The 253,589-nt window shown below is 39.8% G+C and overlaps 11 protein-coding genes and 1 non-coding gene across 27 annotated transcripts; 2 read left to right on the forward strand and 10 right to left on the reverse strand.

The window, feature by feature from the left end:
• Positions 1 to 74,030: 74,030 nt before the first annotated feature.
• Positions 74,031 to 106,022, reverse strand: rab28 (RAB28, member RAS oncogene family). 4 transcript variants are annotated; one of them, XM_039620514.1, is made up of 8 exons: positions 105,029 to 106,022; positions 98,425 to 98,521; positions 95,448 to 95,536; positions 92,884 to 93,013; positions 78,612 to 78,715; positions 78,437 to 78,496; positions 76,323 to 76,424; positions 74,031 to 75,483 (listed from the first exon to the last, which is right to left on the reverse strand). In XM_039620514.1, the coding sequence occupies exons 1-7, from the start codon at positions 105,101 to 105,103 to the stop codon at positions 76,329 to 76,331; spliced, it is 651 nt and encodes a 216-aa protein (XP_039476448.1). In that variant the 5' UTR covers positions 105,104 to 106,022; the 3' UTR covers positions 74,031 to 75,483; positions 76,323 to 76,328. The 4 variants fall into 4 exon arrangements, with proteins under 4 accessions (XP_039476448.1, XP_031597360.1, XP_039476454.1 ...); XM_031741500.2 differs by having other exon boundaries at positions 78,437 to 78,514; positions 105,029 to 105,958; XM_039620520.1 differs by lacking the exon at positions 76,323 to 76,424 and having other exon boundaries at positions 105,029 to 105,954.
• A 7,502-nt stretch (positions 106,023 to 113,524) lies between these two features.
• Positions 113,525 to 116,280, reverse strand: nkx3-2 (NK3 homeobox 2). The gene is made up of 2 exons (XM_031741489.2): positions 115,651 to 116,280; positions 113,525 to 114,955 (listed from the first exon to the last, which is right to left on the reverse strand). Exons 1-2 carry the CDS (start codon positions 116,021 to 116,023, stop codon positions 114,531 to 114,533), a joined length of 798 nt encoding a protein of 265 aa, XP_031597349.1. The 5' UTR covers positions 116,024 to 116,280; the 3' UTR covers positions 113,525 to 114,530.
• Positions 116,281 to 129,406: 13,126 nt separating this feature from the next.
• On the reverse strand, positions 129,407 to 138,062 carry LOC116321589 (biorientation of chromosomes in cell division 1-like 1). The gene is made up of 21 exons (XM_031741482.2): positions 137,879 to 138,062; positions 137,737 to 137,807; positions 137,508 to 137,616; positions 136,375 to 136,479; positions 136,250 to 136,293; positions 136,084 to 136,135; positions 135,927 to 135,991; positions 135,765 to 135,840; positions 135,506 to 135,564; positions 135,321 to 135,396; positions 135,004 to 135,050; positions 134,732 to 134,894; positions 134,047 to 134,135; positions 133,770 to 133,881; positions 133,368 to 133,426; positions 133,193 to 133,271; positions 133,002 to 133,081; positions 132,779 to 132,875; positions 132,446 to 132,593; positions 132,063 to 132,134; positions 129,407 to 130,324 (listed from the first exon to the last, which is right to left on the reverse strand). The coding sequence occupies exons 2-21, from the start codon at positions 137,779 to 137,781 to the stop codon at positions 130,189 to 130,191; spliced, it is 1,713 nt and encodes a 570-aa protein (XP_031597342.2). The 5' UTR covers positions 137,782 to 137,807; positions 137,879 to 138,062; the 3' UTR covers positions 129,407 to 130,188.
• LOC120443002 (biorientation of chromosomes in cell division protein 1-like 1) lies at positions 138,062 to 144,803 on the reverse strand. Its single transcript, XM_039620528.1, has 10 exons — positions 144,563 to 144,803; positions 143,842 to 143,966; positions 143,575 to 143,765; positions 142,975 to 143,463; positions 142,174 to 142,323; positions 141,895 to 142,061; positions 141,630 to 141,726; positions 140,255 to 140,381; positions 140,105 to 140,165; positions 138,062 to 140,010 (listed from the first exon to the last, which is right to left on the reverse strand). Exons 1-10 carry the CDS (start codon positions 144,677 to 144,679, stop codon positions 138,088 to 138,090), a joined length of 3,447 nt encoding a protein of 1,148 aa, XP_039476462.1. The 5' UTR covers positions 144,680 to 144,803; the 3' UTR covers positions 138,062 to 138,087.
• A 623-nt stretch (positions 144,804 to 145,426) lies between these two features.
• trnal-aag lies at positions 145,427 to 145,508 on the reverse strand. Its single transcript has one exon. It is a non-coding gene; the product is annotated as a tRNA-Leu (tRNA).
• Positions 145,509 to 147,392: 1,884 nt separating this feature from the next.
• Positions 147,393 to 158,572, reverse strand: aurkb (aurora kinase B). 3 transcript variants are annotated; one of them, XM_039620542.1, is made up of 10 exons: positions 152,585 to 152,730; positions 151,627 to 151,731; positions 151,116 to 151,154; positions 150,794 to 150,872; positions 150,397 to 150,442; positions 150,117 to 150,305; positions 149,395 to 149,533; positions 149,146 to 149,294; positions 148,888 to 149,062; positions 147,393 to 148,123 (listed from the first exon to the last, which is right to left on the reverse strand). In XM_039620542.1, the coding sequence occupies exons 4-10, from the start codon at positions 150,810 to 150,812 to the stop codon at positions 147,950 to 147,952; spliced, it is 891 nt and encodes a 296-aa protein (XP_039476476.1). In that variant the 5' UTR covers positions 150,813 to 150,872; positions 151,116 to 151,154; positions 151,627 to 151,731; positions 152,585 to 152,730; the 3' UTR covers positions 147,393 to 147,949. The 3 variants fall into 3 exon arrangements, 2 of the variants coding, with proteins under 2 accessions (XP_039476476.1, XP_031597343.1); XM_031741483.2 differs by lacking the exon at positions 151,627 to 151,731 and having other exon boundaries at positions 152,585 to 152,738; XR_005615057.1 differs by lacking the exons at positions 147,393 to 148,123; positions 148,888 to 149,062; positions 149,146 to 149,294; ... (3 more) ...; positions 150,794 to 150,872; positions 151,116 to 151,154 and adding exons at positions 158,229 to 158,304; positions 158,440 to 158,572 and having other exon boundaries at positions 152,585 to 156,757.
• Positions 158,573 to 158,770: 198 nt separating this feature from the next.
• On the forward strand, positions 158,771 to 165,650 carry cops6 (COP9 signalosome subunit 6). The gene is made up of 10 exons (XM_031741493.2): positions 158,771 to 158,897; positions 160,310 to 160,435; positions 160,558 to 160,689; positions 161,656 to 161,744; positions 162,006 to 162,068; positions 162,158 to 162,205; positions 162,309 to 162,423; positions 163,237 to 163,329; positions 163,553 to 163,653; positions 165,191 to 165,650. Exons 1-10 carry the CDS (start codon positions 158,855 to 158,857, stop codon positions 165,329 to 165,331), a joined length of 951 nt encoding a protein of 316 aa, XP_031597353.1. The 5' UTR covers positions 158,771 to 158,854; the 3' UTR covers positions 165,332 to 165,650.
• Positions 165,651 to 166,093: 443 nt separating this feature from the next.
• On the reverse strand, positions 166,094 to 168,376 carry and3 (actinodin3). The gene is made up of 5 exons (XM_039620550.1): positions 168,274 to 168,376; positions 167,892 to 167,955; positions 167,752 to 167,796; positions 167,495 to 167,655; positions 166,094 to 167,105 (listed from the first exon to the last, which is right to left on the reverse strand). Exons 1-5 carry the CDS (start codon positions 168,337 to 168,339, stop codon positions 166,305 to 166,307), a joined length of 1,137 nt encoding a protein of 378 aa, XP_039476484.1. The 5' UTR covers positions 168,340 to 168,376; the 3' UTR covers positions 166,094 to 166,304.
• Positions 168,377 to 169,526: 1,150 nt separating this feature from the next.
• On the reverse strand, positions 169,527 to 177,291 carry mcm7 (minichromosome maintenance complex component 7). Of its 2 annotated transcripts, none has more exons than XM_031741485.2 (15): positions 177,261 to 177,291; positions 175,108 to 175,187; positions 174,454 to 174,618; positions 174,229 to 174,353; positions 173,962 to 174,142; positions 173,741 to 173,878; positions 173,508 to 173,657; positions 173,301 to 173,415; positions 173,083 to 173,214; positions 172,757 to 172,840; positions 172,279 to 172,490; positions 171,912 to 172,177; positions 171,622 to 171,790; positions 170,438 to 170,547; positions 169,527 to 170,128 (listed from the first exon to the last, which is right to left on the reverse strand). In XM_031741485.2, exons 1-15 carry the CDS (start codon positions 177,289 to 177,291, stop codon positions 169,915 to 169,917), a joined length of 2,172 nt encoding a protein of 723 aa, XP_031597345.1. In that variant the 3' UTR covers positions 169,527 to 169,914. The 2 variants fall into 2 exon arrangements, with proteins under 2 accessions (XP_031597345.1, XP_039476495.1); XM_039620561.1 differs by lacking the exon at positions 177,261 to 177,291 and adding an exon at positions 175,821 to 175,884 and having other exon boundaries at positions 169,915 to 170,128.
• A 1,471-nt stretch (positions 177,292 to 178,762) lies between these two features.
• On the reverse strand, positions 178,763 to 204,535 carry LOC116321615 (cohesin subunit SA-1). Of its 8 annotated transcripts, none has more exons than XM_039620574.1 (32): positions 204,424 to 204,535; positions 201,794 to 201,885; positions 200,820 to 200,913; positions 199,221 to 199,439; positions 198,383 to 198,479; positions 198,009 to 198,085; positions 197,404 to 197,608; positions 196,992 to 197,143; positions 196,172 to 196,369; positions 195,542 to 195,640; positions 194,939 to 195,018; positions 194,327 to 194,434; positions 193,933 to 194,029; positions 192,491 to 192,593; positions 192,234 to 192,337; positions 191,993 to 192,085; positions 191,815 to 191,907; positions 191,096 to 191,308; positions 190,142 to 190,209; positions 189,964 to 190,051; positions 189,620 to 189,700; positions 188,234 to 188,326; positions 185,383 to 185,551; positions 184,812 to 184,945; positions 184,254 to 184,355; positions 183,253 to 183,386; positions 182,828 to 182,950; positions 182,314 to 182,489; positions 181,033 to 181,225; positions 179,597 to 179,698; positions 179,390 to 179,477; positions 178,763 to 179,034 (listed from the first exon to the last, which is right to left on the reverse strand). In XM_039620574.1, the coding sequence occupies exons 2-32, from the start codon at positions 201,814 to 201,816 to the stop codon at positions 178,984 to 178,986; spliced, it is 3,657 nt and encodes a 1,218-aa protein (XP_039476508.1). In that variant the 5' UTR covers positions 201,817 to 201,885; positions 204,424 to 204,535; the 3' UTR covers positions 178,763 to 178,983. The 8 variants fall into 8 exon arrangements, with proteins under 8 accessions (XP_039476508.1, XP_031597371.1, XP_039476496.1 ...); XM_031741511.2 differs by lacking the exons at positions 201,794 to 201,885; positions 204,424 to 204,535 and adding exons at positions 201,183 to 201,238; positions 201,426 to 201,555 and having other exon boundaries at positions 191,108 to 191,308; XM_039620562.1 differs by lacking the exons at positions 201,794 to 201,885; positions 204,424 to 204,535 and adding exons at positions 201,183 to 201,238; positions 201,426 to 201,555.
• On the forward strand, positions 203,923 to 222,344 carry gpc2 (glypican 2). The gene is made up of 11 exons (XM_031741517.2): positions 203,923 to 204,100; positions 205,792 to 205,950; positions 206,993 to 207,127; positions 214,077 to 214,252; positions 214,353 to 214,433; positions 214,882 to 215,047; positions 215,723 to 215,853; positions 216,594 to 216,740; positions 217,567 to 217,703; positions 218,533 to 218,705; positions 218,786 to 222,344. The coding sequence occupies exons 1-11, from the start codon at positions 203,923 to 203,925 to the stop codon at positions 219,061 to 219,063; spliced, it is 1,761 nt and encodes a 586-aa protein (XP_031597377.1). The 3' UTR covers positions 219,064 to 222,344.
• Positions 222,345 to 222,386: 42 nt separating this feature from the next.
• On the reverse strand, positions 222,387 to 243,485 carry LOC116321606 (integrin alpha-6-like). Of its 3 annotated transcripts, XM_039620606.1 has the most exons (25): positions 243,138 to 243,485; positions 242,941 to 243,062; positions 240,895 to 240,974; positions 240,545 to 240,815; positions 240,319 to 240,438; positions 239,966 to 240,179; positions 238,708 to 238,904; positions 237,885 to 237,973; positions 237,656 to 237,783; positions 236,220 to 236,309; positions 236,069 to 236,133; positions 235,367 to 235,506; positions 230,324 to 230,467; positions 229,283 to 229,404; positions 229,020 to 229,170; positions 228,654 to 228,731; positions 228,499 to 228,578; positions 226,487 to 226,561; positions 226,267 to 226,369; positions 225,998 to 226,174; positions 225,815 to 225,916; positions 225,557 to 225,667; positions 224,806 to 224,910; positions 224,435 to 224,560; positions 222,387 to 224,066 (listed from the first exon to the last, which is right to left on the reverse strand). In XM_039620606.1, exons 1-25 carry the CDS (start codon positions 243,311 to 243,313, stop codon positions 223,980 to 223,982), a joined length of 3,153 nt encoding a protein of 1,050 aa, XP_039476540.1. In that variant the 5' UTR covers positions 243,314 to 243,485; the 3' UTR covers positions 222,387 to 223,979. The 3 variants fall into 3 exon arrangements, with proteins under 3 accessions (XP_039476540.1, XP_039476541.1, XP_039476543.1); XM_039620607.1 differs by lacking the exon at positions 242,941 to 243,062 and having other exon boundaries at positions 222,388 to 224,066; positions 243,116 to 243,485; XM_039620609.1 differs by lacking the exons at positions 242,941 to 243,062; positions 243,138 to 243,485 and adding an exon at positions 241,516 to 241,561 and having other exon boundaries at positions 222,388 to 224,066.
• Between the last annotated feature and the right edge of the window lie 10,104 nt (positions 243,486 to 253,589).

Here is a 253,589-nt window from a genome sequence, read left to right on the forward strand (position 1 = left end):
CAAAAGTCTGTTATCTAATCTTGTGCAAAGACTGGAAGCAGGTGGAAACAGCTGCCTGGTTGTGTCTGTAGGTAACAAAATAACCTTCGAGGTAGGGTTCAGAAACTTCCAATCTGCATGTACAAACTTAAAAACAACCAGCAGTTGGTCATATAATATAATGTATTTACGAATGTGTATGTGTAGTGCAAACCAATCAACTTACAAACCAATTAAGTCTATAGGCAGATCACTAGACAAAACAGCAAAAACACTGCAAAATGAAAATTATGAAAGTCACATTCAGTTGCAGATATTGGCAGCACCTTTAGAGCTTAATTATAAAGTGTTTGCTTATTGTTGTTTGCTTAATTTCTCATTTCACAACTCCTACATGTTGAAGAAGAGGACTAGGGATGAAGTGGAAAAATATATTTGCATCATTTAGTTCAGTCTGAGTCACAGCAAACTTTTCCCCAGGCCAGATTTAAGTCTTGATTAACGTTTTCAGCTCTGCCACCTCGAATGCAAGTTGGAAGTTTACCTCTAAATACACACAGACAGTGGAGTGGAGACAGATGTAGTGAAATAATATTAATGGATCTGGCAACAGCAGGTTATATTTTTGTAAGTGAAATAAAAGCTTCCCACCAAGTGTTATGGTAAGTGAGAGCGAGCATGCTGACAAGAGAGAGAAAGTATTGTCGAAGCTTTTCTGTTGCGTTGACGCACTTCGCCACAGTTTGTGGTTCCATTCTGTTGTAAATATACAGTAGAGGAATGGATAATGTATGTATATTTTTGAGCCTGTATGTATACTTTTTATCATTGGATGAGAGTAAATCAAAAATAAATTCAAACCTTTGCACTGTTTTGCACCCAATTGTTGGGAAATAAAAAAGTTTGCTGTACAGTCATCCCACTTTGGAAAAACAATAGTTCAAAGAAATTAATCGCAAAAGCCCCGAATTACCATGACATTCATGCTCATGATGAGTGCATGTAAACTTCTGACCACAAGTTTACAAAACTAAGCTGCTTGTGTAACTTGACTCATATACCTTCAACTTGCTATGAGTAATTTTGCTGTTAGCCTCATCTGTGCTGCAGCACATTAGCACTCACACTATGACCTGGTGTGCTGCTGCCACAGACAGTGTAAAAGATGAATGTAGCCATGGTGATGTCATCCACTCGTTTTTGAAGCATCAAAATGAGCGCTTTCACCATCGCCATCTTATGACTTGAAACCAGATGTGACAAGTGAGGGGTAGATCTGTTTGTGAAACCATGTGCTCAGCCACACATCATTAGCCAATGGGCATAGCCTGGATAATCCTTCTTTCTGACACTTAGAAAAGCTCAAATTTACAAAATGTGCTTGAATGTTTCAACAGAAAATTGTTTCCAGACTTTCCATAGACTTTTATAGGATTCTTTACTTTGTGCAACAACAGAAAAAATGGCACTTCTACATTGGCTTCACCTTTCAGACCCTAAAGCTACATCTGTCTTTTATACTGTCTATATTTGGTGTAGTAAACAACAATAGAGTTAAATGGATTGCCCTGACATTAGTACACCGTAATGATATATAATTCAAGTTTTTAAGCCAATATCTGATTCATACATCAGACCAGTATATTCTGAAGGACTAGTTAATTATTTTATTACACCAAGCTAACTGGTTGTTGTTGGGAGTTTTATTTAATGTGAAGACTCGGACTATAAAAAGTGATATAAGGGAGTTATTTTTTCTCATCCAACTCTTGCAAGATGGCAAAAATTCACACTTTCCCACATAAATAAGCATTGAGGATTCCCACATTGAGCATTTTGTTGTCAGGCTGCAGAAAACAATTTTGGAGAGTCTCAATTAGAGTCTCCCAGGTAGTATTATGATGTGGATAAAAATACAGAAATGATTACGCAGCTCAGCAAGAGCAAATTTCACATTTAGCAATGGACAGAAGAAAAAGTTGGTCCTCTTGTCCTCAGAGCGACACAGGCCTCATAAAGTACTGATGATGATTTGTAGACATGTGTTCAGAAACCAGCTGGGCTGTGATATATATGAAGAGGGGATTAGGCCACTTAGTATTTACCTTCTTCTTATGTGCAAAAGGTTACACAAGTTCAACACCAGCGCATAACACCTCTAGATTAAGAGCTTTTACTCCTGAATCTTCATCTGTTATTGCTCTGCTGCTGAAGGCATGTTAGTGCGTCTGCCTCCTGCAACAGCAGCACAGCTGTGTGTGGTATTCAGTGGGTGGTACTCAATGTTCAGCTCCTAAATTCATGGATCAAGTGCGGTGACTCCTGTCCACTGTGGTACGTTACAATATAGTCACCCTTCCAAGCTTTAACATCTCTGCAGTATTCAACACCCAGCTGCTGTGAACATCTGCTCTCGCTGTTTCAGGGTTACTTAACATGAGACCCGCTCTTAATGCTAAATTAACTCGACTGTTCTCTGCACCTCCACCTCCTCCTGGAGTCCACAGAGGAATCTGACACGCTCTTATGTTTCTGTTTGCGTTGTTATCACTGTGCTGCTTTTACAAGTCTGAGGTTCGAAATGAGTCATCATACCTTCAGGCTGAATATATCATCTAGAGGAGTTTTGCAACTGTATTCTTCTCCCTGTATCTCTCATATTGGTGTAGTTAGGAAAAGAAAAGTTTCATATTTTCTCAGTCTTTCCGATTTTCATTCATTTTTCCAGGTCAGCAAATAAGACCCCCTTCTGGGGTTCAAATACTGTAATTATGAAGGCAACACATATATTGTGTGAAAGGCATCACCTTTCATAAGGTGTTTTATATAACTCAGTCATAACAGCAGCTAAATCTGCGAGCAGGCCACCCTTTAGGATAAAGTAGAAAGTGGAAAGAGATACTTATAAACTAATTTGATAAATAAAAGATGTTCTATGTAATCAATTTAAACAAAGCAGCAGGAATATAAGATAATATAAATGTAAAAGGGAATTTTAATTAATATCAGAAGACAAACAATTAAGCAAACTATATACTTAAACCGAAGATAAAGAGAGTTATAAAATGAAATGGAAAATCAATTACAAATACAGACTTAGTATTGCAAATTGTTGCTGCCAATACACTCGATGTCAAGATAACAAAAGCACAGGGTATGTTAGGGTTATAATTTCACGTTTTACTGAATGGAATAAAATAAAACATGAAGTCAAACACACTCCAGTTACTCAAGGTTTTCATTAAAACATATTTTTCTCAGCAAATCAATACTATAACGTTATTTTGAAAAGACAGCAGACCCATCTGGCAAAAGAAGAATTTCGTTTCAAAAGTTGTTTTAAGGGCTTCCTCTCTAAGAAAGCTTTTCCTTTCAAGTCCTGAAAGAACCATTTATCATAAGCACAAAACTGACTGAAGTTGAAACATTTTGTAGAGGGGAGAGCTGAGAATCAGCAAGCTGGAGAATTTTTCCTTCTTCTTTTATCTTTTGCTCAGGTTTCACAGCTGCATTGAAATTGAAAGTAAAAATACGGGTTAATATTAGGTTACATCTGAGGCCAAACTGTGACCCAGACAGTGTACATCATCCGACCAACAAAGCAGCCACTTTGCAGGATTCATGACCTTGTTTTTACTGGTGCACTTCAGAAAACAAAAAAGAAAATACTGTCTGGGCAAGCATCACAACTTGTCCAAGTGCTCAAGTGACATTGAGGGTGAAACTTTTCCATCGACACAGCTGGGGCTTTATGTGACTTTGGAAGATCCCATGCAATCGGCGACCGCATTCTTCGGGTCTCCCTTTTATCTGTATGAGCTGAGCTGTAATGTAGGACCAGTAAATCATAGCTTGGTCTTTGTCTGTGTGTAGACAGAGAAGTCCGCTGAGCCCACAGCCGCCATAGCTGCCTACTTAAATACCTTATTTATGCTCTCTGCCTCACTGCACACTTTTCCCAACACGGCTCATTAATCTGAAGAAGAACTGGAAGGAGCAGGCTCATAGGGGCGCATTATATCTCACAGCACCTATCATTGCTGGAATATGTAAAGGAAAGTTCATAATCTTTTAAGCACAGCCATTTATTTCTTGTTCATGCTACCATTTAACAAATTGATTTCAGTTACTGAGGCACAAGTTCACGTACTAGCGGCATTAGTTAAATGAAAAAAACTCAGCTGCATTAACAAAAGATGACGAACAACCTTTGGTATTTGAAAAAATAAGTGAGCAATAAAAAAATGAAACGTTCGCCCACAGTGGTTCCCACTCTGCTTTATTTATTTTCAGCCCAATTGTCTTTCGGCACCGTCTTTTACAGCTCTCCCAGCTTGTGTCTTTATGGAACCATAGGAAAATACACTACGTCTCGCTTAATCATCAGTCAGCCGGTGGAGAGGAGCCATTTCGTCTGTGTGGTCCTCGCTCCACCGTCTAAAAAACTCCACCGACGCCGCTGGAATACAGTCATCTCTTTGGCCGTCATGCTTGAGCGATGCTCTCCTCGTCACAGTGCTGCCGCACATCATGGGTCTGGCTCTGGACTTGGACAAGTCGGATTCGAGTTGCAAAGGCATCCTGAAGGTTTGTGTGTCAGTAGTGAAGGGTTTGCAAGGTCAACTACGGGGGCACCAGCATCTTCATCATAAAGCTTCCATCAAGACACCTAAAAGGAAACTTTGGGACTCTACAAAGTAGAAACATCTGTTTGTGTCTGATGGGTTTTTGTAGATTTATTGGTCAAAACATGTGCAGGTGTGTTTTAGCTACCTTTCCACTACAAGTGAAGTAGTTGCAGTGTGCATACCTCGCATGCTAAGCACACATTTACAACATATATGTATTCTACATGCCAAAAGGTCAACATTTATCAAACCAACTGCATTCTGCAGTCTTAAGGTGGCATTGTTCGACTCTAACAGGAAACAAAACTGCCTTTGCCTGCACGTACACCCCCGACAAATCAGCATGTTGTGGGGGGTGTTAATACGGGCCCCGTATCTAATGATAGATTTTTGTTTTCTAAAAGATGTGACATGTGTAAAGATTAAGAGGGTGCCAGTTTCTTAATGGAATGCCTTAAAATATGATACCCAGTGTGGTGAACAAAGTGTTCAGTCTGTTTATGATTTTTAGCAACTAACCATTGTCACCTGGATCTCCTAATTACTTCATTTTTCTTTGCAAGAAAAATAAATTGTACCTTAATCTTTCTTGGTCACATGAAAAAGTGACCTTTTGCTATATATATTCTTTGTCTGGGCTTTAAGGAGCGAAACATGGCACGAGCTGTTTTCTGCTTTGATCTTCCTGTTAGTTGGACAAGATCGCTCATCTTTGTTTTCCATAATAAGCTGTTTTGTAATGCTGTATCCACACTATGGGGACGTTTTGATTAGGTGTAGTCACACCAGGTTAAACCAGGTGCTATCATGGTTAAAAATGAATCAGTCACCTACCAGTTGTTTTAGCTCTTAGGGATGCAGTACTGTGCAAAAGTCTTGAGTCCCTCCACATTCCTTTGTGTTTTGCAAGGAAAATGGGGAATAAGTGTAGTAATTTATTGGCATATTTTAAGACAAATGTAGAGTTTGTACAATTTTAACAAGCTTAAAAGTCAAAATCTGATATGACCACCTTTATCCTCCAACACAGCCTGAACTGTTAGGCAAGCTTTCAAGCCTGAAGTGCAACGGAAACCATGATCGAGCCTCCACCGTGTTTTATATAAGATAGTGGATAAAGGAATCCAGAAAGCAAAGCTTTGTAAGACCTTCAGAAACTACTGCTCTGAGAGTCTGGTAAAAATAAAGAAATGAAGGTCCACAGTACTCTTTGAAACTTCTCAACAAATTGAAAAAAGTTTGGACACAACCAGCAGGTGCTTTTTAAGTAAGCAATATTTTCTTACCTTACATCTTTCTTGTAGTCATTTTTTTTCTACATTATTTTCTTTGTCATTCTGATAAAAGAGAAATACTCTTTTGGAATTAAATCAGTAAGCACACTTTGTGGAGTACAGTAATAATAGCAAAATACACAAACAGAGAAAATAGGTCAGAGGAGACCAAGTGGGACAGGCTTATATCGCTGCCTGTGTGGCGTAGACCTGATTGTGCAGAATAGCAGGAAACATTGTGTAACTGGGATCCAGCACTGACACTCTGCAGCAGCCAGGGAGCAGCTGAATACATAAAAACCCTCCTGAAGATCTCCAAAACAATGACATTCCCCTCGGCGAGTGTTTAGTCTCTCTCTGTACCCGCCCAAACTTATCTGTTCACTCAGATCGCTTGACCCAGAGGCACAGCGGCGCATCTGGGTGGAGAGTAAAAGATGGTTGAGCTGTAACGTGGCCAGCATAGAAAGAATCAGGCCAAAAATGTATGCATCTCATGAAATATTACACTTACAGTGAAAAAGCAGGTCATCAGGGTTTCTACGTGTGTTAGCTCATTTACGAGAAATTGCATAAACATATATTTTTTCTGACTATCTTCCAAAGTATTCCAGACGGGATTTTATTTAGTGTTTCTTCTGGTTTTTGTGCAGCAATTGGAGTCTATTTATTTCTGTATTTTCAAATCTCAGTGTGAAATTTTGTTTTAAATCCATAATCTACAATTTACAACTGAGGTTTTTCACCTTTTTTTGGCTTGTAAATAAACCAGTGTCTACTGTAGCCCCTGTTATAGCCTCATTGTGGGATATACTGTAAGTTTAGAGCAACCAAAGGGATTTTTCCCCTGCAGCTGTTTCATTTAAGGATTCTTGGATGAGAGTATTTCACAAGCGGAAAATAATATAAAACTCAATATATCTTTATAAAAATCCATATTTTATAATCTGTTGGTGACCTCTCAGATTTTCCTTGGGTGCCTTAAAGAGAACTCATTATGCTCATTTTTAGCTCCATACAGTATTTTTATTCTTGGACTCTAGAGTAGCTTTGCATGATTCACAGTTCAAAGTCATTCTTATATACCTTAAACAGGGCCTTGTTGCAGAAAGAAGCTCCTGTCCCTTAAGCCATCTTTCTTTAGATTAACTGTGGTTGAGATGATCTTGTTAAGAGATCTGCTCTCTTGGATATCCTGCAGGATCAAGGATAGGAAACAAAAAGAGTGTTTATAGCAGAAAAACTAAAGCCTTTGAGCTTTTTTGTTTTGTTTTGGGTTTTTTTGTATATATACTTACCTTATTAATTGAAAAAAATAACACAGATGTCCTCTTAAGACTCATTATATAGTAGGGAGGGCTCCTCAGCATTACAGATAGAGGATCCTTGGGGACAGGGAATGTTTCTATGAGCATCCAATCCTGTGACAGTGGGGAGAAAAAAATATTCATTTAATACAATTAAAAGCACATTTGAGTTTTGTGTGTTTACATAGTAACATTTGTCATGAGAAACACTAGTAGCGTAAATTTTTTCATCTTCATCATACTTGTGCTTATTCATTATTTACTGTGATTTCATTGACTGAACTATGACATGGGTTGTGCTCTGATGTCAGAGCTTTGGGATGTAGCGTGTGGTAAAAATGGTAAAATATTTTAATGGGATGTCAAGATAAGATTTTCCTGTTAATGCTTAAATCAACACCCCCCCAATTTATCACACTTCCTGCTGTATATTTGAAGTATGTGCTGAGATAGCCCCGACCGAAGACTGATTATATATCAGCATTTTTACGAGAGACTTGGGTGTAATCTTGAAATTCTGTCTTGCTCAGTTGGACGTCAGATCCTGACTTGAGTTTGAAATTTAACAGCTCGGAGAACCCAAACACCCAAAAGGCTGACTCCACAGAGTGGCTCATAAGTGCAACATTATGCTTGTTTACATCAACTCACATGGTTTATATGCCCTGCCACTTTGACAGGACCACTATGGTGGGTTGTAAGTGTTTGTGTATGGAACAGGGGCCATGTTTATAAGTGCGCAGTAATGTGAAGTATGCGTGTTTTTACAAGGACACTGTCATATATGTGTGTGTGTGTGTGTGTGTGTGTGTGTACCCTGCATGTATTCACTCAGGTCAAGTGTGTTTTTCCTTGAGTACTTTTGTGTGAAATATACTTGTGTGTATACATGTGTTTGTATATGTAATAGTACATGATGAATCCCTTGGATTTTGTTAACAAAAAAAAGTAGAGCTTAAAGGAGCCCGGATGGCTGGGTCTGCAGCATCTTCAATTCATCTCTGTCCAGGGGCCCACGCTGCATCATTACTCTCCAGTTCTCTCCACTCATTTCTGTTTGAAGTGTTTAAATTGGACTAGCAAATATATAGCGATAGAAAGAAAAGTTACTTTCTGCTACTCCCTTATTCACAATACTTTCAGAACTCCCTTATTACCTCAATGGGTAGCTCTGGATATTTGATTTGGCAGAATTTTACATTTTCTGCGATGGAACCAAGACTTTTTATTTGTTAGAGGAAAGTGTAATTCCCTACACTAAATAGAAACCGATAGAAAAATAGATTTTAAAAATGTGCAGGCAGATACTTCCGTCAGGAAGGTAGAGACCAAAAAAGAGCTAAAGGGCATACGACACTGGACATTTGCCAGCTGGAAAGACAAATGACTGCAAATGAACTCTGACCCCTTAACTGTAATATTTATACCAAAGTTATTATAGTTAACTACATCTAAACTAAAAAGTAAAACTAGATGTGAAAAAAACTAAAATACAATTATTATTTTTTTTTAATTGAAAACTCAAAGTATTTTGGGAACTAGAGGTAATATCCTCAGTTTTAATACTTGTTAATTTGGTTAAAAAAAATGTTATAACTTACCTAATGAACCCTCGATTATTGATAAAGTTGTGGGTTTTTTCTGTTATACCCCTGTTCTGTTTCTGATAAATATCCTTCATACAGTAAAAGAGTAAACCTTACATTGAAACTAATAAAATCTAAATTAAAACTAAATATTTTCAGGCAGTAAAAACCAAACTGAAACAAGCAAATTTGCTCTTCAAACTAAAACTAAGGTTTTTTTAAAGTCAAAATACAAATAAAAAGTAATTATGAAATATAAAACTAATAGTACATGATACTATTATACACACTGTTATACAGATAATTATTCTTATGCACAAATGACTAACATAATTTTGTTGCTATATTTAGCCTCATTCACTGCAACAAAAATCTATGAGCAGTATCCTATTGCTGTGCAGCACCATCCTGCTCGCCTGGCACAGAACAGTGCTTTCTTTCTGCTGTGTTCATTGTGTGAGTGAGCAATGAGGCTTCAGAGAGAGTGAACACGAGGCCTTCATTTCTCTCTCAGTTGAAACCAAACTGTAGCTCAGCCTTTAGCTTTAACTCATATGTCTGGTTATAACATCACCTTCCAGCCCGCATTCGCTTAATCTGTGTATGACTATTTCTTATCTAAGTGTTTAAAAAATATTTTCTCATTTTCTTCTGTTTGGTTCATTTTGTGGTCATTTGTGTTCCATATTAACTAAAAAAAAACCAACAATAAACAATCTGTGCAATCTGTAAACAACTCAGAAGATAAACATATTTTTTTAATGTTCATGTTTTAATGGACTGACCTACACACTACATGTGGGTGAGAGACCATAGAAAGTAAATGATATATAGCAACTTCAAGTGACTACAGGTGAAAAAAAGTGCAGTTGACAGACAGTAGGCAGGACCTGCAATAAACTCTTCTCAACTTCTAATCTTCTCAGGCTATAATGACTTAGTGGAGATTATAATTTTAAAATGTAGCTAAGTCCAATAACCTAGCAAATGGAGCTTTCTAACATTTCAATATTCTAAGTGGATCAAATTTGACCCAAACCAGATTCTTTCATGGACCAAAGAGTTTCTGTGTCTTACCCTAACAGCAAGTGAAAGTTGACACTTGTTGTGTGCAGCTCCAGTCTGCTGGTCAAAAGTCAGATTTGTTTGTTGGGTGTATTTGCCCCAGATTTTATAATTCTTTGAAACTTGAAACCATATGTTGTTTCAGAAATCCTCACATGGGTAATTTCAAACAACTGAGCAATAGAATGATTCAGTTAAAGGACTTGTTGAATCCTTTGGCCTTAATTCAGGCTCCCCCGTGTCCATCTTGTCTCTGCAGTCTCTTCTGTACTTTGGAGGCATTGCACTGATGGGAAAAGACAGTTGTTGTTTCTTGCTAGCTGGCGTCCCCCTGCCTCTCCCATACATCCTGGAGCTTTTCCAGGAGGCTGTTTATGTGTTGAGTGCAGCACTCCGTGGAGCTTAGGGCCTAATGGAGTGTGAGAGGGGGACCTGGGCTTCTTCAGCTTGTGTTCAGCTGTACAAACATGCTGCCACTCCTCGGCTCTCGCTCTCTCCTTCTCTGCCCAAATCATTATTTCACCTTTACCTCTGCCTGTCTGTCTGTCTGTCATCTTTCTGCTCCATTCTCAGTCTATAACATAACTGTTACAGCAAGGCAGAGGAAATTAATAAAGGAGCATGAAAACCTCTTTGGCTTTTCTTTTTAGCATGCTTCTTTGTGAGGACCATGTTTACTAAAGTGAAAGACCCCAGACTCAGGTGATACCTCTGTTTGTTTGGAAGGTCGTGCTGTCTATTTTTATACTACAAGAAAACAGGATTGAAAAGAAGTCTCAGAAAACCAGTCCCAGTTTATTGGTTTAAACCAGGGATAAAACTATTCCCATTTATTGGTGCATATAACCTTTGAGCTTGCTAGATTTCTGAGTACAGCCACACATCATCACTGTTACTAACACAATTCAAAAGGTGCAGCTTTTACTCTGAAGGGAAATAGTCGTCATTTAAGTACAGATATTAAGAAGTAATTGTCTGCAACACAAATGAGATTTGTATGACACTCTTCATGGTTTCACTACTGCATAGTGACCAGATGGCAAATGTTTGTCAGCGTCTTCCATAACAACTGCAGCAATCACTAGCAACCAAAGCAACTGCACAAGGTTGTCAGCGCAGCACCGCACAGTATACCTCTTTGCACACAATTTTACCTACCAACTGCCAGCAGCCTCACTTTTTCCTAGCGACTGGTAGCTGCCAGGTGGTGACTTTGGGGATTATCATGCCTGCAAGTCATCCATATGTAGTGGTGATGCAAACAAAGTAAATGTGTTTAAGACTCGCTAATGTTTTATATTTTGAGCTTCATCATATTTCCCTGTGTGTATACAACAAAGTAGTTTGTCAAAACTGCATTGCTGCCTTCATGGTGTATATGCAGAAAGTGTGACTGCAAGAAAATAGGAGGAAAAACTCTGAAGAATCTGACATTAGTTGGTGCAAAAGCCACTTTGACATCCTGTTATGGGGTTTTCCACTTACCCGTGGTTCAGTTTGTGCAAGAGAAAATATTTAATGTATGAAGAAAAAAGTGTGAGTAACACATCAGGGTTAATACATGAATGTAAAAGTGAATGACAGGTAGCCTGCTTGAACAAGAAGTAGAGGCACAGCATGATTAACACTTGATGATCTCATAAGTGTTAACGAGCTGCTGTAAATTAGGAGTCTCCATGTGTCCGTGTTTATATAAATTCTGCCGTCTTCCATGTCCTACACCATCTCCTCCCCTGCAGCACTAACGGACCATGTTATGATTAATTGTTTCATCATCATCCAGCAACCATCGCCAAATCCCAGCAGACACACACTGCCTTCCCAGAAGTCCCTGCTACAGAGTGAGTGTGGCTCTGCGGAGTGGAAATCTCCAAGGTTGTGGCTCACCGTTCTCCAAAGTACAAGCACCTGAAAAAATAAGCTAGCCTCTGCCGGCTTGTCGAAGGCACCGCGGAGTTAAATATAGATGTAATATCCCTCCCTTTCAGCTGTATCCAAACAAATTAAAGATGTCTTTCTTACAGGACGGTTACCACAGAGAGTGATCGTAAAAAAATGGGAGGAAATCTGTAGAGTGTGGCGTGACATGACATTTGAAACAGAGTCCTTAATGGGGGTTTTATGAGAGAATAATCTGTGCATTAATTAGTTTGGGCACATTGAGAGCTGTGGCAGTGATTGGCAGTCTGAAAGCTGCTGGACAAGCAGAGCAGGTTTCTTTTAAGCACTTAGTGGGTAAGGGAGGGAGCTGGGCTCAGATGTGGCTCAAATGGGCCAAAATGAGTGAGTTCAGCAAAGTGCCACAGTGGCTCAAAACATGAAGAGAAAACTGATTTCTGAATTATATGGCCATCAATAAAAAGAGAGATATTTTAGCAAACCCTATGATTGTTTAATAAAAAAAGAATCTGTGTTTTCTTGCCAGTTAGAAAACTACAAGCAACTGGTTGAACACGTCTCACGTTAAAACTTAACGGAAAGTTTGACATTTTGAAAAATACTCTGCTTAGCTGGGTTGATAAAGGTTGTAGGGGAAAACCAAGCAGTGAGCAGAGCCAGTCAGCTCGGCATAAAGATTAGAAACTGCTTTGAAACACATTTAAGTCACACTCACTTTACTGAGTAATGTTTTAATGTGAGTGCTGACAGTAAAGTAAAAAAGAATGCTTTTGCAGTCAAATATATTTCACTTTTAATTAACAACAAAGGTACAAGTATATTATATATAATAAACAAAGTTATTTATAAGTTATTGTACTAACCTGTTACAATGGTGGAAGCTCATATTAAACATGGAAAGTGGTTTGTTTGTTGCATTTATGTTTTGTTTTATGTTTTCTGCTTTTTACTGGTAGGCCTGTATGATGTCAGTGAGAGAGGATGTCCTTTATATGGTAATATTAGACACCCAGCTCTTGCTTCAAAATTCCCATCAAATGAAATGGTAAATGGACTAGTACTCATATAGAACTAGAAATTAGTATAATGGGCCCTGTTTAAGTTTCAAAGTCCGTCAAAACTTAAAACTTAAGGGGTTATGTCATATCTTACATTATATATCCTATTGAAATGATGCAAGAGCTGCTGGAACCTCCAGCCTGAAGGGTGTTGATGTCTTTTCATATGTATAGTGCAATAATAACCTGTAGGGTGTTACACGAGCTTTTAATTGGAATTGACTGGTGATTATTTTATTATTTTTATCATCTGGGGCTTGTTTGCTATTGTTGGCTTGGACAGTAGTAGAGGGTGGGCAGGAATGTAGGGAGAATAATGTGCAAGAAATCTGTCATCTACTCAACCAAACAAGTTACAACGGCACTCTGACTTTTGATTATGTCCCAGTGACTGTTCCAATGAATGCAACGGCTCCCTACCAGCTGACTTAGGAACATGGTTTTGTTTGACATTATATCCTGCTGGTGGGTGCCAAGTGGAGAGAATTTCCTCTAGGATTTGTTGTAGCATTTTAAACTGTGTTTGAACTGAAGTTGAGTAAACTAATCAGCAGTTCTCAGCTGCTTATATATTTGAGTTTTCGCAAATTCTACCTGATTGTTTTCTCCCAATTGTAATGTTGAGTTTAGCATTATGGAATTTTCTTATGTAACATGTTGGAGTGTTCCTTTAATAACTTAAAAACTATTAGCAATTTTACTATGGTATGAAACATTAAACCAAAAACAAAGTTCTAAATGTATTTTCTGACACAGTAACCTAAATCATTATTAAATTTAACCAAATAAACCACCAACATGCCAGGGATCCATGTAAATGTGGTCAAAAAGTGCAGGAAAACACCTGTTGTGAAGTATTATTTGGTCAGTCTTTTTTTCCATATATCCCTCTATCCTCAGTGAAAGGACTCAAAGTGCTTCTGTAATAATTGTGGGGCCAGCTTGGTGACCAAAGTGCGCAGATTCCCCTTGCTGACAGATTCAGTGCTTCATAATGATGCATTACAAAGAAAAACATGTTTGAAGTTCCATTAATCCTCTGTGTGTGTGCGTCATTTGGAGCAACCCCATCCAGAAATGTATTTCACTCCTAATATAGCTCACAATGGAGCATTTTCATGGTACTTGTTACATATTTTCCATTTTACATGTGACGGCCATTTCTCCAACTTCATTACGTCTTTATTGACATGTTTGGGATGAAAATGAAACAGCGGGAGCTGAAAGTAATGATTTGTGAAATGAAGTTTGATTCAGCATATCACCGCTTTAACAGTTTTATGAACTAATATAACTACTGTGTTTCTAAAATGAGCTCCAGCAGCAGTCGTAAAAACAGGCACGTCTGATTGTCACAGAATGGAATAAAAATAAATGACGTTTGGGAATTCAGAAAACTGTAGTAATGGTCTTTGACGCCTCAGTATGAACACTTAACTTGGATTATATTAATGCTGCTGTCAGAGATGTATGACTTTTCCAGATATCCAAGGAGACTAAAGTAAAAATAAAACACTTACACTGGCTCATCTGACAGTGAAATAGGACAGAGGTTTTTTTGTTTTTGTTTTTTTGAGTTCTGAAAATGCAAGCTTTTTTTCGGACAGACAGCCTAAGATTCTGTATTTACGTTTTTGTTTAATTTTTGCCTTGATTGTACAAAATGAACTAAACACATAACATGCACTGATTCTGTATCTCTCCACATGATTTAAGTCCCTGTTGTTTTGTTTTATGGCTAATATGTCTTTGTGAAGATATCGTGCTAAATGTCCAGTTTTGCCAAATATTTTTGGTAAAGAGTCTTAAAAAAAGAAAAAACTTCCCAGACCCAGATACAGATCGTCCCCAGGTACTGCTTTCAAATAAATCCACCTCTACGTGTGTGAGTATTGCTGCTAACAAACAGATACATCAAACAATCACATAATCACCCTGGCAGGGGTAAACATGTTCAAAACTTGAATTAAAAACACTGTATAATATTAAAAGTTTTACATTTTTCATAATGACATTTTATCCATCATCACTGCTCTCTGCTCACATGTTCTTTGATACTGGTACAAATAATGTACAAATAATCATGCGCATATGTAAAATGAATAAAATGCTAACAGATAAAAGCTACACAAATCTCCTTTAAAAACTATCACACAACTTGTTACAGTGGTATTTTGTAACCTCCATCCTCCATATTAAACCTCTTTGTTTTGCCATCCTCCTTCTACAGTCTGTTGGTACACGTGCACCCCAGAGACTCAAGAAGGTGAAACTGGATCCTGAAAGTTAAAGAATGTGTAAAACGTGTAACACATGGCCCGTTAATGCCAGCTTGGTGTGCAGGATGTAAGGGGTCATCTGTGTTGCCAAGACAGCGGGGGCTCTGCTGGTCTAGGGCCATTGTTTAAAACTATCATCACATCTGGGAACACACACACTGTGTGACTTAAGTTTCAATAGGAGGACGCATCTGAAGCAAACACAATTTCAGTAATGAGCAAAATTATCCATAATGTTGCATAAACATAATCCTAATCCAGACCGACGACACTCTGGCTCAAACTTTTTGCCTTCTAAAACTGTTAGAAAGGGTTATTAACACAAGGACAATTTTAAGTGTTTATTAATATAAAGCAAATCTAAACTACAACATATCCTACGAGGCATTATCTTAAATGATGTTTGGGAATGTAGAAAAAATGTTAATATATGCATCGCACTGTTTATTTACTCACTACAGTATTTTAAAAGAATAACCCCCAACTTCACATGTACAAATGTGGTTAATCCAAACTATGTGAAAAGATTCTATAGAGAACTATATATATAGGAGGAAAAAAATCAATTTATCGACTATTTATTTTTAGATTTTCATGTCTGAAGCAAAACCAAAAAGATGATATGATATAAGACAATATCATGTTTTTGGATATAAAAATGATTTTGCACATGGTCTCCTGTCTTATTTAAGCTTTGTCTTTAGGAAATTATAAAGACCTTTTTTCATAATTGATAAAACTTACATTTCCATTACATTTATACGTAATTATTAATATTTTTTTAATTTTAACCTAATTTGTGAATCTAAAAATGTAATTAATTTCACATTTATATAAATATTTCAATTCTTTTAAATATTAATGAACTCCAGTGGGTATTATCTTACCTTCAAAAAAATAAAACACACACACAGACACACACAAAATCACTGAATTTAGAAGATCTTGGCACAAACTTTGGAGATGTAAATAATTCTTTATTTTTAATGTCATGTTTACACTTGACTAATTTGATGGTTTCAGTCTGTCACATAGTAAAATCACTCCTGTCTGTCAGTTACTGTACAGTGTAAAATGTAAAAGGCTCCAGAAGAGGGCACTCCATCTCTGTTTATCCCCCTTCAGCTGTAACAGAGCTCTAATTCTCTCCTTCACCTCCCCACAAGAGCCCCTCAGTGTGACAAGTTTACATAGACCATCTGCAGACCTCCCTACTGCCATAAAAACACTAATCACAAGGTCATAAAATGTGACTCCATAACGACACCCAGAATGCAGCAACTGGGCTGAAGTGTTGTTGGATGCCAGAAAGTGAGTGTAGCTCAACATGAATGTGGTTATTGATTTAGTTTTTAATATTCATTTATGGCTCAGTTCTAAATCTGCTCCAGGTAATTGTCCAGGGTGGGAGTGAGATGGAACCAAAGTAGTCTGAACTTAAAGTCAGGACTGAACTATTTAAAAATCCAACGCTCATTTTGTGTGTAATTCCTTCCCAAGTTGTTCACAACTAGTAACTAGTTTGCAGGGCTGAGTACTAACTATTCTTACACTGCATTTGTGGAAGTAAGTTACTTTAGGTTTTAGGTTTACATTTTGATTATATCTTTATATTTTAACATGTGAAATCAAGATGAGAAACCATCCTAAATGCCAAATGTGTTTTTTCCTGTATATCAAAGTTAGCCACCCTGCTCAGGATGAAAGTTTTTAAAAGCGACACAGCAAATGTTTGTTGCTTGTTCTCTGTAATGATTTCTGGATGACTGAGATTTTGTTTCTTTGTTTTTTTTTTATTTACACTGAAAATAAGATTTTGTTTTACAATAACAGTCCTTCATGTGGCCTTGGATTAACCGCAGCAGCATGAAAACTTACATGAAAGACAGTATTCCCTGCAGATTCATCGTACACACTGTAGGAAACAGCTTTAGTTTAAATCCATTTCATTTGCATTAAAAATGAGTAAAATAATTTTATGATTACGTCATTCTGAAGTAATCTGACCAAGTCAGAAATGTGCCTTAACCAGTTAAGGTGTAAGATGATTGTCAGGAAACTATTCAAATGCAATTAATTGTGTATGTATTGTGTTTCTGTAACACCACAGCATATGTCAGTTGGTTGAATATGATGTAGAAAATTTGACCAGTCAGGTTGCCGAAAATATTTGGTTACAACTAAAGTGAGATTTTAGAAGAAAAAAAAAATACTTTGAGTACTTTTAAATGTAGAAATGTGAAAATCTCAGCTCTGTAAAATCTTGGGTTGTAAGATTTTACCCATTTTAAATTCCTACTGCAGTGGGGACCAGCAGACCAGGTGACGCTAGCTTCTGTAGTTTGTTCTGAAAAGTTGTGATTTATTAGAACATGGGTGAGAAAATGTCCACACTGGATAGCAGATTGAATTTGAATGTAATGATTTAATCAGCGGGTTCATCTTCAGGACTGAGGGATGTGTTACACAATAAAGTTTCTGCTTTTGCTAAGACAGCCTTATATAAAGCCTGTATAAAGTACTATAAAGTAATGAGGAACACAGTGGCAGAAATGCGGTCTCGAAACCATCAGCTATCGTCTGACAGTGTAGCTTTTAAAAAATTTGTCTAGATTGATAGCTGGACTGTAACCAGTGGCCAACACATGGAATGGGAAATCTTAGCTTGATCTTGTCTCAGATAACAGTTTTCAGAATACACCAGTAGTCTGAGATCATGCACCTTTTCCACCTTACTTTAGCCAGTGACTTTCCAGCTTACATACATTATATATGTCTAAAGGTTTGCTTACATTAGCCATTATACCAGTCATAATAGACTAATTAAGGCTGTAATGGCAAAATTACTGCACTGAGTACAGTGCATTTTATGCTGCTGCAGCCCAATTTTTGAGTGTATTGAACTGAACAAAGCAGATTTTTGTTGCTAGAAGTTGGAATTATAATTCTAAATTTGTTCAACAAAGGCTACTAGAGTCATGGAAAATATTTCTTAGAAATCTCGTGACGCCAGCATTGTGCCTTTATGGCCGACCTCTTCTTTTTCGTTCTCTTTTTCTCGGTCTTTCAAAGGAGGAAGCCACGGGAGAGCGATTGACAGACAACCACCGTGGAGCCAGAATTTATTTCAACAACAAACTGACACATTATGGGAAATCAAACATGGTGGGATATTATCACAGTGAAATCACTATATACCACCCACCTTGTTCTCATGCACAGTAGGAGAAAGTCAGTGAGAAAGACAAAACGAGAAGGAGCCGAGGCTTTCTGTTGGGTTGTTTAGAAGTGAGGGTGCTCGGCTCATCGGCAGGGCCCGGACTCAGCGGGCCAGTGAACGGGCACTTGTCATCTGGAGTGTGAGGCAGCTGGGGTTATCCTCAGAGACACAGCGAGGTGAAGTGGGTGACCATGTTTGAGGTCCGCCCAGCTGTTATTGCCCCTAATATTCAACAGATGTCTGGGATCTCAGCCCGCTAAGTCCTCGCACATGCCGGAGCAGGGGAATCAAAGCAAAGACCCAGCAGCCAACTGAGCACCACGACTTACGCACATACTCGCAGCTGTTAGAGGGTGCACACGCTCAAACAGCTCTGTGTATTAAATCACTGTCATTAACCATTTAGTGAAATGATAGAGGCAATTAAGATCATTCTTGATTTTTGGATAGAGGATCAGTAAGCCATGGGGCTCTGACTTTAACAAAACACAGCTGGTCATGTCATCTCCGTAAAAGGTTTGATTAAAAACTGTTCAAAAATATAAATGTGTTTTCCACAATGGAGTGACTGAATTCTAGTTCTGTTTAAACGTTCACAACTGGCTGATTACTTCCATTACTCTTATCCATGAAAATCTTATCAATTCATCTCCAAAATGTTGAACTGAAATATGTTTGTGATGGCAGCGTCCCTTAAAAAAATATTTGTGACACTTTGCCTGTTTATCACCCTGGAAATATAGCCCCTGTTCGAATCATGTCAAGCCCCCTTCTCAGCGAGAGAAACTCTATGCTTTAAAAAATCAAGTTAAATAAAAAGCACCACTGTGTTATCCATGCAGAGGCTTTCGTTTGAGGGCGAAAATAAGAAAGTGGAGAGTTGCTTTGCTCCAAGTGGTCACAAGGGGGTTGAGCATTTCGAGCCCCAGCTCACACAGCTCGCTTACTTTGGAGAGCGCTTCAGGGAAGGCAACATTAGATATAATGAAACATTCACTGACCGGCCCTCTTTCCAGCCTCCTCTCTCATTCGCTTCCATAGAGGATACTCTGACTGAAACCTTTCTACAAGTTTGTCCAGCTAAGACCATGCCAGAGCAACATGGCAAGATGTGAGGAGAAAAACACTTGAGTAGTTTGGTTTTCACGTGCTTTTGTAACCAAAAGGTTTTGTTTCCTTGAAGTATGGTGACATTAACCATATATGCTGCAGCGGTGAGAAAATTACTCTTTCTCCATAAATCATCTTTGCTGCTCTCATTGCAAAAGCAATTTTTCAGCTGTTGACGCTTTGAGTGCCTCATGGTTTCCAAAAAGGTAAAAATAGAAAGTTAAATATCAGAATTGGATCATTTTTTACAGTAAGTGCAGACTGTAAAGGATAATATCTGTTAAAGCGGATTAAAAATGAAGCACATATTTTTGCAGGAAAAGGGGAAGTATAGAATTTCATGATGCTGAATTACTGCGAGAGAAGAACTTCAGATTTGATGTTGTTCCTTTTTGCCCCCTCCTCAATTAATGCAGCTTTCCTGGTTTCCGTTGCGGTGCCGCATATGTCCCACATTTGGCCACAGCACTGACTGTGGAGACACTCCCAAGTATATAAATTCACATACTCGCTCTGAGACACATTGATTCGTACCCAAATATCCAGTCAACTGTGAAAAAGATAGACTCCACAAATCAAGCCCCAGCGCATAATGAGCATTTCTTGCCATCTAAAGAATATATTCATGATTTGGGGACCTTTTATGAGGAAGGTGATGGCAGATTGACACCAGATGTGTCATAAATTATCAGCAGGGAGATGCCAAGCTAAACAGTCCAGCAAAAATATACAGTCACTCCAAATATACTGGTCGCTTCAAATTCAAATACTGCTCTTCTGTGCGAGTCTCTTTCCAAATTACTGTGACATCTCGGAGTATTTTTAGGACACACACACACTTTGTACGGAGCCAAATATTCCTTATCGCTAAATTAATGTTAACCTGAATTGTTGTTAAGATTTTGTAGCTTAATAAATATGTTAACAGTTGGGGATGACTTTGATTTGATTGGAGGTTTTTTTTTTTTATTTTAATTTTTAAAAAGATTATTTATAGAATTATTGATTAGTGTCAAAAAAATAATTATCAGTGCTTTAAATCACACTTTCTTGAAACATGACAGAGTAAAAATGTTTTGATTCAGCTTTTCAAATTTTCAAATGGCTATTCTATAATTACAGTAAACTGCATGTCTTTGGAGTTTTGTAGAGTTTGTTTGTCCAAAACAAATTATGAAATGGTTTGCTCTCATTTTCCTATTAGACTATTAAAGTGTTGATTAATTAATTGATAATGTAAATGAGTATAATTTCCTGCTCTAAAATAAGCCTGTTAAAATATTACATAAGCTTGTACACTGTAATGTGTAGCACTATAGTCAAAGTCACAACATGAAATGTTTAAGGGGGTAATAAATATTATAGTAATTTGTACAAAAAGATAACCTTTCAAACATTTTTACTGTAGATCATGGTTAAGTAAACGCTTTCATCTAACCTTTAATTATTGTCTTAATGTATGCACTGTAGGTGTAACCACCTCCAATTTGCTATGTTTACCCTGAAAAAAGTCAGGCAATAAACTTTCCCTTGATTTTTTTTCATCTATTTCAAGGCTTAATGTGCATGGGCTTTAATTCTGAAAATATTAGTGTAATTTGATTACGCTAATGGCCGAGGTTAAAAGTGGAGTGACCAACTTAATGTGTTTTCGACCGCCTGCTCGTGCAAGTAAAAGTGGGTAAATAGCTCGGACGTGAGAGTGTTGATGTTGCAATGTTCATATCTGACTCTCTGCAGTCTCACAAGACCTGGTCATAGCACTTGAGTAATCCCTGTGGGTGACCCCACTGCTCATGAACACAGTTTCTATGTGTGGCGGCACTAATGACGTCTCCCAGCAAGAACGTGTCCCCTTAGTTAGAGTGCCAGACACTGCGCAGTGTAAGTGAGTGTGAATGTAAATAAACCCCATTATGCCAGCCATCTCTTCGGCTCCTGTCGCACACTTCACGTAAACACAGAGCTTCCTGCAAAATACTTCTGGTTCTCGCCACAAAAAACGAAGTCCCACCATTTTTGCTACAAACAGGAATGAAAACAACAATGTCCAGTCATGTGTCGATGTGTATAACCTACAGTGAAAAGGTCAGTGGATAAAGTGTGTACAGTATTTGTCTAAACACCAACTGAGCCACATGGAATAAGCACCATGCATGGTGCTTTAGCTGGGTGAGGACCATGCAAATTGGTCTACATGAGCTAATGAAATGTGACAAACTGTTTCCACACAAACAGTGAAGTGTTCTCACCAACACATGCATGCCACTGATGTGACCATTAGGTCAATGAACACACTAGAGAAATTCCACCTTAAAAACTGAATGGATTTCTATGGGAAAAATGCCTCTTTTTTTTCTTTTCGTTTTTTTTTTTTTTTTACATAAAATAACAGAAATTCTCCCCAAAATAAATGCAACTGTAACTCCTATGAACTACACATTTACACACATAAATTTAATTAATTTCAAAGGGCAAGAAAAAAACGTAATTATGTTAAAAGAAAACATAATGCCAATTAACTATTTGATAGGTATTTAACATTCACACTCACAGTATTTACTTGATTTTTATGGATTCTTGCTATTAACCAATACAGAGAAGTCAATTAATAAATAAAAACATTTGTTTCTGTTTAAATTTAAAGCTGCAGTAGTGATAGATTGCATGCATTCAAAGCTCCTCCCACCTGAGGACCGATCCCCATGCCTATACTCAAAGCTGCCTACATAGAATGCTCTTGAAGTAATGAACATTTATGTGAAAGGACAATATGTTACCATGTCCCCATGTAAGAGAGAAAATATATGAAGTGATTAACTTTTGTTCTGTAACAGAGAAATGCTGACACAAATTGATGAGTACTCAAGCCTGGATTGTTGAGGTCGGTTTGTGCACTGGCCAGCAGGGAGTGGAGGCAGTTGTACTCAGGCCAGGTACGAGGCAACTGAGCCTAGTGTGAGTGCACCCTAAAGGGTAGGGCTTTTTGCCTAAACCTAACCATCCTGAAGATTCGAATTGCATTCATACTGACTCTCCGTAACCACTACACAACAAGACCGTAACATAATATCCTTCCTACCACAGTAGTGTTACCAAAGGAGTAACTGTCCCAGACTCCCTGGAGCCCCAAAGCCCAGCAGTTCACAGTGTGGAAACTCATTTGTTAAGATGATTAACATAAAATGAAACCTGTAAAGTCTTGTGGCAGTTACTGCTTCAGTAGCTGATACTGAGGCCATGAGTAGTAACTAAATTTGCATTTAATCAAAAGCTTAATGACTAAAGGGGGCCTGATAGGTGACCACAGCTCATGTTTGTGCTCCAGGGAATTCTTGGAGGTTAATCCAGCCATGCTTATTGTAATTATGTTATATAACTGGCAAAAGAAATGGATAAGATCATTTCTATGAGAACAGGCTGACCTTTGGCAGTGCACCAAGCAAATAACTATGTTGCCTGAAGATGGACTGAATCCAATAATTAGTTATTTGCATGTAACATTTGTTGTTGCACAGCCTAAGGAAGTTTTGATAATCCAATACATGCTATGAATGCACACACTGATGTGCAGGGCATGGACAAAAAGCAAAGGAGATTCTTGTGGTAGCTGGTTATTCTATAAAGACAGCGGCTCTGACAGGACCACCTAGGCCCTCTGTTTATTGTATGAGAAAGTGTTTTGGTGGACAGAAGCCGGGCACTGCTCTTAAAGATGTTGAAGGTAACCTACGGAGGCAGGTCTGGACAGAAGAGGAAGGGGATGGAGAAAAGGAAAGAGGATAAGGTGGAATGGCACGCGTGAGGAGAGGAGAATGATTTTCGGGGTTCAGGTGTGGTGGTGTTTCAGGCCTAGAGGGCACATGGGAGCACTGACCTGAAGATGGATCCCGACCAACCCCCTCCTAGGTGTCAATGTTATGACATGTGTACCGCTCCACTGTTTTCTTTCACAACAAGAGCACTTCATCTTCTAGGGTGGCCCAGCCTCATAAAAAAACTTGATTTACATCAGGCCATCCACCTTCTCCTCTTCCTGTTGCACTTACGCTTCACTTCCTGTGGACCCAGGCTCAACCGTCAGGGGCCATAAATAACGGCAGAATGGAGTGGGGAAAAGTATCATTCCCACTTCAGTGCACAGCCAAAGGCAGACCGCCTTTTATTCTTTTGATCCCTTTGGTCACAATGGTCTCAGTATTAAAAAGTGGAGGGTTAATGCAGTAGATGTAGAACAGTTGGAATGTTTTGTCAGTTGTGCTTTGTTATATCTCCCATGACTGTTCATCAGATGTAAATCACAATGAGTATGTTGTTAAACCTGTAATGACGACTCACACTAAAAAAAACAGACTTGCTTGATATGGAATCAGAGAAACATGACCAGAACAAATACAACATGGAGGGGATTTTGGAAGACCATTTTCTCCTTGCACGGAGAAAAAATACTACATATGGAAAACATGATGTTGGCTAATAAGTATCATATGCTGTCTTTAGTCAGAAGATGACTGCGGTTGTTAGTGAGGTTTTAGGACATGATACCCATTGTCATGAGTAATGACTCATAAGGATTCATTCAAATTATTATGCTCTGCACCATGTTGAGTTTTTTTTATAAATCAGTCTAGGTCCTACATCTGTCTCGATTAAAGTCATAAAAGTGGACACAGAGCATATGAATATGTCATTTTTTAAGAGTTACCTTCAAATAAGATCTCAACACCCTCAAAACCGATAGCTTCTGGTTGCTAGGGAGAAATGTATAATCCTGGATCAGTTAGGTGGTGTTTTCTGGAGATAGTAACAGATAATAATAACGCTTCGCAAATTGAATAAAAGCCACATACACACAAGACACACATTCCAGCATACAGACTCATTATTCGCTCTACAGTCAAACATTCATTCCAATATACACACTTCCATACATGCAATTGGTGCAAACTATGGACCAGATGATAATAGGAAAAGACCTTGATCAGATGATCTTTGGAATTGGTCGTAGTGTATAAAATTCAGAAAAAAAACAATGTGAAAGTGAAAAAAGTTGCACATTTGTAAGAAAAATTGCAAATTTGCCAGGAATAACTTGGTCATTGAAATTGATTATTTTACACATGGGGTTTCCTGTGGCCCATGCCAACATCAGTTGACCTGATTTAAATTATACTTTTTAATTAGATTTAGCAACAAAGAAATACTTGTGATTTTAGATTAGACTCACCACATTATCATAAGCACCGGACTTTAAAGAAACTGATTTAGATAAGGAGATAGCCTTTGTGTATCAATAAATACAACACACACACACACACACACACACACACACACACACACACACACACACACACACACACACCGGGCTGCCTCTTATTTTTTTTGTTTCTACCTTCAGTGGCCCCCTCCATTGGCGCCGTCGTACATATACCATACAAAAAAACAACAACTTAAAACACACTTTGCATCCTGGACCTGCTCCTATACAAATACTTATTTCAAGCAAGAAAAATTGTTGGTCAACCCCTTCCAAAATGACTCATTATAGTTTTCTGATCTGCTATGCCTATGGTTAAGTTTTGGTTACTTTTAGGCAACTTGGTAAAGGTTAGGAAAAAGATCGCCCTCATGGTTAAAAGAAACCAATGTTGACTTCTGGGACAACCACAGTCTCCAAAGTCGTTGTGACACACTTTTTTACACCCACCCATCCACCCCAGCATTGCCTCTTAAGACTTTATACAGCTGTATAATAAGGTCACACTGTTTCCATCTGTGCTTCTGGGGAAAGACGGTCAGTAATTACATGCAATTGCTTGTCAGGAAAATAATCATAGTGCCTTTAAACTATCGTGTCTTTGAAATTCTTCAACTAAATATGTACATTTAAACATCTGAAATTGTATTTCTTTATGATCCCCATGATGAGATGGGGTAGAGGATATTTAGTAAGTGGACTACAATATGAAACATCCCAAAAAAAAAACCTTCTGGAGATAAACAAAGGGAGAAGGAGGGGAGGATATTAATCTATCTTCTAGTTTATTTTAATAAAGTTGATCTGCTAGTTAGTTGGTAAATAATATTTTGACCATAACTAAAGACACAACACTGCTATATTTTTGGCAAGGGTCTAGATGAAGTCTTCAGTTACCACATCCACCAAATAGGGAAACAACATTAGCATTCATTTGAGGTTTCTGGCGTCAGATGTCTATATTCTTCATCCTTTGAGCTCTGTATTAGTCTCCATCAGTTCCTGAAAGAAGTATCTGGCTTCCTGGCTGCAAAGTGTGTTCACCAGCTAGTTGTTAACTTTGGCTGTATGTTATTCTGTGCTGGTCAAGCAACATAGATATGGTTTTTAAGCTTCTCACTGGAAACAGCTGTCGGTTTGGCGAAAAATGCCGAGAGATTACTCTTTCAGTCAAACCAAAATACTGCATAAAGGAGAGCTGAGAGCAATTACAGAGATTCTCTGTGGATTTCTGACAACAAACATCTCTAATTTTGCACACAGTCATTTGAATCATTGTCAGTACAAACATTTTCCATTGAAGTACCTTTAATTTTTTATGAGTCACTTCTTGCGGTGCTGCTCAGCTGGCAGCCTCGGCCCCCGCACCGCTGCTTTTATTATTTTGACTAATTTGTGGTCATTGTGTGTCTGAGTCTAGTTTTGAGTCCTGCTGCAGTTTTTCTAATGTGTTCATTGGAAAATACTGCCTATAGCTGTGAGTACAGTAGTATTTGACTGTTTAATTTGTGTACAAAACCGCTTTTTTCCACATGTGGTCTTCTTTTTTCTTTTAATATACAGTACTCTCTGACTTACTTGATGTATAGTATTAGGGATGCAAATTGTTTGTGTCTGTTCTGTGTCATGTCATGAGGACTCTGAACCCACTGTATATTGTATGCATGTTCAATCACTTGAAATTAAGACTCTCCTTTTCAAAAATGATGGTGGAAGAGACCCGTGTCCTGCCCAGGTTTGAATCCAGGATCCTCTTACAGTGGTATAAGAGGAATGTAAACCCAAGCGCTCCATGTTGACACCTTTTTTGCCTTAGTGACAATAAAGCAACTTATCTCCCATCTTAATTTTAAAGTTTTGTGTATTGTGAGCTCAAAAACTAAACTTTCACTCACCTCTGTTGAACTGAGGTGAAGGCACAAAGCCAGGCAAAGCTGTCTTATAGCTAGAAACCACTGGAAAAGAAAAAGACAGTGTTAACTAATCCCTTAATATTTCCTCAAGACATGCTAGAAGGGATTTTTAAAGCAGCTCCATTCAGGTACCAATCCTTTAACGAGGTCATCAGAATTTGTGTAGGACAAGAACTGAGAATCGGTCACTTTCTCCATGCACCTCAAAACAAATATCTCATCCTTTCCTCTCGCTGAATCCACCCACCTATCTTTGTCTCTGACACTGACAGCATTATTTAAATGTGGCCACTGTCAGCACGAACATGAGGTCGCCCTTTTAATCAGCTTACGGTTCACAGGGCCTCTGGCGCCAGTGAAAGAAACACCCTCTCATCTTGTGGCACAAATAGGGAAGCCCTTATGCCCCGTTGCCATTGCCAATATATTCGAACCGTGATGATGTTCCCACACAAATATTCCATGTTTAACGCAGCATCCAAGACTCACAGTGTATGAATGGAAGAGGAAACCTGTGTTCTATCACTCTTAAAAGGCAGCCGGCTTAAAGTAAACGAGAAAAAGTCTCTTGACGCACCCCACCACGAAGGTTAGAGCTCTTAACACCCCTTCATGTTTGAGTATTTCTTCTGCAGACTGCCCACATCTTTTTCTTTTTCTTTTTTTTTTTGCTTCTTTTTTTAACTTATGATGTTGTATTTTAACGGCACGAGGCAGGCTCTGATTGCAAAGATAACTGAAATGTTAATTTAAATGGCCATTTCCATTTCGATAATTAAAGCAAACATCACCTAAAGGACCTCTTGAAGCAATCCCATAACATCCACAAGTGTTTCTTAAATATGTGTAATATATGCACTGAAGTTTGTTATAAATGAGGTTTTCTTTACTAAGTGTCCCAGTCTATTTTTGTATGTCAAAGCACATGATTGACTGCACAGAAAAAGAAAACAACTTACTACGTGTGATGGTCAAGAGCATGGGTATTTATTCCAATTTGTCAATAAAAAAGGTGCTTGAATGTGACTTTTATCTTGCCCGTTGAACGTTTCCTGCAAATATGTAAATGTGCAAGTGCATAATTAGAGTCTAAGAGAAGTATAAACATCTTGAATTATTAAAACAGGTTCAGCTGCTGCAGCTACATTCATCAAAAGTGTGTTACTACAGATGAAAAAAGTTTGTTTTCCTCTAATTTAACATCTCTCAAATAAAAACACAAGCACAGCCAAAGGAAAGAGGATGCTCACTCTGTCTGAAATTTGCATGATGTTTTTTAACATGACAGAAATGAAGAATGTCTAATTTTATATTAAATATTTAACCAGCTGACTCCATCTCAGCAGGCACAGGTCACTCAGTAAAGCAGAATCCTGTTCATAGCAAACTTATTAATATCACGCCCCACAATAATTTAAAACCTATCACTTCTTATTAAGTGTGCTATCTCTATATCTGTAATCTGAAAATCTCCCATTTACCTGGTAGTTTGTTGAAAACCTGGCATCAGATACAAGTTTATTTATGCATTAAATGTGGCAGGTCCAGCTCACAGCTGGGCGCATTTCATTCTATCAAAAGCTGCCTTTTTGGTCTTTTTTCCTCCTTTTCAAATTCATTTTCACATCCACACTGTGTACACGGTGTGTGTGTGCGTGCATGCACTGGAAAAAAAACATTACTGTAAATGACCATCACATGGTGTTTTCATTTGACCCCCAAAACAGAAACACTCAGTGAGGCTCACATTTGTCTTGTCAAAATATATGATTGGCCAATATTTCAAAACATCAGCTTCAAATGTCAATATGTACTGTAACACAAACCGTGAAGTGACTACATGTAGCTGCTGGACAACAGCCCACTTTGAGAAAGTGGTCAAGTGGGTGAAGGAGCATTTCCAAGTTTTCATTTTTAAGTTCAACATCAGATTCTTGCAAAACCAAGTCGCCCTGCGGTGATAATGAGATAACTTTCTTCTTTGGATTTAGCACCTTCAGCTTCTGAAAACTTGAAACTGAACATGCACACAAACCTAATCTGATGCTCAAATATCCCATTCTTAAAAACCTTTGTAAAGTTAGTCGAACGATCCAAAAATTAAGTCAAGTTCAATAAATGCTGGCAAGAGAACACTAAAAAATGACCTCACGTCTGCTGCCTTATTAGATTCGAGCAGCGTGGGACTCTGTTGCAAAGAATCATGGTTTCCCTCTCTGTTTTGACAGGGAGAGTTATGTCTCATAGGCACCAGATTCACCACCAAGCCTCATAAGCTCGTGGAGTACATTTAGGGCGCCACAGGGGCCTCTTGACCTAAGAGGAAGTTGGGAGAATAAAAGGTGACAAATTGGTTCGTATCTAAACAAAGATGTATGCAAACACCCCCTTGCTGAAACATAACTGATTATAAAAATGCTTGTTGGCAAAGGTGAGAAACTGCCAGGAAATAATTCATTTTGCTACTTTCTTTCTTTAATATTTATGCCAACCTTTGGACCGCTGCCACTCCAATTACAGGAAATGTAAGAGCAGTAGGTCTCCCTACACCAGCCTATGATGAATGGAGCACTATGTGGGGGGAAAACCAGCATGCTCGTTTTAGAGATGCAAAAATTGACCAAAAGTCTTTTTATAAGGCAATAAATGAAAGGCGGTGAATTTGTGTCCTTTTTGGTGCAAGGCAGCGAGAAGGGCTCGATTATGTGACGGGTCACGGAACGTGGAGGCAGCAATCGCATGTGGTAAAAGGAGTCAAGGCAGCTTGTGCGCTGTGGTTGGCAAAGGTGCCACTTCTGGTCCATCCCAAACCCCCTCACCACACTATTCAATTCATGAGGCCAAAGCTCTTAGAGTCCCTCTTGGGATGAATGAGCACGTGCCTCGCTTCTCGTAATTAGAAGTTTCCCCCCCAGCCCAAATACTTATTTCTCTATCATCCATCACGGAGGTTGTTTCTCTACTTCTCGACTCGCTTGAATGTAAGTCGTACTTAACAAGTATGCCTTTATAAAATATTTCATGCTCTAACACCAACCTCTCTTCAGCTGATTTCAGTACAGTGGGCGTATTGAATGTAAATGGCAGTGTGCATGAAGATATCTTCGCACGCAGTCACACAGGCAAACAGAACCAAACTCCAAAATAAAGTGAAACATGCCATTGATATCCTCCCTCGTCCGGCACCTTGTCTGTTTCCTTGCCCTCGGGAGTGAGGATAAGAATGTGGCCTGTCATTTCATCAGCCGATCACCTTGGTGGTCTCTGGCAAAGCTGCTGTCAAGGAATCCCCTGGTGTGCTGCTGACCTCCTCCTCAAGCCTCCCCACTCATCTGCTGGAAGTGAAACAAGCCGTGCTGCCTCGGCTGGTCCTCCTGGCTGGTGAAACCTGAGCAGGTTGCTCACTTTGATGTGAGGGCAGGCAGGAAGAAGTGCCTCGTGGTAAATTCATTATCATGGAAAAGCAGTTTTTGTCACACTGCTGCTGGTGCAAAAAAATGATGAATCTTTGTGAAGGTTTATTCCAACTTGGGTCTCATTTTCACCCTCACAGTAATGGTGAAAGTGGCTGCAACCAGTTAGTATATTTGTTATTGGTTTCTTTATTTATTTAGTAAGTCAGTAGTTTCCTCTGTAAAGTATCATAAAAGATGCCCATCATTACTACTTCTGTTTGTGCATTACTGCCACCAACTGTTAATCAGGAGAACACCAACTACAGGATTGTTGATCTGAACGACAGAGTTTGAACAGCTTCATAAAATGAAAAAAAGAATGTTTTATTGGACTTTATATTACTGCTGCTCCATTTCAGATCCTAGACATTGCATTGGAGATCAACAAACAGATGGCTCAAAGTACAAAAATAGTTAATAAACCTTTTATTCCTTAATTTCATATTGAGTTTTCATACTGACTCTGGGTCCTCTTTGTGTTCGACTGATTTAATCTATAATCTCTAGGAATGTACTTGCATGTTCACTTGATTCAGGAGATACAGGTGTCTATATGTGCTGCATCATGATCTGTACACAACAGTATTTTACAGCATATAAATTCGCTAGATCGCGTTCATCTATGTCTTGGCAGACTTGTATGTGGTGGGTTATGGCACAGGTCAAACATTAGTTGGTGTATTTGCTGCAAGAGCAGTTTATTTCTTTTCTTAACAGGCTGCACAGAGCCTCGTATTTCAAGGCAGCATTCCTAGAAAAAGAAATGTTCAGGTAGCTATAACAATTTAAACTTTAATCCCATTTAGTGTTTATGTACTTTCTCATTGGCCTAGAAACTATCCATGTGTGAGTGGTGTGTGTGTATGTGCGTGTCAGAGAGAGAGCAGGGAGAGTAGCCAAGGATCTGGCAGGTCACAAAGGCGGCTTTGTGAAGTAAGTTAATGAGTGTTTTGTGAATGTCTCTTGATGTTCTGCAGCTCTGCAACACCTCCATAGCGCATCAGTTCAAGTGTGTGTGTCTCTCTCTACAGTATGTGTGAGTGGTGTTTGTAGGTATTTATAACTATTTATATCTTCTTTTAAGCAGTGATTTATAATGTTTGTTCACTGTTTAACTTTCAGTGGTTTTGAGGGTGTATGGAGGTTGGTGGGTTTTTAAGTTGATTCTTTTTTTCTTTTCTTTTTTTTACTATATAAGCCTGGGGTAAAATACTATGGAAACAACACAGATTGAACCGAAGTGCACACAGTTCCTTTCATGCTGCACATCTCCTCTACTCCTGTGGTCAAGTACCTTGCAGTTATTATAGCTTATTTGTTCAAGTGGTGAGGAAATATTAAATATCACAAGTTCTCTGCTGAGACTGGGCAATAATTATTAACAGATGTCTGCCAGTTGGGCAAATTGCATTTGCACATTGGTGTGTGTATGTGCACGTGTGTTTTTGTGTGTGTATCGTCTCTTGTGTGTGCGTGGTGGCATGCAGGACAGAGACTGAGGTGCATGAAAATGGAGAGGTTGTGTCATCATGAAGCTGATTGAAGGTTCCCAATGCATCTGTGCTTATAAAAAGAGGAAGAGGAGGAATAAATGAGATGGAAAGTTTGGAGAATAGAGGCTCTGAGTGGCAGCCATTGGACGCCCCAGGTGACCAATAGTTGGACGTGCTGTGTAGGATCAGTGTGAAGTTAACAACTCAATTTTTTCCACTTTCGAGATTATCTTAACCTTTCCTGAGTAAGTCGGATGACTAATGTGAACCGTGTGTCAGACTGATGTGGATTCCTCACCTCTAGAAGGGAGAGACAAACGTTTCAGGATATTTGAAGAGCAAATTATCATGAATATAATGAGAAACCAACTATTTTTGTGGTGGATTTTTGAATTTTTACATTTTGAATACAACTTTTGTCAAGTCTTAAACCTCACATAATTATGTAACATTGGTTACACACTTTGTTTAACCACTTTTCATGCTATTATTTTCAAAATATCAGAACCAGTTTATCTGCTGCTATATCCCACCAGTTGGAATACAAAAATCAATGCTCCATCACTAGAGCTATAGTTAGACTGACAAAAACATATAATTTTGGATGACATAGCAAGTTGTTTCTTCTCCTCTAAAGAAAACTGCTTCTTAACTTTAAGCTTTTATCTTGGACTTCTTTGAACTTGGACTCCTTTGATGATTGGACAACACAGACACAAAGCATTGTACTTCTGTCTGTTTTACCTTTTTCCATGGCCGCCTGAGCGGATTGCACTCAATCAATACAGTGCTTTTGATTCCACCAGGCTCTCTGTTCTATGTTGAAAGTAGTATTGTACCAATATTTTTAAAGAACTGGCGTCAAGCTGTCCAAAGTAGATGAGGAGGACAGGGAGTCAGACTCTCTGTCCCTACTGTATACAGTGTGAGTAGGAAGCCACTTCTCCATGCTCCATGGCTTCACTGAACTTGTACCAGTTTCGTGATCCTGGTGAGCATCTGAAATTTTTCTCCTGCTATCCTGTGTTTCCTTGTGTCTGCCCTGTGGGTGGAGATCTGGTTCCTCGCCTGTTCTGCTCATCTACTATCCACTGATGGCAATCTATGTCAGAGACTCCCGCTATGTTCCCTCGTCTTGTTACTTTGAATCTTTGTGCATCCAATAAAGCTTGTTAAAGTCTTATTACTGTTTTTGTTTGTGTCTGCATTTGGGTCCACTCCCACGTACTGGCCTCTGGGTCATCCTGACACAGTGACTGAAATGTTGCTTCAGCTACTGCAAGGGCCATTTCTGCTTGATCTTTCAGTACCTTACAGCTGCCTCAGAGTCCCACAAGCTAACGGATTCTTTCTTCAACTTGATAGCTCCCTTTTTCTCTGGCATCCAGCATCTGGGTCCGGGGTTACCACCACAGCGGGCATCAGCCACCTCATGGCCACAGCTCCACACAGCAGCTTAACAATGGAGGTGTGGAACATTGTCCACAAAACCAAGCCTCCTCTAGAAGGCTGTTAAAGCTCTGGCGGAGGTGAGAATTGAAGATGCACCAATGCACCCTCACTATGGGTTTGAGTACACCACACCTATCCAGCATCTTTCATACCCTTAGATCCAAGCCCAACTGTATCTAGCCAAGACTTCGCAACCTCAAGAGCCAACTTCAGCTCCTTCTCCAATAAAGAGGTGCTATTCCATGTTACTAAAGTCATATTTATCAACCAGGGATCAGACTCTTTGGACCTTCACCCCTGACTGCTGCCTGATTCACAAAGCACTGAACCCCTTCAGCCTCTCCTGTGAGTGGCAGGCCCACAGAAGACTACCCAGCTGGGCACCATGAGTTAGGCCTCATCACAAACCACACTCTGGCAAGCAACCCACACCCAGGCCTGCCTCCAAGGTGGGGCCTTGGTAACCATATCCCTGGCGAAGTAGCCACGTCCCCTGATTTCTCTTCTATCATAGGGGTTTTTCTGAATCACTCTGTCACCCAGGACCAGTTTGCCTAGGGAGACCCTACCAGGAGCAAATTGTCCTGACAAGATAAATCGTGGGATCATACGGGCATGCAACCCCCCACAATAAGTTGGCACTTTATGGGGGTGGGCCCAAAGGCAAACAAATAATTTCTTTCATTTAAATCTTTATTTGTTACTCCAAATTCAAGTAAGTTTCTTGTTTCTAATATCCAGTGAGGTGTTGAAGTTTTCTTACACAGTGATTCACTGAGGTTTAGATGGCTGGCTTGTCTGCATGGAGGTCAGAGGTCACCAGAGCTCAGAGAAATTAGCGGTGAATGACAGGAAGATCCCTCCACATTTTCTCCACACGTTCCACCCAAAACACTGACCTCTCTTGTCCCCGGTGGGTGTTCACCCACCACAGGCATTAGCCACTTAAAAAAGAAACTCTACTCCTAAAGAAGCACATGCGACCATGTGCCAAATTATATTAAGAGGTGACACTGGCCTAACATGTGTCTCTCTTTCTTTCACTCTTACCCTCTTCTTTAATCTCCTTAAGACTCATATATGGATTGTTATGCCTGCTGATCCTGCCTAACTCAATTAGAAGTTCAAAGATGGACAAATTGGCACCAGACACTGGGTCCTTGTTAACACAGATGTGACGTCATCAGATTCTGTTCAAAGCAGAGCTTCACTGCTAAATAATTTAACTTAAGTTAAAGTATGAGTTCGCATTTCAATATTTGAAATTAGTGACAACATTTATTTCTGCACACTCACACTTGGTTTTTGCTTGTCACCCTCATGAAAGGTAGTGCCACAAAAATGATGTCAGTTTTGGTGTGTGCCACACTTTGGTACTTGGTGCCTGTGGCGTGTCTACAACCATGTCAGTTTTCACTACCACTTCAATAATATATCAGCACAGATAGCTCCCAGATTACAGAGAAGAAAATGTTGCAACAGCTTAAAAGATGACACCTTATAGAGAAAACTCTGGGGGGCAAAAAGAACTCCAGCTGCTTCCAACTTTGACAATTTCAGCTCCAATACCAGGAGTGATGTGGAGATTTTCGAGTGGAGACTGTCCTTCAGAAGACTGCAGCGAGTGCGGTGTATCTCAAGTGTCAATAAAAATGGTTGCTTCATTTTAAATAGAGTAAATACCCATATAGGGGGAATCGGTTCATTTTACAGAATAATAAAATAAAGTCGACATTGCTTAACAAAGTACAAAAAATTATTAAGAAGTGTCAAAACACTAGAAGCTCTCAAAATTAATTATGTTCATAAACTTTGAATTGTGGTAGGATCAAAATATAGTTTCCTTTCCAAACCTTTCCCTCTACTGAATTTGCTAAAAATGTACTTCTGTGGAATAAGCAAAGAGCTGCTACAAGGGAACAGACGTACAGAATCCTTTTAATTGTCTTTTTCCTGCTCATCTCTTTGCCTGTGTAGATGCAACACAAAGCATGCTGTGTTGAACTGCTGCCTGTCCTCTGAGAGCAAGCCTTGCTTTCTTAGCTGGAGAACATAAGTGCTGACCCCAAGACAGAACTCTTTCTCCCCTACTGTGAGTGACAGCCCAGCTTGAAATGTGGACACAGGACCTTGTTGCCCCCAATGGGAGGTAAGGGGCACGCTCCCTCGCAACACTGCAGTCTGGGTGGGCTCAATCACAGAGGACATCTTCCGCTAGTGGTACAGTAAATGCAAACATCTCAAAAGTGAATCAGTATATTATGTTACAGTGACAGCGCCTACTATTCAGTCTGCACGTTTTGTTTATGGAAAAAAAAAAGAAATCTAACATACTCTCTTCAAAATAGGCCGTGCCGATTGAATTTCTTGTTTCTTTGCTCTGCAGATTAAACCAGGTTTGTAAAACAAGAACATTAAATAATCAAGCGTCGATTTTGGCTGTTGAAGAGGGGCTCTGCACACAACTCCGCCAATCCATAACACCATATGAAACTCAAACTGACTCAGCCAATGCCTGCCTTTTTAAAACAAGCTGACTCTCCGGCCAAAATCATTAGTAAAGTAATCCATCAGCCTAACCCTGACTCACTGACCCAAACCACGATGTCAGCCAATACAGATGGAGCTATTCACAAAGTAACACAGACCTTATCTGTCAGCATCAGGAGAGGATGAACATGCAGATAGCGGAAAATGAGTGATAGCTGATACAGCCTCAAGAAAATAAAGTCTAATATCTGAATTTTCCCTAACAAAGAGCATAGCTCTGTGAGATTAAAGCGCTATACTGGAGTGACAACATGCTACAAACTCTCGAACCCTTTCTTCTGCTTCTCTTCTGGACTTTGGGCCACTCGAGGAAACAGCGGTTACACTAAACCGGGTTTTCTTTGGCCGGAACCGAGGAGACTCGCTACACACCAACCACTTATTACACCAGATGCCAGTCATGGTCCGCTGATGTTTTTGTAGAAAAGTTTGGTGAAATGTCAGTCTTCTTCAGTCCCCCTCCTTTCAGTGGATATATATGCTCAAAAATTAGCCACTTTGTTAGCCCTTGAACCTCACAGGTCTACTGAATGTGTGTGATTCATTGGTGAATAAGTCAGCCAGCGTGATACATTCACAGTCCAGGTCGGTTCTGCCAACATATGACATGGAAAAGCTTTTATAATATGAGTTTAATGGAGTCTCTGATGAAAGTATTGTTGGCTAAAAAAAATGAAAGACATAATGTATAAGATTTAATGATGGAAATAAGTTGTTTTATAACCCAACAAGCTGCAGACTGTAGGTATTTAAAGTGGGAGGAAAAACTCTGCATCTCGCCAAGTATGAAGCTGTGTGGTGTACAAACAAATAAGCCCAAACAAGTCCAAATAAAGCAAAGTACTTTGGCTCCATTTATATAACTGGGCCTCTTACAGTTGGACTGGCCTCCTCTCTTTGACTTCCTTTGATGCGTCCAGCTCTGTGGTGCAGTCAGATCCCATCAGACAGGCAGACATAACGTAGATACAGTGCACCTGAGCTGCTCAAGCCACCACAGAGAGCAAGTGGGGAGATGTACTGGTATGCAGGAAAAACCAGCTCTATTTCAAGCCCTTCGAAATCGCTGAGAGGGTTTCCTTGTAATCCCATCCGTCATATTTACTCCCTCCCAAACAACATTTGCCAGGGCTCTGAGCCCACCCCCTCTCCAAACAAGCTCTCTGGATCTGAATCAAACAGGTCAATAAAAAGAGGAAAAAAGGGCCTCACCTTGCTGATCGGTGCTCACAGATCAACAGAGGGCAAGTACTCCCTCACTAAACATGTGATGTTGCTTTTCAGATTTTGGCAAATCACTTTGTTCAGAGCAGGAGGCCTGCCTCTGCATCCTCTGGGTCCAGCCAGCTCAGCAGCCCGTCAGCCAGTCAGACTCTTAAAGAGGTATTTAAATGTGTGCCTGCAGCAATGCGCTCACTCAATGACCTCTTTATTTGTTAAAATAGATTATTTTAAATAAATTACAGAGCACTTTCACTGAATAAACAGAGACTTTGGGGCTGCGGCATGCATTACATACTTACCGCAGCCACAGAGATCCTAAATGACTAGTGAGCTGTGTAATCGCCTTTGATTTCACTGATAGGACTCTGATTCTTTGGGTGAAAGAGATGGAGCCATTGAGGAATCTGAAAGGCAACACCACTAAATGGAGGAAAGGGGGGGATGAGGTCTCATGTGGGGAATATGAACTTATGATGTTTCTAACCCCGCCATGTCGACGGAGGAGTCCATTAGAAGAACAGAGGGGAGCTTGAGGGAGTCCTGTCATTTCTTCCCCTCGCAGCCTGAGAAGTTTAACACTCCTCCAGCGTGCGCCTGGGCCACGCAAGCGACGCCACCCTCAGTGAAGGAAAAAAACTGAGGGGAAAAGAGTCAGACCTCACATTCTCTTCCTCTCTTAACCTTTCGCTTCTTTTGTTCTGACCAGTCATTTAATCACATCCGAGGTTAAAGCTGCTCCGGATGATTGAGGGAGTTCTCCGTCACCACATCGGCCACAGAAATTCATCATAGGAAGAAAAGTATTTTATGTAATCCGAGGCCAGTCCCAATATGCCACTCCTTGGTTTTCCAATTAGTTAATTTCCCCACGTGTTCCTGGTATGCGTCCTGTTCTTAAAAAGTGTTATGCAGAAGGTGAGAAATGCACGCACTCACTCTGTTCTACGTCTGTTTGCAGCTAATTTGCTGTGGCAGGGCCTAGTTATGCCTGGATTACTGTTGCCCAGAGAGAACTCTAGAATAATAGAATGACAGGGAAAATGCTGGCAGACCAAAGAAGAGAAACCATGAAGAAATTAGGTTTGATTAACCTTATGAGTGCTTGTTTCAATTCTCACTGGTCTATTTATTTTTGAACATGTGGTCAGCATTCCTTCAGCTGCACATTTCCCGGCATGTCTATTACATCTAATCTATAAGTGGCTCCAAAAAAATGAAAGCGCCACATGCATGTGCAAATACGTCATGCATGCAATTTTGAAAATTGACATTTGAAAAGGTAATATGGCCCTGACTGTTATTCCTCAGTGGTGCACAGATTAATATTAGTATAAAGTCAGTAGAGAAACTATACATCTTTCCTCTGTACTACATGTAATGCAATATGTCTTTGTGTTACAGGATGTATTATTTATTGGTCATAAATACACCTGCAGCTTATAAGTGTCATTTTTGATTAGTCTGTTTTCTTTACCACTGCTTGGAAATTACCCAAAAAAGTTCAAATGATTATTTCTCACAGACTCATATTAACACACATGAAATGCATTTTTCATCTGACTACCAAAAACCCTCAACCAAGCCTTATTTAAGTCACAGAGGATGTGTTTCTCACGTTTTTGTTTATGAAAAGTACATTACTAAAGTCATCAATCAGTTGACCAGGTCTGTGAATCATCAAAACAAAGCAGTTGTTTTTGGAAACTTGATACTCCAGTTCAGCCAAAAAGTATTTTTCTTCATGCAGTATTTTCATTTTATGAAATTATGTTAAAGTGAAAATTTGCTGTAAAATTTTCATGTAAAAACCATACAGAAAAAAAATGTACATTTCGTTTTATCTTTGTTTTTGTTTTGTTTTTTTAGTTTTCCATTTTGCTTTGGAGAGGCAAAAATCAAAATGTTCTGTTGGAGTTCTTTTTTTTTTCTTGCAAAATGCAAAAATACTTAAACATGCAAAACCACAGAAACAGAATGATAAGACCCAAATCACCTGGGGCACTGTTGCCCTATCCGTTTTTAAAGAATGCCGATTATCCCACAGAGCTATGCACTGATGCTCCAACTATATAAGTGGAAGCCTCCAGATTATGGAGAGCACTTTACTTTAAATCATCTCTTTCTGCTAAACTTTGCTGCTAACTGCTTCAACTGAGAAGGCAAAGACAGGCTTGATGAAGTAGAATTCCACTCCTGTGGTTTCAGTACTCTCCAGGGATCATTACACATTTACTTTTTTATGATGCCACTGATAAATTTGCTATGCGATTCCCAATACAAGCTGTCCACCTGAAGCAACTGTAGACAGTTAAACAGGAGCACATGTGGGCTTACAGCATGAGTAATCAGGTTACAGTTTATGAGGCTATTGTGGCATCAGACAGAAACATAGAGCTTTCTCTCGTGTTATTTTCATAACAATTTTGCACAAAGCAAAAACAGTGAATTAAATCACTCAGATAATTTCCATATATCTCCAAGCCTTAGCTGCCATTCATCTCACTGTCCTGCTATAGGTTGGACACCACTGGACTAACCAACCAGTATTTTGAGACCTAATCTTACATATTCTAGATTATTATCAGGAAAGGTTTAAATATCTTTAAAATCCAACTTAAACCACAAGAAAAGAAAAAAGGATATTTCCACCATGATGGTTCCTGAGGTCCCTGAAGCCAAGAATGTTAGTACCTTTTTTTGTCTTCTTTTTTTTTGTTGAGTGTGCATGTGCGATTATGAATAATTAGAAGGAAAACTTAATTCATAAGCCATTAAGTGTTATGAATGGCAATTTCTGTGACCCTCTCAGTGGCTCTTTAAGGCCACTCTGAATGCAGCGCACAGAGCCAGCTCAGTTCTCTCTCTTTCTGGCAGCTATAATTGAGCCTAATAGCTGCAGCACAGACATAGGGAACCTCTTTGACACCTAGACCAAATTTTCTAATGAAACGATCAAATAAGCATCATCGAGCCACAGCATATCAAAGACGCCGGCAGCTGGCAGCATGTCATAGTCTGACATTTGGGCTTTTTAAGCACTGCCAGGCCTGTTTCACTCCATGTCCTCTGGCCTTGTATTAACACTAATAATAGGGAAAGGTCCACAAGGAGAAGAGATGCAGTGATGAATGGAGAAGGCTTTTGCCAGATGCTGAGGACAAGACGTTGGCTGGTTGCTTCTCTAATGGCGTCTGACAAGTCACAGGGCTGACGCCTGTGTGTGTGTGTGTGTGAGCGAGCGTGTGTGTGTTCCTGCATGTTCTTTCCAGGTAATTGTATTTTGACATATCTGGAATATAAAGTGTATTTTGAGCATTTAGAGCATATTTTAGGTGTTTTTCAGGAAAAAATGACAAAAATAGTAGTTTTTGGACTGATGAACAGACAAACTATCACTTTTTGATATTGATTTAGGATGTGATGGACACACATCCACATATTACCCTTTTGGTGCGGTTTGAAAGGTCAGGACTTATTTTCTCTTTTCTTGTGAAATTTTATTATTGAAAGAAAAATCAATTTTTTTCTTGTCCTTACTGTCAAAAAATCTCATGAAAACATTACAGCCAATGACATGTTAACCCATCAGTTTTTACTTTCCCATCGTGTGTGTGTCAGTCTGCCTGAAGCTTTGTTTTCTTTAAAAACTGCTCACTAATATATACTTTAACTTCCAAATGAAGATGGGAAATGTAGTTTAAAGCAAGCATTTCTCAAAAATGAGTAAAACCTGTATTTGTATTGGACGTTTGTCAACTGTGGAATAACACAGATTTGAGACTCTAATGTAGCCGTGTGGCTTATTTGTGTTTTCCCTAGTAGGACAAGAATAATGCTTATATCACACTGGAACAGAGTATGTCAAACTCTTGATATTTGTATAAATTAATTACTATGTTTGAGGGGGTTTTGTTGACAATTAGAAAACAGACTATAAAAAGATTTATAATTTTACCCTATGTAAGCTTCAGTTTGCCCTCATTTAAATTTATTCAGTCACACTGAGTCTCACATTTTGTTGTTTTCTGACTCACATGGACAAATAATTGATCACACAGCAAAGAATTGGTAAAAGAACTATTAGGTTCAGTCCCATTTTATTGTGAGAGCCGTGTAACTTTATCAAGGGAAATAAAAATGTTATATTAATAAATGAAACAGCTTAAATAGTCACATGCAGACACTTCATCTAAATGCATTTAAAATATAGACAGAAAGAACTGGGCTTCAAGATTGGAAAATAATAGCAAAAGGGGGTATGTGCACTTTTTCAAGCCAGAAGAAGCCAAAAGGAGCTCCTCTTCCTTAGTTTGACACCGCAGCCCTGGCTGGAGTGTTTAGACCTTCTCGGGAACCCCCAGTGGAGCCATGCATGTCGTCAGTCCGCCGCCTGCTTATTTTTCATGCTTCTATTGGGACTGAACACGTGCAGACCGGTGCCCACTTTTTTCCCCTGCACTTGTTTGGTTACATTTGACGTTCTTCGAGATAAGAACCAGATTTTAAATCACCAAGCTCCGAGCAGCGTCTGGGTGAGAGGACGCTGGCACAGAGCACGGCTGAACAGTGTCCTACGGGAGGACGGCTGCGTAGTCTGCTCTATCTCTGCAAACTTGCCCCTATTATGTTACCTTTCAAGTGCTTTGTCACAGGACACAGGGTGAGCTATTCTGGTTTTCTTCTCCTGAGGGCCAGCTCACACAGCCTCAGTGTTGAAGAGCCTTAGTTTAAAGGAGTGCATGTAGAAAACGAGTCCAGCTAGCCACATACTGTTTATGGAATAGATTTTCATTATGCCATTATTCTATCTATCTATCTCTCTCTCTCTTTTTTTTTTTTTTTGTTAAGTACCCAAAGTGCTGCCTGTGGAGGTTCCTGTTGGTACAGATAAGACAGACAAGCCAGAAAAAAGGGAGAACTGGGCTCATAAAACAAAAGGATGTTCTGCAGTGGATTTTGAGAGAGTACAAAGAAACGTTTTGTGTGCAACTCTCAAACATAAATCTTAAGGTGGCATCTTTAGTAATTAATTCAGCTCAAACAAAATTCATGTGTTTGTATCTTTAGTTTTGGATTTTTTTTAACCTCAGACTCGCATGAAAACCGAGAATATTTCCACTGTCCTCACACTGTCAGCACAAAATGAGTTCTGTTGCTGGGTCCTGTGTGTTTTTAATTTTTACCATCACATTAAAGATGAATATACAGTGCAATGTTAGATAATGTGATATTCTTTCTCCAAAAGTTTAACAGTAGAAGGAATCTTTTTGTCCATCTGTTAGCATAACTGTTGAATGGACCACATGATCAGTCTATGAGCACAGATTAGTCTCCAGTGAGGATTGCATTGTTTATATTCGATACAAACCAAACTGCATTGGAGATTTTTTTTTTGTCCATATTTGCATGTTAGCAATAATATGGAATATTTAAATGCTGCAGGGGTTTTTTTTAGGTTGCACTCCAATAAAGAAAAATGTTATTAGTAACACTTTCAAAATGAACTGAGATTGTTATTATAAACCTGCTAAATCCTGACTTTTAGAAATGAAAAAAGAAAGAAAGACGGCAACCAGCAGTACAACAGGTGGCTTTCACCTCTAAGCAGAAATGAATTACTGTAGGCCAGGATTCTCAACACAACCACTTATAGGGCTGATCAAAGTCCAAAGACTAATTAAGCATATTTGTGCTGACAAATATGCTTAAAAGCTATTATCATTATATTATTATAATATCTTTCAACCAGTATAAGTATTTTTATTGGTCCAAAAACAACATGTGCGTTAGTAATGGTCACAAAATACCTTTTTTTCTGTATATTTTGTTTCCACCTTTTTTTTTTTTTTAGATTAGTGCACAGTTTCACCCTGTGGACGCCAACAACAGCTGTTGTGGACAGCATAGATGTTGCTTGTTAAAATGTAGTCAGTGAATCAATGAATGTCATACTTTAAAAAAAAAAAACTTCCAGTTTAGAGCCTTTTTTTAAAAAGAGTTTTAGTGTTACGGTGCTGTGTTTTCTTGGAGGTAGGAGACAGCGTCAAGAAAATAGTGAGCATGTGGGAAACATGCATAGATGGGTGCTGCCTGGGTTGAACCCAGTACCCACTTCCTGTCAAGCGATAGTGCTAGCTATTAAAGCACTGATAATAATTAGTGCCTCAGCATGCAAGTTGTTAGTCAGACAATTTGCATACGAAAACTTAATATGTGAGGGACTGCCAGTTAAATCAAGAAGAAAAGGCCCCAAACATCCCCATGCAGCTTAACCCCATTTATTTACTGTGCTTGTGTAAATGTACTTGGTTACTTTTCACCACTGCTACTAAAACACAATATCCTGCAGACATAGCCATGACAGACTAACCACCTAACTGCTGTTAAAGAGCAAACTGTTGTAACAGGCTGTGAAATCTGTTGATTAAAGCAATCAGTGTTGAAATTTTAGTTTATATTTGAAAGCCTGCAGGCTGGTGAAAACTTACTTTGCAGGTGCAGCTGTTCACACCAAAGCTACCCATTCATTTAAAAGTATTCTCTGAAAGCAGAACGTACATGCGAGTGCCATATAAACCTCATTGTTTAGCGTCAGTGAAGGACTGGCTTTGTCTAAAAACAACAAACAACGCTCTGTGTCCATCTTTCATCAATCTCCTTATCGCCATTATTTGTCTTGACTCCTGTCCTTCCAAAGTTGGAGAGGATAGCTGTTTTTTTCTTCTCTGTTTGGACAAGACCTCCCCTCTAAAGCCCCCCGATTTGCCAAAGGCTCTGCACAATTAGAGTTCAAACATTTTTTTTAACAGGTAGGGATTTTTCCAACCCTTCACTCAGCCGCTGCTCCTGACTTTTCTTGCCTTAGGGTATTGGCTTGTCATCTTGCAGCAGTGGATGCTAAAGCCAACTCAAAAGGCAGGGAAATAACTCTAATTCTATATTTGACATTGACAGAAGTCTTCTATCTTCTCTTTTTTCCCCCACGCTCTTTCTTCTCTCTCTTTCTCCTTAACCATCTGGCGCAGCTGCCAAGGGAGGGCTCAGCGTTGACCCCGTTGTCAAGGACACAGATGGGAATTAGGAAAAGTGGACTTGTTTCAAACAATTATAGAAATTACTTTAATATCTTAAAACAAAAAGACGGAGGAATATATTTATTTGAGATGTTGACTGTCAGCTTAAATTTCCACTCCAGTGTGTGAGTGTGTGTGTGTTTTTGTGTGACAGACAAACTCCAATAAAGGGGGGTGTGGAGCTTGTGTCCACCAGGTGTGTTTTGTATTGCACTTAATCTTTCTGTTTGGTCGTACTTTTTTAAAACCGGGTCTAACATAAGCACCTGCCTGAGGAGCGGGTCATGACCTCCTGCCTCCAACCCTGAAATGAACACCGACTAATAGAGACCCGTCAGTTTAATTGTAATTGAATGTTACATGGCACTCTGAACTCAGAATGGTCTTTTTTTCCCCCGTAAGCGTGCAGGATTTGGGCAGACGCTCCAATGACAACTTAATTTCGTCACGAGAAGCAGCGGTGAGTGTTTTCGTTCGACCCTCTCCCTCCAAATACGATACTTATTAATGATAATTGGTTAAAAAAGGTGACACATGTCTGACTCTTGTTTATCTTACATTTTAGATAATTTGAGGCACACTTTTTTTTTTCTCCACAAGGACAAATTAAAATTGGAAAAACTAAGCACAACGTCTTCTTTTAATGCAAAAAATAACCAGAACTTTGTCGTGCTCACATGACTGCTGGTTGTTTTTCACTCTCAGAGAAGCTAGTTTCTCAGTTTTGATCAATAAACTAAAACATGTTGTTTATTGTTACTTCTTACGGAAGAACAAGGTAAAGTTCAACCCCACATTATTCTACACCTTAAGGCTAAATTTATTTAAAATACACAAACACTTCCTAGGATAACATATGAATGATGCCCTGCCTACATCTCAATGTTATATACATTGCTTCTTTTAGTGTTAATGCACATGCAGAAATACTGACCAAAGATAATCATCCAGGTTTAGAGAACTACAACATCCACATTAGGACGGTAAAGGCGTCGGAGTTGGTTTAGCTCCTATTCTAATCACTTGATTAGTTTAAAATATTGTCATTTGCATTCAAATATGTCCTTACACAACACCAATACTGCATGTTAAAAAATGGCGAGCTGAGAGTGACATCCTCATCACACTAATGCCATAACCAGGTGCTGCCAAATTACACATTGTTTGCATGCGAGGCACACCAGTGGTTTGACAAAACTGAATTAATGGCCACCTTAGGGAATAAGAACAAATTACACATTTATGAGTCTGACAGCCAGCTTTGGTTCAACTTAACATTTCAGAAGCAGTCACAAAACCCAAATAACCTGGTCATCAACAGTTTGGCATCACAATGTCCAAAGAGACTGATGTGCAGAGCAAACATTTCCCATGTATGAACTTTGTTTGTGTAAAGTTTAAGAACAATGCTTCTCCCCTATACACAAAACAGTTAGTAAAATCCAAATCTCCATGTCTCATATATTATCAATAGCATTAAACATTGTAGTGTCCAGGTAAATATTTGCATACCCCCAAATGAGCCTGGTTCTGCCGGAGGTTTCTTCCTGTTAAAAGGGAGTTTTTCCTTCCTACTGTCACTACATGCTTGCTCAAAGGGGGTCGTTTGATGGTTAGGTTTTTCTCTATTATTGTTTGGTCTTTACATTAATTAACTGTTGGTGCTATATAAATAACATTGATTTGAGTTTAATCAAATTCTGGTCTTTTTCAATGAGGGAAAAAGAGTAAGTGTAGTTTTTGTGTCTTAAAACATTGCGAGGATCTTTAGTATCCCATGCCTTTACTCAGTTGTGAGCCGCAAAAATGCAGCAAAACACAGTAAAAGTTTTATCACTATTGATTTACTGTGGAAATATATAGCTGTGTCCAAAACCCAAGTATTTAATATTTGATCTTTTCACTATAAAAGCTGAAGACAGATTTATATGAAGCTGCTTTAAGCTCAAACACTTTAAGAGGTTTGTAGTTGTATGTTTTTTATATATTTTTTTTATTTATCATGTGTTTACAATTCCTGCAGCATTATGTATTAAATTCCACTTTCTGTTCCTCACAATTCTCAATTCAATGTAAATCTAACGGTCATAAAGACAAGCATTATTGAGTTCAACAGTATGACAGTGGATAAGTTTAACAATGCAAAAGTGTCTGTGTGCTCAGTAAGGTGAGAAACAGCCAGGGGGTGCTGTGTTTACAGAGGAGAAGCTGCACTGTCTGTGTGTGTGTGTGTGTGTGTGTGTGTGTGTGTGTGTGTGTGTGTGTGTGTGTGTGTGTGTGTGTGTGTGTGTGTGTGTGTGTGTGTGTGTGTACTTGCATTACTGAAGTTGTGGAGACCTAGATTTGTTTACACAGTCACAAGACACGAGGGCCGATCTCCTTTTTTCTCCCCATAATGTAAATCATTATTTTATTATGAAGACTTGGTTGTGGTCAGAATAGGGATGGAAAGTAATGGTTATGGTTTTGATTTAAATAAGTCACCAAGAAAATTATGTCTTCTAAACTGCTGGGAACATCTGTGTGTGTGTGTGTGTGTGTGTAAAGGGATGACTGAGAGAACCAAAGTTGTCTCTGTGCAGACAGTTTCCCAGACTAAATGCTCTCTTTCTCTTTCTTTCTATTCTCATTAAATGTAATTTCTATAAGAAAAAAAATGCTCATATGCTCCTCAAGACCGGCTGTGTGATTTCAAAGCCAAAATCACGGCACGATCGCAGTGGAGGGCAAACCTGGGATTGAACTTGTCTAATGTTTCCAAAACGGAGAACTGTGAAAGGCCCCATAATTGATACTCTGGACCCCAGAGGGCACAACTCCTGTCAGATCAGCCGCAGACAAGAACTGCCAGCCACACACTGAAGGGAATATCGGCTAATTAGTCCCGTTTAAACATTTCCTGGTTTGAAGAACTTAAAGACTTGGGGCAACAATCACACGAACAATAGCCACTCACTTAGTAAACCCCCAACTGAGTATCCAGACGGTTGGTAACATTTAGAAAAATGTTAGACCTGCGACACACCTTTGGGCCGTCAAAGATGAAAAGATTTCTAATGAGATGAATGAAACAACTGACACTGAAAGAAACAGAGCTGTAAAATAATTCAACAAATGATCAAGCATTTAATCACCAGTCATTGTTTAAGGCAAAGATCCCAAAGATCCAGCTTTTGCTCCTCAGAGAAAAAAGCGATCTAAAGCTGGACAGCAGGCACGCCTGCGCAGACGTCTGCTTCGCAATTGGATCCCAATACAATTAAAAAGAAGGATGGGTGGATGAATGGATTTTTATAAAACATTTTCTTATTCTGAGACATCCAAGAGTCATTTCTGGAACAGTCTTACCTACTTTGATGATATATCAAGAAAGGGGAAAAATGTTTGGGTGTTTTTACCCCAGCATGTTTCATTTGAGTGATCCTTTTCTGAAGTTAGCAGGGTCTGAGCCTAACCTTTGCTGTGATGTTTTACTGTGCTACAGAATAATTGGAGGTGTATTCATAACCTCTGTCCCCAAACATGTAAAATGCACAACATTATAGAAATAATTTTCCTTACTTTAAGAGTGCTTGTATAAAGTTAGCCGGATTATATGAATTTAAACTAGACCATCACAAATAGTTATGGGATTATCTTCACGTGCATTGTCCCACAATGAAAAGCTGCCAGTCTGCAGCCAAAGGACCCTAATAAATATTGATAGGCCACATGAAGCTGTTTGCACACATTATTTGACCCAGGTGTAGCCTTTAAAGTGTTTTAATTAGTGGAGAACAAAAACTGACCCTACCGGTTTGTTGAGCTGATTAGTTGCACTATGCACACAATTAAAATCCATACGCGGATTTTGAATTTGTATAAATCTACATTCCTAATTTATGTTTACATTGAGCTCAACTTTAGAAGGCAGGTCAGCATTTTTTCTTAGTGCTTACTCTCCGCGTTAGTCTGTACACTCCCACACTCGCTGCTGTGGTCTAAAGTGTTGCCTTCTCACTTCAACAGTGTGCGTTTCCATGCTGAGCCCACAGGACAATGGACATCGTGAATAGATATAAATAAATAATAGGCAGCTGAACAGAGAGATGAATACCGGCTCCACACAATGCTCACATCACTGAGGAGGAGAAGGACCCTCCCTCAGCCGTCTGTCACAGATCATCATTAGCACTGTCTAGCCTTGTCCCTCGGCTTAGAGAGACTCACGCAGCACTAAAGCAAATAAGCCTTTTCATCGGCCGCAGCCAGATTCTCAGTTATTACGTCCCAGCATTGGATGCTGTATGATCAGCGTCACACTGTGGTAATCACTATTCTAATTAAATAGGTCCCAGACTGTTTGCTCAGATGATTGCATGTCACTGATGCTGCAGCTTAGTGCAGTGATGCCACATTTAACCTTTGTGTGAAATGTAATGTGATGAATTTGTTATTTAAGCTCATGTTTCTCAACGTGCAATAAGGACAGAGAAATAACCTTTTTGTATTATTTAATAAGAATTATTTTTTTTATTTATTTGCCATTTGTCCATCATCTGTCTTTTAGGAAGCAAATAAAATGCAGTTAAAGGTCTGCACAAGTATTATTACAATAGCTGAGTATTTATATGTACCACTGTGATATTTTTGTATTACATATATATTATTATAGACTTCTCAGTAATTAATTTTACAAATTCCAGATATTTCTGTGATCTAAATATTGTTTAGATTTAGATAATTTTAGAATGTTTCTGCAAAACACATTTTTAATAATGATAATAATAATAATAATATCAAAAACTTAATGTCAAGGATTTCTTTTACCCATTAGAATGTAAGTAGGAAAGGACAAATACATACACCACTATGAGGGCTTTATGTCTAGTTTTTGTTCATAAACTAACATGTAACAAACATGGATTATCATAGAAATGTGTTTTTGTTTGTACAATTTGTGATTTTTTTAAAAACCTCCATTACACTGGGTCACTTTAAAATATAAAGGATTCACTTTAGGGATGATAAATAAATAGGAGATGGTTGAGGTGGAGCTAATTTTAGTTTTGTCCCCATTTAGGGGAGGGGTCATCATCCCGAGAAGCTCATCTACTCTAATTTTTGACTTATTTTTTAGTTTTTTGGTCACAAATCTGAAATGTTAGAAGTATCATTATCAGATAAATGAAGGAAACTTCGAATATTTCATTCTACAACATTTAGCAGTATAATAATTGTTTAGTATAATAATGACAATTGTGGGTAATTTGTACATAAGTAAACTTTGCAAGACAATTTTATATCTAGTGCTTAAAACAGACCTGATAACTGCTCAGGTTTCTACATTTTAATATATAATCATTTCACACCAGCTCCAGACTCTTATGAGTACATGCACATCTTTCACCATATCAACTAGGTCTCCTCTGATCTGCATCCTGTTTGAGTAATCTTGCACTAAAGCTAACCGCTTTGTGTTCCCACCTGGCCACAAGTTCTCAGGTCGCCAGGTAAGCATTTAACAAGACCTCCATTGGCTTGTCTGCTCCACTTAACACCTGACATACCCTTCCATTCTGACCTCTGACCTCTGACCCCGGACTGACAACATGGGAGACGTCTTTCGGATACTTTCCTTACTCTGCGTGCTCCTCTTTTCTTCTCGGCCCCTCAGTGAGTGCTGCAGAGTGAGACAAGGTGAAAGGTATCCTGAGAGGGGGGCTGCACAGGTGTTCATGCCTCCACACCTCTCAAGTTCAAAAGCCATTGAGTCCTTAGCAACCAACAATGTGTTACCCACCCCCACCCTGAGGCGACAGTGTCTTTAGCCTTACTGTCAGAGCGTGGGGTTTTAAGGAGCTGGACACCATCGTTATTCTCACCCGCTTACACTCAAAATATACATATCGACCCAACAGCCAGCACCCCTACATGACATCATCTATTATTCAGTCACACTGAAGTGACAAAAACACAGTCAGACATAAACATTTGTGAAGGTTGAAAATAAAAACACAAGACAGACAGGCTGGTGCTTATCTAACAAAACTCCCCCTGTATGGTGTCTGAATCTGTCACCTTCTTCTCTCCCCAGCATGTCCAATATTTCCCTGCTCCTGCTGGTTTATAGGTTTAAAAATGGGAGTGGGTCCAAGCATTACTAGTAACATTAGTGTCAGTAATTTAATGCGCAGGTGTGAATGGATTCTCAAACAAGCCGGGGAGGCCCCCGGCGAGGCCTGCGCAGGACCGCCAGGGCCAGCGGCAGGTTTAAATAAATACGCTGCTGAGCAGACATGTCGGCAGCTGGGGCTCGATACGGCTGCTGCTGTTTGTGTTGTGGCTTTGCGAGGTCGCTCAGGAGAAAGCAGCCGGACCCTACTCTGTTTCCTGGGAGATGAGGAGGGGAAAAAGTGGCCAAGTGGCACCTGAAGACGCGCTATATGTAGCAGATTATGGGATTTTTTTTATTGTTTACTGTAAGCTTCATTAGTGTTGAATGCAGTTCTTTTTGTCTTTAAAGAAAGTAATTGTACTCTTTTGTTCACTTGTGCCATCTTTGTAAAAAAACAATAATGACCTCCGAGCTCCATCAGCTGAATTATGGGGACCTGATTATGACATGACTATGAAAAACCTGTGATTTGTTTTGTTTGTAGTGTTTTAATTGTATAAGACTTATTTTATTGTCACTATTATTATATTATATTGTGGCACATTCACTGACTCAGGTTATAATTATCAATTCATTTAAGCTTAATTTAAGGGACTGCATTAAATCCCCAGAGACTATATCCAATGTTGTGGCCATTCCTCTATAAAAGTAATGTATTACTTTACTTTAATACTCCCTATATAAAGTAATCTGTTACACTACTCGTCACATGACCTTTCCATTATTCCGTAACCTGGCCTGAAATGCATTATTGCATAATTATCAGTTATTAGGCTACAGTCCCATACACTGGCACAAATCTATACCTGAAGGAGGATGTAAATATGACAACACAAAGCAAAGCTGAAAACAAGCTGAATACAAGCCTGACTGCTCATACCTTTGCTAAAGATCAGGCTCTGGCTGTTTGGCTGGGATCGGCATACCCAGCTTTAGGTTCAGCGATGGGTTCTTTGCTAGCCTTCTGTTAGCATGCTGTCTCTGCAGATGCTTCCAAAGAGCTGATGTTCTGTTATCTGTAGGCTACAGTGTAGTTACTTCTGTCCTGGACACAGTTTTACCAACTACACCATTGCACTAATGTTGTTTTGTGCAATAGAAATAAATATAATATCCATGCACGCATTCCTTAAAAGTTGCAAACAGCTACATCGTTTGTTTCTTCATGTACACAAAATGAAATCAGCTGATTGTAAGAACTGAAAGAAAAGGGCACTTTTGATGTAGAACGTTACAACCAACACTGGAGACTGATGTAGTTGTTTGCATTTCTGTGTCTATATTTATCTAGTTTCACAACTGTAATAAAGAGAGAGTACTTCAGAATCCACAGAGTTTACATGTGTTTTGTCCAAGCAGTTGTAAAGCATTTGTAAAGAGCAACAGTGTAGATTTAATGCAGTAATATGAACCATAAATCCAGCGCAAGTTGTTACGAACCAAAAGCAAAATATGAGTTTCTTAGTCTTGAGCTCATGGTTTTTGATTTAAATCAGAATTTTGCCAATTGTCAGAAACTTACTGAAAAACGTTTGCTTATTTTTTTTTGAAAGAAAACAGGCATAGTATCATTTGGGTGTTGGTACCAAACCTTGATATGATATCAGCAGTAACCAAACCAACAAAGATTTATATGCTCTCTCCTTCTTTTCTTACATTAACACATAACTTAAACATGTATGATTCATAAGTTTAAATGGGGTTTATGAAAGAGCTGTCAGCAAGACATAATGTGTATATAATAAAGCTGAAATAAAACATGTTGGTGTGCCCCCTTTGACACTGTTCGTGATCTCCCTTTAAAAAAATGCATGACATTTGTGTCCTTGATGCCTTGAAGTTGATTAATAGCTTATAATAATCAATATATGATCCCACGCCTAACTTCCATTTTGAACAATCGTAAATGATTCTTTTTAAAGTAGTCTTAGACCTGTAATGGACTGGCAGCCTGTCCAGGGAGTAAGCCACCATTCGCCTGTGACAGGTGGGATATACTCCACACAACTCCAAGCTGAATTTAAGTTAAGAAAAAGGGCATGGTTACAGCCGCAATATTAATTTTCTGTCAGTTGACAGAACTGTCAATCATTGCAGCTCAAGTTAAGCTGTTATAGGAATCACCATTCACTGTAGATCAACACTCATTATTTAACCAGTATGCTTGGATGACAATGTAACAGAGATGAGGAAATGACCCAGAAAACCCTAAAAGGTGGACGTGAAAAGTGAAATCACAGGCACGGAGAGGAGGTAAAAAAAAACTGCTGCTGTCTGTAGGCAGCATGAGAGGGAGTCGATGAGGAGGCGCCCAGATGCCAGATGGGCCTGTTCGGGGATGGTTTATGGATTAAGGTCTGAGCAGAAAAGGGCAAAAAGAGGAGGATCGGTTTCAGAGTTTCTTTCCAACCTGCCAAAATTCCCTCGTGGACATCCTGACAGTCGTTACAAAAAAAGCTGGAGCTACTGATTCCTTCGGGCGTTCAGCCAGAAGTGGTATGAAGAGAGTGCACCTCTAAGTCCTGTAGTAAATCCCATGGATCCATGCTGAGCCACTGAGAGACACCTGCAGGATATATGATACAGTATATTTCATCTCAGCCTTTGAGCTCAGGTACATCGCCATCACTGCGTATTAGGTTGGCTTTAACTTGGAGAAAGACTTTATCATCACTTTCTATGATGTTAGTACTGCATGAAATCCTACATGTTAGCCTAAGATTGTGTATATAAACCAAACAAAACACCGAAATAGCCTTTCAAATGTGTCAGTTCTATCATTTTTAAAACCAAATAAGTAATAAAAAAAACAAGTTTAGCCTTTCTCTATTCCCAGTTTGATGTATTTCAGATAAAGTAATTACAAATGATAAGATCTGGTTTCTAATTTGATCGTTGATTAATTTCTGTAAATAGGATCGAGTGGATTTAACATTTTTAATTTCTATTTAAGGCTTAAAACTTTTCTATTAGCTAATTATGACAAAAAATGCTTCAATCTACTGTTTTTGTGTGCATCCATTTTCAAAGTAAACTAATTTACTTATTATTTAATTCAATTTTAGTTAGCAACTTCCCACAAAATGCCTTTCCGCAGCCTTTAAAGCAGAGCGTGAACTTGTTTCATTGAGCAGTGAGTTATGCATGCAGGAGCAGGGAGTGATGGTGATATTGTTAGCACCATGTCAGAGGTCAGGGGTCCCCAAGGTGGGTGGTGGTTAAGCAGAGGGATTGAGATAACACCTACAAGCTGGTGAAACAAATCTAGATGTTATTAACTAGAGATGGATGTTGCTTGCTAACTAAATCAACTAATGTGACTTGGTATCTTTGGATCTTTCTATCAAAAACAGCAGCGAAAGCTTTAAACGTGCCACTTCTGTGTTTGCACTGATAGAGAGTAGTGATGGTTTATTTTTAAGATTGGTTTTAAAGATACCTTTTTTGAGGTTATAAAGCAGAACTGCTCTTGTACTACAGGGAGTGCAGAATTATTAGGCAAATGAGTATTTTGTCCACATCATCCTCTTCATGCATGTTGTCTTACTCCAAGCTGTATAGGCTCCAAAGCCTACTACCAATTAAGCATATTAGGTGATGTGCATCTCTGTAATGAGAAGGGGTGTGGTCTAATGACATCAACACCCTATATCAGGTGTGGATAATTATTAGGCAACTTCCTTTCCTTTGGCAAAATGGGTCAAAAGAAGGACTTGACAGGCTCAGAAAAGTCAAAAATAGTGAGATATCTTGCAGAGGGATGCAGCAGTCTTAAAATTGCAAAGCTTCTGAAGCGTGATCATCGAACAATCAAGCGTTTCATTCAAAATAGTCAACAGGGTCGCAAGAAGCGTGTGGAAAAACCAAGGCGCAAAATAACTGCCCATGAACTGAGAAAAGTCAAGCGTGCAGCTGCCAAGATGCCACTTGCCACCAGTTTGGCCATATTTCAGAGCTGCAACATCACTGGAGTGCCCAAAAGCACAAGGTGTGCAATACTCAGAGACATGGCCAAGGTAAGAAAGGCTGAAAGACGACCACCACTGAACAAGACACACAAGCTGAAACGTCAAGACTGGGCCAAGAAATATCTCAAGACTGATTTTTCTAAGGTTTTATGGACTGATGAAATGAGAGTGAGTCTTGATGGGCCAGATGGATGGGCCCGTGGCTGGATTGGTAAAGGGCAGAGAGCTCCAGTCCGACTCAGGCGCCAGCAAGGTGGAGGTGGAGTACTGGTTTGGGCTGGTATCATCAAAGATGAGCTTGTGGGGCCTTTTCGGGTTGAGGATGGAGTCAAGCTCAACTCCCAGTCCTACTGCCAGTTTCTGGAAGACACCTTCTTCAAGCAGTGGTACAGGAAGAAGTCTGCATCCTTCAAGAAAAACATGATTTTCATGCAGGACAATGCTCCATCACACGCGTCCAAGTACTCCACAGCGTGGCTGGCAAGAAAGGGTATAAAAGAAGAAAAACTAATGACATGGCCTCCTTGTTCACCTGATCTGAACCCCATTGAGAACCTGTGGTCCATCATCAAATGTGAGATTTACAAGGAGGAAAACAGTACACCTCTCTGAACAGTGTCTGGGAGGCTGTGGTTGCTGCTGCACGCAATGTTGATGGTGAACAGATCAAAACACTGACAGAATCCATGGATGGCAGGCTTTTGAGTGTCCTTGCAAAGAAAGGTGGCTATATTGGTCGCTGATTTGTTTTTGTTTTGTGTTTGAATGTCAGAAATGTATATTTGTGAATGTGGAGATGTTATATTGGTTTCACTGGTAAAAATAAATGATTGAAATGGGTATATATTTGTTTTTTGTTAAGTTGCCTAATAATTATGCACAGTAATAGTCACCTGCACACACAGATATCTCCCTAAAATAGCTAAAACTACAAACAAACTAAAAACTACTTCCAAAAACATTCAGCTTTGATATTAATGAGTTTTTTGGGTTCACTGAGAACATGGTTGTTGTTCAATAATAAAATTATTCCTCAAAAATACAACTTGCCTAATAATTCTGCACTCCCTGTATATTAGTATAATTTGCATCTGAGGGGTGTAATATGTGGAGAAACTGTACTCGCTTCCATTTAAACTGCCAATCACTCAGCCGTCCCGTTACGAAGGAGCTCACATGATATTGATGAGAAGGGCGCAGCAACCTTTGTTATTCTGACTTCATTGTGTTTCTCTCTTCTGTGAAACTCTCAGAGTGGGAGTGCAGAACCCTATCCTCTGCTCTATGAATAGCAGGGCAGCAGGAGGGGATAACAATAGCAGAGGGTTTGGGTGTTCCCTGTGTCACACACTCTGAGAGTCAAACCTTTGGTTCATCCCAAGTCCCTCATCAAATATTAAACCTGCTGTCAGTCACCAGCAGCAGCACAGCCGGGCCTGGGAGGGTAACACTTTTCACAGCTGGTGGGTTGCTGCTGTTGGATCGGTTGTTGGCAAAGGCTGTAAACTCCGTAGTGGTTGGTGGTGTCACAACTGTAAATACATAGCATGAGAAAAAGGCAGCGGGAGTCACAAAGTTCTCAGATATTGTACAAACCACAAAAAAATATCAGATTAGGATTTCATGTCAGCTAATTGTAATCTGTAATCCACCTGCCATTTATAGAAGTAGGATTGCAACAAATTATAGGGGCTATTGCTGTAAAATCTGATTTTTTTTTCTGTGATGTAATTTCCCATTTAATGCCTTTTTATTGTACTTATGGGATGATGTAAGGTGTCTGCTTTTTCCTTTGTACCCTGTCAGGGTTCAGTGTCTATAGTGAGGCATTTAAACTGAAAGAGTAGCTGTTCCATCTTTAAATTACTTCCCAAAGACTATTTCAGAAGAAAGCCGAGAAGCTGAAGTCAGTTCTGGGGCAGCCTCCATTCTACTACTGCTAACTGTGACACTACTAAAGGAAAGTATATAGTGATACAGCTTCCCACTCCCAATAAAGGAATGCTGTACATTTCATTACATTTACCTTAGCATATCATCTTGTAGGGCTTTTTGATTGGAAAAGTCATATTGTTATAGCATTACTATTTTGATAAATATTGAAATCGTGATTGTTTAACATTATTACTTAATGGCTATGAAAACAAATGAAAGATCCCCGGTTGAATTTTGAGATGAGACAAATCTTTTGGGGGCTGTGTGACCAAGAACATCTGGTGTAAAACCATGTGGAGCTACCTGCTGTGGTGATCCCAGGTGAGCAGGGAAACCTGTTGCATTTAACGAACATTAACTTGTCTTCATCACAGTAAGTTCCCATGAACCTTAATTAAATAAAGTTCAAATAAATATATAGATCTGAATTAAACCTGGCCTATCACAGCCAATTCAGCTTGTCCCTTATGGTAGGTAGAAGAACAGAGGTACTCTGGATTTATTGCAAAAAAAAACATACAGTACCATCATCACGACATCTTGCTTATCCTATTTTCCTAATTAACCAAAACAAAAGCTTTAATGAACTGCCTGCCCATAGTATGCATTCATTCATTTTCTAAACTGCTTATACAAGTTAGATTCATGGCGAGCCTGGAGCCCACGTCAGATGTCATAGGCTGAGAAGCAGGTTACACCCTGCACAGGTCGCCAATCTACCACAGGGCTCCAGTACAGTGTGTTTGTATGATGTATATTGTGTATTATTATCTATGTACTTATAATTTGTATGTATGGAGTTACAAATTATCAATATTAAGACATTTGTATTCTGTTGTTCCTTATAATGCATTCAGTGAAAAGAAAGAAGGAAATTGAGTATTTCTTTCATCAGTCTTTCAATAATATTCCAAAACTTTATCAACCATTTTCCACAAAATGATCTAACTGTCATGAGCAATGATGTTTACAGATGCATCAAAAAGTTTTGCTTTTCATAAACTTTGCCTTTTCAATTTTTATTAGATTATCTTTTACATGTTTCTATGACATAGTGAAGGACTCTCAGACTTTGGGGAAATAAACCAAAATTTAGTGTTGACAGTTGTGCCACAGCCACAACATATGGGCTATAACTGTAGCCCATGCATATATAAAGTTTTGGAAAATCCACATTTTTAATAAAAAAAATACTGAATATTTTTTTCAGACAATATATAGTTGAACGGTGCCCTGCATCTGACTGGAGATCTGTCCCCGCCTCTCACCACTGATCACACTGGTTAGATAGAAGTCTCAAAAACTCCTGTATCAAATATGATACATTTGGCTTTAAAGGGTTGAGATTATTATCACAAGCACATAGCTGTACAGAGCTACAGAAGATAATAAGGAGCAATAGTATAGCTTGCAGTACAGGCGTCTCCATCATGGCACTGGGAAACAGGTGAAAAGCAAAGAAAAGGTGTTTTCCATGACCATTTCCACACATTAGAAATTTGAATCTGCTGCAGACACCATGCAGAACATGTTTCTCTAGATTTTGTTCACATTCCTCCCAGTGGAGATCAATTTCTTTCATGGTGCTCTCTTTTGAGTTTGTTCCGGCGAAGAAGGCGGCAAACGATGAGACGGACACAGAGAACTTCTCTCCCAGCTCCCCTCCACCCGGCTTCTTTGTGACTGTTTAGGGATTAGTCACAGGATACTGCAGATATTAATGACTCTTTTTAAAATGAATATTACATGTCATCAAATCCCCTGTTGCATGATTTAATTTCCACACCCCTGAACATAATGGTGAACATAACTCCTGGACCTGTCAGAAAGGCAGTAAGTGGCATTAACTCCTGTCAAATGAACAAAAAGGACGAAAATATTTTTCACAGGCTCCATCGTGGTGATAATGTTTCAGCTGACATTCTCCCTCGATACACCTGAGACAGGTGACTTTTGCGCTGCGAGGATTATCTGTTATGGAGTTTGAAGAGGTTCCCATTGTCTGAGGCCAAGAATATGAATAACCAAAGAGCTGGCGTCGCTAAAGGGGGAAGACATTGACAGTGAGATGACACGAATACAAGATTAGCTCATCGAAATATATGAATTAGTAACACAGTGAAGACACTTTGGATGGTACCCTGCGGATTCGGCATTAGAGCCGCCCTTGATGATGAAACACTTTTATTGGTCCGTTTATGAAAAAGTGATTGAATTTCTGAAGGTGACTCAATAATTCAGCAGTTAATTGGCCCAGCTTAATTGGCAGTGGAGCATAAAAGATTCAGGGTGGCTCTTAAGTGCAGCACATCAGGTGCCACTTATAATGATGACAGATGGCTGTTTGTTGGGTTGGGTGTCAGATAGGGAAGGCTTTGTCATATTCACACTTCTCTCTTGTTAGGAGGCAGATCAGGTTTTTCCTCCCAGAGCGCTACACAGTTTCTCTTTTACATGCACCAACTGTGACTGTAGTGAATTATTGAAATCCAGCGATCCTCTGCCTGCACGAGAGACATTTTGTTAGTTTCTTTAACCTAAATCAGCTTAATGGAAAATGTGTCATGTTACAAGAATTATTTTAGTTTAAGCTGCGTAGGAATTGCCCACTGGTTCTTGTATACATTATTTAGTATGGTATTTCTCAGACATCTCAACTGTGCAGTGGTTAGTACAGCTACCATAAACATACTGGAGACTTTAGTTACAGTATCAGAAAATGGATACACTGTCATCACAAAGGGATGGATATGGTCAGCAACAATACTCAGGTAGGCTGTAAAGTTTAACCACTTTACAAACCACGGTGTGGTCTGCAGCTGTAACCCATCTGCTTCAGTCTAGTTCACTGTGTCAGGTGCTCAGAGATGCTCTTCTGCATGATTGGTTGGAATGAGTGGTTATCTGGAGGACTGCCTTCCTATCAGCCGGAAATAGTCTGGCCATTCTTGTATGACCTTTGGCATCAACGAGGTGGTTTCAGTCCACTGCCTACCTGTCTACCTAACTCCTTTATTTTGCAAACTGTAAACAAAGATTGTGAAAGACATTAAATTAACTATTAAAATTAAACATATTTACTTCCACAAACAGGTTTCATGTTATTCTCTCTGTTACCTCACTGGTAAATGTTTCAATGTGGCCACTGCATGAGGCAGGTACATCTCCTAACTTCCAGTATTAGTTTACAGAAGCAGGAGGTGTGTCCACGTTAAACCCTCACCCTCACTCACTGAATTTTCAACCACTTTTCAAGTGTTTTTGTTTGGTTTTTACTTTTGATAAAATTTTGTGATCTCAGATGTAAAGGCTAAATAAAGATTATTTAGCCTTAGAAATATATAATGGTGATTGTCTGTGAAAGTTCTCAGTTCTCAGTGATTGTGACCCACACCTTGACTTGAGTCACAATCACTGAGAGGATCAATAGAGCGTCCCTCTTGGCGACACTCCCATAGAACTTAAAATCTGGGATTCTCCACTTAGAACTGAAGAAGCTTCTCAGATGAGAGGTGAAATGTCTTCAAGGAAACTTAAACACACTTTAAGTGTCCAGACAATTTTCTTTCCAAGCTCCTTATACAATAATGGTGATTACACAGCAGCAATACATCAACACGGTATTCAAAGTGTATCAGAAGCTGCTTGCACTTGTTACCTATTGAGTTCTCTGTGCTGCAAATAGACATGCTGGGTGAGTGAACCAGTCTGGCCTCTGCTGACAAATAGCTGCAGTTTAACTAAAGGAAAAAACCAATACTGGATTTAGTTTCCCATAAATGTGTTTATTCTTCTTTAACTTTTACCCTAGAAATTACAGAAACTCCAAATTAGAGCACCCGCTAACTTATGTTTTTATTCATTAACACTAAATTAGAAAGAGGTTAATTAACATGAATCAATTTTGAGCAGAACAAACATCATTTTCAACTTTGCCATTTTTCATAATCACTAATGATACATTTAGCACTGAAAATACAAACCGAAAAAGCTTGCTGATTTTCTCCTAAATCACACAAGAAAACTCCACATTGTACGAGTTAGCAGTGCGTGTACACAGACCTAATGTCTTCCTGTGTTCGGTGTTCTCTACATTTCCCGTCCCTAATTGCCTAATAATTTAAGCACACTTAAGTTGGCTCATTAGACCTGTATGAAGACTTAAGGGGGGAAACACCTGTTCATTTACTTAATGAAGTCCAGAAAACACTGCACTGTGTTCATGGGCAAGAAAACAAACCGAGACATAACATTGCGGTTTCAAGACATACAAACCTTTAATGGAACTGCAACAGTAAAATGTAAATATCAGCACTTATGCTTTTGTTAATCTACCTGCAGAGACAGGCTGGAGCGGCGTTGTGGGACTATAAATCAAGTGTTTCCTCCACTGGAAAAATAATGAAGGGATTCAGGTGACCTGGGGCAAAAATACGGAATGAGGTAAATATCCAAAAGAAACCATTTGGATTGTATTAATGATATTTCCGTGTGCACATGCAAGTGAGTGAGTGCTGGTTATGAAAGAGACAATTTGGACTACTGGAGCAAAGAGTGAAAAAAAGGGACGGAGGAAAAGGTGGGCAGGTGCTCCTCATTTAAAGTACATTTAATGTATGTGAAGTCATTTAAAAAGTACACATTCCTGTAACTTTGATCAAATGTGGCAACATTTTATTTTTAGTAACTTACTGTATAACTATGACTGACTTGTGCCAGTTGTTATTACAAAGCCTCAACACAATCATGGAATATTTACCATTATTGATTTTTTTTTAAATGATACATTAAACTCCTATAATCAATTTTTATAATGGATCATAGAAATGTTTACAGAGGTGTATACACTCTCAGTTTAGATCCTGAAATACTCTCTTATTAACAAAGGATTGCCACACCCAACACTGCATGTTTGATTTTGTTGTTTCTTTACACCTAAAGGGATTTGTGTCTCCTCCCGAGACTGAACCAAAGATCTTTCACTTGTTAGGTAAATGTGTATGATGTAGGATGTGACGGTCGGTCAGTGTAGTATTCATTCCACCCCTCCTGCACTGTGACACTGATGAGCACAGTTTTACCTCAAAATTACAATTTTACAGTTTTCAGCAACTTATAAAATGCTTGCTGCTGTTTTTATTATTTTACAAAAATCACTGACAGACAATTTGGATGCCGACATGTTGGGTGTTTTTTGGAGCCAAAAGTTGGCTTAATTGAAGAAAGTCTTGAGTAAAAAAATAACACCTGCTAGAATTGAACTAATGAAAAACTGAAGCAAAAATTCTTAAATAACCACACAGCAAGCTGTTAAACTATACTTCATGATAGTCCTTACTATTGCTGTGCCGATGATGTGCAGCTGTTAACAACCTCAACAGCCTCTCTGTTAGTAATAGTAGTACAAAAAATACAAAAATCAACCCTTTGCATGCTGTCAAAGTACACACTTTGATCGTCCTCTGTATCAGTTAATGTAACTTACTTTTCACGTGCATTTCTCAGTGCACACCAGAATTCATTAAAAAAAATTATTAATTACATATAAAGCCGAGGGGATATTAAAATTATTAATTTAATATCCCCTCGGCTTGCTGCCGGTACGTTGGGGTTTTTCCCGGTGGATGAGAGGGTTTGTTCCCTGCGCCTTAGGGTCGGGGAAAGGGTCCTGACTGTCATCTGCGCTTATGCGCCGAGTGGCAGTTCAGAGTACCCAGCCTTCTTAGAGTCCCTCGGGGGGGTGCTGGAAGGTGCCCCACCGGGAGACTCTGTTGTCCTGCTGGGAGACTTCAATGCTCACGTGGGTAATAACAGCGAGACCTGGAGGGGCGTGATTGGGAGGAACGGCCTCCCTGATCTGAATCCGGCGGTGTTTTGTTATTGGACTTCTGTGCAAATCACAGTTTGGCCATAACGAACACCTTGTTCGAACATAAGAGTGTCCATAAGTGCACGTGGCACCAGGACACTCTGGGCCGCAGGTCGATGATCGATTTTGTAATCGTATCACCAGACCTGCGACCATATGTTCTGGACACTCGGGTAAAGAGAGGGCTGAGCTGTCAACTGATCACCACCTGGTGGTGAGTTGGATCAGGTGACGGGGAGGACGCTGGACAGACCCGGTGCACCTAAACGCGTGGTGAGGGTGTGCTGGGAACGTCTAGCAGAGGCCCCAGTCTGCGAGATCTTCAACTCACACACCTCCGCAGAGCTTCAACAACATTCCGAGGGAGACTGGGGACATTGAGTCCGAATAGACCATGTTCAGCGTCTCCATCGCCGGGCTGCTGCATTGAGCTGCGGCCGCAAGGTGGTTGGTGCCTGCCGTGGTGGTAATCCCGAACCAAATGGTGGACACCAGAGGTGAAGGGAGCCACCAAGCTGAAGAAGGAGTCCTATCGGGCTTGGTTAGCCTGTGGGACTCCGGAGGCAGCCGACAGGTATCGACAGGCCAAGCGGAATGCGGCTCGGGCAGTGGCTGAAGCAAAAACTTCGGGTGTGGGAGGAGTTCAGAGAGGCCATGGAAAAGAGACTTTCGGACTGCCTCGAAGAGATTCTGGCAAACCGTCAGGCGTCTCAGGAGGGGAAAGCGGTGCTCTACCTGCACTGTGTATAGTGCTGGCGGAGCGCTACTGACGTCGACTGAGAAAATTGTCAGGCGGTGGAAGGAATACTTCGAGGACCTCCTTAATCCCACTGACACGTCTTCCGAGGAGGAAGCAGAGTCTGGGGATGAGGGAATGACCCGCCAATTTCGGGGCGAGGTCACTGAGGCAGTTAAACAACTCCTTGGTGGCAGAGCCCCTGGTGTTGATGAGGTCCGCCCCGAGTTCCTGAAGGCTCTGGATGTTGTAGGGCTGTCCTGGTTGACACGCCTCTACAATGTTACGTGGAGATCAGGGGCAGTACCCTTGGACTGGCAGACCGGGGTGGTGGTCCCCATCTTTAAGAAGGGAGACCGGAGGGTGTGTTCCAACTACAGGGGATCACACTCTCAGCCTCCCTGGGAAAGTCTATGCCAGGGTGCTGGAAAGGAGAGTTCGTCCGTTAGTCGAACCTCGGATACAGGAGGAACAATGCGGTTTTCGTCCTGGTCGCGGAACACTGGACCAGCTCTTTATCCTCTCAAGGATACTTGAGGGTGCATGGGAGTTTGCCCAACCAGTCTACATGTGTTTTGTGGACTTGGAGAAGGCATTCGACCGTGTCCCTCGGGTGTCCTGTGGGAGGTGTTGCGGAGAGTATGGGGTGTCTGGCCCATTGCTACGGGCCATTCGATCCCTATACAACCGTTGCAAGAGTTTGGTTCGCATTGCCGGCAATAAGTCGGACTCGTTCCCGGTGGGTGATGGGCTCCGCCAGAAACTGCCCTTTGTCACCGGTTCTGTTCATAATTTTTATGGACAGGATTTCTAGGCGCAGCCAAGTGGCGGAGGGCTTTCACTTGGTGGCCTCAGAATCTCATCTCTGCTTTTGCGGATGATGTGGTTCTGTTGGCTTCATCAGGTGAAGGCCTCCAGCTCGCACTGGAGCGGTTCGCAGCCGAGTATGAAGCAGCGGGAATGAGGATCAGCACCTCCAAATCTGAGGCCATGGTTCTCAGCCGGAAAAGGGTGGAGTGCCCACTCCGGGTCGGGATGAGTTCCTGCCCCAAGTGGAGGAGTTCAAGTATCTCGGGGTCTTGTTTGCGGTGATGGGAGAAGGGGCCGGAGATCGACAGGCGGATTGGTGCTGCGGCTGCAGTGATGCGGACGCTGCACCGGCCCGTCGTGGTGAAGAGGGAGCTGAGTGTAAAAGTGAAGCTCTCAATTTACGGTCGATCTCGTCCCTACCCTCACCTATGGCCACGAGCTGTGGGTAGTGACCGAAAGAACGAGATCGCGGATACAAGCAGCAGAAATGAGCTTCCTCCGAAGGGTGGCTGGCCTCTCCCTTAGAGATAGGGTGAGAAGTTCGGCCATCCGGGAGGGGCTCAGAGTAGAGCCGCTGCTCCTCCACATTGAAAGGAGCCAGTTGAGGTGGTTCGGGCATCTGACAAGGATGCCTCCTGGGCGCCTCCTGGGTGAGGTGTTCGGGCATGTCCCACCGGGAGGAGGCCCAGGGCAGACCCAGGACACGCTGGAGAGATTATATCTCTCGGCTGGCCTGGGAACGCATGTATTATTCCCCGGATAAGCTGGAGGAGGTGGCTGGGGAGAGGGAGGTCTGGGCTTCTCTGCTTAGGCTGCTGCCCCCGCGACCCGGCCTCGGATAAAGCGGATGAAGATGGATGGATGGATGGACATATAAAGCCCTATATGACCAGGCTTCTATGTAGCAGACCTGCTGAGACTAGTCCAGCAATCAGCCTCTGATCAAGATCTTTAAACTGTTCCCTGCTCCAATTTAAAATCCAGAGCTGCTGATCTGTGGTTTGTTTTAAATGACTACTCAAAACGTATTTTTGTAGTTTAGCTTTTCCTTGATCTTTCAGCCCATTATTTTTGTCATAGTTACCCGTATGAAAATATGAATGAATGCAAGACTGTGTTTGCATCTACTGTATCTCAACATACAGTACATGCGAATGCACAGTCTTGCATTCGAGATATGCAAACTTCCTTAACGTATGCTTTATCCATACTTTATAAGTACCTCTTAACAGTGCTAGCTATTATTTTTGTGCTATTTTTCTGTTATTAAAATGATTCAAAAGGTACTAACAGCACAGACAAGTGCAGAGAGGTCAAATTCACTGACTTTAATTAGCAGAGCTGAGGTCTAGTAGACACCAATCTGCTATAGCTACCTGTGTCTGGACACCTGTCTAACACCAATATCCAGGCGGATGAGTAATAAAACAGAATTACCCCCCGAATACTTGTTAAGAAGGGGGAAACTATCCATAGAGGCCATTATTTGCACAGAGACATTTGTAATGCTTTTTAATGCTGCAAAATGGGAATCTTTGGGGATTGTCTAGTTTTTGGAGCCAGCATCAAGTTGCCTCAAGTTTCTGACAGGTCTGACTTTAGTGTGCACACATGACATAGAACTGGCATGCCACATGCTTTTAGGCTGCTTCTGTGACAACTAAAAATGATACAGACTGAGACCTAATTGCAATTAGGGCAACATACCATCCTCAAATGGAAATGGAGACTCACTCTGATCACCAGGCTATATGTATTAGTCTTCTCTTGGTTTGTACTTGCATGTTCTAACAGTAGGACTGAGCCTGTGACAGCATGGTTTTCATGCAGAACTCGCAGCTCCTGTCATCTGGTGATCAATGTGGCGACTTTAGGATGGAACTGGCCCGTGCAGTGTTAGCCTTTGCCATCTTCTAGCACCCTTTGCTCACACCTCTCTGTGCTGGAAACCCAAGACTACAGGACACAAAGGGCTATGTAAAGCATCTCACCCTCCCCTCTCAGTATAGTAATTAACCTGCCTCTCACCTCCCTGTCCAGCAGCGTCCTCAGAACAGCCTGGCAATCACCAGACACTTCACACAACAGCCTGCACATGAGAACTTGACCCTCACGGGTCCCTTTCTTCTTTTGTGACACTTTTCTCTGTGGCACTTCTCTTTCCAAATTACAGCGGCACGGCATACCTCGCACACATGCAATGTCATCACATTCTGTAATGACTCCATGTCTCTATTAAAACAGTTTGACAGATCACCGTGAATTAGTAGCAACTTGTAAGTGATTTCATATGTTTTAATACGAGGGGGGAACAAAAAATTTCTTGATGTGCAGCTCAAGCAGCTGAAGTCAGTAAATCACAGGCTCCACTCTGTCCATAGGCAATTTTCAAAGTAGGAAAACATTAAAGACTTATTAACTTTTAGTGGACATTCAATGCAGGTCAAGAAATGGAAATAGACTGAAACAGCCAATGAAAGCATGAGACCTTCTTTGGCGAACGTCATGACAAAAGCAGCCCTTAAATCACATTTGAACAACTCGGCCTTGTTCATAATGCAGCCTGTCTAGCGACTCAACATCTAGCAAATAAGTGTAAGAGAGAGCCACTGGGGCAGTCCAGCACCTTTATTTCCATCAATAATTTCCTCTCCTTGGCTGATGACCTTTGTGCCCCCACAACGGGCTGGTTTTGATTAGCACTGCTGTGTACCGAAGTGAGACCTGCAGGGTTTGCGATGCTGTGATGGATTCTCTGAAAAAAGTCACACCATCCAGGTTTTCCACACTGCCCACATTGTGTTGGACAGAGAGAGGAATTCTAACGTCACCTCACATTATATCAGCGCTTTCGTGCTTCTAAATATGAGCCAGCCACTTTTTCCATCATACAAGTTTCTTACTGGCAATCCAGTGAGAGAACATTGTCTGTTACCACCAAGAAATGGCCCAGGCACTGTCGCAGGACATTTCTTTCAAACATTTCAAGAAATATTCTTTGATTTGAACATTTCGGTGCTGCTCTGTATCGTGCAAGTCCCTCATTTAACCATATATTGTTTTTGGCTGAACCAGCGGGGTGGTGTTGTGATTGGTGTCACGGTGCTTCAGCCAGACGGCCTAGGCTCAATTCCCCTTGACAGCCAAAATCCACCCTGCTGAGGTGCCCTTCAGCAAGACTTGGAATTCCTTCCAGCTGCAGAGGGATGCAGCTCTGAAGCAGAATACGGTGGCTTTCCGACTGACAAAATGCAGCTCTCTCCTCCATTTCAGTGGGACCACTCAGTTTAGGGAAAAAAAGTTGGCCAATAAAATACAGCGCCAATGGATAGTCAAGCTTTACCCCAGTTTACCTCATAAACAACGCAATGAAAGATAAAATAGTTTCTCCCATAACATTCCCGAGCCATATAATCCTCTATTGCTGTCTCATGGGGATTAAAATGCTTAAATCTCTCACTCAAACTAGACTTTCCAGATCTTATCTTATAAAAAATAGGGCTCTTTCAGCCTGAGGATCCTCTTATGCCAAGATGACATGATGTCAGCCAGACAAAAACCTGATCCAGCAGACAAACAGCATTAAGAGGAAAGGTTAGAAATGGTTGCTATTTAATCCAGCGACTACAGTTTTTAAGTGTGTCACCAAAGGTCACAGAATTTAACAGCATCTTGGACTTACAAAAGACTTGAATTAATGTTTCAGCCTTTCACAGTGACTTTGACAACTTCTATAAATATAAAAGTAGAATGAACCCAACCCATTCAAATACACTGAACCCAAGTAATTAAACAAACCCGTGAGCATCTGACACCCTCAGTTCTTCTTGACAACCATCCATCCACTGAGACAATTTCTGATAAAGCTTCAGTGAAATGTAAATGGATCTCTCAGCTCACACAACATGCCTATTTAATTTTATGTTTTTTTATGTGTCAGTCTTTGGTATTTTCACTAGATTCAATGTGTTTTTGCAAAACGTTGCAAATAAAGTGACTTGAGATGCAATTTAAAAATGGTTCTTTGTTAAGTTGTCTGTTACAAGTAAACAGAATGCTGGTTCATCACTTGAATTAGGTTACTTTTTATGCACTTTTATACACTTACCCAATATTTTTGCACTCATTGTGTACTTTTACCCGTCTTTTGTCTACACTATGTCTTAAGTGAAGAAAAACTGTGAGAAGCCTTGTAAATTCTACTTCTTCTGTGATGACCTTGAAGGTCAGAGAAATGGTGCATGTGCTCATTGTTGCCCCTAGAGGCCAGAATGAAAATGCAAGTTAGTTGCACCCCTGTGTTGAGTGAAGTCGTCATTACATTATTATTATATGCATTTTTAATGTGCACTGAAATAAAGATCTTTTATTACTTGCTCAAATCTACTTTGAGTTCCTGACCCTGGATTTTTTTCTGTCTTCCTTTTCACTAACCAAAACCTATTTTTACCAAACAGCGAAATAAAAGTCTGAACCACTCTCACCACCAAGTTATGATAAATGTGTCTAGATTCAGTTGTCTACATTAACCACAGTTGCATATGTTGTCAGGTGTCAGGGTTAAGTCATGAAATTTGGCGAGCTGTTATTGGTCGAGGTCCAACGTGTCATCCATCAGATATTCTCTGTTCTCAAATATAAATAATGTTCCAAAGTGAGATTTTTTTTCCCAACTTATGAAATGCTGAACAGAATCTCATCACCCTCATACATTACATGTTCAGTTCAGATAAATGTAGCGTTCTATTTATTCATCTTCTTTGGGCTCACAATAATGTCGGACCATATGAAACCTTTTCAAATCCCTTTGGATAACATGAGAAATGCATTTGGCCTCAAGCAAAAAATAAGTAATTCTTCCTGATTCCTGAAAAGTTGACACTGTGAAGGTTCACTGATGATATCTGCCCTCTGTAAAAATCGCAGGGCACGCCATTTCCAGAAACACCTAATGGAAAGAAGTCATATTCCTGCACCCTTTGTTCCCTGGAAAAGGGTGGACCACATATGTTCATTCCACTTGAGCAAGGTTTCTGTGTTTGAGCAGCCGTCCCTCCAGAGAAACGAACACCTGAAACAGTCACTCATGGATGTCAATAAACACAGACTTTTTCTATGTTACATGCCATCTTCACACACTATTGTTTCTCCACTGAGGCTCGAACAAGAGGCTCATTTTTGAGGCTTCGAGCTGAATGAATTTTCCAGTCAAACATGGAGTGAAAGTTCCAGTCTGTCGCATGTTAAATGGGACATAATTTGTGGCAGGCATCAATGTGGAATTAGCATACTTGCACAAATCCAGAAGGGATATGCCCTCTGTAATTAACAATATTGCTCAATTCATTTTGGCTGTAACCGTTTTTGGTCCACAAAAGCATTTATTTAATCCGAGGGCCAAACTTTCCCACCTCAAAGAATTCCACAGTGGAAAAAAGTATACATATCTTCACACTTTTCAGCATCTCAAAGCATTGCAACATCTCCTAAGTAGTCTTTTGAAAAGCTTCAAAGAGTTATCTTTGGATAAATGCTATTTTCAGTAGCCTGTAATGAATAGCACTTATAAAAACTGAATGGCTCTCATATCAGGTTTTATAGCCAAAGTATTTTGGGGAACAATGAAAAAGACATTACAAAGCAAACGAGACATAGAGAAGCAGAACTGAGTAATGACTTTGTAATCCACCACCCTCCTTATATTTTCACTGCGATTATTAACTCTTATGTATATTTATCTTCCAACAGATGCAATAAGTACTGACACCCAACTCTAGCCCCACCCAGTCACTGTCTCTTTGTTGAAGGATGGCACAGGTTGGATTCAGGCACTGAGGAGAGGGTAAGTGCTCAGGTGCTGGATCATTACTGTCATTTTTGCACGATGATATCATTGTGTTTTCTTCTGACTGAGCAGATCCTTTATCAAACATTTGATCTATACAAGCCTGCAAGTCAGGAGAGGTTTCAATTATCAGCACTGAAAAGACCGTGTTCATTCATCATCTGCTCTTTTTTGAAAGAGACGGCCTCTGACATATATTATGATGTGCACACATGTAGCATGCCTGCCGCTCTCACAGTGTTTGAGTAAGACAGAACAAACACAGTTGACAATCCGAGGTCGCAAACACGCTTTAATTAAAAACCAATTTACAAATGGAGAATTTTTTTGTCACCACCTACATAAATCTGGCATTTCAAATAAAAAGTTAAAGAGGCAAGGCTGAGACAGTTTGGAGATGTACAGACGAGAGATGGTGGATATATTGGGGTTAACTGGTGATTCTAAGCTGGCTGTTGGTGTGGATGTGAGTGTGAATGCTTATCTGTCTCTCCCTATAGGCCCAGTGATAGACTGGCAGCCTGTTGCTGATGATCATAGTTAGTGAGCAGTAAAGAAAATAGATTTATAGAATTAATAGAATTCATTTGTTGTAATTATTTGAGGATTATGGCAAATATCCTTTGCTTTGACCAAAATGACAACATACCAACCCAATAGTTGTAATCTTTGAAATTTTCACAACATTTAACTGCCAAACTGCAAATCTGATAAAAAAAAAAAAAGCCCTACATTCAACAATATTTAGATATTTACACAACTATCATGGCTTTAACCCTCGTAGCCACAGACAACACCATGTCAAAAAACAGAAACATACAAGCTCAGAGGAGTCTCTCTTCACCTCGTTGCTCTCTGGATCCACTTCAAGATAGTCTAACAGCTGTAATTTTGAGCTATTATCCACCTTACTTCCTTACTTACAAATAACCTTTGTTGCACATATAATAATAAAAAGTTTCCTGGGAAACTCATAGACCGATCTCAGTCATTTAACAATGAATAAAGAAGTGGTTTAACAAGTACAACTTATTGTATGACCAACAGTCAACGGGCATTTTTAAGTGAAAATGTTATGGTTTCCTAATCAAAAGACCCTTTAACTTTTTAGATTTGAAGACTATAACATGCACTACAAATATGCTTGTTTTGTTATTGTTCTGGCTGCACTCCTCCTCTTTGCATCTAAAAGCCAATACTATAGCTATTTAGTTTTAAGTGCTATTCACTACAGCCCACTGAAAATAGCATTCATCCATGGCCTCTGTAAAGAGAGAAAGACTTTCAGTTTTCTGTCCCCCGTGCCTCTTTTTCAGAATCTGCTTTTACTGGCAGGTCTTCTCACCAGACCAACAGACTATAAATATGACCCCTCTGAATGCCCACATCCTTGGCCCTAAATAAATCATGTGCCTCTTGGCTGGAGCAGACACACGGCACCTACCAGGACAGTCCCGTCTGACTACACAAGCTGCAAATGAGACAAGCAGAGTTCTCAGATCACAATCTAACAACACACAGAGAAAACAGAGGAGAGAGCAATCCTCTAAAGCGCCATGGGAACTAAGCACTGCTGGCTCACATCAGCGCTCTGAACAAATGGATGCCAGCTCGGGCCCAGAGCAAGCTCTGCCATGCCTTGCCTGTCACTCCAGTTGCTGCTGGCTGGCCGGGTGCACAGCGGCAAAGAATAGGAGCCAGTGTGGGGACCAGGGGGGGACTGGAGCTCATCAGAGAGGGTTGACTCAGTCCTGCCTACTCCCTCAATGCTGTGGGTCTGGCACTGTGCACAGGTGGAAAACGGAAGAGGGTGAGTGGGTAATCATGAGGGTGTTGGCCCCATTCTGCCCGCACAAAAAAAAAAGCGTAGCCCACAACTATGGCCCTCTTACCAGCTTGTCATATGTGGTTTTTTGAGACTGTCAACACAGAGTTTCAGCAATGAGAAACACAGACGGGGAGGAAGAGGAACGAGAAATACAAAAAAAGGGGGAAAAAAGCAAGACTTGTGCCCACTGAGAAGAAGATGTGTTTTGGTTTCTTGGAGGACCAAAACTTCGTCTGAGACGACAAAGTACTGAGCAAATTTAAAGTGTCAGAGTGGTTAACTAAATACCAACAAATACATCGTCCAGTTTGTCTGTTTACTTCTGGATCTTCTGGTATGTGTACCCAAATGGAAAGTGAGCAAACACCGAAACCAACTAACACACAAAATGATTCACAAGAAGAAACAGTGAAAGCAGGTAGACAAATTCACTTTGACGCAAATCGGCCTTGACTTCTGCCTGTCTGTCGAAAAGCCTCACCCTTCTCAGGCATTATGCACTCTGTGATTTTCTTTCCTATCCTCAGAAGGGGAACGTTTTCTGTTGTGAGCGTCTAAGTTTGAAACGGAGCTGCAGTTGTTTTCTTTGCAAAAACACCTGTCTAAACAGCAGCAAAGCCAAGGGCAAGTCTCACCTGTCAGCGACGGTGACAGCTCTTGACAAAAATTCAGCAAAGACAATTCCTAAGACGTCTACTCAAGCGAAACAATGCAAGTGCGCTGGAATGACCCCAGCTGGGCTGCCTCGCTCTCCTTTAGCGTTGTTTATAGTAGCTCTGCACCACACAGTCGCACTTAACAACACCTGGAGGACAAAACGGAGGGCATCCCTGTATAGATACAGTGTTTGTTTTGTTTGTGTCAGTGGTTTTGAATGCGCTTAATCCTTCCAAGTACGTCAGTGGATTCATTGACAATGACTCAGCAAAAAAAAGGCTAAACGAGGACCCTCTTACAGTGACGTGACAGTAACAAAAGGCCAGAGTATTCAGGTCATTAATTAATACAGTTTACAACCATTAAAAAGCCATTTGGATCATCTGTCCAGGGTGGATTTAGGAGCCAATTCAGTGAAGATTTACTCAACAAAGACCAGGTGGCTCATTAGCTACCAGAGACTTAGGTTAGTCTGTATAGATGGTGATCTCTGGGGTGGTCAAGTTTCCATCCTTATGCTTAAATTTCAACACATGGGTCCTTACTCTGAACATCTTCATCAGCAGTAGTCTTGCTCATGTGAGCACCTCCAGGGCGTGTTCCTGTTAGTTTCTGTTAACAGAATGAGGTGAAAAATTGCAGCGACACCAAGGTCCAAATGTGGTAACAAGCTAACAAAGCCTGAGTAATGAGAATGTCTGCGCACATTCAGACAGCTCATTCTGTGGTAACAATATTCCCCTCAAACTCACATCATTTGCTAAATCAGGGTTTCTGCAGGGTAAAGCTAATTACATTTTAATACCACACATAATGCAGTAATTTCACGGTAATATGGGCCAAAGTACAAATGATGAAAACAACTATTATGATTATATCACATTTTTAGTGGAAGACACAGTAAACATTGGGCTCATTTCTAGCTCCACATTTTTATTCTTGGACTCCGTTAAAGTTGCTTTAACATCATGGTGTTGAAAATAATCCTAATTTATCTTATACTGGGTTTCAGTTCATTCTCGTAATCTATACTCTGTTGGAAACAGGCTTTGCCTTTAGAATCAGCCGTTCTTTAACCCAAGGTTTGAATCACAGGTGGGTGGGGCTTATGTGCTCACAGAGCTGTTTGTCTAAAATGATATTAGGGATTAAGGATTAAGACTTATATAAAGTATAGATTTGCCACAGAAGTATAACTCTCACATTAGTTTTCAGTTCACATGGATTATTTGTACATATGTGAACGTTACTGGGATGTAAAAAAAAAAATTACACTCTCCCACTACGAACCATTAAGTGTCCTGCTCCAATTTTTAACTCCACACTCAATAAAAATCCCACTCTTTATCAAAGACATTGGCTGCTTTTTTAACTCAATATCAGTTCAGTCTTTGTACCTGACCACTCAGAGCAATGTTTTTTAAAGCATAAAACTGTAACTAAAGACATGCATCAGTGGTGTGTCTACACATAACAGACAACTTACTAAAGAAGTAATTTTAAATTGTATCTTTGGACAATTTGTTTACCAGCAATCTGTTGGAAATTAGCAGAATCTATGAAAAATATAACAGCTTGACAGGCATTAAATTGTATTTTGCCACCCTCCCAAAAAGCTATAAGTCAAAAAACTTGATCTGAAACTTATGTCCTTAGAGAAAAAGGAGAAAAAAATCCAGCAAATACTTGAGAAATAATTTAAGATGTGCATCTGACCTTCAGTTGATCCATCTACTGTTCGCTGAAGTGTCATCAGAACTTGTCGTAATGCAGGGGTGCCTGTCAAGAAGCTATTCTTAAGGGAGGCAAATAGGGAGAAAACACTGAGGTTTGCCAAATTACACAAGAACTGGGCTGAAAATCAGCGGTGACAGGTGGAGGCTCTGTAGAGGCTCTGTCATGGTTTGGGGCTGCATATCAGCCAGTGATGTTGGAGATCTTGTCAAAATTGATGGAATTATGAACCAAAAAAAGTACCATCAGATGTTGATCCATCATGAAATACCATCTGGCAATGGCTCCATTTCTAAGCTTTTCTGACAATGACCCAAACACATTTCCAGCGCACTAAGCGCATACGTGGATAGAAAAACGCCCAATGCAACACCATCAGTCATGGTTTGACCTCCCCAGAGCACAGACTTCAACATTACTGAAGCAGTGAGGGATCCTCTTGACAGAACAGAACAAAAGGCAGCAAAAATCTAAAGAAGAGCTTTCAGTCTCTTTCAGGAATAACTATTCCTGATGACTACATAAAGAAATTTAAATAAAACTTAAATAAATTTGTTTCCCATTTTCCAGGCAAGATCTGCAAAGTCTTGCAGTACACAGAAGATTAATTAGCAGAAAAGATCACAAACATATTACATTTCCACAGATGTGCTTCACAAATCATTTCTTTTTCCATGTAGCATTTATTTAAAAACACAAATATGTGTCACTGTATATCTAAACATTCACTTTTAACTGTACATTTTTTTCATTTCTAAAGAGTACATCTTCTTAGCATGATCAGAATTTACAATGATGCCTTGTGATGATTTCTAATCATTGAAAGCTGCTTTGAAATGGAGCAGGGATAGCTTTTCATATACAAATACACATATTACACAAATGATGGCTGTTTAGTTGTGACCACTTAAAGAAATCTGGTAGTATCTCAGACACGGAAACTAAAGAACAGGTTGTTGTGCATCAAAGTCATTCTCCAATTCAAACCTCTGTTCTGTAACGGACAGTCGAAAAAGGCTATGTAGAGAAATCTAATAAAAATGTATATTTTAGCTTAGCTGATGCTCAACTTCATACTCAGAACCTCTTCAGTCACATTCATCTAATGTCATTAACACTTTACCAAAGGAGCATCTAACAAAATTACATGAGTTGTAGTCATAAATATAAAACTATATTTTCAAAATGGATAATATACTCTACAAGGAACACCTGGAGAAGAGACGCTATTTAAACAGAGGGAAATCATTTGTATGTTCGTTTGTTTCCTGAAGAATAAAGAGTGGGAAATGTAAATCCTAATTTAAGACTGAAAATTTAAATATGTCTATGCAAAAATAACAAAACATACGGTAGTTCACATCACATTACTGCTAGTGGAGGCCCTTACTTGGCAAAAAGAAAGCAGAGATTCATTTCACTCCACTCGCTAAAACATTTTTTACACCTACTTCCCCTCTGTTCAACTGATGAGCACCACAGGCATAAAACAAAATCAGAAAATCGCATTTCCTTTCATCTTCCCCGTTTATGTCCCGTGAACATTTTCCTTGAATCCACCCTGCAGTCGTAGTTACAGCCACAGATTAAACAGGTGTTACTGTTTAAACAAACGTCTCTTACAGCAATGGTAGAAGAAAATATGTATAAAAATATTCTCAACTAGCAGACTGAATAACCAGCTTTGCACTAACATAGAGCTAGTAATGGATGTAAGAGTCATTTTTAAATATAAATCTAAGATGAAATGAAAGAATAGCTGCGTGTAAACTTGAAAAAAAGAAAAGTGAGGTCCCATATCCTTTTTGGTGAACCACCAATGAAATCATTCATGCTAAATATCTGAACTACAGGCCAAGGCCTCGAAACCGCACAGTCTGTTCTCCTCACCCACAAAGCGAAACACTTTTCATCCAGTCATCAAAAAAACCTGGAAAGAGTAACACTGTAAACAAGCTTTGTGTGAGTGTGAGAGTGTGTGTGTGTGTGTGTCTGTGTGTGTGTCTGTGTTTGTGTGTTTCGGAGGGGATCACTGCACCACACACATGGAGCTGCGAGGGGGGTTGACTGTCCTGGCTACAGTGTCCTGACTGTAGTTCACAATGTCTGCCTTCACCACACGCTGTAAAAGATGGAAAGGCGTCTTTTTAGTTTAAAAGCTGCAACAACAATTCCTTTGAAATACCAGAAACCTCCAGTCAGGCCACAGATTAAATTAAGTCTCACCTATTAAAGAGTTGCAAACTGCTAAAAAGTGCGATAAAAGACACAGTGAATGAGATCTTGAGAAACAGAAGTGTTTGCTTTCATGCAGCTTTGAATGAAAAGACTGATAAGACTTTTATATCTTGACTATAAATTCAAAGCCACAGCCAGCAGCAGACTAGCTTAATTTAGCCCAAAAACCATAATCAGGAGAAACATCTAATCTCTTAGTCTGAATAACTTAGATTCACAAATACAGATACAGGGAAAAAAATTTTAAAAACTCTGTATGTCTGTCTAAGCTGTCCCATTACTGGCCGCAGAGTCATGCACAGACATAAGTTGTATGGACGTTCTCATCTCGTTGGTTTACTGAGATATCTCCCAAACTGTTTCTTTAACATTTCTTGACATGGGCTCAAAGTCCATGCTATGACTGAAGACATTGGTCAAAATGTTTGTGCACCCATGCCCTGAATCTGACAGGAAGCAGATGAAGGTCAGAATGGAGTCATATCTGTTACATGGTTTTGAGGTTTTTCTCATTACATCACACACGGACCAAAACACACATAGCTTAGAATCCCAAAGTGGACAAAAAAAATAACACTACTACAGAGGATGTGTCTTTTTAATTTGATTCCTCTACTTTGTAGAGTTAAACTCTGAACCACAGGTAAAACATAACCTCTATTACTAATAGTTGCTACAACTACAAATCTATGGGAATATATCTGTGTAACTGTAGAGACATACTTCCGGTTACTGAATCAAACATATTTTGCTTTGCTGGGCGTTCTCTTGACTAATTGGACCTTCGTCCTGTGGGTAGTCCACCAGCTCAGCCTTCACAATCCTCTGAGCAGGTTCAGTGTATCGAGCAGTTGATGAGCGGAAGACGGGAAAAAGAATAGAAAACAAAACAAAACAGAAAAACAGACAGTTACAAAATCATGAGAGAGCACACTTATGATGAGAGTGAAACGCGACATTGAGCAAAGTAAAGAGTGAATGAGAAAGATTAAATCAGCGAGTGCTAGACATGAGGAAGAAAAAGAGTGGAGACAGCACACAGAGCTAAGCCAGTTTTCTAATTAAACACAAGCTAAAACACACAAAGGAAAAAACCTTAAAACACTGAAAATCAAAGCTTTCATTATTGAGATCGATACCATGTCAGTACACTTCATCCTAGTTTATGTCTGATGAGACATTTTAAATTGCTGGTTTGTCCAAACCCTAAAAATAATTCATTTATTCAATAGAAAAGGGCAATAGCGCAAAAGGCCATTGGACCCTATGGTGATTAACCACCTTCGAGGAGCCCACATGGCTGAATACCAGGCCCTGGTTGGCTGACTGATTAACGAGCTGCCGAAACCTGGTGTCGGAGTCGGTGAGTGATCCGTGACTTCGCTATCTGATCTTACAGACAGAGGACCATGACGGAGAAGCCTGCCAGGCAGATATAATACTGTCGGGGGTTATGACCCTCGTGTTCAGCTCTCTAAACCTGACAGCTGATAATGACACTTTGCTCGCCCACGGCTACACCCAGAGGCATGACCTGCTGAAAGCCTTCTCTCTGCACCAATTTCCATTTACAACACTGGTCTTTATGAAAATTTATGAACTGTTTCTTGCGCTTTGTTTTTGTTTTAAGATGAAAAATTGACCAAGTAAAACACATTCCTCCAGACCAACCTGCACAAATTGACAAACACTTTGGACCACTGCGCTGACAAAACATCTGAAAATACCAGCTACGAGAAATTCTGAGCTGCGTGTGAGTGCAAACCAACAGATTGAGAAAATAATGATTTGATTAGATTCTTAATTCTTAGATTATTCATAATCAATCAGAATCTCAGATCACAACACATACAGTATCCACTAGATGTGTAAATTTCTGGAATGTCCCTTTAACTCAGTGGTTTTATAGGAAGTTTAATAAATGTTTAGTAGTTTCTTTTGCTTATACAATATATAGGTATTTTCTTCCCTGCAGTGCAGTGCTGTGCTGTGTTTTGTGTTTCTGACAACTACTCATCCCTTCTTTATGAGTGGACAGTGGATCTAGCCACCCACACAGCTTGATTAGCCTGGATTAAAGCACTTTGCTTTACTGACAGAACTATGAAGGGAGGGGGTTAAATACAAAAGCAGATGGACAGCTACATTAGTCTGTGGTCATTTTCACTTAGTCAGCAGTGGTGTTGGCTGATTGGAGCAGAGCTTGAGAATTTGGCCACTCTTTCACCTACATGCTCTCCCTTCTCTGGGGTCCTGACCTCTCTGTAGCCCCTCAGGCTCATCAACCACTAGCCAGCCAGTGTGGCTCCAGCCGGTCATATCACACTCAGGATTAATGCCTCTGGGGGAGGTGACCTTGTAAATCCTACAGCTGCCACTACTGGGCATCATGGACTGGCTGGCAAGCCGAGGCTCCGTTTTGTCCAAAAAAAAACAAAAAAACGGTGGGAGATAAAACTAATAAATCAGGCAGCCACTCCTAACCTTCTCACCCCAACAATTGCCTACCTTTAACCTCTGACTTCACGCATTAATGTGGTCAATGTGGGTCTATTTACAGATGGGCAGTGTCAGTGGCAGGTATACCATCACAGGAGGCAGACGTAGCAAAATCATGTTTACACAGCAAAAAGTGCTATACAGTGTGTGGTGACCTCCATTGACCTAACGCACTCCCTGTGACCTCGCTTAAGTTCAGGCATAACATTACACATATTGCTAGGTGACTGGTGAAGTACTGATGAGACTAAGAGCAAATTATCCATATACGATTAGAAGACCGTTGCATAGACATAGTTGCAAAATTTCTGCCAAACCTTGATGCTGTCACGGCTCACCTGTGACTGCTCTAGCTCTGCTTTGTTTAGTTTTACACCCAGAATCTCAGCAGCCAATCTCTGAAAACAAAGGTACACCTGAAATAAGAAATTCAGAGAAAAATAACACAAGGTGAATCTCATGAAACCCACTTCCAATTTATTTCGGACCTACTGAAAACTGGCTGGTACTAACCGAGTCCCCTGTCTTGGCCGATACGAACTGACTGATGAGGCCGTTCTCTTGGCAGAAGCGCTGGTGTTTATCAGACTTCACTGTCCTCATGTGCTCCAGGTCGACTGTGGACAAAACACAGCGAAGACGTGAGAAAAATTACAAGAGACAGACAGATGGATTTATGCGATGGTTACACAGCACTCTCACAGGTTTAACTGTTAAATATCAGAGCATAAACAAAAAAGATAACTGTTTACACTTGCGTTAAGATAGAAGAGGTCTGCCTAGTGTACGAGGATGGCACGCATAGAGGCATGTAAAAACAAAGCGTAATTCAATTGTTATGTTGCTATCAAAACCCAGCTGCATAGTCCAATGATCGCCGTTAACTTTCAATTTATGGATGGAGTCATTGAGAGTGGAAATGATCACCTTCCATTCCCAGCTGGTATTGAAGCTGGATGCGACACATTCCTCAGCGTTAAGCCGAGTACAGTTGCACCCTGAAGCCACAAACCTGTATTTGACCCGAAACAGATAAACCAGCCCAGCTGTGGAGAAATACTTAAGAAACAATACATGAATGACCAAAGACTTGAGGCTACAATCACAGTGAGAGTGCAGACAGAGAAAGACGTTTGACTTATGAGCGCACCGGGAAGTAAAGATGGGTGCAAGGGCCCAAGATCTGGGACTGTCACCTACACACTGATTTACTGTGAGCACACAATGACAGCGCCTTCCTTTTTTTCACTATTGTAGTGATGTCCCTGTGCATTCAACTCCTGTATAGTGATACTGGGCGCTTTGCTTCTCTCCTTCCTCACTATGGGGTCATGCTGGGGTCGATAAGGAAGGTCACCCAGGGGTCTTGTTGCTGAAAACATTATCTTGGTTCTTTATTTCTGGCTTTGTGCAGGAAGGTGGCCACGCCCGGTATCTGGTGCATGCATGTCTATGTTAGCTGGAAGAGGTCAGGCTACTGTACGGTTTTGCATTTCTCTCGCCCCCCCTCGAGTTTTAGTCTTTGTGTGAGGCTTCATTGAAGTTGTCAAGGATTTACCCTGTTCTCATGCCCCTTAGTGTGTGCGTGTGTGTGTCTGTGTGTGACAGGGAAGAAGGGAGGTGTGGATAAAGCCAGAAGCAGAGAGAGAGAGAGAGAAATGTAAACACTGCACTAATCCTGTATTATTAATATCTGAGCCACATGACATATGACCTAAAAATGCTAAAGGCCAAAAAAATACATTTAGAAAGAATCATTTTAGGCTAACAGGAATATTAGCATCGTCATAAGTGACATATAAACACAAACCTTTCTGGGCAAGGGCAGACTCTTTTACAACTACTCAATGTCCAGGGCAGACTGTCATGTCTCTCCCTGTACATAAACAGAGCTGTCTCATAGGCGTCAGCAGGTTATTAATTCCAGTCATTTACAGCCAAGGTACCCAGCATGCTACTAGAAGTAAACACTACTAATCCTTTGGATCCTGCACACTTGGGAGAGGCTATCAATCATGTGTCACAGTCAGATTAACCAACATTAACATAGTGGCTCAGAAGCTGTGGAAGACACGTTACTGCTAAGTAAAGAAAAAGGTGTACAAATTTGTGAGGCTTCTTAATTTGGCCTGTGGGTGTGCGCATCAAGCTGATGTCAAAACTGGAAGGGAGTAGCTGCTAAGAAAATTCAGAAAACAGCACAGATGCATGCCTGGAAACAGGTGTGCTTACATGAAAATTAAAATTTCTGACAAAGCACCAAAAGACTAATCTCTAAAGGTATTAGAATTGTCATTAATGTGCAAACACAAATAAAGGCACTTCATGTCTTTTGAAGCCAAAGGATTGTAGTTTAAGTGCCAGAAATCTATTGTCTAAGTGCCAGTTAAAGTGTACAGGCAGCAGATTTACTACTTACAACCTAATGTCTGACTGGACTGCTTGGGCACATTAGCATGAGCATTGCATTTTGTCTAACTATTGCAGAATTGTAGATGTTTCATATTTTTATCTGAAAACAACTCTTTAAGACATTTTTTCAATAACTTTTAGATATTTAGATTAATAAATGTATAAAATTAGATATCAAATTTAGATAAAAACACATGTTGCAATTATTCCATTTTGTTTCACTAACACCAGTGAGATCACTCACTGTAGTTCTGAAAGCAAAATGGTATGCCTTTTGGTTTTAGAATATGATTGGAGCTGCTAAACAGTTTGGCTCCTCCTTTGTTGTACTTTTTGATTTATAATTCGCTAGATTTTTTCAAATGTTGGCCACGTTAGCACCTGTACCCTTTTATTTCCCTCTACCAGGGGTGGGCAACTCCAGGCCTCGAGGTCCGGTGTCCTGCAGGTTTTAGATATCACCCTGGGTCATGATTAGTTCGATAGTTCTTTTTATTAATAGAGGTTTCACTACTGAGGTTAAAAATGATATATAAGTCACTTAGATCACTTCTAAATGTTAATGTTTGGTTTATTTCAGTGTTTTATTTGTTCCTGAGTAAACCGGTTTGGCTGTGATTACAGTTAAGCTTCATAACATGTTACTCACAGTTAAATTAAGAGGGGACGGCAGTAAAACTCCGGACCTGTGACATCATCACGTGCGCTGGTGTTCCGACTGTACAAATCACGAGTCCGTGCTCGCGTGCCGAGAATTGAGAAACGGCCCACGAGTCCGCTCGCGTTCTCGGCGATGCGTGCTCCGTGCGTTCTCGGCGATGCGTACTCACCGAGAAGCGAGTACGTATCACAGCGTGCCCGAGAATTGAGAAACAGCCGTTGAGTAGGCAATTTAGCCATTTAAATCAGCTGTGATAGATCAAGGAAACATGTAAAACCTGCAGGACACTGACTCTCGAGGCCTGGAGTTGGCCACCCCTGCTATGAGATATGTACAGATTGTGGTTCTACATCATCATGCTGAAATAGGCAACACCCTCCCTGGATTCTGGTAGAATACAAAGCTCCTCACCAAGTATAATCACTCTGAGGGGGGTACTACTGGGGGTGCTACTGCTACTACCAAGCAAAATTCAACTCAGAGATTACAGGTATCATCATGGTGGTTACCAATTTTGGATATTACTCTTTCTGGTTCATGTTCTGTGTCCGCTCAGATAAAGAGGGGGTGTATGATGCATCATTTCTTCTTCTGCATAACATCAATCAACTGAGCACTACTTACTCCAATCTCAGCTATTAACAGAAGAACAAGTGACAGAGATTTATAAAGAAAATTTAGAAATATAACCATAAAACATGGATGTAATAGTAATGGAATAGAGACGTAAGACTAGGGCCAAACTTAAACATTTTTCTGCATTTTTTCTGCATCACAAACTGAATGCAGTAGTTACATCTCAGTAGGTAAATAAATACTTCAGTGAATCTATGTCACAGTGGTGAACTCCAAGAGACTTAACATAACCTGCTGAGGACCAAGTTATGTGTTTAGCATCAGTTAGTATGGTGATTTAAAAGACAGCCACCTTCGTGACTCTGAAAACTCTGACTTTAGGCTCAAAATAGTTTGCTAATCCATTAATCTTGCTTAGAAGTAGACACCTATGGAGATTTCACATGTTGAAGTACACTCTGCTCCTCCCTACCAACATGGTCAGACAACAAGTATGACTAGCCTTCTCCTCTTTAGCCTTTGGGACACAGTGTCAATGATTTTCAACGAAATAATTAAAAAATTTGACCAATTTCTCTCCATCTTAAATGACTTGCCTATGAGGATATGTGGATGTAGATATGTGTAGCGTAGCCTGTGTTCACTGACAATGGTTTTCAGTAGTTTCCATTATTGAAAATATTTGTGTTTTCAGTGGGGACATGAAGATCCCAGTCTCTTAATGTATAAAGAAAAAATCTAATATGAAAATCATTGCATTGCATATTTATATTACACAGAACCCAGTGCTGTTTTGTTTTTTAAAGGGTTGTATGATTAAAAAAAGGAACATCTACGTGGTGATATTAACTTAATATACATAATGATAGATAAGCAAATAGGTAACCCTAAATTCTGTATATGGTAGTAGTGGTTCATGGCTCCTTTAAGTCACAAAATAATACTGTAGGGTAAAGGACCCACTTTCCCACACAAAATAATTTTTCAGCATCTGTCTGTGTAGAGTGAATACAAGACTAATCCCACAGTTTTAGTGTTTTGCTCCATTTTTCTCCCTAATGTACCCATTTCTACTTATCAGGTCAAAAGAATCTTTCTCCAATGATCTGGTTTACCTCTGTTTCTGTCAAACTGTACATCAGCTTAACAACCCCGAGGAAGTGACTGCAAACACGAAATAAACTGTTTAGGCCTCCGAGAGCATAGAGATAGTGAGTGGATCATTACTCGTCAAGAGCGATGGCCCTCCCTCGCTGTGGTCACCATCAGTGTTTATTTAAAAGGTCTGCCTGTCATTGGGGTGAATTACAAGACAACAGTTAGAGATTAATATCTGGGGGATAAATTAGGCTTTTACCGTAAATAATTGGTTTGTTATTGCAGTGACCTATTAAATGGGAACACAACCAAATGAGAAGAAAATATGGATGTTCCCCTCCACAATTTAGTGTCTATGTGGATGTCAGCTTTCCTCCTTCATGGAAAGAATCCACTCACTGGCAGACCTGATCATCCTGAAACCAGACAGGCTTGGCGGGGTTTTTTATGTCACTTAAAAACTTGAAATTAGTAAGGAGGTTGGATTTTGTTTGGATGGATCTGCCTAGAGAATGCTTTTAAAGCAGTACCATTTGCTCTGTCACCTTCCCTGAAAAGACAATCACACATTAACTGCCAATGAAACGAAGAAACTGAAAAGCCATTAGTGATGAATTAATATCGTCTTTACTGCTTTGAGTGACTTAAAACTAGAGTTTGTTTTTAGCACAGACCGCAGCTCTACTGGCACACTTGCACTTTCGCATACGCTGCTTACAACATCCCCATGGCTGGGACTGGAGCCAGGCTGAGATCTCGAAGCTTATCCAGCAGATCATTGTGGCAGTTGGCTATTGAATAATGGCTTGCTGTAGCTGTGTCTGGTGGTTCTTTCTGCATTGAATTATAAGTACCCTTTGAGTCAGTAATAAAGCACAAATAGGTGTATTGTGAAAATGTTGTGAAGTCATGTTGGAGAAAACACAGCAACCTCCTGTAGCAGATCATTTTGTACACACTGCTCCAATAACAACTGAACATGTAAGCATAACTTGTGCAACTTTTGAAGGAAGAAATAATATGCTCATCTACCTAAAGACATAATCCCCTTCTTACTTATAACAGTGGAGCTAATTTATAAGAAAAGTATATTTTGTAGTAATACAGCAAGATGATCTAAAGACTTTCTGCCACTGAATTCTATACTGCAAGTCTTTTTAAAAATAGAAAGACAATGATCAACCAGCCAGGGGCCGGTACTGGCTGATTTTCAGTGTGTTCAGCACACACTGGCCGTCCAGTCTCACATATTACCTCAGACCAATTATAAGTCGGTCTGAGACACTTACATCACCTGTCCAGTTTGAAGAAAGTGACAAAGGGAAAATGGTAAAACTAAAACTAGCCAGAGCTTACAGCCAACCACAATCCACCAGCCTCAGTATGGGCAGCGAAATGACCAAAGCAGTTAGGAGAAAAATTATCAAGATGAGTGAAAAAGAGAAAAAGGGTCAATGTCCTGTTATCTGGTGAATATATAAACATACTGAAAAATGATGTAAGTAACTGACATTTGTTTTGTTGTACAACTCTATTGCATCTGCTTTGATTTGGTAAGGTAAACTATGTCTGCTGGTGGTTGCGGGTTAAGTGCCAGAAAAGGTGGTTTGTATTTACTTGTTTAAGTGAAAAAAGATCCTGTAACTTGCTAATGTTTAGGGGGAAAATGTAAAAATGAATGATTGCTTTTAGTATACATTTTTTATTAGCTAATTTTTGTCTGTATATGCTGTCAGTTACCATCCTTTGAAAGAAAATCAGAACCAGAAATTATAATGAGCCAAGAAAATTACAATTAGAGCATCTCGTCGTCATCCCCTGTTCGCCTTTACAAAGAATGCGAATTTAAGGTTTTCAATTTAACAGACCCACAGCTACCTCCATCTTTCATATACGGTCTTGCTTCATTTGCAACAGCTTAAGTTATTATTAGCACGGTGTAGCCACATATTGCAAGACATTAGGTCAGTTTGATTGCTTTTTTTTGTCCCATAATAGTTAGTTTTACCTGATAATTGTCACATATAATATGTGACTTTAGCTGGTTTAACATGATACTGTTAAGTACCAGATCTCTTTCAAAACATCTTTGGTAACATTAACCACCCCAAGCAAAGTTTTTTCTTCTTTTAAACCCTCACTTTGCCAATGAGAATACACACCAGACCACAAAGGTTGCTGGGCAAGTACCTTCAAGAGACACTGTATGGTTATTGTCATTGTACCCAAATGTGAACAATGTGATAATTCAAGGAGGGATTCCTTGATTGTTGGAGTTCACCGACACATGCTGCCAAGGCAAAACAATCACCTAAAAGGTCTGCGTTGGCTAACCAGCCTGAAATCCTACACTACACTGTCTAATCCTCTCAGGCCTTTTTAAAACCACGTTGTGATAACAGAGACACCTACTTACTGTTTGCCTCAGCCGGCTGCTGGGGACCAATTGGAACAGTTTATCCAACGAGAAACAGCCAGAGAATAAGCTTGGCATAACACAGTTAATTGCCGACGGCCTCGTTTTAAACTAAACAGCAGTCGTGCGTTGGGGAGCATGAGGGCCGAGGGTGGAATGTGTGAACTGTGAGTGTGTGTCTATGTATCTGTGTGTGGTAATAATGGCCAGGCATGCGTGTGTTTTCAGAGACTTGGGGCTCTGAGGGGTCATATCCCATTAAGTGAAAGTTACAGGACTGAGCCTAATCAACCCCAGGGGAGAACCTATCACTTCCAACATTACCTCACGCTATGGCTTTAAGACCCTGTTAAAAGGATTTGCCTCAGCTTACCCTCGCTGACCATGAATCGATTCAGACTGTATAGTGAGGGTAAGAAATATCAAACTAAGTCCAGATCCTAATGAAATGACTTACAACTGTCTGGGCAAATTGTTCTCCATGCACCACTAACTTTAAAAACATCCCAAGACTATTCTGCAGTACTGACATTTAATAGGGTTTTGCTAGCCTCAACTGTTACTTTACCCTTAAAATGACAAAAGAGCAGTGCTGTTCTTATAGGTTTCTGGCATCCTCTGCATATGCACACCAAAACTTTACTCAAAGCCCTCAACAACATTTTCATATATGTTATTCTTTGCCAAGTACAGCAAAGGTTTGTTATTAAATTAAACTCTCTCAAGTAAAATTGAGCTTTGTGCTGTACACCTGTGTTGGCTGATGCTGATCTGCTATGTTATTTGTCCATCTACCATCAGTTTGCTTCTGCTTATCCAATTCAGGGTCTCAGTGGGACTGGATCCCATCCCACCTGTCATGGGGTGAGAGTTGGGGAACACTCTGGAAAGATCGCCATTTGCGCTCGCATTTACACCTACGGCCAATTTGGAATCGCCAATTACCCTAACAAGTATGTCTTTGGGCTGTGGGAGAAACCTGGGGTACCCAGAGGGAACCCACACTGGCAATTGCTCTTAAAATAATTAAAATGCTATCCGAGTATGCCATACCCTATAGACATTTGAGGATTACACACGGCTTTTTACTCCTTACAACTTTTGTGAAACCTTTTTGCATTCTGCTTCTTGACTGCTTTGTTTTTAGGCCATCAGATATCCTCTACATTGCCCCTGTGTTTATGGCTGCACAATTAAACAATGCTCACCAGTGCCACCAGTGGTCAAAACTTCCACTGTCACACTTGCATTCAAAAACACTCTAAAGCATATACTGCATATTCCACTACTTCCACTTAAAAAAGCCACAAAAAATAACAGAAAGTTAAAGGATAGTCAAATATCACTATTAATATTAAACTGCAGGAGTCTGATAGGCGAACAGGTAAAGATTAATCGCACGAGGTATTTTATTTACCCGTAAATTTTCTTGTACAAGATTTAGAAAAACGTTTACCAGTTTAAAAAGGTCAGTAAAAGTATAATAAATCATTCCACGTGATGTTTGATTGAATTAGACGCCGATTTAACTTTCATACATACCACGAGTGGCTAATAAAACAGCATAACTAGTTGAATTTATGTGAAGCATTTAAATGATTGGGTCCAACTGGTTTACATGACTCAAAGAGAGCTCATAAAAACTGAGGGTTTGAAATATGAAGGGTGTGATAGTTCTGTACCTGCATTACATATATACACACATATTTATATATATATATATGCAATATGACGTAAAAGCAACAATAACTACTTTTTTACTTCCAAAAAACTGCTGGCTTGTCCCCCGTTTCTTTTTCAGAAATACAGTATAATGCATGACTGTTTTCTTTATTCTTTAAACACTATGCAGTCATTCAGGAGGCAAGTAACAGCACTGCTATACATTTCATTAAAACCTGAACAGTGTAGATATTGTTTATAATTGTTGTTGTTTATGTTTTTAAAGCCTGAAACATCTCATTTTAGTGCCAAAGTACTTCAATATTTAAATTTATCAGCTTAATACCTATTACAGCATAGAAAACACAATATTTCTGCGATTTATTGCTGGCTTTGGACACTGTACAGCTGAATCTAAATGTGTGGTAGGATAATTGGAAATAATTATCAGTATATTAAAGCACTGAGGTAAGTTAATAATATTATCATGACTTTTCTGAGTGAGTACAGACAGATGGAGTGCTGTTCGTAGCCGGGTGTTGTCGAGGTGAGCGGGGCCTGTGCAGGATTCCTCGGGGGAATCCTGACAGAGACAGAGCGCTCTTTGTGCAGGGGCGCCCCAGCCCCGGTGGCCTGAAACGGGCCAGGACCATCAGGGGACTCGCTTTCCACTAGGTCAGAAGTGTTCTGTCGACAGCTCATTGATCACAGCTCATCTTGTCATTTGATCGTCCTTCATGAAACGATGTGCAGACACACTCATATGCACACATGCATTCACACTTGAAAACATAATCAGGTACTCCAAAGCAGCTAGTAAAACAATATGGTCTTCCCCCTCGGTCAGAGAATGAAAAACAGAGAGTGTCCAGCGGTAGCTCTGCACGCAGGCCGAGGGCTGGAGTGCCGGCCTGTCACTGCAACAGTAAAACATGAGGCCGAGAGCCTTGCCGGCTGGGTTAACGGGCTCCCAGGACTCATGAAAAGCGGACAAAAGGCCCAGTTCTGAGCCGACCGCACAAGTCGCTGCCCAGGGTTTCACTGGCCATGTCCTCCAAGCTCTCCTGTCGCTGTTAAACTAAGTGGACTTTTACGAGAGGGCAGTAATACATGCCTCTGTGAGCCGACAGCGTAACTATGAGCTATAACAATTAAACAGAGCACAGGGGAGCCTTCTTAATTGTATATGTTGCTCACTATACCACTATTCATATTTATAAAATCTTCCTGTGAGCAGTGATGCATTAGATTGGCCTTCATATTCAACATCATGCCACAGCAATGAATCATAACATGGAAAGAGAGTTCTGCTCACAACTGCCTGAACAAACTTGAAACGTGAAGCAGAAGCAGAGTGCAAAGACTGTGATGTAATATTTCACACCACTAAAAAGTAAATTTAGCAAAAACGGAGGGAAAAACTGTGTTGATATTTCACATACATTTATAAAATATGCCCCTGGATCTGCATCAGTCAGTTATTTACCTAATCCTGTGTCAGCAAGGCCTCTTCCAGGAATTCCTCCATATCAATGTTGTGGAGCAGTGAAGAAATAAAGTATAGCCTGAGTGTGATGAGGGTTCCAGGCTGCACTCCGGTCAGGTGGCTAAGCTGTTCTGTGCAAGTCAAATGGCCCGTGACTTACCACACAAGAAGGTATTCGAAGACTGATCATCTACTGCATGTGCAACAATATTTGCTTTATGGATGGCTAAAATGAATGAGGACTTTCCATGTTTCAACAGGCATGAGAGTCAAAAGACGAGTGCAGGGACCAAAGCTGGGTCAAAAGCTGTTACAATTAAATTTTACCATTTACTTAATTAAGTTCTGTGTCGGTAAGACTGTGAAAAAAAGAACTTAAGTATCTTTTAATCACTGTGTCTGCAATTGCGATTTTACACTGGATTATGAACCACAGTGTAATTCAGCTGTAATCCTTCATTCATCTCTCTCTATATCTAAATCTTGTAACCTGATTCGGTTTCACATCTTTTCCAGACTCACAGCCAGACAGCAGGCTACAGTGAGTGTGGTTATAGAGACAATTTGATACACACATCTCGTTTGACCCTTTACCTTAAATAAAATGTGAAGAGAAACAGGAAACACTGGATTTGCTGTAAACTGTAAACATTCCAGATGTCTATCCAACCATACACCGTGCCTAACTGGGTCTATATTCTGTATATATAATGTTTTACAGCGTCGAACCTGTGGTCATGCTACCCACAGTGCAAAACAGACACTGCTGACGTGTTCATCCCTCCTGTCTGGGGAGGGGTGAGGGTGCCGGGGTAAGAGTACTGGGCTTTTGTCCGACCACATGTCTATTGTGGCTAAACCTTTCCCTTGGGGGCAATTAGGACCTTTTAGTTTGTTGTAAGAGGACCTAAGTATGAGTGGGTTGAGCCAGGAAAAACATTTTTGAGCTAAACCAAAAACAGAAGCGCATTGAGCTCCTCTGCACTCCTGGACTTCTGAGCATCTCTCTATTAAGAAACGTGCAGGCCTACACTGAACAGACAGGAACTGTGGCAGCTTTACAGGGGCAAGGAGGTGACAGAGGTGAGAGAGAGAGAGAGCTGTGGAGGGGGAGGCTACAACTCCACCCGAGGCCTACCCAAGAGGGCTAACAGCTTAAGACCAACAATGTTGTTGGGTAAGGACCTGCTTCAAGAGAATCCAGAGTAAGGAAAGATCCATGTTTCACTTTAACTTTCATATGGTTGGATGGAAAACCGGGGAGAGGGAAGTGCAACGGGTAATGGTATGCAGTGAGATCTGTCGTAGCGTGCAGAAAGCAAACACATGTGTGTTGTTAAACACAACAGAAACGCAAAGCCAATGAAAAGACATTACAGTAACCAAAGGCAGCTACAGCGGAGGTGTTGGTCTACACATGTGAGAGATAAGAGGACTTGTAGGTATAAGTGTGTTTAATTGAAAGAGTCAGTGTTTGCACAGGGCTGAAAATGAAGGCACAAGTATGTTTGAGAGATGGAACAAGATAAGGGCTTAGAAAAGAAAGACGGGGGCAGAAAGAAACAGAACACAAGAAAAAAGCAGGTAGGGTTAGATTCCATTCATGCGGGGACCTTATCTTCTTGCAGAAGAGATGTTTCCCAGGGCAGGCCTGAGTGGATCAGCAATGAACAGTGTTAGAACCTCAGAGCAAAAACCCATGAGTGATGAGGCAAGGTTAAGAGAACTGAACCCATTTAAGTCACCCAAATAAGGGCTGTACAAGTCAATGATGGATGCTGTGGAGTTCCTGAGGGAAAGAGCACTGGCAATGGGAACGGTGATGGGTGGGGAGGGAGCCAAGGTCCTGTGATCCCTACTTAATAAAAACAAATTGGTTTGATAAACGATACAGACTTAATGCCTACAAAGAAATATGGGTACTAATTTTGAACAGTAATGTCAGCTATTTCAACACAACAGCACTATATGAGAATTTTAAAAGCTCTCATTAAGATGCAAAAATATGGATCAGTGCTGCTAAAAGTGTGCCACAGTTTTGTACTTTTGTTTTTTTAAATCACAGATTTCATAAAAACTCTCATGTAAAAAGAAAACAGTCACAAACAAGCTCATCGCAGCTGAAGCAAAAAGAGGGAGAATTTATCATCTGGAGCGCTTTCAAAACACACAGCACTTATTACTTCACTAAAAATGAAACATTCAAGTGTTGGAAGGGATGACCGCATAACAGGCCAACATATCTCTTGAGAGGTTCCTGTGTACCATACGGTATTACATGAGGATGCACTGTAATAAACATTATAGTGTGTTTAGACAGACCAAGAGCTTAGGATTCTTCCATTACCAATGTTTTCCCAGAAATTCGACAAGTGTGTTCTTTCACCTAAGTGCATGTGTGTGCATGCAACTGCATAAATAATTCTGTGCACATATGTGAGCCCTCAATAAAACATTTCATGGGCTCCCTCTCTGAATTGTTACAAGTGGTGCCATTATTTGACATAAAACTCTGGGCAGCAGGTTGAGGGTTATGGGGTGCAGCATACTGATGCTTAACAAGTACACTTAACCCTAGCTGGTCATTCAAAGCCAAAGAAAGGAAAGGCTGTTTCCCAGCAGCGACATGGCACAGGAGGGCAGTCAGGCCAGGGTAAGGAGAGGAGGGGACAGCATCACTAATGAACCTGTCTGCTTCGACGGCTCAATTACCGTACACGGGGAAAAGAAGACAGTGTTCAAATTAGAGTAGAAGGCAGGAATAGTAGTAGTACTGGCTTTTAAAGCTCAGTATATAGTAGCTGTCAATAAGCCAAACACAGTATTATTTGACTAAGGCATGCATGTTGACTTTTATTAGTATTAAAATCAACTTGTTATAATACTGTTAAAGCTATTTTAGCATATTTAAGGATTTTTTTTTTTATCTGAATATTCTTTCAGCAGTAACCAGGCACTAAAGTAAGTATTACCACAGCCACTGTTCACCTTAAGTTAATCTAAGTGGAACCACTAAAAATGTCTGAGTGGTGAAACACCACAATCTCCCCCTAAGACATCACAGAGACATAAATCTGTAGTGTTTTTATAAGCTCCTTGTTATGTCTGTACTTCTATTTTGGTTGTCACAAACATGCTGCCTCATTCAGCCCAACATCATGGGAACTATTCAAAAGCCATCTAAACTCTGCTCGCCAAAGAATGCTATGTTTTCATATGCTCACAATACTGTTAAAGTATTAAAATTGGAAGAGGGAAGAGCCACAGTACTACAAAACAGTAGATGTTTTGCAAAATAGATTAAAAGAATATCTAGACTAACTTTGCTGAGCACCCTGGAAAAAAATAAAATAAAGAAAACGGACACCATGGGAGGGTTCGGGGATTCTTACTCTCGCAAAGTAATTGATTGCTCCTAGTGGGGCAATCTGTGTGGGATTGTGTTTTTCTTTTTTTCAGTGTGTAGGAACAGAAAAAACACACATGGACCATTCTCAGCATTAGAGCCATTAGAGGTAAAGTAACTGTGGGGGTGGTGGTGGTGGGTGTGGGGGGACGTGGATGAGGAGCCTGACAGCGGGATGTACACTACTTAAGTATTACAGTACACACACTCACCAGTACATCCCAAACTCTAGCCTAAATACAGAGGCGCCCACTGTTAAAGCCGGGGCATTAGAAAACGCAACGGATGTGAAGACAAGAGAATCTGCTCTAGACAGACGAATTAAACCGTGACCTATGATCTCCGCTGAGTAACATTAGCGAGTTTCCTGTGTGTAGGCACCGCTCTGTTGACAGTTCATCATTGCCTGGGAAGGTGGACAGTCACCATAACACACACACACACAGTGACGCCTCGCTTTAAAATAACACAACGGCAGCCATGACTCCACATCTGTCACGGGGATGTTTAAAAGAGTCATCATTATTGGTCTTTATTTTGGAGATGCTGGGATGGGTGCAGGCTAATAGGAAAAGAGCCGTCTGGTTAACATCCAGTCCCTCACCTTAACCGACTCGGGACAGGAGAGCAGAATCAGACTGTGGGATGGGTGAGGGGGGCACACGGGGACTGGCTGGGAGGGAAAGGGGTGCAGATAAGCGGTAGCCTGGGTCCGCTGGCCCATATTAAATCATCATCAGTCACGCCCAGGAGTTCACAAACATCAGCATTCCCATCGCTCTCAAACTTCGCTCTCTTATCACACCAATCAGTTATCTGGTGCTCTAACAAACATGTCTGCTACCATCACGTATGCACTCCTCCACACAAACACAGGCACTCAGATGAAAAATGCATCAGGGTAAAATACTCAAACAAAAACCTGTAATAACCTAATTTCATATGCAGCTTCTGAAATAAAAATTCTACAAATAATAAAGTTCTTTCAAAGCAGTGTAATCATTCTCATAGTCTGTGTCTATGGTATTTTTTTGTGTGTATTTTATTTTTTGTTTGTGCAATACTTACTTTTATTGCCTACCAATGAGATAACTGGCTGAATATCAGACTCCTCGTTGGCCTTCTTGACCATGCTAAACCAATCCTCTAGATTCTCGAAGCTCTGGTAGTTGGTGATATCGTATACCAGTAGAACCCCCTGTATTGGACAAAGAGGAGGCAAACAGTGTTAATGCTATCACACCCATTTCAGCAGTTCACAATTATAACAGATGTATACTGATTATTTTCTACCACAAGGGTCATCCTGGAAAAAGTCAGTCAAATCTGCAAAATTTTACCTGCCTACTCTCCAATACTGTACATATTTTCAAAATGACCAGCTCTTGAAGTATACAGGGGCTGGTTCAAATCTGGTGCCGTTTAAAGATGCAAATACTAATTATATTTTTTTTTAAAAGCCAAATACATTTTTTTTCACCACATTTTTTTTATAGTCAACACTGAGCAATAATATTGTAGGATATATCACAGTTTCAATTACAAAGATGCTGCAAAGCTTTAGCTATTTTCTGAGGACAACTTTGTAAAAAAGTGTATTTTAGGTAAACTTTTAAGGGGATAGGTGGGGGACATTTAACAAAAAATGTTAACTGATCAATATGTACTTCAAGGGGCTGTGATTTTGAAAATAATCTTAATTCTGCATGGCATTTTAATTTTAATATATGACAAGTAGCTGGACCGAGAAAAAAAAAATAATCAGCTGATTCTGAGGGAATCAAGTGGGAGGCAGTTACTGATTTTTGACCCACATAGTCACATTCATGAATAAAATTGAGCCAGGAAGGCAACAGTAGGTGGCACTGCTCCTCTTCTTAGAGTAGGGGTCACACTCATTCACTCAAACATAACTTTAGTACTATCATGAAACCAAAACGAAGCTGAGGATCTTTTTTTATTATGAAAATAGTGATTTGCACATAAATTACTTGCAGTTGTGTAAGCATACTGCAGATTCACTGCAGAATGGAGGTCGGGTTTGGTTATCTGCTGTCTGAGCTAATGAATGAAGGTTGTCTGCTTCCAGACATTTTTTCTCCTCCCTCCATAATCCTAAACCCTCGCTGCACGACAGAAACAGTCATGCAACAATACAAGAGCCGTGTTTGGTTAAACACTCAGGCCAGAAGGAGCTGTTTACATGAACACATAAATTAATCAAAAAGCAAACAGATACAAGAGGTGCTTGCACAGTACAAGACAAATAATAATCGCATGAGTCAACTATCTCTAACTACACAAGGCTTCGCCTTTTCAAAAGGGGTGGAAATGAACATGAGACAGAGTAAATGTCTCTACGTTTACTGCATGATGCAACATGACTGGAGGGGTGTCTGTTGCTTTTTGTCCAACGGACACGCACTGTCACAACACGCATGGTCGGCGACGACAGCTTACCCCTCTTGACAATTACAGCGAGCCTCTCTGAACAGCCATGATTGATTACAGGACGCACAGTGCCGAACAAAAGGTGTGAAACTTCTACACTTCGCTAATGACAAACTCCCAAAGCAGAGTGCCGTAATGGGGCGGTGTGATGCACACGATGTTGCTCACGAAGGAAGAAGACAGAGATAATATTAGAGCAAACATTAAGAGAAAAAAATTGACTTTAATTAAGCCAAATAGATTTCTGAAATGAAAAAGAATCCTCAACCGTTTATCCAGGTTCTAAGGATAAATATTACAAAACTGTATTCTCATACTGCTGGCATGTTTTTAGAGCTTCAGTACTGGTTTTAGAATTAGGCTTTTCAAACAAGATATGATCTAAAGGTGAAAGAGTGTGTCATCTGCTGAAAAACAACACAGCTACCTGCGGGCACTTAAGTTGCGGAGCATAAACCGGTAAGCACCGACACAAATTGTCGTGTTTGTACAAAGCTCGGCTGTCACGTTAATCAACAGAGTGTAAAATTTTCCAGTGGACAAGCATTAAATAAAAGGTGAGAGTCAACAGATCATTTAGTCACGTCAGCTTTTTTGCATATGAGGCAAATATTATCAAAACACTGGAAGTTACTTAGCCTACAAAATAAGTCAAATTACTTGCATTTGTAATATAATTGCAACTCCTGTGTGGTTACAGCTATACTTATTGCTCACAGTGTTGACCTACAGTATTATCAACATTTCTCAGTTTAACCACCCAAGTCTGGCAGCTCTGTGAAAACTAGAGATACAGGGATTTTTTTAAAGCTCCACTGACCTGCTGCACTTCACTATGAATCCAAATGACAGTTTATTATGATTTCCCTCCACAGGGAGGGAGTGGCAGGCTTTGAATGACTGCTGAGACTGTAATAATAAGCATGCACAGAGTCACCAATACATGGATATTACCAAACTGGAAACTAATTCTTCCTGTGCTTCCCATGACTTTATTCTCCAATGTGACAAATCATGTATTAACATTTGGTTTGCAGATTTACAAATTTCTTTCCTTCCTGAGTTTTTTTTTCTCTTCATGTTAGAGGGCTTAAGTTCCCAGAGAGGAAGTGGCAGCACAAATAGAGATGTCTACATGTTTGTTATATAGAATAAAAAGCTGGTTCTCTGTGCGCCCTTACATGAGCTCCATATACGTATTTATCCAGCATTTTCCCTCCTAATGTTTGGCCTCCTATGTCCCACACCTGCAGGGTGACGTTCAAATTGCCTGTGGTAAAGAGAAAAAACATAAAAATTCCAATATTAGAAAAAACTGACATTTAAATGACAAAAAATACAAAGGTCTACTCTATAAGGGAAGCAAAGAGGCTTTTAGAGTTTACATTCACACTTTCATTTCCTAAAATGCTTTTGTCTGCTAACCAGTCAAAAAACACAAATAAAAAAATGATAATGCTTCAATTTGTGGGTTTCTGCTCCAGATGTTGTATTTCCTTTTTCCTTGTTAACTTGTTTGTTTTAACAAAGCTCAAGATCCTGTGGAAATGATAAGTAAGCTGTAACTGGAGCCTGTATTTTTGGGTGAGCGATTTCTATAATAAAAGTCAACATTGTTGATATACATAATGGAAACAATAAATCAGCGATTAATCTTTCATGCTTAGCGCTCTTGAATTGGCAGATCACCTACACCTCACATCCAAGAATATCCAGCCCAGAGATTGAGGGGAGATGAAATAGGTACGCTTACCCTCTAATTTAAACATTCTTAATACACTGGCAGTAAAAAAAAAAAAAAAAAGACTTCTTATTAGTCTAGGAAGAGCTGTTTGCATTGTGCCATAACCTGCCAAGTAAGGAAAGTGAAGAGAATTATGTGCTGTTAAGGAAAATAGCAATAATTAAACAGAAAATAAGAGGAAAAGAAGACTGTTGTCCTTATGCCTGTGGAAAGAGAAAGGAGGAGTGGATGAGAGGGGGAGAGAGAAAGACGGGCACAAAAACCAAATCCAAATAAATATTTTCTTCCTCTGGAAAATGAAAGGGGTGGTTGAAAAAAAAAGTCAAAAAAAGAGGAGGAGGGAGGACCAGACAGTGAGGAGTTTATGTTGGTGTGATGAAGGCCCAGGAGCAATGGGGAGCTGAGCATACACAGTGGACACGGCTGGACGACTCAAACCCTTCACAGGTCCCCTTTTTAAGGCACGGGAAGGAAACGCTGAGGGTTACAGTCACTTGATCTAGACTATACAGTGTCAATGTAAAGCTACATTGAGAAGTGTGATGAATAATGGCTCCCTGGTGTCTTAAAGAGCCATCCCCACCCATCCACTGTGCTCAGACACTAGCTTTATTTGTGTTTCAAAGATTCATGCTGACTCTGCAGGGCTGACATTTTTCAACTCGCACTTTGGAAAAAGTGAAAACTGCAGACAAACCTTAAAAACTGATAACAAGGTAAGAAAAACCAGTGTCTTGAAGGTGATGCGGGATAAAAGCTTCCGAAGGCTGAACTCTGACAGGATTTATCAAGTAAATTTCACCTCTACTCAATCCCCTTCACCGCCTGTACCTCACTGGTTTGGCAGGGACATCTGGAAGAGGTATTGTTATAAAAAGCACACACAGAGGAGGCTGTTGTGTGCCAGTCGGCCTCGCCTCACCTCTCCCTACGTTGGAAAATGTACATTAAGTTTGACAAGCTGGGCCTTCATGGTGAGAGGGGCCAACGCTGGCTATAGGCTACTCTCCCCCCTGCTGCAAAAGACCCTTACAGCCCCATAGAGACCCAGAGAACCACACAACCTCTCCAATACAAGGCAAGGTGGGGGTCCTAACAAAGTTTGGGACCACCCAGCTCGTACAGCCACCCTCCTCTTCATCAGCTCATCAACACCCAATTCCCCAGAAAACGGGCCATTTAACAAGTCCGCTGTTGAACCCAGTGTTGTTGCTGCCCCAGTGACACAGACATATGTACACTATATTCAAACAAAGCTTACAATTTAACGCTGAAAAGATCTGTGATTACTTCAGGAAAGAAACTTACTGGAAAGAGAAGTCACACGATCAATAGCGTTTGTTCGAGCTCGTATTAAGGAGCCGAGTCCAGCCTATGCTTATGGTTGGCTCTTTTCATCCCGACTCCACCACAACATTTTTGGGGGTTTAGTTCTCCTAAGTCTCATAAGCTGAAACTGACACAAAATCAAAATAGAATCCTTCAGCCAAGTCACAAATCAGCATAACTTTTACTTTTAGCACTTAATTTGCCCTCGCTTAATGTTGTTTTATTAGTAATGAAAGAATGGAGCCACTTTGCAGATTTCTGGAGCTTAGGCTTTGGCAGAGCTCAAGAAATGCCATTTAAAATGCTGAAAATCCCCATTTCATATGGTAGGAAGTAAAAACGGAGTGCTTTCGTCTAAATATAGCATTCGTCAATAAACATTTATTTTACAGATCTAAAGGGGAAACAAAGTGTGGCTTTATTTTTGCGTGCTCAACCTAAACAAATAGGAACATCAATGTTTTATGTGGTGCAGGACAAAGATCAGTTGATCTTGGGGGATCAGCGTTATGGATATAAAATGTTAATGTATTTACTCTGTACCGTGCCCACAGAATTATGAGCAAGGCTCGCCCGTTTGGACATAACCTGTCCATTGGCCTTGTGGAACCCCCCTCCAACCCAACTCAAAAAGAAGAGAGGGAGTGTGTGCTGTTTGCTCTGGAGAGAAGACCTTTCAAAGTGAATAAGCCTGAGAAATGACAGACACTCTACAATGAGGAGCTCCCAGAAAAGACACATTCAGCTCCTGAGTTTACCTGATGGATAAAAGTTGCCTGGAAATGGCAGAACAGGAAAACATAAAAATAAAAGCGTTGGTGAACAGCAAGCCTTTTTGTCGGACCTTCATTAACTTTTCTATTAATATTCTACTCACCCCTCATAATTGTAAGTAAACACAAGATCTAAAATCTTAAGGCAGATATACAGAATTCAAACAGCCTCTCGCAGTTAACACAGTCTGTTGTGTTTTAAGCATTCGCTGTGCATTATCATCAGTGTTTTATTAGAATTACAAATCGGCAGAGCGCCAGTGCACACTCGTGCAACACACACGTCTCCGAACGATTACAAAGGTGTCTCACCTGGAAGGCTAATTCTCTTCAGAAAGAAATCCAGACCAATGGTTTGTTTGTACTGCTTCCCAAAGGCCTCCTGTGCAAATCTGGTGGCGAGTGATGTCTGAAACAAAAAGACAAAAGGAGAGAGGTGGAGAATGAGTGCCAAACAACTTTCCAGCTATCAACGAGACTTTAATAATACGTCTTTCAAAACAGTTTAAAGGAAAATGCTTTAAGGATTAAGGGACAAACCGTCATTGGGTGCATATTATGTGTCTCATATATTTACACATACACATTCAAATCGCAACATAGACCAAGCAAAAATGCAAGACGCTGCAAAATTCCTTCCAGAGAAAATATACGGTATACTACATTAAAGAACGTCTTGAAAAAAGCGACATGCCATTGGGGAGCAGCAGAAGAAAAACTTTGATTTCATTCACACCAACCGAAAGCCAAAAAAAGCTTTCACAATATTTTATTTTCTAAAATGTCTAAAAATACAAGGGTATAATTTATCATATAACAACACTTCTGTGCGATTTTTTTTTTTTTAACCACAATAGCGTGGAGCCACAATGAGCATTTCTTTGGAAGCGAAACCTTGAAACTTGTGATCATTTACATCCATTTTAAGCTCCCACAAATATTCTGTGATTGACTAGACGGGTCTGATGTAAATGCCTGCCTCCTCTGCTGTCTCTCTACTCAGCCATGGATGTGACAGTGAAAATCAACGCGAATTACCAAAACAGGTGTCAGAGTATGTGTCATGTCTCCGGACTGCAGACCTAATAATTGCCACAAATTATAAAACCTCCATCACTGTCACTGTTGCGTTTAAGGAGGTTTGGGGGGGATAGCATGTTAGGGGCTGTCGTGAAAATTCATGGGAATTCATAGAGCAGGCCTGACATGCCAAGTTTAATTCATTTTGATGGATGAGGATAGGGGGAAAAAATGAGGTGCTGAACATCTATTAGCTATCTTTAGAGCAGTGCGCTTGCATAAACACAACGGAGAAGTGAAGCAGTGGGATTCCCTGAGTGTTCATGTGGCAGCAAATGCATTTTAATGTGGTACTTGACAATCACTGAGGGTTAGAGGACTTAAAATTAAACTCTCTTTCAATCCATTAAGCTTTCACTTGAGCCTGTGCCCTTATCTACCTCCATTCATGCTCAGAAGCTTTAGGTACAGTCAGATAATGCTCCAAATAACACAGGCTTTTGCCCCTATATCTCCAGGGTAGGTGCCATTTCAGACACCCCTTATCAAGGTTTACAAAGAATTTCTTAAAGTAAATAGTTTTTGTTTTCTTGTGAATGCCACTATAAGTAAACCTAATCTTTTAATTAACCCTGTTGATTGAGTAATTCTAACCTTTGCCAAAGGCGCTTTTGATTCACACTTCCTTCGGGGTGCAGAATAAGGTTTTATCCCCCTAATTCTTTAAAAGTTCAAGACCTGCAGACTTTTTTTAATCTCAGCCTGTGAAGCGTGTCACAGACTCAAGAGTGACTGAAAAATTACTAGAGGTGACTGACGCAACAAGGAGAAAATCGGCCATTTAAGTAGCCCAAACAATCACTGACAACACAGGCATAACAAGCTCGGACAGCAAAAATTTATTCCACATGCTCGTGTTGGCCTCGTTGGCCATTTGTCTTGGCATTTCAGTAGCTTGGCTCACTTCCCTCTGCGTAGTCCTTTTTTTTCCACCATACAATTGCAGCTAACCAGCGAATGTAAAAGCTGGCGTAATCCTGACACTCAAACAGAGAACAGTACAGGGTCACCAGTGATACCAATGCCGGGAAATGGGGGGGAAGTTCTACTGAAACAAGAAACAGGGAGAGAGGGGGAAAAAAATATGGCAAGCAATGTGATGCAATTCAAAAGAGGGAGCATGGTATCAAACTGCCTCCTTATTTTCCCTAAATAGTTAAAACCAATATAAATGTTGGTGTTGTATAATATCCATTAATGTACAGGGCCTGCGCCTAAAGCTCCTTTTTAGCCTATGGGTCAGAGAACAGCAAATATTTAGGAAAAACTGAGTGGCTTATAACTCAGGTTGAAAAATGGACCTGTGTGTAAGTCAGACCCAGCACCTTAAGAGCCTGGCTAAATGTGAGACTCCATATTTTAAAAACATCTCGCTCAGGTGGACAAGCCTCCCCACATCTCGCTGTACTTCTGAATGGACAACCGACCACAAGCAAAAATACCGCTGAAAATGCTGTCCAAGAAAAACGGATCCGATTGCAATTTGCTGAGCAAATTGACATTAATAAGGGGGGAAACGGCATTCAAGATGTCAGTCAGCGGTGCCTACTCAAAAACGGGGGGCAGGGCTCCTGTTTTCTGCCCAAAACAGACAAGCAGGTAAGTCATTCAGACAGTGACGAGCTGACACCTGGCAGCAGCGTGAGGAGGGTTATTAATGTAGCGTATCTACTGGGAACTGAGTTGAGTTGTGTGTTCTCTGCACACACACCCCAAAAGAAAAAAAAAAAATGTCGACTTTCCAGAATGAGAACATTCATTTTTCTCATTGGGTCTCACCATTACTGCTACATTCATTTTCTTTCTCCCAGAGGACCGAGAGATTAGTTTCGAAAGGGGATGTGTAGCCAACAGGCACTTGACATCCCTGCATTACATTCATGTTCACTCGGGGATTCGAGATGCGGTGAAGAAGAAGAAGACGAAACATAGCCGAATTGTCATGACAACCTCCATGCATTGCTGCAAATGATTGTTTGGTGTAACTAGGAAAAAATCCACTGTTGTTGATGTAAGTTAGGCCTTTTTATTCCAAGTCTTTTTAAGTGATTTTAATGAATATGATTCAGTCCAGTGCCTTTGAAAGGGGACAGGAACTAACTAGCTCGTGTAGGTTTAGCAATGCAACAACTATATTACAAGTCTTCATGTGTGTTTCTCTTCCCACTGTTATTTTATTCTATCAACTGAGAAAACAGCAACATTTCTCAAAAAGGCTTCCAGGCATAATTTTCTTAAATAGGGCCTCTTTCTGGAGCCAAATGAGAGTCCTTGGCCAGAAGAGAAAAGGCATACTGATGGAAAACAACCAGCAGCTGCAAAAGCCAGGCAAAGCAAACTGCAGTCTTTATCAATTGTAATACCCTCTATGTTCCTACACAGTGCCGAGTTTTAGCCAGAGAGGCGAGAACAACAGCAGTTTAATATAAGGGGACTTGGAGAATTCATCATCATGCTTTGATTATTATTCAGAAAAATGAAAATATGCATTTCACTGAAACAAGGTGGTCAGAAAAAGATTTTTTAAGCATAAACGAAATGTTTTGTTGAAATATTTTAATTTGGAACAAGCTTTTTCATTTGATGCCTATATTTGTGTTTATCATACCTGTAATGTTTATTTTATCTCTCGCAAGTTTTAAAACATTCTAATGTAATAAACTATAGTTTTCAATCATTTTTATGCAATAAGTTAAGGATTGTCCTCCAGTTTCTGTTGAAGTAAATTTTATTTCAGTATGACTATGAAAAGTTATAGAATAAGTAGACTGACAAAATTCTGGCAGGGAAGATTTTTACAAATAAAAATACTTTAACAAGGACATGTGAAGTCCCAGAGTCTACACATCATACTGATAAACAGCTCTGGATGAAAACAAAATTAAATCCAGGTACTGTATTATGTGGCTCAAGTATAACGATAAAAAATAACCAACATGATATTTTAACTTTTTTCTTCAAGCACACGTGCACAAGAAAAGAAACAAAAAACCAGATCGTCTAGAAGCCTTCATCAGGGTCTGACAAAGACGTAATCGTCCTGAATTGAAATACAAGCTGTGGGTGGCAATTAGACTGTGGATAAATGCATAAACAATTTTTTTCATGGCATAAATTCAATCTCAGCGCTACATTACAGGACCAAACCACAGGCACATGTCCTAAAACTATGTTCAGCAGCACATGCAACATGGATTAAGGGCTGGGTAGACTTAATAGGTTTAGAACAACAGACTGCTTCTGGTTTAAATCCATCAGCTATCTTTGAGATAGAATCAAAACTACAGTCCATGAACTCTGTAAAAACAGACCCCTGGATTTTATTATTGCAAAAAGAAAAGTTGGAAAAGTTGGAACACCAGTGAATAACTTTTGGAGGAAAATTGTGTATTTGCATTAAGATGAAGATTATCTTCTTACATCCAGAAAAACCCTGTTTAGATTTCTCAAACTTTTACAGGATTTAGCTCGTGGTGCTGTTTATTGTACCCCTATGTCCATTCTGTGGTAATTAGGTTTTATCCTTATTTCCTCATGGTAAATATAAAATGTAAACGCACAATTCGCCAGTGTTGTAGGGCTCACTCATGGACCAGGCTTTTAGACGGGCATAATGACAGTCATTAAATCATCACATCACTGATTTTCTGTAGATTATTTGTACTGAAACAGGTTGTTCAACAGCCGCTAACACGCTGCACTTTCATTAATGTTATGCAAAGATTTACCTTAAGTATAGGAAAGGTTTGACAACAAAAGGAGCACAGTGCAAAGCTTGTTACTCACTTGTAACATCTTCATTCTATCATCCTCTCAGTGCAAACTAGAGTACTGTGCAGAAGTCTCGAGCCATCCTTTATTTCTTTGTTTTACTTCCAAACAGCATGACTTTATTGTATTTATTAAAGTGGTTTTGAGCAGTAGTTCTCCAGGCTTGCTGAAAGGATTTCCAAGTTTTTCTTTGGACACTAGCTGCTTTTTCATCTATTTTCAGTCCAATCCTTCTTAGATTTTTCATTGTTAAGCCACTGACTTATGAATAATTAAAAATAAAAAGGCATCTAACTCAGGGGATGAACCAGTGTTGTGTCAACAGATAACAGATAACTCAGGGAAGAACCAGTGTTATATTATATACCCTTAGGCATTTTTTACTAGCAGCATCTCACAAAAACACAATGTTTCCATTTCTTTAGTTGAATCTGTAAAAAGCCATTCTTAACAAAGGGAAACAGGGAGAAATGCTGCTATCCTAAATACACAAGAACTGCATTGAAAATCATGCATTAAGTATTATGAAGTGATGACTCCAAATTTTAAATGTTTGTATGCACGTATTGAGGTCAGGAGAGAGGCACAACACTGACTGCAATCATCTGAAAAACACAGTGGAAGCTCTTTTATGGTTTGGGGCTGCACTGCAGCCAACAAGTGTTGGGGATCTTGTCAAAATTGATAAAATTATGATTGCAGAAAAGTACAAGTATCAGATTTTATCCACTATGCCACTATGCACTACCATCTGGAAAGCATCTGAGTGGCAGCGGCTTCATTTTCAAGCATGACAATAATCCCAAACACACTGCCAATGCTGTGTATAGTGTAGCATCTTAGGAGCGACTACACAGGATATTCCAGCATGCTCCATGACGTTGTGTTAGTTGAAATGAAATTAGGGAGCTTTAACATATCTGTTATGGTTATATATCTGTTCTAGCTGTGTTACTGGTTTACAAGTGAAGTGACGCCGAGGATTAGTTACCCCCTGTAAACACAAAGTCACTGGGTGGGATTAAATACTAAACAAACTACCACTCTCCTGTAGCTGTGTGGTCTGTGGAGCACAAGGGCTGACAATTTATTCACAAGCTTTAATTGAATTTAAAGTGCTGCTCAAAAATAGTCAAAAAGGCAAAAAAGCTTCCAACCATACAGCTGAAACTACAGCCTTAATATAACAATATACTGAATAAAACAAAATACATCCTGTGGCTGTGTGGGTGGAAGACTGGGTCGTCCACCAATCAGAAATTCGGTGGATTGATCCCTGACTCCCGTAGTCTGCATGCCAAAGTATCAATGGGTGAGACACTAAAGCCCAAGTTTCCCCCCCCCGGAACCACTGGAGTGTGAGTGTGTGAATGTTAGAAAGCGCTTGGACATAAATAAAAATGGTGTATGAATTGCTCTGTGGTTGGGCCAGTTCAGTAGAAAGTCGCTGTACTATTCCAGTTGCCATTTTCCTGATCCACAAGCCTGAACGTAGCAACTCAATGGCTGAAGGGGAAATTTGATTTTTATCAGTCATTGTAATTTACTTGTACTTTACAGATTAGCCGTTTGGTATGAAACTGGTTGTATATGAAAAACTAAAAATGACAAATAAAAATCCGAAAGATAAATTATCATCTGTTATCATCTGATGTTGACTGTCTTTAGCGTCAGCTTTCATTTTGTGTGTCCTTTGCTAGCCTGTTAGCCTACAGGTGCTGAATAAGAGCTACAAGTGGGCCAAAATTGACTGAAAACCTAAAGTGACACGTGGACTGAGGCGTTTATTTGACCGTGTAAACGTCAGCTTTAATCATAATCGCCCCGGGTTACGTTCATGTTATTGTGATTTACCTCTGTCGTTGTTGTTAGCTAATTAGCAGCCGTGGCTGCAGTAGCGTCGGTCGCCATGGTTACTGCATGGCCAGCACAGTGTCAGCAGAAAGTGACTGAGTAGGCAAAAACGGTGTGCAGTGTGGACAAGTTACAGTTTCTCGAGCACTACCTCTTAATTAACGTTGAGTAGGTGTTCGTTTTTGTGTTTGTATCTGTGTGGTGGTCTCACCTTCCCACTCGCTCCGTCTCCCACAACTACGATTTTTAGCTGCTTGTCCTGGCTCTCCTCCTCAGAGTCCGACATGGCGCTACAAAATATTTTTTAAAAAGCACTCAGTGCTTGAAACCGAAACGGTAGAAACGAGTCAAGGGTGGATGTATGGAGCTGTCACGTTAATAATCACAAACGGATTAGACGAGCGCTGAGTGGGCACGCAGACGCCATTTTGACTCCGCTAAGAAGACTTGACTGGCTGCAGCAGCTCTCAGTACGATCCACTCCACGCGCCGCTGACTCCACTTGCACCGATTTTTCCAGTTAAAACGAGAGTACCGGACACCGAAAGACAGTCCACGGGATTTGGCATTTCAGTCTTTAAATATCCTCTTTACCGCCATGAAGCCCTTCTTTGCAGGAGAAAGACCCGAACCGGAAACCGAATCACCGGCGTGTGTGTGTGGTGGAGTCCTGTGTGTGACGCGTTGCCGTTGCCGTGGTAACACGGGGTTAAAGTGCAGGTGTAAAAACATGAAAAATGTAACAAAGAGCATCTGAAGTGCACTTTTACTGAAGTGATGGAATATAAACAAAAAAACAAATAATTTTTAATTTTATACTGTTGTGTCGGTCCTTCACATTTTTTATCTGTTGATACGGATTTCAGATCAACCACTGTGACTCAAATCAAAAATGTTTGTTTTAGGTCACATTGAAACTGTCTTGTCTGTGACTTGTTTTTTTGTTGTTGTTGTTGTTGTTTTTATTTTCTTTCTGTGTTGAGACAGCGGTGATGGAGTTCAAGTGAGACTTTGCCATTGTCACAAGAACTGTGTGTGTCTCCATATGATGCCATTTCAGAAAGTGTGGGGAACACATGCAAATGCCACGCATGCAAGGTTTTGTAAAATTGCTTTGAATGCACAGACTAGTTACTATAAGTATGTTTTTTTGTGTGTGTCTAAGACTCTCTCTCTGATCTTTTATGATACAGAAGTGAGGACAGTGCTTAATGGCTGTAATGATTATACGTGGTATAATGAATTCCCAACAGTTCCAGAATGTTATAATGTTATGTTATAATAAAAAAAAACCTATGATGACTGAGGGAAAAAAAAAATCAAAGGTCCAGTTTACTCTGCCCTGGTTTTTTACTGGGATCCCACCCTGGAGCCAGTCCTGAAGTAGGAGCTAAAGGGTGTGCACTTGGTGGCCAGGCCTTAGCCCTTGGGGTCTGACTGGGCTTAGCTCAAAGAAGCTATATGGGTCTGCTCTTCTGTGGAACCACCACCCACAGGAGGGGCTATAGGGGTTCGGTAACTTGTGGATTGAACAGCAGTTAGGTGCAATGGTCCTGGTAGTCTGATTCCAGGCCGCCGTGTCATTCCAATGTTGTGTGGTTTGCCTGTTCAAGGAGAGGGTATGCTTTCAACTAAATGGAGATCAGGGGCCTTCCCAGGAAGGGTATTGGAGAGGTCTGATTGTCTGTTTGTCATACCTTGGATGCAGCAAGAACAATGTGGCTTTCATTCTGGTTGGAGAACATTGTACAAGCTCTTGATCCTCATGGAGTATCATGTAGGGGGTGCTTCAAGAGTATGGAGTATCTTGACTGTTGTCATGTGCCATTCAGTACCTGTATAGCTGCAGCAAGAGTTTGGTCTGTATTGCCAGGAGTGAGCTGGACACATTTGTGGTGGGTGTTGAACTCCACGAGGGCTGCCCTGTACCCATTCTGTTCATAGACTTTTATGTTTTTGAATATTTATAATTCTGTTGGCTTCATCAACCACTCCAGCTTGTACTAGAGTGGTTTATGACCAAGAATGAAGTGGTGGGAATGACAGTAAGCACCTACAAGTCTGAGACCATGTTTCTTAGCCAGAAAACCTGTGGAGTGCCCACTCTGAGACAAGTTCCTGCTCCCAGTGGAGGAGTTTAAGTATCTCAGGATCTTGTTCATGAGTGAGAGGAGAATGGAGGGTGACAGATGAACTGAGTCAGTGTCCGCAGTGGTATGGACAGTTTACCAATCTGTTGTGGTGAAGAAAGAGCTTCAGGTCAGTCTACGTTACTACCCTCACCTGTGGTCATGAGCTCTGGGTGGTGATCAAAAGAAAGAGCTTCTTGATATAAATCAGTTGAGAAATGAGTTTCCTTTGAAGCGTAGTACCTTGGACAGTGAGGAGCTCGTTCATTTGAGAAGGACTTTAAGTAGAGCTGTTGCTCCTCCATATTGCAAAAAGCCAGTTGAGGTGGTTCAGACATCTGACTAATTAGGATGCCTCTTGGTCCCTTCCTAGGTAAGGCATTTCGGGCATGTCCTACCAGGAGGAGACCCAGGACTCACTGGAGGAATTATGTCTTGGCTTGTCTGGGAACAGCTTGGTTTTTATAATGGATAAGCTAGAAAAGCTGGCCAGGGTGAGGGCAGTTTGGGCTTCTCAGCTTAGACTGTTGCCCTCACAATCTGAACCCATATGAGCAGTGAAAATAAGATGGATGGATGATTAAAATATAGTAAATTATAAATGTGTTTCTCTCCAAAAATGAGTGCTGTAAAACCTAAAAAAAAAAAAAAAAAAAAAAAAAAAAACCTTCTCTGCACTCTGAAAAATTAAGTAAGGATTACTCCATTTATTCATTTATTCATTTCTATTTTTAAATTGTAAATGGTAAATTAACTCTAAGTTCAAAATTTGCTATAGACACTTATTATGAGTGAATACCTAGTCTGGGTCAAAATTGACCTGAATTATACTGTGCATTTAAAATATGATGTAAAGATTAAACAAAGTGGCACAAGGGGAGACGAAGACTAGTCAGGAGGTGAGAGGGATTTGGGAATTCAAAAATTATATCAAGGACTAAAAGAAGCAACCCAACTTAAGTAAAAGTACAAATGTATTGTCTTCCGAAGACACCTAAAGTAAAATATGTTTATTATAAGTGACATTAAAAGAAAGAATTATGCAAGCGTAAATACGGTAGTAGAAGTATATTTTCCAGAGGAAACAGGATTTTTAAAACTATATTTTGTTGCTGTATTCATATTTTTCAGATTTTACTGGTGATTCAATTCAATTTTATTTATGTATTGCCAATTCACAACAATAGTTGCCTCAAGGTGTTGCCTGTGTGTTTCAAGATAGCTGCCAAATGTTAGAATATACATGTTATTGTCATTTTACTTCAGTCAAATATTAAATAATAATAAGAAATTCATGCTTTTGAAATAATGTAGCTGAGTACAAAGTACATTATTTCCTTTTAAAAATAGAAAGTGGTACTGCAGTATTTAAATGGGACCTACAAAATGAATTTCAAACTAAATATTTTCTTTTTTTTTCTGTGAGAATAGCTTTGCTTGAGCCACAGTTCAAAATAAACAAATCATCTTAGCTCTTCACTGTCCTTTATAGTTACATTCTTCTGATTTGCTGCCTCTCACAAACAGAAGGTTTGAAAACCAGGTGGGTGGAGCTCCTGTGTTTTGTGTCTGAGATGCCTATATTATACAGATGAAAGGTTAGAGTCCAGACATTTAGAGCTCCATATACTATGCTAAGGTACTATTTTCATGTACTTTTAGTACTTCCATTGTCAGCTTCTTTGTATGTCACATTGCCTTTTCAAATATTGGGTTATTTGTTCCACTGCTTTAACTCGATCATTAATAATAATGTTGTGCACAAACATATAATTATCTTTTGAAATATGATACAATGCAATACGACACACCGTCAAATAGCCTAGGTGCCTAAAAAGCTCCAGCTCAACCACTCATTGAAATGATCATACATTAGCAATACAGTAACATGAAAGCAGCCATTCTTTAAGTATGTTGACTTTTACAGCTTATTATAGCCTTAAGTCAAGTTTTGAATGAAGACCTTTTATTTATAATGAGTTCTCCTGAAAAGCTTTGTTCTGGATTGCTTCTTTCAGTCAGTCTCAATACTTCCACCACTAAGCTGGAGCGTCTTTTCATTCATATCTGTGTGTACTTTATGCATTGTCTGGAAATTCCCATTGACTGAGTACTGATAAAGACCTACACTTCAAACAAACAAAATAGCAGACATAGGTCTATTGAGCACCATAATATTAGTTTTAATAGGGTTAATAAAATGTTGGCTATAAACCAATATCTATATCATCTCTACCACAAAAGATTTAGAACAGACTTTTCATGAAGTTGCCATTTAATGCCTGATCACATCTCACATGTCAAACAGTAAAGGGGATTCTTGGAGTGCAGATTGTGATGACTAATTATAACAGCTGTAACGGTACAAAGGCTGGAAAGGACTATTTAAAGTTATAGAACCACCTTACTCGCTTTTCTTTTCAATATGTATCATTTTGTTTTTTGATGATAAACACTTATCTGTATTAATAACTACATTTCAGCAGTCTGCTCTTCATAGATAGACAGATATGTCTTTTTTTTAACATTACACAATTCAAATTTTTTACCAGTTGAATGTAAATTATATCTTTACTCCAATCATTGACACTGAAAAAACCCCAAGAAAATAGTAATTCTGTTAGGTATTCAAAGAAATATGATTCATTATTGTTTTACATGAACTCTTTAGGCTTCATTCCTAACCTTTTTTATTCAGTTTACAAATATGCACCATTAGTTACTCAACAAAATAAACAGAAGAATTACAAGAATTTCTTAAACCATTGTGTGGATATTAAAGCTAAATCTGTCAACCATGGGGAGACACACAAATTATTTTATAGCCTACAATTTTACCATTGAAACCTATAATCTACAAACTATGGAATTACAGCTATGTCCCAGATATCTCACTGCATAGTTTTTTGTTTTTTCCCCCATGACTGCTGGAGCTAGATGCGCACAGTGTAACTTAATATAAATGACCAAGTTACATTTACTGTATGGAAGAAAAAAAACGTGATTGGTCTTTGTCACAACTAACATCTTCTATCAACTGTTTTTGTATGTTTTCTTGAAAATGTCCTCTGTATTATTTTTAACGTTTTTGCAGTCCTCGTCTTTCACATTGTCTTTTCAGTGCAGGGGAAGGATGCCACTGGGAATAGGGGATAAAGAGGAATCTGCACCTGGGCCACTTTGAAGCAAGTGACAGTGAATGGCAGCTCGGTATATCCTAAAATCCTTATAAGGGTGTGATTGACAGCTTCCTTGGCGAGACAGAAAGCTACAGAGAAAAATATTGTCTAATTGTTTTTAAAAAAGGGTTTTGTAAGAAGAGACGCACAATTTGAGGACGGCGAAGAAACGGCAGTTTGGAAAAAAAAAAAAAAAAAAACATCCAGAGAGCTACTTTGAATTTCACTGTTTATTTTGCATTGCAAGTTCATTCTGCTGTGTGTTTGATCTGCAAAGAATTTAAAGTTGCAGAGTGAATGGGCTTGAAGAAGGTCTCGGATCTTTTGTATGTCAGGATTACTGTAAAGCCGGACTCTTCAAAGAAAATGCTTAAAAACACGGAAATACAAAGATCAGTATGTCTTTGGAAATTTCCGGTGATTGCTGGCTTGTGATCATTATGTGGTAAAATCATCAATGTCGTGAAAAATCTGCTGTGGCAAAACTGGCATGTTGAATATAGAGTTGCAGCGTTAGTACTTAAAACATGGGGATTAAAGTTCATGCAAAAATAATAACTGTTAAAGCACTATTCAACATGCAAAAAAAAGAAAAATAGAACGCTACTTGGTGTCCCTCGAACCATCGGCGAAAAAAGAAAAATGGAAAGTATTGTGACCGAAAAACAGCATAAAACATCCAAGTTCAGGCACTCGGGATAGGTGGTTGTTCAAAGCGCTACGTTGAGTGCCTGGAATTGTGTGGTTTGAGACATTTTTTCCCATTTTTTCTTTGTATGAAAAAAAATAAAAAGCAAAAAAATAGTAGTAGCCTAATAAAAAGGGCGGGTATTTGAAACATGTGGCAACAAAACAAGATCATCTGATTAATTTCTTAAAAATCCAAATCCAATATGAGAGTATATTATTATTTTAAATCACACAGACACACACACACACAGGCAGATTAAACATTCCTGCTGAGGCCTATAACCGTTATATAATGTTCTAGTATACGATGTTAAAAAATATCTTGAAGTAAATGAAGCCGTGACTGATTGTTCACAGTTTGACTTGTTTCACGGGGGGGGAAAAGATTTGACAAAAGTGATTGTTTAAATCGTGTGTTATGGTGACATTTAAACATTCAACGATGCGCTAAGTGACTTTGAGAATACACAGGGGGATTTTATTATCTCATTTACTTTTTCTTCCTTCTGTACTTCACGCGGAAAAAGACTCAAAAGCAGACTAAAGTTAGATTGGGTAATATGGGATAAGTCTTTATAATCACAAACTTAAATCCACCCTTTGATGATCTTTTACTGATCCTTTATAAGGTGGAAACATTGTCTAATTACTGTCAGTTTTCTGTCATCGGTACTGTAACTCAATATGGAATAATAGGTGCGGCGTTCCAGTGAAAATCTAATTAATTTCTGCTCTGTACAAAAATCTAGAAAAGATGATGGAATTCTCCGTGACTTCCAGATCAATTAAAGCCAGGTTTGGAAAAAGAAATGGAAATTATTTTTCACAGAACGACCAAAAATAGATGAAATAAAGTGGCTGGTTTGGAATTATCTTGGTCATAATCCGAAGTCCTGCTACTCCAGAAAACTATTCGATTAAGCGTTCGAAACTACATCTCCTTTTTTGTAGTTAAAAATATTACTTTTTCACGATAACCTTTTAAAGAAGAGAAGCTGCTGCTTGTGCGTAAAATCGAAATAAAATTTAAATTCTGATTTTAACATATTAATACATTTGTTTGCTTAGGGGAAACTGTAGAGAATATTTGCTGTAAAAGTCGAATCCTAACTGCAAAACTACAAAAACAAAACAATGATATTGCAACGTATACAGCTATGGGGAAATAATGGGGAGTAGTTGGAATGGGTCTAATGTACACCGATGGGGGTGTTTGCATTTCAAGTAGCAGAGGTTAAAAGGAAAAAGAGCCGCGATATGTCCCTCTATATCAGATATCTCCACATGCAGGTATGAAAGGAAGCAATGTGGGACGGTCCACTCCCCAATATCCCTCTCTGTCCTTCAAGCTCCAAAGGAGCCAATGAGCAGCATCACCGCTGCTGGCAATGGCCTCGGGTGACAAGTATACCTGCATCAAGTAGATTAGATTTGAGGACATACTGGCGCCTTTCGTGAGTGGGCATGTCTTACTATATAGGGTTAAAAAGAATGGTGCACTGATCAACTGAGACACTACATAGACCCATTTGTTCGTGCGTAAAACGCGTTGCGTTTTCTAACTTGTGTCCCAATAAACCGAGTCTGCAGGGTTCACGGTCTTGATTCCTTTCCGCGTCCATGTGTCCCACGCGATAACTTGGATGTTCAGTGTATCTTTAATCATCCACGCTGATCTTCCTGTCCAACAGCCAACACCTCATGATACACCTCATGACGGCTGCGTTAGTGTCCGTAAGTAATGGAAGTATTTTGAAAGGTAAGAGATGGATGTTTAATGTACGACAGCTCCCTGTTGACCCTGACTTAACACTTAGGCCGTTATTGGATACAAAATAACAGCTTGTACGACTCCCCTCATATTTCAGTTGCACTATTCAGCCGGAAGTTAGCGAAGCTTCGTGTTTTGTTTCATTTTTTTTCTTTTAAGATATTGTCTTCTATCTGCTAACAGCCGCAAATGAGAACCCCCCTTTTTATTCTCTAACAGCAGTGACATCGGCCTCCTTAACCCCAGAATACTCCTCTCCTCGTGTTGACATACGGCCCTAAAGGTAGCTGTCAGTTTGCCCTGTCCGGGAATTACACAGCCATTCATCACTGTCTGACAGGTGTGTTTAGGAAGAAAGCCATAGTGGCCCAGATGACATCTACAAGGTCTCAGTGTCTGACAGTAACACCATAGTAAACAGGAGGAAAGTGAAACGAGACACACAATTTAAGCAAAATAATGTTTACAGTGGTAGGTGTATAAATAATAATTTAACTGAAATTAAATAGACTAGATTTTTATAAAAAACTATATTTAATTTTTGTTTTACTGCGTCTCTGTGTATGTGTTTGTGTGCGTGTGTGTGTCCACTGTTGATTTAGTAGGATATTATCCGTGTTTCAATCGTTTTCAGATCTCAAAGCACAGAAAAGCCACCTTTTCAATTAATTAATTTAATTATTGGTATAAGTTCAGATCCACGTTAATCCGATTTAACGACAATTTATGATTATTTTTAAGCTTCGAGGGAGCTTTTGGCGATAAAATATATATATATATATATATATATATATATATATATATATATATATATATATATATATATATATATATATATATAAAATAAAATAAAACACAAAAAGGGGGGGCGCAGTACAGTATTGTACCTGGACCTGTAACTATTCTGAAATTTCTAGAAAAGCTTACAATTAATATCAACAATAATTCAATGGGGGGCGTTTGTGCATTTATTTTCTTTTTGGTCATTAGGTTAAAAAGAGTGAAAGAGAGCTTATTTGTGTTTGTCGGACAAAAAAGGGTTAAATTGTTTTAATTATTGGTAAAATTTTGATTGCTTTGTGGATATTTAGATTTAATGTTCCAATATTAAACGTAACCCTTAAAAAATAAAATTGCATCCCAATGAAAGTAATGCCTGATATGTTTTAATGTTTTTCGATCTAAACAGTCACTTAACACAAATAAAACATGTACATTTTAATAAGAGGTCGGCTTGTTTTAGCCTGCTTCCTGCTATAGGCCAGTAACTCAACAAACCGCCTCTTTTCAGTCTAACAGCCAACCACACTATAATGCATTGAAATAAAGTAACGTATATGCTCAAAAGTGCTGAATTATCTTACCTTTACAAACACAGCAAGAGAAAAAAAAAATACACAACCTGCAACAGAGACAGCTGTTTGAGAAGTTAATGGAATATGCCTATTTCCAATCACTGCAGAGGTAGGAAGGCGCATGTAAAATATAAATCAACATAAGGTGACATTTTCAGTCTGCTCAGGCCTCCGGTTTCCAGAACAGGTTCCGGGGGCTTCAGAGGTCCTTGAGGGAGTCCAAGCAAAGACACAAATACTTTAATATTATTGCTGTGTCACTCCTCAGAGGATAACATAGTGACATTTTTAGGAGGTCCTGTCTCTCCGCTTATGATTTTAGGGTCTAAATCATGAGAAACTGTTTCTTTAACGGGTCCCTGGAGGGGGGAAAAACCTTACTACATACATGAAGGAGTCGCTTTAAAGTATTTCAGGATGTGAAAAGCCATGAAAAGTTTTTGCTGTCTTGCCTGGACAACATGGTGAGGAAATTCAATCAGAGACGTTGAGCAGTCCCCTCAGGCCTCTTCCTCTTGTCAGAAGTAAAGCTATTTGGGCTTCCTGGGAGCAAAAATAATAAAAATGAATAAATACAGTCACCGAGTTTTCACTGGTTCCCCGCACACGCAGAGAGCGTCCATGCAGGGAGGCAGTAGGCGTAGGGGTAATAGTAGGACGGTTGCAGGGAGAGCAGCGGGGGCCGCAAGATCTCTCCCGGGCTGTACTGTCTCTGGTCGTCCCGCACCAAAACTTTCACCGCTACCTTCTTGGCTGCTGGGGTTGAAGCCATAAGATCGGCGGCCATCTGGCGGCGTTTCGTCTTGTACCGGCGGTTCTGGAACCAGATCTTCACCTGAGTCTCTGTGAGCTTCAGGGAGGCCGCCAGGTCCGCCCGCTCCGGCCCGGAAAGGTACCGCTGGTGATTGAAACGGCGCTCCAGCTCGAAGACCTGAGCGTGAGAGAAGGCAGCTCTGGAGCGCTTTTTCCGCTGTTTAGGTTGATCCAGACTCTTCTCGTCCAGGTTGCTGGAATCTGGAAGAGGAGGGCACACAGATGGACGATGCATTTGAATCTCTTATTTGTCTCACATTTAGGGTCATTAAGTTCATACTTGTCGATTATTTCATGGTTGCTTTGAGTTTTGAATCAGTGAAACGAAAAGGCGAAAAATTAAACTTAGAGAAATGTGCAAACTTATACGAAGGTGTGCTTATTTTCACTTTTTATTAAAAACAATCTGCGTTTACTTTTATTTTTTATTTTAGATTAAACAAAAAAGGTCGATTTTCATTTAGGCCTCATTTAAAATTTCATTTAAGATCATTACTCCTGACACTAAACCAGCTGTGTGTTGCTGGTCGATTGTATCGTTAGTCAAAACATAAACGTGCCAAATCATCAACGTTATCGTGACAAAGTCTAAAATTAAGCCAGGTATGCATATATACTCATGCGTAACGAGAGGACTTGGTGCATAAAAGCTATCAGGATGTGAAGAAGTTTTGAAAATAGGGCCTATGCCCTGCAATAACACCTCGCAGCACTTCTTATGATTCCACACAGCTGTAACAGCAGTGTAAACATCTAAATTAAAAGAGCACTCGGCTCTTTCAGACTGAACTCTGTATTAAAGCGAAGAGTTTCGCGGAGTCTTATTGTTGTACTTAAACCAGTCACGCTTTCCCCCCTGAGTTATAGTGTCGTTCTGATCTTTCTGGCCTACTTACCCGTGCCATTACCGGGCTCCGTGTCACTCTTGGAGTTTTCCGCAGCTGCAGACTCGTGGTCCGTCTCCTCCTGCAGGCTTTCCTCCGGCACATCCGACGCAGGGTCTCCGTCTTTCTCTGATTTACATGGGGCTGGAGTCTTGCTGTCGTTGTCCTCACTGAGTCCCGAATCCGAGTCGTAGCTCTTCTGGTCGGTCGGCTCACAAGCTTCACTCTCGTTTCTCCTCGATCCGCCGTCCATCTCTCCAAATATTTTCCAGCAGGCAGTCTTTGAGAAGCACATGTCCAAATCTGGCAAGTGTCGACTGTCGTCTTTTTTGTTCAGGATGGCTTGGATTGAGAAAGGCATCAGCGAGTTGCCACGAACGGCCATTTTTCAAAGAAGCGAAGATTGCTCTGACTTCAGGTTCAGTAATTACCCGGCCCAGATAGTAGAGTAAATGTCAGTTCATCCACATTTTATTTTACTCCCTCCGTCGATCGCTGCTGGCTCTTAACTTTTCCCCTCCAGTGTTGGTTTCTAGTCGCATCCCTCGGGAGAAGCCGTAAAAAGTTTCTGCTACATCCGCAGAAGCGATGCTGCTCCGCTGCATAGCTCTACCATCAACCCGGGCTCACTACAATCTCCAGCTCTTTTCACCCAATTTTTTCACCATACGCCCTCACCTGTGACTGACAGGCAGTCCTTTTCGCGTCCGATTGGCCCAGAGAAGAGGAAAGCCGTTTTATGATTGGCCACTGTAAACGACGTCATGCTGCTTTTAACCAGCTGGGGGAAGAAAAAAAAACTTACTTTGGTCAGAGCTTGAGAAGCAAATGTCAACCAACGCATTTATGTTAACCGAAACTTCATCCAAAACAAGAGGACGATCTCCGTGCATGTATGACTCCTGGGTATAGGATTGCTTTTTGGTAATGTTTTATTATGTAACAAAATGTATAGTTAATTTAGCTAAAGACCAGATTCTCTTGCGTTGCTCAAGTAAAAAAAAAAATAAAAATAAAAACAATCCTGCAGCAAGAAAAATGAGGATTGCATGCGCAAATGTCCGAGATCACAAGATAGTATAATTCACCAGCAACATCATTCAGAACTGTATAGTAGTAAGCATTGTCTCCGATTTTCCTCAAATCACTTAAATGCAACATCAGGACTGAATTTGTAGAAAATGTAATCATTAAAAAAACCTTAACCCTTCATCAACCTTCAGATCTGTCTGGGAATCCTGTGAGTCCTGCGCGTAATGTGATTGTTCTTGCCTTCAGGGTTGACCAGCGAGTGACAGGCTATTCACGCCGTCTACCTTTAATTAAGTTAACACAATGTATCACCTTCTTTACACCCTGCATCTTGAATCGTTAAAACCTCAGCATATCCGCAAACGTCTTCAACTATATAAGCAGACTATGAGTGAAAAATAAAAGGCACCTCACAAGTACTGAATTTCTGAAGTCTTATTAGATTCAGTAGAGGCTGTTTTTACTGATTTCAGTGCAACGCCCTTTAAACAATGAATTCCTTTTCCTGATGATTAAGAATCAAAACTGATTTAACTTCCATTTAAAAGAATACGTGACTCTTTTAAAAATCGCCTTTTTTACGGATAATTATTTTGTGCGTAAAATGAACGTTTGCCTTTTTTTTAAGCCGAGCTTTGTTGAAACGCTCTAAGTATCAGATATACTGAATGTATGACCACTTTTAGGCGTTAGTATGTTGCTGGGTATCAAGTGTGATAGTCCACCCAGTCTCAAAGTTTAAGTGGACAACCATCTGAGCTGCAGGTCCGGATCTTGACCTTTGTGGCGTTTTGCACGTCGCTCGCCTAAAAACCGGATCTCAGCGCTTTTCTGCTGTTTTTATTTACCACTAAATTGGATTAAATAGTTAACATAATGACCTCGTCGCCGTCTAAACGCTCAGGTCAGAGGATAACATGGACATGACATAGTTATTAGGATTAATAAGACTTTTTCAGATGACCTAGACACCTCACACGATCCTAAATAAACCATTCTGAAAGGTATTAAAACCTTTGCTTTTGAGTCATATTTGTCTATGGAACTGTTTAATGTGTTTAATTCAGTTTATTCTATCAATGCTGGTAAGAAATCGCGTCAATTAAGATAAACAGGGACAAAACGTATTATTATTATTATTATTATTATTATCATTATAATTATTATATTAGCACGAATACCTGTTAAACTTTTTTTCTAATTTTACTACATATTTATATTTTGTTTCCTTTGCGCTTTTGAGACTCATTTCATTTTCTGCGCTTGACTTTCGCTGCCGGCTTTAATCTACAGTTAAACGCAGAATCGATTATTTGAAAAGATACCAGATGAAAAGTTTCGTTCAATAATCTTGAACTGTGAAATCAAGATCAAGAAAAGCTCAAGCTTCAGTCAGTGTTCTCGATCCAGACGCTTTTTGGACATCCTTTCTGTTTTGAAAAATCAGAGGAACTGAATAAATATTAGCTTTAAATGCTGAGCTGGATGATAAATCTAAATATGCCCTTTCTTGCGAGCGCTTTTTTTTTTGTGTGCATCCTGAAAGCAGCTGGTGCGGCTCTGTAATACACCCACAACTCTGCTAAACGAACCCAGCATCCTGTGAATAACACGTAGAAAAAGTGTGAAAATTCGCCCCAGCTGAGTGGAGTTTATCAGTGCTGCTGTCATCTGGTCCAAACCCTGTTGCGTGCATATATTATACCATCTAGTGGCCAGTGAAAATACCTCTTAACTTTTTGACATCTGGTGTCTTTGGGGTCATCCCAGCCATTGGAAAAGTTAAAAACACGCTTTGCTTTTTTTTCAGTGAACACATCTCAAAAAGAAGTTTCTCTCCCCCCAAAAATTCAACGATATGTGAAGCCGCACGTCTGAAGCTTCTTTTAAAAATCACTCGGTGCAACCGCATCTCCCTGCCCCGTGAAAATGAATTAAATGACATTAAGTGGCATTGTCTCAGGGCTGGATGTGACCTTGCGGATGAAAGTCTGCATCACCGCAAGCAATGAAAACACAACTGGAAAAAAGGGAAAGCACAAAACCGCCGACACATCTGGATATTTTCACACACACTGCCCTTGTTCTTTTAGAAACTGCTCATTCCACCCAAGGCCAACAACACACAGAGTGGTACATCACACACTTAAAAAATCTCTTGTATTGTAGAAAGTTTCTCTCTCTCCCTCTTTCTCATACCACACGGTTTTCTTTAGTCCTAAACAAGCCTCGTTGACCCGTACACTGCGCTTCATCCTGGGAAAAATGGAAAATAAATAGAAAAGTCTGCCAATTCTCCAGCAGAGTCAGCCAGTGTGCAGCCTATCACTGTGATGTCGAGCAGAGCTCCGCGGGTTACTCTGTGTTTTTGGTAACCACACTGCGAGAAACAGCAATAAGCGGCAAGTAGCTGTAAGAGGCAGGAAATGTAAACAGCTGATTTGACTCACAAAAAAGGGATCATTTGATCATTTGATTCATTCGAACAACTGGAATCAATACCTCATAACAATGTAAGGTAAATCAGGCCCTTTCCCCAGCGTTCAACACCCTTTGTTACATTTAGTCTTGAAAATGTGCCATAAATCACCGAAAGGAACGATCAGAAAATGATTTTCTTATTATCGTTTCTCTTTTCTTTATATCTTTTTCTTTTAAGTGTGATGGGCTCCTAAAAATCTGCCATTTCAGGCCATGATGGTGTGATGATGAAATGTTACATTATTACCTGTAAATGCCGATATTTGAGCACTTTTTAATGAATGATATACAGAATAATCCCATTAGCGTCATATTTTCTAATCGATTACAACAATATTTCAGTACGAATCTTTCTCAGTAGTTTATTCTGTAACATTCTTATGTAACCTTCTTATTTTATGATTAAGTCGGTTTCTGTTTCGTTTAGGTTTTGTAATCTCTTGTTTTGGTAATAAAATAATATGTATCATAAAATACCCAGATGACGTAGTTGTCCCTAATAACTGTATTTAAATACAATACTTGGAAAATGACTTACCTAATTATTTTGCTGGAGATATAACCATATGACACAGTTATAGCATTTTAATAGTTTCTAATATAAATATAATATTTTAATAGACTTAATAGATAATAGATTTTCCCCCTAACACTCTTCCTCCTAAAATAAAAGACGTTATTGTCTTGTTGTATCCTTAAATATCTTAATAAGACAGTATGGTGGTACCCTTCTAAGGTAATACCTTTGTACTCTTCACAGCTTGTGGAGACCAGTCTTAGATTTCTTCTGGCAATTCTGTGCTTTCTATAATAGTGCAAAAACATGACTTTTTAAAATAAGGCATAAACTTGATTTTAGAGGTACACATTCAATTAATTTATGTACTTTTGATTATTAATTATTCATGCACTTGAATATGGACTGGCATTTGTATGAGCACTTTTCTACTCAGGCTAACCACTTAAATCTTTTTTTGTTCGTGCGTGTCTCAACACCTGCACCTAAGGCAAACTCATAATCACAGATTAACCTGACAAGCACGTATTCGGGTTGTGTCAGGAAACCAGAGAAACCAAAACGCTCACGGAGAACAAAGACCCCAGGGAAGTTCAAACCCAGAACCTTCTTACTGTCAGGTGACAATGCTAAGTGCTCCACCACATTGCTTCCAATACAAATGACAGAAACTGAGCGAAACATGTCAGATTGGATTAAATTCTTATGTTTAACCCTGAAATTTTAGAGTAAAATAATAAATTAAAAAAAGTCAATTAAAAATGTTTGTATTTGCACCTTAAAACTGAAAAAGAACTGCACAAATATGCATCTTTTTCACCATTCAAAAGGTACACATAGACCTGATCCTGAAATCCTAAGTCCGATCTATAGATACAGAAAATGATTTTTACTGTACTTTTTTAGCATGAACTGGGGTATTATGTGTAAAACTGTGAACAACTCTAAGCAAAATGTATTTTATTTATCAAAGCATAGAAGGATTGTGAATTTCATAAGTGAAAAAAACAACAACTTTTGGCCATCTGCACTTAAAAACAGGGGGAATAAGCCAAAAAACGAGGTATTACATGTACTCTGAGACAAAGATAAGAACAGGATGCTGCTTCTTTTCGTCCAGCCAGCAATTCAAACCTCAACACTATTCAGTTTAAAACAGAAAGGCAACCAATCATCACATTTGAGAAGCTGAAACTTGTCAATTTGAAGGGCGTTTTGCTTTAATACTTAAATAATTAATAGAATTTTTTAAACTATGTTTTTGGATAACATATGAAAAAAGATCAAACCAAATTTAAAAAAAAAAAAAACTAACTTCAATTTTGCATTTAAAAGGCATTTCACTCTTTGCCAACACCCCAGGCTTTGTCTGTTCACGGTCAACATGAAGCTTAAAGGGCTGCTTTTGGCACAGGATGGCCCCCTCTGCTGGCGAAAATAAGAAACTGCCTACCTTAGAAAATGCTAACGTTAAAAAGATGAGATGACCATGTCTGGAAAAGGTATATTCAGTCTGTTTTTTTCTACATTGACACAGTTAATTAATGCAGCTCCCCTCCAGTGAAATTCCTGCATTCTTTCCAGTACAGAAATAAACTTTCACAGCATATTAGGCTGTTAATTCACCACCACCATCCTGCCTGTTCTTTGAATTTAATCTCATGTTTTAAACAGAAATCCTGCACCATGCAGTAACATACCAGTTGCTGTGGTAACATCTCTGTTTCCCCTCCTCCGCAGGATGTGTTTATGACAGGTCTTGATTTTTTCTTTTTTTCCCTCATGCGCTGGTATGAAGGAGGAGGCTCGCAGCACGCCATGCCCCCACGCCCCCTCCTTAGAGCTGCCAAATTGTGTTCAGATGGAGCAATACATGAGAGGGCACTGCCAAGAGTCATTTGCAGTAAATGCTCCCAAACACCCTCTAGATTTCCCACCAAATATCAGGTCCACCGTGATAGCACCCTTAATCAACCTCAACATTGGAAAGTGGTAGGAAAGGGACAGAGGGGGGGGGAGGGGTTACTGCCAGCTTTAAGTATGCTTTTAGTCCCCTAAGTTACAACTGAACCCACTTTCCCAAAGAAAAATTATCCTTGCATGCGATGGAGCACTAAATGGAAGAGCCCTGGGGACACTTAATACAGTAAATGGAACCAAGAGACAAGCAAAAAAAAAAAGTTCCTCCACCTCTTGGAAGCTGTTCAAAACTTCTAGGCTACAATACTGCAGACACCGGGGCAGAAGTGGGGGGATAGCCCGCTGTTACACTCCAATTAATGTGTGTAGATAGTGCAGACGTGATTTATAGTTTATTTTCGGCTCTGCTGTGCTGACAAACGAGCTCCCATCCACCCCTGGCATGCAACAGATAATGCATGCAGCTCAAGCACATCATGAAAGGCTTCTCAGGTTTGAAGGGCCTTTTCGCTGCCTCCTCAGGGCTCAGTGACCGTCTCCTTTCTCCTCCGCTCACGCCTAAATAAAGATGTCCTTCAAAGCTGTGAACCCCTTTCAGTGGTTTCCTGTCACATGCAAAATACCACTTTTGAACATACAATTGATGTAGTTATGAAAACGTCAAGGACCATTTAGAAATTCTTGAGATATTATGGGACTTTTTCAGACTGCAGCTGCACCTACCGGTTCACTTATACTTTGCATTTACCTCCTCTCTGGGTGCTGTTTACAACTTAGAGAACAAAAGCATGATAGTTATTAACGCATATATGATATATGATATTATATTAAACTGTTCAAATGTCTGACAAGCAGTTCACAACATAAAGACAATCAATCACGAGGATGAATAACAGCGAAATGGAGGAACTCAAAACTTTGTGGACAAGATATTGTAGAAAGCATGCCATGGAAACAAAAAACTGTGCACCGACCCCCCCCCAGAATCAGCTTTTCTTTTGTACAAGAACTTGAATGTAAGCAAAATTTTACTTCAATTTCAGGTACAGGCACTTGGACTGAAATTTAGCACTTCAATCTTTTTCACAATTTATTTAACGCCCAGGAGATGGACTTATGAAGGCGTATGAAATGTTCCTGGCTAAAGAACACATAAAACATGAGACCCACTTTGCGTGCTACCATGTAAAAGCCAAAATCATGGCATATCTCACAGCAGAAAACTGCGACAGGTTAATGTCTATAATTTAGAGCAACAGAAACCCTGGTACCCTGGATTTTTTTTTTTTGGTTTTCTCATAATTTGGGGTAACACTATATAAAAGGTCTAGTTTTACTTACCTTTTAGCACAAGTATAATCCAAGGTAGCATTATTTATTTCCACTAATTTAAGTAATTAAATTGATGCAGTTTTGCTGCTGGAATCATAAAATGTTCTCTGATATTGATGCTTAAATGTGTTTTCTGCCTTGAAAATGTCACATGGTAGCTTCTGAAATTAAAAGGTTATAAGGGGATCACAGGTATAAACAGCCAGAGCCAACCTATATGTACTTAGAGGGTTATTGTACAAAAAGCACAGCTGATCCTGAGAGAGCAAGGTTGGAGGCACTGACTGATTTTTCATGGCATGACAAAAAACTATGAATCTATTTTTCTTTAACTTCAGATCCACGGAGAGGAAATAGTTAATCACACACAGACCTCTAGTGTGGGAAGCAAATAGCACCAACATGTGAAAGCAAAAAGAAATTTGCTCTACGTCATTTTGAGATTGAATTTAAACCGATTAGAATAGTTTTCTCAATTATATGGTGACTGTGTGCATGTGAAAGCATTAGCCTTGTTGCTTTAGAAATTATTGAATCATTAAATCAAATGATTGTTGGTAACTCTTTTTTTTTATCCACTCATTATACAGCTCATAATGATAGTTTTTGGATGAAGCACGGTGGCGGTGTGGTTAGCACTGTCGCAATCAAATAAGTAAAATGTATTTATTATTTTTCCAGACAACAATAAACAAATAAAAAGACACAAATATAATATCTACTAGTTAAAAGTAAGCCTAAATAAGTCTTTAGCTACAGGTTTTGGTCAGAAGAAATCAGTGACCTGCATGTTAGAGTCCAGTAATGAAACCACGTGTTTGATCACCCACAGCTCTGACAGAGATGATAATAAACTGTCTGAACTGTTGTGTGTGGCCTGTTCTCCCTGGGACTGCATGGGTTTCCAGTCCAAAGGCATGCATGTTAGGTTAACAGGTAATTCTATATTGTCAGTGCAAGGTAGGTAAAGTGTGTGTATAACACTGCTAAAATGAGACTTGTAGTCTAAAAGGCTTTGGGGTGATATGAATGCGAGTACATTACAGGAATGAGAGATGCAATGCAAAGTTCTGAATGTGCAGAAAATGTTGGAATCAAGCTCAGTTAATTGTGTGGCTTTTGGTGTTTTATGGGATTTCTTGGTGGTCAAACAAATGTAGAATATCAACAAGATCATAGTTTAAAAGTTCTGCTTCGTAGCATCAGAAGAAATGTAATTTCAAATCTGATTAAATCAAACCCACACAGTGAGGGATGGAACTGCAGTAACTGTGTTAGGGGAAACAAATAGTCAGAAAAACAGTTTTCACTGGAGGAAATTCCCGTGAATCTTAGATAAGATGCTCGTTCAGGACTTGCCAAATTGTTGACGTCAAAGACAAAGCACGGGAGGTGAAGCTACCGTTTTATTAAAGGTGTGAATTCACATACTGATGATTTATTTTTTGCTGACGTTTTATTTGTAAGACCGAGATTAGTAGAAACATTTTGAATAAACAGTGCCCTGATAAGTCTGGTAAAGCATTTACATACTGGAAACAGGTATCAGCTGTTGTTTATACAATCTGATAAATAAAGTAGGCTACAACACATCCTCCGTCATTATTAATTAATCTGCTGAATATTCTTTCATACAATGCAAAGTAGCTTTTCATGTTGCTTGACATACACTGTATTACCAAAAGTATTCACTCACCCATCAAAACCATTGAATTCAGGTGTTCCAATCACTTCCATGGTCACATAGGCATGCAGACTGCCGCTACAAACATTTGTGAAAGAAGTGGTCGCTCCCAGAAGCTCCATGAATTCCAGCGCAGTACCGTGATAGGTTGATACCTGTGCAACAAGTCCCGTCCTGAAATTTCCTCACTACTACCTCAACCCGACAGAACACCTTTTGGATGAATTAGAGCAGAGACTGCAGGGCCTTCTCATCCAACATCAGTGTCTGACCTCACAAATGCGCTTCTGGAAGAATGGTCAACAATTCCCATAAACACACTCCTAAAACTTCTGTAAAGCCTTCCCAGACGAGCTGAAGCTGTCATAGGTGCAAATCTATGGATTCAGAATTGGATGTCACGCAAGTTCATATTTGTGTGAAGGCAGACGAGTGAATACTTTTGACAATATAATGTAGCGGCTTACCCAGCAGTTCAAAAACCTGAGAAGCTGGAATCAGGAAAAATAAACACAAGTTAGTAACTAGTTAATTTCCTCCCATCCGTACTTGCACACCTACTCTGCACATAGTCCAGGTGAGGCACAGCTTTGCCTGGTAACATCTTATAAACAAATATAATGTGCTTGTTCTGTGTTGTTTGGAGGTATTGTAATGCTTTAACATACGCAGTGTAACGATGTAGCATCTTCTCTGAGGTTTTTCAGCTTGTAGCAGAGTTTTTGTTTTCTTCTGCCAGCGCACGGGAGCAGTATGGTTTCAGCTGCCAACAAGAAGAAGAAAAAATACAAGGACTGGATTTCAGGAAACCAAAAAGAGGGATGGAGAATGGGCAAATTAAGAACCTATTAAATTATAGTGTAGATCAGATACTGATAGGGCATGAACCTCAGAGTAGGACAAGCTCCCTGAGTGCCTGAGTGACCTTTTTGTTTTCCTTTCTTAATGTACTCTGGAAGCAAACCCCAGTCATCACAGCACTAGAGAAAAAAAGACCTACAATCTATCTACTTGTCACAGTAAAGCTAAGCGTCAGTTAGTTTAGTAAAAACATGTGGTGTTTTTTTAAACTTCACACAGTGCTGACATACTGGAAACAATCCATTTGACCCCAAAATGTAGGAAAGAAAACAAAATATTAGTAATATTTCTGCACTCCGGTGTGTATTTGTTGCAGCTTCAGATGCCAAAACTGATCCAAATTTCAGCTCAGCCACAGAGGCCATTTCAATACTGCAAAAGCATTAAAAAAAAAACCCATAAAGACTGTAAGTCACCACCCCTCCCTGCTGTCTGTCGCTGACTATTTCTATGACTCTTGTATGAAACACTTCTGACATTAAACACCTGTTAACTTTTATGTCTTGTGAGAGGAGTGGCTGAATGGGAGAGCATTATATTCAGTGCCAGTCGGCCTGGCCTAATCCCCAGTAGAGGAAAGACCACTCCCAGTGCAGAGAGGCAGCAGTGGGAGTGAGTGAGCCCCCTTACCCCTGCCACAGCCTGAGAGGATCCCCTCTGCTCAAACCCAACAGTTACTTCTATTCCAGTTGACAGCTGTGTGAAACCGCCATCTTTCCACAGCTCTCTGCTCCACAAACTGAACAGCTACCCACCAGCAGGCACGCGCAGGAGGGAAAGAAGGGAGACGAGAGGCAGTTTACGTTGTTGTTGTTGTCCTGGATCGAGTTTTCTGTTCTGCCTGTCAGATTCAGATGCCAGCGCTGAGGTCAAGGTGGTGCAGCGTGTCCTGCCAGAGCCCAGAGGTCCTGTACCACCCAGTGTGAAAAGTCCCAAACTGCTTTAAAGAAAGTCAAAAACACGTTGCACAACCTTTTTCCAGCACACCGAGCTTCATTCACAAAACCAGAAAACTGTTTTGGCTTTTTAACCGTCTGCTGGGTCGTTTCAGTCTTCTCTGTGCATCACTAAAGTAGGTTAATCACTTTTTGTTGTACTTCCTCTTGCTTTACTCTACATTTTGGAGTAAATCTATACCTTACTCCTCCACCTTTATCCACAGCTTTGGACACCTTAAACACGATTAATATTGCAAACAATAATTGTCCACTGCTAATTTTACGCACCATCTCTCATAATTTTTAAAATAAAAAAGTTTTAATGTGAGATTTACTACTTGGGATTTCTGCTTTGTTTTTACTGTTATAGTAAAAGATGAGTACAGATCAGCACCAGTTCTAATATCACCCTTTTCAAAAACTATACTGTCATGGCCACTTTATTGGGTACATATGTTAAGCTTTTTATTACTGCAAATATCTCATCAGCCAATCATGTGGCAGCGACTCAGTGCATTTAGCCAGGTAGAAATGATCAAGATGATCTGTTGAAGTTAAACACCATCTTTAGTGTTTTCAGAGAATGGTCCAAAAAAGAGAAACTATCTGGTGAGCAGCAGTTCTCTGGCTGAAAATGTCTCACTGATGGCAGAGGTCAGAGGTGAATGGCTAGGCTGTTTTGAGCTGATAGGAAAACAATACTGACTCAAGTAACCACTCTTTACAGCCAAGGTGCAGAAGAGCATGAATGCACAGCATGTCAAACCTTGAAGCAGATGGGCTACAGCAGCAGGAAACCACACCAGGTGCCACTCCTGTCAGCTAAGAACAGGAAACTGAAGCTATAGTTCACACGGGCTCACCAAAATTGGACAACAGTAATTGGAAAAATGTTGCAGATTTTTTTTTTTTTTTTCCAATTTCTGATGGGACATTCAGATGGTAGAGTCAGAGTTTGCCATGGATCCATCCTGTCCTGTTCAGGCTGCCAGTGTAATGCTGTGGAAGATATTTTATAGTCAAAGTTTTAGTACCTGTTGTTTGAACCCCAGATACTACCTCAGTATTGTTGCTGACCGTGTCCACATGGTCTGATGTCTGCTTCCAGCAGGACAATGAGTCATATCACAAAGCTCAAACTGGTTTCTTCACTGGACTCAGCCGGCCTCCCAAGTCACCAGATCTCAATCAAACGGAGAAGCTTTCGGATGTAGTGGAACGAGAGATTCACATCACGGATGTGCAGCCGACAAATCTGCACAAACTGTGTGATGCTATCAAGTCAGCATTGATCAAAATCGGAGGAATGTTTCCAGCAACCTGTTGAATCTTTGCCATGAAGAATCAAGTCTAAAGGCAAAAGGGGGTCCGATCCAGGGGTACTTCACAAAGTGGCCTGTGAGTGTATATAGTAGTAGAAATAAAATGGAGATTCACGTTAAATCTTAATTAATTAATAAAATACTTTCTGCTTTTTAACTGTTATAATTGTCGTAAATCAGAGAACGTCTAACGTAAAATAAATTCATTTAAATACCCTGTATAGTAAAGAAAAAAAGACCACAAATATACATTATTGAACTATTTGTTTTCAGGTTTATTTTCATTGATCTATTTTTATTTTATGGTTTGTTTAATACTGTGTGTACCTGTCCCAACTAAGTAGCTTAATCTGGTACATATAAAGGGGAGCTTTTCTCCTATGTGATCAATATTTTGTGCATGGTCCTGGACAATAAATGATGAAACTAAAACTGAATAATTTTACAGTCTTTTGCAAAAGCGACTATTAAAAAAATGGAAATATCCATTCTTACTTTTGGTGTAACACATCATGTCAGTGGATTGCATATAAGAAAACTGGAAACATGTCACGTTTGCCTGATGACGGCAACATCTTAAATGTTTAATTATTTCAGATATCACACTGGCTGCAGCCTCACAGCAGACCTGTAACAGGCACCAACCATCTGCTGCAGTTATGGATTCATTTTGGAAAATTTTACTTGCGATTATGAACCGAGACCCCTGTTCTCCCAGGATGTGGAAAAGTACTGCAGGTACGGCAAACTGAAAACATCTAAAAGCAGGTCAACATCTGCTCAGATTTATGCAGCAGGAGCTCAGTGAGTAGATCTAGACGATTATTTTCTAAAAAATCGAGGTCCATGTACAGCTGAAAGTATTCCTCCCCTCTCATCCATGAAACCTGATGCTAATAAATCTGCCTCAAATATTTAGCTGATAGTCAGCCACAGAGACTGCAAAGCAAATGCAAAAATTACTTTGGACTACAATGCAAACGACTATAATAAAATGACATCTCAAGTTGCTCCAGTGGCATCGGAAAGTGAAAGGAGCGCTGTTTGTCTGCCAGACCTGGTGGCTAAATGAAAGCTGATCCAAACCTTTAAAGCAGAGTCGTTGGGCTAATAAGTTAATGCTTGGATTGCAGCACCAGGAAATACCTGAGAGAGGTACACCTTTAAGGAATCGAATTTGGCCATCCACAGGAATGGGTGGAAAACTTCAACCTGAGAGCTCCGGCTTTCTGTAACCTTCTCCTTCTCCGTGTCTGTGCTTTGTGGATCACAAAGGTTCAGGTGCGGCGATTAGAGCCCCCTAACATGTTAATGATGGTGGAATATTTCACTCCAAGTTTGTCAGTTTTATCCCCCATTAGCAGGCAGGAATGTCCTCTCCCCTTCTCCGCTCTGAGGCGATTGGTTCTCGTCTTTGGCTATTTACACATCACAGACAGCACATCTATTTAGGAAACAGCGGAGATAACGTCCGAGACATAATATGGGTGAATTAATAAAAATCTGTATATTCTGCCGTGTGTAATCTTTTCATAAACACAGACTGCAGCGCAGGGTGGCGTGGTTGAGTTTCCTTTTGCAGATATTTCTTCACTAAGCTTCAGTGAAACAATCAGGTGAGCATTTTTGGTTTTAATCAGCTCCTGTGTGGATCAGTTGCAAGCTTGAGAAGACAAAGATTAGATCATATAATATTGATTTGTGGTGCTTTTAATGTAGCAAGGGAACAACAAATATGTTATTTGTGAGTTTTTTAATATACATTTTTTTTTAAAAATGTTGAAATTCTGGCTTTACATTAATACATACTGATGGCTAACTGTGTAACAATAAAAATAACTAGATGGTCTTCATTTAGTGAGTAAAAACCAGGAGTAAACTATGTAATGAAAGACTCTTCAAGTTTTGCCCCGTCTTTGAGGTCTTAAATCAATTTAAAATGTGGAATAAAAAAAACAAAAAAACAAAAATCATTTCTTTAACTTCTGACTATTACATAAAAAAAATAAAGCTAGGAGGAAAACATCTTGTTTCATTCACAGAATGAAAATGTACTTATAAAATTCACAAATTGCTGATTTCTACGTACAAGTGTGTATATGAAACACAATCTGGCCTCTGCAGACTTCACCCTCTTTATCACAAAGCACAACTTGGCTGCACATTAGGCTTCTGATTGGGCTGAAATACTCACTGGGCATTACTGAATAAATGGTGAAATATGAAGTCTGATCCAAACCATATGTGTGCAGAGCTGCAGAAGGTATTCTGGGGGATTCTTACACAGATCCTCAGGTTTACACTCAACCATCAGAGGAGAGTGTATAATACTATCCAGAGCTCTTCGATATCTGCAGCCAGTGAAGCAGAAACAGCTTTACGTGCCTGACTGCAGAGGCTCTTCAAATATGGAGTGTAAAAACAACACCGCTGGGGTAAACCGTTGTGCCGCTCTCAGGCATCCTAGCGTTTGGCTCTTTTGGAAGGGGGCTCCTCTGATTTCTGTCCTCCCCGCGTTCGCACAGCAGGAGGGCTGGTCTCCCGCTTGCGGCCCCCTTTCGCCGCAGCTGCCGCCGCCGCCGCCTGGCCCCTCGTCCCGCTGCAGGAGGGAAACAAGGAGCAAGTGTCAATCCATTTGTTCAAGAGTCGTGTTCATGTTAAATATACCATTATTTGGGAAAAGTAATGCTATAACTAATACGTGTCGAAACAGTGGAGCTTGTTCACATAATCTCTGGATTTGAAAAACAGTGCTGGAGACTGAGTTGAAAATAGAAGGAGAAAAAGCCCGCTAGAGTTTAGCCTTTAACAAAAAGGAAAGTATTGTTTCCTTAAAAAAAAGGTATGGAGAATAAGTAGAGAGAGAGAAGTCTCCATTCTGTATCCATAAACTGAGGAATTTAAGTCTAGAAGTTTAAAATAGATACAAGACTTGAAGTCCTTATTTTAGGGCCTACTAGATTAATTTTATTTTGAAGGAATTAAAAAAGTGTACAAGCTGTCACTAAAGTCAAACACAGGCTGGCTTAGACACCATAGATGCTGAGAAACAGAGTTTTTAAATTATTGTCTTAAAACTAAATTTTGATAAAGTATTAAATGTACTACTTTGTAATAAAGAAAAATAAAGAGTATATATTCAACCGTTTTGTCCACCAATGAGTGATTTTAGTTGTACAAAGTTTTCAAGTTTTATTTTAAATTCATAATCTAGAGATAAAATAATTAGTTGACCTAGAAATTTAGTGATTAAAAAAAATTATAATAATTTCCTTTTTCCACCAAAAACCCACATTTCTTATTCCTAATGTAGCTAATTACGTTAAATGATTATTTCACCTTCTTCTTGTTTGTTTATGTTGGTGGTATTGTGACACCTTTGATTTATAAACTCAAAAAAAAAATAAAAAAATAAAAAAATCACATTACGTTCCTATTAAGATGAGGCACTGCAAGCAAAAGTGTCTTTTCTTTGAATCTCTGGTCAGTTTTTGATATTTTTCACTGTGTTGTTTCCTTTCAGTGGAAGTTAACATTCAAAATAAAGATTTAGATCTTTATTTTCCTGCAGTGTGTCTGTTTACCATTTCAAGCATATTTCATGATGAAATGAGTCATACTTATAATTTGTTGACTATTTTTAACCAGATGCCAAAATATCTATTAACGTTTTCAAGTAAATACTACTTTCCATTAAATAAGCCAGCGACCACGATACAAACATTTACCAAATTTTCCAACTTATAATGTGGACTTATATTTGTTATTTATTTATTGATTTTTTTTACACAAAGGTTGTCTTGGAACATTTTATTCCCCAAAACAAGAAAAAAAAAATTGACTTTTTCTGGCTGCTGGTTCTATGTTCAGATTAAAAAGAGATTCAAAATCCCTGCCTTAAAAACTTTTCACTCTAAAGTATCAACACGATTTACCAAAAAAAAAAAAAAAAAAAAAAAAGAAGAAGAATTTGCATCTGGTTTTACGCAGTTTCAGATTTCTATTCTGGAAAAGCACACGTTTACATAGATAATGCCTCATTTGCAAATTTAAACAAATGATTTCAGCACAAGCGTTACAATATTTACATGTAGAGGCCAAATTACCCAAATTAGTATTATTATCATCATTTTATTAATCAATTACATACTGAAGTCCTATTACCGCTGTTTGATTTACCTTTCTTTAACACAGCTCAGGTTCTGCAGAAGACTTATTTTTATTTTAGGAGCTAATAAGTGAAAAACATCTTGAAATTCCAGGAAATCTTTTGGCAAAATGTTTTCTTTCACAGAGCAGCGACTGAGCAGTAGCTCGCTCATGCTGCTGAAGCTCACCGTGTGCCAGCTGCGGTCTCCTCTTTACCGTTCTGTCTGCTTGCCCGGGTGGATGGTTTACTTGGCTTGTTTCTGGGGAACAGTAAAAAGAAAAGTACAAAACAACAGTTGTTGCTTTAGTACCAAATCTCCCTTGATTTTATTTAATATGATTTGACGGCGACGATGCCTTCGAGGTGCAAATATTCAGCTCCAAAATAATCAAATGCTCATTCGTGAACACTGGAGAAACTTCGCAGTTTCACAGTTCAGGTGAATTTTAATGCTCGGCATTCAATAATAGAAATATGTTGTTTTAACTCATCTGCAGGTTTTTGGCAAAGTCTCTGTTTTGGTGTTACTGGAAATCTGAAATTTGAACCATCAGATAACGTTTGAATTACCTTTCAGCCTCCCGGCGAGAAGCCAACCGTGTTGTGGCTCTAGTTGCAGTTTCTTTTTCTTCCTCTCCTTCTTTCTCACCTTCGTCTTCCTCCTCTTCCTCATCATTCTGCTCACTTTCCTTCTCCTCTGCTTTTTTGACCTTTTTATCTGAGGGAAAGATGACAAGTTTTGCGAGAGTTATCGGTTAAATATATATAAAGTCTGTCAGATGGAGCTATAGAATCACTGAAGCATAACGCACTCATCCACAGCAAATAATCTTATATCCCACCATCATGTTAGCTTCACAGTGACTGCTACAGCCTGTTGACTCAGATTTAATCACATTTTACCTGAATCCTCTGTAGCTGCTGCCTTTGATGGCCGTCCCCTCCGACCAGTCCTCTTTGGAGTCGTCTCTTGGTCCTCTTGCTGTTGCTCTTCCCCGCCCTTGGAAGAGTTCAAATAAGTCAGTGAACGTACACTGGGAACTGTGACTGAGGTAAAAAGTCCTTACACAAACATCAGCCTCAGTATAAAAAGTAAAGTATGCAGATACATCATTTTTAAACATACGTCTTGTGTCTTCTTCTCACTGCAGCTCTGCTCTTTTACATCCTCATGAGCCTCTGACTGACTCGCAGACGGGGAACGGCCTGAAAAAAAATAAACCTGAGATACAAAGACTGCAAACTCTCAACTGAAGGTGTTTTTAAAACACATGAAGCACTGTGGTAATTACACAGCTAGCTTGTGTGCTGCCTCACCACTGTCTTTATCAGGCTGCTGCTCGCTTTGTTCCTGTCCACTGTTGTCCTGCACCACCTCCTCCGGAGCTCGAGCTTCCTGCAGGACAAAACAAGAAGAAGTTCAGATGAAGGTCATTAACAGGGTAGTGAATGCATACTGGGAGGAGAGGAGTTACAGGTAAAGAAATCTCACCTCCACACATTCACACACCTCCATTTCCTCTGATTCTTTGGTCTCCACTGTTTGTTCACCTGCAATGATGATTAATCAAAACATGTATTTTAAAGCTTTTTATATTAAAGCTCACTCATTTCCAGACTTTCTTTAAGCCACTAGTTTTCAAACCTTTCCTTCATGGCCCAATTCAGAAACCATACAAGTTCACACCAAACATTTATTATCAATCATTCACAGTAAAAAGAATTCAAGTTCCATTTAAATAACATAAAAAACTTCCTGTTTGTTTTTCCCTCATCAAAAAAACCAAGCTCATATTCATCCAACACACTTGCATAATTTGAAAATTCTTAATATGAGAAGCTGTTGAGGTTTAACCCACTTGTTATCGATATATCATTTAAAAAACAAACTCACTGGTGTCAGCAGGATCGCTGCATTCGGCGCTTGCTGCTCCTTCGCCATCCTCTGGAACAGACGGCAGCAGACTGACCTCACTTTTGATTGGTTCATTTTTCTCTTCAGTTCTCTAAGAATAGGAAAAACACAACAAAAGAAAGTCTTAATGTACTCACTCTTACGAGTATAAAACATCAAAGTTAACCAACAATGTCACATGAGAAAAAAAGGCAAAGAAGCTGCAACGACACGTGTTATTAAATATTACGGACATGCTGAGATTTTCTTAACACACCTCTTCCACCGCTTCAGTCTCTGCTGCTTTCTCCGATGAGGTTTGTTCGGGACTTTCAACGACTTTATTTTCGTCTTCCTTCTGCTTATCTGAGATATTGTTTTTAAAAAGAGCAAAACTCAAAGAAAAAAAACTAACAGCTTGTGTTGTACATTATTTTATACTCAGCAACCACTTTATAGTGCAAAAAACTACAATCTAGAGAAAAAAAATTCTTGCACTTATTCGACATGTTGTTAAAGGGAACCTACTACACTCATTTCCTATTACGCTGCGCATTTTTTATCAGTGAACTCTTCTAAGTTAGATTGGCACAATTCACAGTACTGAATAAACATTATTTCTCTTATACCAGGTGCAGGCGCTTGGTTCATTTGCCTGAATCAAGTCGATTCACTTCTCCTGCCGCTTGCATTTAAACCCGTTTTCTTCTGCTCAGCAGGAAAAAGAATAACAGATCCCATTTAACCAAGAAGCTAAAGAAGCATTAATTATCTAATAACACAAATAATAAATTAAATTAAAGAAGCAGTTATAGCCCCACATAAAGTGCATCAGCTTTTTCACCTGTGTTCAGTTTGTGTCCAAAGCCAAATCCATTTCTACATAATAAAACTCTCTTATTTTCAGGTCATTTCCTTTTCACACATTAACAGTGAACACTAATTTAAAGTGAGCAGCTTACCAGCTGCGGCTTCTTTGGGTGCTGATCGTCTCCGCCTGCGGCTCGGAGTCTCCTCCAACTTCTCCACTTGTGTTGGTTCGTCTTTCGTCGCCTCCTCTGTGGGTTTGGACGATCGTCCCCTGCGAGGGGTTTTTACCTCCACTGGCTTCTCCTGCTCAGCGTCCTGGAGATAAAAATAACAGCAAACGTGTATTTTTAAACACAAGCAGAGATTGTTTTTGTATTCTTAACAGTATTTGTGATAGAGGTGAAGTGAATGAAGCGTTATTTACCTCAGCAGGCAGCTGCTCTTTACTTTCTTTCTCATTCGCCTCCTCACCTGATGTGTTAAAGAAACAGAGTCAATGCATTAGTTAACTAGACTGTGATGATTATCTGACAAAAATCATACCAGAACCTGGTGAAGGACACTTTTCAGTGGTCATAACTGGTTAATATGTTGTTTACTGACTTTTTTGGAAGGGTTACCATTAAGCCATTGCCTTCAGCTAACCGAGTAATAAAAATCATTTTTTACAAATCACCCTTTCGTCTTTTAATTTCTTTGTATTTTGAAATTAGGTGAAGAAATAAATCTGAGCTGCCGTACCAGACTCTTTCACTGCTGCAGCTTTCTGATTGGACAGCTTTCGTTTCCGCCTTCCTCTTCCCTCTGTTTTCTCCTCCTACAGAACAGAAAAGTGTTTGCATACAGAGTATTGTACTATATTTCTGCACATCCATTTTTAGATATTTACGAGATGAATTAAAAAAAAAAAAACTGCTGGGAGTTACCTTTTCTGACAGATCTGAGCCTTTTTCATCATCTTGGCTATCTGCGCTGGAGACATTACCTGGAAATTTCAAACAAGCAAGAACAACTGAGATTAACTGTAAAAGGACCAGCTGACAAGTACCGAGCATGTAAAAACAAAATGTAATCCTCTTAAAAGCATTACTCTGGCGACATGTTTCAAACCAGATACAGCAGTGTAAACTCAAAGAGTAAACTCAACAAGTGTGAGTAATTTTCCAAAGGAGCCACTTGACTCACTGATTTGTTTGACTAGCTTAGACTCCGGCTCAGATTCTCTGGCCTCCTCAGTCCTGTCTGGGACACTGGTTTCCATCTAAACCAAACAGGAGAAACTGATCAGATTAAACAGTTAAGGATGAGTAACATGTAAGTGAGCACGGGTAAAAGCTAAACACTTACAGTGTGTGGATCGCTTTTCTCTGCTGAGACATTTCCTTCCTCCACTGGCTTACTCTCAGCTTCACCTAGTGGTGAAAACAAGAAGGTTAAAACGGCGCCCTTTGAAAGTGTTTTTATGAATTTATCTTAAATATTCACCATCTGCAGACAAACTTACTGTTAATTATGTCCGTCTTGGTCCCATCCTCCTCACCCACCGCCTCCTCTGCCTATTGTTGAAATAAGATGATTGAGTTTGAGTTGTAAAAAACATACAAATACAAACAAATGTATGAAAGTAAACAGTTCTAATTTGTTTCAGGGTATTGTGGATCACTACTCACCTCGAGGTTTTCCCTTGTGACGGCATCATCTGGCTCTGGTTGTTCTTTATGATGAGATGTAGAGTTATTTGTCAGTCAAACACACCATTGTATTTTTCTCTGCAGTAACTTGTTTCAGCGCTCACCTTGTTCACCAGGAGTTTCAGTAAATTGTTCACTGGTGTTAGGAACACCAGCCGCTGTGTTTTCCTCTGTGCTTCCTGTGGGCTCTTCGTTTTCACACACAGCAGCTGGAAAATGTATTAAGTTAATATAAAGCTATGACACTGATGTAAAAGGAAATAAGTTACAGCTGTATTATCATGAGAAAAGAAGAAGATGCGAGGTCTGTGTTCAAACTGTTGACTCTCTCACCCACAGACACAGTGGGTATTTGCAAAATAATGGACTCAGTAGCTACTGAGGCATTTTGCACAATATTCGGATGTAACGTTACTAATTTTACATGAACAAATAACAGAACGCTGGCCAGTGCATTTGAGCTGCTTTGGATAAACACACATGCAAACACATGCAATTGCAAATACTTCGGCTGAACTCTATCCACCTACACGAGGATGAACAGGACTGTCACTACTAGTACCAACAGCAGCAACCATTACATTTGAACCCAAACGTGATCTTTTTCTAACCATAGCCATATGATTTTTAAAGCCTTAACTTAAACAACTAATGTATTTATAATGAATAACTCCTTTAAAAATAAAATATTAAATACAAATGATGTGGAAAAATCTGTGACATGTGTGACTGGAACTTGGTGAATTTTTTTTTCTGAACCACCAACTCCTCTAACCCCCAAAATGCAGATTTCGTGTATATGGATAAGAATCAATACAAATGAGAAAAGAAATGTGAAAAATCATGTTCGGGGACACATCAAACAGTCACAGCCTCTGATCTGCTGAGCCGCCAGGAGACTTTTACTAATCTTACAAGTCATTCAAATCCATTAAAATATGTACTTAATGAATCGCTAAACAAGCAGTCAAATTATTAAATATGCTTCTGGTTTGGATTTCGGGGAGACATCTATACATTAAATCCATCTCTAATGGCTTTATTTTCTGACCACACACATACATACATCACCACTGACGTAGATCATTTTTAGTCAAGCATTAAATACAACTGAGAGTTCAAACTGCACTACAAATGGCTCCCCGCTACACTGTGCACTACAGAGTGAGCGATTCAACAGCTGGAACACAGCTATGCAGATCTGGATTTAATGAACATGACAGATCAGAAAGTATACCCTCTTCAGGTGGTACTGCTGGTTTCTCATCCGACTGCATTTCAGGAAATATTTCAGTATTTTCAGCTTCTTCTTTTGAAGGAATTTCATCTGCAATAGCTTCATCCTCCTATGACAGAGAAAAACATCAGACAATAGAAACTCAGAAAATACCACTGACAAAATATGCAGATTAACTACAGTATAGTTAAACTACATATTTTTGATTTGTTGCAGCTGTGACATTTACCTTTAGAGCCAGCGTCTCAGAAGTTTCAACATCTGAAGTGTCCATTTTTACCTCTGTGCTTTCTGACTCATCTGTAAAGAGACGCATGTTTAGCTCTTTATTCTTACTTGTTTTACAGCCAATAATACACAATGGCACAAACCTGCAATGTTTGATTTTACATCAGCAAGCTCATCGGTTTCTTGAGATGCAACTGGTGATGGCTCAGCAGCTGGGGACTCTGTTTCAGCAGCTGGGGACTCTGTTTCAGCAGCTGGGGACTCTGTTTCAGCAGCTGGGGACTCTGTTTCAGCAGCTGGGGACTCTGTTTCAGCAGCTGGGGACTCTGTTTCAGCAGCTGGGGACTCTGTTTCAGCAGCTGGGGACTCGGCGAGCAGCTGGCGACTCGGTTTCAGCAGCTGGCGACTCGGTTTCAGCAGCTGGCGACTCGGTTTCAGCAGCTGGCGACTCGGTTTCAGCAGCTGGCGACTCGGTTTCAGCAGCTGGCGACTCGGTTTCAGCAGCTGGCGACTCGGTTTCAGCAGCTGGCGACTCGGTTTCAGCAGATGTGTGCACTTCCATAGGAGGAGGCTGCTCCTCTTCAGCTGTAGTTGTCTCCATTGGTTGTGGGGCGGGCGGAACGACCGCCGACTCTTCTCTTGCTTCTTGGCACAGTAAGCTGGTGGACACTGTGCTGTCGGGATCCATGGAGAGCAGGGTCAGAGCTGCCTCTTTCATCTTCATATCAGCATCCTGAAGCTCCATCTCGGATGTCACGTCCTCTCGAGTGTTCTCAGGTGGAAGTCTCGCCTCTGCTGACGTGCAGACGTCCATAAGAGTCAGCAGGGCATCGGCCTCTGCAGGCACAGCTGGCATCTCGCACAGGCGTGACTCCGTCTCTCCCTCGGGCGGCTCGGGGGTGATGTCGCTCAAGGCGTCACAGGTATCGTCTGAGAACAACGTGGTGACGGTGGTGGTGACGGGATCGGAGTCTGTGCTTGTGTCTTGGAGAAGAGGTCGTTTCTTCAGCGGCTCATCTGCCTCAAGACTCAGAGAGGAAACCGAAGGGGATTTATCCGACTTTTCCAGTTTCTCCTCTCTTGGTGCTTTCTCTTCTTGACTCTCATCTTTCTTTTCTGAAACTTTATCCTTCTTCTCCAGCTTTTTCTTTGCACTTTTACTGTCAGATCTCTCCTGTGAAGATTCTTCAGAGACTTTGCTCTGGTCTTTTGCATTTCCCTCTTTCTTTTTCTCTTTTGTTGCTTCAGGTTTGCTGATGCATGAAACTCCTGCACTTTTGACATCCGGACTGTGAACTCTCTTCTCCGTCTTTGACAGCAATGGAGTCTTTGCCTCCTCTTTGGATTTTGATTTTGACTTTTCTAAAATTCTTCCTTTTTCTGATGATTTGACCCTTTTTGGATCTTTGTCACTTTCAGAGCTTGACCTGTTTAATTTCTGTCCATCTTGATCTGCTTTTGTTTTTTCCTTCTCACTGTCTTTACTGTCAGTTTTAGATTTGAGTTTATCTCCTGGCCTGTCCTCACTGTGGCTCTTTGGCTTTTTCATGACTTCCTTGGAGTGTTTATCTTTCTTCTTGCTGCTGTTTGACTCAGGCTCCATGTCGGATCGATCCTCAGAGGAACCTGCAGAATCAGGGCGAAGCAGCTGCTTGAAATCGCTTTTAACTGAGGTTTTCTCTCCTTTGGCCTTTTCCTTTTCTTTGATCTTATCTTTGTCCTTATTCTTGTCTTTCTCCGTTTTGATAGCCTCCACAGATGTAGTCTTCACCTTCTTTGGATCTTTAGAACCTCCCTCTTCAGAAACATTTTCAGACACCTTGCCTTCTTTTGTACTTCCTGTGATCTTCTTCTCACTTTTGATCTTGGGCTTCTTCTCGCCTTTCTCTTCAGAGGATACTTTAACAGCACTGCCTTCCTTCTGCTGAGATTCATCCGCCTGATGTTCAGATTTTTTCTCCTGCTTCTGTTTGAGCTTGACACGTTCATCTGACAAGCTGCGTTCTTTCTCTTTGCGTTCTTTGGAGTGAAGCTCTTTGTGAGACAGACGGTCAAATTTTCCAACTGAGCGCTGTCTGAGAGCCTCTTGGGAGCCTTGCTCCAGCTCCAAGATGAAGGAGTGTGTCCTTCCTTTGTCAGCTATCTTCTTTGTATCGCTGGAATCTTCTGAGATGCTGCCGCTTGTCCCTCTGTGTCGCTCATCAGAATATGAAGGTTCGGACAGATTTTTCATCAGCTTATGTTGTGGTGTCTTTGAGGTGGCAGATTTCACTTCCTATTTTCAAAAATAAGTGAAAAACACAAAGTTACAACTCATGATGAAAACCTGATGCCTGAAATCTGTTTCATCAATGTTAGCTTTTACATACCGTTTTCTTTACAGTGTCTTTCGTGTCTCCTTTCTTTTTGATTGAAACATCTCCCTCTTTCCTGAAAAAGTACAATTAATATATGCATTTTCAGAGTATAATAAAAAATAAGCATCTACTGTACAAAATTGTGTCCAAGCCTTTGCAAACCTTGAGTCTAGTTTTCTCTTCCTGTTGAGAGCCATTTTTTTCTCCAGAACTTTCCTCTCTTTGCGGGCTTCTTTGGCTCCGGGACCTTCGAGGGCAGCAGAGTCGCTGCTCTTTTGTTTTTTGTGATCTGTGGAGGACATTCGGCCTTTTATGTCATGCAGGTGTTACAAGTACACAAAGTTATTTCCAGGAGAAAATAAAGGACAAATATGCAACCTGGCCAAGGCAATACAATTTACGGAGTTTGTGATGTGAATTTTGAACTAAACATGAGTATAAATTCTCTATTTTTTGGACAACATCCAGACAACTCGACAGGTTGAAAAAAAATTCTGATCATCCAAATAGATCAAGGGGAAACACAAAAAGTATAGGCACAAACAACACTTTATTAAACTAATCTTTTTGGGGGGGGGGGGGTGCTGTAAAAATGTAGCACATCCCAAGTGTTGTAGCTTGTAGCCACCTTCAGCAGCAATAAGTTGATATAATAATTTTTGGAAGACTTTATGAGTCTCTCACAATTACCAATTTTATTTATATAGCACTTTATACTGTACAGTAGAGACCCTACTGTAATATTTACTGTTGTCTCACTGTTCTCTGCAGCATTGCTTCAGTTCATTGCAGTTTGCAGGCATTCATTTATGCCCAGATCTCTTAAGATCCTGCCACAGACTTTCAGTGAGGCTCAGGTTTGCACTTTGACATTGCAACCTTGATTCTTTTCTTTTCCAGTCATTCTTTTTTAGTATTGCTGCGGTGATTAGGATCATTGTCCTGTTGCATGACATAGTGTCAGCTAAGTTTCAGCTGTCGGACAGATGGCCTAACATTTTAATCTTGAACACTTTGGTATACAGAGGAGTTCATGGTGAACTCAATGACAGCAAGGCAGCCCAAATCATCACCTCTTCATCACCATGCTTGACAGCTAACATGCTACATTTAGTTTTTGCAGCAATGCAGGAATGGCACAAATACATTAGGGCTGAACACCTTCACTTTGGTCTTGTGGTTTGAGGACAAGAGGCTTTCCCCTGGCAACCGTTCCTGCACAAGAGCCAAACTTGTGCAGTCTTTTTCTAAATGCACTGTCATTATTTTTAACGTTTAACATGCTAATTGAGGCCCGAAGAGTCTAGGTTTTTGCATTTCCTCTGAACTTTGACCGCAGATGAAATTCTGGCACTGGCATTGAATCCTCCAGGCCAGCAATTTGGTAAGACCTCTTCTATTATATATGTGGGTGGACTCTTTGCAGTCCTGTGAAAGCATGGGGAAGGGAGTATATAACTAAAGTAAAACAGTGGAATACACAAGATGAGGAAAATGAAGAAACACTGAAGGCCACAAGTGTCTATGACATAAAAACCTTGTTCTTCAGCCTGTGCTGCTTTCTGTTTGCGCTTCTCTTCCATTCGCTCTCTGTTCTGTTGTCTCTTGAGCAGCCGTTCTTCTTTGTCCTTTGCCTGGAAGGACCACAGTTTGTTCAATAAATGTATTTAAAAGACAGCAGATGTAACCATAAAACATCATAATGTGTTCAGTCTATAACCGTCCATCAATCTAAGCTTTTCATTTAACTAGAAAAAGTTTTAAATCTCTGCACGTAACATGTTAACATTTAAACAGCTCACCGCAGAACGACGACGTTCCTCCACAGTGATCTCATCATCTGAGTCGCTATAGTAACGGGAGTAGAGGAAGGGCTTGTAAACATAGGCCTTGCGACGAGGTTTACGCTCTTTGTCTTCATCTCCTGTGTCTCCGGTGCTGTGTTTTTTTTCTTCCCTCTCACCTTCATCTGGGAGAAAAAGAAGCAAGTACATACAGAAAAAATATTTAAAAATATTTTCAAAGTGCTCCAAATAATGGTGATGTTATTCAAAAATACAAAGCTTGCTGCCAGCAGAGACCATCAGGTGGAAGCTCGCCCTCTTCGGAAGAATCAGACAGCTGCTGCTCGTCTTCACTTTCCCCCTCGAATGACGACAGGTCGCTGGTGTGGACAGAGCTCACTGTGATGTCACTCAGGCCTTCCAGGTCAGAGTCCTCCAAAGAATACTCTGCAGGGAAAAAGGTACTTTGAGATTTTAAACTTCTTTTAAGTGTAAGTGTAAGGTAAGATAAGGTAACGAAGTGAAAACCTGAATATCTTTTAAATTCTTCACTTGTTCAAATAAACACAGAATCATGGCATCGTCACATTTTTGTTGTGTAAAGTAAATTTGTATTAAAGTTTGTCCACCATAAGAAAATGCATCTAAATCCCTTCACTGTGACAAATGTATAAAGTAATGTGAAGTTGGTAACGTAAATTCTGTATAGACAATCATACTGTGCAATACAATAATTATAGTTTTACAACTGTTTATTAATACTCGCAATTGTATATCTATTATCTGCTATAGCTTTTCATATTTATAACCATACGTATAACCTGTTCATAGCTTGTACATTCACTTCAGTTATAGCCTGTACATACTTATAGTATATTAATAACACACCTTCAAACCATGTACATTGTATCATATCTATAATAGATCTATATTCTGTAATATATCTATATTATTGCTAAAGCACTTTCTGGAGGGATGCAAACTGCATTTCGTTGCCTTGTACTTGTGACGTGTGCAATGACAATAAAGTTGAATTCTATTCCATTCTATTCTATTGCTAAATAAATATAAAAACAAACAAAGGATGCTGCAGATCACCTTCTTTTATCCTCTCTCTGGCCTTCTGTTTTGCCTTGCTTGTAGATTTCAGTAGATCATCATCCTGTTTTTCTTCTGAGGGTTTTCCACTGACTTTGCTTGCTGTTTTATCCTTCTCTTCCTCTGTCTGCTCCTGAGCCACGTACTCCTCCTCTTCTATTTTCACATCCTCCTTTAACGGCTCTTTTCCCAGTTCCACCTGTTCCTGTGTTTCCTCTGTCTTTACCTCTAACGCCTGAACCTCTGCTGAGAGTTTTGCTTCCTCTTCCTCTTCCAGTGGCTTTACCTCTTGGTGACTGTCACCTTCCTCAACAATACTCATGTCCTGCTCACTATCCTCCACCTGCATGAAGTCATCTGCAGCTTGGCTTTTACGTGCTTTTTCGGGTGCTGAGCTGGCTCTGACGCTAGCTTCTTGGTTTAGAGAAGTTATAGTGTCCAGGATGGACATGGCGTCGCTGGCAGTGGTAGTTGGAGTCGATGTTGAGGCTGTAAACATGAAATGGCACTTGTTCAAATATTTTAATATTTGAGAGTAATCAAAGATATACAACCACATGTGACATTTGCAGCTGATAAAAATCATAAAATGTTGTGTACCCTGCTCAGGAATGATGCTGTCTGGTTTGGCCTCTGTTGAAGGCAGAGGGGCTGGTGGCTCCTCAGAGCAGCTGCCAGGGGACAGAAATTCACGGACAACCCTCTCCACCTGCGGCCTAAAGATATGGTTGATTTTAGGATCCACCACCTGGGCCACAATCCTGTCCACTCCCTGTTCCAGCATCCCAGATCTAAGAGACACAGATTGCGGTAAGTTTAGTCAATGTCGACAAGCCAGAACAAGAAGGAATACCATATCTCACTTACTGCAGGACAAGCTGTCTGATGTTGTTTCTCAGCTGGTTTTTGTTCAAATGAGGGCTCCATGTGTGATTGGAGAGGTGATTGGAGACAAAGTTGTCCACTCGTTGTTTCAGATTCAAGTAGGCTGGCTGTAAAAGATTTGAACACTTCCATTACAAATATCACTCCCAAGCACACAAAGGAGAACATCACTGCAAATGGACATTACATGCTGAAATGAGACTTCAGACTTGACTAAAAACAGTTGAAATTGATAGGTTTTTAGGAATGGCTTGGAGATGAACAAAAAAACAGGAGTCCTGAGATGGAGGTGGCAGAACTGTAGATGGGAGTGACAAGGACGGACGAGCAGAAATGAGTATATTAGAGAGATATTTCAGGTTGAGTGTATTGGAGAGAAAGTTACAGAGATGGTTTGGACATGCACAGAGGAGGGATAGTGGATATACTGGACAAAGGATGTTGAATTTTTAACTGCCAGACAGGAAACCACAGAGAAGATTAATGGATGTAGCGAAAGTGGGCATACAGTAGTACACACATTTAGTATCCTCAATTAAAAGTGCAGTAGGTAGCTTCTGTAGCAAAGCTGAGACCCCAATGTCGAAACAGCTCCAACAAAAATACAGATAACGCAAAACAGATAGTCCCCTAAACTGAACTCTACACTCGTTAAGTAAAACACCGTCTATTGATGTGTTATGAGCATGCTTTTAGTGCTTACCTTTGTGTCAACGTCTGCCAGACAGTCCCTTCGGAACTGGTCAAAGAGTCCCTGGGTTTTTAAATGATTTACGATCATTGAGACCAGCTGTGGATCTCCCGGTGGTAAACCAGCCATGACTCAATTTAGTTGGCTTAGAATTTGGTGACTAAAAGCGATAAGGCTGTCAATACATCAGGTAAATTCCGATCACAGAGCACCAGCCTTCTGTTTATGGTTTGTGAAGTTCGAAGCGAGGGTGACCCGGAAACACCGTCTGTCCTGTCAAAAGAAAACCTTAGCCGTTTCAGTTGAACCGGAAGAATTCTGAAAGCCCTCTTCTCTTACCAAAATAAAAGCGCCACGGTATAAAATTTTAGACATTAGGCGAATTAGTTATTATTTTAGCCAGTTTTAAAATCTAAAGGCCTCCGTTTGCTACAGTTTCTCAGTTTTTCATGAACCTTGTAATATTTAGAGGGGCATACAGCTACTGAAATGTATTGAGCTAACTGTTATCTGTCATGTTTTGTGCATCTGCCGATATAACTAGGTGTACTAAACACTTTGTGTGGCACTCTCTAGCGGTTTGAAACTGCAAGGTGTATTCAAACCCTGGCGTTTTGCAGGTAATGTGTGTAATTTGTGATTCCGAGAGACAAATATAGCAACGAAAGTGATGGTTCCCAAACACAATAATTTCTGCGGTAACGGTTAACTATCAGTGAGATTATTTTGTGTTACTTTCAATTAACAATTGCAGTTTAAGTTAGAGCGCTCATCTTACAAAATTTGACACACGAGAGAGAGAGAAAAAAATAAAAGTCCAGCTGTTATTGCGGACTGAGCTTTCGAAGTGAGAGAATTGTGTGAAAGTAAAAGTACTGGCAGCGGTGGGATTCGAACCCACGCCCCCGAAGAGACTGGAGCCTTAATCCAGCGCCTTAGACCGCTCGGCCACGCTACCGTGTGAACTCAGATTTTGAAATCAGTATATACCTGCTACAATACTACTGAAATCAACCATTTTTTCTTCTGCCGTTTCCTTCTTCTTATTCAGACGTCTGTGGCATATTAGTGCATGCAGTTTAACTGTCCAATGAGTCTTCTGCAATTTGGTAATGCACTTGAACATTTTACAGGAAAAAGGACAAATCAGATATGTTAAGTGTTTTCTCCAACTAACTTCATTTTTTAAACATAAGTTGATGCCTGCAAAACATTCCAAAAGAGCTGGGACAGAGGCAAAATAACCCTTTAAACGTAGTAACAAGTAACATTCTGTAACATAACTGTAACATTCTCAATTAGCAGGTTAATTTAAAACAGGTATGGGTATCAAGATTGCATATTAAAGGGGTATGCACCAGAAGTTCCGTCTTTACAAGCAAAGATGGGTTGTGGTTCACCACTGTGATGTTGTGAGAAAATAAATCAATAAATAATCTTTCAGTATAAAAACAATGTTTCTTAGTGCATGACAACATTGTGAGGGAGACCTGAGAAATCACTGGGCGTAAAGGCCAAGGGAGGAAACTCCTGCTGAATGTGTGTGATTTTCAAAACCTCAGAAGGTATTGCATTCAAAATCATCATGCTACTCTGACTGACATAGCCAAGTGGGCTCAGGAGTACTTCAGAAAATCATTGTCACTGAACACAATCTGCTGCTATATCAAGCTCATCTGAGATGGAATGAGTGATAATGGAAAATTTGTTTTGTGGTCAAATAACTCCACGTTGGAGCTTTTTTTTTGGGGGGGGGGGAGAATTAGCATCAAATTCTACATTCCAAAGATGAAAAAGAAAGCTTGGATGGTATGGATGTGCAACACTGCCCATGGCATGGGGGCTTGAAGGCATAATTGATGCAGACTCTTGCATAGGACTTTGAGGGACAGATGTTTCCATTAACATATAATCTCTTCCCAGGAACTCCATGTGTATTTCAGGAGAACAATATCAGCCTGACTTCATAAACACAGTCTGTGTGCTTGACTGGCCTGCCTGCAGTCCAGAGCTGTCTCCCACTGATATTGTCTGGTGCATCATGACAGAAAATCAGACAGCCGACCACAGGCTGTTACTTACTTACAGCAGGAATTGCAAAGTTTCTGTGTGTAAAATTGCAAAAATTTCTTCAGTTCCAGAAAGATTAAAGTGTTTAATTAAAAGAAAATGTGATGTGACCCAGTGGTAAAGTTCCCTCTGTCCCAACATTTTCAGTGTGTTGCATCAAGGGTCAGCTACCCTGCCATGAACTGTAAACTTCCCAGTGAAGTTGAATCTTGGACACGATTAAGTGTTGTAACAGAACAGTGATCCCAAACACATATCAAAGCTGGGTTTGAACATATAAAACAAGCCACCTTGAAGCTCCTGGAATAGCCTTCCCCACCTCAACCCTATTGAAAATTTGTGGATTACGCTTTTAAAACAAACAAACAAACAAACAACAAAAACAAAACAGGTCTATACCAGGAAACCAACAAATTTAAATGAACTTTGCTCATAATCCTGCCAAGACTGGTCAAATATCCAGCCAGAATTATGCCAGAAGCTTGATGATAACTACCAATAGCCTCTTTTCAGGGTGCACCTTTAACCAAATATTAGAGGGTGTATATATACACTTTTGCTCTTGTGGTTTAAAAAAAAAACAAACAACTTACTTACCCTTACTTGATAGAAGTCTGTCACTACAAATCAATATGTTTAAAAAAAAATGTTGAATAGGCAACTTAACATAACCCTTAGCAAAGGTAGGACTTATAGTTGCACTACACTACCCAGGTTTGCCAAGCAGCCAGTTATAAACTCTGTGATCAATTACTCATTTGATGAAAACAAATCCTTTTACAACATTTATTAGAAAGTTAAAGTACATCTCGAAGGAAATTAAAACATCCTTTCCTGCGTAAGCCCCAAACTCCTCGGCATAAACTATTCAAGAATATAAATGAGGCAGTCTAACAGTAGTATTTTGGTGTCAACACCATCTGAGGCAGCAATCCAAAACAAAGCTGTGTCCATTTTAAAGAGTAAAGAAATCACAATTAAAAAGACAAAAACAAAACACACTTCTAGAGAAGGCACTATACATAGAACTGTACATTAAAAAAAACAAGAAGAAGACAAAAAAAAAAGGGTATGCGTGAATAGACAAACAGCAAAAACTGATTAACCAAAGTAATTTTAAAGCAAAAGAAGTGAAAGATTCTCTCCATATCCAGGTTCTCAGGATTTGCTGTTCATCTTTGTCATGCATGACATAATACTCTGAACCCTTTTTATGTATAAAAATGCCAGTATAATGGCAGTTTGAAGCCCATAGCAGTGAAACCAAAAAATACTGGGCCACAGTCTCTTGCGGAAGGAAAAAGAGCCATCATAGGAAGGTGAGCAGGCTCAGGATTTCTTGACAGGGCAGGTTGGAGGCAAGAGCCTGTGAGAGTTGGCACGCACCCACTGGTGGTCGATGACACTCTGTAGTGGGAGGCGATCGATGGGGTTGTGGCGAAGCAGCTTAGAGATCAAGTCTCGGGCGCCATCAGAGACAACTTTAGGGAACTTCAAGTCCACCTGCAAATGGAAAGATTTGATTCATGCATTTATCAGCAAAGGGGAACACTAGGATTCTTAAAAGTATTAGCTGACTCACAAACTGCTAGGTACAGTCTAGTTTGATAATCATTTCCTGATACATGAGATGTAATGATCCAATCAAGTTAGGAAAAAGAAAAAGATGCAAGATGTGTCATTTTAAGAATTTATAACCAGGTAATTAAACATAGATAAAAGTATTTTTATGCATTTTCTAAAACTTGTGAAAGGAATGAGCAGTCAAATCTTGTGCCCTTCAGAGTCATCCACATATGCCAGTCAGATACTGTTCTTATGCACGTTTTAGAAAATGCATAAGTTTAAAACAAGCTGAGCTTAAATTAAACCTTTGCTTGTGATGTATTTTGTTCAGAATAATTGTTAAGATCTGGGAAAATTGAGAGAGTCAAGAAAGTCAGCTCAGCGTAACACTTTAATCTGAGCTAAAACTCAAAATGAGTGTACTAAATCTGGTATGCATAATGCTACAGAAGGTAAATTATCTTGTGTACTACATTACATTCCCAGAAGAAATAATGAAAAACCTACAAGAATTTAGCTGTATCCTTCTGGTAGGTTTTTTTTGTATAAAGTAAGAGCTAAAGGGAAACAAGTACTCAACTAGACTGATACCTAAATGGCTCCTCTCACTACAGTAAAATCAGCTTCTTCTCTTTGAAACTTGTAACTTAATCATGAGATTTGACTGACCAAGTGCATTACACATGCAGAGAAACACCAACCTTCATAATCCTTTTGTACGTTTCTGAGTGGCTTGCTGTTTCAAACGGTGGGTTGCCGACTAAACACTCGTAGCAGAGGACGCCAATGCACCACAAGTCCACCTTCTCACTATGGGTGTGTCCCTCAATCATCTCAGGAGGAAGGTAGTCCAGTGTTCCGCACATTGTGCGACGTCTGGGAAGGTTTAAAAGATGTAAGCAGGGAAGGGTGAACAGGCATCTTAAAGAGAGTAAAGTAGTGACAGTGCAGTTCCTTACCTTAGAGAAGGTGCATGGACTGACCAACCAAAATCAGCAATTTTCAGCTCTCCACGATAACCGAGAAGAAGATTCTCAGGCTTGATGTCACGATGAATTACTTTCTTCTCATGGCAATACATTAGTGCATCAGATATCTCCTCCATGTACTGGAATTTTAAAGAAGTTGGCATTAGGTTATAACTTTACTGTTTATGCAGTTCAGAGTATAGCATTTTTTGTCACCTACAATTCTGGTTGAGTTCTTACCGTGGCAGTACGCCGATCATCAAATCTGCCACATCTCTGAAGCTCTTTGTACATTTCACCACGTGGGGCGTACTCAAGCACTAAAAACACCCTCTTACGGTCATGGAAGTAATTGTAGAAGCGCAGGATGTTTGGATGCCTAAGGAAATGAAGCAGAAGAGATTTAAATCAGCATGCTAAATGCACCAAATATAAGCAGGCATTATACAGTATGCATTTATACAATATCAGCCTAATCTATAAGAGACAAATAAACCACTGAGAACACACCATTTCTTTGTATCTTGTCCCCAGAGGCATTATACATGTAAATCATTGGTTAATAGCCCAGACATTAACTACATTTCTCAGTGTATAGCAATGGCACAGTTAAAGATTTTTTTAAAATTACACAAATTATTGAAATGTTTAGATATAGAAGTACAAAGCTCTCAGCTTTAACTTGGCATTCTTCTGACCATTTGAATGCCCCTGTAACAGACAGCGGAGGGTAGCACATAGCCTGCCAAATGTGTGTGAATTATAGGACGGTTGTTATAATTGCCCTAAAAATGAGACAGTCCTACAAAAGGTTATTTTGTACATTTCAATGAATGTATCACCACACGTCTTATTTGAACACATCTTGTGTGACAAATTAAACTTGTGTTTGTAAACTCAGTGTGCTTAAGATGACATAAAAGGGAGTAGAGCCAAAAAAAACAAAGAAGCAGGATACTAACTTGAGATGGGCCTGAATCTCGATCTCTCTCCTGAGTTGATGCTCCACACCTTCTTTCTCCATCTGAGACTTGAACAACACCTTCAGCGCCACAATTGCTTGGGGTTTCTTCACTCTCGCAAGATAGACATTTCCAAACTTTCCCTTTCCAAGTGGCCGACCAATGTCAAAGTCATCAATGGAAATTTTCCTGAAATAAAAACAAATAAAAGGTCTTTTAAATATTCAGGACAAAGGCAACATATTAGGAATATAGAACTAGCCTTAGGTAGTACACTTACTTTGAAGCTGAGCTGGAGGATGAGCCAATGCATTCTCTCGCAGGACCTAAAAATAACACCACAATTAAAACTTAGCAATTAAAAATTTCCTGAGGGGTCTCAATCAGTTATCATAGGTTTGTGTATTGTGATTAGTTTTTAAATGTCATTTTTACTTTGTTTCAAATTCAATTTCAGTCAGTTTCCAAACTGGATATAAACACTTCAGTTTACTTCTTAATTTTCTGTCTTTTAATTTTGTTTTTCTAAATGTAGTTTTCCAGGTATATGGATTTTTTTTAAACTTTAGTTTTCATTTCTATTTTGATCAATTTTCCCCCCAACATCCAGTTTTAGTTTAGTTAACTACAATAACCTTGGTCTCATCAGCATCTGCATGTAAGGAAGAAAGACTTACCCATGACAGTATTTTTCATTGTGTCTGGTCGCTGCTTCACCACAACTCGTTGAGGGCCTGACAGGTTCGGTGTGGCAAACTGACATCAAGAGCAAACATAAAAACACAGCCATAAGTGATTTATTCATTCCACTATGGCTAAATCACTCACGTATTAATATTACTACAAAATTTTACCTACATATATTTGATTTGCTCAAAGTGACTTTCAGTATTTTAATAACACCTCAGTCCAATCTGAATCAGATATGCTTGCTAGGTTTAAGCACAGTTAACAGTAATGGGTCAAGAAACATAATCTTTTACAATTTTCACTACTTACTGGTCTTTGAAGACCTCTGGGCTCGTAATTTTCTTTATTCTGTAAAGAAAGAAAGAAAACTCACTAAACACACAGTACATTTGAGCTATTTTGTGCCCCTTGTTTTTAGCTTTATACTTATTTTAGACAACCAACAAAGGAAAGCAAGCAAGAGATTAAGGCACACTTTGTAACTCATAACGTAGGGTGTTGTGTCAAGGCTCAGTGCATCCCTGTTTATCATTAATGGTGACTTTAACCAAGAGTTTGGAATTAACTCAATGTCTGAATAGATTACTTATAAAATATGGTCTGAAGTTCATCCAAGTCATAATTATAAACACATTCTGATTTCAATCATTAAACACAACCAGGTGTTCTTTTCATTTCTTTGCGCGCGCACACACACCGAGCTTTAGTCTGGTGAAAAAAGTAAGTGAACTTATTTATGTAAATTGTAGAAACTTTCTTCATGTATACCTTATGATGCATGCACATTGACAAACATGAATGCTGGAGTATTTCTCCTTACCAAACTGTTTCAGTTCATCAGTATTTCTTGGAGATCTTTATTTAACAGCTCTCTTCACTTAATGCAACAGCATCTTAACTAGTTTCAGGTCCCCAATTAATCTTTCTAGAAACGATACAGAATTTGTATGCTTTTACTTACTGGAAGGGCCACCTCTACAATCACTGTCACTTCCTGTTTTATCCCAAAATAACACACGTTCCTAAAGTTGGAGAGCCACCCTCCACTTCAAGTTATTACTTAATGTGTAAAATAAAGAAATATAATGGAGAGCACAGATGGCTATTACTGTGACCTAACTGATGGTTAGATTATTTCTATATTTCACCCCCTCTCGTTTTTTTTAAACTGTGCATACACCTAAAGCATTTTCTAGTGCCAGAGACAGTAATAAATTTGACTTCAGCTGGTTTTCCTTATCATATACAAAGTAGAGAACGAAACACTGTCTGTGGGTGGCTGAATTACCCACCACAACTCTTTACCCGGTTTGAGAGGTAAAGACGCCTTGTTTTATCATGACTTGATCGCCACACTGACCTTAGATATGCTGGTTCAATGCTTTATATACAGTTCATAAATTACACTTACTGGATTGAAGATCAACGAGTTAAACATTTAAATTAAACGTTAAACAAAGAACAAGGTTTACCAGGCCTCTGTTAATTAAAGTCAGCGTTCAAACGATTGCAGTACAAGTCACTGTGCTGATCAACTTTAAGGAAAACATTAACTTAACTTTAAGTGGAAAACACTGCCTCGTTCAAAGAATATACTACGTGTGATCTTTTTACCTCGAGTTAACGTTAAACGTTAGTCTGCTAAGATAGCTTGCGAGCACAAGGTTAGCTAAATTAAGCTAAAATTTACGTCTACGTAAACATTATATAGGGAGTTTAAATTGTTATCAACTGTTACTCGGTAACGCTTCGATATAAATGTATAAATATCAAATTACCTGCATCGTAGTGAAGGAAAAACAGTATTAACTTTACAGCGTGAAAACCCCAATCTTGTAACCTAGAACTTCCTCGGCCGCCAGCGTTTTCAAAAAGCTAATCTTCACGAACGTGATTGGTGAGCTTCGCACACTTACAGAACAGTCATTGGACAAAAGCGCTGCAAGGGGCAGCGTGTCATTGGTGAGCGCTGGCTGTGGTCCCGCCCACATGCTGTACATTATTTTTAAAAAGCAGGAGTAACGTCCATGGTATGTGATGTATGTAGGCTGTATAAAGCATTTATATCCTTTGTCCGCGTCCATAAAGCCTCAAATTTTCATTGGCTAAAATCTACAAAATTCAAGCACGTGACAGAAAACCAACAGTACCTAACACACCTGGTACGGTTTGAATGTATTTTACTTCATTTCTATGTTATGCTACTTTCAAATCTTACTTCACAAATGCAAATATTTTACTTTATACTTCATTTACTTTATACTTATTACTTCATTCTTACATACTTAATATGAATATTTAATTTCTCCTTGTGGGACTAATAAAGGTATATCAATCAATCCCTTCACAGTATGGTTCTAGTCTATATTTGCCCAAAAATTCCCTCGTAAATAACTCCATACATTTTGACCATTTTTTTTAAAATCAATGATCTAATTAAAATGTATAAATAGCTTACCTGACAATGATAATAAATCGTTGATTAGTCCTTAATAAAGAGTATGGGAAGTGTATTTTCAAATTTACAACACTTATTTTGCAGAAAATCATCACACAGTAACACAATAGCCATAAAAGCTATTTTGATTTATAGCTATATTTATTAATTTACTGAAAGTGAAAATGGCAAGAAATTTCAGTTGTTTAATATTGTCCTCACTGCTATAGCATAAAATTCCTCATAACTACTATATATAATTAGCAACATTACTTCAACAATAATCAACACTTGGAGCACATAAAAAGCTAATTGCAACTAGTTAGTACATTCAGGGCAGTGGTAGGAAACTTTGTATGCAGGACTTGAATGTGGTTCCCACTCACCTGTTCTGAAATGGGTAAAACAGGTGCACCATATATGACCACATCTATGCTGTTTTACTAATTCACTGTTGGAAGATTCCCACATGCTACAGCAGTTGCCTGTCTCTGCAGGAACCTGAGCAAATGTGGTGAGAATACAGAAAGCTCTTGTGACCACTATCCTAGAAGGAGATACACACAGACATGGCATGTACATGTTTACAGTTTAAGAGTCTCTAAAACCACTGTCTTCCTTGATTTGACCTATGGTGGATCTAAAATGTATCCAAATAGCTGCGGCTCAAATTTGATCAGTAACAGCCGTAATGTACAAAAATTCATAGCACCCTTACAACAGTATAACATTTTTAACTATTGTAATCTATGTGTATTTCGGGTCACTTTCAATCTGAAATGTTCACACTGGACAAATTTGAACTCAACAGTATGTAGGTGTTAAATTATTTGTTATGTAGCATATAAATAATAAAATGATTTCCAGCTGCAAAATATACTGTATATCATATATAAATTCATGAATCCAAACTTTTAATCCCATAATTACTTTTAATTAAGATGCTTTTAATTTTGATTATACGGTTTGTGTACCGTTAAGCTACTTGTGTAGGATTAATACTTACTCATTTAAATTCTTGTTTTTCCGCTTTCCAAAAACCGTTACTGGCCACTCCAACACTCAAAACAAGAGAAATGATCCATGACAATTTTCTGAAGCTTAAGCTAACAAGAAATAACCTACGTAAGAGAAGACCAGACAAAATGTAGCATTTGACCTTGAAAAATGAGACGTGCAGTTTCATGACGAACTGATCAGTCATCTTTAAAGGTGCAGTTGACATACTGTATTTGTATTCAAGCACAAATTCTGGGTTTACTTTATCAAAATAGCTTTATTCAGAAAAATTTGTTCTTTACAAGATGAACCTTCATTGAATGGTTGCTTTAAATGCAACACACTTCGGTGTGATGACAAAGATCTTACATGTTTTTTCCTAAAATTGAGACAATATACACACATTCAGGATGAGCGGTTCTTTTTTGTTCTCAGTTTCTACAAATCACATATGCAAAGCCCAACGATATCCTGTGCATCACCCAGCCAAACAGAGTAAAATATATGTTCTCTGACAGTATATGTTGTTGAGAAGTGGTAAAGAACAGGAAACAGGTGGATCATGACTTGTTTGTCTTTGTTGCTGACACCTGCTTATCTGTTTACAGTCTAACAGCAACTGTTCTGCATTTTATTTCATATCGTTTCTAAGCACTAAAAAGGAGAGACTTCCCACTGACTTACCTCAAAGACACTGAGTATTGTAGGAGATCATGAAATATCCCTTAAGACAATATAATTTGTGTCTATGATGACAGATGTTTTTTCTTAACTTTCATAATGTAGTAGCCTCAGTTTATGAGGCAACCTTTCAAACTGATGAGAAAGATGTTTTTCATGATGTTTGCATCAATGTGATGAAGTAATCTGATTTGTCAACGACAGACAATTCAGATTGGAAGTTTTAGGCAACTGTCACCAATTAGATTTTTCAGAAAACACCATATCACAATATATCTCCTACTTCTAAGTCAGCTTTAATCGAGACGAGTAACATTTTGAACATAATACTCTAAAAACCTAAATAAAGGGCCAAAACATTTATTGTTGTTCTTGCACTGCTGAAACCTGCAATCCTCCTCTAAAGCCCTCAAAGGTAATTATATTGAGGAAGTCATTTATTTTCATACATACTATTTTTTTTTTATTTTATCGCTCAATAATCCCCTAATACATTTGAATACATTACTGTGTACAGCTTTTCGGTTTTTTGTTACTTCATTCTAAAAGCCTAAAAAAATACTATAAACATGGATCATTGTGAGTAGACTTTTAAAATTATTTTTATTTATTTATGGACTTATTGTGGCATTGTCAGAAAAAGTTGACAAAGCATTCTGAATCCGGCTCTACTTATGTCAACATGATCTGAAAGTCTATGTAACCGTTTTGTTTTTTGTTGTTGTTTTATTTTATTTTTAAAATCCCATGTGGGTTGCTTGTATATAGCAGCATATAGCTTCATTCAATCTTCATTATTCTGAACAGAGCAGTTGGTAAACACCAGTGTGCAGGATGGCAGCAGGACAGCCAGTGTGCGACGCAGACCTGGAATAGGATCGTTCATATCTGCAGTCTTGTTCTCATCGCTGCTGCCATCTGCACCTTCAGCTTCTTCTCTGTCCTGCTCTTCTTCCTCACCACCCTCCCCCTCCTCTGCTGGTGGATTCTGACGAGGCTGGAACCTGACGTCCACAAACTCCAGCTGGCGAAGTCCACGGAGCATCCTGCAGCTCCGGGCTATCTGTAGCTCGCTGAGTGTGCAGTCCCACAGGCGCAGACGTTTCAGGTCTCTCAGGCGGCTGGCGCAGAGCAAACCTGGACCCACCTCTTTTCCACCAAGACTTAGCTCCTCCAGTCCAAGCCAGCCAGCCCCCAAGCCAAGGGAGGCCATATGTAACTGGTAGCCCTGCCGCCCTGTAATGCCTATTTCCAGAAACTTGAGCCTGGAAAGCCCTTCTACACCACAGACACCATCTTTGGCAGCACAGCTTCTAAGCCCATTAGCTGTTACGCGAAAGGTGTCACGTAGCTCTAGACGACAGAGCCTCTCCCATGATGTCAGACCCTGCAGGTGCTGGTCTGTAAAAGAGGGCACATTGTTAAGGACTAACCTCTCAATACCAATCCCTGAAGGAGAGCCAGCCCCTTTTCCTTTCTGGTTCCTTCCTTTCAGTTGAGAACCAACACTGGATGTGGGTTCTGCTCTTTCTTGGAGACTAGCTGATGAAGTAGGCAGGGTCTGATTGAAGAAGCCACGAGGCAGCTCGCAACCCCGCAGCTCCAGCACCTGCAAAGATGGAGGTAGGATCTGGCAACTGGGCAGGCTTCTCAGGTCTGCATGCAGAAGATAGAGTTTACTCAGTCGAGGGCATTTTGTGGACAAAGCTTTAAGCCAAGACTCAGAGAGAAAGGTTCCGCCACGTGCGGACAGCAGCAAACCACGCAAGCGAAGGCACCTTAGTCCGCAACCCAGGTACTGACGCAGCAGGACCCAAAGGATGCGGGATGTCACCTAACACACAGTGGACAGTCCATGAATATGTGTGTGTTGAGAGAGAGAAACAATAACTGTCAATAACTGCACAAACACACAACCCATATGTTATCAAAAGATGCTCACAGTTTATTTTTAGAGCATATTTTACACACAAAAGCATTTCAAAATGCTTTACAAATTTACTATCAAAGAAACTAAAATCCCTTTAAAGCAATGAAAACTGATAGGTTTAGGGTCAGAAGCATATTAACAAGAGACCTATCTGACCATAGTCACACAGGTGGCTTTAAAAAACGTAAGACACTGCAATTACTTTACTATCAAAGAAACTAAAATACACACACAATAGAAAAACACATACTCGCCAGGAGAAAATATTAGTGGACGGCTGTTAAGAATAACTAGTAACAGCTCAGAAACTGTCAATAGATGGCCTAAGACTCAAATCAGCAGCTAGGTTGTTGAAACAAAGACATGTCAAAACTAAAGCAGGCTAATATTAAGCTCCTGAAATAGCTTTCCCAAAGCTTCAACATCAATCGTACTGAAAATTTGTAGACTGTGTTTAAAAGCTGGCTCTGTGCCAGGAAACCAACCAATTTAAATGAACTCGACCAATTCTGCAAAGAACAGTGGTCAAATATGCAGCCACTGTTGCACCAGAAGCTTGTCGATGGCTACCGAAAGTATCTAACTGAATTGCAACCAATATTTATATTAACTAAATATTAGTTGGGGTTGTATGTGTATATTTGATTCAAACTTGTGCATCTAGTTTTTCCTCTTTAAAGGCATTAAAGATGCGTTCTGTACAATTATTCCACCCTGGACAAAGAACAGTTCAAAGAAATTATGAAAAGCCCCAAATTCCTATGTAAAGAGCTTGGAAAGAAAAATGGCTGGACTTCTTTAAGTTTCTTGAAGACATTTCACCTCTCACCCGAGAAGCTTCTTAAGTTCTAAGACCAAATGGTGGAAAGTCCCAGGTATTTAAGCTCTAGTGGGAGTTGTCCCTTAAGACGGTCGTTTGGTCTTAGAACTGAAGAAGCTTCTCGAATGAGAGGTGAAATGTCTTCAAGAAACTTAAAGCAGTCCAGTCCCTTTTATTTCCAAGCTCCTTGGATTACCATGAGAACCTACACAGACCCAAATTCCTGTGGCATTCATTCATATAAATTTCTCAGCACAACTGTATAAGTGGGCCCGTTTTGAGACAGGAAAATCCGGGTGTTGTATCTTTATTTGATTACACAGATGAAACCCAGTGCTGATTTTATGTGAGGGGATATATTAAAACATGAGTCAACAGCTCTTAGTCTTTCATCTTTATAAAAAAGAAAAAAGAAAAAAAAAAAGCAGAAGTTATCGCTATGGGTTTGTTTCTTTTATTATCCCCAAGTAACAGACTAGATTACTAAAAATGGCTGGCCTGCATTAACAGCAGAAACGAAAAATTATGAAGCCACACTGGCAACAACATCCTTACCCCTTTCCATGAAGTCAGGTCGACATTTCTCCACAGTCTTTGGTCTTTAACAAGGCGTTTCCACCTCTTACATACTCTAAAACCACAATTTAAAATATATAAACATATACACAAATCACATAACAAAAGACAAAACAAACGAAAACCTGAGTTTTGTTTTAAACGACGAATAACTAGTAAATCCTTGAGAGCAAAGTTGAAATCCCCTTACCTCCCGGCTCTGACGACCTCTCGTACGTTCAGGTAAGACAACACATCGATTAAAATGTTTTCGGGAAAGTAGTCCAGATTGCAGCCCCAGAATTCATCCATTTTGTAAACAAAACTCTCAAACCTCACACACGGAATGGTACACGGACGCACACGGGTTGCGCCCGAATCAGCAATCCCCCGGAAACACCGGTCCACTGACTGTGTGACCGAGCGGCCGCTGGGCAGAAATCAAATCAGCTACTTTAAGCTCAACACAACATTCCCCGACCCAGACAGCCTATGTTTCTATAAACCCGTCAGGTTTATGACCGTGAATATGCGGCACGTTTTGTTTTAAAAAAGAGCCCCACGAAGAGCCACTTAACGTCCTTTGCATCAACAGTCCACTGCGCCTGCGCGGATTACCGGACAAGATGGCGACCAGCAATGGTGGAGGAATGGAAGTGGATGGGGCAGGCGAGTATTTATCCCTCATCTCATCGTTTCTGTCCACATCAACCAAAACCTGCGTGCAGGTTGCCGTATATGTTGTTTTTGTGTGTTATAAGTGAGCGGAAGTGACGACTCCGTGGTGTTAAGGGGTCGTAAGGAGCTTGCTCGCTGACATAAGCAGGTTAACGTACTCAGCTCTGTGAAGCTGTCAGTACATTCATCACTGTGGATGTTTGAGGCAGTTCCCTCTGCTCTGCCACAGGAGTTTGCATCAGAAATTCGAAGTAAAATCTAACATCATGTGTAGTTTGATTAAAATGCTGTGGCAGTGCTGCAACACCAACCACGTAAACATTAGCTGTACATGAGAGGAACCGACATGCAGGCCTATATCTGTGTGATTAGTTACACATACATTAAAATGACTGTATGTAGCGAGCATAGGGCGACCACTCAGAGTCGAGAAAGTCGCGTTTTATTAATTTTATAAACTGTGTCATTGGGCACTCACTGACTGATCTACCTGCTCAGGTGTCCTGTTGGGAAACTGTGGAACTCGTTTTATGATTGCATATGCTATACAACTTTTTAGGAACGATCATGAGACTGATCTTTTGTGCCAAACTAAACAGATGATTAATGCCAAAAGGATATATCCAGTCACTTATTTTGAATGTAAAGAAAACGTTGTATGCACTGTTGCTTGGCTCTGAAGCTAAGTCATTGTCATCAGCTACAATCTGAGTGTAAATAATTTCTCTTATTATTTTGTCTGTTATGCATTGGTTATACGTTATTGATTGTTTTGGGTTCATACTGATTTACGGCTATTGATGTGTCTCTGCTTATTTTCTTGTGTTTCACATATACATGCAGTTTGATTAGACGTATACCGAAACAGGACTGATCCATTGTTCATTAACTTTCCAGTTAATGTGATTGGACCATATTAATCACTTTTGGTTGATCACTGTTCCTTTTTTTCCTAATTTTTCAGTAATTATTTGGATTTGAAGAAGTATTTCCACTTGTACCTGGTTCATTTAATCTCAAATCACTGTTGCCCTTTTGCACAACTATCTCAGATTTGCCTAAAAAGGCAATGGTCCACAGATTGGATACATATTGATTGCTGTGAAATTTTAGCTTCATATATCAAATACTTTTCAAGATGTATTCTTTTCAAAAGTGGTCCATCGACACATTTTCATTGATATCATACGAAGGTAAAAGTTTACAGCTTGGGACCATAAAATTCTAAGACGGTTGAGCAGAAAACCCATGGTGATTTGAAATGGAATGATCCCTTTGTCTGGCTTTCCAGTAATTGTTTGAATTTGACAAAGTGCTTCCAGTTAACAAGTTTTTTGACTTTTTGATATTGTCATTGACATACTGTTAATCCCAATCTTATTTGTGTCTTTGTATGACTGCAGCCAGCCCCAGTGTTATGGCCTCAGGGGTCACTGGGAGTGTTTCTGTGGCCTTACACCCTCTGGTTATCCTAAACATATCCGATCACTGGATACGAATCCGCTCGCAGGAGGGCCGACCAATGCAGGGTATGTGTGAAAAAACAACACATTATCCAATCACATATTTATATATTTTGAGCTTACGTGCATTGGAATAAAAGTCTAAGTCAAAGATAAACATATGCTGTTGTGTTTGTCTCTCTGCTCAGTGATTGGAGCTCTGATTGGGAAACAGGAGGGTAGAAACATTGAGGTGATGAACTCCTTTGAGTTGCTGTCTCACACCATAGACGACAAAGTGCACATTGACAAGGAGTACTACTACACCAAGGAGGAACAGTGTAAGTTTTCATCAAGTCTTAAGGACAATAATGCACATATTTGTGTGTGCATCTTCTTTGATGACTCAGTTGTTCGGTAGCTGGAGTTGTGCTAAAATTAGTAACACCGGCATAATCATCATTCAGGAGATCAGTTCACACATCAGCTTGTTGGATGTGTTTTTCTAGACTTTAGTTTTGTCCTTGCCTGCTTTATTAAATTGAGACATTTTGTATCTGTGTTCTGACTTTCTCACACAAAGAACAATAAACAATACAACAATTGATAAGTCTTGAAGGCCAGAATGGGACTCTGTAGTTTTGGCGTTTCAGTTCCCAAAGAGTACCGATACATTGTTAATATGTCTGGATGTGCAAGGAGTAAAACATGTGAAGGGAGGTTTCTAACACTTGACCAAGAGATGGCAGCATTGGATCCAGTTGTTGAGCCATAAGTAAATGATTTACACACAAGTCTTTTGGTCAAAATTACATAAAAACTACCAAAACTCTCATTCTCTGCCTCTTATTTTGGATTTTGTAATTTTGTTTTCAAGTCAGTTAAGTTGCTGTTAATTTCCAGAAAATCAGAACAGGCCTTGTAATAAAAACCCAACTCTTTATGAAGGCAGTTGACTCACAGTCGTGCAGACTCTGTAAGAGTTTGCAGAAAAGCCTCATAAAGCAGAGTTTTTATTTATTTAGTTTTTTATCACGTTTTATTAAAATGACAAAGACCTAAACCTGTAGTTTGTTTTGTAAGTTCACTATATTGTTTTAGTTCGCTTTAGTTAACTGCTGTAACCTTGAATAAAGCGGAGCATGAGCAAAGCAAAAAAAAAAAAAAAAAAAAACTCTTCAGTTTTCATGTAACTATGAGAGCGTTCATTGATGATTATGTTCTCCAAGCCCCTCTCAGATATTTATTTATTAGTAAGTCAAGTCATCAGATCATTTTTGTCCTCACATTGTCCTCTGGTCTCTCAGTCAAACAGGTCTTCAAAGACATGGAGTTTCTGGGCTGGTACACCACAGGTGGTCCTCCAGACCAGTCAGATATCCACATTCACAAGCAGGTAGGCAGACACTGAAGCCCACTGACAGGTGGCAGGATGTCGATGTTTTGACACGTGTACTGTGGCCATGAATATTTCAGAAGCGAAATGTATCAGTTTTAACCTTTTAAATATCTTAAAATCCCATACACACCTGCTTCACTTGTGTTGTACTTAAAAACATGCCTTTATACTGCTATAGAGTCTACACACAAATAAATGATGCCGGATACTTCAGATCATTTGCTTTTGCCTTACCCTCATTTCTCTACTTCCTGGCAGGTGTGCGAGATCATTGAGAGCCCTCTTTTCCTGAAGCTCAACCCAATGACCAAACACACGGACGTGAGTTCATTTGCATTGTTTCAGCAACGATGTCAGTGGCACAAACACAGACACATCTGCTCTAAACAAAGTGTGCTTTTGTCCCACAGCTTCCTGTTAGCGTTTATGAATCTGTCATTGACATCATCAGTGGCGAGGTATAGTTTACTTCCACTTTTATCTAGTGCAGATCTAATCTTGATTGGCACAGATATTTCAGTTCTATCTGATATGTATTGTTTTTGTTTGTTTGTTTCTCAGGCCACCATGTTATTTGCTGAGCTGACGTACACTCTGGCCACAGAGGAAGCGGAGAGAATTGGCGTTGATCATGTAGCTCGTATGACGGCCACCGGCACTGGAGAAAACTCAACAGGCAAGACAAGCTGTTACCTCAAGAATTACTTGTACATGTGCTACTGTCTTACTAGCTACACACTGAGCATAGTCATGAATTGTTGCTAATTAAGCATTCTTTATTTAACAATATGTCACAAAAGGTGGTAAATCAGTGCTTTTCTCCAGCTTAACACAAATCCCAAAGAAATGGCTTTTGTAGCTTTGTTGAGTTTCTAAAGGCTTAGATTAGGTGAGAGGCGCCATTGTCAAAGGTTAAAGGCAGACTTGACTACTTTTTACGAAAATTTGTTTTCTTTAAAAAACTACAATATACAAATGATTTGTGATACGAGGTATGATTTTTTAAAAAGAAGCTTTCACAATTTCACTTTGGCTGCTCTCTAGTTATGTCTTTCTGCACTCATGCCTCTGTGATGCATGCTAGAGCTTCTCAAGTGTATAAGTCATGTTTTTGCATTTGAATTTTAGTTATTAGGAAATGGGCAAAGTCAAAAAAGAGGTGAATCTAGCCCCTGGGCTGCCAGATGCATGGTGGCAGGATCTACAGATTAGATGGTTTCAGCTGAATTTTCTCCCTCAGGGTTTTACAGTAGAACTCCAAACTGACTGCCTCACACTGGGGGGAAATTTTTACTGTGTACAACCAAGTAAACCCAGAAAAGAATGATTAAAATGTCTTTAAGTGAGGTGTAAAAAATTGTCAGTTAGGGCATGGTGTCACATGGTGTCTCCTCCATCAGTCAGCTGTCCTGTGACCTGCGCCTTATTGGTCACCATCAAAATGAATCAGAGTTTAATTGTGATGTTTGGTGTCTTTCTTCTGTGTTAGTTGCTGAACACCTTATAGCCCAGCACAGTGCGATAAAGATGCTCCACAGCCGAGTGAAGATCATTCTAGAGTACGTCAAAGCCGTGGAAGCAGGTGAGAGGATGAGAGGGTCGTTTAATGACGGAGTGAGAGCGAAGAATGTGAAAATAAATCTGAAAAGCAGATGTTTTTAAATGAGATGTTTCCTCTCCTTCATTTTTTTTAAAGGAGGCTCCTCAAACATGCCTCTGTAATTACAAGCTTCTGTTTGACAGTTTCTTGACAGCATTAAAGTAACTTAACATTTTTCAACATGTTGTTTATTTGTTTCTCACAGGCGAGGTGCCATTTAATCATGAGATCCTTCGAGAAGCAAACGCCCTGTGCCACAGACTGCCAGTCCTCAGCACCATAAAATTCAAAACTGATTTCTATGATGTAAGTAATCTTTGTTGCTCCTTCACACACACACACAAAAATTGGACCAAGGCAGGTATCTTTTCAAAATCCTTGGAAAAATGAGAAAAGGAATAATCTAACTTGTTTTAAATATGCTAATATTTAGCACCATTGTAACAGTTAACAGGCAGGGAAACGCCCGCGACTCAGAGATCAGTGCATTCAAATATGATGTGTTTACATGTAATTATAAAGATGGAACTACAGTGTTTCAGTGGACAGAGTTTAGAGCCAAATAAATTTTCGTTACGTATCAAGACATAAAATGCTCAAAATACTTTTCAAGCATTTGCTTTAGGAAGCAAAGATGTAAAGACAAATGCATCAGTTTATAAACTGACCCCATTGCTGCACTGGCCACATAAACCATATGGATCATTTTTGGTGAGATAGAAAATAAATGAAAAGCAGCTCCTAAGTAGTGCAACTGTATTGCAAAAAGTCACCAATCTTCAGTTTGATAAGTTCTATGCAAGACGAGTGAAGTCATTTGAGTTATTTTTGCATTGTTTTTTTAATAATCTGCCAGTGTACAAGAAATTAACGGAGCAGTGGAATGTATTTTTTGCCAGTACCAGCTGGTGATTATTTAGTCACTTTTACACAGTGTACTCCAGTCTCTATTTGTTTACTTTTACCCACATTACATAAATCTTTCGCAGTGTACCCAAGTACTGGGTCCAAAAACTGAAGACAAACACAATCCTAAAATCAAAGCTCACATGTCATTTTATCACAGTGTAGCTGCTAAAAACACCCTTTTTGCTGCACATTTTGCTGCCATCGACATCGAATTCTACATAATAAAATGAAAGCGGCAATAAAAGATAGTCGGTTAGATAAGATAAGAAGTCTCAGTCACAATAAAAAAAATAAAAATAACAAACACCATTACACTGAAGTCTTTTACCAGATGTTATTCAAATTTAGCTAAATCCTGGGTTTGTTGATGTCCTTGATATACATTTGTAACTGTAAAACTCATAAACCACACTGCCCCTGTTTATTGTATTAAAGGAGGACGACACCCAGTGGTTTTCATTAATGTGGTTTTTGATTGATAGTGGAGCTTCAAACCACAGAGGAATAAGGTTTAACACAGGCATTGCACATCAATACATTAAAGTATAAATATAGCTTCTGCTGAACAGTTATCAATCTTTAATATGTTTGGAAGGACTGCAAGTTTAGAGACAGGCACTTATGGTTGATGTTTAAGACACGTTTTGGATAATTAAGCAGGGATGATCGTGGCTCAGAGTGGTCCTTTGGTGGGTAACAGTAAGCACAATCTGTCCAGGTAAAGTTTGTCTGACAGATGTCTGTGCCTTATCTTATTTCTTACAGTTTATTAAACAGAAATATGTGTTAAACTAAATAAAATCCACATTTGACCAAAAAAGTCCTCCATGCAAGAAAAACCCCCATTTATGATTAAATTGTTGTGATGATGTTACTGCTCCTTGTGTTGCAAAAGTGAGAACTCTCTGACACCGTTCTTCTGTTTACCCTGCAGCAATGTAATGACGTCGGCCTCATGGCCTACTTAGGCACTATCACCAAGACTTGCAACAGTATGAATCAGTTCATCAACAAGTTCAACGTCCTGTACGACAGACAGGGCATCGGCCGGAGGATGAGAGGACTCTTCTTTTGAGCAAAGCAGAGAAACAAAATGAGCACTGCAGTTTATTATTCTCTGTTCTGTCCCTTTTTTTCTTTATTTTGGTCTGTTTCTACTTTGATTTGCTAAAAAGCAGTTCTTAAACCAACTGTAGCTTTTCAGAGCAGTTAAAAAATTTCCAACCACAAGTGTATCTAAAAGCACCGATCATTAAAAGCTATGTACAAAGTCACTCAACTCTTTGGCGGGTCTGCACAGCAATGAGTCCACTGTACATGAACGTTCTGTTATTTTACTCAGTTTATTTTATTGTTTCATGTTCCTGTATGTAATAAATGATCTGCTGATTTTTCGTTTTTTTCCCCATGAGACTTTGAATTTTCTGTCAACGAAGCACATAAAAAAAAAAAGTCAGATCTGCACTTTCAAATGAGCACGTGAAAGTCTGCTACGTGGAGCTCGCCTAGCTGGAGGTTTATTGGCAGTAGCAGCACGTTTGCAGATCACCTTCTGAAGTTGTGTTCCTGCTGTTTGATTGCCCTTATAGGTTTTGGACAGAGAGGCAGGAAAAAGACTGCAGGGTGACTTATTGCTCCAGAGTGTATGGAAAATAACAGGAGTCAGCATTTATTTGGCTATTAAATGTACAGCAGAACAGACATAATGACCTCCCAGCATGCATGCTGGTACTTCACAAGTGATATTTACCTGCCATGTGGCAATGGGTGGAGCAAAGCTTTCCTTTTGAGGCTACTTTGCACCTTTCAAAAAGGATATTCCAACTCGAAATGCTACTCGCTGATGAAAAACTGATTTGTTACAATTTATTCTTGTCAAAAAGAAAATTGCTTTTTCACATACTGACAGTTACACATTGAGTCATCGATGTAATTACACTGCATCTAAAAATGCGCTAAGACATTGGTTTTATTGACATTACATTTAAAAGATGTGAAAGTGTGTAACTTGGATGTTTTCATAGTCTGTTTTGTTCCCTCTGGATGTTTCACTGGCTCTCCTCTGCAGGCTCGTCAGCAGCATCAGCAGGCCGTGGGTACTGGAAGCGGGCTGGATCGTACAGATCATCCCTGGGGTCGTAGGGTAGAGGGTGCTGGTAGTAGTAAGGGTGAGGGTAGTAGGTTACTTTCTTCTCAATGGGTGCAGGAGGTGCTGGCTCCTCCACATGTTCCTCCTCTTCTTCCTCCACCACTGGAGGGGGTGGGGGTGGCGGGACCACAACCTTTCCTTTGATGGGCCTGGGTGGGTTTTCAATCAGGCAGTCGGGATCCCAGTAGGGGTCACAATCGTACTCCATGCCCTTAAAGGTGCGGATGTGAGCTGGGGGAGACTTCTTGACAAACACTGGGGGAGGTGGAGGTGGGCCAGATTTCTTAGGAGGAGGAGGTGGTTGAGGCACTGCCACGGGAGCTGGTGCAACCTTCTGGGGAGTGCAGTGGGGGTGGTACCGAGGGTCACAGAGCACAGGTACTGCACCTGTGGGCATGTAGACAATGTGAGGCTTGCAGAGGGGGTCCTTTTGGTTACACAGGTAGAGCACATCAGCCTGTGAAATGGCTGGAGCAATAGGAAGAGCTGGAGGCTCCGTGGGTCTTGGGACCCCTTTCATCGGCGGTGGAGGAGGAGGAGGAGGAGGAGCGACAACTTTGCACTTCTTGTCTGTGGCTGGGTCACACATGATCATAGGCACTCCCAGTTTGCTCTGGAAATAGGAAGCATCAGGGCCATAGGTGTGCTCCAGGTACCTCATCTGCTGGTAGAGCATCCGCAGCTTGTCGATCTCATAGAGCTGAGAGGCGGAAAAAGAGTAAAGGAAAGACAAACCCAGGTTTATTTATGTAGCATGAAACTGCAAAAAAAAAGAAAAGCTGCCTTGAGTAGATTTATAATCTTCGGTTGGTTAAGAAAGAAACCCTGAGAAACATTTAAAATCTGAAATCCTTCATGATTACATGTGTTTCTAAATTAAAAAGCTCAGTTGTAATCGCACTTCTCGACTAAGCTGAGAGGTGCGATGTGATTTGAATCCCAAAATCCCGACCCTCTGAGATCAAAATGAAAAATCTTTTTTCTTCCTGCTTTTTTTTAAACGATGAACACCTATAGTGACACATTCTGAGGTGCCTATACAGACAGTGAATATTTGGGCTACCCCAGGAAGCCCAAAGTGTTTCTTACCCCCTCAGTGTGTCCGATGCTGCTGTAGTATTTGTAGTAAGCCTGGAAGTCTGGGTTTCCTCTGTACCACCGGGGGTCCGCATTGCGCTTTGGTCTGGAGTGAGTCAGAAAATCATTTGCTTTCTCTGCATCAATGCTAACATCGCCTACAGGGACCATCTCTGTTAAAAGAGGAGATGAAGCTGAGTCTCTCAAAAACAGTTGGAAAAACAGCACCGCTGCATAAAGGGTCAGAAAATTGTTCTTTTTTAACTTACGTTCCTGCTTTATGACATTCAGCAAAGATTTGGCCTCCAGCAGGCCTGAAAGAGGATGAAAAATCATTTGTGGATGTTGATTTTGATTGTTTTTGAGAGGTGAAGCTGTGACATTGTGAAGTAAAAGAAGCAGAGCAGACCTGGGAGAAACACAAGACAGAAGAGTGCCCCCGCCAAACACGATGAAGAAATCATCTTGAACCTCTGTGATCATGAAGAAAAGGAAATGATCATTTTGAGAAAAAACGGTTAGTTCGAACAAAATAACTCTGAATCAATTCCATTTCACATCTACACATTTAACAAAGGTGTCTAATACCGAAATTCAATTGTAAGATGTAAAAATATGTCTTCAGGTAAAACTCTTCTGCAATCTGATGCTCTAAATGCAAAGACTAATATAGAATGTAGAATATAAATGTGGCTTGCAATTATTAACTTTATTCATCTAAATTATATTTTTGCTTCTTATTGCACGACCCAATATTGTAAAGAAAACACATCCGCTCCTGTTTTACTCACCTGACTCAGGAGGCAGTCTTCACTGGTCTGAACAAGGCTGAGCGGGTTAAATACACATCTCTGCATCGGTCACCCTGTAACATTATCTTCTATCCAATCGGACTCTACCGACTTTGAGACCGAAATCTTGTCTCCACCTTCCTTTTAATACACTTTAATGTGGGGCCTTTGGCGCCAATTAAGAACAGAAAGCCTCAGGACTTTTGCAGCAAAGCCATAAAACAAAACAGACTTCAAATGGAAACTCCCCATTAAGTCTGGAAGTGAAGCATCACCTGCTGGGGCAACTGCAACCGTAGTGAAAATGCTGCCTACTAACACAATATCCATGCCAGAAAACCTTACAAAAAAACATAGAAGACAACCCACGTTGCCTTAAACATACATTCATAATGAGACTTCACAGATTTCTAAAACACCACCGGTTTCTAAAGGTTGTTATTTTTACCCAGTGAACACCTGCTTTTCGAACACAGGACAGCTATCTACAGAAAAAGCCGCCTTTTTTTTGTCTCAGCATGTTCAATATTCAGACTGCATTCTTACTGGAGGCCGTCATACTAAACATACATGGAATAACACACGCTTGTTAGTTTAATGTTATTTTCCCACATTCCCCAATCATAACGATATTAAATGTGATAAATAGATTGTGAATAACACTCATTGATGTCCATGATGAAAATGTAATTTCCAAGTTTATATTGTTTTAGCTTCTTGCTGCGTTAGATGTAATTATTTAGATACATGTCATCAGTACAAGTACAGCCACCCAGTATTGCACCTTTTGCACTGAGGGCTTCTACTTTGCTCTCTAGGATGCCCTGCAATTGCCTTCTTTGTACTTTAGCATCACAACTTGAGGACTTTTTAGACCAAAACATTTAGGCGACACATGATTACTAGTTACTCTACCAAGACTGTGTATACAATGTGTTAGTGGGTTACAGGATCATTCATTATACAGCTGGAAGCTTGTGGTTTTGAAAGCTAGATTTGGCAGCATTAAACATTTATACAATTTGTTGCCTTTTATGAATATCCAAGCCTTGTGCGAAATCTTTGGGTTTGTGAGTCACTGAACCAAAGTTGTGCGGGTTGTCTTTCAACATGAAAATTGTTACTTGCAAACCTGTATGTTTTGTGGGCAGGCGTTACTCAAAGAATTAGCGAGGCGTCCCCACTGTGAAACCAGGTGTTCATACACATTTCTTCATCCCATGTTATGTGCACAGAAGACTTGGCATCAGGCAGAGTATTGAACCATCAATTTATTTTAACTCTCACAATACAAGGCTCAATATAAATTTGTCTGATTTGCATCAGCAAGTATAAAATGTACAGAAATGCTCAATGTTAAATGGATGCTTGCAGCTAAACCACAGGAAATACTTCACAATACTAACTTCTGACATACATATTTACAAGCAAGGTACTGTTAACAGGATTCTTCTGGAGTTCTGGGTTTCCATTAGCTGGAATTCCTGCAATAATAGTCATATTTAAAAAGAATCTTTCTTCTGCTGGACTTACAAAATGCTTAACCTCATTACAAGTCTGTAGAAAACCCACAACAAAGAGTCCCCCACCCTCCCTCAGGTGACTGAAACAAAATGTGCATGAAGGCGTGTCCCGAGTTGTTCAGACGAAAGTGATGCGCGTGCGAGCCTGGTTGACCTGCCACACGTTCAGCTCCTCATACTCCTCCAAGGCCTCCTGGAACTGGGCGGGCGTGAAGCCACGAGAGACGCAACGCTGCTCTGCTTCAGCCATGCGAACCAACCCACCGGCTCCACGGCCCTCTGCGGCGAGCTCGCGCACCAGAGAGAAGATGACGTCGGCCGGTCGCTGCGTCCTGCAAATGAGAAATCAGATATTTAAAAATGTCAACTTTAAAGCCTCAAGGAATTTTGAATGAACCTACTCAAAAATGGCACAAAGTAAGGCATGTAAACACATACGACATATACATATACACAAACTACACTTCCTGCCCGTTTTGAACATGCTGTCGTGTGAACAGAGCTCCATAAAAATCAAGTTTTACAGCTTCCTTCAGGACATGCAAGAAACTCATAAAACAGCTCTGAATCAGATGACATCCGGTCATGTTAGTCTCACTGAAAGCCATATTTAAAAAACAGGCCTGGTTTTTAGCTCTAACCTTGTGGTGCTGGATTTGTCAGCCTGTAATGAATCCTTGGACATCTCCATCAGTCTCATAGCCTCGTTTACATCTTCCTTCTCTACGGTGTCCATCATGCGAAGTCGAGCCTGAAGCAGGGAGTTAAAGATGAAGATAATGCTAAGACTGTAGTTTGAGTGAATGCACGAACAAGAGTTCCTGCAATAATAATCCTGCAATATCCATCTCAACTTAGGCTGCGCTGTGCCGGCACTGTCAGACCGAGACAAGTGCAATGCCCTCTGGGATGCCCGGCAATTGCCCAAGTCTCCGCCTCTCAACACCAGCTAGTCTCTCTATAGCATGAAATCAAAACACCACGCAAAAGATCCCATCGGAACACTGTTATGATCAAGTGGGGTTTTTTTGTAGAACACACGGATGACAGTCCTGGCCATGGTCAGTTTTGCATGGGTTTGCACAGCTGGTCCTTATGCACACAGGCTGACTGCCCACCCTGCAAAGCTGGCCAGGATCAGTAAAGACATTAAAGCAGCTCCCTCGTGGTCATGAAGAGGAAAATACCAAATGAGTCATCTGAAAACACACAAATAAGCTGATGTGCAGCTGTGGCACCAATACTGCTTGTGGCTGTGTTTTGCCCCCTTGTGGACATCTGTGTGCAGCACATTGCCTACCTGTTAACCTGAAGTGCTGGTTTTGCAGTAGGTGGATGACTGCTACCTGCACAAACAGCACTTTTGACAACCAGAGGCAGAGATGATGCAAGACAGACTTGATTCAAGCTTTTTTAATAATATTCATGTTGTGAGTGGGTGTAGCGTTTTTGCTACTGGGACTGGTTTTGGCAGTCAGAGCTTTTTGTCCAGCGTGGGAAAGAAGTGCTCACACTGCAGTAGGCCAGATTATCATCACTACCTGCACTGTAAGCACTTTATCCCACACTGGACGATCGATCAAGACAATTTAATTCCATTAAAAGCTCCACAAAAGTAGTGCAACTGAACCCCATACGACACTTTTCTGCAAAAATAAGTTCCACTGGAGCTTGATGAAAAACAAGAACAAATGTAACCCTGTTTCACTTCTTAAAACAAATGTCTGACAAAATTATGACCCTCCTGCAGGAGTTCAATCAGTGAGAGTGGCCTCTGAAAGTTTCCAGCCACCCACTACTACTCAAGTGGATGTGCAATTCTCACCAGTGCAGTGGAGAGACGCAGGATGGAGAGGAGGGTACGAGCGGAGGTGAAGGTGGTGTCTTTGCTGACCCGAGCCTCTTTTCTCATTTCCACGTAAGCAGCAGTGATGTAATCGGCCAGTGACTCGGGCACCACAGGCTGCCGCTTCTTGCACAGAGATATATAACGCCTGATGGAAATTACATTTATCATTAGTTAATACTGCCTATTACGCAGACCTATTTGAAGTAAATTATCTGAGCTACAACAATAACCTTCATGTGTTCATTTTTAAACATGCAAATTCTCACCTCATCAGTTTCATGTCAATAGGGGTGAAGTGTGTGGGCGGTTGGCGGGAGTGCTGGTGCACGTAGGTGATGTGCTGGGCCAGACGCAGGTCAGCATCAGCATCCGGTTTGTCCTGAATGAGCCACAGCAAGTCGAAACGGGAGAGCAGAGCAGCTGGCAGCTGAATGTTCTGCTCGATACTCTTCCGGGGGTTGTAGCGGCCGTAGGCGGGGTTCGCTGCTGCTAGAATAGAGCAACGGGCGTTGAGGGAGGTCATGATGCCAGCCTGGAGGGGAGATTAAAAAACATGAGTGTGGATGTTAAACAGGCATTGAGTTTTTCCAGATACTTCCCCTAATTAAGAGTACTGGCAGTAATTAAGGATACCTTAGCAATGGAGATGGTCTGTTGTTCCATGACTTCATGGATGGCGGTTCGATCTGCATCAGCCATCTTATCAAACTCATCAATGCAGCAGATGCCCAGGTCAGCCAGAACTAAGGCTCCTCCTTCTAGAGTCATCTCACCGGTTAGGGGGTCACGCATCACTGCCGCAGTCAGACCGACCCCAGATGAACCACGACCTGTTGTGTACTGGCCTGAACAGCAGACAGGGAACAAGAAAAGCTACAATTAGCTGCTGATTAAACAGTTCATACTTCAAGCTTCACTCAGAATAAAACTTCCAATTTAGATATGACAGGCTGTTGGCATTCGAAACCTTGCATTAAAACACAAAAAAGTGAGTGCTCTAGTCAAACTATCCCACCAGAAGTTAAGACGTCACAGTGTAGGACCTAATGGAAAGTAAACGCCATACTAGATAAAGCATTAAACCAGATAGGGGACAACAAACAGGACTCACTTCGAGGAGCCAGACGATCAATGTAGGACAGCAGCTGGGACTTAGCGACTCCTGGATCTCCCATCAGGCAGATATTAATGTTGCCTTGAGGAAGATGAGACAACACAGTAAGAGCACTGCAGTGATTAAAACATTTAATGAGGAAAAACAACTTCCAAGAAATGTACCTATGCAATAAAGAAGTTTTGTCTTGTGCCAGAGTGATAAATGATCATAAATTATGTTAAAACTATACATTAAAATCAGTATTAGAAAGCTATGTTACAATATGATTAAACAGAAGAAAAGAATTTAGCCGTTATAATCTTGTTTGCGTTTGTCCTCACCTCTGATTTTCATGCCTTTGGGAGCCTGTTCCACTCCTCCAACCAGCAACAGCAGCAAAGCCTTCTTCACATCTTCATGTCCATAGATCTCTGGCGCTATGGAGCCAGCTAGCTTCTCATAAAATCCTTCATCTATAAAGAAAAATACTCACTTCAGATACTAAAGACCGAAATCTCAGTTTATGTGTTCCTATTGTAGTGATGTCCAACAAACAGACCTGTGATGCTTCGCAGCTCCTCATCAGTCAGCTCCTCGTTACCGAGTTCATCATCCTCAGTCTTGTTCATGAGTGTAATGCTGTGACACTCCAGATACGTTTCTGACAGGAGACCCTGAAAAGAGCAAACCCACAATACAGTTCAGTTTCTTTCTGGAGATAGAGATGAAATTATTGTGGTAGCCCATGTGTACAAGCAGATTATACCTGAACAGCCTGACTGAAGCCTGTGCGCAGCAGAGGGAGGAAGATTCCTGTGATGGCTACGTGGTCTCCTGGCTGGGCAAGACGTGTGTTTTCGCCACGCACGTACACCGTCATGCTCCTTGGGATGTTTCCAACAGGTACTTGGTCACTCTGTGTAATACCAGACAAAATTTGTGAGCAAATGTAAACCAAAACAAGTGAATACAAACATAACAAGTTTCAGAGTTTCTTACGTGTTCCTGAATACGCAGTTCCTGGAACTTGATGAATTTGGAGCCTCTCGTCTGCAAGTAGAGTCGCCCTCCAGATTTGTTGGTGACACACTCTTGGCTGGGACACATAACAAGGGGCATGAAGGAAGGAGACTGGATCTGGACGAAAACGAGAGGATACAATGAAAAATGTAGTTCCTGTGAAAGCATATGAATGTACAGATGATTAAAAACAATCTTACTGGTTGGTAGGTCTCAGCGCCACACTGGTCACATGTGTATGTAGCCACGGCCATCATGGGTTTGACCTCAGTCGCTCGGGTCACAATACCCCGAACTGCAACCAGGTGACCGATGCTGTCGGCTCGAATATCACGCACCACTTTGGGTTTAGAGGTGCTTGGAGCTTTAAAGTAAAGCTCACTGTGGGAAGAAGTTCACAGTTGGATAATCAAAGGACGAATAAAAACATGCAGTAAAAGCTCAGCTCTGAATCCGATTCAACTTACAATCTCCTCATGAGTTCAGGTGGGTACTGATTACGAGGGTCTCTTGTATCTGCAGGGTCACGACCCCTTTGTTCCATCATTAGCCTGTGCTCAATGTACACATCCAGAGAATCTTTGGCAACAATCTATGTATAACAAAAAAAAAAAAAAAAATAGCCACATTAATACTGGGCAAAAATCACAATAGCAATACATTTTTGGCACTTTTTAAACTGATCAACATACATCTCTTTCTTTGTACTCTGGCAGCAGCTCGTGGACAGCATCAGCAAACAGCGCTGTGTAACGTTTAGCATTCTCACAGATGCTCTCGACCAGCTCGGGGTCTTCTTCAGCCACATCATCCAGATCCACAAAGAGAGCCACCTGCTCCCTGTGGGCCAGCGCCACCTGTACGCAGGCAATTAATTAGATGATCACCCAACAATTACACAACCATCTTTGCAGCTACTACTAACGCCAAAGACACCTTTATCTCCATTTCAGAAGCAGAAAGGGAGCTGTGCTTTTTGTAAATAAGTGAGGGCCTTTTTCATCTTTCACATGGCAGTTTGACTGAGAGCCATTTGGTTTTGCTTTCACTTTTACATTTTAATGCAATCCGCCCAAAACTATTCTACTTATAACAAAAATAACTAGTTCAAATAAACATTTAAATTTAAGATTTTGTCAAATCATAAATTCTGCTTATAAAGACAACAAATGATGTCTAAGAACAGTGTAGCTAAAATGTTTTATTCACTGACCAGTGAAGCATCAGTGCTCATTAGCACACCAGATTTGTACTTTTTTTTTTTTAAGTGCAATAATATCACAAATCTGCAATAAACCAACTCTAGAAAACTAATCCTATATTCATTATTTCTGTAGTATACTCACAAGTTGGGCTCCATACTTGAACAGCTTCTTCCCGTTGTCATCCTCTGTGTAAAATTCCTGCAGGAACCTTTTGCATTTTTCTGCAAAACAACCAAAAATACCTTCAGCACAATTTAACAGGAGGGAGACGAGAAAAAAAAAAAAGACAGGCCACATGCAGCAAACACTAGGTGGAGATTGTTTGTTAGCCACACACACACACACACACACACACACACACAAAGAAAAGGCTGTTTACTGAAGTTCCCTTTAAATTTCTTTAAATAATAAATCTTATTTCTTAGCTTAAAATCTGTTTAAATTGTTGATTAACACCACCGGCAATGGGCCTACACACTGGGAGCTAATTTGTTGTCCTGCGACGACCCCCTTTGTTGAGTAACATGGCATCCTGTAATCTCGATGAGTCACTACTGCCTTACAGTAAAGCACAAACTGCCACTGATGTGTTACATGAAGCCAATTCCGCTCTGACGTTCCCACCATAATAGTTTTAGAGCGAAATAACTGGCGATACGCAGCAGATAGCTCCTGGGCAATAATGTAAATACAACAACAGGCGCGCTCAGTTCAGTGTCCATTTTTTTTTTTTTTTTTTTTTTTGAAAATATCCCCCCACTTCTCGAAAGAGCCACAACTGTTAACAATATTTAATTCAGCGCTTCGAGGAACGAAACTACTCTTGACCGTGATAAATAAAATACTCCACTTACTTTGACGCGGTAGCAGCAAATCCGCACCTCTGCTTTTTTATTTCTCTCTTCGAGGATGTTATTGTAAACAAAGCAGCACATGGCTTTTTGTGCCCAGTCACTCACGGTATCCCTCCGCCATCCCTCCGCTCTTAAAAACAGTCCCGGCTGTTGTTTTCAAACCACAGCCAGCCATCTTCTAATGTTAGCCTAGGCTAGCCGGGGTGTAGTGAACACAAGGCGCAGGCAGCCCCACCACTGCGAGCTTATTGCTCTTAACCTCTTGGCGGTGGAAGTAGCTTTCTTAATGCTATCGATGACTGACGCACCGCAAACTTCAGCCTTTAAGCGGTCGGTTAGATTCTGCGAAAGATGACTCGGGTGCTTGCAAAGTTTAGGTTACTCGGACGTTTGGAGTGACTCAAGCACCGCTGCAAATTTAAACTTACACCATCAACGTTACGGTTGTTAAAATGATCGATTATTAGTAAAACCCTGCATTTTTAGATGTTTGTGTAACAGAAATAAAGTTTGTTTACCCAAAGTAAACAATCATTTTGCGTCTTCTTACGCTTTTAGAAATATATATACATATTCTGACCCTCGGCGTAAACGTGCTACACACAGAACAGCACGTTAACAGGTTAACTGACAGCGGCTAACGGGGTGCTTGCTAGCTCGCTCGCTAGCGGTTACTACTTAACCCGATTTCAAGACGTTTAAACACTTAAACTAAACTCTAAATGTGGACATTATAAATTTCAGTTATTAAAAAGCGAAGTAGTGGTTCACTTACTGCCCTTGTGTACCATTAAATTTTAAGGTTGCACTCGCGTTTGATATGAACTTAGCTAGCATTTGATTGGCCTTCATAAAGTTCTCTGAAACGATGAACAACTTTTCAGTTAGTGCTTTATCGTTGACTTTAAATGTTACACATTAAAAATGAAAAACTTCGCGACATTAATGATTATCTTTAGTCAAGCTGCTCGTGTTACTGTTGAGACATGTGCTTGCTGCTGCACTGCACAGTGGCGCCTGCTCCTTTGTTTAAGGATCCATCCGGGTCACGGTGCAGCCAACAGCCTCTCTCACTCGCGCACGCACACACACAGTACTGAAGACGTTACCAAGAGGATAGCTAATGTTCACACAAGTTTGTGCAACTTGTGTTTTAACACTGCTCCCTTGTGTCGCGGGTTTCTTGACACCATGTGCAAGCACTCACTTATTTTCTATAACTGTTTTCTTTAAAGTTGAGTTAGTAATGAAACGAAGCGGTAATGTAGCGTTATCGCACACATAAATCAGATTTTATATTATATCCAACTTCATAGCCAGTACACCCCGTAACATACATTCACCAAGGTTTCGTGTGGGGTTTTAGAAGAGCCGTTTGGTAAAACGTTAACTAAAATGGGCCAACCTGTTGCTGCCATGACGTTAAAGATGAAACATTACCTTTCTCTGCTTCGTAATCCTTGCGAGCCATGATTGCAGGTATTGAGCTTCAGTTAAGATAACTTACTTCCAAAAACGCGATGGGGGGAAACGTAGTTTAGCTCAAAGCTGGGTCTTTTTAAAATTTTTCACTAACACCGGACACTCATTCACTTGCAGCCAGCGCTTCTCCCCTATCTCGGTACAAGAAGTGGCGCGAGTCTGACGTCTCCCTCAGCCAATAGAGTCGCTTCTTTCCGCGGGGAGAGGCGGGATTCTGTGGTGGCGCGAAAATTGCGGGCAGGCTGGTGTCACCTGACTGTGCGAACTTCCGCCCCGTTTGTCAGGAATGGCGCGAAATGCGATGATTGGATTCATGCGTAACCCAGTGTCAACAGGGTGAGCGTGGAACGAATGAACCCAACATAAAGTCATGATTTACAGCTGTATTTCCCCAGTTTATAACATACATGTTATATAGCAAATGTTTTTCTGACATTTTCTCACATAAGGAGATATAATGAAAATGTCGCACATTTTAATTGGCATTAGATTGTATGGAAGCTTGTTTGTGTTTTAAAAGTGCCTGTCATAGCCAAGTCAACATTTTGATGAATCTTAAAACTTTGACTTATTGAGTACCCCAACTTTAAGTTACTTACAACTAGGACAAAATTTTGAGACGCCTAATAATTTTTTCCCCAATTCATTTTCTTTATACAGTGCTGAACCACAACAGTAGTTATATTTATATAAATTATAATGTCATATTATAAAATAGAGACCCTACAATAATAAAGAGAAAACCCCAACAATCAAATGATCCCCTATTAGCAAGGACTTGACGACAGTGGGAAAGAAAAACTGCTTTTTAATAGAAAGAAACGACCGGCAGACGCAAGGATCAGGGAGAGGCAGCCATTTATCACAGCAGTTGAGTGTGAGGGGAGGAAGACAGACAAGTACCGTTTCAGAGTAAGTCAAAATTTCTAGATAAATAACCTCAAATTTGGATTAATTAATCAGAGAAAACCTAAAGCTGATTCTTTAGGTTTGTGATCACTGTAAAATACCACCGTATATCTTTACTCCTTGCACTTGTTTTTCTAAGCTCCTTCTGCTTCATGGTGTAATTCACTACAAAGCAATATGTGTTACTTTATGCATGTTGTTACTTTTATTAATCTTTTACAAAGGATACCCTCAGAATTCATTCATTTACTATAGTGTCTACTCATTTTGATCTTGTTTATTAGTGATTTTTTTGACCTATAAATAATGCAAACAAATCACACATTACAAACAGGAATAACTAGTAGTGCTTCATTGTATCTAAATAACATTGAGTTTGTTCATTTTTAAAACAATACATTGTAATGCCTTACTTTTAGTATTGCTTTGTCAAATCAGGCATCTTTAATATACATTAAGGTGTTCAGCAAAAAACAAAAACAAACTGTGATGTCAACAGTGAAGGATATTTTGAAAAATGTGAAGAGCTGAGGAGAGACAGACGAACCAAGTCCAACTTTAGTGAAACATTTATTCTGAAAATCGTTATTTTCAAAACATTCCTATTAATGCATCAGAACACCTTCTAATTCCAGACTTCCCAATCAACAACAAAATTAAGAGACAAAAACAGGTCTGACAGGTGAACTTGGCGTCATTCAGAAGAACAGATGACTCTTAATATTTGTCACACTGAAACTGTATAAGTCCTGAACAGATGATCCCGCTGACCTCAGTCAAAGAGCTCGTCAAGGACACTGACTGAGGTGTGACGTGTGGAAGGCTGCAAGGAAACAAGTTTTAGTTTTCAAGGTATGTTGTCCTTAATCTAGATTTAGGTTTATGTAACATATTTGTATACAAAGGGTATAAATATAGCACTAGAAGCAAAGTTAGAAACATCACACATGTGCTTCTTTTCCTCTCATCATAAATAGCCTTGTACATATTTTTTTCTCTGCACAGATCCTACAACTGTGGTCACTGAAGGACCAAAATGAATTTGTGGTGACAAGTATATGTTCTTTTTAAAGAATTAATTCATTTGTACCTTAGCTGACCAGGTGCTGATTAAACAGATTACACAGTCATGAGAGAAAGTAGAGTAAATATGATGTATTTGTTTTTTTTGTTCTTACCAGTGTGTATCCAGTGTCAGAGTCACTTTGATAATCTTCAATCTCGTCCTCATCTCTTTCTGCGATGTCGTCTTCAATCAGGGAAAGCCTGCGAAGCACACACACAGATCCACTCTGTGATTATTTCTGGTTGATAATAGCTTTTGTAAAATGAAACATATTCACAATTTAATAGTAAGTATTAAACAGTCTAAAAATCAGCCTTACAAGTTGAGGTGGGAGTTCAGGTCTTGCTGCCCTGGAGAGGGGGTGTTCTTGCTGGAGGAAGCCAGCCGTCTTTTGTTGGGTTTCACTTTTCGCATTTGTAACCTGGAGAGCAGCAGAAGACAATTTTCCGACTTCACTGTCTACCTGCTGTATTCTATGTCTATGATTATGCATTAATACACAGGGGAAATTAAATGTGTTTCATCATCAGCAAAACTCTGCAGGAGCTTTAATCTTCCTTCTTTTGCTGATTGCCCTTTTGACCAGTAACACAGCACACAGAAAAGACCAGGTACTGACATGAATAGGGATGGGTATCGAAACCCGGTTTTTGTTGAGAACCGGTTCCCACTGTTTCAATTCCTTGGAATTGTTTGCCATTTTTGCAAACGATTCCCTTATCGATTCCAGTCGCCCCGAATGACGTCACCACGTTGCGGAGCGTCATTTACCTGGCAGGGCGCCTAAGCGGCTCACACACTCAGAAGTTTGGTTATACTTTACGAGAACGGATGACAACAGGGCAACTTGCAATACTTGCAAAGTAGATATTTCATTTAAAGGAGGAAACACTACGAATATGCAAAAGCATTTGCTCACAAAACACGCGATAACCTTAAATGAATGTCGTGTTTTTAATTCCGCTCCGGACTCGTGAATCTCAACCCAGCAGCAGCGGAAACGTTTGCACGTCCTCTCCCGTTAATGCGGCAGGTAAATAATCAACTAACAGTGCATATTATGTTAGCGCGATCTGCCTTATTACAAAACCTACCATTACTGTGCGCTGCATTTAGGAGACCATGATGAGAGAGACAGAGTCTGGCTGGCAGTTCTCGCTGCAGTCTACCGGTAGCGTCTCCTTTCAGGCCAGGATAGACGAATGTCACCGAGCAGTGACTAAGTTTGTGGTCAAAGGCTTGCACCCATTTGCCACAGCAGATGCTCCCGATTTTCGGTAAGTGAATGTGTTTAATTGTAGGCAGTGACATTACTGGATATTCTTGTGTAATTGCTACAGAATAATTTATGTTATGTTAAGAATATTTATTTTATTATTTTACATTTACAATTTTTTTTTTCCTGGGGACCCTGTGACACCCCATTGAAGAGCCGTAGGCTGTGGATCTCTTAAGATCTCACTGTTGGGTTTGTAAGGCCATGTTACTCCTAAATTTCTATCTTGTTGAAAGAGAAGATATAAAACAGTTCTAAGCTAATCGACCTTAGTGTTCTCCTTTTTTAAAAAGAATCGATAAGAGAATCGATAAAGAATCGAATCATTAAACAGAATCGAAAATGGAATCGGAATCGTGAAAATCTTATCAATACCCATCCCTAGACATGAAATCATCTGACCCATGGCAGTAATTTACAAATGCTCGAATCAGAGGCAGCAGATACTGCAGACATGCTGATCATAAAATTTTACTTACCCTGGGGAGAACTCATCCTCTGACTCCGGCTCAGTTAAGCTGCTGCTGATATCCGACTCCACGGGTCTTGGTTTCCTGGATGCCATGCGCTTGGCGGGCTGCTTCTGCACAGTGGAGGTGAGGGCTGGGGTGTGCAGGCTGCTCTGGATGCTGCTGTTGTCCAACCAGGGTCCTCTGGTGGTGGACGCTGAACCTGTAGGAGTGACAAGTCACCACACAAGGTTATTGATGATGACGCTTTAATTGACAAGGTAAAGTAGCAAATTTGCTTCCTGCAGAATTCAGCAGATTCCCAAACACAAATGTAGATGTGTGAAGCAAAAATACCACAGAATAAATGTTTTTAAAGCTTTCGAAATGTGAAGAATGCTATTAATTTTACATCACTGTATTTTGAACAACTATGACTGTAGACCGCGACTCAAAATTATAAAAAGTTTGATAGATATTTGTGAAAATAGGATCTAGAATGTCCAGTTTTGCACCGATTCTCTTAATGGTACAGAGTCATTACAGCAATTCCTGGACTCAAATTCAGATCAACTCCAAAAGTTACCACCCAACCCAACAACAGAAAGAAAATAATGGGCACATGGTTCATGTGCTAAAAAAAATAAATGCATAATATTCTTGTTATTATAATTGATTATGATAAACGATTTCACAAATTCATCCATTATACTGTAATTTGTTGAGGAATCCATGCACTGAAAGTAACAGTTTGGGTTGAAATAACTGCTTTGTTCTGACATTTGGGTCACTCATCCTCTGACTGGCCCCAAATATTAATCAATCCATTTTCTTCCACATATCCAGTTACATGGGGCGAAAGGCAGAGTCCACCCTGGACAGCTAGCCAGTTCATCTCAGGGCTGCCCCAGAGAGACAAATAGAGGGCATGGGGACAACATGCAAACTCCACACAGAAAGGTGGATGCAAACCTTCTTGCTGTAAGGTGGTAGTGCAAACCAGTGTGCCAGTGTCATTTTTTTCCATCAATTTGTACATAACCTCCTTGCCGAATAGTAGCTAATACTGAAAATAATAATGATACACTTCTTAGGATTAAAGAGCACTTCCTTGCCTTAAATCATGTCCAATAATTGTATACTTCTCCTCACCCTCGCCCTCTGACCATAAGACAGGGTAAGACTGAATTTTCCATTAAATTAAGTTAAATTAAATTGACTTCCCACTTCGAAGCATTTAAAAAAAATATTTATTGCTGCTATGACGTAGAGTATATCCATGCAGAGTGTTTTGTGTAGCATGTGCATCACCCTGAGCTGTGGTCCTCCTGCGTTTCACTACAGGTGTGTCATGAGAAGGGACTTCATCACCTCCCTCCTGTTCAGTGGCTTTAGAGGTGGAGCGAGCTTCCAAAGAACGCTGATACAGTTTGACTGGCGGCCAGGAGAGGGCAGCACTGGGACATGCAGATTTTAGAAACTCAGCTCTGGGAGGAGATGACAGAGAATCAGGATGGGACAAAGACTGAGGAAACCTTTGTTTGCATTTCAAACAGTTTCACTGGATTTGAGCAAATAATACTGAATCTAAGTTAAATGAATAATATGATCAACACGCCGACTATGGAACAAGAATGAAAACACTGTTTTATTTTGTTTTACCTGTAATATAATAATTAATGTGGATTCAAGACATCACAAGTATTCTCTCTCAGACTGTTGCTAAGTGAGATTTTTTTCCTCGATATGTATAACATACAGAAATACATGTGCAGAAAAGCTGCAGTGTTAAGACTGAGCATGTCTGTGTGTTTTTGCTTCTCACAGCTGGGCGCGGTCCGGCTGCAGTAACTTAAAACTGAACTCGCTGAGGATCTTCAAGAAGGCCACATTTGGATTTGGCTCCTCTCCCTCCTGTGGGTCCCGAAATGCGAAACGTATGCCGTCCCTGATAAAAAAAAAGACAACACACAGAATCTCTTGACATAAAGAGAAACACAAAACAAACAACCAAAGTGTGAAAAATACTGTAATTTCTCTTTACAGTCCTCAAATCTGATGACTTCTTACTAGCTCTGAGTTAATTATTACACACGATTTCTGCCATGAAATAGAAAAACGCTATGTGAAGCTGTAGCCGCTTCTAAAAATGCTATCATAGAAGTAACAGAAAAAATAAATAAATAGGTAAAATAGGTCATGGCAAGGTTGGCCTGTGTGCGTTTGTCAAGAGAAATGTGTGTTACTGACATGTGCAGGGCCACCAGTGGTTTGCGGACACGATGAAGATCAATGCCAAAGCTCATGGCAAGCCTCTTGGCCAAGTCTCTAATCTCAGTGAGATCCTGCCTGCTGTGGTGCTCCGTGAGCATCTCTGAAAACAGCTGAGCACACACAGACATGTTGCAGAAAAGGCATGATATATATCTGGATATGCACAAACAAATTTTGTCTTTTGGTTAGTTAAGGCTGCAAACTTTTAAGTAATTCAAGTACTGGTTGTAATTATAGAAGAGAACTCCCACATAACCCACGAAAATGAAGAACATGTGTTTTAATTTCAAATTAAGAGACCGTAAATATGTGCAGCTGGTTATTAAAACTGGAAAAACAACCCAGAATGTACTTCAGCTAACACACAAAGTCACAAAGGATATTGTGTATGTGACACTGGTCCTTGCATACAAAAATGTCACTGATATGGAGCCCTGTGTACTTTAGGTAGGTGTTTTATTTAAAAAAAACAACAACAAAAAACTTTTTAATGTGAAAACTGAGGGAAAATCATCATCAGACTACTGTAATGTGCTTAAGTGACAAATGAAATGATAAACAGTAATACAAACTGTGGGAATTTTTAACCATTAATTCTGGCCGACTTAGGTGACATCTGTTCCTGTCAGCAGTGTACCCACGAATATACAAAACCAGTTAACTGGCTATTTTTATAGTGAAGAAAACTAACTCTGTTATGCTTCGATTGGATAAGTCACAGCAAATCTTAAATATTGTTTGATTTATGACTCCCAAGTTAAAGTGTTTGAAAGCATCTACCTACCACATACCTACTGCTGACTGAAACACTAATAACTTTGTGTTGTTCTTAGAAGACCAGCATGCACTTTTCATCTCACCTCTCTCCTCCTGTGCCCCCGCTGTGAGCCTCCTACACTGTGCCAGGGAGGCGCACTGCACAGTTTGATAACCTCTACACTAAATACAAAAGATTACAGTGACATGCAAGTGCACACCTGCTGCAGACTCAGACAGACAGTCTTGGCGCTCTGCACGGGGTTGATGAGCTTGCTCTTGCTCAAAGTCTCTTTGATGATGTCACCAAAGTCCTTAAAGTACTAACAGAAAAAAACAAACAAACAAACCAAAAACATCAAATCTATTTAATTAACAGCTCTGATAAATGTCTCAAAAAAATTAATCGGACCCACTCTGTTCTAGTCACCTGTGCCTCTTTTAGCAACCGTTCTCTCTGACTCATTCCCAGCACCTCGGTGGTTCTAAAACAGATTTTCTCACCCTCCTCCACTCTCTTACACATCCTCTCCATTATTACTTTTTTATGAATCTGCTTCCCGTCTTTCTATCCCAATTAATTCCCCCAAAGAATGAGCAGACCAACGACTGATCTCCAATTAGATTACTAAAGTCACGACTTTACCTTTTAACACATTTTGCCTACATTCACGCACGACTGTGATACAGAAACAGTAAGAATTGTAATATATGTGAATATAATGTGTTTGTGGTCATATGTAATAGGCTGGGCTGATAAAATCCAACAATCCTTCCACCTTGCTGTAGTGCTTGAAGACATCTGTGGCAGCAGTGAGGTCCAGCACCCCGTAGATGACCAGCTTACAGTAGCCGGCAAGTTGGTTGCGCTTCTTCTGAAGAAGACTTATCTTCATCTCCTCCTCGCTCTCAGCTAAAGAGGAGAGCCAGGGTGGCAGAAAGGAGGAGTTAACAGTTTAGAAATGCAGAGACAGAGGGAAAGCACACTGTGGGGTCTATAAGAGCATGAATGAAAGGGATATTTGGCAGAACATTATAAAATATGGAACAGAAATTAGATACAGAAGAAGACTTAAAACAAGACATCAAAAACTATACCCACAGGCAGTGATGGGTAAAGTACTCTGGGTAGCTTCTGGCAGTGTTACAACTAAGCAGTTTCCAAAATATGGTACAAGCTAAGAAAAACTACATCCCTTTCATTATTCAGTTCGTTCTGACATCTGCTAACAGTGTTGTCACTTTGTCAACGCTGGCTGACAAAGCGACAAATTGCTTCTGGAAAGTATCACAGTTCATGCAAACATTTATTGAGAGTAGGCGTAAATTTTTCAGTTGGTGTCAAGATACCATCGAGCTCGACGTCTTCGGTGTCAGTGAAGACGTAGTCCAGAAGGAAAGCGGCCAACTCGGAGCGCAGAGAATCAGATGGCAGGTGGGCCAGTGCCCGGAGGGCGGGCTCGGAGCGGACTGAACCCATACTGTACAGCAACAGCAAGTCACATAACAGCTCAAATGCCTGTAAGAGAAGGACAAACATTATTTTTTTTATCCAAATATCAAGACCCAGCTCTATATGACTCCGAGATTAAACTGATGAATAACTATTTAGTTTGTAAAGAAAATTATAGACTATAAATCTGATTAAAAAAAGGAATAACAACATAAATTAACATATATATCTGTGTTTTAATACATAAACGTAACAAAAACGTGCCAGGCTTGACTAATTTTGTAAATTGTGAGTAAACTAGAGTCAAAAAGGAAGACAGGTGGCACCTTAGGGTGGCACTACCTTGTTCCTCAGTCTCATCGACCGTCACAGATCGTGTCTGGTTTCAAAACATCAAAGGCATCATCACAGGACTTTACTAACCTCAGTGTGATGCAATGGTGGCTGCATCCATCATTACACACAGGCCCAACATGTTAGAGTAAAACTTATCTAGTGTGTTTTTTGCTCTTCACTAAAGTTTGATTTTTTTAAAAGCCCAAATTTATTATACATCACAGTCTAACTGGTCTATGCTTTTAAAAAAAAAAATATATATAAGTCTCCATTGCAATCCTCTGCTGAAATGAGGTTTAAGTAAATAAAACAGATGCATTTTATCAGCTCATGGGTTTTGAAAAAAAATAAATAAATCACTGCACACAAAGCCTCACAAATCTTTTTAATCCTTTCACCTCCATACCTACAGGGCAGGTGTTTTTCCTGACAATTTCACACAGGCCAATATATTGTGCATCGTATACCGTGTTCTCGATGGTTTGTTTAAAGATACTGGAAATCTCAGGATGGTGTAAATATTTAAAGATTAAAACCAATTACAATGATTAAGGAGCCACAATAATCAAGATAAGACAATTACTGTCCATCTCTTTGGAAACAGTTTGGCTTCAAGGGGTCCAGCAGCAGCAACAAAGACAAAGGTTCAAGAGCACTCGCGATCATTAATGTGGAGTTACCGTTTTGAAGAATTGTAATCTGAGTATTTACTAGAGATGGCACGATACCACTTTTTTATGTCCGATACCGATACCGATATCATAAATTTGGATATCTGCCGATACCGATATGAATCCGATATTGTGTTTTTTAATCAATAAAACTGTTTTTTTTAATATCTTGCTGCATTTTGTATAAGTTCATACTCAAGTTTAAATAAACAACAACACTAAAGCTATTCTGTTATACCTGTGTGTAAAAAATACACTGCACCCAAAATATTTCATAGTTCAGCAACACTGATCAATCTAATAAACCTTACCTAACTTAAAACCTAACTTAAACCTACACCATCCTCCCTATTCTGGTATTTTAAAGAGTACTTAGCAGAAATATTAAGCAACCTAACTAATAGGGTTGCAAACTCCCAGCAAAAAAAAAAAAAAAAAAATAGGGAACCACCCCCCACCCTCCACCTCATGATGCTTAATCGATGTAATCAACTTTAATTTGATGCAGGGTGAAAAAAAAAATGCACAGAAACAAATTATTTTTCAAGAATAATTAAATAGATTCAACATCTTTCTTCAACAGAATTGCAGAATTCACAGACGGTACCTTCCCAAAGGAAAAAGTACTATAGCTTACTAGGGTATATAGACTTAAGAGTTAGAATATATAGTAATGGACTTCTATACATTTTACATCAGATTAAAACTTTGGGTGTAAGATTCAGATAATTATTTATTAAAAGCTACATATTTTAAATGAGAATAAGAAAGAAAAGTATGTCTTTGTGCCCCTTTTCCCTGTTCATGCCCTATCGGCCCCCTGGCTAAACTTTGCTAGATCCGCCCCTGCACAGTTACCAGCCGTCAGCTACGTGAAAAGGATCCTGGTGTAGAAAGTAATATTAAATACATTCTAACAACAGCTTATCAAGGTTAAACGTGCTGCTGTTGTTCAGCCGCTGGTTTCCTCTTTCTGGCGCGAAGTGGGCCAAAAACAAAGAAGAGAGACGGACTCGCGACAGAAAAGCCGATCAGCTGATCATTAAGCAGTTTCACGATTGAAGTAGCGCAGGAGAGAGAGAGAGAGAGAGAGGCAGTCGCTCCATATATCGGTTGTTAAGCTTAACATGGGAACACTTTACAAACATTCAGAGATGAACTTACACACTTGCTTTACTTCTCTCTGGGATAACTTCCTCAGAGATGAAATGCTGGTTTGGTAGCAAGGCTACAAATACACACAGCCGCTTTATCACATGAGGCATACTGCTGCAACGTGCTACGGTTATGAGCCGAGTTACGCCGTGTTGCAAGTTTTGTGAGATGCTTTTTTTGATATTTAATGGATCGGAGTGCATTTTTTATTTTTCGCCGATATCCGATCCAGTAATTTAGGTCAGTATCGGACCGATACCGATACGTAATATCGGATCGGTCCATCTCTAGTATTTACCAAATAATTATTGTGATTTTTGCCATAACTGATCAGCCACAGTAATTTTCAGACACTTTTATTTCATGTTATGCTTCGTCATGTCTCACAGGGTGATGTAGTTCTGTTGTTTTGGACTGATATCCTAAGATGGACTTTTGTCTCAGATAGCCAAGTATAAAGTTGCCTTTAGTTAAAAAATGATATGGCTTCACTAGTACTTCACATATGGGATTGGTGCGCACTGTAAAAAAAAAAAAAAAAAAAGAAGAAGAGGAAGAAGAAGAAAGACAAAAAAAGAGCTCTTACTTGATCTCTGATATCTGTCTGATTCAAAGACAAACAATCCTGACAGACTCTGCAGAACGACCGCACCTCCTTCTTCAAGCGCTTCAGTTCTGCCTGGAGTGAAAGAGGCGCACAATAACAGAGGAAGACAGATTAAATATTTTCTTATCTTCTTACTAAGGCGTGTGTGTGTGTGTTGGCAGGGTTGGGGGCGAGGGAAGTTAATTTTCTAACCTAGAAATTCAGCTCCTTCCACACACCAATAACAGAAATCCTAATTAAACCATTTCAAGTGATAAGATTATTTTGGCTGCTCCCTTATTCACACAGGGTTGCCACAGCAGGTAGCTTGGGTAGCTCCTTTCTGCTATAGCTCACAAGAGATTTGTGTCTCCTCCCAGACTTGGCCCAGGAAACTTTTGCTTTTGGCAAGCATGGAACCACCTGTTAGAAGTTGCACCTCTACATCTTAAATTGCAGGTGACACAATCTTTAACATACATCTTCAGTTTTAAAGGTAGAATCTGACACTCCCAGTCTCTTGTCTTTGTTAACTATGTCAAAACAGTCTGTGACACACAGACACACACGCACACATCCCAGTTTATCTTTATCTAGGCCTCGTTACAGCCCCTCAGTTAATCAAGAAGTCGTTTTATCTCCTCTCCCATTATGATCCTTTTGGCTGAACTCACTATTTGAAACTTTGTTTATAATGAGCATCCAACACTGTAACAGTAATAATGTGATGCCAATGGGAAAACATAATTTAAGTGCATATCACACAGGAAGAGAAAAAGCTGTGAGTCATCTCTCAAAACATGAACAGACAAGGAATGAAAATAACTGATCAAGAGGAATGGATCTGGATGTGTTCTCTCTGGAACAGTGTTGAGAAAAACACACAAATGGCTGCATGAGTAATAATGACATGCTCAGTGTGAAAATGAGTGAGAGAAAAACAGCAGAAAAAGTGAAAACGAGCTCAGAAAGACAGAATAGAAACTAAAGAAATGCAAGAATGAGACAAGAAACACGTGAAGACAATCAATAAGAAAAAGTGTGAAGCGGTGGGAAATAAATATCCGAGTGTCGCTGTGGGCTCAGATGCACTCTAACAGACTGTTGCGTTAATTGCCTGCTGTCTGCGCAGCTGGTGAATTGTTCGACAACACAGAAAAGAAAAGCTTAACAAACACACAAGAAGGCCACCAGCACGGTCGCCTAGGGCTTCCTGTGATGTGATAGCCATTATGAAAGTATTAATCATGCAGATTAGCTTATTTCATGCAGGTAGACTGACACTACCGGGACCCATAACCGAATGTGTGTCTGAGAATAAAGATTCAGATCATTTGAAACCTTGTTGGAGGAAACAACAGCAGTTTTATAACATGAAACCAGCACCTCAGTTGGCTTGGAGTTCACCACATTCACTTTGGCCCACATCAGGTGAAAAGCTGCACACTTCATAGCTGGCACCATCAGCTGAAATGATACAAAAGGGAGTTAAAATTGACCTCCAATTACAATAAAATGTTTTCCTTAAACTACTCCTGTACAAAAACCTAAAAACATGACATGAGAATTAAGAGATCACATTTTTAGCCTTGCAGTTCATCTGGCATTCATGTTTTGTTAACTAGAATTTCATTACATTCCCCATTTTGCTTATTATTTTCATAAAATGGCACTGCAATAGTCATGACATTCACAGTCCTCCCCCTCAAATACGAAACATTGGCATAAACCTCCTTATCAAGCTCTCTGGATTCCATCCGGCTCTTCAGCAGCTCAAGACAGGAATCAAACAGCTTCCAGGCAGTTGGGTCCTTAGCACTGGAAATAATGCACAGACACACAATACAGTTACATACTTATGTGTAAGAATTATTTAACACTATTGCCACATGTATTATAACAGCATACCTGCTAAGGGCAGCAATCCTTTTTAAGGCAGTGGCTCCACTGTATGTGTCATCATCATCTGCAGTACCCTAGGTACACAAACACATAATGATACAGATAATAGTTCAACATAGATATTATTTCAGCTTAATACCGTTTCATCTTAATGTGTCATACTAAACCATGTACATATACAAAGCTGAGTTTTTACTGTTTCCCAGTTTTCATCATACATCATTATTAGTATTTCAGTACAACTAAATAACACTCATGCAATACTAAAACAATCCAACAAAAAAGCCCCCAAACTAAATTCTTGTAAAGCTTCTGATCTATTTTCTTTCATAAATACAACTGATATTAAACATGTTTCATATTAGTCATACTGACATAATTCCTCTAAAACAGCACAGCTTTCAGACTGCTTTAAATGCCATCCCCCACCCGCATGCTTTACAAGCCTTCTGTTTACAAAGGGCAGCCAATCATAACAAAGCCAGCTTAAAGGGAAGAGAGACAAATTAGCTATATTGGCTTGACAGATGAACTGAGGGGCAGCAACGAGGCCCAATACAAGCTTTTAATTAAGATTATTTTACAGTGAATCAAGCAAAGCTACTCTAGTCCAAGACATGAAAATATGGACATAAAAATAAGCACAGTACAGCCCCTTTAAACTATATTAGAAAGAGTGAGTCACTAAGGATTTCTTGAGGAATCTCTGTTTTTGTAAGATAATACATACAATACAATGCATGTACTTGTATGTCTTATATACATAACTAAATTTGTATTTATTTAGCACCTTTCAAAACCAGCATAACAAAGTGTTTCACAACAAAAAAACCAAAACAAAACAGAGGATTAAAAACAAGAAAACATAATGTATTACATTTCAACAAAACTTGCATGTAAGTATAAAGTATGCACATGCACAATATAAAATGTATCTGCTGGTATGCAAGCATCACTGACACACTCTCCAACCTGGAGCAGGTCATTTACGTAGGTGCTGAAACATTCAGTAAGGACATCAAACAGCTGGCTGAATGCCAGTTGTGCGCGGGAGGAGAAGGTGTAGCAGTCAGAGCTGAGAGTGCTGGCCAGGTGGGCGCAAGCCTCCAGTACGGCGACCTCTGTGTGCTTCTCCACAATGCCACATATCTGGGACAGCAGCAGGTCCAAATGCTGAACAGAAGAAGTAGAATATGAATGTAGCGCTTAGGATAGTAAATATTTAAAGGTAAATCGCTTGCCCTTCCACTCAAGGACACTCAACTGAACCGCTGGTTCAGCATCTGGCTGAGGAAATCTATAACTGCAGGTAAGCTTAAAACTCACAGCTGTCATGACCTGAAAGTCAGCCACTGTTTAACTGTAGACCTGACAGGCTTCAGTTCATTTTCCTCTAATATTGGAATATTATATTTGTATTAATATTAAGATGTTAAATCATAAAATAACAGTGAAGCTCCAAAATAACAGAAATAAAATTGTCTTAGAGCATTGGTAGCCTCTTTTTCTCATTCCCATTAAGCTTAATTTCTCCGATTTCTTTATATTAAATAGCATATAATTCACATTGAGCGTGCACTGTAACTTGGATACTGAAAAAAAACAAAAAAAGCAGAAATACTTTCTAAATATATTTCATTACATATTGACGATAATAAACACATTTCTGGTCTTCCTACCTTTTCCAGCCACTGAGCGCTGCTATACATCTCCAGGTCAAAGTACAGGGGAGCTTTGAGGAGCAGTTTCACGTTCCTTGCATCCGCTGAGTACTGCAGGTCAGTAAAAACATAAACTCTTCTTTAAAAATTTAAAGCAACAATAAAAAAAATACTGAATATTTGTATTTAAATGAACCTTGGCAAGCAGCTGTGGCAGTAAAGGGATGAAGTGTGTTGTGATGCGTCTCTTGTCTTGTTCCTGGATTTTCTTATCCTTCATACTGAGGTTCTAATTCCACATGACCATTCAGCAATCAACCACAGGCAAGATTTGTTTAGTGGAGAAAATGTGTCACAAAATATTTCATTTACAGCCTCCACTTTTCCATTAAACACAAGCCACACAGCATTATTCTTGCATTTGAATGTGTCACCACCTTTTTTCCCTGAGTTCTCCCAACAGGTGGGGTTGCCTGTGCTGCCTGTCTGATCGCACACATCATCAGCTCTATGAGCACCCCCTCCTCCTCATACATCAGTTCTGACAACACAAAAACAGACAGTTGAACAAACAGAGTAGGAACAAAAAGGAGCAGATATCACCAACTTGCCATTTTTATTGGTGCTGGGGAAAAATGGCTACGTGCTTAGGCTCATACTCCTGTCATGTTTACAGTTTTATCTTGTTCCTCACCATCATCTTGTAGCAGGAAAGTGGTCATTGTCTCCCAGTCTCTCAGCTCAGATCCTGCCACATGCCAAAGGCTGTCCACCAGATATGCCCCATGCTCATGGAACTGTTAGGAGAATGGCTCTTTTAGCATGTGTCTAAACTACTACTCCACATCAAAGCAGCCAGGTGAGGTGGTCTGGATATCTGATAAGGATGCCTCCTGGGTGCCTATTTGGCAAAGGTGTTTTTGACATTATACTGGGAGGAAGCCCCATACAAGACCCAGGGCAAGCTGGAGCTATTTACATCTCTTGGCTGTCTCAGGCTACGTCCACACTAGCCTGGATAGATTTGAAAACGGTGTTTTCATCTGAAAACGCTCCTCGTCCACACTAATGTTTTCAGTCGTTTTCACAGAGTTGTGCGTCCACATTGAAACGGCCGAAAACGCTTACGTTCCAGTCCTGCCCATGCGTGAAACGCAAGAAGATTCGGCCTGCCTCATTTCTGTCTGCCTTTTTTTAACTTTCCGGCTTGTTGAAACGTTGCGGCAAAATGTCGAGGAAAAGCACCGAGTTTTTTTAAATGGACTAACAATGAGGTGGAGTTGTTGCTGCGAGTAACACAAAAGTACAAAGTTGCAAAAGCGAGTGAGAATTAAAGAATTTGAAGAAAAGCTATTTGGAGCATGTACAAACTGATATTAATCTTTCTTAGGGCCGTCAAAATTGAGAGCAATCAAAACAACTGCTGTATAATGCTCTCCGCTATCTTTGTTTAATTGGTCACATGACTGCGTCACATGACTAAAATGCGTCATCATTTTAGAAAGTTTGCGTTTTCGAGCGTCCACACTGCGACGGGACAGCTCCGTTTTGAAATGTATGCGTTTTCGAGAGCGTTTTCAAAACGCTGCGTTTTTCCTTGGGGAAAACGCCGTCTCAGTGTGGTCGGGAGGCCAAAACAGAGAGAAAACGATGCGTTTTCAAACGAAAACGCATTAGTGTGGACATAGCCTCAGTGCCTCAGTGTCACCCCAGAGGAGCTGGAGGTGGTGGCTGGGGACAGCAAGCTCTGGACATCTCCACAAGACTGCTGCCCCCAGAACCCACAAGATTAGCAGCAGAATATGGTTGGATTAATTTTTTCATAAGAAAATTTTACAGTGTGTTAATAAGTATTATACAGTCTCTATATTTGAAATTAAGTCAGAGTTAAAGCATGTCCTCATGCGTCTGCGCTGGTCAAGAGTAGTTTCCCTGATGTGAGACAGATGTTTAGAGTCATCATTTGTCCATCTATGATGAACTCTTGCCAGAAAGCTGATGCGTTCACAGAAAGGTTAACAAGTTTGACCAACTTAGTAACTTCATCTTGGCTCCCATTTTTGTACTTTCATGTCGCCTTAAATTCCAAACAGAGGAGAATGAAAGAGAGGGGGCATAGAGAGAAAGAAATACTACCTCACTCTGGATGTAGAAGGAGATGAGGATTTGAAAAAAGGCTGCATTGTTGGCTTTGTCATTCTCCTGGCTGTGACTGGTCATCACACCTTTCAGCCTAACATATGCACATAAAATTAAAAAAAAGAACATTTTACATAATATTAAATAAAAATACAGGCGAAATTATGCAAATGAGATTGAGTTTTTACTGTTGACCAATCATAAATGAAACTACATGTTTGTATAGAATTTCCACTTTATTTTTGAGGGCCAATAATTAATTAGTAAATCCAACAAAAATTTGAACATTTTTGTAAAAGATAATCCAAGGGAAATATGCAATAAATAAATAAATAAACAGCAACATTTACACTTCTGTAAATGTATGTGAACAAGTGTGGTTAAAGCGTACTTGTTGTATAGGAAGCCACCAGCTGCAGATGCCAGACCTCGGTGTGAAGCGTAAACCAGTGGATAAATGTGGCCACACTCCTCTTCGTCCAGTCCTTCCTCTGTTCTCCTGCAAGTAAGCACACAAAAATGTATTGATCAACTGAGGTAAATACACTAGATAAAGAAGATGAAAAACATTTCAAAAACCAGCAGTTTCAGTTCATTTTTGTTCATCTTTTTTATTTCCCCTAAAAACATCTAATTTCACTGCAGTCAGAGGTGTGAGATGTTGGCAAGCATTAGATCACGACTGATGCTATGAATCATCAGCAATCATGACCAAGCAGACTGCAGGAGTTATGTGGAACCATCACATATGTTGGTTGAGTAAGCATCTTTATATTTAAAACAAGAAACTGGGTGTTAAAGTTTCTTATTCTGACTTCTAAACGAATGCTAAATGTGTGAAAACAAGACTGAATCACAGAATTGGATATGACTTTTCTGTGATGCAACTCAAAAGTATTCACTTCCGGCATTAAAATGTGCTATATTTGGTATACTTTGAGCTCCAACTCTTCCTCAGATAATGAGAACAAAGCATGGGGACGAGAGAGAAAAAGCCCTTTACTGTTGGATCAGCAGCAGCAGATTGACCACTTCCACTGCCACGTCTGGGTCCTTGTCCAGCACCATGCTGAGAATTCTCTCCTAAACACACACAGACATTTAGATATGCAGTGGCACATAAACAGAATACTGTTCAATCATGCCAACAGACATTCGGTAGATATGCATAATGCACCCACATCAACAGACATACATGCACACACACGAGCCCCATCATTAGGCACTAAGCCATGGCATAAATACCATTTATCTGCTGCAGCACATGTGGCTTAGGAGGGTTTTTATATGTTTGAAAAGAGCTTATTAACCATCAGTAATTGGCAGCAATTAATGCACCCAGACATATGCCCAGACAAAGGATGAAACCATAACAACAAACAGGAATGGTGGAAAAAAATCCCTCAAAAGGGAAGAAAATACAGGGAGGAGGCACAAAATACTGGGAGGGAAGACATAGGCAGACAACAAAATAGAAACAATAGAAAAAGCTGAAACAATAGATTAAAAGCAGATGCTGAGACAGGCAGACAGTCAAGGGGGAGAAAGAAAAGAGGGAGACAAGAAGAATTAAATGGGCCGAATCCAATCCAGAGGGATGCCTCACTTTAAATCTGCTGGTGAAAAGCTCCAGGCGCCCAATGAATTCTTTCTCCTGGTACAGACCCTGCAGGGCACGCACACACTGCAGACGCACTGGACTTTGCTGAGGGGGAGGAAAAAACAAAGTATGGCAACACTCTTTCTATAACCTGAATATAGACTTGTGCTCAAGCCTGTACATAGTGGAATTTCTCTTTGTGAAAATGTGAGTCTTCCTTTGTCTGTACATATTCTGCCATAGTGTCGTATGTAGGAAGTCTACAAGAGCATGAATACCAAAATTGAAGGTTCTCATTGAGGAAAAAAAGGAATTTCATATATAATTACTTCCATCTCTACTGTTGGTTGCACTCGGTGATAAATGATGCTGTTTATGTTTATGTGAATAATGGGATGACATTACAGGAAGTTGTCAGGATTTTTAATATTCCACCCTTCACCAGAGAAAAAACTTTTTAAGCTGAAATTAAGCTTAAAATACATATTTGTTTATAGAATGGTCAAAAAGGACAAGACAACACCTAGACTTTTCTATAACTATTTGCAGACAAACAGTGCTTACATGCAGTCACCGTTCCAAAAGTCAGTGGACATACACTATTTTGTACTTTTTGTCCTCTCTATGTGTGTATACCTTGTCATGCATGGTCCATCCCAAATATTTAAGACATCCATCATTAAGAAAGTCCTCAGGGTCCATTTTCAACCAAAGGCCCAACTCTTCAATACACACTGCCCGGATCTCAGGCAATTGGTCCCGATAACGATGCACAAACACACCACGGAAAGTGGCATTCATCATGGAGGACAGCTCCTCTCTGTTTTCTCGCAACTACAACACACAAATATCAAACAGAGCCACTCAGACACACACATACTGTACAGAAAGACTAAATAAATGAGTCTACCAGGACTCCAACACTGTCGGTATATTGATCTGCTGTGGTAACCATCTTTTGCTGAAGTGGGCAGAATAAATAGCAACGACCAGTCCTTATAGAACAAAAGGTGATAACTCTGATGATTATCAGATTAACACAGACACAAAACACTGTATAAATGCTACTTTACATATTTTACTATTCCTCACAGAGCATGCACTTCCTGTTGTCCCTATACTTGCACAACTCAGAATTAACACGAGCAAGATAGGAAATGTCAGCAAGCACGTAAATCAGATAAGCGGAAGAGAATGGATGGATGGATATTTTGTTAGTAAAATACAAACTATTTCAAACACGACAGCCATTAAACAACCTGGGCAACAAGAGAAAAAAATGTTGGTGTAGTAGTGCCAATAACTAAATTATTTTAAGGGATATTTGCAAAAAATGTTCTTCAATTACTTTTTCCTAAAGCAGATGTCACAGCTTTAATGTTGTGACCTATGTGTTAACGAAAAAGTGGCTGTGTCTCTAAACTTTTGTTTTTCTTTGTGTGTCTACATGTGTCACCTCTCTAACGGTGGCCTGCAGTTCCTCCAGTCTGTCAGAGGCTCTGTCGTGCGCCCTCTTGCTGTTTTCCGTGTTGTATTGCTGCTGGGTGGTCTGCAGCTGAACAGAAACTACTACAGCTACTTCCACCAACCCCGTCATCAACTTTATGGCTAGCAGAGGAAAACATGGAGATTGAGAAGTACTTTATAGACTTTTCTAACAACATATTATTGCAGAAGGTGTACGTACTTTTTATTGACAAGTACAAAAGCGCAAGTATATTCTTACCATTCTTCCATGTATCAAGTACAAAAGTAAATTGCACTGAATTACCTTTCTCCAATCATGGCAAGAGTTCTGTTTAAACACCATGCGGTTCTAAGTGTTTCTATGCCTTTCTTTTTTTATACACATGAATCAAATCGCTCACCAAGCAGGGTACTGGTGTGTCTGAAGGCTCGGACCTGGGAGTCTGAGAGGCCGGTGAGCAGAGCCAGCAGGGAAGGGAAGAGGTATTCATCATAAACAAGGCTATTCCGACAGGAGCGCACTAGAACCCTAGCAAACTCACACAGGCCTGCTTTGAAACGCTTCAGCTGGGGCCCTGGAGTGCACAGAGGGTAGTTCACTGAATCCTGGAAGAAAAGGGGGGGAAGCAGAGAGACAAAGAGCTTTAAGCTTCCTATTCTATGCTTCATGTAGTTATCTGAAGCACAGACTTCTGGTTTGTTCTGCTAATGACAATTACATCAGTGGAAAACCAAAGTGATTAACTCATTAATGTGTCCATTTATCAGCATTAAATTTTAATGAGAGTTTTCCATCATGCTGTGCTCCAACCTTCAGATCACAATCTCTTGAGACATGAAGGCTATTAAAGTTTCTGAACTAATTCCAGAAGGATTATTTGTAGGGAGAGGACAGACAAAGACTACAAACTAGATTCAAACTTTCATTCCTGTAGGAACAAGCTTTATATTTTAAATACATTTTAACCAAACTATAGCTGAACTGTTTTCTCCCCCTTTCCCTCACCTCATTGAACTCTTTGGTTAGGGTGCTGATGATCTCAGCATTTTGCATGCTGTCAAACATCTTTCTGGTAACAACACCTGGACATGAAAAAAATTAAAGGATAAAGAAATGTTCCAGATTTGGAAATGAAGTGACCCCCCACCACCTCAGATAAACCAACACTTAGAATACTTCACCTATTAATAATTTCATCTACACAATTTCCTCTCATTTTCATTCCACTCTTACAAAATATCAGTTTTCTCGTCTCAACATTGCATCACTGGGTTACTAGCAGAAATGCTATTGATGACTGAGTCAAATTTTCAATCTCTAAAACTTTCACCCCCACCCCCTCTACTACCCATCTTCTGGCCTGTCTTTTAACCTCTGACCTTTGCATCCGCAGGACTGAACAATGAAGTTGATGAGCACCAGCAGTCCCGCCTCTCGGCTCCGCTTATAGCTATCCAGCCACTCGTCTACCACCGTCTTAAGATTGACAGGGAGAAAGCAGCCAGTGAAAATGCTTCATTCAGATCAAAGAGCAGATACACACGTTAAGAATATATCAGTCAAACAACATTATTGATTTCAGCTTAAAAACTGGCTTTTTATATGCTCTGCACTATAAGGCGGGGGCTTTTTATTTCGTGGTTAAAACTATTAAATTGCAGTTTTTACCAACAATTCTGTATTGCAGACACCCCTGCAGAGAAGCCATTCTCTTGATACTGGAAGTGTAACCTATTGTAAAGCAGTCAAATTAAGCTGAGAACTGTGAAACCTTTTCAAAACAGATTTCTTGAACTGCCATTTGCCAGAATTTCTGAATGTGCATAATGAGCCTCCCCCCAGAGTCCCCATCTGCATTGTCTTGCAGTTCTACACTGTAGTGACAGACTATTTATTACTGTATTTCTTTTGTTATGCGGCCTTTCTTTTGTAGTCTTTACCCAAAAGCAGCTATAGCAAGAACAATACTTGGGATAGACAAGTGCTGTCAATCATTGACTACATGGTCCAGTGAGAACACCCATCTCTCTTAATGTATCAGAGTCACTTCTGTAGGATCACATCAGTCAGCCACTGACAGCACATGATAACCCCTCATTGTCAGCTTGTTTCTCTTATAATTACACATTCCTCATTCAGCACCCCCTCCCTTCATGTGTTTATCTCTAAGCTACCTTCCCCCTTCCTTCCACACTCCTCTGCTTGGGGTTTGCTCACCACCATGGCACTCTTTCCAGAGCAGACAGCATCATAGATATCCTTTGCGCTGATAATCTGGCTCTCCTCGTTCATGCTCCTGACAGATCTAGCAGAGAGCTGCATGGATGTCCCCTGGGAGATGGATTGTGGGGAAGGACCTGGAGGGGTGGGAACTGAGATGCCACTGGGGCTAGACATCCCCTTCAGTGCAGCATTATGCCTGGTTCTCTTGGGTGGCTTGAGATGAAAGAGATTTATTTAGGGATTTAGAATGCATTTTGCTTGTCATCTGAACTAGTAACATGCCAAAATAAAGTATATTAGACATCCATTATAGTGTTGTTGTCTTTTTGCTGATGACACAGTGATTACCAGTTTGGCCACAGAACCTGGAGCAAAGTATTGTGGATATCTAGATGAGTTTGATGCTTTACTTCAGTTAAACACCAGGAATACAAAAGATTTTTTTAAATTTTAGTGCCATCAGGCAGAGACAACAACAGGTAGTGGTAAGTGGTGACTGTACTGAATTTGTAAATGAATACAAATCCATAGGGATAGTGATTGATGAAAAACTATCATAGGAATCAAACATAAGTGTCATTTAAAAAAAAAAAGGATTATAACATTTATACTTGATGTGAAAGTGGAGTCAGTTTGATGTGGACAGATATATATTGTTCTTTTTTTTATTGGTAATTTGCTGAGAGCACTCTAACTTTTTGTTTTACTGCCTTTTTGTTTTACTGCAATCTTACATCTCTTACATGGGAGGTAAGATTGCACGTCAGCAACAATACAGTCAACAACTCAGCAACTTTGGGAAGGGTGGTGGGGCGAGAAACCATCAGTGATGAGTTACAGGCTCTTCACGGTGAATACACCATCAGAATGGACATCTAAAGCTCAGAGGTCTTTTATACCTAGTAGCATACTTCTGATGAACAAGTCTAGGTGACATGAAATGATGTGGATGTCACTTGCAGATAGCTGTATTTGATTTTTGCTGATGCTTTTTCTAATGTCTTTAATCTTGGTGAAAAACCCAGTGAAAGGAGGTGACAATGTGACAAACTAGTATACTTTTAGCATCAGTTCAAAGCCTGGATGAATGGGGAGGATTGCATCAAGGTAGGGCATATGGCCACCAAATGAGGATCATTAAGAGTGTGGAGACAATGTTGAGAGGCAAGCTTGAAATGGTTTTGACATGTGCAGAGGAGAGATAATGGCTACACTGGACAAAGGATGTTGAATATGGACCTGCCCGACAGGAAGAAAGAGGAAGACCACAGAGAAGGTTCATGGATGTAATGAAGGAGGACATGCAGAGGGCAGGTGTGAGAGAGGAGGATGCTAGGGACAAGGTGAGATGGAGGCAGATGATCTGCTGTAGCAACCCCTGAGCGGAGCAGCCAAGAGAAGAAAGTGAATAGCCGTGGCTCTGATGTCTTTTCTGCTGTAGTTTTATCCGTCTGACAGTCGCCACATGACACAAACGGAATTTCTGAAAGGTCTATAAATACAACATTTGCAGCTACTGTGATGGCAGATTTATCCTTCACAATCACTAATAAAAAAGCATAAAGTTATTTTAAAGAGGAAACAAAAATCTACCTGCTTAGATACTGCTGGTTTTCTTCGCTTTGTTCCTTTCATGGTGGCCTCATAGTCACTGCCTGAGTCAGTGGGGGACTCTAACTCCTCAAGACTAAAAGACAAGGGAAATAATTGGCAAGTTTGACAAAAAAAATTCAGCTTTACTTTGGTGAATTTAAATGAAGGTTGATAAGAAAACAGACAGGTATCATTATGAAAAAGTAGAATTATTATACAACCCTTAAGCTATTAGCTTCAGCCAGAGCACCCAGAGCATTAGTAGCAACTTTCACAATGCTTTTTAATATGAACGCTGTCAAATTACAATTATTTAAATTTTTCTCAACCTTTTGGCATTTTAGCACAAAGTATCAGCATTACCTGTCCAAAGCTGAACTTCTACTTGCCATTTTGGCTGAAGGAAGGTACCAGGCTCACTTTATTCAGGAGTGGAGGCCGTGAAGAACGATATAAAATGAAATTAGCAAGATGACAAGCTAAACTTCATTAGCCTGTTTGATAAACATTTACTAGACTTATGAAGCTCTTAAGACGCACTTAAAGTATTTCAAATGAAACTACTCAATAACCACCACTAGCAGATTAAGGATATAAGTTTACCACCTGATAATATTGTTAGTGTTGAGCAATTTTCTGCCTCGGCTAACTTTTCTTCCTCATAAACTGAGAACTGCCGAAAGCGCGCTGCTGTGGATTGTTACTAGAAGGTGATTGGTCCTAGCACAAAATTAGTCGATGTTCATTGGTCAATTCTTGTGTATGGTTGTCTAGTAGTATTGGCAATAAAAGGAACCAGTTAAACACATCTCCCTGACTTGCAACCCTTTCACCTCGCAGCTAATTTACTCTTGTGTTCATATAGATAGTTTTCATTATTTATATTGTGTTCATAGGTTTCATGGTTGCATCTATAGCTTGTAGCACCCTGAGGTGGTTGACTGGTCCCTGCCCCACCACCGCAGGATCCTCACCCCTCAGTTCCCAGTTGGTCCATTGTTCTGTGTTCGAAAGGCTGTGACCAGCGTCAAAACAGCCCGGGTGAAACACGACTTCTGGTCTTCACCTTCAAAATAAAATATTGATGTTCTCATGTTAATCACATGAGATTACTCTAAAGCAGGGGCCTCAAACTTAAATGAGCTGTGGGCCACTGCTGGTACTGTCATTTCATTGGAGGGCCACTTTAGTGTACAAGGAGTACAAAAAAAACAAACAAAACAACAACAACCTCAGAGCAAACAAGAAAAGTGTTTTGTTTGTTTTTTTAAAATTTCAAATATTGTATAAGACAAAACTGCAAACGTGAACACAATTTTCTTTTTCTTACGCTTAACCAACTGAAGCCTTTCATCGAACTACCAAATAAACAAATTGGTACTCTCTTTCTGGCCAGACACGTGGCAGCACTTCTCCTGTAATTCGTGTTCGTATTTAACAAAATAAAAATAGAGACAAGTGTACACATTAGTTTTCTTTACAAAAAACTCTCTCACTGAACAACCACAGCCAATGATTACAAAACAATAATGCAGACTGTCATATAACTAATATTAGACCATGTGCACTGTTCCTCTGGGAAAAGGGGTCCTCTTGTCTTGTCCAACATATCAGGGCAATATTCCACATAAATGGTGACTTATGGATGCATTCATAGTGGAATTCAAAGATGATCGACAGAACAGCCAGTGAAATAACAGTTAATAGCAGTTATCACAATAGAAATGTAAAAACAGGAGTGTATAAAGACTAACTTTAGCTTCCATGTATGCTGATAAATCCTCTTTCAGCTGCTCCCTTTAGGGGTCACCACAGTGGATCATCTGCCTTCCTCTATCTCACCTTATTCCTAGGATCCTTCTCCATCACATCAACCCTCTACATGTCCTCTTCCACTAAATCCATGAATCTTCTCTGTGGCCTTCCTCCTGCCTGGCAGCTCAATCTTCAACATCCTTTGTCCAACATATCCAATATCCCTCCTCTGCACATGTCCAAACTACTTAGCCTTGCCTCTCTAACTTTGTCTCCAAACTGTTCAACCTGAGCTGTCCCTCTGATTTACTTTTTTTTTTTAACCTTGTCCATTCTCGTCACTTCCACTGAAAATCTTAGCATCTTAAATCTGCTCCCTCCTATCGTTTTTGTCAGCATTACCATTTCCCATCCACAAATCATAGCAGGTCTCACTAATGTCTTATAAATTTTTCCTTTAACCCTTGATGCTGTCATTCTGCCGCAAATCATTGCTGACTCCTCTCCACCTACTCCACCCTCTTTTCACTGTCCGTTGCTTGGATCGGACATGCTCTGCTCCCAGATATTTAAACTCATCCACCATCTCTGCTCCTTGCAGCTCCACTGTTACATCTGTGTCCTGCTCATTCATTTACTCTTAACTTGACCTAATTCCTTATGCTTTGTTTTTTTAAAAATCACTTATGCATACATCAGTTTTTGCACTACTATGGCACTTTTACTTTAGTTATGTTGTTTATCTATTGTAGACTACTATTTTCGCTGCTGCTGTAAAACAATTTCCCATGTGGAATGAATAAAGTATAAATCAAAATTGGGACTCTCTTTCAAATGCTCAAATATTATAATAAAAACATGTTTATACGGTTGTTGTTTTTTAATGTCCTTACGTTAGTCTTTCTGGCTGTCCCATCAACTACAACTAAAGTCTCCCCTTTTATTTTGACAGCAGCCCTCCTTCCGGTATCACCCCGGTTACGTCCCGAGTGTTTGACGCAGTTTGCCTGTCAGATGATGCTGTGGGCCGGGAGCGCCTCTTTCACACTCCCTGTGTATTTACGTACAACAGCGGGTCTCCCAGGAAGGACAAATTAAATGAACACGGCCGATGGAAACGCAGGCCTGTCTGTGATGTAAAAGCCCGGCCCGGATGTTCATTGCACTTATTGGGGAAAAACTATGACTGTTTCAAACGACTGACGATTTGGGATCCCGTTACTCCTTACTTTTGCGTGCATCCAAACCGGCCAGACATTCATTCATTTATAAGCTGCTGCAACCACAGTCTGGCTTTATCCGAACCCTTTACTGGAGTCTGTTTTTTTTTCTAAGTCCTGCAGTGAGGATGGATACCAGGGTGTCTTTTCCCACTCGTCGGCTGCTGGTACTTCTCTGCACGGCTGCTGCCCTTTTAGGGACCCGGAGCCCTTTGGCTGCAGCGGGGAGAAGCTGCTCGGACACCCGGCAGGTGTACTTGGAGAAGGGGTACAGCACAAGCACCGCTCCGCTGACTCAAATTTCTGGTAAGACTGTTCCTATACCGCAAAGCGGGAATAAATTAAAGTACATAGTTCTCGGGACCCACACAGGGCAGTCTGTAATGATATATATGGGGAAGGTTAAATTGTAAATTTTAGGGTAGGGTGCAGTTATGTCGCAGCAGAAATGTAGGCGCATCAGCATGGGATAAAAATAACATAATGCACATTAAGGTCAGTGTAAACTCACTGCTCCGCACTGCAAGCATCTTTAAGGGAATATTGTAGCAGGATGTGCCCTATAAACACAAACGCAACAAATCTCTGTAGAAAAGTGATAAAGAAGTACAAGGTGGATCCAAACTCACTAAACGCCCCAGAGAGCCGTTGTAGGATCACCACGGTGAGTTTTTACCCCCCAAGAGAAACAATGCAGTATGGTTTAAAACAAATTACACCCGCCCCCTCCTCCTCTCTGTGCAGTTTAAATAGGATGATTAAGGGGATGAGCAAATTGCCAACACCGGTGCAACAAAGAACCTCGCCCCTAATTAGTCTTTGGCTACTGGCTCACTGTTAAATCCCTGCATATACACCCATAGGCTCTGTTCACTGCTGATAATCTTATCTTGAGAATGAGAAGATTGGATGCGGATTACAAACACTTAGATTTTGAATAATTTGAAGTTGGTGATGGGGTAGAACAGAGCAGGAGGGGGTACAGGAAAGCGGATTTTATATGTTAAATTGTTCAAAATAAAGATGTCTGACCATGTGAGGGTGCAAATGACAGAGTGAAGATGTAGCTTACTTCTTGGAGGTTTAGCTTTGCATGTAAATCAGTGAGCGGATGTGTCTGTTCCTCTCAGACACACATAGAGCTGCTTTTAAAAGTGATTGTGAATAAAATGTATGTTTGAAGTGGTTTTCTCCCCCTCCCTTTTCTTTCACAGCAATTTAGCTTAGTGTGTGAGGCAACTGCAGAATTGATTTTTTTGGTGTGTGTGTGTGTGCATGTGTGTGTGTATGTTGGGCTATCACTGCCTGAGTCTTGGCTCACTGTCCCGTGGGCCAGGGGAGCAGATGGCCGGGAGAGTGAAGGATGAAGGGAGGCAGTTTAGCAATGGAAATAGAGGGATGAGAGAGGGCTAATAGTGAGAGACACAGGGAGAACAAAAGAGGCAGAGAGGAACATCGGCCAGGGTGGAGTTAGGAATTAGACTTTCGGCTCTATTAACAGGCGCAATATTCATGTCGGATGCAATATTATAGAAACAAAGAATTCAAGGATTTTGCATATTTTGAGTACTCCTGTGTTATCCCCCCCCCCCTCCTGTGCGTGGTTTGCATATATCATTACCTCAGACATATCAAAGACCCAACCTGGGCTGACAAAGAAAGACAGATTGAAGTTGAATAATTCATGCATGGAAATTACATTTTTTCTACCACGGCATTATCTTTAATAAGATTTCCCCACTGAATGGACTGACAAGTAGAGGAATTGACTTTCAAACTAAAAAAAAAATCAGCTTTGACCTCCATAATGGAAATTGGCCTTGCACTTAATAATACATTTCAGTCATAAAAACAGCACAAAGTGCTTCACAAAACCAAGTGCATATTTAAAGTAGAAGCATATAATTAAACCCAAGGGAATCAGATTTCTCACCATAGGTTTAACTGTGGGATCAATCCTTGCTTTCTCTTATGGCCTGGTTTTATGTTTGTTCTAGGTGAGCACCTGCGGCTCTGTCCTCAGGACTACACTTGCTGCTCCAGTCAGATGGAGGAGACTCTGGCCCAGCAGAGTGAAAGGGACTTCCTCAAAGCAGTTTCAGACAACAGCCAGTTTCTCTTGACCACCTTTACCCAGAGACACCGCAGGTTTGACGGTGAGAGGCTGACACCTTCGTAGTTCTTGTGTTTGTAATGGGAACATTATTTGATTCGAAGCTGATTAAAACCTAGTTATTACTTTTGATACCATAGTTTGTGAAAAAATTACCCTCCCCGAAATTAAACCAGTGAGTTTTAATTATAAAATTACCTTCCTAATTTACTTCAGATGATACTTCTGAGCTATTAAAATTACTGCTAAATACTTGAAGCACAGCACAGCAAATATATTACAATGCTTGTTGCTTATGTAATTTCAGCAACTGTGAGGCATTTTTCATACAAGTGGCGACTCACAAGAGACTGATTATAAAACTAGTTACAAATCAAGCAACCAGGGCCAAGCTATCCTGCATTTTAGTCTGAGCATTTTTTTTCCGCTCTAAATAACATTTTCCATAATGCAGCTAAACACCATATTTAACTGGAGAAAATCCCAGTTGAGGCCTCCCATTAAAAATATATAACCTGCTTGCCTAAGCTGAATTAACTATGATTATGCTGCTATGATTTTGCCAGGGTTATACAGACAGAAGTCTTTATGAAAAAAGGTTTCACTGGCATCGTAGGACTAGTTTATAATGACTTATAAACTATAAACTTGTCTAAAGTTTTTGGGAAACCCAAATATTTTTATAGTGCTCTGTATCTGGGAGATTTTATCAGTCATTGTTTCAAATAATGTGTCTACAGCTGCAGGTTTGTAGCAGCCACAGTACAGAGCTGAATTTACACTTTCTCCTCCTACCTGCAGTAGACTGCTATCACCCTTCCTCACACTTTTATATAATATATAATGATGAGTCATGTAAAGACGCTTAAGGAGTGGGAGACTGCATATGAGTCTTAAAGATGGATTTTAAATAGAGTACATTTTGTTAAACCCATTTACCAGTGTGCAGGATCTGAGCTGTTAATCTTTCAGGGAGGGGAGGAGGGTGAGGGAGCGCCTACATAGAAACCTGGCTGAGATATTAGAGAAAAAGAGGGTGGGTGACCAGTTTGTAGCTAATCGCTGCTTTTTCTGTCTCTGCACAGAGTTCTTCAAAGAGCTTATAGACCTTTCAGAGAAGTCTATGAACCAGATGTTTACCAAGACCTATGGCCTGCTCTTCACCCAGAATGCCCACGTCTTCCAAGAGCTTTTCCTGGAGCTTCGCAGATATTATTCTGGTTGGTTTTAACACTCCTTTGTCCACCTTGACAGTCATAGAGAGTCAGATAATTAATGATTTTGGCAAAGATATGTCAGCTAAGTAGGATCAGAGACATTATAAAAGAATTCAATTCTGTTCAATTCAATTCAGTTTTATTTATATAGCATTAAATCACAACAACAGTTGCTTTAAGTCGCTTTATACTGTAAGGCAAAGATCCTACAATAAAGAACAAAGAAAACAGAGAAAGCCCCAGCAGTCATATGACCCCCTATGAGAAAATGCTTTGGTGACAGTGGGAAGGAAAAACTCCCTTTTAACAGGAAGAAACCTCCAGCAGAATCAGGCTCAGGGAGGGGCGGCCATCTGCTGCAACCGGTTGGGGTAAGGGGAGGAAGACAGGACAGAGACATGCTGTGGAAGAGACCGAGACATTATGAATCACTAAAAATTAAATGCAGAGAGGTGTATAAACACATGTTAACAAACAAAAAAATGTGAGTGAAAAAGGCAACTGAAGAAGAAACACTTAATGCATCGTGTAAATCCCCCAGGAGCCTATACTTATTGGAACATAACTAAAGGAGAATTCAGGGTCACCTGATCCAACCCTAACTATGTGCTCTATCAAAAAGGAAAGTTTTAAGCCTAATCTTAAAAGTATTATCTCATAACTCCAAACTGAAAGCTGGAAGAGGGGCCTGAAGATGCCCATTGAAGGGCATATCCTGGTCAAGAACTTCTCAAAGATCCCTCACAGTCTTACTGGAGGTCAAGTAAATGCCATCCAGAGTATCTGTTTAGATACCGTATTGGTAATGTTTTTAGGGCCGAGTACAATGGCCTCAGTTTTATCTGAATTTAAAAGTAGAAAATTAGAGGTCATCCAGGTCTTTATTTCTTTAAGACATTCCTACAGTTTAACTAATTAGTGTGTATTATCTGGCTTCATGGATAGATGAGGTTGGGTGTCATCTGCATAGCAGTGAAAATGTATACTATGCCTTCTGATTATACTTCCTAAGGGAAGCATGCATAATGTAAACAGAATTAGTCCTAGCACAGAACTCTGTGAAACTTCATAATTAACCTTAGTGTATGAAGAGGACTTTCCATTTACATGAATAAATTGAAATGTTCAAATCATGGCTTTTAAAGTAACAGTGTAACTACTGCCTGTGCTAAAAACCCGATTAATAGAAATAGGTTGATCACATTTAAGATTAATGGTAAGAAAGAAAGAAATAAAAAAATAAATATCAATGGTACTGAAAGTACCTGTACATAATGCTACTTCTGTGTGATGGTTGTGACAAATTTTTTCTTTAATGGTTAAAATTTTATTTGTGATGCTTGCAACAACAGAGCTCTGACTTTTTGTCAGCCTGGCTACAGTACTGAAAGAGAAACCTAGAGTTGTTCTTATTTTCTCTAATCACTAATTAATCACTAATAAATCAGTGATAAGATTTTCTAGCTTGAAAGAGAGGTTTTTCATAAAGCAGCAAACTAAGTTTCCAGGATAAATGATTGTCTAAATTAGTGAGACATCATTTCCTCTTCAGCTTAGGAGTTATCTGCTTTAAGGTGCACATCTGAGAGTTATAGCAGGTTGTCAAGTACTTCTGATTTGAGGCTGTCTTTTTCACAGGAGCTACATTATCCAGAGTCGTATGCAGTGAAGAAGTAAAATAATTAACAAGATAATCGACCTCTGTGGGAGTAGTGTTCTGGTAGCTGCTCTGCTCTGTGCTGGCACAAGGCATAGAAGAAGATGACAGTGGATGAATTATATCCTTTAACCTAGTTACAGTACTTTCATAAAGACATTTATTGTGATAAAATCTATATACTATTGCTGTGTAATCCATTATTGTAAATTTAAATGCTATTAGGAAATAATCAGACAAAAGAGGGTTTGAAGGAAATGGTGATAAATGTTCAGTATTATGCTATATATCAGAACAAGCTCTAGAGTGGGATTAAGGTGGTGGGTGGGATCTTTTACATTGTGAAAGAAGCCAACTGAGTCTGATAATAGATTTAATGCAGTGTTGGGGCTTTCAGTTTTAGCATCTACATGGATGTTAAAATCACCCACAATATTTATTTTATCTGAGCTGAGCACTAAATCAGATAAAAAGTCTGAGAATTCAGACAGAAATGATAAATGATAACAAATACGAATGGTTTTTGAGTCTTTGGTTGATTAACAAGCTGGAGTGGAAGATTGCTGCCATTCATTACAAGTATCGTTATTACTATAGGAGTCTGTGGAGTAACTAAACATCTGGGAGCGGGAAAGTGCAGAAGGGACAGGTGAAAATGCCATGCTACAAGTTGAGCCAGCAAATCCTTAAAGAGACAGTGAATACTGTGAATATAATTAGTGAGTGAATCAACAGAGAGTGTGCTTTGGATAAAGCATGTGAAGATTACTCAATTAAAAACCTATACATAACAACTTATTTCATAAAATTGGCTACAGAAAAACAACAGGAACAGGAAGTGATACATAATCAAAGAGAGAGCCAACTAAGAGAAAGAGAAAACCACAAATCAGCAAACTTTCTACATGGTTTTTAGCAACTTTTTGGCAGTTCTACACATGCAGTTTAAAATTAAATTCAGATAATCCTTGAAAATAACTTCCCTGATAAGTGCACAGTAAGTGACCAAGTGCACAGGGTTGTCAGGCTGGCTGCTGACTGGACTTTGGTTGGCTCTGCCATATAAAAGAAGGAGATTAGGGATGTAATGATGGTTTACTGATCCAAAACACAAATGGCAATCACTAGCTTCCAATCCAAACAACATGAAGGGAAAAATCCACGTTCTATTCCACAGTGTTAAAACAGTAATTTAAGTAACCCGCCTGGCTTATGTAGTGTACACTGGGCTCCGGTACCACCACGACGAAAGACTATCTGCAGCGAAATGTTTAAAAAGACTAATCTCTGTTTAAAGAGGTACAATAATTCCTTCCGACACTGACATTTATGTATAGTTCAGACAGTCCACGTCCATGTTGTGGTAAATCAGCAGTTATGGACAGCAATAAAAAAAGCATCATTGTCTTTTGAGGGGAACCGACATGCCAGGAAAAACTGGAGGAAAAAAAGGAGAGCGAGTTGGATTCCCACAGATGCCAGACCATTTCTATTTTTGTTCCGGATCGTTCTGTTTTTGGCTTCACAGCCGCTCGCTGACTCTTCCATCTGCAGGCTGCTAAGTCAGCCTGTCCTTCTCTGCCAAACAGCATGTATGGCTAATTTAAGGCAGTATAGTAGACTACAGATTGGAGATTCACATGCTCATTCTGTAGAAACACCCAAGCAGACAAAACATTATGGATGCTATTATGTTCAAAAGCAGAAAACATTTAGTATTTAGATTTATGTGATCATTTAAAGAAATTGTGTTCATTTATCAACTGGGTTAAGTTTTATTAAATTTTATAAATTTTATATAGTTTTATAAATTTGATTTGATTACAATATTTTTCACCAAAGTGAGACATACTACTTTCCTAGAGTGTTATTTAAAGAAGTAAGGACAGAGTTTGCTCTAAAATCTCCATCTTTTCCCCAAAACTGTTATTTCTCAAATGCATCAAAAGTTATTAAGTGAGATATTTAAAGCAATGTCAATCAGACTCCATAGCTTGTACTGTGTGTTTAGCCAAGGAGAAGATAAGATAAGATAAGATAAGATAAGATGACCTTTATTAGTCCCGCAGGTGGGAAATTTGTTTTGTTACAGCAAAGTGCAAAGTTATGTAGCAGAAATTAGAAAACACTGGAAAGCAATAAAATACAATAAAATAAAATAAAATACCATATACAATAGAATAAAATAGAATAGAATAATATATACAATAGAATAAAATGGAAATACAAATACTATATACAACTGAGTAGGTAGGAAAATACAAAAATACAACTTCGTCAGAAGAAGAATTGCACATATAGCAGTCTTATTGCACATGTGTGGATGTGTGTGTTTGATCAGCTGCAAAAGTCTTTATTGTGGAGTCTGACAGCAGTGGGGAGGAAAGACCTGCGAAATCTCTCCGTCCCACACCGTGGGTGCTGCAGTCTCCCACTGAAGGAGCTGCTCAGTGCTGTCAGAGTCTCCTGCATGGGGTGAGAGATGTTGTCCAACAGGGATGACAGCTTAGCCACCATTCTCCTGTCACTCACCACCTCCACTGGGTCCAGAGGGCATCCTAGAACAGAGCTGGCCCTTCGGATCAGCCTGTTCAGTCTCTTCCTGTCCCCAGCAGAGATGCTGCCGCCCCAGCAGACCACACCGTAAAAGATGGCTGAGGCCACCACAGAGTCATAGAAGGTCTTCGGGAGTGGGCCCTCCACCCAAACGACCTGAGTCTCCGCAGCAGGTACAGCCTGCTCTGCCCTTCCTGTAGAGGCGTCTGAGTTATGAGTCCAGTCCAGTTTGTTGTTCAGATGAACACCAAGGTACCTGTAGCTGTCCACAGCCTCGATGTCCATACCTTGGATGTTCAGTGGTTGCAGTGGAGGATGTTTGTGCCTGCGGAAGTCTACCACCAGCTCCTTGGTTTTACTGGCGTTGATCTGGAGGTAGTTCAGCTGGCACCAGTCCACAAAGTCTTGGGTCAGTCCTCTGTACTCCTTGTCGTCCCCATCAGTGATGAGGCCGACTATTGCAGAGTCATCAGAGAACTTCTGCAGGAAGCACTGGGTGGAGTTGTGGGAGAAGTCTGCAGTGTAGATGGTGAAGAGGAACGGAGCCAGAACCGCTCCCTGTGGGGCCCCGCACTGCAGACGACCCTGTCCGACACACAGCCCTGAGTCCTCACATACTGTGGTCAGTCGGTGAGGTAGTCCAAAATCCAGGTAGTGAGGTGATGGTCCACTCCAGAGTTCTCCAGCTTGTCCTTCAGGACCGAGGGAAGAATAGTGTTGAAGGCACTGGAAACATCAAAGAACATGATTCTCACAGTGCTCCCAGCGGTCTCCAGGTGCGCGAGGGAACGATGTAGGAGGTGAATGACGGCATCATCCGCTCCAATGCCAGGTTGGTAGGGAAACTGAAGTGGGTCCAGTGATGAGCTCACCAGACGCCGAAGCTGAGCCAGGACCAGCTGCTCCAGGGTCTTCATCAGGTGGGATGTCAGAGCCACCGGCCTGTAGCTGGTGAGGTCCTTGGGGCGTGAAGTCTTTGGCACTGGAACAACACAGGAGGTTTTCCAGAGCTGTGGGACTCTTCCCAGCCTCAGGCTCAGGTTGAAGAGGTGCTCGATCACCCCACACAGTTGGTCCGCACAGGACCTGACAACCCTCGAGCTGATGCCATCTGGACCCGCTGCCTTCTTGCCATTAATCCTCCTCAGTTCCCTCCTAACCTGGGTGGTTGAGAGAGACAGGCTGGAGCCTTGTGTTGAGTGTGTATTGGACGCTGTTGTTGGGGGTGGGGAGGAGTGAGCAGGGTGAATACAGGAGGTGTGAAGTGTCTGAGGTGTCAGAGGTGGAACAGCAGCAGTGGGGGTGGGTAAGTCTGCAGCCGATGTTGGAGACTGCCTCATGGCTGAATCAAACCTATTAAAGAAATGATTCAGTTCATTTGCCCACCTCACATCCCTCCCAGGCAGAGAGTTCTGATGTTTGTGGCCTGAGATGGTTCTGAGGCCTCTCCAGACTTAACCAACGTTATTTTGCTGAAGCTGGTTCTCCATCTTCTGCCTGTAGCTGTCCTTCCCATTCCTTATCAGTCCCCTCAGCTTTCTCTGCACCCTTTTCAACTCCTCCTTGTCTCTGGATTTGAAGGCCCTCCTCTTCTGCTTGAGGACAGCTTTAATTTCTTTGGTAATCCAAGGTTTGTTGTTGGAGAAACACCGTACAGTCCTGGTAGGTACGGTGTTATCCACACAGAAATTAATATAGTCAGTAATGCATGTAGTAAGGCTGTCGATGTCCTCTCCGTGGTCGTCACAGATCACCTCCCACACAGTCGACTCAAAACAATCCTTAAGAGCCTCCTCGCTCTCCTCCGACCATCTCTGCACTGTGCGGGTGGCTGGTGGCTCCCTGCGCACTAAGGGCTCATACACAGGGACAAGGTGCACCAGGTTGTGATCAGATCTGCCCAGGGGAGGGAGAGGTGATGAACTGTATGCCTCTTCAGCATTGGCATACAGTAAGTCCAGTATTTTATTGCCTCTGGTTGGGCAGGTCACATACTGGGTGAAGGTGGGCAGTGTGGAGTTCAGTGAGGCATGATTAAAGTCCCCTGATATTATGAGAAGGGCTCTCAGAGATTGTGTTTGCAGTCTGCTGACCACAGAGTGGAGAGAGTCACAGGCTGCATCCGCGTTGGCTGAGGGGGGGACATACGCTGTTAACGCGATAACATGCGAGAATTCCCGGGGCAGGTAGTACGGACGCATGCTAACAGCTAACAGCTCAATGTCTCTGCTGCAGTTGTTCTTTCACAGTGATGTGCCCGGGGTTACACCATCTGTCATTCACAAACACTGTCAGTCCCCCTCCTTTCCTCTTACCGCTCTCTCTCGTCCTGTCCGCTCGCAGCATCTGGAAAACACTTTAGTAAAAGAATCAGGTATTTATAAAAGTATTTTTCTGTACTTTCCTTCAAAAACCTTGGAATTTTAATGCACACACTCCAGCAGTTAGTCATTAGGATGCTGAATGCAAAGTAAACAGCACATATAAATATTGAGAATGGTTTCTTTGTCCTTCTAGCTGTTCAAATATGGCCGTACTTACCAAACTAATTTATCTGATGGTTTTTAAAGCTTAACATAGCTTTTATTGGAAGAAGATGAGAGAAATTTGTCTTTACTCTCCAACAGCATTGTCGTGGTGAAATCCATTCTAACTGCTGTGACTCTTTTTCAAAGCATTTATCAGATAAGAAAAAAACCATATTCTAATATAATATAACTGTTACTCTATTGTTCACAGGGGGGAGTGTGAGTCTGGCAGAGGTTCTGTCAGATTTCTGGTCCAGACTTGTGGAGCGGGTCTTCTCTCTGGTAAACCCCCAGTATCAGTTCAGTGAGGACTACCTAGAGTGTGTCAGCAAGCACGCTGAACAGCTGCAACCATTTGGGGATGTCCCTCGCAAACTTCGTGTACAAGTGTGTATATAGTAAAATCTACAGAGCTGATATAAACTGTACTTATATAGCAGGATGGCAAAGGGGGACCCTAATCTGTTATCTTTGGTTTGACATTCAGGTGTCGAGGGCTTTCATAGCAGCCAGAGCGTTGTCTCAAGGGCTTGCTACTGGTCGGGACATTGTCAACAAAGCAACAAAGGTGAGTGGATCTTATTCAGCATCTCTTCATGCTTATCTTGAATGGAATATTTAATCCAAGATGGCATCGATGATATTCTGCTGTCTAAAGCATACTGGCAAACAATTATACCCTTTCATTATGTTCTTGTTTAAACGGCTAGTCACTCAAAAACACAATAGTTAGTCTAGACTTTATAGAGTAATCCTGTTTATTAGATTATCAGACATTTAATTTCAAATCTAAACTTTGAAGCAAAAACAAAATCATCTTGTTACCAGCAGGAAGTGAATCATTGTCCAGTATAGTGTCAACTGGTAATTGAGTAAATTAGTTTTTCTAAACATAACTTTGAAGTTCTTCAGCTGTGGTTGACTTTTGGAGCTGCAAATATGTAAAGCCCCTTTGTTAAGTAATGTCATTGTGTGTTTGTGTATTTAATCTGTTTTATTCTGTCCTTTGTTTTCAGTTAACTGCAGATTCAGAGTGTGTGCGTGGCCTGATGCGTCAGTGGTACTGCCCACTGTGTCGAGGTATGCCCTCCGTGCGCCCCTGCCGCTCATTGTGCCTTAACGTGATGAAGGGCTGCTTAGCCAATCAGGCTGACCTGGACACCGAATGGAACAATTTCATTGGTGGGTGATGGAATATTTTTATATGTGATTTCATAGGTGTGGATGGCAGATTTTCAGCATCATTTTTAGATCTTTAGGAAAGAAGAGTCAGCGTCTAAGCACTTTGAATTATTCTCATCATAATTAAACCAGACATCCCAAAAAGTAGCATCCTTTCTTGTGCCCCTGTCACTCATTTACTTTCACGTCCTTTTCCCTAATGAGTTCCTCCTCCATTAATCATTCATGCCTCTCTGCTCCTTCACAATTGATCTGTCTTCCTGTGTTTCCTTTCTCCTTTCATCAAACCCATACATTCCCTCTATTTTTTTTCTTGTCATCTGGAGTGCTTCCTCTTACCTTTCATTGCTCCATCCATGCCTGCTGAACTCAAAACCATTTTACCCTCATGCAGCCTTTTGTCTGACCACCATTCTCCTCTCTTTTTCACACTTCTCTTTATATTTTGACAGCTTGCTTCTTTATCTTACTGAACACCCCTTAAAGAGATGTAAATCACACTCTTTTAGCTGGTTGGCCAGGGGGGAGATTCCAGACACAGGGAACCACTGTCTTGACATTCATCAGGCTCTACAGAAGCCCACCTACACACAGTTTTTTCTTCTATATATTACCTGAAAGTGAGAACTAAAGTCAAAGCAAACTTTATCACCCTACCATCTCTATGTTTTTCAGATGCTCTGTACCAGGTTTCAGAGAAGCTGGAGGGGCCTTTCAACATGGAGCTTGCAGCTGACTCTATCTCTGTCAAAGTGTCAGAGGCCATTATGCACATGCAGGAAAACAGTGTCAGCATCTCCAGCAAAGTAAGAAAGCACAGCAGATGATCAGTACATAAAAATGAAACCCAAATGAGCATTGTTATATTTTTTTATTGCTTTCCAAGAGTTTGGCAATTGTGAATCAATCAAGTGAAATGTTAACTGAACCTTTGAGAGGACGTGCAAATGATCTTCTTCGATCTTCAAGCAAAAGCTGTAATCTTAATTATTGTTTAATTTCATTTTTAATCTTTCTAATGAGACAGCATGCAGTAAAGATGAGAACATGATAGCCTCGGAGTATGATTAAAACATGGCAGACATCCCAGGAGTGAATCCACCAGAGAGACACCCACGTCTTGTTAGAAACAGAAAAGCTCCTGGTTTGTGTTGGTAGTGCTTTAAGGAACTGACAGCTCTCTGCTTTACAATCCAGCTTTGTGCGACTGCACTCTAACAGAGCGTGACTGTTGAGGTTAGGGGGAGCTTTTTCAAAAGTGTTACATTGTTCAGTTGCAACATTTTTGTCTGTAGACATCATTGACTCTTTTCCCTAGAAATCCAAGGTCCCTGGTGTTTTTTTTAAAGCTTTAATTCAAAACTTAAATCAAAGCTACCTTTTTTCTCTCAGAAGGAAGCACTAAGCTTTTTGCACTTATTCTCCAGGTGTTGTTAGAAGAAATTCTAAGAAATCACATATTAGTTCGAGAATATACAGTTGTCTTGACACCGCATAGAAGAATCTTCAAACTTAATCTTAAAACTGCTGTTGCTGTGTACCTCAGGTGTTCCAAGGCTGTGGAAACCCCAGGCCAGCTCCAGCAAGGTCCAAACGCTCGCCCAAAGAGTCTGGGGGCAACAGGAGGCCTTTCCGCACCTACACTCCTGAAGAGAAACCCACCACTGCTGCAGGCACCAACCTGGATCGATTGGTAAGGAGCAAACAGCACGGTGACTCGGTACCAGTAGGAATTCTTAATCTTGGGTTGCACTTACTTGACAATAAAGGTAAAAAGAAAAGAAAAGAAAAGAAAAAAAAAATCAGCTAAGGCCTAAAATTATTGTATTTCTGCTGTATTTGCCATTTGGTGCTTGGTAAGTACCATCCATTGGCCATTTACTGCTTTTTCACTAAGAGAGACAAAGTGCTTACATTGAAACCAGATAAAACCCTTTGAAGTGGTTCGAGAATGCTGATGAGTGACCATTTTTGGTGGGTTCATGATAAGTGCCACTTTTCACATGTTACAGTGAGCAATTTGGCACATTGTTGATACAGAAATAGATACTACTTGTTTTAGTGGTGCACAATTTACCCTTTTGTGTTGAGCATTCTTTTAATTTATCAGGATAAAACTGTAAGAATGTCACACATGTTTGCTCTGCACATGAATCTGATTCAGATCAAGAGGCGGAAAAAAAAGGAAAAAAACCCCCCAAAACACTAAAATAAGTCAGAGCGACTAATAACAGAGAGCCCTGTGGTTAGAGCCCAGACAGGATTTCTGTGAATAGTGCGGTCTTGCAAGATAGAAAGGCCTAAATAAAAAAGAGCTTAAGATCAGAACACAGACGAAGAGGGTATTAGATATTTATATCTGTTTATAAGACTGAAAAGAAATGTGGTTTAAGAGCTGACCCAGAAGCAAAGCTGTATTAGGTTTTTACCTTTACCCAGCATCAGCCCTGCAGCTTTCATACAAAGATACTTTAAAACCATGTCTGAGTCATAGCCAGTTTCCTTCCACCTCCACACAGGTTACCGAGCTGAAAGAGCGACTGCGGCCCATGCGGGGCTTCTGGGTGTCCCTCCCACACACCATCTGCAACGATGAGAAGATGGCTGCCGACGTCACTAATGAGGACCGCTGCTGGAACGGGCAGACCCGGGGGAGGTGAGCGAGATCAGAGCAAAAGGCTGCTGAGGGGAGGGTCTGTACAGGCGGAGGAGGAGGAGTGAGTGAGTGAGTGATGGTGCAGAGGTGGAAGGATGCAACAGATGGAACTGAGTTTATTTAATTATGCCACCGCCACTCACCCACATGTTCTCTACCTGGGTCTGCTTGTTCTGTGTACACACCAATGAATCAAGCTCATTTGAGAAGAAACACTAGTGAGTGTGTTACACAGAAAGAGAGGAACTGATTGCCCACCTTCATCAGTCAGCTTTTTATATAAAAGCACATCCGTCTTCTGTCACAAACCAGATGTGCTGGCTGTGCTATAATTATCTTGTATTATCACATATACAATAAGTGATAATAACTGTGAAATGTCCTTTGGGCATTCCAGATTGTAACTTTAAAAATATATGCTGCAGCTAACTGTCTTGTAAGCAAAAAGTAATACATACATTATTAAAAATTCAATAAAGCTTGACATAAAACAAACCAATAGCTGCTGAAACATTGTGCTCTGTACCGAAAATGTCAGCCCAGTGGTCCAGGCAGCCACATGAAACCAGAGTCAGTAGGATTAATCCTCTGGGGACTGTTAGTGTCTGTACAAAATGTCACAGCAATCCATCAGATGATGACTGCTGAGATGTTTCTGTCTGGACTAAAGCAAAGGGACTGAATGGCCATAACCATCTCTAGAGCCTCGCCATTAAAGATTTGATTACAAAAGGTATCACTGCACATAAACCTTCGGTGCTCTTAAGAAAATTAAATAGCAGAGAATAAGCTACTATGTATGTGAATGCCTCTTTGTGCGTATGCTCAGGTACCTGCCAGATGTGACAGGTGACGGTTTGGTGAGCCAGATCAATAACCCTGAGGTGGAAGTGGATATTGCACGTCCAGATGTGAGGACCCGGCAGCTGATCATGGAGCTGAGGGTGGTGACCAATAAACTGAGGCATGCTATGAGTGGACAGGACATGGACTTCATGGACAGTGAGTGTTCCTAAAATTTTGATTTGATATTCTTATATCTGCTCCATATATCAGATGAAAATGTGCTTTTCTTGTTTCAGGTGAGGAAGGCAGTGGCTCAGGAGGTGGAGATCATGGCGAAAGGTACAATCATGACTGGCCAGGTTATGGGCCTTACTCTCCACCCTACACCAAACCCTCAAATAACCCCGCCTCCAACCCTGCAAAGCCGCCTCGAGGCCGAGACAGAAACGGGTCCAAGTGGAACAGAAACAACGGGCAGGGACGGGTTCGATCTGCAGCTGGTCTGCTCCCTTTCTCCCCGTTTTCTTTGTTGCCTCTGCCTTTTGTGGTCACTGCTGCCACCATGTGGAGATAGCTGGTTATTAAAGTGTGGAGGTGAAGGGGAAAATTTCTGTCATGCTGGAGTCTAAAGCACATTATTAAGAAAATAATTGCCATTCCATTCGGTTACACCAGCATTAAAACAACAGTAAAAACAGGCTAATTCAGCAATAATCAAAGACCTGTTTACAGCACTAAATAAACACTGAATATTTTTCCTACTCCCCAAGCAACTAATGAGACATAAAACACACTGATAATTAAAAACACAACTTAAAAATATCATCTTTTATTTTTTTGTGTCATGTTTGACTGATTGGCCTTAGATGCTGAACGGTGTGCAGTGCTGGAAGTCTTAAGGGGAACAAAGGAATAAACTTTTTATCATCAAATGAATTGGCAGGATGTGTGGGTGATGGCAGTGACCGCTTGGTGGTCTGTGAGGTAGAGATTAGCCGTGCCCATAATTACTATGTAGTTTCAGTGAGCAGCTGATTTAACATGAATACATTTATTTGCTGCTTCTCTCATTAAATTAAACTTCAATACATCGGGGTTCAGTTTAGCTGATGTTCATTTAATTAATTTTTCTATCTTTTTAAAGCAGTAAGATGAAGTTTAAGTTTTTTAAATTAAAACTCCATATTTTGGCTTGGAAACATTTGAAAAAGGCAAAAGTGTGACTCTTGAAACCAAACAATGGGCTGATTTTGAATGTAAAAGCTCAAACCAAGTTGGGTTGCTTATATCAGTGTAATATATTGCTGTTTTTAATTTATTTGTAATATCATATTTTGTTTTATTATTATTTCAAGACGATGGCTGTGTGTTTTCTTCTAATGTAAGTTTGTCTTTCAAGTTCTCTGGTGGTGGAAAAAAGGGAAAAATCAAGTTGTATTAATACTTTTTTGTAAACCAGTCATTTTAAAATATTATCATATACATCAGAACACTTATTATCAGCTGTAGTTGTTTTTTGGCTTCTTTACTTCTAAACAGAGAGGGGTAAGGAGCATCATGTGTGAGTGTGTGCGTATGTGTGTGTTTGTGTGATTGTTTTATAATGTTTGTTATATGTGCCGGTCTTGTTGAGAGGACGTTGGGACCTTTTTTAATAGTACGCTTTTGTACTTATTTTTCCTAAAAGCAACAAAAGTTGTTGAAAACAGTCGGTGAGCACACTACGTATTGTAACATTGGACTGAATGGTTTCAGAGAGAAAAATGATGTCAGAACTTAGTTGATGGTTCTTAATTTTCATGTGCTGTTTTAATGAAGATGAAATCAAAGACTTTTCAAGACAAAGCTTGTGAGGAGTTGTCATCAGGAAAGAGGAGAGGAAAAGATTAGTTTAACATTCTGGGAAGTGTGCTTAGCTTGCAAAGTGTAAGATGAGAAGTTTATGATTAAGATTAAGAAAACAACAAAAAGATGGATTCAGCAGCTGATTAGTTTAAAACAAAGTAACTAGCTTGGATGAGAAAATCTATATACAAGGAACGGTTGATTTTGCAAATTAACATATTTTAACTTTTTTGATTTGTGCAAAAACAATTGATCATTTTAGATGGGTTACATACTGATTGTTTATTGGCATGAAGAAATTGACAGATCTGCTAATAAAAATGCAATCTCTGCCAAGAAATAGACCAACACACACTTACCAGCCACTTTATAAATGATATCAGTTCAGTTGTTGATATAAATATCTGCCTAGCTAGTCACGGCAGGCATGTAGACATGTTAAAGATGACCTGGTTAATTTCCACCTGGGCAGCAGACTGGGTAAGAATTGGTGTTTTAAGTGACTTTGAACATGGCATGGTTATTTATGTCAGATGGGCTGGTCTGAGTATTTCAGAAACTGCTGATTCACTGGGATTTTCCCCCACAGCCATCTCTAGGGTTTACAGAGAATGGTTTGGCAAAGAGAAAATATGCAGTGAGTGGCAGTTCTCTGGGACAAAATACTTTTTTGGTGGCCTGAGGTCAGAGGAGAATGACCAGATGCATTCAATCTTGAATCAGATGGTCTGTAGTAGCAGAAGACCACACTGAGTGCCACTCCTCTCAGCTAAGAATGGGGAACTGAAACTATGATTCATGTGGACTGACCAAAATTGGATAATAGAAAGATTGCCTGGTCTGATGATCAGATGAAGATGGTTTGGTCAGAATTTGGTGAAAACAAGAACATAGAGCACCTTTGGGATGTGGTGGAAGAGGAGATTAGCATCATGGATGTGCAGCTGACTAATCTGCAGCAACTTTGTGATGCTGTCATATCAATAAGAACGAAGTCTCTAAAGAATTTATCCAAAACCTTCCTTAAACTATATTGCAAAGAATTAAGGTAGTTCTCAAGGTCTTCTGAAGTTGTAACCTATGAAGTGGCCAGTGAGTGTATAACCTCAGTATCAATTTTTACACTTTACTTTTCAGCATCTTTAAAGTAACATTTTCTTAAACATTATTCAGTGTTGCATTTTAATTTGTGTTTTGTAAAGTGAAAGTTGACAGTGTTTCTCACTTTCTAGCTTTTATGCTAAGCTGCTTGCATTAGGTCCACCTTCAAAAAAAGCAAATAAGCACAGTTTCCAAAATGCTCAACTATTTCCAGGAGACGATGAAAGTGACTGAATAGAACAGCTGAGGAGACCAGAGAATATAAGAGAATGTATAGATGCTGCAAAAGGAAACTTAAGTTGAAGAGAAATTGTAAAATCCCATTTGCTTGTAACAGAATTCAATCTACTAAGGTGGAAATATGCCTGTAAAATAGAAATATGATCTAGAAAAGGATTTCCTTTCATAACATATCCATTTTTACACCAATTACCAACTGTTTCCAACTCCTTTGAAAATGCTCAGTGGATAACAGGAACTGTGTAATGCTAACATATTAGTATGGACCAAATTCTCTGAGGACTGTTTCCAGCACCTTGTTGAACAAAACTCAAACAAAATGCCAGCATGTGAAGGTGGATATGTTCATTTGAAATGAAAGCCTTCAACAACAGTAGGAACCGCGGCTAAGACTTCCCCACACACAGCATTATATTGCACAAAGAAAATGACAAAGTGTTTCACAGTATTTTAAAAGCAACAGTGTTTTAATCGTGTGCTTTCAGTGCTCAGCAGTCAGACATGTCTGTGATGGCTGCAGTATTTCCATTCAATTTTAGGAAAGTTGTTTTTGAGGCCGAGCTCGCATCCATTCCTACGACTCACATTCCTTCATGGTGAAAGTATAGCACAACTTTTTTTTTTCATGTTGTTGTGACAGTTTTTTGGTATCAAACAAGTGACATTTTTTGCTTCATTAAAAAACTGAAGAAAAAGATGTTGATTCTTTAATTTTTTTAAGGTAATTATATTTAATAACAGCCAAAATACAAAACTGAACAACACATACTTTAGTTACATGTTAAGGCTTAGATCATATGCACAACTCACCAGCTCAACAAAAAGAACTATGGATGAACAAAGAAGACATAAGAAGACTGCAGAGAACGAGCAAGTGATCCAAAGTGGACTACACACACACAAAATCCAAAACAAGAAACAAAGTCACTGAGGTAAACATGAAGACAAGAATAGATACAGGAAGGTAAACTGGCAGGTAAACAAGAAGTAGAACAGGACAGACTGACAACTGAAAAATGGAAAGAGAACTACTGGGTCATTTAATAATACTAATGCTAATGTTTACTTCTGTCTCAGCTCCTATAAATACATGTTAGAGACCTTTCTTTTTTCTCTGATTTGTGCCTCATTATCTCCTCTATCTTCCTGCTGCGATCTGGAATTCAGTATCAGTAAACCATACTAAAGTCTGTCTCACTTCCTAAACTGCATCTGGAGGACACTGAAGAGAAGAAAGCTTTTTTTTTTTTTTTTTGCATGTGACCTTCACCACTCCTCTTTGAAAGATTAGGTAGCATCTTTTCTTTCTGTGTGAGAGGGCAAAACTTACCTCAGTGAAACACAAGAAAACAAACTGGATTAAGTATGAAAGATTAGCAGCTAGTGCAATGGTTTACAGTTTATGCTGTGAAGTTTAATTTAGAGCCTGAAATTGCCATTTAATTTAAAAGAGGACAGAATGAAACACAGAAGCAAAACACTGAAGTGCAGGAGCTACAACTGAGAGAGGTGTGTCATTTATGGGAGCTGAATATCCAAACAGGCAAGAGAAGGACTTGTCCTCTCTTTCCATGTTTTTTCAGTTATTTAAGATAAACAGACTTTCTGCCCTTCACTGTTTTGTGTGGGATTAAAAAGAGAGTATGTTTTTAAGGTTTGACTGTGATTGTTATGCATTTTGTGAACATCTGCAAATTACTGTGCCTATGACTACACGTAATATAAAATTCTTCCAAGGTGATTATGAAAATTTAACAGGAATGGAAAAATAAACACTGCCACAAAATATGTCATTTTGCGTTAACCTGAAATGCATAAAATTAATGGCCACTCTCAGTTAATTAGCTCGGCATTTAAAACATTGCATCTTCCTTCTATTGGCTGGAAAGAAAGAAAAATGTTTGGTAGTCTCTCCTTTTCTGATATGTAGCCAATATGCTGAGCATTCGAGGTGAGACATAATCAACTTTCCACACCATGCTTGCAGATGTTCATGCTGGTAAATGCACTTGCACACATACAACAGCAAGTGTTAAGTCGGGAAATGAACAACAATGGAAAAACAGGGAGACCGAAATGAAACAGGGAAAATGCTGGAAAAGTGTAAACATGCAAATAAATTGGGTTGACAAAACACAAACAAAAACCACAACAATAAAAAAATAAATCCTAACACATCATAAAATTATCAGATAATTCTGTGCTAATAGTGGAAAATATAAAACAACAGCTCCCCATGGAAGCCTCAGTGTTACCGGGTCATTGAACACCTCTTAAACCTTCAATGTGTCCTTAAGGTTTGCCTTAGCCTTTAAGGGGCGCTGTCTCTGTGTTTGGAGCTCCATTATGTGAGAACCTCTTCTTATGATCAATGCAGTGGATGCAACCACGCTTACAAAAAGAAATAAGGACAAGGGTCAGTATGACAGTTCACAGACAAGTTTGTAAAAAGTAAATGAATTCATGAAAAATAGTAACTGTTTCAACTGTTCATTGTACATTTACATTCCTCATCTATGCTGCATTTAAGTGCTTTCAGACTTTTCTATTCAAAGTATTCATAATTTAGGAGGAATGCTAAGAGTAAGGTGCAGTTTAAATGCTTACAACTGCTGGAAAAAAAAACAAACTGCTTTTACTGCTTTGTTGGAAGATTACTGAGAGACTGATTTGACACTACTGATCCTATGTGCTGTATAGCTATCAGCTCAGTAAACTTTTAAAACAACAGTTTACATGTATTCTGTATTTCTTGTTACCTTCCACAGTAAGAAGCCTAAAAAGGCCAACAGCAGCAACAAAGACACGACTGTCAGGAAGATTATCCACCACGCAACTTTGACCAGGAATTCAGTCTTTCTCTCAAGGAACACTGTCAGTTTTGCCTGTGGACATTAAAATAATAATAATAATAATAATGATGATGTGCAGAGCCAAAACAACCAGTATGTCTTCAGATGCACAAATCCTAGAAGGCTGTGACTCTCTGACCATCTTAGACTGTTACAAACATTATTTTAATGTAATTGTTATAGTACACTGAACTCAAAGGTAGCTGTATTAAAGAGCAACTGCTTGTGTGAGTAATTAAACAGAATTGGTAAAAAACAAACAAAAAAAACCACTTTACCTTTGTCCTGAGTTTGTCTGGTTTAAGTCCAATGTTCTCTGGAGCGTTGGTTAGAGTCAGAGTTGCATCAACAACAATGAGAAGATAGTTTAAAGAGCTGTAATCCTAAATGGAAGAGAAAAACTGAATAAGACACTGGTGACACGCTGCTAAGTAAGGCTGGAAATGGGTAACAGAGTGAGAAACAAGTCCATGTGAGTGTTTTGTAGAAATAAGAATCTACACTAAATTATTGTTTAATTGCCATGAAGGTTTCTAATGGTATTAATTTGTTCCTAAGTATTAGCCTACTCACAGGACCACAACTGTGTAAAATAATCAGAGGCGTTGCATTCACTTCCCTCATAGTAAAAGACTTTCAAAAATGTTCTTAAGTAGGCTATATTCTTGTCTCTCTTAGCTCACTTTGTTGGTGATTTTTAGTGTTTAATGGTATTTTACAGGATGAACTGGCATTATAGCATTAATGACGACTCAAAGCGCTTTTACACTACAATCAGCATTTTGCCTTTTCATATATATTCATGCAAAAATGTATCTACTTTGCTTTTATACCTCAGGTAAATTTAGAATCACCAATTAAACTAAGATGTAAGCTGAAGACAGAGAACCCAGAGGAAACTTCACACAGCAACGCCAAAGACAATGAATTCTGAGCCTATGAGTCGTTGAGACGAATGAGTCATTCCCTGAGAACAGCTACCTGCTGTGGCTATACACACTGCAATAGCACTTTTCAGAAATGGAGCACCTCGGCCAAAGTGGCGTTCCAAAGGCGAGAATGCAGAACAATCTGTGCAGTACTGTCCAGGTCCAGCAGAGGGCAGCGTATCTCCACACAATTCAGTCCATCGGAGCAGGTCTAAAGGGAATACAACAGGCCTCAGATGTGCATATTCATCAGTCTCAGTTTGCATAAAGCATCAGATCAGCAGAAAAAGCAAGCTGCTGCAACATTTGAATTTATTATAATTAATGTTTAATTTTCATTAAATTATTATTCTCCTACCAGTGTTTTATATTTTCTTTTTGTTGGAAGAAATGTGAATCCATCAGTAGAGAGGGCTTTATGTTCAGCCTCACGTCTTTTTCTTGCTGTATCATGCCAGCCCTTGGTATCAGACATGATCTGGTTAGATGCATTTGCCATTAAAGCATTGCTTACATTTCAACAATGACAGGATTTCCTTACCTTTACATGTTTAAGTGGACTGACTTCATCTACAGGTGAGCAGGGGACAGAATGCACACCGTCGTTGGTGATGTGAGTCAAGTAGAGAAGCCACTTTCCTACAGAGTTCTCCTTTGGCCAGTAGATGCTCAGTGATGCATTTGCAAAATGCTTCAGTGGTCTGCCCAAATTTGTTATCTATTAGAGAAACAGTGCATGTTTTCTTGGACCCATGAGAAAAAACTAAGCAGCAGGATTAATTTAAAATTTAGAACCAAATATCACCTTACCCTAAATTCATACTGAACTGAGTTTCCTATTTGATCAACAGATTTTATTGCACTTTCACCCTTCACAATGTCACCAATTGACACCTGAGAAGGTTTAGCGAGCCTGATGAAGAAACACATTATGATATAATATTAGTCATTTTTAAATCCTTCAAGCCAAATCATTCATTTCTAAAATGACAAACAAACAATGTTAATTTTAATTTAAAGGAGAACTCACCCGTTTACTTGCAACTGCAGCTCAAAAACAACTTTGGCAAAGGCCTGTATTGGCTGTATGGTCTGCTCACTCGTCCTACATCACAGGAAGAACCAAGATTATTTGTAAATTATTATTTCTGCTTACTGAATGTCAGTTACATTCCACTGATCACTGATTAGCAGTGTTGGGACTAACGCGTTATTAAGTAACGCGTTACAGTAACTACGTTATTATTGTGGTAACGAGCACGGTAACTAGTTATTATGCCAAAATCAGGAACGCGTTACTCGTTACTGGGATTTAGATAGGCTCGTTACTCGTTACTTCGTGTGGTGGATATCGCGGAGCTTCCACAGATTCAATAACATTAGCAAGTGGTGGAAGCCAGCAGGTGGATAAGGGAAAAGGGAGGCAAGAGGAGAGACCCGAAGCGGCCGCCGGTCCGAGTGTCAGGTGAACTGAACTTCAGGTAAGAAGTTATGACCTGCAGTCTATCTGAGTCAGATATAAACCAAGTTTAGGTGGAGTTTATTTTCGGTATGCTGACATTTTCGTACTGCATGCTAGCTAGCATGACGGAGTTTCTATACAGCTGGGTGGGTGCTATGTTACTGATGTTGAACTTTATTTTGTTCATACGGTTAATTATTAGAGTTGCCAACCGTCCCGTAAAAAACAATCGTCTGGTATTCAGAGAAAATATTACGCGTTTCGTACTGAGGTGAAAAGGAACACAGTTTGTCCCGGACTTCAGCTACAATGAAAAAGACAAAGCTGAAGCTGCACAGCTGCCTCTTCTTCTCTCATTCTCTCCCGTTTCTACTTCAATCACGAAACTGATCAATGATCAGCTGATCGGCTTTTCTCTCTTGTTTATTTATCGCCCACTTTGCGCCAGAAAGAGGAAACCAGCGGATGTCGCGTTAAACAACAGCAGCACGTTTAAGCTTGATCAGCTGTTGTTAGAATTTATTTAATATTAATTGCTAGTATCAGCTGATGTTTGCTGGAGCCACAGCTGTAAAGCTGCTGGTCATGATATCGGTTTGGTTATCTGGTGAGAGGGAAACATGCAGATGAAACCAGGAGATGTCCTTACTGAATCATCAGAGCTGAACAGGTGATGGAGAAACAGGTTTACCTTTTAGGTGACATGAATGAGTTGAAGGAAGTTATGAACTGTTTCTGAGAGACAAATAACACCAGGATCCTTTTCTAAGTAGCTGACAGCTGGTAACTGTGCAGGGGCGGATCTAGCAAAGTGTTGCCAGGGGGCCAGGTAGGGCATTAACGGGGAGAGGGGGGCACAAAGAAATACTTTTCTTTCTTATTCTCATTTAAAATGTCTCGCTTTTAAAAAAAAATAATTATCTGAGTCTTACAACAAACAATTGATAGATTGATACATATATACCATCAGAACAGTGTACATCACTGTCACAACAGTGTTTATTTTCATTCAAAGGCTTTATGATTTTTCCTATAATGGTGGGCGGTCTCTTGTCAAAATGCCCGGACGATTTTTTTTGTCCCAGTCCAGCTCTGTATGCAGCTCATCTGCAGTCTGGTGTTACCTACATCTTCCTATTCAGAAGGCAGAATTTCCAAGTTCTGAGTACAATCAAAAGCACCACGACTGCAGTTTTTGTGTTGGATGTAAAAAGCAGGCTAGAATCATGGCGGCGGTCAACGACGGTCCAGGCGTGGGATTTCTCTCGTGGAAATGTGCACATTATTTTTTCCTTTCTGTTGGTAGGTGGCACAGTGCACTTGTGGCAAGTAAGCAAGCTAGAAGACTGGCAAACTTGCTGGGTATCCAGTTACGGAAGCAACACATTAACAAGAGAATTCTGAGTAAAACCAAAGTTACTTTCCCTAGTAACTAGTTACTTTGAAAGTAACGAGTAACTTGAAGTAACTGAGTTACTTTTTTAGAGAAGTAACTAGTAATGTAACTAAGTTACTAATTTAAAGTAACTTACCCAACACTGCTGATTAGTAACATAATCCATTCAGATCAGCCTACTTACGTCTCCAGCTGTAAAGTGATGTTAATTAATTTTGTGTTCAACGTGACGCCAGAAGTTGTGAGCATGACATAAAACGTTACCTGAAAGGAACAAAGTAACCATCAAACATGCAAATAGTGATGCAGAAGTGGAAGAAACTGAGCAACGCTACTCACTTCAGCATCTCTTTGGAGTGGATTTCCCAGGTCACAGGCAATTGGCATCCTGTTATCTGCACAACTCACTTGTTTTTCCTGAGGAAACAAGCAGGCAATCTCATCGCAAAATGTATAACTCTATAAATATACAGTGATCATAAAAAAGTCCTGGGAGATGACATAAAATTTTGGAGTACCAAAATTACCAAAAGTATCATTAAAATATTCCAATATATTTTGTCCATCACATTTTAGAGTAACACAACAAGTAGGAAGTAGGAAATCAAAGTTGGAATCTAAAAGTGAAGCATAAGGAACAGGATATGGATTCATGGAGTAAAACATATGATCTAACAAGGGGAAAACCAGCTTTTCTGTACTCACTGCAGTGGTCGAGTAGGATGAGTAGCGCACTATGTCTGGGAGTGTAATGGCCAAACCACTCTGGTGTGCATCGTCCCCGTTTTTGTTAGTCACAGTGATCTCCAAAGCTATGTCTTCATCTGATGGAGTGATGACTGCAACACCATCCTCACTAAAGGAGTGACAGTAAAAGTTAATGCAGCTTGGGCTGAGGGGTCGCATGTTTTGGTTTACCAGGAAAAAAAAAAAGACTTTATTTTTGAGCTTTGATATTTTTGGTTTACCTGGCCAGTGATTTGAAAACATCTTGACCGTCTTGAGTTTTTTTGGAACAGAACTTGTACTGTAAGTCCAGGTTACTTTGACAAATTTTGTCACTGCCACAGCCTCTATTTATTAGAACGATCTGTTAAAAAAGAGAAGAAACTCTTCTCTAATAAAGCTTCAGCTAGGTTCCAGGATTCTGTTCATATCCGTCACAACAAGAGAATTAAGGGATTTAATTCACACAATTTCAATAACTGCAGTAAACAGAAAGATACAGTCAAGAACATTCTAGTTCTAGTTTTAATTTTAATATTCTGTATTTCACTTGTCACAGGCTTCTGACACCTTCTGAATTTAAGTCGGTTATTCAACTTGTTCAAACACTGAAAATGATCAGTGGGATTAAAATAAATGTGACACAAATCACCGGTTGATACTTGGAAAATGAGAGGAAATATATCTCTTCAACTGAATCGACCCTCCTTTGCATGAACATTGGGGATGTCATATAGGCCCCTTTATACACCAGCTTTACCTTATCTATGGGTTGATATTGTTACAGTTTTATTCTTGTGAAACTGACACTAAGTATGCTACAGGCTCATTTAAGTTTTGTTTTTTGTGTTGTGTTCATTATTTTCTGTCTGATACATCTGTGCTCAGGTCTCCCTGAGGGTCTTTGAAATAAATTCAGTATTTTTTTGTCTTAAGCTAACCCACCAGTCTCCAGGAAACCAATTTTAATTTAACTTGAGTATATGTGTATATTTCTGACCACAGTTGCAAATATATTGCAGCTGAAGCCAGTTAACTGTACAATTTACACACTGTACAACTAGTAAATAAAACACATTAGTATTAGATTGATTCTTAATGATACTGATGTTGCTACAAAAACATCCTGCAACTTTGATTTTGATTATATTTTAACTAAATGGACATGCAGGTGTAATTTGCAAAAATTCGAGTTTATTCGAAAAACTTTACTCTCTAAGTCTTCATACACCTAGGAAATGTTGAATAATTTTGATTAGAACTGCATATAAACTCATTTCTACCTTTGAGGAAGTGGTCTTCTGCTGGTAGAGGTTAAGGACAGGAGTAAAACTGAGCTGATCCGCAGTAGCAGTGGTTGTCTGACTGGAACTCAGAGACACAGTGACAGAGATGGGAATATTCTGCAGCTTGTCCTTGATATTTCTCTGGAACGAAAAAGCTTTGCTGTGATTTAATGTGATTTTTTTTTTTTTTTTTTTACCCACAAGGTTTTGTATAACACCTAATGACAAATATTATAAGTCTCTGTAAATTGTACTACATTTTAAAGATTTTCACTTTAAAGTAACTTTCTGCAAAGTCCAATATAACTAAGTGAAGTGAAAGTGTTGACAATCAATTCAATTCTATTCAATTTTATTTATATAGCGCCAAATCACAACAAAAGTCGCCTCAAGGCGCTTTATATTGTACAGTAGATAGCACAATAATAAATACAGAGAAAACCCAACAATCATATGACCCCCTATGAGCAAGCACTTTGGCGACAGTGGGAAGGAAAAACTCCCTTTAACAGGAAGAAACCTCCGGCAGAACCAGGCTCAGGAGGGCGGCCATCTGCTGCGACCGGTTGGGGTGAAAGAAGGAAAACAGGATGAAAGACATGCTGTGGAAGAGAGACAGAGATTAATAACAGATATGATTCGATGCAGAGAGGTCTATTAGCACATAGTGAGTGAGAAAGGTGACTGGAAGGAAAACTCAATGCATCATGGGAATCCCGGCAGCCTCACGTCTATTGCAGCATAACTAAGGGAGGATTCAGGGTCACCTGGTCCAGCCCTAACTATATGCTTTAGCAAAAGGAAAGTTTTAAGCCTAATCTTGAAAGTAGAGATAGTGTCTGTCTCCCGAATCCAAACTGGAAGTTGGTTCCACAGAAGAGGGGCCTGAAAACTGAAGGCTCTGCCTCCCATTCTACTTTTAAATACTCTAGGAACAGCAAGTAGGCCTGCAGTGCAAGAGCAAAGTGCTCTAATAGGGTGATATGGTACTACAAGGTCATTAAGATAAGATGGGGCCTGATTATTTAAGACCTTGTATGTGAGGAGCAGGATTTTGAATTCAATTCTGGATTTAACAGGAAGCCAATGAAGGGAAGCCAAAACAGGAGAAATATGCTCTCTCTTTCTAGTCCCTGTCAGGACTCTTGCTGCAGCATTTTGGATTAGCTGAAGGCTTTTCAGCGAGTTTTTAGGACATCCTGATAATAAAGAATTACAGTAGTCCAGCCTGGAAGTAATAAATGCATGAACTAGTTTTTCAGCATCACTCTGAGACAGGATATTTCTAATTTTAGAGATGTTGCGCAAATGGAAGAAAGCAGTCTTACATATTTGTTTAATATGTGCGTTGAAGGACATGTCCTGGTCAAAAATGACTCCAAGGTTCCTCACAGCATTACTGGAGGCCAAGGTAATGCCATCCAGAGTAAGAATCTGCTTAGATACCATAAGATTTTCAGGGCCGAGTACAAAAACCTCAGTTTTATCTGAATTAAGAAGCAGAAAGTTAGCGGCCATCCAGGTCTTTATGTCTTTAAGACATTCCTGCAGTTTAACTAATTGGTGTGTGTTACCTGGCTTCATGGATAGATAGAGCTGCGTGTCATCTGCATAGCAGTGAAAATTTATGCTATGTCTTCTAATGATGCTGCCTAAGGGAAGCATGTATAATGTAAATAGAATTGGTCCTAGCACCGAACCCTGTGGAACTCCATAATTGACCTTAGTGTGTGAAGAGGACTCTCCATTTACATGTACAAATTGGAGTCTATTAGATAGATATGATACAAACCACTGCAGTGCAGTACCTGTAATACCTACAGCATGTTCTAATCGCTCTAATAGGATATTATGGTCAACAGTATCGAACGCAGCACTGAGGTCTAGCAGGACAAGCACAGAGATGAGTCCACTGTCAGAGGCCATAAGAAGATCATTTGTAACCTTCACTAAAGCTGTTTCTGTGCTGTGCTGAGCTCTGAAACCTGACTGAAACTCTTCAAATAAGCCATTCCTCTGCAGATGATCTGTTAGCTGTTTGACAACTACTCTTTCAAGGATTTTTGATATGAAAGGAAGGTTGGAGATTGGCCTATAATTAGCTAAGACAGCTGGGTCTAGAGATGGCTTTTTAAGTAAAGGTTTAACTACAGCCACCTTGAAGGCCTGTGGTACATAGCCGATTATTAGAGATAGGTTGATCATATTTAAGATTGAAGCATTAATTAATGGCAGGACTTCTTTGAGCAGTTTTGTAGGAATGGGGTCTAAAAGACACGTTGATGGTTTGGAGGAATTAATTATTGAAGTTAACTCAGAAAGATCAATTGGAGAAAAGAGTCTAACTTAACATTGATGGTACTAAAAGTAGCTGTAGATAATGTTACATCTGTGGGATGATTATTGGTAATTTTTTCTCTAATGATAAAAATTTTATTTGTGAAGAAGTTCATGAAGTCATTACTAGTTAACGTTAAAGGGATTGTTGGCTCAGTAGAGCTCTGACTTTTTGTCAGCCTGGCTACAGTGCTGAAGAGAAACCTGGGGTTGTTCTTATTTTCTTCAATCAGTGACGAATAGTAAGATGTTCTGGCTTTGCGGAGGGCTTTCTTATAAAGCAGCAAACTATTTCTCCAGGCTAAATGATGATCCTCTAAATTTGTGACACGCCATTTCCTCTCCAGCTTACGAGTTATCTGCTTTAGGCTACGTGTTTGAGAATTATACCACGGAGTCAGGGACTTTGGATTTGAGGCCTTAGTTTTCACAGGAGCTACAGTATCCAGAGTCGCACGTAGTGAGGAGGTAAAATTATTAACAAGATAATCGACCTCTGTTGGAGTAGCGTTCAGATAGCTGCTCTGCTCTATGTTGGTACAGGGCATTGAAGATGATAACAGTGGGTGGATTATATTCTTAAACTTAGTTACAGCACTTTCGGAAAGACATCTACTTTGATAAAGTCTACTCTCCACTGCTGTGTAATCAATTATTGTAAATGTAAATGTTATCAGGAAATGATCAGACAGCAGAGGGTTTTCAGGAAACACTGTTAAATGTTCAGTTTCTATGCCATACGTTAAAACAAGATCTAGAGTGTGATTAAAGTGGTGGGTGGGTTCTTTTACATTTTGAGAGAAGCCAATTGAGTCTAATAACAGATTAAATGCGATGTTGAGGCTGTCATTTTTAGCATCTACATGGATGTTAAAATCACCCACAATAATTATTTTATCTGAGCTGAGCACTAAATCAGATAAAAGTCTGAGAAATCAGAGAGAAACTCTGTGTAAGGCCCAGGTGGACGATAGATGATAACAAGTAAGACTGGTTTCTGAGTTTTACAGCTGGGGTGGACGAGGCTAAGCATCAGGCTTTCAAAAGAATTAAAAGTCTGTCTTGGTCTTTCGTTAATTAATAGGCTGGTGTGAAAAATTGCTGCCACACCGCCCCCTCGGCCTGTGCTTCGAGATTTCTGGTAGTTAGAATGACTCGGGGTGTTGATTCATTTAAACTAACATACTCATCCTGCTGCAACCAGGTTTCTGTAAGGCAGAGTAAATCGATTTGTTGATCAATTATTAAGTCATGTACTAACAGAGACTTGGAGGAGAGAGACCTAATATTTAATAATCCACATTTCACTGTTTTACTCTTTGGTTCAGATGTGGATACTGTATTGTTCTTTCTTTGTGATTTTTATGTTTAAGTTGTTTATTGCTGGTTTTGGTTTGTTTTTGTCTTTTTGGGAGCTGACACAGTCTCAATGGAGATGGGTTTTGGGGGTAGCAGGGAGGAGAGAAGCTGCAGAGAGGCGTGTAAGACTGCAACTCTGCTTCCTGGTCCCAACTCTGGATAGTCATATTTTGGGGGTTTAATAAATTTGTCCATATTTCTAGAAATGAGAGCTGCTCCATCCAAAGTGGGATGGATGCCGTCTCTCCTAACAAGACCAGGTTTCCTCCAGAAGGTTTGCCAATTATCTATGAAGCCCACATCGTTTCTGGGACACCACTCAGACAGCCAGCAATTTAAGGAGAACATGCGGCTAAACATGTCACTCCTGGTCTGATTGGGAGGGACCAGAGAAAACTACAGAGTCCGACATTGTTTTGGCAAAGTTACACACCGATTCAATATTGATTTTAGTGACCTCCGATTGGCGTAACTGGGTGTCATTACTGCCGACGTGAATTATGATCTTACTGTATTTACGCTTTACCCTTAGCCAGCAGTTTTAAATTTCCTTCAATGTCGCCTGCTCTGGCCCCTGGAAGACAATTGACTATGGTTGCCGGTGTCTCTAGCTTCACATGTCTGAGAACAGAATCACCAATTACCAGAGTTTGACCCCGGCGGTGTGTCGCCGAGTGGGGAAAAACAGTTAGACACATGAACAGGTTGGTGGTGTACCTGGGGCTTCAGTTTAAGACTATGCTTCCTCCTCACCATCACCCAGCCGCCTCTTTCCCCAGCTGCTTGGGGTCTGCCGGGGAACAGCTAGCGGGCCTATGCTATCTTCGGCTGCACCAGCTACAGGGGCCTGGCTAGCTACGGGTGAATGAAGGGTGCGGCCGAGTCTCCAATTCAGTAATCCTGGCCTCCAGAGCTGCAAATATACTACATTTGTTACAGGTATCATTACTGCTAAAGGAGGCCGAGGAGTAACTAAACATCTGACACAATGAGCAGGAAAGTGCAGGAGGGACAGGTGAAGTAGCCATGGTGCTAACGAGTCGGCTACGAGCTAAGCTAAGCTAGCGAAACAGTAAAGAGACAGTGAGTGAATACTTTGGCTATAAATTAGGTAGTGAGTACACAGAAAGGGTGATTCAGATGAAGCACGTTAAGATTATACTATGAAAAAGGGATGTATCAAAAGATTTAAATTAAATTGCTAAGCAGAAAAGCTACTCAGAAACACCACTGTGTTTGAGCAGGAACAGGAAGTGATACTCTACCACAAAGCGAGCGAACACCAAGTGACAGCGCCACGCAGCATTATGAGACTGTGTGTCTTCTAACGAAATGAAACAGTACCAAAAGCTGGAGCGTAGTTTTGTGACAGGCCTGTCTCCCTTGACCAGACAGCTCCAGCTTTCCTTGAGATGAATCCATAAAGTTGACCCTGACTCTTGATTTTTTCATCTCATAATCAGCATCAAAAGTAAAGTTGAGCACTGCAATATAGAGAAGTACATTCAACAGATTAGAAACAACTGACTCCAGTTAACGTAGTATTAGTACTACTGTAAATACCTGATTATAGTACACCCATATATATGTACAGCAACATGTACCTAATGTTACACAGTTACACAGTACAACTTATAATGACCAGTTATATTTCTTTAAAAGCTAAATGCAAACTAGAGCAGGCACAGGAAGGTTTTATCCCAGGACTTTCTTGGCAACATTGTTATCCTTTGCATCATATTAGCACCAATAAACATGTCAAAAAGAGAACAAATGTATCAGAATGCATTACGTTTTTCAGTTAACTTAAATTGTCAATGAACAATAAACCCTTAAAGATACTGTTTTGTATTTGATCAAACTCCTGAAATTTTACCATAAAATCTACAATAAATGCTACAAATATGTACCTTTTATAGGCTGGGAACATATATGTATTTTTCTAGTCCTCAAAATTGTGCACATAGCTAGGTCCTATAATTAGCCTTTACTATACCTCCTTTTTAAAACCACGGATTTAAGGAATATTGAACCAAGGAAACTTACTCAGCTTAGGGTTGAACGACTCAGGATGTGCTGTGTAGGTAAAACATGCCTCGACTGCAAAAGAACTTGAAGTTTGTGCAGACATGTTCGATTAAAACCCAATAGCGTTGCAGATAGAGCATGTTATAATTTGTGTTTTTGAACATCTTACCATATTTGCTCATCACACCGTTTCTTTGCGATCTCTGTTTCATTTGGTGCAATCTTAAGAGAGGTGCTGACGGTGACCACTGGCCTTGCTCTGCAACATATATGAGAAAGAAAATCACTAATGAGACTTTCTGTACCTTCATATTTATAGAATCATAACCAGAGAGGAATTTTAAACATTAAAAGCACATGTAGTGATTTGTGGAATTGAAGTTGTTCTGTCAGAAAGTGAACCATTAATAAATTATTGCGCATGTTTAAAAGTATTTATACAGCATATTTGTTTTTAAAAAGTAAATCAATATGATTAGAATTAAATGATCAGAAGATGATGATAAAATGTGTTCATTAAAAGAAATCTGAGCTCGGGGTTAGTTTCTATCCAGAATACAAATTTTTTTTTTTTTTTTTTTTTTTTTTACATAAAATTAAACTGAGCTTCAAGTATAAATAAAATAAAGAAAATTAAGTGCTGGGATGCATTTATCATTGGTTACTTTTTATCTTGTGCTTATGCAGTAACTCTCTCTCTATATCGTCTTGATGCATTCTCAATCATCCAGGAAAGTAAATCTCCAAAAGTTGAATCTGTTCATCTGGACGTAGCGTTTTGTGGGAGAAACGTTTCGTCATCATCCGTGACTTCTCCAGTCTCAGCTGACTGCAGGTTTCCCAAACCTTATAAACAGTACATTTGCATAATGACTGAAACCAGCCCACTGAAGGAACAATGGGCTGTGAGGTCAGTTCATAATCATAATTATGCAAATTCCCATGACCATTGATCAACAATCACTGACCAAAACCCACTGATCAAAGAACACTGATCAATGGCCATGAGTACCATTCACAGAGAGTTGGGGAATGGCTGCAATCACAGCATTGTAAGATGGCAAAGATGTACCCTTAGGCCCCTCCTCGATTCAGAGATGGTCTTTCCTTTTCACGTAAATGGCCTCCTTGACTCCGCGCTCAAACCAGCGTTCCTCCCTGTCCAGGATGTGTACATCCTCATCCTTGAAAGAGTGTCCATTGGCCTGTAGGTGTAAATAAACTGCAGAGTCCTGGCCTGATGAGGTTGCTCTTCTGTGTTGTGCCATCCGCTTCGCTAGAGGTTGTTTGGTTTTCCCGATGTATAATGGTACTCATGGCCATTGATCAGTGTTCTTTGATCAGTGGGTTTTGGTCAGTGATTGTTGATCAATGGTCATGGGAATTTGCATAATTATGATTAAGGAACTGACCTCACAGCCCATTGTTCCTTCAGTGGGCTGGTTTCAGTCATTATGCAAATATACTGTTTATAAGGTTTGGGGAAACCTGCAGTCAGCTGAGACTGAAGAAGTCACTTGGATGAGTGACGAAACGTTTCTCCCACAAAATGCTACGTCCAGATGAACAGATTCAACTTTTGGAGATCTCTCTCTATATATATACCTGTAAACAAAAATGGAATCTGAGAGTGATCCAACAGCCAAGTCAGGATACTGATTATCATCTACGTCCAGGTTACCAGTCAGAGAATATCCAAACAGTTTCACTTTCTTTGACTGTGATGAAATTATCTAAAGAAGAAAAGATATAAGATATTAAGTTTTTTTGTATTGTAAATATTCATATATTATTGAATTAAATTGCTGATGTTGAAGAAGCTCAGCAAATTCACCTGTGCAGGCTTTTTGTTGACACCATCTGGAGCGCCATAGTAAAGGTATACAAGTCCAGAGCCCTCATACGGTGCTCCCACTGCAATATCTGTCAACACAGGCAAATACTAATACAAATCATGGTGACAACACAGAGACAACAAAGTTGGGGGTTTGTCCAAAAATGCATTTTAAGAGCACCTACAATAGTGGATCTTCGTTTTTTTTTTAAACATGGCTAAAGTTTCAAAATAATTAGATCAATGTATTTTTAAGTCATCTCTGTGAGCCAAGACTGAAGTGTCAGACTGCTCTAGCCACTTTTTTCCCCCTACTCTTGGGTCTGTATGATGTCAAAGAGAGGGCCTATCCCTAAGTAATTTGTAGGTAAATAGCATCTAGGAAGGCTAAGATACTGTGTAGTAGGATATTTGGTAATCATGCAAAGGCAAGTTAGTGTCCAAACTGGAAATTAACATAACAAATCTTCATAAATGACATTTACACTGGAGTATACTCCATGTATCATTTGTCTTTTGTGTCTTTTAATTCCTGTTGTTTTTAGGCCTTAAATTGAAACCCTGCTAGTTACTTTGGGAAGATACGAGACGTCCTATCTGTTACAAATTTAAAGTCCAATCCATAAGCAATAAAACACTCCCACTGTGTGCTGAGGATGAGTGTGGTTTATTACATTTGTGTATTTTATGACTTTTGGGGTTTCTACCACAGCATAACTCGATGTGGTTTACCCAGTAGTGAATGTGGTTGTGGTATGTAATATTATCTATTGTTATTTAGTGACTTTTTCATATTCTGTAAATGTAGTTAAAATGTTACAACCTCCATAATGATCTTGATTGATGTCTCCAATATTTTCTACTGCGAGGCCAAACATGGAGTCTTTATGTCCAAGAAGTTGGACTGGAACAATATTCTCCCAGTTTCTTCCTTTGTTATTGATATAGATATAGACTGCTCCTCCAACCTCGCCATCTTTGACAAAGAACTGCGGTGCTCCCACAGCGAGGTCATCCCACCTGCATGCAGCAAAAGAACACAATATAAAACCAATTACTATGAATACTACTGAATAGTAATAGAGACAGAAAGTTATATTGACTGTGTACTTCCTAATCTGTGATGAATAATGTGTGTTTGAGTGTAAAATTCACAATGTTAGCATGACAGCTCCCTGAATTTAGAGAAAGAGAAATCTATAATCTTTTTCATGAAAAGCATATTGGCTATTAGATACTCAGACTGAACCCTTTATTTCCATCCATCCATCCATCCATGCATCCATCCATCCATCCATGCATCCATCCATCCATCCATGCATCCATCCATCCATCCATGCATCCATCCATCTTCTTTCGTTTATCCGGGGCCGGGTCACGGGGGCAGCAGCCCAAGCAGAGAAGCCCAGACCTCCCACCCCCCAGCCACCTCCTCCAGCTTGTCCGGGGGAAGGCGTTCCCAGGCCAGCCGAGAGATATAATGTCTCCAGCATGTCCTGGGTCTGCCCTGGGGCCTCCTCTCGGTAGGACATGCCCAGAACACCTCACCCAGGAACCCTTTATTTTTAAATCTGAAATGAACTCTAGTGATAAATCAATGAGAGGAACCATGAAGATGGGTGATTGTCATCATGAAATTTGAAGATAGATGGGTTGGACGAACCAACCAATAAAAATATTGTCATGGTCCTGGGTTGGTGACCCAGTGTTTTGTAGCTTTTTTATTTGTGTTTCTTGATTATTTGTTATTCAGGGTTGTCACTATTAATATTTTGGTTTCTGTTCTAGTATTTCTAGTTCTCAGGTTTAGTATTTTGAGTTCCTTCTGTTCTGCATCTCTGTGCCTGCCCTGGTCCCACATCTTTGTGTTCCCTCCTTGTTGCCATGTCTGATGTCTTAGTGTTAAGCTTGTGTCTGTGCATACCTGTTATATTTCCTGTTTCACTCTGATAGTCCCTGTCCTGTGTGTATTTAGTGTTCCACCTCCTAAGGTTATACAAAAAGCTAAAACTAGCTTTTTGTATAAAACTAAAAATGTAGATGTAATGGCTGTGGTTTAATGGACATAATCTCCAACCTACCCATCACCGTTGAGATCCACCACTGCCAAATCATAGCCAAAGGAGGATGCCAGACCTGGTCCAGAGAGGACCAGCTCCACAGACAGATTTCTCTGTGCCACAGGGTCTGCCTTCAGAAATGCCACCTGTCCGCTGTAACCTCCTCTAGGTGCTCCTGATACGATTGTCAGCTCGCCCTTCCTGATGAGGGCCATTCCGGAGTCAATGGAGAATCCTGGATAGTACAGGATGATGCTGTTTCACTGTAATGTTTCACTTTGTAAGAGTTTTACCCACTGACACCACTAAAATTTACATTTTAATTTTAACATTTGCTTGACCATTAACCAGTATTCAAGAGAGAAGAAACTGACCCAGGTAGCTGTTTGACTTAAGAGGAATGAGTTTTGGGTTAAAATCGTCAATATTTCCAGTCTCGCGAGCATCCTCACTGTAGAGGTCCAGATTGTCCAAAACCTCCATTCTTACTATTCCTTTGAGCAGGATCATTTGAGTGAAAACAACATGAAACATTAAAAAAAAAACATGAATAAGTGAATATATTTTGTCAAACCACTCGACTGCTAAGCTTTAATTTACCTTTCCACTGATAAGCTCCTGGTGCTCCAAATAGAAGGGATATGTTATCCTTTGCAAAAGATGCTCCATGACCCTGCTGGCAGTAGGCAAACCAGTCGTGGTCCTTTTGACGTCTTGTTAAGTGTTCTCTATCACAAACGACCCTCCGCCAGCTCCTTTCTTCTTCACCCACCTTCAGGTCATCTCCTAAGAGGTAGCACTGACCCGTCAGTAGGTGAGGAACGTAAAGACCTGGGGTTGTGTCCCAATCCCGATAGTGATGCCCACAAGTCTAAAAGGGAAGGAGGCTAGATTTACAAAAGATGTTGACTTTCTTAAAATTTCCTTTAAAATCTGAATGCATTCCTTACCATTACATTTTTACCAGGACCTTGGCTCGTGACTCTAACTCCCATCCACTGGTTATTTATGCCTTTACTATTGAGGAACTCTGTAAAACCAGAAAGTTGAGCTCACTCTGTTACTGTTTAGTTGAGAGAAAGTTTTATGATTACTTCCCAGAAACAGATTTACATTAAATGAGTTGTATCAGAAAAATAAATATACTTTGCTGCTTAAGTCTCCAAACCCTTACAACAGCCTTTTGCTCAAAGCATTAGAGATAAATTCTACAGATATCTTGTTCTATTTTGCACTTAAGCACTTCAGTAAATATTGACAATGAAATTTGAGCAAGTGTTGGTGTGTGTTTTCTCTTCTTTTTCTTCTTTACAGTTTGGCACAATTTTAAGTAGTTATATATGATATTGGACTATTAAAAAGGAGTTTAAATTAATAACTTTGCTGCACAGTGTTTTGGGTGGGTGCGATATAAATATACACTCACTGACCCCTTCATTTCTTACACCTTGCTTGTACCAGGTTGCACTCTGTTTTGCCTTCAAACCTGTCTTAATCCATTGTGCCATATATTGTGCAAAGTACTGAAAATATTTCTCGCATACTTTGGGCCACATGATGGCATCACTCACAAATCGCAGGTCTGTCAGTGTGGTCTTCTGCTGCAGTTTATCTGCTTCTAGTTCAGTATGTTGTGCATTCAACCAGTGTCTGCCTCCTATGCAGACATTGGTTGCTTTCAGTCATTACTGGCTCTGATGGAATACCCAAGAATGCACTCAACCAAGTCATGCCTGTCTCTACGAACTTTAATTTGTCTCTAGCACATGCCCCTCTCTCACCCAGGCTATCATCAGCTCATATTATCCTTGAAGCAAAAAAGCCTGCTGTTGACAGTCTGAACATTACAGACCAGTTGCACTCACTCTGGGGCTGACAGAAGACTGCACGAACTGGACAGCTAACCAGCTTTCACAGGGGGTCATTTGGCTTTAGTCACTTTGCTGATCAGCAAATTTACCTGGACTTCCACTCTCACACCTGAACTTGCATCAAAGATTTTCTTGCAAACCATCGACAAAATGTGTAGTCACCACCTCTCTTTCATTATCTCACTCAGCACTAATTCCCCACACTGTGCTGTGTTCTCAGCCTAATACTGTGCTCTCTATACAATTTAGACTACACACAGTACGTCCTACCAACTCCTTATTTAAACTGCATATAACACCACTGTAGTTGGACTTGTTTCATTAGATGAGTCTGCTTATAAAGAAGGTGACATCATACAACAAGAAAGAGCCCAGAGCTTAAAATTCTTGGGCCAGCAACATCAAAGACGCTGACAAAATAACCACAGCAATGTTTGCACTTTATGAAAATGTTGAAGAAAAGTCACCAAGGGAAAGCTGTTAGTGAGCTTTTACCACACAAGAGTGTATAAACATACTGTCTCACATCGTGTTATGCTAGCTGCTTAATAACTGATAAAGATCTATAGAAGCCATCAGCACAGGCGAAATAGTCATTGGCTGCCCCCTTTGTTCTCTCGAACATACTGCAATCACATGCAACTGTTCCAGAGCCCAACACAATGTTAAAGATTGCTCTCATTCTGGCCACCACCTGTTTGACATTCTGTCCTCAGGCAGACACCACATGTCACTAAAAACTTGGACCAAGTGATTCATGGACAGTTTCTACCCTAAAACCATAACCATTCTCAATCAGCATGTAAAATGAACATTCGCTGTCTGATATCAAACACACTCATAAGATTATTATTTTTTATGTTATATTTTACTTTCATGGCAATAACTTTGATACAATACAATAGCTGTTGACTAGGAAATCAGTTGATTATAATTCCAGGTAAGTCTTTTATATTGTTTGCATGTGGTTCTTTGTGGTGTGCATAATGTAATTTTCCTTTAAGAAATGCATGTGAATAACAAGCAAGAGTGGCACTCTCAAGCTGACTGTATTGAATATTAAACACTTACAAACTTGCTACCATAAAACAATGATAAATATAGCTTCAGACAAAGTACACAAACCTTTATCATCAAACTCAATGGGCTGACAGCTCTTAGATGTTGTAGTCAGATCACACTTGTAAACAACTCCTGTAACATTCACTTGGTTCTGATGCTTTGCTCGTGGAGCTCCTACCAGCAGTCTGGTGGAAAATACCAAGCAGTAAGACAAAGGTGTGATTAATTCCAAACTTACAAATTTTTTTGCTTTCACTCACAGGTTCTTTCTGGCAGGTTTGAGCTGTTGGTGGAAGGCAACAGAAAATCCAAACAGGCTGCCTGGATCTCCATTTCTCTGAAGTACATTCTCTGTGTCCAGGTTGAAAGCTGTAACATTTGAGGTCTGAAAATACCATATGATCCAAAGACACACCATATGCCATTGCTTTGCCATGGTATTTAAATTAAAAACTGTATACTTTGCTCATTCTCTTGCTGTGCTCTTGAAACGCAAAGTGGAGAGTAAGCCCTCCTAGAAAAGGGATTGGTCCTAGCAGCTGCTGACTGGCTCATTGTAGACGCAGACAAACAAGGTGTGGTGGGAAAGAATTTATCTTCACAGTCACAAAGCCACACTGTTTAACTTTATGGTTCATAACTTTAGTTAATATTAACCAGTTTCTGAGTTGATAAAAGTCACACCCACTGAGCGCGTCTTCTCTTATGGAAGTTAGCTGGAAAGATGAATGAGATTATGTTTGGCCTTTAGTTGCAGCTGTAAAAAGCAGTGCAAGAGATGTTACACACAGATAATCAAGTCTATCAGTTTTTTTTGCATTTTCATTTGAAAGACGATTTGTGCACACAAATGGTAAAAATGGTAAATGGCCTGTATTTGTATAGCGCTTTACTTAGTCCCTATGGACCCCAAAGCGCTTTACACTACATTCAGTCATCCACCCATTCACACACACATTCACACACTGGTGATGGCAAGCTACATTGTAACCACAGCTGCCCTGGGGCGCACTGACAGAGGCGAGGCTGCCGGACACTGGCGCCACCGGGCCCTCTGACCACGACCATGTCAAAGTTTGAAAGGTGTAAAGGTTAATCACCTTTGATGCTCAAAAAATAGTCTCATTATAAAAGATGTTTTGGGTTAAAGAGACACAACCTTGTCCAGCTCTTCTCATTCTAGATCTTTTGAAAGCAGCCTTACTTTGATTTTAAAATACAGTGCAGCACAGTTGCACAGTGGTTAGCACTGTTTTCTGACAAATTTTAAGTTTGGGATAAATCAAATCTTTGTCTTACTGCTTGAGTATTTTCCAAAAGTATGCTTTTGTTTTATTGTTATTCATGGTTTTAGTTCTCTGGATGAAAAAAGTGCGCATGCGCCAACCAGCGTGCAGCCTGTTACAGTTGCTCCTGCTTTTTCTCCTTAGTTTAGTTCTTTTTTCTTACGTATTCTTTTTTTCTTACTTGTACTTTAATCTGTTTAAAATAATTTCCCCTAGGGATCAATAAAGTATTCTGATTCTGATTCTGATGTTATATTTGTTGTTCTAGCTTCTAGTTTCAGTCACTGTCTTCCCTGTGTTCCAGGTCTCATATCCAGTCAGTCTTGTTTCAGTGTCAAGTCTGTGTCTCTGTGCATACGTCATGTTTTATTTTGACAGTCGGTGTCCTGTGTTAATGTTTTCAGTTTACTTCCCCTTGGTCTCGCCATGTTTGATTACTTCCAGCTGTGCTCTCCTCTCCTCCTGTGTCTCATTCCGTCGTTATCCCTCTGTGTACTCCACCCCTGTGTCTTTGCCTGGTTGTTGTCGCATCCTCCGCATTTGCGTGTATTTTCCAGCAATAAAGCTGCCACCTTTAGTTAATTATTCTGTCTCCGAGTCCTGCATTTGGGTCTTAACCAAGTCTGCCACACAGCACAAACCATGACAACTGGCATTGATTTCAATGTAAATGATCTGTATCAAGTTGCTACTTAGTGTGCTACAATAGTTATGATTATTTGGTATTTTAACTTTGCATTAGTATTCATGAAACGATAGAACCAAAAAGAGAATATTATTAAACATTTTTAAATTACTTTTATTACCAACAAAACTGAAGAACTTTGATGTGGAAGAAAAAAGCTATAGGTATAATTAAGTCTAAACAAAATAAATGTTTTAGTTTGTAATAAAATCCATCAGCAGATTAAGCACTGGTTAGCCTGCAGTGTTGGAAAGAGATGGACCGATCCGAATTACGTATCGGTATCGGTCCGATACTGACCTAAATTACTGGATCGGATATCGACTCCGATCCATTAAATATCAAAAAAGCATCTCACAAAACTTGCAACACGGCGTAACTCGAACCGTAGAGCAATGCCTCATGTGATATAGGTATAAGCCTTGCTACCAAACCAGTTTCAAACAAAGATAAAGCAAGTGTTTTCATCTCTGAATGTTTGTAAAAAAACAACCATCAGCCGATCTCTCTCTCTCTCTCTCTCTCTCTCCTGATTCAATCGTGAAACTGCTTAATGATCAGCTGATCGGCTTTTCTGTCGCGAGTTTTTTGGCCCACTTCGCGCCAGCCAGCTGCTGAACAACAGCAGCACGTTTAAGCTTGATAAGCTGTTGTTAGAATGTATTTAATATTACTTTCTACAGGATCCTTTTCTACCTAGCTGACGCTGGTAACTGTGCAGGGGCGGATCTAGCAAACCTATCATGAACAGGGAAAAGGGGCACAAAGACTTTTCTTTCTTATTCTCATTTAAAATATGTAGCTTTTAATAAATAATTATCTGAATCTTACACCCAAAGTTTTAATCTGATGTAAAATGTATAGAAGTCCATTACTATATATTCTAACTAAGTCTATATACCCTAGTAAGCTATAGTACTTTTTCCTTTGGGAAGGTACCGTCTGTGAATTCTGCAATTCTGTTGAAGAAAGATGTTGAATCTATTTAATTATTCTTGAAAAATAATTTGTTTCTGTGCATTTTCACCCTGCATCAATTAAAGTTGATTACATCGATTAAGCATCATGAGGTGGAGGGTGGGGGTGGTTCCCTATTTTTTTTTTTTTTGGGGAGTTTGCAAAATTAGTTAGGTTGCTTAATATTTCTGCTAAGTACTCTTTAAAATACCAGAATAGGGAGGATGGTGTACAGGTTTTTTAGGTAAGGTTTATTAGATTGATCAGTGTTGCTGAACTATGAAATATTTTGGGTGCAGTGTTTTTTAAACAGGTATAACAGAATAGCTTTAGTGTTGTTGTTTATTTAAACTTGAATGAACTTATACAAAATGCAGCAAGATATTAAAAAAAACAGTTTTATTGATTAAAAACACAAATCGGATTCATATCAGTATCGGCAGATATCCAAATTTATGATATTTATCAGTATCGGACATAAAAATTATCTCTAGTTGGATAACCTATCAGCTGTGACTTTTAATATTTTGGGATCAATAACTGGGGGGAGTCAGGACCAGCCCATTATTTTTCATCAAATTAAGACAATAAGAAAAAGACCTGCTTTGACACTTTTTTAATTTAATATTGATACTTTTTTAAATCTAGTGTGTTAGAGTTCAAGAATGCAAAAAATAAGTTGCAGAGATTGATTTTCAATTATTATAACAACTTATAAAGTGGATGAGGTATTATTTTATCAGTTACAAGAATTTAACGTTCTGGCTTTATGAGTGACGATGAGATGCAGTTGATTTTCACATAAAGTGGATGAGGTATTGTTTCAGACATGAGTGGGCTATAACCAATGATAAGAAAGTGTTTTAAGGTCCTCAGACCAAAATGGCCTCAACACACATATGTAAAGGTGTGCCTGGCATCACGTGGTTAATCACATGTTAGCTCAAAGCGATTTCTACAAACATGTATTCAATAAAACACTAGCAATGGTGTATTATCAACAATGAGGATTTCATCAGTTACAAGAATTTATGACTCACCAGCAGGTGGAGTGTTTGTTATCACTTGTCCAACATGTTGGGCCTGCAATGTTCCAACTCTGCTTGGTGCAAATAGAGTGAAAGCTCAATTATGCTTCTTTAAGACAGCACCAAATAAATGTACTTACTTTTATGTATCAATTGTAATTGTTACAGGAGATGTTATATTAATAGTAAATTGCGGTCTTATCATGATTTGCACTGATTTCTTTTAATGTAAGTAAAATTATAAATAAGTGGATTAAAAATAAATTGTTTAAACATTACTTTAGGTTGATGTTTCACAGTCAGCAACATTTCAGCAACAATTCAGCAGCAATGTGTTTGCGTGGTCTGAATGAGGTGTGAATCCACATGAGCTATCTTCTTTTTCTTTTGTGTTTATTTTTAGTTTCTGTGTGTGTGTTTTAATTTTTAACTCTTTCCCACAAGGCAAGTAAAACTAAATGAAACTTTTAAACACTGGCTGCTTGTAGAAATCATGTGCACATGCATCACCTATGATATAAAAATAGTTCTATGAGAATTTGCATTGCAGCAATGTGGTTTCATTTGTTGCTTGTACAGAAAAAAATGTGATGTTTAGTCACTGGTTAAACTTAAATGTTTGTAAAAGGTGTATGGACCTAAAAAGCTATTGTGCCCCTTTCATGCTTGTTCTTTGGTCATTTTATGCATATTATCACTCAGTATAGTAAGTTTTACAAATTTGGGGTATATGTTAAAATGGCCTCACTTATCTTAGTAGCTGAAAATATTACCAAGTTGACAAATGCTCTTGACATCAGTATTTAAAAAGATCTAAAGTAACACAAAGAAACATTTAAGCAGAAAAACTTTGCTGCTATTCCAGTGATGAAGCCATAACTGAATTGTGCCTGCTCAAATCATTTATGTGCCATCCTTCACAGTGTGGTATTTACTCACAATAATCTGGTTCTCTTTCAAGAAAAGGACCACAAAGATTTTTTTGTAAGTTTAAATTACCAACTCAGACTTGGTTTAACTTGTGTGTGTAGAAACCAAAGGTTGTACAGTTTAACCGTATGTGTGGTTGGTTGGTCTAAAGATCGTCTTTTAGTCCCCCACACTCACCTCATAAGAAACCAGACAACATTCGTCTTAATTTCTAATACCTGTCATGTCTTTTTTCTTATCGCCTCAGTTACACATGAGTGTCTGGCTATCTGACCAAATATCTGGTGGTCTGCAAACTTCATTCTGAGAAAGTGACAGTAAGATTAAATCAGGCCTCCTTAGAAAAAGTTGTAGTTGTGTGTTTAAAAAGTTTGTTTTTGTACAGTTAACTGAAGCAAAACGAGGCCATGTCATGCGCACCGAACTGTTGTGACCTAGATTCATGTCCTGTTGATGCCCAAATTCCTGTGCATTCTGAGTAAACAGGCTTGGTGTGTGTCAGAAGTGTAGAAGTAGCCAGTCACAGCTTGCATCTCGCAGTTCACATGTGGCTTTGCTTGTTCTTTTACAAGCACTGATACTGGCACATGCTACAATTCTTGAATGAAAAAATGAAATGAAAATTGCTGATTCAGTCGAACCATTTTTACACAGTTGCATGTGCGCTGGCAGTTGTTGACTAGTAAAGGTCATTTCTTTCACACATAAAAATACATAAATTCATAGAAATTTTGCAAAATCTTACACGAGTGTAACTGAGACCACTGGTTATGTACATCCCATGACGTATGAAGCTTTAATAAAACACATTACTGATAAGAAATGTCTAATCTATCATATTGTTCATACAATTAAAATAAATAGTATGCTTTTCATACCTTGTGTGTCCAGTAATATAAGGATAATGTATTTTTTCTCTATTCCTGTGTGCTAACCACAGCTTGTCCATATTAAAAACCATGTTGAAGCATTAGTGTTACTGTCAGTAGTTTTAATATTGTGGTTGATGAGCGTATGTCATGCATATGTATTAAAGATCTCTAAAAGACAACAGTTTGGTTTGGAAATCAAAATACTGTATATTACTGAAGCCCAGATGGGACTGTTTTTGAAGTTTATGATATGCTGGAGAACATTAGTTTTATGTTTGCATATCGCTACAGGACTTCACTTTTCATATCCCATGCCACAACGCTTAGAAAAAAAAAATTGATTTTGATTAAAAGTCAAGTTCTAAGTGCAATGGAAAATAAATTCATGTTTTCCATGAAACAAGGTCAGCAGGGAGGGAAACAAAAAAACAAAACAGATTTATAGGACACTAAGCTGCACACTGCACAAACATCCTGCAGTCAGTTTTTATCAAGACAATCTGTGGAGGCCTCTTTCTCTGATGTTTGAGAGTGTCAGGTTAAGTTTTGTCACTTCGATCTTTTAGTTTAAAAAAATATTAGATTAGGTTTGAATCTAGTTAAGTCACTTTGATCAGAAGCTGGCCTGTGTAAACAGAACAATACATTAAAGTGTTCTTTTATCACTAGTAAATCACAACATGCTTCTTTTAGTAATTGTGAAAGTATTCATCCACTGTTAAACGTTATATTATCACTCTGTAAAAGTACAGCTAACAGGCGATCCATATCAGTCTTGTATATCATAAGGCCTCAAATCCGAAGTCCCTGACTCCGTGGTATAATTCTCAAACACGTAGCCTAAAGCAGATAACCCGTAAGCTGGAGAGGAAATGGCGTGTCACAAATTTAGAGGATCATCATTTAGCCTGGAGAAATAGTTTGCTACTTTATAAGAAAGCCCTCCGCAAAGCCAGAACATCTTACTATTCGTCACTGATTGAAGAAAATAAGAACAACCCCAGGTTTCTCTTCAGCACTGTAGCCAGGCTGACAAAAAGTCAGAGCTCTACTGAGCCAACAATCCCTTTAACGTTAACTAGTAATGACTTCATGAACTTCTTCACAAATAAAATTTTTATCATTAGAGAAAAATTACCAATAATCATCCCACAGATGTAATATTATCTACAGCTACTTTTAGTACCATCGATGTTAAGTTAGACTCTTTTCTCCAATTGATCTTTCTGAGTTAACTTCAATAATTAATTCCTCCAAACCATCAACGTGTCTTTTAGACCCCATTCCTACAAAACTGCTCAAAGAAGTCCTGCCATTAATTAATTCTTCGATCTTAAATATGATCAACCTATCTCTAATAATCGGCTATGTACCACAGGCCTTCAAGGTGGCTGTAGTTAAACCTTTACTTAAAAGCCATCTCTAGACCCAGCTGTCTTAGCTAATTATAGGCCAATCTCCAACCTTCCTTTCATATCAAAAATCCTTGAAAGAGTAGTTGTCAAACAGCTAACAGATCATCTGCAGAGGAATGGCTTATTTGAAGCGTTTCAGTCAGGTTTCAGAGCTCATCACAGCACAGAAACAGCTTTAGTGAAGGTTACAAATGATCTTCTTATGGCCTCTGACAGTGGACTCATCTCTGTGCTTGTCCTGCTAGACCTCAGTGCTGCGTTCGATACTGTTGACCATAATATCCTATTAGAGCGATTAGAACATGCTGTAGGTATTACAGGTACTGCACTGCAGTGGTTTGTATCATATCTATCTAATAGACTCCAATTTGTTCAAGTAAATGGAGAGTCCTCTTCACACACTGAGGTCAATTATGGTGTTCCACAGGGTTCAGTGCTAGGACCAATTCTATTTACATTGTACATGCTTCCCTAGGCAGCATCATTAGAAGACATAGCATAAATTTTCACTGCTATGCAGATGACACGCAGCTCTATCTATCCATGAAGCCAGGTAACACACACCAATTAGTTAAACTGCAGGAATGTCTTAAAGACATAAAGACCTGGATGGCCGCTAACTTTCTGCTTCTTAATTCAGATAAAACTGAGGTTTTGTACTCGGCCCTGAAAATCTTAGAAATATGGTATCTAAGCAGATTCTTACTCTGGATGGCATTACCTTGGCCTCCAGTAACACTGTGAGGAACCTTGAGTCATTTTTGACCAGGACATGTCCTTCAATGCACATATTAAACAAATATGTAAGACTGCTTTCTTCCATTTATAACATCTCTAAAATTAGAAATATCCTGTCTCAGAGTGATGCTGAAAAACTAGTTCATGCATTTATTACTTCCAGGCTGGACTACTGTAATTCTTTATTATCAGGATGTCCTAAAACTCACTGAAAAGCCTTCAGCTGATCCAAAATGCTGCAGCAAGGGTACTGACAGGGACTAGAAAGAGAGAGCATATTTCTCCTGTTTTGGCTTCCTTCATTGGCTTCCTGTTAAATCCAGAATTGAATTCAAAATCCTGCTCCTCACATACAAGGTCTTAAATAATCAGGCCCCATCTTATCTTAATGACCTTGTAGTACCATATCACCCCATTAGAGCACTTTGCTCTCGCTCTGCAGGCTTACTTGTTGTTCCTAGAGTATTTAAAAGTAGAATGGGAGGGAGAGCCTTCAGTTTTCAGGCCCCTCTTCTGTGGAACCAGCTTCCAGTTTGGATTTGGGAGACAGACACTATCTCTACTTTCAAGATTAGGCTTAAAACTTTCCTTTTGCTAAAGCATATAGTTAGGGCTGGACCAGGTGACCCTGAATCCTCCCTTAGTTATGCTGCAATAGATGTAGGCTGCCGGGGATTCCCATGATGCATTGAGTTTTTCCTTCCAGTCACCTTTCTCACTCACTATGTGCTAATAGACCTCTCTGCATCGAATCATATCTGTTATTAATCTCTGTCTCTCTTCCACAGCATGTCTTTCATCCTGTTTTCCTTCTTTCACCCCAACCGGTCGCAGCAGATGGCCGCCCCTCCCTGAGCCTGGTTCTGCCGGAGGTTTCTTCCTGTTAAAGGGAGTTTTTCCTTCCCACTGTCGCCAAAGTGCTTGCTCATAGGGGTCATATGATTGTTGGGTTTTCTCTGTATTTATTATTGTGCTATCTACTGTACAATATAAAGCGCCTTGAGGCGACTTTTGTTGTGATTTGGCGCTATATAAATAAAATTGAATTGAATTGAATTGAATTAATTTTTTTTAACTGTCAGACAAGGACCTAATTTCACTTTACCTATTTTTTCATTTTTAAATGTACAAAACAATCAAATGTAATAACTGAAGCTAAAAGGTAGATAGAAACTAGCAGATTAAGTAAAGTATAATCAAATCATGAAATTGCATTATAATTCTCAATGAAGCAGAAATATAACTCAACATAATTTATCTTAGTAAAAGCACTGTCCTGAGAAATGATCTTTTTTCTGTAACCAGTTTTAGTATTTTTTCTTTTAAATATCAAAGTTAATTCCTTTCATTTCATTCTTTAGCTTTTACAGGAAGTATATTTTCTGTGTTTCAACCAATCACTGTGATTTCCACTTTGTAAACCTTGATCAGCTTCATATCACAGGATATCAGTTATACAAGAGAAGACTGAGGTAGCACAATGATCGGAAGACTGGTTTCTTTGATTCTTCTAAGTACATTGTGTGAGTTTACTTCATTGTAAACATTATGAAACAAAATACATGAGACATGAGGCTTTGTCATATTTTACATTACATGATGAATATACCTTTTTAAAATCTGTTTTTTCTGTCGTGTTCTAACTTTTACTGTTTTGTCTCGTTTCTTCACCTTTAACTGAAATGAATGAGGTTCCTCAGCAGATCTCTTTAACTGAGGCTAAACTTGGAGATAATGTGACTCTGACATGTGCATTGTATTGAGAATTTTATTAAAAATAACAATCACTTTAAATTTGCTTGTTTATTAATTTAGAGATTAAACTTCTAATTGCGGAAATCTTCGTGCAGAATAAATTTTGCGTGCTTTTCATGTTATTGAGACTGTTAGTATTGGTGTAGTGTTTTTATGGCTACGTGACTAATTTAAAAAGAATGTGACAAAATGTGGAAAAGTTCAAGGGGGCCGAATACTTTTGCAAGCCACTGTAAATGACCCCAAGAGTTGTAAAAATTCCCCAACCAAAGGTTTGGAGGGACAACACCTGTGGATATTAAAGTTACCAAGGATTAGCAGTCTACACAGTGTGGTAGTGAGGTAAACACACTTCTTGCATTCTACGTGCAACAAGGCCTGCAGGGAGGGAAACAAAACAGATTTATAGGACACTAAGCTGCACACATTATAAACATCCTGCAGTCAGTTTTTATCAAGACAATCAGTATGTCTGTGATGGCCTCTTTATATTTTCTATGTTGTGTCACAAAAAAGAAAAAGAACATGCTTGTTAGTCATTGATGTTTGATAGTGTCAGTTTCTCACTTCAGTCTTTCAGTTAAAAATCTATATTGAATTTGGTTTGAGTCTAGTTGAGTGAATCTGAATAGAAGATGTGTAAACAGCAAAAAGATTTTGAACAAAGCTTTCTTTTATCACGAGCAAATTACAACACGCTTCTTTTAGTAATAGTGAAATTATTCAAACCACTGTTAATAATTGTCTGATTGTATTATAACAGGTGATCCATGTCAGTCTTGTGCATCTTTATTCTTTTTACTTGTGGACAAGGACCTAATTTTAACTTTTAACCCATTCTTTCATATTTAAATTTACAAAGCAATCAAATGTAATAACTAAAGCTAAAAGGATCAGGTGAAGTAAAGTGTACTCAAAATATGGCATTGAATTATAATTCTCATTGAAGCAGAAGTATAAGGCAACATAATTTGTATTAGTAAAAACACTGTACTGAGAAGTAATCTTAACCAGGTTTCAATATTTTGATTCTTCTTAATATCTGA

Source organism: Oreochromis aureus, linkage group 2 (genome assembly GCF_013358895.1).
Source record: "Oreochromis aureus strain Israel breed Guangdong linkage group 2, ZZ_aureus, whole genome shotgun sequence".
Taxonomy (NCBI): domain Eukaryota; kingdom Metazoa; phylum Chordata; class Actinopteri; order Cichliformes; family Cichlidae; genus Oreochromis; species Oreochromis aureus.

Coding starts and splice junctions, on each gene's coding strand:
- rab28 (XM_031741500.2), bottom strand. CDS start 105,103: ATGTCGGACTCTGAGGAGGAGAGCCAGGACAAGCAGCTAAAAATCGTA. Junction 93,014..95,447: donor AATACGTATATGGAGCTCAT/GTAAGGGCGCAC, acceptor TGTCCAATACAG/GGGGTTCTACTGGTATACGA. Junction 78,515..78,611: donor CGGCCAAGACAGGGGACTCG/GTTAGTACCAGC, acceptor TTCTTATTTCAG/GTGTACCTTTGTTTTCAGAG.
- nkx3-2 (XM_031741489.2), bottom strand. CDS start 116,023: ATGGCCGTTCGTGGCAACTCGCTGATGCCTTTCTCAATCCAAGCCATC. Junction 114,956..115,650: donor GGAGCCCGGTAATGGCACGG/GTAAGTAGGCCA, acceptor CTCCTCTTCCAG/ATTCCAGCAACCTGGACGAG.
- LOC116321589 (XM_031741482.2), bottom strand. CDS start 137,781: ATGGACACTTCAGATGTTGAAACTTCTGAGACGCTGGCTCTAAAG. Junction 136,480..137,507: donor AGCAGTACCACCTGAAGAGG/GTATACTTTCTG, acceptor TACATTTTCCAG/CTGCTGTGTGTGAAAACGAA. Junction 130,325..132,062: donor GAGACCGCAGCTGGCACACG/GTGAGCTTCAGC, acceptor TCCCTCCTGCAG/CGGGACGAGGGGCCAGGCGG.
- LOC120443002 (XM_039620528.1), bottom strand. CDS start 144,679: ATGGCTGGTTTACCACCGGGAGATCCACAGCTGGTCTCAATGATCGTA. Junction 143,464..143,574: donor CAGCATCATTCCTGAGCAGG/GTACACAACATT, acceptor TCATGTTTACAG/CCTCAACATCGACTCCAACT. Junction 140,166..140,254: donor AAGAGAAAACTAGACTCAAG/GTTTGCAAAGGC, acceptor GTACTTTTTCAG/GAAAGAGGGAGATGTTTCAA.
- aurkb (XM_031741483.2), bottom strand. Junction 150,306..150,396: donor TCCTCCAGCTCAGCTTCAAA/GTAAGTGTACTA, acceptor TTTTTATTTCAG/GAAAATTTCCATTGATGACT. Junction 149,063..149,145: donor GTCCATGCACCTTCTCTAAG/GTAAGGAACTGC, acceptor AAACCTTCCCAG/ACGTCGCACAATGTGCGGAA.
- cops6 (XM_031741493.2), top strand. CDS start 158,855: ATGGCGACCAGCAATGGTGGAGGAATGGAAGTGGATGGGGCAG. Junction 160,690..161,655: donor CTACACCAAGGAGGAACAGT/GTAAGTTTTCAT, acceptor CTGGTCTCTCAG/TCAAACAGGTCTTCAAAGAC. Junction 162,424..163,236: donor CACTGGAGAAAACTCAACAG/GCAAGACAAGCT, acceptor CTTCTGTGTTAG/TTGCTGAACACCTTATAGCC.
- and3 (XM_039620550.1), bottom strand. CDS start 168,339: ATGCAGAGATGTGTATTTAACCCGCTCAGCCTTGTTCAGACCAGTGAA. Junction 167,956..168,273: donor AAGACTGCCTCCTGAGTCAG/GTGAGTAAAACA, acceptor TCATGATCACAG/AGGTTCAAGATGATTTCTTC. Junction 167,656..167,751: donor GAATGTCATAAAGCAGGAAC/GTAAGTTAAAAA, acceptor CTCTTTTAACAG/AGATGGTCCCTGTAGGCGAT.
- mcm7 (XM_031741485.2), bottom strand. CDS start 177,291: ATGGCTCGCAAGGATTACGAAGCAGAGAAAG. Junction 173,658..173,740: donor AACTGCGTATTCAGGAACAC/GTAAGAAACTCT, acceptor GGTATTACACAG/AGTGACCAAGTACCTGTTGG. Junction 170,548..171,621: donor TGCGTCTCTCCACTGCACTG/GTGAGAATTGCA, acceptor TCCCTGCTTCAG/GCTCGACTTCGCATGATGGA.
- LOC116321615 (XM_039620569.1), bottom strand. CDS start 203,832: ATGTCTGGCCGGTTTGGATGCACGCAAAA. Junction 198,086..198,382: donor TCAGTCCTGCGGATGCAAAG/GTCAGAGGTTAA, acceptor TTTCATGTCCAG/GTGTTGTTACCAGAAAGATG. Junction 185,552..188,233: donor AGACAGATATCAGAGATCAA/GTAAGAGCTCTT, acceptor CTTCTCTTACAG/GCATTTGAGCTGTTATGTGA.
- gpc2 (XM_031741517.2), top strand. CDS start 203,923: ATGGATACCAGGGTGTCTTTTCCCACTCGTCGGCTGCTGGTACTTCTC. Junction 204,101..205,791: donor TCCGCTGACTCAAATTTCTG/GTAAGACTGTTC, acceptor TGTTTGTTCTAG/GTGAGCACCTGCGGCTCTGT. Junction 217,704..218,532: donor AACGGGCAGACCCGGGGGAG/GTGAGCGAGATC, acceptor GCGTATGCTCAG/GTACCTGCCAGATGTGACAG.
- LOC116321606 (XM_039620606.1), bottom strand. CDS start 243,313: ATGGCAAAGCAATGGCATATGGTGTGTCTTTGGATCATATGGTATTTT. Junction 226,562..228,498: donor ATCACTTTACAGCTGGAGAC/GTAAGTAGGCTG, acceptor CCTGTGATGTAG/GACGAGTGAGCAGACCATAC. Junction 224,561..224,805: donor CAGACAAACTCAGGACAAAG/GTAAAGTGGTTT, acceptor TAATGTCCACAG/GCAAAACTGACAGTGTTCCT.